The sequence below is a fragment of the Lithobates pipiens genome, unplaced genomic scaffold (assembly GCF_037356315.1).
Source record: "Lithobates pipiens isolate NorthernLeopardFrog02 unplaced genomic scaffold, aLitPip1_a1.2 Scaffold_25, whole genome shotgun sequence".
Lineage (NCBI taxonomy): Eukaryota > Metazoa > Chordata > Amphibia > Anura > Ranidae > Lithobates > Lithobates pipiens.
Window position 1 is genome coordinate 202,363,845 of NW_027507787.1, and position 288,358 is coordinate 202,652,202.

At 44.7% G+C, this 288,358-nt stretch overlaps 2 protein-coding genes and 2 pseudogenes across 8 annotated transcripts; 2 read left to right on the top strand and 2 right to left on the bottom strand.

Annotated features, from left to right (window-relative positions):
* Window positions 1-1,559: 1,559 nt before the first annotated feature.
* Window positions 1,560-57,643, top strand: ENO4 (enolase 4). Of its 2 annotated transcripts, none has more exons than XM_077455434.1 (13): window positions 1,560-1,762; window positions 3,442-3,570; window positions 18,428-18,612; window positions 20,458-20,597; window positions 26,747-26,916; window positions 31,346-31,474; window positions 35,555-35,623; window positions 37,050-37,217; window positions 37,361-37,486; window positions 40,588-40,774; window positions 54,285-54,352; window positions 55,163-55,280; window positions 55,640-57,643. In XM_077455434.1, the coding sequence occupies exons 1-13, from the start codon at window positions 1,619-1,621 to the stop codon at window positions 55,714-55,716; spliced, it is 1,710 nt and encodes a 569-aa protein (XP_077311560.1). In that variant the 5' UTR covers window positions 1,560-1,618; the 3' UTR covers window positions 55,717-57,643. The 2 variants fall into 2 exon arrangements, with proteins under 2 accessions (XP_077311560.1, XP_077311561.1); XM_077455435.1 differs by having other exon boundaries at window positions 37,053-37,217.
* LOC143932441 (U2 spliceosomal RNA) lies at window positions 28,422-28,559 on the top strand (annotated as a pseudogene).
* A 14,394-nt stretch (window positions 57,644-72,037) lies between the features above and the next one.
* Window positions 72,038-241,561, bottom strand: SHTN1 (shootin 1). Of its 6 annotated transcripts, none has more exons than XM_077455437.1 (18): window positions 241,457-241,561; window positions 213,820-213,872; window positions 206,071-206,131; window positions 173,431-173,525; window positions 154,698-154,863; window positions 151,277-151,374; window positions 149,161-149,242; window positions 146,379-146,473; window positions 143,021-143,167; window positions 142,222-142,375; window positions 126,499-126,601; window positions 125,524-125,606; window positions 110,968-111,074; window positions 107,302-107,355; window positions 97,969-98,022; window positions 97,769-97,889; window positions 96,902-97,070; window positions 72,038-73,068 (listed from the first exon to the last, which is right to left on the bottom strand). In XM_077455437.1, exons 1-18 carry the CDS (start codon window positions 241,500-241,502, stop codon window positions 72,909-72,911), a joined length of 1,848 nt encoding a protein of 615 aa, XP_077311563.1. In that variant the 5' UTR covers window positions 241,503-241,561; the 3' UTR covers window positions 72,038-72,908. The 6 variants fall into 6 exon arrangements, with proteins under 6 accessions (XP_077311563.1, XP_077311565.1, XP_077311562.1 ...); XM_077455439.1 differs by having other exon boundaries at window positions 96,902-97,067; window positions 107,302-107,358; XM_077455436.1 differs by having other exon boundaries at window positions 107,302-107,358.
* LOC143931490 (5S ribosomal RNA) lies at window positions 94,796-94,914 on the bottom strand (annotated as a pseudogene).
* Window positions 241,562-288,358: the final 46,797 nt, after the last annotated feature.

Here is a 288,358-nt window from a genome sequence, read left to right on the forward strand (position 1 = left end):
GTACTGCCTATCAGTGCCCATAAGTGCGGCATATCAGTGCCACCTAATCGTGCCCACCAGTTAAGCCTATCAGGGCCGCCTCATCAGTGTACATCAGTGAAGGAAAAAAATTACTTAGTTACAAAAATTACTGAGAGAAACAAAATTTAAAAAAAAAACTTAATTTTTTGGTCTTTTTTTTTTTTTTTTGTAAAAAATAAAAAACCCAGTAGTGTTTAAATACCACCAAAAGAAAGCTCTATTTGTGTGAAGAAAATGATAAAGAAAATTAGTTTGGGTGCAGTGTAGCATGACCGCACAATTGTCATTCAAACTGCAACAGCTCTGAAAGCTGGCCTGGGTAGGAAAGGGGTGTAAGTGCCCCTGTAGGCAAGTGGTTAATAAGCTCTTTGCAGTTGGAAGCTGTATTTGACCATTTGTTTTCTACTGTTTTGTATATTGAAACTTTGTGTTCTTTTGTCAGTGTTTATGGAACATGTATGCTTGAATGTGTTCAAAACTTTCTTCTGGTTTAAGAAAATAAAGACCATTCCCGACAGACGCATATCTGCTGATCTATTAGTGTCGGTTCATACTGAGGTGACGTAGTCGCCTGACAATGGAACCGTTCTAATCAGAGTGACTTAAGTCGCTCTGACTTAGAAAAAGGTTCCTGCGCTACTTGGGGGCGGCTTTGGAGAGGCTTGCATTGACTTTTAAAGAAGTCCTTTGCAAGTCACGCTGTGTGAGGCGACTTTGACGCCTCCCCAGTGAGAACCGAGCCTTAGAGACCTTATCACCTATAGGAGGCAGACAGCACTCAGCATTGTGGGTTCAGTGGTGTCAGCCCTGCCCATTGTCTTTTGCTAAACTACTCAACCACTCCCCCTGTTCTCATAGTACAGGACTTGTCCAGGAATGGTAAGTGGAGACCAAACACACCATGACATGTACAGAACAGCTCTGAATGTCTGCCAGAATCAGCGGCTATTGTTATTTCTCCCCCACTTATGGAGCAGATATAACAACACTTCTATTGGGGTCTATCCCAACCAGAAGACACCTCCCAACTTTCTGACATGGGAATGAGGGACACCTATTAGCAAAAGTATGCAGGTATAGGAGAATTGTACAACAAAAATAATTTGTTAAACCCACAAGTGTTTTTTATGACTACTCTTCCTTTCTATTGGCTTTTTTAAATTACAAATGCAGCAATTTAGAAATCGAGTGAAAGGTTTAGCACTGGGAAACACTTTTTGTAAGATAAATAGTGCATTTTATATACACATCTGTATAGATCAGACCAAAATGAGGAGGAAAGGGGGACATTGTTCCAAATCAGGGACAGGTGGGAGCTATGCAGAAGGGAGCAGATATGAGACATTCATTCCAGGCCATCTTCTGCAGCTCTGACTTGAAGCAGATGACAAGAAGATCACCTACAGATCCCATCCCCCTGAGAGTAGAATAGCAGTATGATATGGGAGGGGCCGCCCCTGTACATTACACATAGGAGGGGTGGACTCTGGATTGGACGGAGTAGGTGCATCCGCCATCTTGCTGTAGCCCGGACACTAGAGGTCGCGGTGTTGGTGGGGCGGTTTCTATGGTGACGGACGGAGCGTCCTGAGAAGACATGAGCCGCACGGAGGGGAGCCGACACCGGGAGGAGGCCATGAGTGCCGCCCAATACTACCGGAGACTGCACATACCGGAGAGGGTGGAGGAGGCCCTGAACACCGGATACCGGCTCAACCCGCCCGACCTACCCGGGTATCTGGTATGAGCCCGGCGATATACTCCCCCCCCCCCATATACTTACTGTACACCCCCTCCCCCCATATACTTACTGTACACCCCCTCCCCATATACTTCCCCTCCCACTATATACTTCCCCTCCTCATATACCCCACTTATTACTTCCCCCTCCCCATATAGCCCACCATATACACCACTATATACTTTTCCTCCCACTATATACTTCCCCTCCTCATATACCCCACTTATTACTTCCCCTCCCCCCATATACCCAACAATATACTCCCCCCCCCCAGATACCCCACTATATACTTCAGCTCCCCCATATACCCAACAATATACTCCCCCCCCCAGATACCCCACTATATACTTCAGCTCCCCCATATACCCAACAATATACTCCCCCCCCCCAGATACCCCACTATATACTTCAGCTCCCCCATATACCCAACAATATACTCCCCCCCCCCAGATACCCCACTATATACTTCAGCTCCCCCATATACCCAACAATATACTTACCCCACAATATAGTTCCCCCTCCCCTCATATACCCCACTATATACTCCCCCCCCAGATACCCCACTGTATACTTCCCCTCCCCCATATACCCCACTATATAATTCCCCTCCCCTCATATACCCCACTATATACTTCCCCTCCCCCATATACCCCACTATATAATGCCCCCTCTCCATCCACACATACCCCACTATATACTTCCCCCTCCCCCCATATATCCCACTATATACTTCCCCATATACCCTACTATGTACTTACCTTCCCCATATACCCTCCTCCCACTAAATATCCCCTCCCTCTTCCTCTCATTCAGTAGAGGGTGGAGCTAATCAGAGGAAGGTGGAGATATTCAGTAGAGGGTGGAGCTAATCAGAGGAAGGTGGAGATATTCAGTAGAGGGTGGAGCTAATTGGAGCAGGTTGGAGATATTTATATGAGGCCGGAGATGATTGGTTCTACTGCAGATGGTTGTTCGTAATGGAAATACAGTGCGCATAGAATAGAATCCCCCCCCCCCCCCCCTTTAAAATAATCAAATTTTGTTGCTTTGCAGCCTGAAATGAAGACACACAGTTTTTGTTTTATCCAGCTGTATTTACTAGTGCAACTTATATCATCCAAGTGAAAGCCTATAATACCAGCATATCAGGAAAAAATAATTAAACAGAATCACTGAGTTGGAAAAAGGACACCCCCTTATGTCAGTATTTTGTTGAACCACCTTTTGCTTTAATTCCACCCTTTATTCTGTTGGGATTTGTCTCTACTAACTAGAAGAGCGGGCAAATATTACAAAGTCTAGATGTGCAAAGTTAGTAGGAACAAATCCCAACAGACTAAAGGGTGGCATTAAAGCAGAAGGTGATCCAACAAAATACTGACATAAAGAGGGGGGGTCCTTTTTCCAACTTAGTGATTCTGTTAAATTATTTATTTTTCCTGACATTTTGGTGTTATAGCTTTCACTTGAATGTTATAAGTTGCACTAGTAAATACAGCAGGATAAAACAAAAACTGTGTCTGTCTTCATTTCAGGCTGCAAAGCAAGAAAATCTGCTTATTTTAAGGGGGGGGGGGGGTGGGATTGGGGGTGATTCTTTTCTATACCCACTGTAATTGTACTGGAGATAGTTGTACTATATTCCTTCTCATTCCTCTTCTCACTCTTTTTGTTTTCAGTCCAACTACTTTGCTGAGCTGTCGAATCCTCCGGTGATCAGCAATATCCATGGAAGGAGAATTCTGAGTGGAGCAGGAAGTGCAGCTCTGGAGGTTGAAGTGTTTTGCACAGTGAGGAACAATGACAAGGTACCCCATACCCTGTATACAGTATAACTCCACAGAGCTGATTATCAGTGTGTATGGATCTGTGGCGGCTGCCATTTTTCCCCTCCTCTCTCAGAAAATGCCAGTTGCCTGGCAGTTCCACTGACCTGGAACAATTGATAGAGCCGGGGTCCTGACTTCAGTTTTTACATGCTTATTTGGGTCAGTGACTTAGAAATGGATATGACCAGGGACATTCATTAGAGGCAGGGAGCATTTCTGACAGCGCAGTGTATGTAAACAATGAACTTATTTATTTTCTCCTTTTAATCTGTTAAATATACAATTTGTTAGAGCTTTGTTCTATCTGTTCAAGTAGCACAAATTTAACCGGTGGATCCTGTCCGAACTCTCAAACGGATAACTTCCTGTGCCGACTCTTATCAGTTACAATGTTCCCAGCTATCTCGGAGAACCCCTCCATCACCTTTATTGAGAAGGCAGGTGTTCTGTGGTCCTTCCTCAGGGTGACAACACTGCTCCCCTATAAATGAGCGTTGTCATCATGGGACAGGAAGTGTGTTACTGGCAGGATCATCACATGATTGAAGAAAAAAAATAAGCTTGAAAGCAAATGCAGCAATCACATGTAATGGAAAGCTGCAATATATGACATTTATTTAAAATGGGAGTAAACCCGCTGACGTTTTTTTTTTTTTCAGACCTGCAAGGGAAAAGGCATAATGAGCTAGTATGCAGCGCATACTAGCTCATTATGAAATACCTTAGAATGAGGCCCCGACATCTCGCCCGATCCACGCCAAGGGAGCTGACATGTTCCCTCGGCGTGTCTTCCGGGTATCGCGGCTCCGCCGCTATGAGTGGCTGGAGCCGCGATATTGTTACTCCCGCACATGCGCGCAAGAGATTTCTTTCCGGTGGGGTCCGGCGTCTCTGCTGGGCTTTCAGCCGAGAATCCCCTGTGCGCATGCGCCACTGCAGTCAGCGGCTCATTGCGAGGGGAATATCTCCTAAACCGTACAGGTTTAGGAGATATTTTTTGTACATACAGGTAAGCCTTATTATAGGCTTACCTGTAGGTAAAAGTAAAAATAAAATAAAAATAAAGACTATACAACTGCTTTAAATTTGGATTTAGAATCACTTTAAAGCAGAACTCCAGGTAATAAAGTAAACATTTCATGAAGCTTGATGTATGAATAGAGGGAGCAGACCTATCAATCATCCGCCTGGTCTCCTGTCATAGATCACTTTCCATCCATAGAAGCTGTAGTATGGCTTCTATGTATGGCAGATCTGGGTGGAATGAGAGCCTGTGACAGCCTCTTGGTTCTATTTACCATCACTGCGCCAGAAGATTACAGCGGCAGGGAGGGGAGGGGCATGGATAGAGGAAGATTTCACCTAAAACAAGGGACATCAGCAAAAGGGACACATCCAACTGCCTGTAAGTTACAGTATCTAACAAAAGTGAGTACACCCCTCACATTTTTGTAAATATTTAATTATTTCTTTTCATGTGACAACACTGAAGAAATGACACTTTGCTACAATGTAAAGTAGTGAGTGTACAGCTTGTATAACAGTGTAAATTTGCTGTCCCCTCAAAATAACTCAACACACAGCCATTAATGTCTAAACCGCTGGCAACAAAAGTGAGTACACCCCTAAGTGAAAATGTCCACATCGGGCCCAAAGTGTCAATATTTTTTGTGGCCACCATTATTTTCCGGCACTGCCTTACTCCTCTTGGGCATGGAGTTCACCAGAGCTTCACAGGTTGCCACTGGAGTCCTCTTCCACTCCTCCATGATGACATCACGGGGCTGGTTGATGTTAGAGACCTTGCGCTCCTCCACCTTCCGTATGAGGATGCCCCACAGATGCTCAATATGGTTTAGGTCTGGAGACATGTTTAGCCAGTCCATCACCTTTACACAGTTTTTTTTTAGCAAGGCAGTGGTCGTCTTGGAGGTGTGTTTGGGGTCATTATCATGTTGAAATACTGCCCTACGGCCCACTCTCTGAAGGGAGGGGATCATGCTCTGCTTCAGTATGTGACAGTACATGTTGGCATTCATGGTTCCCTCAATGAATTGTAGCGCCCCAGTGCCGGCAGCACTCATGCAGTCCCAGACCATGACACTTCCACCACCATGCTTGACTGTAGGCAAGACTGCCTTGTGTTTGTACTCCTCACTTGGTTGCCACCACACACGCTTGACACCAAATAAGTTTATCTTGCTCTCATCAGACCCATACTACACTGGGGAGGGGAAATGGCTAAATGGGTCCAATTTGGACATTTTCACTTAGGGGTGTACTCACTTTTTTTGCCAGCGGTTTAGACATTAATGGCTGTGAGTTGTTATTTTGAGGGGACAGCAAATTTACACTGTTATACAAGCTGTACACTCACTACTTTACATTGTAGCAAAGTGTCATTTCTTCAGTGTTGTCACATGAAAAGATAGAATAAAATATCTACAAAAATTTGAGGGGTGTACTCACTTTTGTCAGATACTGTATGTCCCACGTTCTGATTTTACTTTTCTTTTTTTTTTCTTTAGGCTGCATTTAAGCTTTAAAATGCAGAAATATAGACATATTTTGAAATATTAGTAAAAAAACTGCAAATGCAGAAAAAAGGGAGAATAAAAAATTCCAGCCTCCCTTTAATGGAAGTTAAGTGTAAGTAACATGGTTGTAAACCCCTTCATATATCGGATGAAGTGACTGGCTTCAGGTGATGATATCTGCAGTCTTCTCTTATCTTCATCCGTTCAAGGTCCAAAATTTATGAAGCTTGCCTGAGCTGTCAGAACACAGGGGTGGAGAGCTGAAGTTTCACACCACAGAGCTGAGCTCTGATAGCTGACTGGGGGGAAGGGACCCATCCCCTGTCACTATTTTTCTCCTGGTGTCAGGATAACTTGTCAGAAGTGATTCATTCTGATAGCAGAGGAATAAAGCAGCAGACAGAATTTACACTTAGTGCTCTGAATGGACAGAAGTACAGATTATAGAGGGATATGCTTTGTTCATATTTCATGTCTGAAGTTTACAACCACTTTTTAATTTCCGGCGTAACAACATATTTTCGGCGATCCATCACGGTTTGCTACGGAAATTAAGTTTCGTTGCCGCCATCTTGCTACACCCCACACTCGTCCACAGTAAGGATACATTAAGAAGGGGGGAAGCGGACATGTTGTTACACCCGTAGACGTATTTATAACAGCAAAGTTAGTTTCTATAGTGAAATACAGTACTTAGAACTCTGTGTGACTGCTTAGATGTTGAATTTTAAAAGTAGCGAACTTCTGTCAGATTAGCAAACCTGTGAGATGAGCATGGTTGCCGCTGCTTTTTAAATTCAAGATCTAAGTAGTCAGACGGTGTTGTAAGTACTGTATTTCACTATATAAATTGACTTTACTGTTATAAATAAGTGTAAAATGCAAAACTCCGGTGGGTGTAACAACATGTCTGGTTTCCCCCTTCTTAGTGTATCCTTACTGTGGACGAGTGTGGGGTGTAGCAAGATGGTGGCGACGGAACGTCACTTCCTTAGTAAACTGCGATGGGTCGCCGAATATGTTGTTATACCGGCACAATTTTTCCCTTGGTGATATTTTTTATGGTGGAATTTGTGGCTTGATGTGGACACATGCAATATACTGCCAATACAGAGGACCCAGGGTTTTCTTTAAGGCAAGACAAAAGGGGAAGCTACCCTGTCATTGTTGTGGGGCCCTTAGCAGCTGCCTCAAACTTGCCAACTATCCCAGTTTAAATTCCCTTGTCCCTTGAAGTTTTAATCCTACACTGTCCCGATATCTCCATGTGAAGTTCTGTTACTAATGCTGCTTAGCTCTGCTCTATTGACATGACTCACCTGCAGACCCTGTGTTTACATGTAAATAACCTGCATTGTTATGTAAATGGCATCTGCAATAATATGTAAATAACTGCAGACCATCGGCATTGATATGTAAATAGAGGCAGCATTCATATGTACATCATGCCCCCCTGAGGTCATACCCACAATCACTTCTGCTGAATGTTGCCCACTGGGGAGGTAAAGGGGCATGCTTGCAAGTCTTGCCTACAACTGTGGTCATTAAGCCTAACATCAGCCTCTTGTGCAAAGGTAAGCAACTTGGAAGTGGAACCCTTTTTCAAAATAACATGGTGCCACAGCACTATCAATTTTTGGTGCGTGTGAATAAGCACATCTCTGCAGATGCATGACGGTGTCATTAACAATTAATGGAACTGTTGTGCATCTGCTAAAGGGCAGCACATTTCTGTGGTTTCAAGAAAGCAATTTTGCATGCGTTTCCGACACACACAAATGTTAACGCAGGCTGAATGTCTCACTTACATTGGTTGTCAGTGTAAAATCTTCTCATTACATTGGGGCTTGGTGTACAATCCTTTCATTCACACTAGTGGCCAGTGTGAAGGTCCCCCTTACATTATTGGTGATCAGTGTAGAAGTGTCACCTTACATTGGTGGTCAGTACAAATCTCCTCGACAATGTTTGTCAGAGTAAATTCCCCCTTACAGGGAGGTCATTGTATTTTCCCCCTTTACACTGGTGGTTGGCATAAATGCTCCTATTACATTGGTGTCAGTGTAGAAATCCCTCTTTATATTAGTGGGTGGTGTAAAATCCCCCCACACATTGGTGGTCAGTGCAAATCCCCCCTCACATTGGTGGTCACTGTAAATCCCCCCTTACATTGGTGGTCAGTGTCAGTTTCTAGTTTTGCTCTACATGATTTAGAATTTGCCACAGTCTAGTGCCTCCTAACTAATTCCCCCCCCCCCCACCACTGCCACTGATCTGATCAGCCCCCCTCCCAGCATTGCCACTGATTCCAGGAGTCCTAGGTTCCCTAGGCGTTTTCGTTCTATTGATGGGTCCCCCTCACCTCCCCAGTCCATGGTGTGCAGACAGTGAGGAGATGATGTGCTGTAACTTTTAGCAACCAATAAGTGAGCAGTAATGATGTGCACTAAATATTCAATGGACTCCTGCGCTTAAATGGGATTTGTGAGGAATGCTCTTATTTAGTGGATGCCGCAAGCACTTTCATGAGACACCAGCTCATGTATATAGACCAGGGGTCTTCAAACTATGGCCCTCCAGTTGTTCAGGAACTACAATTCCCATCATGCCTAGTCATGTCTGTGAATGTCAGAGTTTTATAATGCCTCATGGGATGTGTAGTTTCGCAACAGCTGGAGGGCCGTAGTTTGAGGATCCCTGATATAGACTAAAAGAAAAAGTGGTGGTGCTGCGCTTCCAAAAAAATGGGACCTTACACGAAAATGTTATAGAGCTAATTATTCAGATGGAGATATGTCAGATGGTATATATTCAAACTAGTATGGTAAAGTCACTGGAAGTGATGTAACGCGTAGGATACGGAGACCGGAAGTGACGCTCGCACCAGAGCGGTCGATCTGAACTGCTGCTAATGCTGCCTATTTACCCCATTTCGTTTGTGAGTAATTTTAACCTTTTAATAAAGTAGTGATTTTTAAAAACATACTACACTATGGTTGCTCTTATACTTATTCTCTGAGCTATATTGGAACATCTTGCTGGAGTATACTGTGACGGAGATCTGAGAGTGACCCCCTGAGGCCCCCCCTTCCACCCCCTTTCATGGGACTCCTGGTATATCCAAGAGGAGGCTGCATATACGCTATATTTTATATAGCGGGAAGGTAATTACCCAGTGTGCACACTTATGCGTGGAATCACTTATGTGGGGGAAGAACCTCTGAGATATTTCCCAGCACAGAATCACTTTAGATGTTTATGTGACATCATCACGGGACTGTGTTCACATCATTAACAGCTGGATATAGTCCAATTTTTTGCACTCAGCACTTTCTGTTTATAGAGTTTTGTTTTATAGTTCAATTATTATGTTTTTTATTAATATTTTGTGTTACACTAAGCACTTTGTTTGCATTTTTTGCACTTTATTTTTGCTTGCTTGCATTTTTTGCACTGTAGTTTTGCATTTTTTGCACTTTATTATTGTCACTAGTTTGCACTTACGTAGCCAGTAACTGTTTATATTTCAGTCACTTTGGTTTTGCTATGATGCACTCAGCACTTTCTGTCATAGAAGTCTGATTTATAGTTAGACCACTGTATGTGGTTTTGCACTTAGCACTATTTTTATATCATAGAGATATAAGTTGCACTTGGGATAGTGACAGTTATTATTGTGTACACACTGTTGCAGGCACTATTGATAGAAGAATTTCTACATTAGGATAAGAATTCTCCCTTACTACTTTACCATACTAGTTTGAATATATACCATCTGACATATCTCCATCTGAATAATTAGCTCTATAACATTTTCGTGTAAGGTCCCATTTTTTTGGAAGCGCAGCACCACCACTTTTTCTTTTAATAATGTGCACTAACCTCTTGCAGCCAATCACTGAGCAGTAAGAATGTGCAGTAACCTCTATCAACCAATCAATGAGGCGTAATAATGTGCAGCAACCTCTAGCAACCAATTAGTGAGTGGTAAGGATGTCCAGTTATCTCTAGCAACCAATCAGTGAGCAGAAGTAATGTGCTGTAACCTCTATCAAATAATCAGTGAGCCATAATGTGTGCTGTACCCTCTAGCAGCCAGTCAGTGAGCAGTAATGATACACTGTAACCTCTGACAACCAATCACAATCGCTGCCTGATTTGATTTAGTAAACTGCTATTTTTTTGTATATTTCAGAGCAGGTGGAGAAGGCTATCGCATGGGGGGGGGGAGTTTGCCCAGGGTTCCTACAATAATCAAGATGGCCCTGAGAGGACCCAGTGCTCATCCAACGCAGATCGCTTGCACCGAACATCAGCGCTCTGCCTAATCTACAGCCAATGGTGGATCAGCTGCTGGTTGGACAATAAGCATGATACATCTGAGGTTATGCTGAAATATCTCCAATGCTTTCCAAAAATGTAGAAGGAGAAGGGCTTAGGAGTGATGGAGTTGTACATGTGTTCATTGAGAACCATAAACTTCAATCTTTTCTAATTGTAGAACTGCTTGTGAGGTTAAAAATATGGCAGCGGTCATTGCTGACTCCTTTTGAAAGGTGTTATGGGGCTGTTGCTTTATCCTGGCTGATCTGGAACAAGCATGCAGCCAGGAAAGTCTAAAATGTCTGCTCTACATGTTTGTTGATGGGAAGCAGAGAAGACATAATGAACATGATTGCCCCAGAGCTTTTACCTACAAGGAGACCTGAATCAGTAAAAGACTTAAGCTGGTCATAGACGGTGTGATTTTCTTTCCTGAAACCACGAGTTGTAGGAAAGAAAATCGCTTGATTTCCCCATCAACATAGTCAGTGTTCATGGGGGAATCCCTCCCATGAAGCTATTGTGTTCTTGGGGTGGGAGAGCTGTCCCTGCCAGGAGAACACACAGTGACCATTGCTAGAGGCTATAGCTGCTGGAAATATTAGACAGGTTGGTTGCACCCAAGTTGATCGATCAACTTGGGTACAGTCAGCCTGCCCATACATGGTTTGAATCTCAGTCAGTCCCTGCTGAACTGGCCGAGACTTGACCCATCTATAGCCAGCTTAAGAGGTTCTCTCGAGAGAACAACCACCACCTACTGATACTCTCAACCCACTCCTCCGCCTCAAGCTGTCAGTAATTACATAGTTGGTAAGGTTGAAAAAAGACACAAGTCCATTAAGTCCAACGTGTGTGTGTGTGTGTGTGTGTGTGTGTGTGTGCTTTTATGTCAATATTACATTGTATACCCCTGTGTGTTGTTGTGGTTTAGGTGCCTATCTAATCTTTTTGGAAATGATCTATGCTCCCTGCTGAAATCACTGCTTGTGGAAGAGAATCCCACATTCCTACCGCTCTTACCGTAAAGAACCCTTTATGCTCTTTCTGGTTAAATCTTTTTTTCCACTAATTTTAGTGGATGGCCACGAGTCTTTTTAAATGGCCTTTTCACAGAAACGTTTTATCCCTATTGTGGGGTCACCAGTACGGTATTTGTACATTGAAATCATATCCCCTCTCAAGCCTCTCTTCTCAGTTCAGTGCTTGTAATCTTTCCTCATAACTAAGAGCCTCCAGTCCCTTTTACTAGCTTTGTTTCCCTTCTCTGGACTCTCTCCATTTCCAGCACATCCTTCCTGAGGACTGGAGCCCAGAACTGTACAGCATACTCCAGGTGAGTCTTTTCTTGTAGAGCGGGAGAATTATTGTTTTATCTCTGGAGTTAATTCCCTTTTTAATGCATGCCAATATTCTATTGTCTTTGCTTGCAGCAACTTGGCATTACATGCCGTTGCTGAGCCTATCATCTTCTAGGATCCCCAGGTCCTTTTCCATCCTAGATTTCCCCAGAGGTTCTCCCCCCAGTGTATAGATTGCATTCATATTTTTGCCACCTAAATGCATTATTTTTCATTTTTCCACATTAAAGTGGAATTCCACGCAAAAATGGAACTTCTGCTTTAAGTGCTGGTGACCCCCTGACATGCCACATTTGGCTTGTAATTTTTTGGGGGGGGGAGCTGGTACCCAGTTTTTACAGGCATCCAGCTCCCACTTCCTCCCCTGGCGCAGCGGTGCTGGAAGGAAGATCCGCGCCTCTCGCCCTGCAATCTTCTGGGACACGTCACAGGTCCCAGAAGATTGTCCAGCTATTCAAAGCACGGCTCGCCCACAGTTAGAATGCCGGTGCCGCGGAGAGGAGGGAGAGAGGAGCGTGGCTTTGTGCGCCCACGTCGCTGGACCGTGGGACAGGTGAGTGTGATTATTAAGTCAGCAGCTACACGTTTTGTTGCTGCTGACTTTAAAATGGGTGGAACTCCGCTTTAAACCTCATTTGCCATGTAGTTGCCCACGCTATTAATTTGTTCTGATCTTCTTGCAAGGTTTCGACATCCTGTGGAGAAGCCATTGCCCTGCATAGCTTAGTATTGTCTGCAAATACTTAGATTGATCTGTTTATCCCATCCTCCCAGGTCATTTATCAATAAATTAAATGGGATTGGTCCCAGGACAGAACCCTGGGGGACCCTACTTTACACATTGGACCATTCCGAGTACTCCCCATATATCACTACCCTCTGAACTAGCCAATTTTCAATCCAGGTACTCGCCCTTCGGTCCATGCCAGCAGACCTTAGCTTGTATAGTAAACGTTTGTGGGGAACTGTATGAAATGCCTTTGCAAAATCCAGATACACTACGACTACGGGCCTTCCGTCATCTAGATGGCAGCTCATCTCCTCATAGAAGGTTAGTAGATTTGTTTGACAAGAATGATTTTTACGTAACTCTATGCCGATTACTGCTGATGATACAGTTTTCATTACGAAAATCTTATATACTGTATAGTCCCTTCTCATTCCTTCAAAGAGCTTGCATACTATTGATGTTAGGCTAACTGGTCTGTAGTTCCCAGGAATATATTTTGGTCTTTTTTTTTTAAAGATTGGTGCTACATTGGCTTTTCTCCAATCAGCCAGTACCATACCAATCAGTGACTGAATTCCTTAAGGACCCTCCGATGCAAGCCATCTGGTCACGGTGGCTTATTTATGTTAAGTTTTAAGCCTATTTCTGATTTCTTAACCATGGTGGTGCTTGCTGTGACATGTCATGAGGATAAACATTGCAGTTTTGGTTACTGAAGCCCCCCTGTTTCCCTCATGAAGACTGAGGAGAAGAATACATTCAAAACCATCTCACCATCCTTTGTAACCAGAATCCCTTCATTATTCTTTATGGGGCCAATATGATCTGTCCTCCCTCTTTTACTATTTATGCACTTAAAGAATTTCTTGGGATTTTTCTTACTTTCCTCCGTTATAGTCCTTTCATGTTCTATCTTAGCCTCCCTGATTTCACCCTTACATTTCTTATTGCATTTTTTGTACAGTTGGAATCCTGATGATGTTCTCTCAGCCTTGTATTTTTTGAAGGCCTTCTCCTTTGCTTGTATATGAATTTTTACGTTGGCATTAAGCGCCACCCAGGCTCTTTTAAATTGATTATACTTTGGGATGCATTGGCTAATACCCTTATTTAAAGTGGTTGTAAACCCTTACAACCAACTTTGACCTACAGGTAAGCCTAGATTAAGGCTTACCTGTAGGTCCAAGAAATATCTCCTAAACCACCGCTGTCTACGGCGCATGCGCACAGGCGCACTGGGCAGGCTGCAGATCGCGGCGATATGCCGCGAGTGTCGGCTCCCGTGCGCAGCCGCGAGACCCGGAAGTCACTCCGGGATACATGGCAGCGGCGAAGAGTAAGACGGAGGACCGCTTCGGGGGCTTCGTTCTCAGGTAAGTTATTCATAATGAGCTAGTATGCTATGCATATTGGCTCATTATGCCTTTGCCTTGCAGGGTGCATTTAAAAAATAAAAATAAAAAAATTTGCCTTTACTTCCTCTTTAATATGCTCCTAAAGCATACCTATTTTTCCTCCGTGTTCTTTGTTCCTAAATTTTATCCCATTTAGTATTTTCTAGCAAGGAGAGTCGTTTCTGGAAGTTGTCTTTTGAAATTCAGTGTCTTTGTATTCCCCTTATGCTTCCTATTAGTGTGATTTATGCTGAAATTAATTGACCTGTGATCGCTGTTTCCTAAGTTGCCCCGTATTTCTACATCTGCGATTAAGTCTATATTGTTAGTAATCAGTAGGTCTAGCAATGCATTGCTCCTTGTTGGTGCATTTACCATCTGACCCATAAAATTGTCCTGTCAGACATTTAGGAAATGGTGAGCCTTAGATGAATGTGCGGTTCCTTCCACCCAGTCTATGTCTGGATAATTAAAATCCCGCATTATAATGACACTTCCCTTCCAAACTGTGATAGGAGGTCCGTCTCCCCCTCCTCCCTCAGGTTATAGGGGAGCAGGTGACCTCCTATCAGAATGCAACGCTTGGACGTGGGCAGCCAAACACTAGACTTGAATACCATCATGGGAGCATGATGCTTATCCCTGTGTAAGCTCCAACACAGAGCTTACAAAAGGTTAGACTCTGGGAAGGTACGTATCAGCGGATAGGGGTTAGTCTTTCAAGAGTACCTGTCACTTTGCTCTGAATAGGCTTTTCAAAAATAGTCAGCAGTGTCGACTCAAGTATTTATTGAATTACAGGTCCTCGTAAATCAGCGAAGGGCACACACCCCTGGCAGTGGCCATGAGACTGCTGTATATGTGAATATTTGGGGGCCGCATCGTTAGGTGTCCCCGGCTCTCTCCCTATGTTGTTCCGGTGTTAGATGGCCAGTTAGTGCATCTGCTGATCGCCTAGTTTCACCAATGACAAGTCTCCCTTTAGCTGAATTACCAGATACTGAGAAGAAGGCTGTGGTGGCCCCATCCTCCACAAATGAATGGATTAAACTGGAAAATCATTTTGTTTTTGTTTCTTTTCCTAAGATGAGCAGCTGTTCTTTCTGTTCTTTGTAGAATGCCTGAAGTGGATTGGGTTGGAAACCTCTGATCTATCTGTCCATTGTTCTATAGAAATGATCACACCTTTGTTTCCATCCTGGATTCAGAGTGTGACAAACGCGTAGGGTGACATTGAAGTTATTAGCGGTTTCCCTTTGTTAACGCTCCCAGATCTGATGAAACAATGATGAGCAAATTTCCATTGTGACTTCTCTTCCATTAATACGCAGAACACAATGTAGCAAAACTACATTTTCTCTGTCAATAGCAAAAAACGGTGAGATGAAAGCTCAAGGCCATCCGAGGAAAGGGTTTCACCTTCATATCCAGATGTCTTCGAAATTGTAATCAGCAAAGACACTCTTTACTGAGAGCCGTGTGTGCCACCTGGAGAGCGCAAAATACTACCGTGTCCCCGTTCCAAGGTCTTACCATCTATCCTACATTCAATCTGATCATTTTAATTGATTTTAAATGATAAAAAAACAGACAATTGATAGGTTACAATACATTTCCTGCATTGAGCTGATCACCTTTCATTGACAAAAATTGATCATCATTGATATGAAAGTGATAATTTGAGCTTCTTTGAAGAAATTACACAATTTTTTCTCTTTCCTTCTGAAATAGGCTAGAGCAACCATTCTCAACCAAAGTTCCATGAAACCTCAAGGTTCCTCCAGAGTTGGTTAGGGGTTCGGCGAGCAATGAACAGTGGTGGACTGATCTTCTGCCTGATGGTGCCTGCATACCTTTGGCACCATCACTTAGCAGTATAGCCTTTACTCTCACCTCTCAAGCAGGCAGGGTCTGACAGGGGGGAAAGTACAACCCAGAGGTCCATGGTGCAGTGACTCGGGGGGGGGGGGGGGGGGGCCTCCCGCTCTCCCGCTCTCCCGCTCTCCCTTTTCTCGCCCCCCATCCCAGGCTGAAGCTCCCCTCCAGGTAATCTATGCTCACCAGGCGGGGCAGGCTGGACAGCACTTGCAGCGCCGACTCCAGGTTTCCAAACTGGCTGACTGGGGGCTGCTGTCTGGGGTGGCCGGGGGAGGAGATCCTCCTGTGGGGCACAGAGCCAGCCTCTGCTTGAACAGACTGTACACCATCTTGCAAGGGGGGACGGCCTGCGTTTTATGCCGATTCTTATCCCACACTCTGTAGGACGTTGGCAGGGACTTTTTACTTCTATTCATCAGAAAGCCTTAAGGCATGTCTGCGGCAGAAGCGGTGCAGCTTTTTTACGGGTTTCAGAGTGGCCCGGGGGCAATTGCCTCTCTGCCCAGTCTGCCTCTGCAAGTAGGTAACCACTGATACCAATGGGGATATTGAATGCCTGTAATAATCCCTTCTATCACTAATCATCATTTTATCATTCCATTGACCACAAATGTAAGAAGGCTTCTTTCCCATTAGCCGTCAATTTTACGGGCTCTCCTCTCCCACTGACCATCAATGTAAAGGGGGCTTCTCGCTTACTAATTACCTCTACTACTGGCCAAAAGTGTTTGTGGGCTCCTCTCTCACTGACCATCAAATGTAAGGCGGTCCTCTGTCACTGATGAAAGATGGCTTCTCTCCCACCGTCCACCAATGTAAAGCCTTAAGTGAATGGGGACTCCTCTTCCACTGACCACACATGTAAGGGACCTCTTCTCTTACTGATCACAGATGAATGGGGACTCCTCTTTCACTGACCACACATGTAAGGGACCTCTTCTCTTACTGATCACAGATGAATTGGGACTCCTCTTTCACTGACCACACATGTAAGGGACCTCTTCTCTTACTGATCACAGATGAATGGGGACTCCTCTTTCACTGACCACACATGTAAGGGACCTCTTCTCTTACTGATCACAGATGAATGGAGACTCCTCTTCCACTAACCACAAATGTAAGAAGTCCTTTCTCCAGCTGACCAAAGATGTAAGAGGGCTCTTCTCCCACTGACTATCAAATGTAAGGGGGGTCCTCTGTCACTGGTGAAAGGGGGCTTCTCTCTAACTGACTACAAATGTAAGAGGGCTCCTCTCCCAATGAACTCAAACGTAAAGGGGTTTATTACACTAACCACAATTGTAAGGAGGCTGCATGCATTTCCACTGACCACAAATGTAGGAGGGCTCCTCTCTGGCCGACCACAGATGTAGGAGGGCTCCTCTCTGGCCGACCACAGATGTAGGAGGGCTCCTCTCTGGCCGACCACAGATGTAGGAGGGCTCCTCTCTGGCCGACCACAGATGTAGGAGGGCTCCTCTCTGGCCGACCACAGATGTAGGAGGGCTCCTCTCTGGCCGACCACAGATGTAGGAGGGCTCCTCTCTGGCCGACCACAGATGTAGGAGGGCTCCTCTCTGGCCGACCACAGATGTAGGAGGGCTCCTCTCTGGCCGACCACAGATGTAGGAGGGCTCCTCTCTGGCCGACCACAGATGTAGGAGGGCTCCTCTCTGGCCGACCACAGATGTAGGAGGGCTCCTCTCTTGCTGACCACAGATGTAGGAGGGCGAGGTGGAGCCTCTACTACTGACCATTAAAGTAAAGAATGCCTGCATGCTTGGCCATTGACTTGCCTCAGCTATTGCAATTTCCCTTCATTTGCCCTCCTCTACATGGGCTGTCCTCCTTCAGTGCTGCTGCCAGACTCATCCAGCCTACAAAATGCTTAGTGTTTGCCGCCACTTTCTGTTGAACTTTCCATTGGCTTTTAATCAACCAACACAATTTCACAACAACATACAAAGCCACATCACCAGTCTTGTCTAAAAAGGTTTCTCAAAATTTTTTCCCAGAAGTCTGCGCTAAAATACAACTCAGATTTTAGCATCCTCTGCAACAAAAATATAATTTTTGGTGAGATATTCCCAGGGGAAATAACATCTAAAGCAGGGATCTTCAAACTATGGCCCTCCAGCTGCTGCAGAACTACACATCCCATGAGGCATTGTAAAACTCTGACATTCACAGACATGACTAGGTATGATGGGAATTGTAGTTCCCGAACAACTGGAGGGCCGTAGTTTGAGGACCCCTGATCTAAAGGGATGCAGACCCTGACACGTTTTCTCCTTAAAAGGAGCAAGTGCAGCAGCTGATTGATCATTATAAAGTCACTCCCATACAGATTCACTCTGAACATACACAGGGATACACAGAACAAACAATTTCTTCAGAATAACAAAAGGTAGAAATCTGCAACAAAGTTTGTAAAAATCCTTGCAATGCACATTGATCACCCAGAGGGGAATGTTTTTTTCTCAACAAAAGTGGAGTTACGCTTTAACATATAAATTGCAGCAGCTCAGCTGTTGTTTTATTGTACAGATTTACAAGTTGTACAATTTGCATTGTCAGAGGCTTCAAGTCATCGAGTGCTTTATTTCTACTTAGAAAATTTGCTCAGCAGTGATCTCCGTAGACTCTGCGCCTCCTCTGACCTGTGACACAGCTGAAGCCGAGGAGAAGGAGAGGGCGATGTCGGTGGAAACAGCCATTGAATGGATCAGAGAGTCTATAGGACCGATGTTGGGAGGGATACAGCCAAACGAGCAGAGCAACATTGACCAATTATTGAGGTGTGTATTACAGATATCTGTACAGATCTCCCAGGATTCCCACCCTCCCATGTATTTAATACTCTGTTTTTCCCAGAAATCTGTAGACGACTGGTGGTAAAATATTAGGCATCCCCAGCAGTGTCACACTGGGGCCGCGCCACATTAGCGGCATAATGGCACTTTTAACCCCCGCTAGCGGCCGAATAAAGGGTTAAAAGTGCCTGTGTTGCAGCGCTTTCATTCATTTCAATGGGCAGGGCATTTTGGGAGCAGTGTATACGCTTTTTCTAACCTCCCGCAAGCGCACCGCTCCAGTGTGAAAGCACTCTGAATTTCACACTGGGGTGGCATGAGAGGCGTTTTTCAGGCGCTATTTTTAGCACTAAAATGCCTTCAGTGTGTCTTAGCGCTTTTATAGCAGTGCTTTTCGGCCAATATAGGGGTGCTTTTAACCCCTGCTAGCTGCTTGCTGAAGAAAGGGTTCGTAGCGTCCATTTTGCGGCATTTCTGAAGCGCTTTGCAATCGCTGCCCATTTCTTTTAATGGGCAGGGGCGGTGGAGGAGCTCTTTATACAGCGCTCCCCCACCGTCCCAAAGATGCTGCTTGCAGGACTTTCCTATCCCGCTAGCGCACCACCCCAGTGTGAGAGCACTCGGGCTTTCACATTCGTGTGGCTTGAGAGGTGCTTTTCAGACACTTTACAGCTGCTAATTTTAGCGCTAAAATTCCTGAAAAGCGCCCCAGTGTGAAAGGGGTCTTACTGCAGTGTTTGCCCTTCAGTGAGATGAATTTCTACATCTAGAGGGATTCTATAGGAGTGGTGGGCATTAATAAAACACTGATCGTGTGATTAGAGTAGACGGACTCACCAACTGAGCACCTACCTGTATTTTGAAAGGTTTGGCAGGTGCTCTGGTGGCTTATCTTACTATCTACAGGACACAAGCAGGTAACAGTGCAGTAATGTTTGATGGAACTCCAGGTTTGTATAGTTGAAGTTTCTGAAATTTCTGGTTTCCTCAACAAACCCAGAGCTCCACTTTCATTTATGCCCAAAGTCATTGACAAAACTTACATACTGGTATCAGCCCTGTCACATCCAAGAAGCTGAAATATATTGTGAGGGAGGTCAGGAAATTAGAGCAATTCTAAACCCAAAACCAAGAATGTAATATATGTCTCTACTCTACTCTCTACTCTGGATGAAGGAGCAACAAAAACTCCTTTGTCATTTTTATTTGTAGCTGCTGAATTAAAATTTTTGGTGCGGGGGCTGGAGCTCCTCCTTTTAGAAAAAAAAAAAAAAAAGCTGACCAATGCAAGCACCACTGTCAGTGTTTAAATGGTTTGTCTCATCCCTCTAACTGCTACATCTGCAGACTGTAGGACGGCTTGTTGAAAAGACAACAGACTTACTGGGGGCTAATAATTGGGGAGTATTAAATCTAGTGCAGTTCTGCATAGAAACCAATCAGCTCAATTTCTTGTCCAAGCTAATTAGAACAAACCTGAAGTTAGAAGCTGATTGGCTACAATGCAGAGCTGCGCCAGATTTTTCACTCTCAAATTTTAGTAAATAACCCCACTGGCAGGATCACCAGCTGAAAAGAAAAGAAAGCCTAAAATAGAAAACTAACACATTCATTGGAATATAATGGCTGCAATAAAAGGAAAAGTTTGATTTGGGGGTTAATACCGCTTTAAGAGAATAGATGATTGGGATCACTCAGCTCCGCCATTACAAGCCCCCAAAAATAAGTACCATACATGCTATAGTCACAGTCGGGTGTAGTAGAGATCTCCATATGTGCGTCCAATGCCTCAATTCAAGGAACTCGCAGCTGTTTTTTCTCTTTTACAAGTGACTTTTTCCAGCCAAAGATGGAGGAATCAAGGCAGCAAAGAGAAAGTGAGCTCCATGCGGAAACCTCCTCTACAAGATCCGTCCCATCCCCCCCAGCCTCACCTCCTGCAGCCAGCAAGAAGAAGGGCAGTGGGAAAGGTAACTATATGGAGGGGCAAATAGAGGAAAGTAATTATATAGAAGGACATACAGGGGAAGGATGACTATATACAGTGTGTGTGTATACAGGGACGGACTGACCATTGGGCCACTAAGGCACTGCCCGAGGGCCCCATGCCACTAGGGGGCCCCATCAGGGTTGCCAGCCTTAGTAAAACCAGGGACAGTATGTAAAAATTTGTGTTTTTTTTTTTTTACATCTGTCCCTGAAATGTCCCTTGCCGACATCCTTTTGGTCTAAAAATCCTGAGATTATAGCTGCCCCACCTCTCCAGTACCTTCTCAGCCAATAGAAACGTGTGTGTGTGTGTGTTTGTGTCTACTGTGTGGCCCCATAATCTCTGATTTCCCGGGGGCCCCATGAGTTGTCAGTTCGCCCCTGTGTGTGTATGTATATATATATATATGTGTATATATATATATATATATATATATATATATATATATATATATATATACACACACAGTGGATATAAAAAGTCTACACACCCTTGTTAAAATGTCAGGTTTCTGTGATGTAAAAATGAGACAAAGATAAATAATTTCAGAACTTTTTCCACTTTTAATGTAACCTATAAACTGTACAACTCAATTGAACAATAAACTGAAATCTTTTAGGTGGAGGGAAATAAAAATAAAAAATAAAATAATATGGTTGCATAAGTGTGCACACCCTTACACTAATACTTTGTTGAAGCACCCTTTGATTTTATTCCAGCGCTCCGTCTTTTTGGGTATGAGTCTATCAGCATGGCGCATCTTCACTTGGCAATATTTGCCCACTCTTTTTCGCAAAAATCTGTCAGATTACGAGGGCATCTCCTGTGCACAGCCCTCTTCAGATCACCCCACAGATTTTCAATCAAGTCTCGGTCTGGGTGCTGGCTGGGTCATTCCACAAACTTTAAACCACTACCTTACTGGGCACTTAAAACCCCCCTCCTGCCCAGACCAATTTTCAGCTTTTAGCGCTGATGCACTTTGAATGACAATTGCGCGGGCATACAACACTCTACCCAAATGAAATTTTTATCATTTTTTCCCACAAATAGAGCTTTCTTTTGGTGGTATTTAATTACAGCTGGGAGTTTTATTTTTTGCTAAACAAACAAAAAAAGATGCAAAAAAAAAATCATGTTTAATAGTTTGTTATAAAATTTTGCAAACAGGTCTCCTTCATTGAAATGCGCTGATGAGCACTGATAGGCTGCACTGGTGGGCACTGATAGGCACAGATAAGGTGGCACCGATAGGCACAGATAAGGCAGTACTGATGGCCACAGATAAGGCGGCACTGATGGGCAAAGATGGGCACAGATAAGATGGCACGGATGGGTGGCACGGGTGGGCACTGATAGGTGGCACTGATGGGCACGGATATGTGGCACTGAGGTGCAGCAGTTTTTGTGGCAGATTGTGGGCACTGATGTGGCACTGATAGGTGGCACTGTGGGCACTAATGGGTGGCACTAATGAGTTTCACTTTTTCCCCTACTTAGGTGGCACTGGCAGGGGGCAGGTGGGCACTGATGAGCTGACTCCAGCTCGCTGTGTTTGGGACTAAAGTCCCTCTCACGGCCGCCGGTGATCGGCTTAGGAAAAATAGCCGATTACCGGCTCTGTTCACATGATCAGCTGATCACGTGGTAAAGGGGTCAGGATCGACCCCTTGCTCCGATCTGTGATCAGGCGAGCCTCATAGACTCGCTGATCACAGGGCGCACAGGCCGCTCGTGCACGGGACGACGTCAGACGTCGTCCCGGCAAAGCAGGTCCACGCTGTAGCCGTCATTCGGCTATAGCGCGGATCTCTAGAGGTTAATCTTCTGGTGAAGCCATTCCTTTGGATGTATGATTTGGGTCGTTGTCATGCTGAAAGATTAAGTTCCTCCTCATGTTCAGCTTTCTATCAGAAGCCTGAAGGTTTTGTGCCAATAGTGACTGATATTTGGAAACTGTTCATAATTCCCTCTACTTGACAGCTGAAGAAAAACAGCCCCAAAGCATGATGCTCCCACCACCATGCTTCACGGTGGGTGTGGTGTTCTTTTGGTGATGTGCAGTGTTGTTTTTGCACTAAACCTTTTGGAATTATAGTTAAAAAGTTTAACCTTGGTTTCATCAGATCAGAACACATTTTCCCACATGCTTTTGGCAGACTTCAGATGTGTTTTTGCAAAATTTAGCCAGGCTTGGGTGTTTTTTTTTTTATAATAAAAGGCTTCCATCTTGACACTCTACCCCATAGCAGAGGCATATGAACCACACAGCCAGTACTTGCCAGATATTCCTCCTTAAGGCCCCTTTCACTCTTGTGTGACTAGTCATGCAACTTGGGACTGCAAAGTCACATGACAAGTCGTAGCCCTTGATTTCTAATGAGTACCATTCATATCTGCGACTTCAAAGTAGTCTCTGTACTATTTTTTGGTCCGACTTTGATGCGAGTTGAGGTCCATAGACCTCAAGTTTACACAGGCATTCCCTGAAATAGTGGCAAAATCACGGCCGCAAAATTGCGGTAAAATCGCGGCAAACTCAAGTCGCGACAGTGTGAAAGGGGCCTTATTGTTGCTGTAGGCCTCTTGGCAGCCTCCCTGACCAGTTTTCTTCTCGTCTTTTCATCAATTTTGGAGGGACGTCCAGTTCTTGGTAATGTCACTGTTGTGGCATATTTTCTCCACCAAATGATGACTGTCCTCACTGTGTTCCATGGTATATCTAATGCCTTGAAAATTATTTTGTACCCTTCCCCTGACCGACACCTTTTAACAGTGAGATCCCTCTGATGCTTTGGAAGCTCTCTGTGGACCATGGCTTTTGCTGTAGGATGCAAATAAGAAAATGTCAGGAAAGACCTACTAGAACAGCTGAACTTTATTTGGGGTTAATCATGGGCACTTTAAATAATGGTAGGTGTGTACTGACTCCTATTTAACATGAGTTTGAATGTGATTGCTTAATTCGGAACACAGCTACAGTTATAAGAGGGTGTGCACACTTATCCACATTATTTTATTTTTACTGTCAGTTTGTTTTTCAACTGAGTTGTACAGTTTATAGGTCACATTAAAGGTGGAAAAAGTTCTGAAATTATTTATCTCTGTCTCATTTTTTTTACATCACAGAAACCTGACATGTTAACGGGTGTGTAGACTTTTTTTTTTTTAATATCATATATATATATATATATATATATATATATATATATATATATATATATATATATATATATATATATATATATACACATATATATATATATATATATATATATATATATATATACACATACAGTGCCTTGCGAAAGTATTCGGCCCCCTTGAACTTTTCAACCTTTTGCCACATTTCAGGCTTCAAACCATAAAGATATACAATATACAAGAATCACCAACAAGTGGGACACAATTGTGAAGTAGAACAAAATCTATTGGATATTTTAAACTTTTTTAGCAAATAATTGTTCGGCCCCTTTACTTTCAGTGCAGCAAACTCACTCCAGAAGTTCAGCGAGGATCTCTGAATGATCCAATGTTGTCCTAAATGACTGATGGTGATAAATAGAATCCACCTGTGTGTAATCAAGTCTCTGTATAAATGCACCTGCTCTGTGATAGTCTCAGGGTTCTGTTGAAAGCGCAGAGAGCATCATGAAGACCAAGGAACACACCAGGCAGGTCTGTAATACTGTTGTGGAGAAGTTTAAAGCTGGATTTGGATACAAAAAGATTTCCCAAGCTTTAAACATCCCAAGGAGCACTGTGCAAGCGATCATTTTGAAATGGAAGGAGTATCAGACCACTGCAAATCTACCAAGACCTGGCCGTCCCTCTAAACTTTCAGCTCAGACAAGGAGAAGACTGATCAGAGATGCAGCCAAGAGGCCCATGATCACTCTGGATGAACTGCAGAGAAACTACAGCTGAGGTGGGAGAGTCTGTCCATAGGACAACAATCAGTCGTACACTGCACAAATCTGGCCTTTATGGAAGAGTGGCAAGAAGAAAGCCATTTCTCAAAGATATCCATAAAAAGTCTCGTCTAAAGTTTGGTGTGTCTCCCAGGTGGCTTGAGGCAAACATGTGGAAGAAGGTGCTCTGGTCAGATGAAACCAAAATCAACTTTTTGCCCACAATGCAAAACGATATGTTTGGCGTAAAAGCAACACAGCTCATCACCCTCAACACACCATCCCCACCATTGTCAAACATGGTGGTGGCAGCATCATGGTTTGGGCCTGCTTTTCTTCAGCAGGGACAGGGAAGATGGTTAAAATTGAGGGGAAGATGGATGCAGCCAAATACAGGACCATTCTGGGTGAAAACCTGTTGGAGTCTGCAAAAGACCTGAAACTGGGACGGAGATTTATCTTCCAACAAGACAATGATCCCAAACATACAGCAAACTCTACAAAGGAATGGTTCACAAATAAACGTATCCAGGTGTTAGAATGGCCAAGTCAAAGTCCAGACCTGAATCCAATCGAGAATCTGTGGAAAGAGCTGAAAACTGCTGTTCACAAACGCTCTCCATCCAACCTCACTGAGCTCGAGCTGTTTTGCAAGGAAGAATGGGCAAGAATTTCAGTCTCTCGATGTGCAAAACTGATAGAGACATACCCCAAGCGACTTGCAGCTGTAATCGCAGCAAAAGGTGGCTCTACAAGTAACGCAAGGGGGCCGAATAATTTTGCAGGCTCACTTTTCATTTTTTTATTAGTTAAAAAAGTTTCAAAAATCCAATAGATTTCGTTTCACTTCACAATTGTGTCCCACTTGTTGGTGATTCTTCACAAAAAATAAAATTTTATATCTTTATGTTTGAAGCCTGAAATGTGGCAAAAGGTTGAAAAGTTCAATGGGGCCAAATACTTTCGCAAGGCACTGTGTGTATATATATATATATATATATATATACACATACATACACACACACACACACACACGATAGAGAGAGAAAAAAACGCCTTTCTTAACCTTTTTTACTCTAAAGGACCCCTTGGAAGTAATTTTCCAGTCCTGGGGAACCCCATATAAAACCTCCTATTGGGATTCAGTGGGAAATGTGCCCCTTATATTAGTGGTCAGTGGGAGAATGTCTCTTACAGTGATGGTCAGAATTTTATCCCAACAGACAGCTAAAAAAAATATATTTTTGTTGTGTCGCTGGCTCTGCCAAGTTACGTTAACCCATAACTATGCTGGCACCATCAAATGAAAAGACAATCAACCCTGGCTCAAGGAACCCCTAGCAACCTTTGGCGGAACCCTAGGGCTCCATGGAACCCTTGTTGAGAATGGCTGATATAGAGGGACATGTAGGGGAAAGGTGACTATATGGAGGGACATATAGGGGAAAAGTGAAGTCATGTCCAGCAAAGTATGTAAATTAGCAGTACTGCTGGCTCCTTTCCTTGCCCTCAGATTGGTTCCCTTGTGCCTGTATACAGGGCTTCCACTTCTCTCTAAATTGAGATTAAGCCCCATCCCATCTTAACTGTCAAACACAAAATATGAAAAACAAAAAAAAGAAAGAGTAATACACTGGTGACTGTGGTAGTTGGTGGAGGAGAGTTTTTTAGTATGCTTGGAGCCGTATTGTTATGTAGTATATTTATGTGCTGCATCACAGTACAGAGTGGAATGTACCCTGTTGAAGTATTTGTTTTTTTGTATATTTTTATGCATAATAAAGTATACATTTTCAATCAAAAAAAGTTGGTGGAGGAGAGTTGGCGCTTGCAGGACATTTCCTGGAAGGAGTAAGCTCTGCACACTGTAATTTGATTGGAGAATGCATCAGTCTGCGCTACATCTGCATTTGTGTGAACAAGGCCTTACAACGGGGCTGGAATGAGGGGCAAGCAAAAGAGATGATTGCCTTGGGCACTTGAGCTGAAAGGTGGATGAAAAAGGGGAATGACCGGCAACCTGTGTTGCTGAGGTGCTTCGCAGCTCGTGGGCAGGGGACCACACTATGGCCTGTTTGCATTGTGCACTAAGGGACCTTGCCCAGTACTGATCACAATATCTTCCTTTCTGAAGTGCTGACATGATGGATAAGGTACCACTATATCACCCCACAGGCAGTAATGCTGAGATGATGACTACAATATTCTGTCTCTGCAGGTAAAAAGGCAGCTTCAGCAGAGAAGCCGATTCCTCCTGCCGAGCCTCCTGAGCCGATCGTCAGGGGCAGCCTGGCAGTCAGCGCGGTGTCTTTGGCGGTGGCTACAAGCAGTGCGATCCTCAGGGAAGTCCCACTCTACTCTTATATATCTGCATTAAGACATGAAGAGGTCTGTATGTTGTGTGCAGCTTTACTGTCATTGGTTAGAATTTTATAGCATATCATTGCCCTTTTCTGTAGATGTGTGGGTCTAAAATATAGGAATATGTCATCTGCATGTTCTGCTAGATCATAGACTTAAAGTAGAACTATAGGCAAAACTTTTTTTTTTTTCATTTTTGGATAGAGCAAGGGAGGATTATAACCCCTGTCAGATTTTTTTTCTGCCATCTGTGTCCCATTGTGGAGATTTCCCTTGACTTTCTGTCCTATAGCCAAACAGGAACTGAGAGGAAATCCCTGCAAATGAAAGATTGCTTAGGGATCCCCCCCCTAGGTCACTAGAACTAGTGTCCCCATTGGAAGATTTCATCCCTATTACTTTTCTGGAGTCAAACCAAAATTTGGGATTTCTTTTCCTTTCACTTTCAATTATAATGGTAAACAGAACAAATAGAGAGGGGGAATCTCCTTAATGGGGCACAGACCGCAATAAAGACTGACAGTCGTTTTAATCCCTCTCCACTCTATCCAAAAGTAAAAAAAAAAAGTTTTGCCTTTTTAGTTTTACAAAGGTACCCAATGCTAATCTGCAGCTGCTTGAGAGCAAGCAAGATAGTTTCCCATTCACCCTGGCCTGCATTGTAAAATTACCATATGGGCAGCTGTCAGTGTGAGGGTCAGTAGGGGGCAGTATGATGCACATTTCAGTGCAGCTAACTATGTGTGTTTTTTTTATTTTATTTTTATTCTAACTTCATTGTAATGTCAACACACACACACACACACACACACACACACACACACACACACACACACACCTTCCTGCCAAGCAATTCTTTATCCTGTTCAGCCATTCTTGCGATCTACACTTCTGCTAGACCCTCTAATTTCTGCTTCCTGCCAGCCAGAGGCGATGTTGGCGATTCTGTGCCCATTGCTGAAGTACAGAGGTCACACAAGAATTTGAAAAACGGGAACATTAATTATTTAGGAACTATGTGTTATCTGTACAGTGTGGAAGGTGTATGAAAATCACAAGACTGGCTGCTCATACTTTGTAAGGTAAAACCAATTTATTTTTTGGTTGTGTATTAAGATGTATACTATAGTTTCTGTTTTATAAGAGACACAAAGGAACTCCGCCGTGAGGAATGTTTAACTAAACTTGATTTATTCAGTCCTGAAAAATGGTGATTAAGGGGAGATACTTTCACAATGAATATTATAATTTTAGATTTTTACAGTAAATTCAATTGAAATCACTTTAAAGGAAAACTTTACTAAAAGTTAAGTTATCCTTTAAATGTTTCACCAGAATGGCAGCCACCTAGCAAAATACTTATTTTCACCATGCTTTTCTGTGTAACCCTGCCCAGCCTCCGCACAACCTTTACCGAAAGATGCCCCAGCCATGACTGGTTTCTGCCTTGTATACCCCTCAGCCCTTTCATTGCTACAGGGGCCAGCATGAGTACACAACTGCATCTCCACCACCTTCCCTACCACTTAGTTATCGCTTCTCAGCCTTTTGGCTAAGATCAAGTGTAGTATCTGTTCTTATCAGTTGCCAGAGAAGGCACTGTGCTACTCCCAAAGGGGCAGGGCTGTGCAAATCTGATGGTGTAGTTGTACCTGGATGGCCTATCTCGTTGAGGCCCACGCTCAGCGCTCTCAGGTTGTAGAGGCCAATGATGGTCATAATCGAGCAGGCTTGATGGGTGCTTCTGGTTAGGATGGGTGCTGCATTTGGTCTGGAAGAAGGGCTGTTTTTTCCTGGCCTTCTGGCTAGGATTGGTGTGGTTGCTGTTCCTGTCAGCATCCGGTGGAGGAGCTGGTGCAGCTGTGAAGAGGGATCGGGTGGTGCCATGCAAATCCACTGGGTTGATGGGGGGGCCTGGAAGGGCTAGTACCGGTGGAGGCTGTTTAGTGTCCACGGCTCTCCCAGAGAAAACCTGGAGGGGCTCTTTATCTGGCAGGAATGGAGGGCCACAATGGTCCGGCTGAAGGTCAGACCTGAAAAGAAGCCTGTGGTGTATGTGCCCCTGGAGAGGCAGTCAAGGGGTGGTGTACAATCACTGTGAGTAAGGGTCACTGATTTATGGCACCATGGTCACTGCACCATACCACTTTTTTTTTTTTTCCACCTGCCTCCTGGGCCGGGCCTTTTGGCTGGGACTGGTGGAATGTTTGATTCCTGGCCGGAGGGTCTGGTCATTGTTTCACATAATGACCACTTTTCACTCTCCTCTCCACTTCCTTCTCCCCCATGTTCTTTTATTTAATTCCCTTTGTCACTTTTTGTATTTTTTTTGTTTGTACATATTTTTGCACATGTGACGGGTTGGGTGTAGGTCCTCGGGCCTGCCCTGAAAGTCTTGGGAGGGGGTGAACATGGTTTTCTGGCTTGGTTCACACTCTCTCATGGGGTCTCCCTTTGGGGGAGTCCCATCAAGTACTTTGGTGGGTCTGTTTTGGCAGACCCTCTAGAGAAAGGGGTCCATCTGGTTTCGGCCAGATGGACCAAATGTAAAGTACCCTAGTCCCCGTCTGGAGCCTCACGCCCCCTGGGGGATCAGGTTAAGGCCCTCTGATTTTAGAGGGCTTGTGTACACCCGTTGCACAATTTTTGTGCTTCAGTCTTTTTGGCATTGGGTGAAGTTTTTGAGTGTGTTTCACATGCCATGGGCTTTAAAAAATAAATAAATAAATACACTAATGCCACGTACACATGACCAGACTTTCCGGAAGAGTTCCGATGGACCTTCCAAACAAATGGACTTGCCCACACACGAACAGACTAAGTCCGTTCGAAAGTCTGTTCGTTTTGAAGGTGATGACGTAAGACGGGACTAAAAAAGGAAGTTCAATAGCCAGTAGCCAATAGATTCCTTTGCGTCGTATTTGGTCGGTCGGACCAGCATACAGACTAACGTTTTTCCGCCAGGAATTGAGTCCGTCGGACAGATTTGAAACATGTTCTATTTCTAGGTTCTTTATGTGAAAAACGATCGGATTGCGTCGGACCTAGTCTGCCAGTAAGTCTGGTTGTGTGTACATGGCGTTTCCCCAGCTGCAAATTTGCCTTACCAGGCAGAAAGTATGATGCTGTGCTGCCTAGAAAAACAGAATACTATATAGATCTGGACGTGCTCATACCTCCATGCCTGATAGAGTGTTGTCTGATGCTGGATTCGCCATTACTTAGCTAATAAGTGACTGGATGTCATCCGTTTATGTGAAAAATGTATCATCGATCTCTGTATATACAGCTGTAAATATGATATGTAATTGTGTACTCAACTGTATTTTTATTGTGCTCATGTTGAGCACCTTGGTCATTGTACCAACATGTCTTTCTTTTTGTACATCTTGCCAATAAAAAGAGTTAAAAAAAAAAAAAAACAGAATACTAATGGCTCCCTGGATAGCAGCAGAGTTGTGATCTGCCTTGTAAAGTGTAGTCCACCCTTCTGCTGTAGCCCAATGTTGCCAACTCAGGTTGCTGCAGCAATGACAGGGGAGTTCTGTGCTCCCCTGTCACAGCCCAAGCATCGGCTGATAACTGCTTCATTAACTTAAAGAGGAAGTAAACCCTGATGAGTTTACTTCCTCTTTCATTCCCTGCAAAGCATAATGGACTACTATGCATCGCATTATGTGTCACTTACCTGACACAGGAGCCAGCGAAGTCACCGCTGTCTCCTGTAGTCCGGCGCATCCATCTTCTCGGTGGGGTCTCGCAGCTCCGCCGCTGTCATTCGGCGAAGCCACAATGACGTCACTCCTGCGCATGGGAGCCGCCACGCGCGGCAGCTCTCTCTGTTGTTGAAAATGCCGTGCTCAGTGCGCCGTAGACAGCGGTGCCTGTATTCGGGCAAATCTCTCCTAAACCGTGTAGGTTTAGGAGATATTTCTTGGACCTACAGGTAAGCCTTAATCTAGGTTTACCTGTAGGTAAAAGTGTGTTGTAAGGGTTTACAACCACTTTAATCCCATCTACACTATGCAGGCACACAGATTGCTCAACCACTTCCACAGGCTGCTAAGAAAGGAATCTTGGTTAGATGCAGATGATGATGTCAAAGGGCAGAAAAGTATGAATTTCTTTAAAAAAAAAAAGAAAGATATATATATATATATATATATATATATATATATATATATATATATATATATATATATATATATATATATTATATTTATTAAATGTTTTGCATAAGGTTGGAGAGGGAGCTAGGATATATTTTTTCTTTTTTACTGTGCCCGGAGATAGGATTTAACTTGATGGCCAACTGTGTGACTGTAATTACCTTTCCCTCACCTCAGTAGCTCTTTGCTTCCTACAGACAAGTGGCAGCGGAGCCAGAGCTAGAAACTAAGGGCCAAATTGTGAGATAAAAATTACATTTCTGTTATATGTGATCTTCCTCACACAGCCGCCCAGCAAGATGGCGATACCAACACCTCTGATTACATTGCTGAGCTACGGCAAGTGTTCTCCAGGAAAGCTGAACCTTATGAAGGAGGTCATGATGATTCCTCGACCGGGGCTAACGGCTCAACAGGTTAGACACCACCTGATTTCTATGTACATATGTCACTGTGGTGTCACATACTTACACAAACCTCACTTATATTTACATATTTGTTACTGCAGTGCAAAATCTGAATTCATAGAAAGGGGGCGGGCAGAATCTCTCACAGTAAGGGATTTGAAAAATGGGACTTGATTAGATTGGAAAAGAGGAACCCAAGAGGTGATCCAGATATAAAATACACAGTAGATATACTATGGCACGTGTCAAACACAAGGCCCATGGGCTGAATCCGGCCTGCCAGGCCATTTCATGTTGCCCTTGCACCTCACCTTCAGCTGCAGCACCCCCCTCGTCTCAGCAGTTGGCAGCAGGAAGGAGTACAGAACTCCTCTGCCAGATTCTGCACCTCTCTGTGTATCTGCGGCACCCCCTCGTCTCAGCAGTTGCCAGCAGGAAGGAGGACAGAACTCCTCTGCCAGATTCTGCAGCTCTCTGTGTAGCTGCGGCACCCCCTCGTCTCAGCAGTTGGCAGCAGGAAGGAGGACAGAACTCCTCTGCCAGATTCTGCACCTCTCTGTGTAGTCACAGCACCCCCTCGTCTCCGCCTCCCCTGGTCTCAGCAATCAGCAGACTGTGGCAGCTGACTTCACCACCCCCCCCCCCCCCCCCACTTGTCCTCCTCCAGACCCTATACTTTCTGCTCACCAGCACAAGTTAAGGGGGGTGCACTGTGATGTATGGGAGGGTGGGGAACTCAACTTCTGATGGTGGAGGGGCTCTTGGCATCTGATGTAAGGGTGTGGGGTACTCTGGAGATCTTCTTATAATTATGAGAATAATTAAACTCTATGACAATAAATTGTACAATAGTTGTACACTTGAATATCTGCTTACCTTTATTCGCGATGTCTGTGTCCCCATTTAGAAAATTCACCCTCTGTTTGTCCAATTTACTTTTTATCATTAACATAAAAGAAAATCCCAAATGTTGGGTCGTCCCCAGAAAAGTATTAGAGGGGAAATCTTGCAATGGGGACACTAGTTCTGGTAACCTGGGGGTCCCCAAGGGATTCCCCTAATTTGCAGGGATTTCCTCTCGCTTTCTGTTTGGTTATGGGACAAGAAGTGGAGGGAAATCTCTGAAATGTGACACATATGGCGGAAAAACAAAATCTGATAAGGGTTGTAACCCTCCCTTTGGCTATAGTTCTACTTTTTTTTATTACTAAAACTATTAATAATCAAATGCAGAGGCAATTATTTATTATTATGAGAAGTATATACATTTATATAGTCTTACAGATACAACCAGCCTACAAAACTCATTGACTATACAGAGACACTAATTACAATTTAACCACTTAAAGCGGACCTCCACCCTCAAGTGGAACTTCCGCTCATCGGAACCCTCCCCCTCTCCGGTGCCACAATTGGCACCTTTCAGGGGGGAGGGGGGTGCAGATACCTGTATAATCCAAGTATCTGCACCCACTTCCCGGAATATCTAGCCACAGATGCCCCGCCCCCGTTGTGTTCTGGGAAACACACAGTTCCCAGGACACAACGGGGACCGGTGAATATGTGCAGCGCGACTCGCACATGCGCAGTAGGGATCCGGGCAGTGAAGTAGCAACACTTCACTTCCCGATTCCCTGACAGAGGATGGCGGCGGGGGCAGCCGATAGAGACCTGCGATTGCTCATCATCTGCTGCCGACATCGCTGGACCCTGGACAGGTGCGTGTTCATTTATTAAAAGTCAGCAGCTGCAGTATTTGTAGCTGCTGACTTTTAATATTTTTTTTTTTTTAGGTGGCACTCCTCTTTAAGGACCGAGCCTCTTTCTGAGATTTGGTGTTTACAAGTTTATTGCTAGAAAATTACTTAGAACCACCAAACATTATATATATATATATATATATATATATACATATATATATTTTCTAACACCCTAGAGAATAAAATGGCGGTCATTGCAATACTTTCTGTTGCACCGTATTTGTGCAGCGGTCTTACGAGTGCACTTTTTTGGGAAAAAATACACTTTTTTGTATTAAAAAATAAGACAACAGTAAAGTTAGCCCAATTTTGTTTATATTGTGAAAGATGATGTTACGCCGAGTAAATTAATACCCAACATGTCACGCTTAAAATTTGCGCCCGCTCGTGGAATGGCGACAAACTTTTACCCTTACAAATCTCCATAGGCGATGTTTAAAAAATGCTACAGGTTGCATGTTTTGAGTTACAGAGGAGGTCTAGGACTAGAATTATTGCTCTCGCTGTAACGATCGCGGCGATACCTCACATGTGGTTTGAACACCGTTTTCATATGCGGGAGCTACTCACATGTGCGTTTGCTTCTGCACGCAAGCTCAACGGGACGGGGCGCATTACATTTTAAATTTTTTTTCCTTATTTATTTTATTTTTTATTTTTACACTGTATTTTACCAGCAGCACCACATAAAATGATGAATCTTTTCAGGCTAATGAAGAGTTAAAACGTGCTGTGTGAGAAATATTCACTTTATGTATATGAAGATCACAGACTGTTCCTTGTATGGCACATTTGCATGTACTGACCTTTACAAGGAGGTTTATTAGTGGGGAGAGAGGGAGGATGCCATATGGCCGGGTGGTGTCTTTGTCTTCAAAATTTCCTTTTTATTATATCTTTTTATATATTAAAAAGGGAATGTTATACTTGTCACTAAGAAAGTGACAAGTTTAACAATAGTATAGAAATGGTAAAGCATGCCAACAGTATATGAAAGGGATCTTTACAATATGAGCAATTATTGTGGATCTGAACCCCAAAAAAAAAAAAATTTAAATATGAAGTTTAATCGACCTATATTTTGCTCTACCCGGTTACTCCTTTCCCTCATCAATATGCTAATGAAGTTTTTGAATAAAACCTGTTTTTCATTACATACCTTATTTTAGACAGTGTGATGTCATCACTGGGTCTCTGTGCTATGCAGGCAGATAGATCATGGCTGGTGGGAGGGGCTGGCAAGGTGGTGTACAGAGCTTCCTGAACACATCATAGCTAGGGATGAGCTCTGGCGTGTTCACCTACTCCACGTGCAGAGCCCGCCAGGAAGTCGGCACAGCGCTAATCACAAGCAGTGAGACATTGCCCGATCTCTGCAGCCGCGCATCGGGGCAATGTCTCACTGCCTGTGATTAGAGCTGCACCAAATTCCTGGCGGGCTCTGCACGTGGAGTAGGCAAACACGCCGGAGCTCATCCTTGATCACAGTACTTATCCAGGGCACTAAGCACAGATGCAAGCAGTTGGCTGGCTCGTGGGAGGAGTTATGGGATTATTAAATGCGTTGATGGGTGAATGTCAATCTAAAGGAGTGGGTGTTTCCAAAACAGGCTACATTTGCATGCAGACTTCCCTAGGTATCACCCACATGTGATGCTAAGCCTCTATGATTTACAGAAATTAAATCCAATGAATGAAAGGGGTGGTCCAGAGACAGTCAGGCTGGGGAGGAAGAGCTCAGTAATACTGGACATCCTGCAGCCAGACTTTCTGCACATTGTGAGGAGCTGACAGTGTGCAGGGAAATTAGAGTAACCAATTTCAGTCCAGGAGAGGCGCCCGTGCAAGACTGAAGGGAACATTAGAGTTCAGATCTAAATGTGTTACGTGTAAATACATGACATTACAAGGCAGGAGTGTTTTATGAAAGCAACGAGCCTGTGTGCAAGATCGTAAGTTGGGCCATTCTGTCTGAGAAAAAGAAAGTGTGGTGCATGCAGCAGCAAAAATTGGGTGAAGTTTTTATTGCGCTGAATATTGGCCATGCTTTAAAGGGAAGCAGGGTCACGGGTTCAGTAGTACGTGACACAGAGTGCAGAGATCAGTAGAATAGTAACACAGAGTGCATATCAGGAGTAGGCGACGCAGCGTTCGGGGGGTCAGGAGTAGGCGACGCAGCGTTCGGGGGTCAGGAGTAGGCGACGCAGCGTTCGGGGGGGTCAGGAGTTTGTAGACATTTGTCAGACACTTTGTAGGTCATTCCTCTAGGGCTGTTGCAAGTCTGTTGTCTTGAATAATGTGATTATGATACACTGTGGTCTCTTTGCAGGCTGTGGACCTGGCCTTGTCGCTTCAGGCACAGATAACAAAGCAAATGGATGCTGTAGGTAAGAATGCGGTAAGTACACAGGACTCGCCACCTATGAGCCCAGCTTCTCAATCTGCGTGAAAGTTATAGGGCCTATGGTCTATATACTAGATTTTTTAATTTATTTTTTTAAGTACTACTAATGGCGTGGATCAACAACTTATAATGAGATTATTCTAGTGTGGTGGGCAATCTGACACTAATACAGTGATCAGTGATAATACTATACACCGTCACTGTACTAATGACACTGGCTGAAAAAGAGTTAACATCTAGGGCAAATCAAAGGTTTAACTGTATGCCTAACAAGGTGTAAAGTGTGCTGCTTTTTACTAATAATCTTTGTTTTTGCAGGGATAAAAAACAGAGATCTTTCCCTCTGTACAGAGCCCTATGTGGCTCCAGGCTGTGATTAGACACCTCCGATCTGACAGACTTCCGCTGTGTAAAATCATAGTGGGTGCATGCACCCTAAACCCAGACAGTGATGTACTAGTACGTCATTTTGCATGTCTACAGTAAATTGTATAGTAGTTAAATTTGAAACTAAGATCAAAAACATGGAGGCATGACCTCCAACTAGCAGGAGGAAAGTTCTTAACATTATAAAGTATTATTTTAACAAAAGAGTAGTTGATGCTTGGAACACACTTTTAGCACAGTGGCAATCGTAAGGCCCCTTTCACGCCTGCTTTCCGATCAGGACCGCCTGTCCGTTTTTCAGGCGAACGTAATCAATCGGACCCTCCATTCTCTCCTATGGTGTGGCAGATGTCAGCGGTGACATGTCTGCTGGCCGCTGTTGCTATCCGATCCAGTCTGTGAAATCCAGACAGATGGTGCCCCTATTTCCCACCCGTCTGGTGGATCGGATGAAAATGGACAGGTGATCATCCGATCTCCCCATAGAGGAGAGCGGACTCTGACAGGTCCGTCTGCACAGTGAGCGGAGATGCACCTGTCATCCACCTGCTCGGATCGATCCCCTCGCTGAACAAAGCAGAGTCTGCCAGGTGGACCGCCCATGTAAAAGGACCCTTAGTGGATTTAAGCATACTTGGGACAAACCTAAATCTAAAAAACAAAACAACAAAAAAAAAAAAAAACGTTTTCTATCATCACGCTGCGACGTTTCATTGTCCCAATCTATAAGACGTTTCCCTTGGCACATTTTATGTCTGGAGCTGCAGATGCTTCTCTTGAGCTCGGAATGATGCACTGATAAAACATTTTGGATGACTCTTGCCAAACAATCTAATATTTTCTCTGCTATTCTCGGCTGCAATCCCACATAAGTGAATCCATTGTAGCAGTACTCCATCACCTCGTACAAGTAAACACATCATTTGTGAAATGTCAAGATGCTGCTGGGCCCTCGGTGGGGGGTGTTGGGGGGAGAAGTGATGCACTTTTGTATTTAACAGCTTTTTTTTTTGTTTTCTCGGCTTAATTCCAGCAGTCGGGTACTAAGAGTGTGTCTGCACTGGGCTGTCTGGCATTAGCAGGTGACCGCATAGATCAACCTCTGGATTTATTGCGGGAAGCCTGCGAACAGCTTGGCCTAGAACTGGGAACAGACATCTACTTAGCCATAAATTGCGCAGCCCACGAATTAATGGACTACGTAAGTAGCCGATCGCTTTGCCTAATTGAAAGTGTTTGCAGATTTTATTTTTGTTAAGTTTGGCGCTTTTGCGTCGCTGACCTCTGTCCTTATTATACAAATTCTCTGCAAAACACATTTCCCTCATTTTCATCTCTTCTTAGAACAAAGGCAAATATGAAATCATAAGTGGCACATGGAAGAGCCCCGAGGAGATGGTGGATATATATGTGGATATCATTAGTCGGCACCCGGCGGTCATGGCGTTCGTGGACCCTCTGAGGATGGAGGTAAGCCTCTCCTAAAACAAACTCTAGAATCATTTCCTTCAGCCACAAATGATAATCCATAAGATGACCAGTGCTGACCGACTGGAAATTTCCATCTAAATACTGACCAATGTCCCATGTGAACATATTTATGTAAAGAAAAGTGATTTTAGTGAAAAGATTTTTTTTCTTTTTTTAAAGCGGGAGTCCACCGGGACTCCGCGTTTTTTTTTTTTTAAAAGCCAGCAGCTACAAATACTGCAGCTGCTGACTTTTAAAATAGTGACACTTACCTGTCCAGCGAGCCCGCGATGTCGGCACCCGTAGCTGATCTCTAGGTCGTCTGTCGGGTCCTGCCGCCGCCATCTTGGGTATGGGAATCAGGAAATGGAGCCTTTCGGCTTCATTTCCCGGTTCCCTACTGCGCATGCGCGAATCGCGCTGCGCAATAAGGACGCTCCCCGCTGCCTCTGGGATCTGTGTGTTTCCCAGCAGGCAGCGGGGCACTTGCGGGAAGGGGCGGGCACTTGCGGAAAGGGGCGTAAGTTACGCCCCTTTCCGCAGAGAGCTATCCCGGAAGTGGGTGCAGTTACCAGGTAACTGCACCCCCCTCCCCCCTGAAAGGTGCCGATTGTGGCACCGGAGGGGGGGAGGGTTCCAATGAGCGGAAGGTCCACTTTAGGGTGGACCTCCGCTTTAAAGAAATAGCAAACATACTTTACTTACCTGCTCTGTGCAATGGTTTTGGACAGAGCAGCCCCAATCCTCTTCTTTTTAGATCCCCTGATGGCAGTCCTGGCTCCTCCCCCCTGCCAAGTGCCCCCAATAGCAAGCATATTGCTATGAGGGCACTCAAACAGGCTTGCTGCCAAGCGGTACGCTGTGTGTCCATTAACACACAGCGCACTGCTTGGCCCTGCCCAGCTCCCTCCTCATTGGCTTAGTGGCTGTGATTGACAGCAGCAGGAGCCAGTGAGGAGAGACCGACCTGGGAAAGCCACTCGTTATCACTCGTCAAGATGGGGCTCAGGTAAGTATTGTGGGGGGGGGGAGCTGCAGCCAGAAGATTTTTTTTACTTCAATGCATAGAATGCAATAAGGTAAAAAAAAAATAAAAAAAAAAAAAAACATTCTTCGTGTTTTTTCACCTTAATGTATCTTATGCATCAAGGTGAAAAAACACCTGTCCATGCCCAACCCCCCGTTTTACTTACCTGAACCCTGGAACTTTTGCCATGGGGACGCACCTAATCTCTGCTAGGGGGTTCTCAGCTGTTGATTGGATAGATTGACAGCAGCACAACCATTTGATCCCGCTGCTGTCAATCAAATCCCTTGATGTGGCCAGCAGGGGGGGGGGGTGGTGGAGTCCTGCATTGGGCGTCTATGGAAGCCGAATGATGGGCTCGGCGGGAGCACACCTGCAAGGTAACCTCCCAGGAGAGAGCTTCTCCCAGGGGGTTATCTGATGCCGAGAGAGCTATCGAGGGACCCCAGAAGACCAGGTTCGGGGCTACTCTGTGAAAAATGAGCTGCACAGTGGAGGCAAGTATAACATGTTTTTTTTTTTTTTTTTAAATAACAAAGAAATTACCTTTAGTGTCACTTTAAGTACATCAACCTACAAGATAAACATCCCAATATAACAAACACGATATAAAGGGAAAAGTGTGTGAACCCCTGGCAATCACACCTATAGAACATGTCACACATCCCCTTCCAAAACCATGGTCATTGTTATGGAGTTTGAATAGGAGTTCACACTAGTTATGTCTAAATACAAAGCAGCATCCATAAGGAACGTTTTATAGTGGGGGTTATTTAATAACGTTGGAGTGCAAAATCTGGTACAACTCTTCATAAAACCAATCAGCTTCCAGGTTTTATTGTCAAAGCTTCATTGAACAAGCTAAAATTAGAAGCTGATTGAGTGCACCCGCTTTACTAAACTTCCCCCACAACATCCTCATTAAAATCTTCAGAAAGATGCAGTTCTTGAAGCGAGACAACTAAAAGAAGCCATACATTACTTAAATTTTCTTCCCTTCCACCACAGGTAAAAGGTAAGAAAATCGTTTGAATCCCCCATTAACACAGTGTTGATGAGAAAATGCCTCCCGCAGCGCTATTGTATTCTGCAGGAGGTGCGCAGAGCTTTCCTGGCTGGCAGAATGATTACTGTTGGCAGTAATCGCATGTAGAAAAAACTCACAGGCTCGATGGATCGACTTGGGTACAGTCAGCCTGCCCATACATGGATCGAAATTCGCACAGTGCCTGCTGAACCAGCCAAATTTCAATCCATGTATGACCGGCTTAAATCTTTACCATCTTGAGATTCAAAATATATAGTCATAGCAACCTTGAAGTGCAAACATTACCTCATCAGACAGTTGGACCCCACAGGAAATTGGGTAATTACATGCTTGTTATATTAAAGACACCCAGGTCATCCTTGCCAGACGCTCCATAGATCCTATTATTATATGCCACTGGGAAGCTGCATAGGTAAAACTTAAGCTGGATACACACTTTGCAACTTTTGGTGTTCAATTTCCTTAAGTTTTCCTTCAACTATGTAGTGCAATGGCCTACCTGATTGAATATAAATTGAAAGTGTTTAGGTGTGACCTCATATTATATGGTTTTGATAAAATCTAAACGCAAAAATCTGAAGAAAATGGTATAGTGTGTATCCAGCTTAAGTCTTCCATATACAATATACTTTTCTTCCACTTTGGTATCCCAAAAAGTAAAAGGGAAACTCAACTCCAATAGTACAAATATAATTTTTAATTTTTAAAAAAATAAGTAAAATTGCCAGCATACTATACATAAAACGTTAGTGCCCAATGTGTGCCAATAGCAAGTGAGATCGGTACCCAACACATTCTGCCCTACACTTTTCGTCTGAAGACTTCCTTCAGATATCTATAGGATGTTTGCTGGAGATGACCTGGTTGTCTTTATTATAACAAGCGATATCCGTCCTGTTTTCCTCCTATGGAGTTTCCCCTCTTTGTGGCTATAACAGCCTCCACTCCTCTGGAAAATATCAGAGGTGAGTGTAGTTGGCTGATGAAGGTACAGATTATTCAGACTGGTCTGTGTTGTTCTGCTAGGACGTTGCACAGTGGGAGACTCTGGGGAAAACTGTCGGTTCCAGATGTTATCTAATCGCAGATGTTGCATCAAGAACCAAGCCCAGCCTGCCATGTGGTGACCCCATTCGAACTTCCGGAGCCATCCTCAAATACACCAACCAGACAACAATTACTGACCTACTGACAAAGGTCCGGCTGATGGAAGGTGAGAAGTGACCATCCGCTGAAAGTGAACAAAGATGTGGAAATGTGTTTAATGTCAGGTAACATTATTGAACCCCAAGAGATAAGCAGAGGATTGTTTTTCATCCTTCTCCAATACAACTCCATGTGTACATTTTTGGAATGGAGTCACATGACCCCAGGGAAAGTTTCCGGCAAACAAAAGTGACCTCACACTGGGGTGGGGCTGTTTTCAAGACAGGTGCAAAGAAATGCTCAGATAACCTAGGGCAGGGGTGCTCAACCTGTGGCTCTCCAGCTGTTGCAAAACTACAAGTCCCATCATGCCTCTGGGTGTCATGCTTGTGGCTGTCGGAGTCTTGCTATGCCTCATGGGACTTGTAGTTCCTCAACAGCTGGAGAGCCACAGGTTGAGCACCCCTGACCTAGGGAATAAGAAAGTCATTGACTTTCTAATTGTAGCCTGGAGACCTCGCCACTGACCAAAACTCAGGAAAAAAATGCCAATTTTAACCCTCATGCCAGTTTGATATACTCCATGCCAGCCATATTTAGCAAGCTTTTAACCATGCTGTAGCCTTTGTGGCATCCATCGCCTCATGCTACAAATATATGTGGGCAGGGCTTAAGAAGGGGCCTTTAGAAGAGATTTAAGTATCAAGTCAGTTGGGGCAAAGAAGGGGTCACTAATTAGTTTGGTAACAATTTTATGAATGCAGTGAATTCTTACCTTGGGAGAAGAGTAAATGAGATATGTCCAGTCTGGTAAGAGATAACCAAAAGACTCTGCAATCCACAGATATAATTGCATGTACATTGCTGATTTACCAAAGCTACAACTTGTGTTTATGTTTGTCAATATCAGTCGTTTGAGTTATTCCCAGCTCACATTGGCATTCAGTCCTGAAAATAGGATTTTTGAGGTCCATTAAGGAACACACAGAGTCTTTAACTTGCAGTTTATACAGCCACTGGCAGGAAGACTGGACACTGGCAAAAAAACAAACCAATATAGGCCAGCCTAGGATAATCCCTCCCACTACCAGTATGCCTCGGTTTTGTAGAAAAGCTGTACCGAGAACATGATCAGAGGGGAAGAACCTCAGTGGAATACAAGAAATTTTTTTATGATCAGTACAAAAGTCCCGTTTTCTTTACCCCTTGGGGACATCCAAAAGCAGTCCAGCTAAAGCGTGTGCAACACAGTAAACAATTGCTAAAATGTCAGTTAAAACTAGATTGCCTGCAGCCCAAGAGCTGTCAGAAGGAGTTTACGCCCAAAGCCGGCATAATATGAGGCCGACACATCCAGCTGGTAGCACTTTGATAATGTGAACAGAAGACCAGATGGCAGCCTTACAATCAGGGAAACAGTTACACTGAAAAGCCTAAGAAGTATCCACAAATCTAGTAAACTACACCTTGACCAGATGGTAGGGACCATAAGCTTGGATAATGATCTGTCTGTGCCACGTAGAGATGGTGGAATGAGAAGTCCATGAACTCTTTTGGGGTTTATCCAGGATGACAAAACAAGGGAAACAATCTTTCTGAAGGAAGCAATGGCTGAGCGAGAAACTTACAGAAATTGGAGGGAAATATCCTTTGGGGGAACGGAAGCTAGACAAAGGGATGGAAGAACAATGATCTGGTTGAGGTGAAAGGCAGAAACTACCTCAGTCAAGAAGGAAGTCCTGGGCCTCAACACCATACCATTCCTATGCAAAACGTGAAAGTATTTTTTTTTGCAGCATAGGAATGCCAACTCAAAACACTTACCTCACTGAGGTAATGGCTACAAGAAAAATCATCTTGTGAGTAAGAAGAGGAATGTCCTAATAGTTTCTTGGGTGAGTGTAAAAAGAGAACTGTCCTATTAGTTTCAAACTGTGGTTTCTGAAGTGCAGCGTGAACCAGATTCAGGTCTTATGTAATCACAGGGGAATGGTCAGGAAGAGCTACATAAGAGACCCCCTGTACGAAAAGAGTTTTAATTGAGGAATAAGAGACCAATAGTCTCTGAAACAGGCTAGCAAAGCCAGAAACCTCACTGTTGATAGTGGTGGGAGCTAAATTCTTGTCTAGTCCCTGCTGCTGGAAGGAGACCATTTTTGCCCCTGAAAATCTCCTAGGGTGGCAGCCCCAAGACTCAGAAAATAGACTTCCTAGCTTTTAGCATTGTAGGAATCACAGACTGAAGCAGGATGGTAAATCAGTCCTTGGAATAGAATATCCATACATCTGGCAGTGCCCATGGAGCATCTTACTAGGTCAGAATAACACTGGCCCCAGGCTAGTGGGGAGCAATAAGGATCACCGGAATACCCTTTTATCTTGGTCATGTAAAAAGATAAAAAAGAAGTCATTTCAAGGGAGAAAATACATACAGCTGCGTGTACTGATCTCAGAGAGCCTCAAGGGCATCTGCTGCTTCTACTAAGGAATCCTTTACCTGAAGACAAACCACACCTATGACCTCTTAGAAAATCAGCCTACCAATTGTCTATAGCTGCCTGGAACATACATGGCTGACAAAAGCAGGATGGCTTTTTGAACTGGAGTGTTTTGATTCGAGACTCGAGTGTCTGAAGTTTCTCCTGTGGAATGAACAGTTTGGCCAGAAATAGACAGACTCTGGGATGGGATGAGTCAGTTTCAGTGGTGATTTCTGAAAGTTCCAGTGCCACCTGACAGACCACGCCAACTGTTCCAACAACTGGCAGTCATCTGAATATCCTACAATGGAAATGCCATGAGAGTGCAGCAAGGCTAGTCCTAGGGTCAGCACCTTGGTGAATACCCAAGGTGCAGTGCTACAAACTGGTAATGATGAGGCAACATTACAAAGTGTAGGAATCACTGATGCTCACAGAAGCCGGAAAGACTCTCTGATAAATGGTGAAGATGACCGATTTGGCAGTTTCCATTTGGATTTTCTGGACCCAAAAGAAGACTCTCAGAACTCTGAGATCAAGAGAGAGGTGCTTGCCCCTTTGAAACGGATTGGAGTAAAACCCCTGGCACTGTTCTGCCACAGAAACTGGGAAAATGTCACCACGATTATGAGGGGTGCACCTTCAGACACAAAGTGGTTTGTCTGAGGATTGGCAGACTGTTAAGGCCCGTACACACGATCAGACTTTCCAACCGGAAATGTTCGATGACAGGCTGTTGGCATTAAATCCGACCGCGTGTATGCCCCATCGGACAATTGTCGTCAGACTTTTCAAATTTTCCGCAGACAAATGTGTGTTGTCGGATTTTCCGTGTGTACACAAGTCCAACGGACAAAAATGGAGAATTAACATTGGTGGTGTGGCAAATTATTAAATCTCGAAATGCAGCGCACAATTCTTTTCTAATTTTCTCTTTAATGGGATAATGATGAAGCTTCTTTGCTGGTGATACTGATGGAGTTATTGCAAACAAACTTTTCAAAGGCTTTTTTTTTCTAGTGATATCAAGAATATTATATTATTATTATTTGGACAAGTTACCACAACACCATTATCCCGTAGTTTTTAAGATCAATGCTACAACTATGTTGGTGTCCCTTGTCAATTTTACATTTTTTTTTTTTTTTAAATGTAACAAAAAAAAAATTATATATATATATAAAATAGACATGCTATCTGCCAATAGAAGAATCAAATCATTATTATTAAACCAAAAAAAGAAAATTTCAAAGCAATAACTCCAAGGCCAATAATAAATAACACGTTATCTCCTCCGATTCCGCAACATGTCTGGTTGACAAACGACCGTTTAGAACTGAAAAGCGCGAAATGAAGAACGCAAAAAGAAAAGCGCGAATCAAAATTCTACTAACACGAAATTAGCAGAAGGAACACAAAGGGTGGCGCTAAAGAGCTGAAAAACCACGTAGTACGTCACTACGTTCGTGATTGTTGGCCAACAATTATGTGGCCGTGTGTATGCAAGACAAGTTTGGGCCAACACCCATCTGACAAAATTCCATGGTTTTGTTGGCCAACAATCCGATCGTGTGTACAAGGCCTTAGTGCCACACTTTGTAGGTGGAAAAGGAGTCAAGCTTGGAAAGTCTCAATGAAAAAAACTTTACACGGCTGTTCTTTAAGCGTCTTCCACATAGGAAGATAGGTGATCTTGCCACCAGTAGCATTCTTGATGATGTTGTCAAGAGCCTGTCTGAAGCGATGCCGTCCCTCGAAGGCCATGCGGATCAACACTTACACAAGGGTTCCACAGTGCAGAAGTTTAGCTAAAGTGCCCTACACATATGTGCTGATATAAGACACATATGAGAGAGGAGGCTTTCAGCAAACTTTTACAGTTAAAATTCAACACTACAGCCATCTGCTCCATGAATGAAGATCTATTGTAGCAATGGTTAGATCTCCTTTCAGGGATTTCCACCCTGTCAGAGGTGTGTCCTTAAAGTCTGGTACACACTGAGTTTTGGTCACTGAGCTGTTGTGTTTTGACAGGCTCCCCCACGCCAGAACACTCCTATCAGTGCTTTCCGCCATTGGCCGAGAGCGCTGATTTGGAGTCGGCCAGCTGCTACGGCCAGCAGACTGACTTCTGTCGGACAGGGTGGCATACACACGGGACGAATGTTGGCCATTTTTTTCTTTTTAACCATCCGATGTCTCCTGACGTTCAGCCTGTGTGTACGGGGCTTTACCGGAATAGTAAGGACATATGTAAGGAGGGACACAGCCAGACCCACAGTGGGAGACCACTTCTGTACAAAATCCTCACCAAAGAGATACAAGGCAATTAAGCACTCAGGGTGAAGCAAGCAACTTATCAGGTTACGTATAATCTTCTTAGAGAAATAGTTGGAAAGCAAATGCAGCAAAGGTAAATTCTTTGTGGGCATAGGCATTTAAAATGACTCGAGCCTGGAAATGACACTGCTAGAAGCAACAGGCTTATCTTCTAGTTCCAGCGTGGTGTGTACCACATCAATCAGAGCTAAATAGGAATCAGACAATAGGGGGTTATTTACGAAAGGCAAATCCACTTTGCACTTGAAATTGCACTTGGAAGTACAGTTGCTGTAAATCTGAGGGGTAGATCTGAAATGAGGGGAAGCTATACTGATTTTACTATCCAATCATATGCAAGCTAAAATGCCATTTTTAATTTTTCTTGCATGTCCCCCTCGGATCTACAGTGACTGCACTTCCAATTTGCCTTTCGTAAATAACCCCCATTGGCTCTGAAGCTGCTAAGGACCCCGGGAAAATCGGATACAGAATCTACTGGAGAGGGTGCAGGAATGTGTTTGTGGTTGCAGCCAATAACTGGGCGACTGGGGTCATAGTCTTGTATGACTGCAAAAAAACGTAGTCAAAAGGGTAGATAATTAAGCCACACCCCCTGACAGAGCTAAGGATGGGATAGATCCCGTGAGCAGAGGGCAATAGGATGTTGAAATCATTAAAATGCTATGCTCACATACAAAAATCCATAATAACAAAGTGGTTAAAATCAAGGTGCTCTATTGTAACAATCATGCCTTAATATATCATATGCATACTATAAACTTACTACTTACTACTTAATAAAAAACAAAATTCATATCCGAATAAGTGCCAAAGTGCATAAAATCAGTGAAAATGTTGTATTGAACAACAAATCTTCATTAGTGATGCTTCATGTGCATAAATTCAATAAAAAAAAAAAAGTTTTTTGTACTCACCATAAAATCCTTTTCTCTGTAATTCACCGACCGACACAGCTCCTCTCTTTAACAAATGGGTTATTAGCCTTATCACTAGGAGAATACTAGGCATAGTTGTAACACAACACTCAGAACTCTTAGTTCCGCCCAGGCTATAGGCTACAATCCCCCCCACCCTGCAAATCAGCATCAGTACGTCAACAAGCAGTATAACGTAAAGATAAAAGGAGGGGCGGGTGCCGCGTCGGTCGGTGAATTACAGAGAAAAGGATTTTACGATGAGTACAAAAAATCCTATTTTCTCTTATATTCACCGACCGACACAGCTCCTCTCTGTAACAAATGGGACGTCCTCAAGCAGTGCCAAAACGAGGGGTGAGAAAAACAGCATAAAAACTTCATCCACCATGGCAAGTGGGAACTAGTGAAACTATACCCACAAAAAAACGTCAGTGCGTGGAAAACCATCACAAAAAAACAGGGCATCCTCAACAGGAGTTATCCCCAAGACCGCACCAAACTACGGAAGTAATGCAACAGTGCATTAACATAACAGTACTGCGTTTTTATTGAAAAAAAAAAAACAGGAAAAAATATCCATTGCCTATTCAATTGCAACTACACGGCCGCCTGCAAAACTTTGCGGCCAAAACAGGCATCACTGACGTTTACCTTTTAGATCTCGGTAAACGTGTGGACAGACGACCATGTCGCCGCTTTACACACCTGGGCGACTGACGCTTGGTGTCGGAAGGCCCAAGACGTTCCGATTGTCCTTGTGGAGTGGGCAGTGACCGGAAAGGGGGGCACCTGCCCCTTTAAGGCGTAGGCTTTTAATACAATCTGTCTGATCCACCTGGAAACGGTGGCCAACGAGATAGCCATGCCTTTCTTTGGACCAGCCACCGAAACAAACAGTGAGTCTGAATGAATGAATGAATGAAATACTTGTATAGCGCACAATGCGAACTGAATCGCCTCTAGGCGCTGTCTGACTTCCGAAAAGGAGCCGTGGCAGACAAATACACCTTCAAAGCCCTAACCACGTCAAGAGCTTGAAGGGCCACCTCCTTAAGGTGTTTTGGCTTAGGACACAGAGATGGTAATACAATGTCCTCATTGATATGAAAAGCCTAGACCACTTTCGGTAGAAAAGACGGTTGTGGACGCAACACCAACTTATCCCTGTGGATAACCAGATAGGACGACTTGCAGGACAAGGCCGCCAGTTCCAAAACCCTCCTGGCCGATGGGATGGCTACTAGAAAGACCACTTTCTGGGAAAGGGTCAACAGGGGAATCTCCCTGATGTTTTCAAAACGGCGGTGTTTGAAGCGCTGACAACACCAGGTTCAAATCCCATGGGGGTAACAGTGGACGCACCAGAGGGACTACATGTCATACCCCCTGAACAAAGGTACTCACTAAGGAGTGCCATGCCAAGGGTCGTTGAAAAAAAGACAGCTAAGGCTGAAATTTGCCCTTTGATGGTGCTGAATCGGACCTTGAGACAGAAGGCCCTCTTGCAATGGCAGTCGCCAGGGAGCGTCTGCATACCAAGGACGCTGAGGCCAATCTGGGGCAACCAGTATTACTGTGATCTCCTCGGCTTCCACTCTGCGAAGCAGACGTGGCAAGTTTCAGTGGAGGAAAAGCGTAGATCAGCTGGTACTGATCCCACGGAGCCACCAACGCGTCTGACACGTCGGCCCACGGATCTCTTGTCCTGGACACAAATGTTGCCGCCTTCCGATTGAGACGGGAGGCCAGCAGATCCACGTCTGGTGTGCCCCACTTCAGGCACAGCAACCTGAATATCTCCGGATGCAATGCTTATTCTCCTGGGTCCAGCATCTGTCGACTCAGTCCGCCTGCCAGTTCTCCACTCCCAGGATGTAAATGGCTGACAGGGCCGGTACGTGCCGCTCTGCCCACCGAAGTATGTGAGCGACCTCCTGTGCAGCGGCTGAGCTTCTTGTTCCCCCTTGGTGATTGACGTATGCCACAGCCGTGGCATTGTCTGACTGTATCCTGATCGGACACCCTTGCAGTCTCACTGATCATGTGTAGAGGCACAGCCTGACCGCTCTCAATTCGAGCAGATTGATCGGCAACTCTGATTCTCCCGTCAACCAGAGGTCCTGAGCCAACTAAACCCCCATCACTCCACCCTATCCGGATAGACTGGTGTCCGTTGTGATCACCGTCCATTTCAGAGGAAGGAACGATTTTCCGGACTGAATCACCGGGGATCTCAACCACCAGATCAGTGAGTCTCTGACTGACTGGCTCACCTGGATCTGTCGATCCAGGGACAACTGAGATTTGTCCCATTTTGTCAAAATCTCCTTCTGCAGGACTCTGGTGTGGAACTGGGCATAAGGTACTGCCTCGAAGGAGGCTACCATGAGCCCCAGTACTCGCATGCAAAAGCGGTGCGACGACCACTTGCGGTTCATCAGCAGTTTTACCACGGGTCTGAGAGTCTGCAATTTGTCTAAAGGGAGAAAAACTCTCGCTTTCCTGGAGTCCAACAGCAAACCTAGGTACTCCAGACGCTGGGTCGGCACAATCGCCGACTTTTTGAGGTTCAACAACCACCCAAATTCTTGCAGGGTCTGCATGGTGATCGGCACATCCTCCCCTAATTCTGAGGTGGAAGATGCCCTCAGGAGATCGTCTAGGTATCCCACGATTGCGATCCCACGTTGTCGCAGCAACGCCAAAACTGGAGCCACTACCTTGGTAAAGACTCAGGGGGCTGATGCCAGACCAAAAGGAAGAGCCACAAACTGGTAGTGGGCTTCCCTGACTGCAAATCTTTGATGCCGAAGCAAATGGGTATGTGCAGGTACGCATCCTGGATGTCTAAGGACGCCAGGGAGTCCCCTTTATGGACTGCAGCGACTACTGTGCGAACGGATTCCATTCTGAACCTCTGCACTTTCACAAAGCGATTGAGGGCTTTTAGGTCCAAGATCGGACACACCACTTCCTTCTTGGGAACCACAAACAGATTTGAGTGGAATCCCTGGAAGTGTTCCGAGATTAGAACCGGTACAATCACCCCGCGATTCAGCAATTCCCTTACCGCCCCCAACAAGGCCTCCCGGCGAACCGAGGATACGGGTATGCTGGAGGGGAAGAATCCATCTGGCAATCAAGAGAGAAACTCTATCTTGTAGCTTGTGGAAATCAGATAGCAGAGCCATTGGTCGGATAACCGGGAGGACCACCGGGCTGCAAACTCCAAAAGGTGACCCCCCCCCCCCCACCCGAGACATGGGTGGGGGCAAACCTTCATGCGGTAGCACTTTTGTTCGCAGGCTTGCGGTTCCGGGGACGTTTTTGACCGTCCATGGACGTCCTGTCGGGCTGGGGACGTTTCGTCGAAGCTTCGGGCGGACGAAAAAGACATTTGTGAGCGGAAAAAGAGGGCCCCTGCCTACAGCGTGGCTCCTTGGCCTGTGTGAGTAGGGTACTCTTACCACTGGTGGCATTTTTAATGTCATCTAATGAGGCTCCAAAGAGCCGGTCACCAAGGAAGGGAAGATCCGTCAGGGCTTTTTTGGATGCCTGGTCAGCAGACCAGCATTTTAGCCAAATTAGGCGCCTTGGCACCACAGCTGACACTGAAGCCCTGGATAACAGAGGGAGAGTATCCAGGGCCGCGTCACAGACGTACTTAAGGCCTTGCACTAGTTGGTCTGCTAGTTCCACGCAGACAGGGGAAGCCTGTTGCTCTCCCAATCATGGTGCAAAAGTTTTGCCCACTTAGTCAGTGTCTGCGACACAAGTGCAGATGCCAGTACAGGTCGCACGGCTGACCCCACAACCGTAAAGGAACGAGCCACTGCCTTCCTGTCCGTGGGATCCTTGAATGCAGGAGTCCCCTCAACTGGGATCGTGATTACTTTATTTAACCTAGATACTGGGGGGTCCACAACCGGAGGCGCTGACCATTTTTTGAGAAGGCTTTCCTCAAAGGGGTAACGCACCACCATGTATTTAGGGACCGAAAAGGTCCGTTGCGGGCGACCCCATTCCTTGTAAATGAACTTGTCAAAATAAGTCCAATACAGGAACACCTTAGGTGAACTTGCTGGCTTGCAGGACCCAAAAGGGACCGGTACATCAGCAGAGGGATCCGCTGGCTCCTGAATCTTCAGGGTATCATGCACAGCTGTAATAAGTACTCCAACAAGTGCTTTGTCGCGCCAGGACCCGGACAGAGACTCATCCTCACTATCCGAACGGTCCTGGTCAGCGTCATCTGACAAGACAGAGCAGGGGTCACCAGCCTCAGCAGGACCAGAGTCAGCGTTAGAGCTCTCCCCAGACGGGGGCGGCAGGGGCTGCTTTTTAGCACCTTTCTTCCCATGCACCGCCTCCATCTTGGCAACGAACGATTCGAGGACTGCCGTCAGGGTGTCCATGGGAACTGCGCAGTCCGCAGGTGACCCGGTTGCAATTGCCTGGATTTCGGGGAAAGAAACACCAGTTTCTGAAGCCATGCTGTCCCTACCCTGTCTGCCACCCAAAGGGGACTTAGGACAAGGACAGTCCCGCCCTCCTTGCTGCCGCTGACTGAGGGGCTCTAACCCGCTGGACTCACCTCCCTGAGGAGTTCTGCGCTGTTCACAAGTAGTGCCTGTAGACCCAGAGTGCTCCCAGGTGCAGAGGAAACAAAACCTGTGTCAGTGGCAGTCCGTCAGAGTGATCGCCAAACGATCTGAAAAACGTGCTCAGGCTACAATAAAATGGCCGCCCAGCGTCCAGGAAACAGAGCACACGTAGCTGCTGCTGGAGAACACTGAAAACGTACTCCGGCTTCTAGAAAATGGCCGCCAGTGTGCTGAATAGGAAAGCACAGGGAAAATGGCCGCTTGAAGCCCAGAAGACATGCTGCCCTTGCCCACACCTAAAATGGCCACCGGCCAGCTTCCATGAGGGACAGAGACAGAAATGTGACAGACACAGCACTGCACCGAAAACACAGCCAGACCCTCACAGGCACCTCCCGGGAGCTTAACATACAGGATCCAGGACACCACCAGCCAGCTCCCTATCCCAGGTGAGAGCCCCCAGGGATCTGTACACATACACCGCTCAGCACCACATGCAGCGTCCCCCTCCCCCCCGGAGGGGGAAGAGAGGGAGGTGAGGGACCCCGGAATCGACCTCCCAGGGAATGCCCAGCTGCTCAGCCCCGCCGGGACAGAGAGAGCCGTACTTACCAGTCCTGAAGAGCTGGGAGACATTCCATCACAGACCCACACACTGATCAGTACAGGGTGGCTGTTAGCCCGGCATACTGTGACGCAGACAGCAGTAGCCTGGTCATATGTACGCCCCGGAGCATAAAAGCTCATGACCACCTCTGGAGCTGAGGTTTCTTCATGGCCTGCCGAGCCGTAGCTGCGACCTGCACATGCTCAGTGACCAAACTGGGGAGACTACAAGGATAAGTGTATCCAGCCTGTCACCCAGCCGGCTGTTGATAGTTGATCACAGGATCATTTATCTTGTGCAAAAAGCCAAGCTTCTGCATAAAAAAAAGCATGGACCGATGGGCCCGCAGGGTTCCTAGGTCCTTCTCCTTTACTAGGCAAAATAAAACTGAGGCTGCTTTGCAGGGTGGGGGGGGTTGTAGCCCAAGGAACCACCCCCGTGTCACAGTCGTGCCTCCCCTTCTTATGCCGCACTCACCAGATAGCAATCACCTTTATAGGGTCACAAGCCTCCACAGTACTAATGACTGTAATGGAAATCCCCTGGATTTCCTCCTTTGCTCTCCTCTGTAACCGTATTGTCATGGAAAGATAGTAATTGGACCCATAGCATGACCCTGTATTAATAGATTTATTTGCGTAATAACAAACATTTACGAGAATCCAGCAGGTTACAAGCGTTAAAATCGAATCAGAAACAGGAAGTCTGGGTCGTGATGCATTCCTCAGACCAAACCGGTAGTGACGCAATAGCTTGCCTTATGCATCTCCTCACAAAGACGTCATCGGAAGCATTGCCGTCTTTGTGACGAAACACGTAAGACTGAGCTATTGCATCACTTCCGGTTTGGTCCGTGGAACACATCACGACCCGGACTTCCTGTTTCCGATTAGATTTTAATGCTTGTAACCTGCGGGATTCTTGTGTTTTACTTATTGTGCAAATAAATATATTAACAGACTCACAGTGGGTCCAATTATTATCTTTCCATCATGACACTTCAGTGACAGAGGACAGCAAAGGAGGCGATCGAGGGGATTTACATTACAGTCATTAGTACTGTGGAGGCTTGTGACCCCATGAAGGGGATTGCTATCTGGCGAGTGCACCATAAGAAGGGTGACACAAAGTCACTGCCCGAATGCGAGCACGTTTTTAGCAGCACTTATTTCACTCAGTGGATATGATTTCTAAATGTTTGATATAAACTGATGGATTTTTTTTTTACCTGAATTTATGCACATGAAGCATCACTAATGCATATTTGTTGAGCATTAGAACATTTGGATTGATTTTATGCACTTTGGCACTTATATATATATATATATATATATATATATTAATGCATGATTGTTACAATATAGCACTTTGATTGATTTTATGCACTTTAGTACATTGTTATTATGGATTTTTGTACCGATTTCTTGCTGCTGATTATTTTCAAGTTTTTTTGGTATATACACCAGATTATACCTTACCACTAGCAGCACCAATTCCACTTATCCCCAATATTTTATTTTAAGCAGTTTGCCATCTACCTGCGGGTGGCTGGCTTTAGTGGAGGCAGCAGCTGTTAATCTAGTCCATAGCACAGAACTTTATCCTTCAGACAGTGCAAGGCATTCAGTGGTGAATGATAGTTGACAGTTGTCAGTCTGCAGCTGCTCTTTTGCTCCGTTCATTTTGTCATTAGTGTATAATTCTATATTTCTGTTCAGCCATACTATACACCCAAGCGGGCATGGGGGGGGGCACACTACACGATCTGTAGTTTTTTGTGGCACCTGTGTCCTTTTGCTCTGTAGACTAATAATGATCATTGCCACACTGATAACCATGTGTGCTGTATAAACTCTTCTTCCTCAAACCATACAGAAAAAAATATTTTCTACATTTGTTCTCTGAATGGGAAAATACTTCACCCTCAGCCGGAGCACAAGCTATTGTCAGTGAGGCACTCACAGATATGGTCCATGCAATCAATGTACAGTCCAGGCACCAGAACCATGGTTATCTGGGGTACTTCTATTCTTTGTGTGGATGCCTTGTGCCTTTATTTGTAAAAAAAAAAAAAAAGACACACCACACAGTCATGCTGGCAGTATGTAAAATAAAGTTTTAAGTCAAATTTGGGGTAGAGTGTGGACATTTCTATTTGCCTGGAGTTCTGCTTCAAACATGTCATAGCTTTATATAAAAATAATAAATGACATACATGTGAAGATCAGTCCGGCAATGGGAAAAATGGTACTTCATATACAAGGCCTGGTCTCATACCTGAGCCCCTCCATGTCCCCATGTCATACAACTAGCCCCCGCTGTCCCCATCTCATATGCAAGGCCCTTGGTGTCTATCTCCAAGGCCTCTAGTGTCCCCATCTCATACTCAAGCCCCCCCCCCCACCTCATACTCAAGAAGCCGCCCCCCCATGTCCCCATCTCATACTCAAGAAGCCCCCCCCATTTCCCCATCTCATACTCAAGAAGCCCCCCCCCCCCCATGTCTCCATCTCATACATGTAGCCCCCAATGTCCTCATCTTTTATTGCTTACTAAAGCACCCCACTTTTTTTGCACCTGACCATAAACTGTACAATTTTTAATGACTCCTTTTTTGTTTTTACAGAAGAGAAACGAGTGACTGTTCTAGGGTGTCTAGATGAAGAGTGTTCGGGGAGCAGCGTGGCAGATCTGGTATGGTTCCATACAGAGTAACTGTAGGGGGCGCTCACTGTTTAGGCCCCATTCACACCTGAGCGTAGCGTTTTCAGGCAGAAAATCGTGTGATTTTACTGTGTTTTGCCACGATTTTGTGCAGGGCAAAAGGTCACCAATGTAAAGAAGAAGAAAAATGGCCAAATCTGCCTAAAAAAAAAAAGTTCCAGAACTTGTTTGAGCTTCAGCCATTTTTGTACTTCTGGCTTTAGGTGTTTTGGAGTGGAGATGTGAACCATCTCCATAGAGAATAATTGATTTTTTTTTCCCCTTCCAGTGTTTTGTAGCTTCAGGCTGCAAGCTACAAAATGCCCAGGTGTGAATGGGGCCTAAGAGGGATGTCTGAGCAGAGAGAAAAAATCTTTCCGCATTTAAAGTGCCCTAGAATGTTCTGGAATGTGGCTGGTCCTGATCTCTACAAATGTTCTGCTCTCCAGGCAGACAAGCAGAACATTTCATAAACTGGTCACTTTCCTCACCACCTGCAACAATCAGAACATTTCTGGCAAAGTGAGTTGCCTGCCATGGCATAAGTCCCATCTGTGTCATCCCAATTCTACTGGGTTTTTCCCTGGAGACAGTGATCAGTGTACACCAACTCTCTTGGGTCTGTTATACATAGGCTGTATCCAATACAGAGGTGTACACCAACTCTCTTGTGCCTGCATGTTATACACGGCTGTATGGGGTACACGGCTCTCTCACATCTGGCTGTGTGGTAGACATAGGCTGTAGAGGTGTATAGAAGTGTACATGGTCCCTTCAAGTGTCGTTCTCTTATCTCCGCAGAGCGTGGCGATTGGTGCACAATTCATCAAGTTGGGAGGTCTGCTCCGAGGAGAGAGGACAGACAAGTATAACCGTCTACTGGCCATAGAGGAGGAGCTGGCGCAGAGTGGGATGCTGGGTAATAAAAAGTCCCTTTCTCCGTGCCCTTTGCACACAGAACCATCAGAGGGAGACCATCAGCAAATAGAGTCTGATTGTGTCTATACAACTGCCACTACCTGAATGTCACCGAGGGCCCACGGTTCCCCTCCTCTGCTTCATTTATCATATATTTTATGCATGCATGAGACAAAATATTTCCACCCCATGTTTGTTTACATCCTGTGTGCTGCTTTTTTTTTTTTTTTTTTGGTTTCAGCAAAAAATTCTACTAGTTTTCTGCTTCCCAAAAGTTGGAACAATCCACCATTTCCAGGAAATGGAAGGAAAAAGATTTTATGTGCTGGTTATATATGGTCTGTATTTCTCTCTTTCTAGACTCGTACTCCACATTCGACTTCCCTGTGATCTGGAGTGAATCTCAGAATTCAGAGGAAACCAAGCCATCAACATGACACCCCGACTACCAATATCCCCCCCCCCCAGGGTATCACCGTTTGTGCTGTACATCGCCATGGAACATGTCAGGATCACACTGTATAAACAATGAAGATAGAATATTGAATTCTGTCTCAATGCCAACCACACAGGAAGATGCAGCACAAAACCTTCCCGCCTCTCACTGCACCAATAAAAGCTACTGAAAAGTGAAAGGAAACGATATGATTGGATGGCGGGCCTCCAGGGGTCCGTTCCTCCAGAGCAGTGATAATACGCTATATTGTCAAAAGTATTGGAACACCTGCCTTTACAAACACATGAAGTTTAACCACCTCAATACAGGGCAATTCCTGCCTAAGCCAATTTTCAGCACTGTTGCTGTTTAAATGACAATTGCGCGGTCATGCTACACTGTACACAAACAAAATTTTTATCATTTTGTTCCCACAAATAGAGTTTTTCTTTTGGTGGTATTTGATAACCTCTGCATTTTTAATGTTTTGCTAAACAAATAAAAAAAAGTTTTTCTTTTGTTTCTGTTCTAAAATTTTGTAAATAAGTACGTTTTCTCCTTCCGTGATGGGTATTGATAGGTGAAACTGATGGGTACTTATGGGTGGCATTGTTAGACATCACTGATGGCACTGTCAGGCATTGGGGATAGGCACTGACATATTTCCCTAGTGGTCTAGGGTGGCATATCTGGTGGTCCCGGGGGGCTGTGCTGATAAACAATCAGCACAGACCTCTCCCTCCCATCAGGAGAACAGCCGATCGGCTCTCCTCTACTCATGGCAGATGCGAGTAGTGAGAAAAAGACAGTTAACGACTATTCCGGTTTACATCGTGATCAGCCGTGATTGGACATGGCTGATCATGTGGTAAAGAGCCTCCATCATGTAGCGGCGTGTTAGATTGACACACCGCATCACCGATTGCCATGGGCGCACCAGAGCGGCCGTTCTGGGAGGCCATCATATGTCCGCCCAGCAGGAAGCAGTTAATGACATCCCAGTCTTAGTCCATAGGTTTTAATATTGAGTTGGCCCAACCTAAAGCAACTTCAACTCTTTTGGGAAGGCTGTCCACAAGGTTTAGGAGTGTGTCTATGGGAACGTTTGACCATTCTTCCAGAAGAGCATTTGTGAGGTCAGGCACTGATGTTGGACAAGAAGGCCTGGCTCGCAGTCTCCGCTCTAATTTATCCCAACCTTGCTCACCCATGTCTTTATTGGCCTTGCTTTGTGCACTGGTCCAAATCATTTAGTGGAGGGGGGATTATGGTGTGGGGTTGTTTTTCAGGGGTTGGGTTAGCCCCTTAGTTCCAGTGAAGGGAACTCTTAAGGTGTCAGTATACCAAGACATTTTGGACAATTTCATGCTCCCAACTTTGTGGGAAGAGTTTGGGGATGGCCCCTTCCTGTTCCAACATGACTGCACACCAGTGCACAAAGCAAGGTCCATAAAGACATGGATGAGCAAGTTTGGGGTGGAGAAACTTGTCTGGCCTGCGCAGAGTCCTGACTTCAGCCTGATGGAACACCTTTGGGATGAATTAGTGTGGGGATTGCGAGCTAGGCCCTCTCGTCCACATCAGTGCCTGAGCTCACAAATGCGCTTCTGGAAGAACGGTCAAACATTCCCATAGACACACTCGTAAACATTGTGGACAGCCTTCCCAGAAGAGTTGAAGCTGTTATAGCTGCAAAGGGTGGGCCAACTCAATGAAGAATCCTACGCACTAAGACTGGGATGTCATTAAAGTTCGTGTGTGTAAAGGCAGGCCTCCCAATACTTTTGGTAATATAGTGTATATCAGAGTGAGTAGATTTTATCAACACAAATGATTAATAACATCCCTATTATATACAGCGGTGTGTCAAATGAAAATGTATCTAAATCCATATGTAATATATTATTACGGCTTACCAAGCCTTAAAATATGGTCTCTGCATTCATTTTATTTTTTAAACTTTTTCTCCTTTATATTTATCTGGTGATATGACCAGTAACACAATTCCTGTCTTAGGATGGCTGTGGTGTTAAGCTGTCCATCGACTGGTTCATCAGGAAGCAGCTGAATTCCGATCCACCTATGGGCAGGCTGATTGTACTAAAGTCGATCTATCTATAAACTTCAGTAAAACCAGCCTGTTTTTTTTCCCCCATACGATCACTTCTGATGGCTATAGCCGGCAGCAACGATCATTGTATACTGATGGCAGGGAAACTTCCTGCTGTCACAATACAATAGCGCAGCGGGATGGATTCCCCATCAACACTAACTGTGTAGATGTGGTCATGAAGGATATTTCTTTCCTTCAACCAGTGGGGTAAAAGAAAACAAATTGCATAATGTATGGCCTGCCTTAGCTGCACTAGCAGATTTAGACTGACTTGACTAACAAAATAAAGATCAACTCCTGCTAACACTTAACCACTTACAGACCGCCCGCCGCAGTTTTACGACTGCTGTTTGAAGAGGAATATCGTTGTTACGGCAGCAGCTAGCTGCCATAACCCCGGTATCCTCTTCTTCAGTGGGCGGTCCGCTACAAGATAAAAGTGGTCCCTGCGGCGGATTCGCTGCAAGATCACTTTTTATCGGTGGCGGGAGAGGGGCCTCCGCCGCAATCCGATGCCCTCCGCCAGTTATCGGAGGCGATCGCGTCCTTCTGCTTGTTCAGTATGGAGACGAGTGAGGGGAAGCTGGCCCCCACCCGTCTCCATACAATTGCTGGGGGGAAGCAACGTCAAAACGTCACTTACGCCCATAGCTCTTAAAAGGGGCAATTTTTTTTAAACTACAATTTTTATAATAAAAATTATATAGTATATAGCCCTCGTGAATCTATTGTCCAATATATACCATATTGACAGCGCTAAAACAACAAAACAATCATTCTTAAGAGGGTAGAAGCCCCATGGTTTACAACAAAAACCACAGTAATGTCCTTAAAAAGTCCCACACATCTGAGGATGGGATTTTAGTTGAAACACCAAAATGATGGAAAACAGAAAGAAAAGTCCATCTCCAAGAAAAGACCACCAGTGCAGAAAGAGCTTGTTAGCCGGTGACACCCCTTATGGTAAAGCACTCACCAGAACCCAATGGGTTAACAGGCACCTCTTTATAAATAGTCTTTCACTGGTATTCCTCTGTACCCAATTCCTGTGTCCTCATAGATTTTTCGGATTTAATACTTCACTCCCAGCAGCAAGTTCACATATAGAAAACAGCAAAAAGAGGTTCCATAGTGCAAACTGCTTTATTCTTTAAAAAATTTGTGCGCATATACACCATACGTACATAATCAATAAAAATTCATTCACAGAGATGTAACCACTAGAACAACCGGATTTGTCTCACCGCGGCTCCGGGCGTCTTAGATCGAATGCAGGCTCGGCTTCCACGGCGGGTCCCGGGCAATCGTACAAATCGACCGCTCTGTAGTTACGAATAGCTGCTTGGTCACGCCCATACGCGTTTCGTCATCACGTCTTCATCTGTGGGCGTGGCCAAGCAGTGCAGCTAATCCGATTAAATATGAATAGGGGCGGAGAGGTGGCTCATGGGCATTCCCACGTCCAGCCCCCTAGACACACTCACTCCCACCCAATGCGGAAATGAAAAGGCCACGTCGTGCAAGCCATCGCCATGACAACATGCCTAAATGTACACTGTTCGCAAAAAAACTTTCGTTTCTCACGAGTACGTCCCTGTGGGTAAAATTTGTTCACACAAACCTTCGTTTCTCATGAGAACAGTATTAATTCATTAAATCACCGAACAGCATACATTAAGTGAGCAGGTTATCTCATTATTCCAGGAAATCACCATTATCATACTAAAATAATAATATAATAATAAATTTACATCATTATTACCTAAAATACCCATTATCATACCAAAATAATAAATATTGTCAATATTACAGGTATCCATCTTAGAAAAATGCATTGAGATAAAAGGCACATATATCTCAAATCTATATATACCACCAATATGTATGCAGAGCAAAATGCATTACATTCAATAAAATATTAAATAATTCTCCACACTATCTTAATCAATAGTCTTGTCTGATAGATTAATAAAAAATGATAAGATAAAATAAAACCCGAATGTTGAGTACCAGCAAAGCTAGAAAATGCAGACCTCTTGGTCTACTCGACTGCAAAAGTAGGTGTCCCAAAAAATAGAATAGAATAGAACCGACCTATACTCTTTTTTGTATACATGTATGCTGTGTTCACATAAAAAAATATATTAATAAAACAAGGCTAAATATGTTATGCAGAAACTGTTCTAAAATATATTAAGCTCAAATCCTCCTCAATATTTCCCCAGTGTACTGCAATAAAAACTTAGTAGTCACTAATGAAACAGTTAACATCCACCTCTATATTTAAACCGTAGGGACTCAAAGTGTTCATACGGAACAGCCACTCGGTCTCACGTTTAGATATTTCCCGGACTAAATTACTGCCCTTCCAATTCGGAAAGACCCTATCTACACCCCAAAACTTAAGACCTGTTGGGTCCCTGTCGTGTTTAAGTCTGAAATGTAGGGAAACACTATGGTCCTTATAGCCAATGGAAATATTGTAAATATGTTCTGCCACCCTAGTACATAATTTCCTTTTTGTTCGTCCTACATACATCAGCCCACACGGGCACTGAAGTACATATACTACATGTGTGGTCACACATGTGATAAATTGATCGATCTTAAAATTTTGTCCATTACCAGTGGAGGTGAATTGATCAATCCCCCGAATGTGATTGTGAACAGATTTACAGGCTTTGCACCTTCGACAGGCAAAAAAGCCAGCTCGATCCCAGAACATAAGAGGCCTGGAGGGTGGATCCAAAACCTTTTTGACAATTTTATCCCCAAAAGAGAAATTACGTCTGTAAATAAATCTAGGGTTCTCAGGAATTACTCCCTTGAGCGTCCTATCTAATTTGAGGATGTCCCAGTGTTTTCGGATAATCCCCTCTACCTCCTTGTATTGGCCATGGAGGGTGCTAATGAAACCCCATTCATGAGTACTACACATTATCCTTTCTTTCCGTTGTAAACATTGCTCCTGGGGTACACGTAGCACCTGTTGCAATTCCTGATCCAGCATGTCAAAGGAGTAACCCTTTTCCACAAATTTATCCCTGACTAAAGATGCCTGTGTCAAATAATCATCATCAAAGGTACAATTTCTTCTAACACGAAGAAACTGACCTTTCGGTATCCCACGTAGCCAAAGCGGATGATGTCCACTATGAATAGGAATAAAACTATTTCTGTCCGTTGGCTTAAAAAACACTTTTGTGGACAAATTAGTCATTTCTCTCATTACAGTTACATCCAGAAAGTGGATTGACTTTTTATTCCAACTGAAGTCTAATTTTATATTGTTATTATTGTTGTTCAAACCATCAGAAAAGTCCTTCAGAGATTCCTCCGTGCCTTGCCAGATGAAAAACATATCATCTATATACCTATGATAGAAAAGTAATTCCCTTCTCCGGTTCGCAAAAATCCGTATATCCTCCCAATGGCTCATAAATAAATTCGCCAAACTCGGCGCAAATTTTGAACCCATCGCTACCCCTTTCTTTTGGTTATAAAATTTACCATCATACCAAAAGTAGTTGTGCGACAGGCAAAATTCCAGAGCCATTCGCAAAAACTTTTTTTGTATGTAAGGCAGGTCGTCCCTCTGAGAGAATGCCCAATTGAGAGACAACAGGGCATCCTCGTGCTGTATAATCGTATAGAGAGACGACACATCTGCTGTTACTAAAAAGATTTCAGCGTCTCCAGGAAACTCCACACCACGCAACAAACCTAAAAAGCTTGTGGTGTCCTTTAAATAGGCACGTGTAGTGACCACACTCATCTGCAAGAAATGGTCTAAATATTGACCAATCCTAGCAGTCACTGATTTTATTCCGTTAACGATTGGCCTAGCCGGGGGTTCCGTCTGACTCTTATGGATCTTAGGTAACGTGTAAATATTGGGAATTCTATTATAACTAGGTACCAAAAATAACCGTTCCTTTTTTGTTAGGACCCGCATATAATATCCAAAATCCACCAAATTGCCCAAATCCTCACGATACGATTTCGTAGGGTCTCTATCTAGTAGAGTATATGTTGTTTGATCTGACAACATATCGCATAGCTGAGTGTGGTAATACTGCTTATCCAACAGTACCACACCTCCCCCTTTATCTGCTGGTCGGACAATAATATCCTTTCTTTCCTCTAGGGCTTTAATCCCTTCTTTAATATATATAGGACAAGGATTTTTCTTTAGTGGAAGGGCATCTAAATCCCTAAGGACTGATTGTTTAAACACCTCCACTTGGTGGTTGGAAGGTAGTGGTGGATTAAATAATGACTTATTCCGGAGATTGCTGTTCACGCCAATTATTCCATTATCCCTATTATTCGTTATCATACTGCTATTAGAAAGCATATATTTCTTAATATTGATCTTCCGTACGTATTTCTGTACTTCAATATAGACATTAAATTTATTCATTGGTTGGCGTACAGAACATTTCAAACCCGCATTTAGAATGTTTTTTTCTTTCTGGGATAAAGTTACTTGAGTCAAATTATAAATCCCTGTCATTCCGTCTCCCTGCGTCTTTTTTTGTTTGAGGCGTTTACCGGCTCTGCAGCCTCTTTTTCCATGGTTTTTTGTTGTTGTCTGACCGGACTGTATGGCATTCCCCAATCCTGGGGATGTCTCCAATCCTGATTGTTCTGGACGGATGGTGGATAAGAGGGTCGACCTCTCCATGGTCGCCCCCCTCTTGGTCTCCCCCTCCAATGTCCCCTCCCGCCTCTCCCTAAAAAAGGGGGCATCTGAGTATTACGGGGTGAGGATGATCTCACTAGAGGAGCAAAACGGTTATGTGTGTCAGGCTGATATATCCCTTGTTGATTATAACCCGGGCGAGTTTCCTTGTATCCCTTATTCTTACCCACAAAATTGGACTGTTTACGTGCCTGACTGTTTTGGGGGTTTTTTTTCCCAAAATTTATTTTTCTTGGTAAGGCCTCCTCAGTTACCTTAGGGATATTATCCAATGCTTTTGGTACGTTAGTTACTGGTTGTGTAGATGTAACCCCAACCCCTGTTTCTTCTTGTGTTGATGGTCTAAATCCTACCTGCCAACTATACATAGTGTGATTCCTAAAATCATTTAAATCCCTTCTAAATTTCTTTATTTTCTTTTTTTGTGTATCCCTATCCACCTTTTCCAATTTTTTCTGAATATCACTATTGAAAGAAGCTAGTTGTGGAGTGCCTCTTATTGGTTCTAATAAGGACTGCAAATCTGTGATTCTTTTTTCCAAAATCACCATTTTTCTCTTTTTACGTGCTAATACCAGTTGCTGTAATTTATAGCCAACTCCATTAAAGAAATCAAGCCACTCTGACATAGAACCTGTGTCATCAAGTCCGTCCTGAGGTGCCACATCCCACCTCAGGCTTCTCATTATTAATTTGTCCTTGAGGTACTGTTCAAACGTACAGATATCCCACCAGGTGCGAACTTGTTTCTCAAGGGTGTTGGCTAGTGCTGTTAGAGTTTCCGTATAATCATTATCTTCAAGTGTTCCCCCTTCACAGGAAAACACTGCTTCTAAATCAATTTGTCGATCCCTCAAAAAATTGATTGCATCCATGTTCGCTAAGGGTAAATTTAACTATGTAACAAGTACTGATATCACTGGCAAACAATCTAAACAAAAATTGCTAAGAATATTCCCCACCGATCCCAGCGCACACAGAAACAAAAGATGATATAATTTGCAAGCTGCTATCATACAAAAGATAAATCATAAAAATTATATAGTATATAGCAATATATTATATACTATATAATTTTTATGATTTATCTTTTGTATGATAGCAGCTTGCAAATTATATCATCTTTTGTTTCTGTGTGCGCTGGGATCGGTGGGGAATATTCTTAGCAATTTTTGTTTAGATTGTTTGCCAGTGATATCAGTACTTGTTACAATTTTTATAAAACAAAATAATTTTTTTTATTGCATTTTAGTGTAAATATGAGATCCAAGGACTTTTTGACCCCAGATCTCATATTTAAGAGGACCTGTCATGTTTATTTCTATTACAAGTGATGTTTACATTGTAATAGGAATAAAAATTAAAAAAAATGTTTTATTATTATTTTAAACAGTGTAAAAATAAAAAGGTAAAATAAATAATACATTTTTTTTTTTTTTAAACGTGCCCCGTCCCACCAAGCTTGTGCGCAGAAGCAACACATACGTGAGTAGCGCCCGCATATGAAAACTGTGTTCAAACCACACATGTGAGGTATCGCCATGAATGGTAGAGCGAGAGCAATAATTCTAGCCCTAGACCTCCTCTGTCACGCAAAACATGCAACCTGTAGAATTTTTTAAACGTCCCCTATGGAGATTTTTAAGGGTAAACATTTGTCGCCATTCCACGAGCGGGCGCAATTTTGAAGCGTGACATGTTGGGTATTAATTAACTCGGTGTAACATTATCTTTCACAATAATTTTACTGCTGTCTTATTTTTTTATTCAAAAAAGTGAATTTTTTCCCAAAAAAGTACGCTTGTAAGACCGCTGTGCAAATACAGTGTAAAAAGAAAGATTGCAACGACCGCCATTTTATTCTCTAGAGTGTTAGAAAAAAAAAAAAACAATTATAATGTTTGGGGGTTCTAAGTAATTTTCTATCAAAAAAAATGTTTTAAACATGTAAACACCAAAATCTCAAAACGAGGCTGGTCCTTTAGTGGTTAAGCAGTAACAGTATTTTGGGTTCAAGGATTTCAATTAATAAAAGCTGACCATTGCAAGCACCCCCGTCAGTGGTAAATGGTTTGTCTCAACCTACTGACTGCCTAGTTTGGTTGACAGCTGGGTCTGTTGAAGGAAGCACCAGGTGAAAAATAAGGGATATAAAAGCCTAAAAAACAAAAACAGATCCAAGAACCATATCCAAGGGGAAAAAAAGCTGCAATGTATTAAAAGTATGTTTTTACAGCATGCCCCCTCCAATACAGACCCTGCTGGTGGGCACCACTGTACCTCCATTTCCAGCTCCACTTCACTTTTTGTAGGATTTTTTTCATACAATTTATGATAAATTACTTTAGAAAATGAATGACAATTCTGCGCACCCCCTACCCCGGTATAGCTTTTCCTTTCTGATGTATTTGTGCCCCCCTGAATATCTACCTCCCCAAAAATAAATATCTCCCTGGAATATATATATATATATATATATATATACACACACACACACACACACACACACACGCTCAGTATCTGACCCCAACTGAAGTACACATTCTCCTCCCAGAATGTGTCCGTCTCCCTAGAATGTGAGGGGCCCCTGAGCAGATCTTCCCCCAGTTCCATGTGAACAGTTTGAGCTCGGTAGCATAGAAAATCTAACTTATATTAAACTATATCACCAAGAGCACTTACCACAGTTACCTACCTGTGTGTAACAATACACCACTTCAGAGGAAACACTTAAGGGGTCCCCCACTCTCAGGATCGCCTGGGATTGTTTTGGCCTTGCAGGAAATGGAGCCCTTGTTCTTTCAGCCATGACTTTGTCCTCTAGAGAGGTTTGCTTCCTCTGCACAGGAAGATGTTATCTGGGAGGATGGGATGATGCTGTAGGATGGAGATGATGGGAACTTCAAGGTGACGACATCCTCTTATGTAACAGAAATGGGTGTATCTCTCCTTACACAGTAACATATAAACCACATTTACACCAATACATTGTACACTGTTCAGAACTTACACACAGACACATAAAACACAATACACCAACACATAGGCACACGACAGCACGCCGACACACATGATATGCAACACGTGGGCACAGGACAACACACTAGTGTGCCGATACAAAACTCTCCAACACGCAGACACACCACAATGCCACGCAGACACAACACAACACACCGATACCCATGACACGACACACAGACTGCAGCCACAACACATTGGCACACAGACACATGACACAACACACCGATAACCATGCCACAGCACACAGACACATGACAACACGCAGACACAACACACCGGCATGCAGACACATACCACAACACACCGGCACGCAGACAAGGCACTGACAGCACCACTGCTGGTAGAACAGCGTGGGATCATTTGACACCAGACATATCAAACTTCCACACAAAGGAAGTGATGTCACTGGCGGCATCTAACTTCCCACCCAATCAGACACAGGTTCACTGCAAGCAGTCAGATCTTAGATGAGTACAGACAATTCTGGGTTACAGCACTATGTACAGGAAGAGCGGGCGCCGCCTTCTTGGAATCAATCAGGTTGGACTTTGCACAGCTCTCTACCAATACATACAACTCAGACGGCATAGAATGAGAGTCGAAGCAGATTGGTAATTCTGACTTTAATCATCAAATCACAAGCACCAAATCCATGTGAATGGAACAGATGTAGTATCATCCACAAAATCATCATCGCTAAACAATCAACAATATTCACACCCACTGAACGCTGTGGAAAGAGGAATGCTTGGAGCGCACTTGTCATATGGGACAGTGCAGTTTACGGTCACACATCACTAATGATACAAACATACAATAATCCAGTGTATAGAGTGAAACGTGGCCTGCAAATCACCCTGCTGGGATGAGGCACGCAGCGCAGGATGCGGCATAATGCATCAGACCAGTGAAGTCGCATCACATCTGATGTTTACAGGGATGTCGGAAAGGCTGAGTTCCCTGTGGGAAATTACTATAAATCAGACTGAGCCGCCCCCCCGTTTATAAAGACCAGTACTGCTATTACTATGTATCTGGAATAAATCCAATCAAGCAAGTTCCCTATTTATAACCATGTTCTGAAAATTGCACAAATTCCACAATTCTATGAAGAATCGCCAGTCTGTGCCACTCGGCCTGGCCAGATCCAGTACCGAGTACAACAGAGCCACCGAGAGCTTTGTATTTGGAGTCTTGTAGATTGGTGAAGATAAGTAAAGGGTAAGAATGGTTTCCCAACCTTTATAATCCGGTCCCTGTACACTGAAGAGCCATCCCCCAGCCACACACTATACAACCAGCCAACGCCTGCGTCACATCAAAGGGTTTGACAGCTTCTGGCCTGCAGGGGATTTTCACATTTATTGATTATGAGAAATTATTTAAAGGAAATTTTTAATGCAACATTTTCCCTTGTTTTCTATTTCACACTTTTAGGACCTTTTATGCTCTGTGTACATATATAATTACAACCTATAAACCAAAGCAAACAAAAAATGGGACTTTCAAGGTGCAATTCAAAACACAAAAATTATAAAAATATAATTTTATTTTAGAAAACATTGATAAACAGCACGATTTAAAATTCATAGAATATTACAGTACAATATTAGACAGTGCGGCTGAAAAATGTATTGTTCTCATTGTTCTCAACATGTTTCACCACTTCTAGTAGCTTCCTCAGGAGAAAGATATTTTACAGGCACTACAAATAAAAATACACAAAATATTACAATACAAACAATAGAAATATCAGAAAGCATGTGTTATGTTAATATGAATACAAAATATTACCACAAATCTAGACTGCCAATGACACCACCCCAGCCCAAAGGAGATCTCCTCTTTATTTCCTTTGGGCTGAGGTGGTGTCTCTGGCAGTTTAGATTTGTGGTGGGCTGGGGTGTTGTCATTGGCAGTCTAGGTTTGTGGTAATATTTTGTACTCATATTAACATAACACATGCTTTCTGATATTTCTATTGTTTGTATTGTACTATTTTGTGTATTATTTGTAGATAGTGCCTGTAAAATATAATTCTCCTGAGGAAGCTACTGGACGTGGTGAAACATGTTCAGAACAATACATTTTTCAGCCGAACTATTGTACTGTAATATTGGATGAATTTTAAATCATGCTTTTAATCAATGTTTTCTAAAATAAAATTATATTTTTATAAATTTTTGTGTTTTGAATTGCACCTTGAAAGTCCCATTTTTTCTTGTTTCTTTACAATAGCTGGATGTGGTGCCTATATAAGTATTAGGTGTGAAGCAACTATTTGGATCTCTCCTATAAACCAAAGCAGTTTGGTTAAATGATTACTTTAAGCTGATCATGATGATATTAAATAATATTTTTGTATTTAAAGTAAAATCTATTCTATAGGGTTCACTGAGTGACTTAGAAAATCGGAAACAGTCAGGGTTATACTGCTGCCTACAGTCATTTGGGGCACTGGCAAGAAAGGCACAAGCCAGCCTCCATATAACGCCTATACGCAGCATGATTCACTTTTCTGAGAAAGCAGTGCACCAATAGAAACCACAGAGAGGTGGAGCCCTGTGTCCTTTAAAAGAAATCTGCTCTTTTGCATCATCCATTGAGGGACACAGATGAAGATGAAGTCCCCTGCCAAGCAAGAGTGTCTGCCAATGACTGCAGAAGGCTACAGGGAATCTACATGGCACTCAAACCAGGCCAGAAGATAACTCCAACCAGCAGAAAACCTCCACTTCATGGGATATTGAGCCAAAATAACCAGGAGATGTAACAAAAACAGGTGGAACAAGGCGACTCCCTCACAACCCCAGAGGAACAGGTCCCCAGAGGGAGCCATGGACAAAACATGCTGATTACCAACAAAAGGCCAAAGCCTTATGCCGCGTACACACGACCAGACTTTTCAACATCAAAAGTCTGACGGAATGATTCCGGCAGACTATTCGATCGTGTGTGGGCTGCAGCGGACTTTTGATTTGCAAAAGTCTGACAGACTTTAGAAATGGAACATGTTTCAAATTTTTCCACCAGAACTCCGCCGGACCCAGTTCCTACCGAGAAATCCGCTCGTGTGTGTGCTAGTCCGACGGACAAAAACCGATGCGAGGGCAGCTATTGGCTACTGGCTATGAACTTCCTTATTCTAGTCTGGTCGTACGTCATCACATTCGAATCCGTCGGACTTTGGTGTGATTGTGTGTGGCCAAGTCCGTTCATTCGGAAAGTCCGTCAGAACTCCGTCGAAAGTCTGTCGGACCTAAGTCCGGTCGTGTGTACGCGGCATTACACTCCCAAACCTAGAAAACTGGGAGATATGAAAAATGGCAATGGGGGGTAATTCTAAAAGTTGCCCAGTGAAGCAAATGGTAAAGTAGGTCCTGATGCTTCAGCACAATTGGCCTTATTTAGCCAACTGGGCTGATTGCTTTTCATGTTGCCTCCGCACCGCCCGTTTTAACCCTTAGAATGCATTTCACTCATTTGCAGCGCAACCCCATTCAACTGAATGGGTTGGATTCAGTAGCCGAATACAAGAGGAGGCTTTATGTTCTTGGTCAGGTAAGTGGTCAGAGAGCAACAAGATTACGGCTCAACCACCTCTTTTTACTGCACATGTGAACAAGCCCTAAAAGGCCCGTACACACGGTCGGACTTTTTGACAACAAACATGCAAATTAGCTGTTTTGGAGCAACATCCGACTGTGTGTACGCTCCATCGGACAAACTTTTTCTGTTTTCATCGGACTTTTGTTGGCTGTGCGAACGGACAAACTTTCTGGCAACAAAAGTCCGATGGAGCAAAGTCCTACCGTGTGTACGCAAAAGCATCGGACTTTTGTACAAGGTACAAACACGCATGCTCAGAACCATTGCAAACGATCAGACTACAATACAGAAGTTGACCAAAGGTGGCGCTGGAGTCATTGAACGTCCTCTTTTGAAGCGGCGTCAGTACGTCGTGACGTCATTACGTTCGTGTTTGTTGTCAAAAAGTCCGACCGTGTGTATGCAATACAAACTTGTGGACAACACACTTTGTACAAAAGTCCACGGAAAAGTTTGTACAAGTCCGACCGTGTGTATGGGGCTTTAGTGAGTTTTCAAACAGAGGATCAGCTCTGGGCTCAGAAAGCACTCTCTGGTTTCTCAGAGGATAACTTCACCTTTCATAACATGTTACATCCATATTCAGGGTCCCCCAACCCCTTGCTCTGACAGCCAGCGGGGATCTTCTCCCCTTGCTGTCAAAAAAACAAACCTCAACTCAGCGGGGCTCCAGCCACGTCACTCTTTCACAGTGGTTTGTGAATGAAAAACTACAAGTCCCAACAGCCCTGGCAGCTGCCAGCTTGTAGTTCTCAATTAACTACCACGGTGCTGTAAGTGCTGTGGTAGTTCATAAATTTTTCCTGTTGGTGTTTATGAGGTACGAGCAAGCAGACAAAGACAGTGTGCAGGAGTGCTACATGGCATCAGTGATCTGCTGATCGCTGGTGCAATGCTTTACAGCAGTGGTCATCAACCCTGTCCTCAGGGCCCACTAACAGGCCAGGTCTGCAAGATAACTGAAATACATCACAGGTGATATCATTTTCTGCTCAGTGATTGCAGTATTCTAGTCTGCATCTCCCCAAGGTAATACATAAAACCTGGCCTGTTAGTGGGCCCTGAGGACAGGGTTGATGACTCCTGCTTTACAGGCTCACTTTTTTTTACTTGGAAATTAAATGTGCATTTATAATTTTTTGTAAAAAGGTGAACTTATCCTTTAGCTTAATGCAGAGTTCAGTGCCTGAAGTTTACATTTCAGGCTAGTTCCACATGTCCAGTACAGCAGGGTCCTATAGTACAGCCTCCAAAGCTACAAAGAAGACCAGCTCAAGCAGCAGTGTAGGGATCTTAATTGAAGTGACACAAGAAAAATATTCAGGTAAAGGCTAGCAAAAAGTTAGTTGGACCCCTTTCACACATAAGGACTGTTCCGGTCCACCTGTCAGTTTTTCAGGCAGACCTGAACGGACGCTCTTCACCTCTATGGAGCAACAGATGTCAGCGGCAACATGTCCGCTGACATCCGATCCGCTAAATCCAGACGGATGGAAATCCTATTTTCCATCGGTCTATCGGATAAAAATGGACAGAGGAGAGAGGAAAGCAGTGCTCCGACAGGTCCGTCCCTGCACAATGAGCAGAGACGGACCTGTCATCCAATAGATCGATCCCCGCACCCGAGTCTGTGAAAACGAACAGCCCCGTGTGAAAGGGGCTTTAGACTTTGTTTCAGCAGAGCTGGAGAATAGATGTCCAACGTCCTAGGACACTATCAAAAAAAGAAAACGAACCCATGTTGAGTAGTGGACAAGTTATATAGGGACTGGGTTACAACGTTTCTGTTTGCCAGTGTCTCAACCTCCTGTAGTCACCAGTATAACCCAACTGTTTCAAAGCTTTTGTGTCCCTTGATGGATGATGGAGAAACCATCTGAAACTGCTAACATATCGGACTCCCTGTATGTCAGGCTCAAGTGGTGTGAAAGATGAAGATACAGATTCCCTCTATGTAGTGTGAGGATGAGGGTTACCTGGATGTTGGACACCTGTTGTGTGGAGATGAGGATGCGAGTTACCTGTATGTTGGACTTGTGTAGCGTGGAGATGAGGATGCAGGTAACCTGTATGTTGGACACCTGTAGTGTGCAGATGAGGATGTGGGTTACCTGTATGTTGGACTTGTGTAGTGTGGAGATGAGGATGCAGGTAACCTGTATGTTGGACACCTGTAGTGTGCAGATGAGGATGTGGGTTACCTGTATGTTGGACTTGTGTAGTGTGGAGATGAGGATGCGGGTTACCTGTATGTTGGACACCTGTAGTGTGGAGATGAGGATGCGGGTTACCTGTATGTTGGACCCCCTGTAGTGTGGAGATGAGGATGCAGGTTACCTGTATGTTGGACACCTGTAGTTTGGAGATGAGGATGCGGGTTACCTGTATGTTGGGACACCTGTAGTGTGAAGGATGAAGCTGAAGATTTCTGGTACATTGGACTTGTAGTGAGGAGGACGAGGTGTTCAGCATTTCCCGAGGCAGACAACTCTGCAGTGTCATCTGTATCCTATCACAATGTATACTAACCATGCAATGCAACTAAATTCAGGACTGTATGAGAGGCTTTAGCGAGGGGTATTACGGCTGTGTAGTGCAGTTATGTAGCACAGGGGATAAGAGGTTTGTTGCTGCTCCATCATGTAGTGTACATTATATGAGATCCATGCAGTGCCGTATACAGCAGAATGATGAGCGTAATGTATAGCGGAAAGTAAATATATAATCTCGTATGCAAGAAACCATCTCCGGGAGCAGAAGAGGTTTCTGGGTAAATGCCACATTTGGCTGCCAGTGCAGAGGCTCTTCCCGTTTTTCAGATCTCGCAGCAGTGTGTTGCAGGCTGTCTCCATATTTCATCACACAAACAAAAAGGAATATTAAGATTTTCATGTAGAGAATGGCAGTAAATGACACACAGCGAAATCCTGAATATCTGTCCCATCTATGGAACCCTCCGGTGCCACTCAGTCAGCAGAATGACATGATGTGATCGGGGGTAACTGACACCCCACCCCATGTCACATGATGAGAGACGCCATCACCATAAAACACGGGTCTCTCTATGTAAAATGACATTTCAGCCCTTTATCTCCATCAGTAAAGATTAAGAGAGCGACAAGGCAAATTCACAAAAACATGTCAGATCAGACAAATACTAATGGTGGCGATCAGCGAACCAGATATAGAAGACTGACCCGGCCGAAGTGATGGAAGGGCCTTATTGGCTATTGTGCATTGCATTCTGGGAAATTATGTATCCCATCCATTTACTCCTCCCCACCTGGCAATCTGCCCACCATGTGCAGTCATTTCTCTGGGGCCTGATCAAAAATCCCCTCATATGACTCAGGATTGATGGCAGACTAGACCAACCTGTTCAGCCGTACAATAACGAGCCTCCATTAATATTATGTCAGATCTAGCAGAGTATTTGTGAATCTGTCCATGGGTATAATGAACCCAGACCCAGAAACTGAGATGAGGCCAATGTGATGGCAACAAGGCGTCACGACAAATCAAATCACCACACTCAGCGTTTCCAGACACGCAGCTGATACCAGACGGAGAAAGGTTGGTGCCGGGTGTCAAAGGTGCAGTGCAGGTAGTTGTGCTGTACATTGTGCGTGTGCGGTGACGGGCCCCAGGCGTCGCACGGTTCAGGCACCAGGTGAAAGGGGTGAAGTCACCTTCCTGAGGTGGACAAGGAGAAAGTAGACAGAATTTCCGACGTTTATTGTTCTTACTAGCAATTAGAACTGTCCTCATCTTTGCCCCGCGGGTTGGCCAGATGTTCACCATTAATGGGTCCGGTGTTGCAGTTTTCCGCAGCCCTCAGTGCAATACCCAATGTGCTTCCTGTAGTGTCTGCCTTCTCTATAGAGCTCCGCAGGGCCTCCGCAGACCTGAAAACAGAGAAAAAAAACTTGGTAAGTCCAATTCATCTGTTCTGTGCCATTTTCTGTAGTGTGAATGAAGCAGAAAACAGAAGACCACTTCACAGTAAATTCATCTCATCACAATCATTAACCAACTTATACACCTAGCTGCATTCAAAGACCTAAAATCCCCAACAAGACCACCTCCCACCTTTCCTGCACAGAAAATCGCTCGATTTCCCCATAGAAATGGCCACCTGTGTCACTCAAAATTCATAAATGAATCAACATTCAGTGTAGAATAGTCCACTATAAGAAATGAGACCCATGAGTTGAGAGAAGCTCACCCGTGAAAGGACACAAACAATTTCACTCGCTGTGTGGTCCGTCACCATACAGTAAGATTGGCACACTTATCAGAAGGTGTGGACTCATACTGGTGTGTATTGAGTCAATCATGCAGTTATGAGGGATCACCTCAACAATATCCCACACTATCAGATAGATGGTATGGGAATCACCCGATCCCAAGGCTGGATGAAAAGGATCCACTTTCAATTGCCAGGCTCCCACAGCCTGGTAAAGCACCGCTAGTTTAAGCGGCGTTTTACCAGCGTTTTCCGGGTGCTGGCAGTATGAAAGGGCTCTTAAAGCACTTGGGCTTTCACATTGTGATTGCAGATGAGGCTTCTTCCAAGCGCTTTTTTTAACGCTAAAGCGCCTGAAAAATGCCCCAGTGTGAAAGGGGTCTAAGTCTTTGTATGGAAGTAGTTTGCACTATATGTCTAGTGAAATGTCAGCTACATGCAGTCTCTGGTCACAGTTTTTAGATTTCCATCTGCATGTAAAAATCTGGCATACAGGTGGGTAGAGTGAGCGCCAACTCTTACACTGTATATTTCACCATCAGATTGCGTGCGTTCCACCGACCAGAAGTGTCAGCAGTGTATGTTCCAGCCTGCTCTACTGAATACCACTGTTCTTCAGTTCACAGAATGAATCCACTCCATGGATGTTTTCCAGTTTCTTGTTTACACGCCTATTGCTAGTGTACTTTTGTGAGTACCAAATTGTACGTTTTTATTAACCACTTAAGGACCGCCTCCTGCACATATACGTCGGCAGAATGGCACAGCTGGGCACAAGCATGTACCGGTACGTTGCTTTTTAAGTGGCCAGCCGTGGGTCAGGAGCGTGGCAACGCTGGAGCACTCCCGACCCGGTCCTGAGCTCCGCGGGCGCGGGACCAGCAGACCCGATTGCCGCTGGTGTCCCACGATCAGGTCACAGAGCTGAAGAACAAGGAGAGGTCTGTGACGTCACATGCCAGGCCACGCCCCCTACAATAAAAAAAAAAAACACATAACGTCATACATAACACCTACACTGCCCCCTAGTGGTTAACTCCTTCACTGCCAGTGTCATTTACACAGGAATCAGTGCATTTAAATAGCACTGATTGCTGTATAAATGACAATGGTCCCAAAAATGTCTGATGTGTCCGCCATAATGTCGCAGTCACAATAAAAATCGCTGATTGCCGCCATTACTAGTAAAAAAAATAAAATGCTATAAAACTATCCCCTATTTTGTAAACGCTATAACTTTTGCGCAAACCAATCAATAATCGCCAATTGCGTTTTTTTTTTACCAAAAATATGTAGAAGAATACGTATCGGCCTAAAATAAGGAAAAAATATGTTATTTTTTATATATTTTTTGGGGATATTATAGCAAAAAGTAAAAAATATAGAATTTTTTTCAAAATTGTCGCTCTATTTTTGTTTATATCGCAAAAAATAAAAAAAAACACAGAGGTGATCAAATACCACCAAAAGAAAGCTCTATTTGGGAAAAAAGGATGCCAATTTTGTTTGGGAGCGACGTTGCATGACCGCGCAATTGTCAGTTAAAGCGACGCAGTGCCGAATCGCAAAAAGGGGCCTGGTCCTTTGGCTGCAAATTGGTCCGGGGCTTAAGTGTTTAAAGCACTCTTAATACTGCACTTAGTGGCGCCCCCGTTTCCATTCCCAATGTAAAAATCTGGCATGCTGGTTGTCCATCAGCCTGGATTCTCACATATACAATGCGGGAACCAGTGCAATTCCTGTGCGGGTTCACACATCGCATGCCACTCGCAGGCAGCTGGTGTCAATAGAAGGTTAATGACAATAGAAGGTTAATGACACCCCCAGATCGCAGTGAAAACTGTCAAATGGTATGGGAATTGGATGGTATGGGTGTGAACACCCATGTCATCCGATTCCAGTGCGGACCAATGAAAGGGTGCTGCACCATTTTGGAGCGAATGCGATGTCATTTCAGCCATACAGTTTGTGTGGCTGAATTTGCACTGCAAGACATCGCATGTGATCTGCACAGCAATGCGTTGCAAATCACATGGCTTGTCTCCGACGGAGCTACGCTTTTACGTCACTTCCGGGTCGCCGTCGGTGTTTGGTACGCAGGTGGAGCGCAAACCGCGTATCCATCATACGGTTTCCGAGGAAGAATTGCGCTTTTGTTTTTGAACACTACGGAAAGGACTCTATCCCAGGGTGAACACAGCTGAGATTCATCACCTCTATAGGGAGGTTTGTTCTGGTTTCCCTAGATAGTGACTCCACTTTACGTTTATGTTCGTAGCAATATTATATATATTTTTTATGGTAATTTCTGGGGTCAATCCGGAATTTTTTGGGGAGATTATTACACCAACCCCCTGATGAACTGTGGTCTCACAATATAACTCACTTTATGAGAGTTGTGGCCATTTTTTAGTATTTTTTGTTTTTTCTTGTTTTGATTTTTTGTTGTGCTGTTTTTTTGCCTCTTATGGTTGTTTTTTATATATATATTTTTACATCTACTGTACCAATAAATCATTTTTTATAACGGATTACACTATGGAGGCTTCCATTTTTTTCTCATGAGGACTTATGGAATCCATGTTGATACATGCTCAGTCATCTACTACAAAGTAAAGAACGGGATATCTGGAGATTGATCTTTAAGGCGTACAACCCCTGCAGGGGTATTTACTTCTGGTGAGTAGGATTCCTGGTGGGGAGCACAGAAGTCACAGTGAAGACTGCATAGGAAGCACAAAAGTCACTTTAAGGATTTTTAAGGATTTTTCTGGATTAGCACCATTGAACTTTCATTTGGGACTTATTTTATATATATATTTTTTGTCCTGTATACTTCACATATATAATTTTTTTGTATTTTTCTGCACTTTACTTTTATTTTTATTGTTATTTTTTCATTTTTTATGTGTATATGCACTTTTCACATATATTTTTTATGGTTTAGAGAAATTTTTTATCACTAAAAGGTTTTTTATTATCGCATCTTTCACCCTTTGTGTGCACTAATACACACACATTTCTTATTTATAATTGCCATGGGTTCTGGTTTGTGAAGTGTTTACACATTCCTTACACTTAGTTATTAGGTTTATATATATATTTTTTGGCACTAAACACGGGTTTAACATAAACACTGTTTTAGGTTTATATATATATATATATATATTTTGGCACTAAACACTGTTTGAGGATACCTATGTGAATCTAGGTTGTCTATTAATGAACGTTACATATACATATATACCTTTATCACTTTACACTGGTATAGGGGACCTATGGTATTGTTGGTAGCAGGTTTACCATTGAGTGTAAATTTTTTCGCATTTCTGCGACTTGATTTATAATCGCATTAGGTTGTATATGTAGTTCGGTACACGTGGTTTTCAGGTTTTTGGCCTAAACTTATAATTTAATTTATTTGAGATTGAGGGTTTGATTATATTTTGTAAGGAAGTATTCGGGCCTGTTCCAACATCATCAGTTCTTGATATTTCCGCTGCTTTGGAGACTTAATATGTAATGGGTTTGATTATTAGTCCCCGATATTCGAATTCTATGTTTTGTGACCACTGCCCCTGGTGGCCTATAGATTTATTACACTCACTGTTTGATATAATCTTCTCTGGGTGTAGCTGATGTGTTTTTTCTGTTTTCCTGAGTTTATCAACATAGAGTTTAATTAGTATTAGGCTGAGGGAGACTATTGGGTTCTTTGGAAAAAAGACCTTGGCCTTTATTGCTATCTATTTATCCTCTACGAGTCCATTTTGGAATGGAAACCTGTTTTTAGGTAGCGCCACTCAACCCGATACCATTTCAGTTATTTCACATGGCTTGTCTGTTTGCACCAGTGTGAACCCGGCCTCAATCGACTTGGGTACATTCAGCAGTTTCTGCTGAACCAGCTGAGATTCCAACCATCTATGGCCAGCTTTCAGTCTTCACAGCACATGATGAACAAAAAGAAAACAAAACCTATTGTTGAACTCACATTCCTTCTTTATATCGCCACCACATGCCATAATGAAAACGTTTCAATTCTAAAGTCATACGCTTATACGGTTATACATTTATATGGCTCTGACATATTCTGCAGTGCTGTACAGAGAACACTGAACCATTCACATCAGTCTCTGCACCAGAGAAGCTTACACTCTAATGTCCCACCACAGTCACACACTATTATTATTATACTTTCATATAGCGCTGACATATTACATAGTGCTGTACAAAGAACACTGAAGCATTTACATACGTTTCTGCACCGGAGAAGCTTACAATCTAATGCCCACCCCCCACAGTATTAATATAATTATACTTTTATATAGCTCTGACATATTCCATTGTGTTGAACAGGAAAAAAAGAGAACCATTTATATCGGCCTTTGTGCCAGAGGAGCTTACACTCTGCCTGTGGGTTTATATTGATTGTGCATTCACATTGTGTGCACACAGAAGAGGTCTCAGAGGATATTTGCATAATCTGTAACATATATACATATACATATATATATACATATACACATATATATATATATACATATATATATATCACTACATATCTCAGTACATTTAGGCACACATTTCTTTCACCTTATATATTATGGGTATTTTTGTTTACGATACCAATTCATTGGGTTCATACATTCAATATTTTGATCATCACGCGTTCCGTTGGGACCTTTTGCCACTTCGGGTTTTTCGGCTTTGCTGCCTTCTTATATAAATGCTGTAACAAGGTTTCCACTTACTTAACACATGCAATAAGTTTATCTTTTTTTTTTTTTCCTTCTCTAATTTCTCATAAACGTTTTTTGTGCAATCTTCTCAGATGAAATAAATTGTGTATTACACAGAAAAAAAGAAAAATATCTTTTTTAGCGTTTCAGAACAAAAATGGTGGGTAAAAAATAAAATAAAAAAAAAGAAAATCAACAAAAGCCTCTTTTCCTGGTACTTTGGAGTTTTCTGATCTTTGAAGCCTCCCCAGCCAGACTATTTAACAAGTCTCGTGAATCGGCGTGCAATTGTATGACGGCCGCACAGTCGGGGGCTTGCATTAGCACGTGGCAACGATCCAAAAGTGGATGAGCGGCCTAAACAATCTGAACTCTGTTTCATTTGCAATAAAAATGGACAAAAACTGCAAATCATATTCACCACCTTCAAGGAGAGAAAAATGAAAAAAATTTACATCTGTCAGAGGAAAGTGGCATGCTGAGGAGGCAGAAAGGAGGAACGCAGCAGAGACGTCAGCGCCTTTCAATGGAGGGAACGCGGCCAAATCCTCTGGAGTCTTTGTGTTCAACCCCGAGGACATCTGAGAAAATGCAATTCCTTCCGCGGTGCCTTTTGTCAGTGGCCCGGAGGAGGATTTTACACAATTTCCTCAAAATGGAGCATTTTCCCTTCTTAGTTAACCGAGGCAAACAAATGAATTTCACTTCTAAGTAACTTGTCACTAAGGCAAAGCGAAAAATTTTCTAACGCCAGAGACGCTTCATTTTAGTGAAAATGTGATGCTCCGGTGCCTAAACTGTATCGTTACATGGCGAGGTAATGAGCGATCACCTAATAGGACAACACAAGGTTTTATAGCTTCACTGTATCATCTATACATTTTACAGTCATCAAAGCTCTGACATCATAGAAACCTACAGTGTCTTGAAAAAGTATTCACACCCCTTGACATTTTCCACATTTTGTCTTGTTACAACCAAAAACGTAACTGTATTCTATTGGGATGTTATGTGATAGACCAACACAAACTGGCACATAATTGTGAAGTGGAAGGAAAATGATAAATTATTTTCACATTTTTTTTACAAATACCGTATATACTCGAGTATAGGCCGACCCGAATATAAGCCGAGGCCCCCAATTTACCCCCAAAAAACTGGAAAACGTATTGACTCGTGTATAAGCCGAGGGTGAGACATGGCTGTCCATCCCTGTGTGTCCGTCCATCCCTGTGTGTGTGTCCGTCCATCCATCCCTGTGTGTGTGTCCATCCATCCATCCATCCATCCCTGTGTGTGTGTCCGTCCATCCATCCCTGTGTGTGTATCCATCCATCCATCCATCCATCCCTGTGTGTGTGTGTGTGTGTGTGTGTGTGTATTCATCCATCCATCCATCCCTGTGTGTGTGTGTGTGTGTATCCATCCATCCATGTGTGTGTGTGTGTGTGTGTGTGTGTGTGTATTCATCCATCCATCCATCCCTGTGTGTGTGTGTGTGTGTGTGTGTGTGTGTGTGTGTGTGTGTGTGTGTGTGTGTGTCCGTGCAGCCTTGTGTGTGTGTCCAGCCTACCTGTGTCCCAAGCCTCCGTCCCGAGCCGCCGTCGTCCCGAGCCTCCTCCGTCCCGTGCCGTGCCTCCTCCGTCCCGTGCCTCCTCCGTCCCGTGCCGTGCCGATGGATCGCCGCTCCAGGATCGCCGCTCTTCTCGGCGGCCATTCTACAATTCAAAAGCCGCGCCTCCGCCTGTGATAGGCGGAACACTCAATTTCCCAGCAGCCTGTGTTCCGCCTATCACGGACATCCTCTCATACTCGTCCGTAGTATGAGAATGAGCGGATGTCCGTGATAGGCGGAACACGAGGCGCGGCTTTTGAATTTTAATGTCCGCCGTCTGTCTGCTCGATACGCTGATCGAGCAGTCAGACAGCGGTGACTCGAGTATAAGCCGAGGGGGCACTTTCAGCCTCAAAAAAGAGGCTGAAAATCTCGGCTTATACTCGAGTATATACGGTAAATGTGTGAAAAGTGTGGCGTGCATTTGTATTCGGCCCCCTTTACTCTGATACCCCCAACTAAAATCTAGTGGAACTAATTGCCTTCAGAAGTCATCTAATTATTAAATAGAGCCCACCTGTGTGTAATTTAATTTCAGTATAAAAACAGCTGATCTGTGAACCCCTCAGAGGTTTGTTAGAGAACCTTAGTGAACAAACAGCATCATGAAGGCCAAGGAACACACCAGACAGGTCAGGGATAACGTTGTGGAGAAGTGTAAAAGCAGGGTTGGGTTATAAGAAAAAATATTCCAAGCTTTGACCATATCACAGAGCACTGTTCAATCCATCCTCCAAAAATGGAAGGAATATGGCACAACTGCAAACCTACCAAGACATGGCCGTCCACCTAAACTGACAGGCCGAACATGGAGATCATTAATCAGAAAAGCAGCCAAGAGGCCCATGGTAACTCTGGAGGAGCTGCAGAGATCCACAGCTCAGGTGGGAGAATCCATCCACAGGACAACTAATAGCCGTGCACTCCACAAATCTGACCTTTATGGAAGAGTGGCAAGAAGAAAGCCATCACTGAAAGAAAGCCATAAGAAGTCCTGTTTGCCAGAAGCCATGTGGGGAAACACAGCAAACATGTAGAAGAAGGTGCTCTGGTCAGATGAGACCAAAATTTTACTTTTTGGCCTAAAAGCAAAAACGCAGCACATAACCCTGAACACACCATCCCCACTGTGAAACATGGCGGTGGCAGCATCATGTTGTGGGAATGCTTTTCTTCAGCAGGGACAGGGAAGCTGGTCAGAGTTGATGGGAAGATGGATGGAGCCAAATACAGGGCAATCTTAGAAGAAAACATGGTAGAGCTACAATGGAATGGTTTAGATGTGTTAGAATGGCCCAGTCAAAGTCCAGACATAAATCCAATTGAGAATCTGTGGCAAGACTTGAAAATTGGTGTTCACCCAAGCTCTCCATCCAATATGGCTGAGCTTGAGCTATTTTGCATGGGCATAGAATGGGCAAAGATTTCACTCTCTGGTTGTGCAAAGCTGGTAGAGACATCCCCAAAAAGACCTTCATCTGTAATTGCAGTGAAAGTTGGCTCTACAAAATATTGACGCGAGCACACACATTCCTTGTGTGTCCCAGTGCAGGCGTGCAGGATTTTGGCACGCACATGTGCTGGCACCCTGATCTCTGGCAGGGATCAGTGCCAATGGCACAGTCGCGCCGCCCCTGATGCGGCATCTGCCGGAAGTGATCTCATTACTGGCTTCAGAGTGAGGGAAGACATGGCCAACGTTCTGTGAGCCACATGCGGTTTCAGGTAAGAACAATTACTACCGCTGCCATTGCCTATTGGAGCCTTTAATTAACACATTAGCATCAGCTGCATCTTCTACATAAGCTTAATTTCAGCCCAACACGAGCCTCTCTCATTGTTTTTTTTTCCCCTATTATGATATGGACCCTATTGGGATACCTGGTCACCATTGGTACACACTTATCTCAACCCGCTGCTTACAGGCTTTATTAGGGGGATTTTGGATGTTTTGTTGTCAGTGGCCAGGGGCGATAGTCTGGAGAAGCCGCCTATAGCACACACAGATTCTAGTAAGCTATTTTGTTCTCCTGGATTCTCTATAGATTATTTGAGCTCCATTACTATACTTATGGACTGGGGGACCCCTTTTAGCTCATGTTTATACTGCTTTTACAGGGAATATTCCTCTGTCTGCTCAGCATCTGGGAAGGGTTTGTTTTGCCCCCCACTATATAACAAACTCAAGGTGACTCTCTTGGTAACTATGCCTTATTTATCTGTGCAGATTTTTTGTTGTATGACAAGATATTCAAGTCTTGGCTTTGATGATCTATAATATTCCTTTCAAACACACCTACCTCTGCTGAGTCGTATACGATCAATTTTTCTCTAGATCCATTAGTCATACAATCCCTTTATTATAGCTGGTCCTTTGTTTGAGTAAGTACTAATTTTACTGCTCTTGAGCATCTCATTGGATATAGCTACTTTTGTTTTGAATTTAAAATAATTCTACAACTAGTAACTTTTTTCTATATCTCATTTTTATAGATATTAATGTTCTGGATTATCTAATATACAACACCTCCATTTTGAAATACACTTGTCTCTGTTGAGCTGTGTGCGACTAAGCTTCTACAATACACGCTGGCTATTTCTTAATTTTTATTGCTCCCAATTTAGTTTACAATTAACTGATTACCAATGGTGTTTTAGGATAATTTCTTTGTTTATTTTTGCTCCCTATCCTGAATTACTCATTGAATTCATGATATTTTGTATGTTGTCAGGCGCCCATCCCTTGCACCATCTGTTGATATATGGGCATTTGGACATTCTCCAGCTATGGTATAAGATGCCTAATCTTTTGTTGACTTATTGTAAGTTGAAACTGTAAAACCGATATTTTAAAGATGCATGTAGTGATTTATGACTATGCACAATTTGAGTATTCTTTGTTCCTTATGTATGCTTATTATTTTATAGAATTTATAGTTATTTCTGTCTATCCAACCCCCCCCGAAGAAGACTGAGTTGAAACGTGTAGGGGTCACAACTAGGCTTCACAGCCTCTGTGGCAGAATCAGTGTGATATATTTTGTTTTTCTTCTATTTTGTACACATCATGTCCTATGTTCCTTTTTATTTTGATGCTTTTAATCATGTTCAAATAAAATCTAATTTTATACATAATTGTTTATTGATATTGGTGCCTCAAAGTCCCCTCCCATGTTTGTATTTATCTGTAAATTATCTATTGGGAATGGCACCTATACCTGTGAGACTCTTTAGGCACAAGCACATACTTTGATTGGTCCATATATATTTGGACACTGGGAACATTTTTGATTTATTCAGGTATTTACCAAAACATATTCAAGGTATAGTTATACAGCTTATGAATATGGGCTGAAAGTCCACACTCTCAGGTTCAATTTGAGGGTATGTACATCCAAATTGAAGGAAGGGTTTAGAAATTACAGCTTTTAAGATTAGCCTTTTTCAAGGGTCCAAAAGTAATTGGACAATTGAATCAAAAGTGGTTTCATGGCCAGGTGTGGGCTACTCCTTCATTATGTATTCATCAATTAACCACTTCCCGACCAGCGCACGACGACGTACGTCGACAGAATGGCACGGGCAGGCATATTGGCGTACAGGTACGTCCAATATTCAATGCCGCCCTGCCATCGGGAGCGCGCCGCCGGCGGCGCGCTCCCGCGCTGGTCGGGACCCCCGTGAGTCCGGTCGCGGGACCCGCGGACTCGATCGCCGCGGGCATCCCCGCGATCGTCTCACGGAGCGGCCGAATGGAGGAAATGCTGTGTAAACAACATTTTTCCATTCTGCCTAGCAACTAGTGACGCTGATCTCTGCTCCATGTGATTGGAGCAGAGATCAGTGTACACTAAATGAAAGCCCAACCCCCCCACAGTTAGTAACACACCCCTAGGAACACTTAACCCCTACACTGCCACCCACTGGTTAACCCCTTCACTGCCAGTGTCATTTACACAGGAATCACTGCATTTATATAGCAGTGATTACTGTATAAATGACAATGGTCCCAAAAATGTGTCAAAAATGTCCGATGGGTCCCCCACAATGTCGCAGTCACAATAAAAATCGCAGATCGTCGCCATTACTAGTAAAAAAATAAATAATAAAAAATTATTAATAAAAATGCTATAAAACTATCCCTATTTTGTAAACGCTATAACTTTTGCGCAAACCAATCAATAAACACTTATTGCAATTTTTTTTACCAAAAATATGTAGAAGAATACGTATCGGCCTAAACTGAGGGAAAAAAATGTTTTTTTATATATTTTTGGGGGATATTTATTATAACAAAAAGTAAAAAATAATGCGTTTTTTTCAAAATTGTCGCTCTATTTTTGTTTATAGCGCAAAAAATAAAAACCGCAGGGGTGATCAAATACCACCAAAAGAAAGCTCTATTTGTGGGAAAAAAAGGACGTCAATTTTGTTTGGGGGCCACGTCGCACGACCGCGCAATTGTCAGTTAAATGCGGCGCAGTGCCGAATCGCAAAAAGTGGTCTGGTCTTTGACCAGCAAATTGGTCCGGTCTGAAAGTGGTTAAGCAGGTAAAAGGTCTGGAGTTATTTCTAAGTGTGGTATTTGCATTTGTATTCTATTGCTGTGAACCTACATCATACATTCAAAGAATCTGTCCATGCAAGTGAACCAGGCCATTGTAAGGCTTCAAAAATGAAACAAATCCATCAGAGAGATAGCAGCAACATTAAGGAGTGGCCAAATCAACAGCTTGGTACATTCTGAGGAAAGAAGAACACACTGGTAAACTCAGCAAAATAAAAAGGCCTGGATGTCCACGGAAGACAAGAGTGGTGAATGATCGCAGGATCCTCTCTATGGTAAAGAAAAACACATTCACAACATCCAGACAAGTGAAGGACACTCTCCAGGAGGTGGGTGTATCATTGTCAAAGTCTATGATCAAGAGAAGACTTCACAAGAGCAAATACAGAGGATGCAAACCATAAGACGGAATAATAGAAAAGCCAGATTAGACTTTGCCAAAAAACATCTAAAAGAGCCAGACCAGTTCTGGAAAAGCATTCTTTGGATGGATGAATCTATAATTAATCTGTACCAGAATGACGGGAAGAAAAGTGTGGAGGAGGATTAGAGCAGCTCATAATCCAAAGCACACAATGTCATCTGTAAAACATGGTGGAGGCAGTGTGATGGAATGGGCATGCATGGCTTCCAGTGGCACTGGGTCATTGGTAAAAAAGAAGGAGAAAATGCGTTATTCAAAGAAAACGACCTGCTAAGCGGCAATTCAAAATCGCTATACAAACGACAATCAGACTTTGTATACAAGGGGAGCTGCGCTAAATATATACAAATATAATTAAAATTTTAGCGTGTAAAAAATTAGTATTAATTTTTTTATGCAAACCCTACATTGATGTGAAAACCAAAGTGAATCAGGTAAAAATGCAATTTGAATTAAATATATAAAAGTGATGTAAAGAATAATATGTGAAAAATGTTATATATCACAGAAAATATTCTGTCACCAAAAAATGAATGCGTGAAAAGAAAATCTAAATTACATTCCCCAAATATTAACAAATATACCTGGAGTAAAAATATACATAAATAAATAAAAAACATACAAAACCCCACTTAAATATAAAAATACATAAACAAATTATAACTCCATACAGTGTGTGAAAATTAGGATAAAGTGAATATGAAAAGTCCACATATATCAAAAAAAAGTTTGTTCTCTCCGGACGAAACAACGTGCAGTAAGATGTAACACCAAATAAGAAAAAAACGTGTGACCAGAATTCCGCTGAAGCACCTCCACCAATTGGTAATATGGGCCGCTTACCAGAGCGCAAGATCTCAGGGTTAAGTGAGATCAAAAACGCTTTTGCAGGTACTATAGATGGACAATCCTGGCGACCACAGCGAGCCTCTCTCTCCAGACACTCCACCAGTTGAGACGTTAAAGCCACATAATATGTAAAAAACAGCAAGGGAACACATGCATAGTGTAAAAACCTTTTTAATAAACTAAAAGATATAACGCAATTACACTCACATAGTCAGCATGTATATCAGCACTTCTAAAAATCGAGCCGGCCAGCTCTCGGCTACCGCCCGCACTTCCGGGTCTGCGTAGAATGCGGTGGCGTCAGCATGCCGTTCCCCCCTACGCGTTTCGTCACTAGACGGACGTGGTCACAGCATACGGGACGGCGCCCTGACGCACCGCTTAAATCAGGGATCTGTAATTAGCGGACCTCCAGCAGTTGCAAAACTACAAGTCCCATCATGCCTCTGCCTTTGGGTGTCATGCTTGTGGCTGTCAGAGTCTTGCTATGCCTCATGGGAGTTGTAGTTCTGCAACAGCTGGAGGTCCGCTAATTGCATATCCCTGGCTTAAATAATAAACAAATAAAACCACGCCTCGATCTGAGCTCCATAGGCGCACCAATCCACCATTTTACTTGCGGGAAAACAGAAATAAGGGAACCCATCTAGTCCAAAAAGTGATTAGACCCCGGGATAAGGTTTCGATATTAACCACTTGCCGACCGCCGGAATGGCACGGGCAGGCATATGGGCGTATATATACGTCCCTGCCTTCCCGCGGGTGGGGGGCCCGATCGGGCCCCCCCTCCGATGCCTGCGGCGGTCGGTATTCGTTCGGGAGCAATCCGGGATGAGGGGGCGGCCATTCATTCATGGCCACCCCCTCGCGATCGCTCCCGACGAATGGAAATGCTCCGTGACATCACTTCCTCTCCTGTAATGTAAACACAGGAGAGGAAGTGATGTAATCTCTCCTCCGTGTCCGTATTTTTCGTTCCGGCACCGAGGAGAGAGGATCGGTGAGTTGCACCAACATGACACTACACAGTAGAACATGCCAGGCACACTCACACCCCCCCTTCACCCCCCGATCACCCCCCCAATTACCCCTGCCCCCCCAGTCACAGTGACACCAATTGCATTTTTTTTTTTTTTTTGCATTGGTGTCATTTGTGACTGTAATAACTGTTAGGGCAGTTAGGGTTAGCCCCCTTTAGTTCTAATGTACCCCCTAACCCCCCCAATAAAGGTTTAACCCCGTGATCACCCCCGTCGCCAGTGTCACTAAGGCTGGGTTCACATTGCAGCGGTTTATGAGAACGGATGTGATTCGCACCGCACTGCAGTGCAAATCACATCCGATCTCTGTGCGATTCGAGTTCAGCCATACAGATAGTATGGCTGAATTTGCGCCGCACCCGCCGCAAATTCGCACGGGACCCTTTTTTTTGGTCCGCAGCAGAATCGGATCGCATGGGTGTTCACACCATGCGATCCGAGTTTGCAGATCGCACTGCGATATGCGAACTGATCTGGGGGTGTCATTAACATTTCACTGACACTCCCAGCAGTTCGCATAGGGCAGTGTGAACTGCCGCCGGGAGGCATGCAATGCGGGAACCCGCCGCGGATTCGTGGCGTTCCCGCATCGCTCCAGTGTGAACCCAGCCTAATAATCGATCGTTTTTCTGATCGCTGTATTAGTGTCACAGGTGACGCTAGTTAGGCAGGTAGGTATTTAGGTTCGCCGCAGCTTTTTATAGCGCCAGGGACCCCCATATACTACCGCATAAAGCCCCCTGATTGCCCCCTAGTTAACCCTTTCACCAGTGATCACCATATAACTGTTACAGGTGACGCTGGTTGGTTAGTTATTTTTTTATAGTTTCAGGGCACCCGCCATTTATTACCTAGTCTCACTAGTGTACCCCTAAATTTAGGGGTGTCTACTTTCCAAAATGGGGTCATTTGGGGGGGGTTTGTGCCATCTTGGCATTTTATGGCCTTCAAAACTGTAACGCCCTTAGAAAGCCTGAAGGCGGTGCTTGGTTTTCGGGGCCCCGTACGCGGCTAGGCTCCCAAAAAGTCCCACATATGTGGTATCGCCGTACTCAGGAGAAGCAGCAGAATTTATTTTGGGGTGTCATTTCACATATGCCCATGGCATGTGTGAGCAATATATCATTTAGTGACAACTTTGTAAAAAAAATAAAAAAAAATTAAAGTTTGTAATTTTCCCGCAACTTGTGGCAAAATATAAAATATTCCAGGGACTCAACATGCCTCTCAGCAAATAGCTTGGGGTGTCTACTTTCTAAAATGGGGTCATTTGTGGGGGTTTTGTGCCATCTTGGCATTTTATGGCCTTCAAAACTGTAATAGGTAGTGAGAAGTGAAATCAAAAATTTACGCCCTTAGAAAGCCTGAAGGCGGTGCTTGGTTTTCGGGGCCCCGTACGCGGCTAGGCTCCCAAAAAGTCCCACATATGTGGTATCCCCGTACTCAGGAGAAGCAGCAGAATTTATTTCGGGGTGTCATTTCACATATGCCCATAGCATGTGTGAGCAATATATCATTTAGTGACAACTTTGTGTAAAAAAAAAAAAAAATATTTTTTTTTTTGTCATTATTCAATCGCTTGAGGCAAAAAAATAAAATATTCAATGGGCTCAACATGCCTCTTATCAATTTCCTTAGGGTGTCTACTTTCCAAAATGGGGTCATTTAGGGGGGTTTTGTACTGCCCTGCCATTTTAGCACCTCAAGAAATGAGATAGGCAGTCGTAAACTAAAAGCTGCGTAAATTCCAGAAAACGTACCTTAGTTTGTAGATGTGACAACTTTTGCGCAAACCCATAAATATACAGTTATTGACTTTTTTTTTTTACCAAAGACATGTGGCTGAATACATTTTGGCCTAAATGTATGACTAAAATTGAGTTTATTGGATTTTTCTAATAACAAAAAGTAGAAAATATCATTTTTTTTCTAAATTTGCAGTCTTTTTACGTTTATATCGCAAAAAATAAAGTTTGGGGCAGAGGCAATCAAATACCATCAAAAGAAAGCTCTATTTGTGGGAAGAAAAGGACGCAAATTTTGTTTGGGTACAACATTGCATGACCGCGCAATTACCAGTTAAAGCAGCGCAGTGCCAAATTGTAAAAAGACCTCTGGTCATTGACCAGCAAAATGGTCCGGTCTGAAAGTGGTTAAAGAACCTTCCAGACTTTATGGTAATTAAATCGTTTAACTAATTAACCTCCTTGCAGGTATAATTATAAAGGGAAAAAAAAGGGACTTATGAGTATTTACATTGATAAACTATAAATGAAAAACAAATGTATATAGAAAGTAAATATATAGAATAGAAAATGTGTAAATAAAAATAAGATGAAATAAAAAAAAAAATAGAAAACGAAATAAAAAAAAAAAATATGAAGATAAAATAAAAATGAAATTAAAATAAGTATAAAAATAAAAAAAATGATAATGGAGAATAGAGCTAAAAATGGAAAATGAAAAATGAGAGGAAATGGAACCTTAAATCCCATACCTCTCCAAACAAAGTGGATAAGGAAGGGACCGAAAAGGCCTCCTCCAGATATCTAAACACCAATCCTCAAAGCCCAACTATCGAGCCTATGAAAAATTTCAAAAACATATAAACTGTAAAGAATATATGTGTAAGCAGTAGAATTCTGCCAACAATTTGGGGGAAAATCCCACCCCTACGGTAAGAAATTTGTATATCCCAAACGGACCCATGGAACCCAGATCAAGTTCACAAGCTTCAACACATATAAGGAAAATGTAAAGTGCAAACCTCATGCATTGTCTATTAAGGCTTTGACATCCACCTCTACATTTAGGCCAAAGGGGGTGTAACATTTTAGTGTATGTATCCAAGTCATCTCTAATTTGGAAATACTCCTAACGAGGTGGGTACCCCTCCAATTAGGACTGAATTTGTCAATCCCCAGAACAAACTTTTTTTTGTTTTATGTGGAATTTTCATATTCACTTTATGCTAATTTTTACACACTGTATGGAGTTATAATTTGTTTATGTATTTTTATATTTGAGTGGGGTTTTGTATGTTTTATTTATTTATTTTTACTGGGTCATTGGTGGTTATTGATGATGCGACAGAAGCAGCCAGATGAATTATGCAGTGTTTAGAGATATAATGTCAGCCCAGATTCAGCCAAATGCAGCAAAGGTGAGTGAACGGCGCTTCACAGTACAGATGGACAATGATCCAAAACACACACCAAAAGCAACCCAGGAGCTTTTGAAGGAAAAGAAGTGGAATATTCTGCAATGGCTGAGTCAATCACCTGATTTCAACCCAAGTTGAGCATGCATGCCACTTGCTGAAAGCAAAACTAAAAAGGCAGAAAGACCCACAAAGAACAACTCACACTAAATCAATTTCCCTAATCCCCATCCACACATTACACACTACAAGTCCCAGCCATCACTGCCACACGACAAGTCCCAGCCATCACTGCCACACGACAAGTCCCAGCCATCACTGCCACACGACAAGTCCCAGCCATCACTGCCACACGACAAGTCCCAGCCATCACTGCCACACGACAAGTCCCAGCCATCACTGCCACACGACAAGTCCCAGCCATCACTGCCACACGACAAGTCCCAGCCATCACTGCCACACGACAAGTCCCAGCCATCACTGCCACACGACAAGTCCCAGCCATCTCTGCCACACTACAAGTCCCAGCCATCTCTGCCACACTACAAGTCCCAGCCATCTCTGCCACACTACAAGTCCCAGCCATCTCTGCCACACTACAAGTCCCAGCCATCTCTGCCACACTACAATTCCCAGCCATCTCTGCCACACTACAAGTCCCAGCCATCTCTGCCACACTACAAGTCCCAGCCATCTCTGCCACACTACAAGTCCCAGCCATCTCTGCCACACTACAAGTCCCAGCCATCTCTGCCACACTACAAGTCCCAGCCATCTCTGCCACACTACAAGTCCCAGCCATCTCTGCCACACTACAAGTCCCAGCCATCTCTGCCACACTACAAGTCCCAGCCATCTCTGCCACACTACAAGTCCCAGCCATCTCTGCCACACTACAAGTCCCAGCCATCTCTGCCACACTACAAGTCCCAGCCATCTCTGCAACACTACAAGTCCCAGCCATCTCTGCAACACTACAAGTCCCAGCCATCTCTGCAACACTACAAGTCCCAGCCATCTCTGCAACACTACAAGTCCCAGCCATCACTGCCAAACTACAAGTCCCAGCCATCACTGCCACACTACAAGTCGCAGCCATCACTGCCACACTACAAGTCCCAGACATCACTGCCACACTACAAGTCCCAGCCATCACTGCCACACTACAAGTCCCAGCCATCACTGCCACACTACAAGTCCCAGCCATCACTGCCACACTACAAGTCCCAGACATCTCTGCCACACGACAAGTCCCAGACATCTCTGCAACACTACAAGTCCCAGCCATCTCTGCAACACTACAAGTCCCAGCCATCACTGCCAAACTACAAGTCCCAGCCATCACTGCCACACTACAAGTCGCAGCCATCACTGCCACACTACAAGTCCCAGACATCACTGCCACACTACAAGTCCCAGACATCACTGCCACACTACAAGTCCCAGCCATCACTGCCACACTACAAGTCCCAGCCATCACTGCCACACTACAAGTCCCAGACATCTCTGCCACACTACAAGTCCCAGACATCTCTGCAACACTACAAGTCCCAGCCATCTCTGCAACACTACAAGTCCCAGCCATCACTGCCACACTACAAGTCCCAGCCATCACTGCCACACTACAAGTCCCAGCCATCACTGCCACACTACAAGTCCCAGCCATCTCTGCCACACTACAAGTCCCAGCCATCACTGCCACACTACAAGTCCCAGCCATCACTGCCAAACTACAAGTCCCAGCCATCTCTGCAACACTACAAGTCCCAGCCATCTCTGCCACACTACAAGTCCCAGCCATCTCTGCCATACTACAAGTCCCAGCCATCTCTGCCACACTACAAGTCCCAGCCACCTCTGCCACACTACAAGTCCCAGCCATCACTGCCAAACTACAAGTCCCAGCCATCCCTGCAACACTACAAGTCCCAGCCATCACTGCCAAACTACAAGTCCCAGACATCCCTGCAACACTACAAGTCCCAGCCATCTCTGCCAAGCTACAAGTCCCAGACATCTCTGCCAAGCTACAAGTCCCAGACATCTCTGCCAAGCTACAAGTCCCAGACATCTCTGCCAAGCTACAAGTCCCAGACATCTCTGCCAAGCTACAAGTCCCAGACATCTCTGCCAAGCTACAAGTCCCAGACATCTCTTCTAGGTGTGCAAAACTACAAGTTCTATCCAGCTCTACCAGGTCTGTAGAACTACAAGTTCCAGCTAACTCTGATAGCTCCGAGGAACTATGAGTCCCAGCCCACTCTGCCAGGTCTGGGGAACTACAAGTCTCAGCTGGTTGTGGCACCTTCCAGTGACTTTTCCAGCACCTCTTTGTTGCAGAACAAGGATTCTCCATTTACATTTTATCATCTTCACTTTAAGTGACAACCTATCCTCACCCACCCCGAACAGGTCTCTTTAAAGGATAACCTTCTCCTCCCCTTTACAAGCTCCTCATTCAGTTTGTGCAGCAAAGACAGATTGAGCGCGGCGCCGCCTTTCATCGTCCTAACAACCGTGACAGTCAGCAGAAAGATGCTTTTCACGCCAATTCAGCCCGGATCCGGCAGACCTTGGTCTGACAGCCATTTCCCTATCCTTTTCTTCCGCAGCCCAAATCAACTTTCTGCCATTTCCTTTTCTCTGCTGTGTTTGTATTATTAAGCGGAACAAAAAACAAAAGAAACACAAAAGGTGATCAGAGGTGCGGCATCGACATGTGAAGGTTATCGCTTTTCACAGACACAAAATCCCAGAGAATTCTGAAAAGGTAACAAGGAGCCCCCCCCCCCCATTCCAGAATCCATCAACAAAGCCAACGGCAGACAGTGGGGGGAAGGGAGGGGGACCCTGGGAGGACTGCCTGAACTATACAGATATGGCTGCATGTGAAAGCAAGGTCACAGTGTTGTGATGCAGATGGAGACAAGCTGAGAGTTCCTTTTAGTTTTAGGCTGCCGCCACTGCCAGTAATCTGTAGTGGGATTTGGAGATTCTGCCGCCTTCTATAAGATCTATAATAGACAGTCCCCATTATAAGGGAGCTCTATGACAGATGGACCCAAAGCAGTCCCCATTATAAGGGAGCTCTATGACAGATGGACCCACAGCAGTCCCCATTATCAGGGAGCTCTATGACAGATGGACCCACAGCAGTCCCCATTATCAGGGAGCTCTATGACAGATGGACCCACAGCAGTCCCCATTATAAGGGAGCTCTATGACAGATGGACCCATAGCAGTCCCCATTATAAGGGAGCGCCATAATAGACAGTCCCCATTATAAGGGAGCTCTGACAGATGGACCCACAGCAGTCCCCATTATCAGGAAGCTCAATGACAGATGGACCCACAGCAATCCCCATTATCAGTGGGCTCTATGACAGATGGACCCACAGTAGTTCCCATTATCAGCGCGTTCTATGACAGATGGACCCACAGCAGTCCCCATTATCAAGGTGCTCTAAGACCGATGGACCCACAGCAGTCCCCATTATAAGGGAGCTCTACGACAGATGGACCCACAGCAGTCCCCATTATAAGGGAGCTCTATGACAGATGGACCCACAGCAGTCCCCATTATAAGGGAGCTCTATGACAGATGGACCCACAGCAGTCCCCATTATAAGGGAGCTCTATAACACACAGTCCCACAGTAGTCCCCATTGTCCAGGAGCTCTATGACAAATTTGACCCTCAGCAGTCCCTATTATCAGGGAGCTCTATGACAGATGGACCCACAGTAGTCCATTTCCAGTCCCACAGTTCACATCCATTCCCATTATCAGGGAGCTCTATGACAGAGCGCCCCGATAATGGGAACCAGTGAGGGTCAATCTATCAGAGCTCCCTGATAATGGGGACTAATGTGGATCTGTCTGTCATAGTCTAATGAAGCTATAGTTATCTCATTATAGATTACAATTTAGACCCTAAGCTCCTGAAGAAGCGTATATTTAAAACATGAAACATGTTGAGCAAGAGATTGAGCTAGACATCACCATCCCTCTATTGGACCACCACTGGATACCTGGAATATAGGAAACTGGTTGTTTCCATTGAGCTATATACTGTGTTTACTGGGGGCTCCCAATTTATAGTTTGAGGGTTATTGGCGATACCAGCACGGTGCAATTGGGGTCATGGGAAACAATATAGTGGAATATTTATGTAACCTACTCAGTATTTATTGAATTCACAAAATTCCTTTAAAAACAATTCCATTTTTTTTTAAACCTACCTAAGGTGTGATGCCATTAAAATCCCATATTTCCTTCCATTTTTGCAATATGTCTGCCATAGAGCTCCCTGATAATGGGGACTGCTGTGGGTCTGTCTTTTACAGAGCTCATCAAAAATGGTGATGTCTATTGGTTTGTCTGTCAAAGAGCTCAATAAAATAATGGGGATTGCTATGGGTCCATCTAAAGCCGTGTACACACGGGCGGATTGTATGGCCTACTTAGTCCGTCATAAAATCCGACGGACAGTCCGTCATACTTTCGAATGAACGGACTTGACCACACACGGATGCACAAACAGTCCGTCGAAAGCTTGCGCGATGACGTGTACAGCACGTACGACGGGACTAGAAATAGGAAGTCCAATACACAGCAATGCAACCTTCCGCCGTGTAAATCCTTTCTGAGCATGCACCATTCTTAGTTCGTCGAACTAGCCTACTGACGAGCGGATTGTCCGCTGAAACCAAAGTATGACGGACAGTATTACGGAAATTCCGAAATACTTAGTACGCCAGACTGCACGCTGAAAAAGTCCGCTGAAGCCCACACACGAGCGGACTGTCCGCTGAAATGTGTTTCGGCGGACTAAGTAGGCCATACAATCCGCCCGTGTGTACGCGGCTTAAGACAGATTGACCCACAGCAGTCCCCATGATCCGGAAACTCTATAACCGACATATCTGCAAGGATTTTCCCCTTTGCAGATTTTTGGATATTAACCATAAACTGAGGCTCTGGTGCACCCAGCCTACAGAACCTGGTATTTTCAGGTGGTCATTCATCTGGGTACTAACCAGGCTCGACCCTCCTTAGCCTCCAAGATCAGATGAGATTGGGCGTCATCAGGGTGATATGGCCATAGGCTTTGGAGTCAGACACATTGGAAATGTAGAGCTTGAACCCTTTTGTTTCAAGCAGATAGGATAGGATACTATTTTGCAGCAGTCTTGATGAAACTGAGCATAAGGAACGGCCTCAAATGAAGCCACCATCTTTCCCAACAACCTCATGCAAAGTTGAATAGGAGAAATTCATCTTGCTTCGACCACCTAAATCAGTTTCTTTATGGCATTGATCTTTGCCTGGGGTATGAATACCTGTATCTGGGTGTACCTTTGATCAGATCCAAGTATTTTAGCCTTCTTCATGGTTTTAAAGAAGATTTCTCCAAGCTGAGAATCCAACCTAGATATTGTGATGTACGATTAAAGAAATTGCTTTGACCGCTGGAAAAGGAATGCAGTAGTAGCACTCATTTGCAGTTGGTATTTATCTCCCTTTCTAGGGTTATGGAAAGCTTCCCGTCTGTGGCCACCCAGTGAAAGACAAGGTCATGAGACGAGCATCTGATGCCTTCATGGGCCCAGTCAGCTTTATAGATTATATATTGGGAATGTCTAGGCAGGATCAGATCCAGGTCCCTGTACCATCCCATCATGGATTGATCTGCGTAATGCTATTCTACAGTCAGAAATCCTAAGGCCATCACAATCTTAAGAGGTTCTGAAATATACCCTTTAAGAGATTTGGGGTGTTTGTATAAAGCTAGAAATGATCTGGGCCTCCCCACAGTTGTGTGCTCTGCTATTCATGGGATATTTCTTCCAGGAGAAACCAGATTTTAACATCTTCCTTCCCCACAGGGAACAGAAGATATTCTCCAAACTAAGGGCACACCGACAGCGTAAGGGAACGCATGATGGATCCTGGATGACATGATCATAAACCCTTATCAAAGGAGCAGACTTTTCCTTTTATTGTCCCCATGTTCACCTCATCCCACTAGATTTCCCATTAATGTAACACTATCATTTTCTTCTTTCTTTAAACCATCAAGGGGAGGAAGTAGAGGAGGACCCCTGTACGGGAGGAAGTAAAGGACCCCCCATACACGAGGCAGCAGAAGTGTCTCATATAGAAGGACTCCTATATACAAGAGGAGGTGGAGGCCCCCCATACATGAGGCAACAGAGGTTTCTCATATACAAAAGCTCCTATACAGGAGGAGGTGGAGGCCCCCATTACACGAGGCAGCAGAAGTGTCTGATATCAGAGAACTCCTATACAGGAAGAGGTGGAGGCCCCCCATACATAAGGCAGCAGGGGTTTCTCACATATCAGGACTCCTATACAGGAGAAGGTGGACGACTCCTACACAGGAGGAGGTGAAGGACCCCCTACATGAGGCAGCAGAGGTGTCTCATATAGAAGCATGCCTATACAGGAGGCGGTGGAGGACCCCCATACATGAGGCATCAGAGGTGTCTCACATAGGACTCCTATACAGGAGGCGGTGGAGGAACCCCTATACATGAGGCAGCAGAAGTGTCTCACATAAGAGGACTCCTATACAGGAATAGGTGAAGGACCCCCTACATGAGGCAGCAGAGGTGTCTCATATAGAAGCATGCCTATACGGTGGAGGACCCCCATACATGAGGCAGCAGAAGTGTCTCACATAGGACTCCGATACAGGAGGAGGTGGAGGACCCCCATACATGAGGCAGCAGAGGTGCCTCACATAGGACGACTCCTATACAGGAGGAGGGGGAGGAGCCCTGCACAGAAGGCAGCAAAAAAACTCATCTGTTTTGTCTTCAGCCAGGAAAAGAGGAAATTAGATTTAATGAAGCATGATTGAAACATTGTTCCTTTCCTGAAATGCACACTGGTAGGGGGATTGAAAGTGATAATAGATCTGTCCTGTCTGTACACATTGGGGATCATCTGTTAGATAATTTGGCACAGACTGACATTCACCACACCCAAGATATTCTCTTAGCATCTTCAATTCTGGTTGGAGGTCATGGCTGGGATTCACAAAGGTGACACACATGGTGGAGTCACTTACTGCGATGTCTGCTTTATGTGGATAGGTTTGTCGGCACCCTGCATCTGTGATGTCGGGTGTCCACACCGCATCTCGGATTCAGGGTTTCTGCCCTTCTGGCGTAGGGGTGAGTTGGTTACACAGCCTAGGACCGGCATTGACTTGGATTCGGTGGAGGTCAGGGGTCCTGCTGAAAAAGGAAAGAAAAAACTTAGCCAGTTCAATTCAACCTAACAAGGACAAATTCAACCTTTTCAAATCAGCGGTGTACAATATATGGGTAGAAGACGGCTACCATCTTTTCCTGGTAAATGCCAAACCCAAAGTGCACCTGTCAGAAAAAAAGAACAGGAAGTGGCAGCTCTGTGGAATGTCTGGCTTGAGTAATCTCAGTGACTGACCCTGAAACAAGCCAACTTACAGTACAGTCTGGACACCGATTTACAGCATAGCCCCCAGGGGATACTGACCCACCCATGGTATTGTTTCTCCCCTCTGACCCCCATCAACGCAGGACAGGTGGCTCAAGTCAGCAGCAATGCATGAGTGACTTCACTGGTATACAAGGGCTGGATAGGCAGACTGCAGGTAATGGCAAATGTATGCAGAGGGGAGAAGTCACTCCTGAACCAGCCAATCCACATGGATGAGACTTAACAGGTGGTGCACTCCTCAAAGTTCTGGTCCAGCAAAGTTTATGAGATGCTTTACATATCTTGCAGATGGGGCACTCTTAAGGGCCACCATCAAATAATGACAATTACTCAGAAGTTCTTTCTTCCTCTAGAAAGGTTTAGGTGGAACTGGGCAGGGGAAGTCGTCCATCACACCTCCAAACTTTGAATATTCACCTGGGATGGTCTCAGGAAATTATGGCTGCCCACTTACTTGATGCATCTTGATCTGTCGTCACTTTGCGGCGCCGCAGAATCCTCTCAAGTTCTGTTTCGGTGGAGGCTGTGCTGATGGTACCATGTCTCCTCTGACTGGTTGAAGAGCTGATGGTATTCTGCAACGAGACATACAATCTATTATCTCCATACTCCACCCATAGAGGAAACATCAGACTGATAGTTTGGGGTACTTACCAACATACCCCGGAGCTCCTGGACGGCACTGCTCTGAGGTTTCACCTCTGGCTGCTGGAAGAAAGGAACACTGCCTGTTACTGCCACCGTGCAAATATAACTATGCCCTGTGCCGCATGCACTTCGTGCAAACACACACTATGGTAAAACAGATGGGTGACAAGAATATCTAAACTAAGAAAAAAAAAAAACAGGAAATGTGATTCTAACAAAATTCCACCAAAAATAAAGACTGGGCAGAGAAAGTCGAGAAAGTCAAGAAAACTAGGAACAAAGACTTAAAGTGGTTGTAAACCCTTACATATACCCAGTGAAGGGACTATACTCAGGTCTGCAGTCTTCTCTTCTCTACATCCATTCAAACTGCTGAAATTATAAAGCTGGTCCGGGAGATCAGAACTGATTGGAGGGAAGAGAGACACCCCCCTCCACACAACACACAGGAACAGAGCTGAGGCTGTCAATCAGCTGGAGATCCCTCCCGTCACCCTCTTTTCTCTCTGTGTCAGGAAAACTTGTCAGATGCGATTACTGCTGATAGCAGAGGAAGAAAGCAGCAGATAGAGATGACACTCCGCGCTCTGGAAAGAGACACGTCCACACTATGGAGGGATATGCTCCATTTTTGTTATTGTCTGAGGTTTACAACCACTTTAAGGGCAAGTTCACACCACGTGCAGTTCAGTACTTTTTTTTTTCATTCATCAAAAATGCATGGAAAGTAGGTTTTATGGTTTCCAATGGCATAGTTCACACCAGTGCAGTCAGTTCCAGGGCGTTCCAGAAAAAAAAAAAAAAATAGAACATGCTGCATTTTCCTGCACTGGACTGTACTGGAACATAGTAAAACGCATCAAAAATGCACCAAAAGCGCACCAGAACCCACTACAGTGAAAAGAAAACCAGAAAAAAAAAAAGTCAAAAAGCATCTGCCACACATCCGGAAACACAGCAAACACACCCGAATGGGTTACGCGCATGCAGAAACTCATCTGGAGCTAATCTGTAGTGCATTTTTGTGGTGTGAACAAGTTCTGAGGGTCACTGCACCCAGAATTTATATTTCAATCGAAAGTTAGATCACCTGACATTCTTTTCCATCTCTTGGGCCTCTTTATTGAGTTCCCAGATTTGCACACCTGCTGTGTCCATTATGAGGCGTTCTCACCATCCCTGCTCTGGGTCCCTGGATCTACAAACCTGCTTCTCCTATTATAAAGCGTTCCCAACATTCCTTTGCCCAAGTTTAGGTCTCTGCACATCTGCCCCTCTATACCTGTGCTGAGTTCCTGGCTCTGCACACCTGCTGTGCACCCATTATGAGGGGTTCCCACCATCCCTGCACTGCATTCCCAGGCCTGCACACTTGCTGTGCCCTTTATGAGGGGTTACCACCATCCTGCGCTGAGTTCCCAGGCCCTCACACCTGCTGTGCCCTTTATGAGGGGTCCCCACCATCCCTGCATTGAGCGTCTGGGTCTGCAAACCTGCTGTACTTACTATGAGGGGTTTCCACCATCCCTGAAGGAACAAGCAGGATCAATTAATTGGACCGGAATGCATAATGTCACACAGTATACAGGTACGGTACACTGTTGTCACCATCATGAAACCCACCCTGAGAAACGACATGCCATGCAGCCTATGGAGCGCATGGAGATTAGAAGGGGGATTTACAAGGTGTGCCGACATTCAACCCATGTGTACTAGGCTTAAAGAGGGTGTAAACATCCTGACTGACATGTAACTAAAGGTAACCCTATAATCAGGGCTGTCTTAATGAGTGGGCACTGCCCAGGGGCCCCAGCTGCACATAATGGCACTGAGAGTGACATACACAAAGGGGAGGCAGGCTGGCAGCATTGCGCCATGCTGCAGAATGATACCTATTTCACAGCCAGCAGGCAGGGGCAGGGCCGGAGCGCCAGTGATGCTCTGACCCTGTACCATGCAGCTTGAATGCTCAGGACTCAAAGGCTGTGGGGTAGGAGCTGGAGTGGGAGCTACTGAGTTAACAGAACTGAGAGCCCACCTGCGGAAGTGGCATTGTGGATAGTGTCATGGTGAGCCCAGCTATCCAGCACTGTTTGCACCGACGGGCTTGAAATGCCTGGAGGGATGCTCCCTCCTCCACCCCTTGTTCTGCCTGCTTGATTGGTATGGGTGAGTCCAGTGCTGGAGGTGGGCACATAAGCCAAAAGTTTGCATGCACTGTATCTCCACTAGAAAAGGGGGTACTACATGGATGGAATAATGGTGCTGGGGGATATCAAGGGTGTATTGTGGAAAACAAAGCTGAGGGGGGGTCTGGGGTGTATAGTGGGGTAGCAATGCTTGGGGTAGCTTGGGTGGCTACAGTGCTAGAGGTATCAAGGATGTAGAGGGGGTCAGAGTGCTGGGGGGCTATCTGGGGTTTAGAGGGGTCAGAGTGCTGGGGGGATATCTGGCGTGTAGAGGGGTCAAAGTGCTAGGGGGATATCTGGGGTGTAGAGGGTCAGAGTGTTGGGGGAAATCTGTCGTGTAGAGGGGTCAGAGTGCTGGGGGAATATCTAGGATGTAGAGGGGTCAGAGTGCTGGGGGGGATATCTGGGGTGTAGAGGGATCAGAGGGCTGGGGGGAAATCTGGCATGTAGAGGGGTCAGAGTGCTGTGGGGATATCTGGGGTGTAGCGGGGTCAGAGTGCTGGGGGGGATATCTGGGGTGTAGCGGGGTCAGAGTGCTGGGGGGGATATCTAGGATGTAGAGGGGTCAGAGTGCTGCGGGGATATCTGGGGTGTAGCGGGGTCAGAGTGCTGGGGGGATATCTAGGATGTAGAGGGGTCAGAGTGCTAGGGGGATATCTAGGATGTAGAGGGGTCAGAGTGCTGGGGGGGATATCTAGGATGTAGAGGGGTCAGAGTGCTGGGGAGATATCTGGGGTGTAGAGGGATCAGAGAGCTGGGGGGATATCTGGGGTGTAGAGGGATCAGAGAGCTGGGGGAAAATCTGGTGTGCAGAGGGGTCAGAGTGCTGGGGGGATATCTGGCATGTAGAGGGGTCAGAGTGCTGGGGGGATATCTGGCATGTAGAGGGATCAGAGAGCTGGGGGGAAATCTGGGGTGTAGAAGGGTCAGAGTGCTGGGGGAAATCTGATGTGTAGAAGGGTCAGAGTGTTGGGGGATATCTGGGGTGTAGAGGGGTCAGAGTGCTGGGGGGGGAAATCTGGGGTGTAGAAGGGTCAGAGTGTTGGGGGATATCTGGGGTGTAGAGGGATCAGAGAGCTGGGGGGATATCTGGGGTGTAGAAGGGTCAGAGTGTTGGGGATATCTGGGGTGTAGAGGGATCAGGGAGCTGGGGGGAAATCTGGCGTATAAAGGGGTCAGAGTGCTGGGGGGATATCTGGCATGTAGAGGGATCAGAGAGCTGGGGGGAAATCTGGGGTGTAGAGGGGTCAGAGTGCTGGGAGGATATCTGGGGTGTAGAGGGGTCAGAGTTCTAGGGAGCCATCATTCTAGCACATATATTATATGCACAGGACAACTTTGTTACTTTACGTATGTAGTATTTTCCCACTGTTTCTTTGCTGTACGGAATGATTGTTCATGTAGTTAATGCGGAGCTCCACCCAAAAGGGGAAGCTCCGCTTGTCTGCCTCCTACCTACTTGATGTCTGTTTACCTGCACTGTCTCCATTGTAGGGGCCCCAGAGCATTACTTTGCCCGGGCACCGTGATGCTATTAAGATGGCCCTGCCTATAATAAGGCTTACCTATAAGTAGTGTAAATATCTCCTAAACGTGTGCCATTTAGGAGATATTTACATTGCATGCAGCCAGTGGGGCATGCGTTCTGAAGGAACGGCCATGGATGCCATTCCTTCCGAGCCGTGCTGTGAATGGCGGCTCCCGCGTGCATGCGTAGGAGTGCCCTCACCGCGGCTCCAGCCACTCACATCGCCAGAGCCCACGAACCCAGAAGTAACTCCGGGAAAGACGTCTACCGTCTCAGCAGTATGCGGGCGCCGCTGAAAGGCTTCGTTCTAAGGCAAGTATTCCATAATGAGCTAGTATGAGCTGCATATGCAGCGATGCATACTGGCTCATTATGCCCTTGTCTTATATGTTTTTTTTGTTGTTGTTGTTTTTACAACCTCTTTAAGACACACCTTGTAATAAAAGCAAATAGACTGTGCACTGTGAAAGTGCAGTTGCTCCAGAGTTGAATGAGATGAAGCTTCACTTTGCAAACAATACCCAATCACATTCAAGGGGAAAAAAAGCAGCATTTTTTTCTTGCACATGATGGGATGATGGAAGTCGGCAGAGCTTCACCGCATTTATTAAGCTCTGGAGCAACTGTACTTTCACAGTGCACAGTCTATTTGCCTTTATTAAATCCACCCCTTTGTGTCTACATGCACTCCACAGGCTGCATGGCATGGCATTTCTCAGTTGTGAGTTTCCTAGAGGAATCTGGCTGATTGTTTGCAAGATGAAGCTTCATCTCATTCTTACTCAACTCTGGAGCAACTGCACTTGCAAAGTGCACAGTGTATATTAGCCATTAGTAAATGCACCCCATTGTGGCTGCAAAAAGGCTGCAGGAGATCAGTAGCAATGAGATGTAACAAAATGATGAAAAAACATTGAAAACAAGGATTTTATTAAAATACAAACAACAATTGTTTACAAGTACACTAAATGTCACCCAGTAGGGGCCCACTTACTTTTGCGTTGCTTTAAGGCAGTCTTTTCACAATGAATGTGCTGCCGATACATCCTAGCAAGCTTAAAATATACATGACCCCTTTTTTCCCCCAACATACGGTAGAGCTGCACGATTATGGCCAAAATGATAAATCACAATTTTTTTGCTTAGAATAAAAAGATCACAATTCTCACGACGTAAAATCTTTCACATTATACAAAAAAAAAAGGGCTACTTTGCTTGTTAGCTTTTTATTTATACTTTTTTTTTTTATTATTGCATTTGAAAGACCACTGCACAAATACAGTGCAACACAAAATATTGCAACAACCACCATTTTATTCTCTAGGGTGTCTAGTAAAAAAATATATATAATGTTTGGGGTTCTAAGTAATTTTCTAGCAAAAAAAATAAAAAATAAATGATTTGGGCTCTTTGACACGGCCGATCCGTTGCTCCATAGACCTCTATGGAGCATCGGATTTCAGCGGTGACATGTCTGCTGACATCCAACCCGTTCCGATTCGAAAAAGCGCGATGAGGAAAAACCTATTTTTCGATCCGTCGTCGGATCGGATGACGACGGACTCTGCGGTCCGTCGTCATCCGATCTCCCATAGGCGAGAGCAGCGTTCTGACAGGTCCATCCCTGCGCAGTGTGCAGAGACGGATCTGTCATCTGCCTACTCAGCGGAGATCGACGGAGCGATCCTTGCTGAGCAAGCGGATGTCCACGGAGCGGATCATCACTGATCCCCCCCCCCCATGTGAAAGAGCCCTTTAACTTGAAACCAACAAATGTCAGAAAAAGATTTAGTGTTTAAGTGGTTAAACTTTTTTCACTTACACACAAAGTCTATTCCATTGACAAATTGTTATAATGTTTATACTTAAGTTCAACTGATAAAGAAGGTTTTGATTCTTGGCAGACTGCCCCCAGTTTTCCTCTTCCTTTATTTTGACTCTGTGGCTTCAGAAGAGCAGAGAGAATTATTGCATAGAAAGAATTGTGAAACACTTTAGTCAAGATCGCGATAACGATTCTTGACGATTAATTGTGCAGGTCATCTTGTGCATGAATCGCAAAAAGCAGAGGCGTGATGGAACTTGTAGTTCCACAACAGCCAGGGGGCCACAGGTTGAGCACAAATGATCTACAGGGTCTCCATCTACTTTAGTTAGAAAGTAAATGAATTTGTGAAAACCTCAGTAGAACTGTCACATTGACAGGGAGTAATGCCTGCCAGCACCTGCGACTTTCCCGGATGGCGGGTCAGACGATCACCGCGCAAGGTTATTCAGATCAGGTTATAAAAAGAGACTATATAATGAACGAAAGCCTTTTAAAGGTGTAATGTCAGATGACAGATAAGTGTCTCTTTTATGGTGTGTACAATGAGCGCTCACACTTCTATATGTACATAATCTATGCCGTTGTAATAAAATGTACATTAAGCAATCTGCTTTATGTGAAATATTCCCCCCACTAATGTAACAACATCTATAGAGGTTCCTGCGTGTACTAAAGTGCTTTTCAGACCTGAAGACGAGGAGGTGCTTTTACAGATAAAACACTTCACACCTCGGCCTGTTTTGCTTCCAGTCTCTATTGTGCACCACACAAAGGCCGCTCTCCAGCGCTGAGAGCCGCGCTCCTCTCTGTACCCCCCCGAGCGCCGCTGCAATGCGCGCCTTCAGCTTACCCACTTGATGCGGTTTACAGCAAATGGCATCTTTGTTAATGTCTCAAGGACGTGCTTTTCACAATGCGCCAACACTGGGAGGTGGTCATTTATAAAGAGTCCTCCACAAAGCCCCAACTTTTCCCATTGTTGGTGTTCAAACAGCTGATGACCCAACCTCCCAATTACTCACCTATGCACCATGCCTAGCGGGAAAATTAGATTTTTGTACCATAAAATCTTTATTTTTAATTTTTATTAATGTCCATTGAAAGACACAGGAATGTTAATATTGCCGCCTACAGGAGCTCAGTGTCTAGCAAACAGAAAAAGACAGCCCCCTGTATAACCCATCCTCTACATGGCATGCATCAGATTTCTGAGAAAAGAGAGGGGGTCAGACAAAACACAGGGGGGCAGGACCTGCGTTCCTCATTGGACTTTAAAATGGGTACAAAATTTTAATAAATTCAAAAACAGTCAGTTGGTATGTCCAAAAGCAGTCCAACTGAGGGATGGTCAACAGGCACTGATAGACTAAAAACATTTTAGAGGACTACCAGGATTCGAGATGAAAAGCAAATGGAAGACCTGACCGCTTCCCTGAACAACTCTTTGGACATCCATAACCAGGTCTGTGAATTGTGGGACCTTTTCAAGACTGCCCCCCCCCCCCACCTGATCTTTCCTAGGTCACGGTGGAGCAAGTGTGGGTGGTTGTCTCCGTTCTGGATTGGGCATTGCAGCAGGTGGACTCTTTACACTCTCTTCCCCCTCTTCCTTCCCTAATACACTATATTACCAAAAGTATTGGGATGCCTGCCTTTTCACGCACATGAACTTTAATGGCATCCCAGTCTTAGTCTGTAGGGTTCAATATTGAGTTGGCCCACCCTTTGCAGCTATAACAGCTTCAACTCTTCTGGTAAGGCTGTCCACAAGGTTTAGGTGTGTGTCTATGGCAATGTTTGACCATTCTTCCAGAAGAGCATTTGTGAGGTCAGGCACTGATGTTGAACGAGAGGGCCTGGTTCAGTCTCCAACTGTACTGATTAAACGAAAATTGCACAATCTGGTATCATACGAGAAGCTCTTTTGTGTTTGTCCAATGCCTTGAGGCGATTCAATTCACGTTGTGCGCTATACAAATATCTCATTCATTCAGATAATATCGGACAAATTGTCACGATTGGCTCTCGAAAGCGGTGTACTAACAATCCAATTATCGCTCGATCGCTTCGAAATCTGTATTTTTCATCTGATTTTCGGATAGTTTGTACGGGCCTTAAGCGTGCCTACACTTTTATCCTCTTGTTAGACAGTCTGATGATTTCCTTCTGTTATCATAATCTCAGTTGGTATCTTTTGGTGTGACTTTTGTTTTTGCTACACCTCTCCTTAGATGTCTGTGTCTCAGATCCTGTGTACCTCTGCAACCTGATTGTCATGTACTCTTTTTTTTTTTTCTGTATGTTAAAAACTAATAAAATAATATTTTCAGCTCTCAACATTTTTATTAGAGTACTATCTGCATGTCAGAGGTATACAAAGAGCCAACCCCCGATTCAAGCATGAATGAAGAGAAGCCCCCTGCAGGACAAAGGAACTTCTACAACCAGAGAGGACAGAGGACCAACCTGGTGTCCCAGAGCTGGACAGATAAAAACACCAATGAAACACTCCTTGGACACTAGCAAAAACCAAGGCATGCTGGGTAGAGGAAGGGTTATTTGGGGGGCTGCATGCCACTCAGTAGTTGATGGTACTCAAATCGGCCCACACATGGAATAAGAATGATAATCCTCATGGTGTAGTAATAATAATGTGCTTATTTAAAACAATGTAGAGACTTACAGTTGAAATATCCGCTATGCAGCCAGCAACTGACACAGTCATACTGTAACAGAACGCTAAGGATTCTGAACTTCCGGTCTGGGCCGTAACTAGAAGTGACGTTACCCGGCTCCTCCCAACGTGTTGTGTCACTAAAGCGTAACTTTCTCAAGGGATTGAGCACTGTACTGCACAACTGTCTAAATATCACTGATTTTGAAGTAATATTTCAGCACTTCACTAAGAACTTTATTATTCTGTGTTCACGTTTTACACTGGACTCTAGGAACACCCATTTTGAATGATAACCAGTTTGTTCTTGTTTTCTGTTCATCAATTGCACTTTATATTTATACTATAGGTAATTATATATATATATATATATATATATATATATATATATATATATATATATATATTATTATTTTTTTTTAATGATTATTAGAGCATTATTTTGATGCTTCACTTAGAAAATATTCTATAAGATTTAGCGCCACTCCATATATATATATATTTTAAATGTATTTTATATGTGGTGACACTACAGGTGTTTGTTTTTCTTACATCAATCTATACAAATGTATTTTGTGCTCACTTATTTTACACACAGTGTAGTGCACAAGTTACCCATTTTATTTTATTTGGGGGCTGGCTTACATGATTAGTTTGACAATATCTTATCTGCCTGTAAGCGTCGCTATAACATGACTGTGTTAGAATTCCACTTCTGTGTCCCTCAATGTATAAGATAAAATGTCTCCACAGCAATGCAGTGAGGTGGGGCTTTTACAGAAGACGGAGCATTAAAACGAATAATCTGGTCAATAAAAGACGTACAAGACTTGGGAATGATTCATTAAACAGAAGGATGAGATGCAGAAAGTAACTGAACAGATGAAATACTGAAACGATAATAAAAAAGGTGAACTGTGGGGGTTCAGGATGATGCAAGCAAGGCACAGCTCATTGTAAGCACTCCCATTGAGAGCTGCGTCTTTAATGTAAACAATTTATCTCTCCTTGTAAAAATAATGAGATAAAAGAAAGCTCCTTTTATTTCTACATTGAATGTGAAATGTGACAAGATAGAGGACACAAACAGCACACATCGCATGCCATGCAAAGAGCTTACTGTCACTACTTCCTCCTCACATCCTGCGGGTGGCGCTGCTGCCACTGGAGGCTCCTGCTGAGAACGGTATAAGGACACATGGTCACCGACACACTATACACCACCAGTGTCTAATGGCTTTTCTGGAGGGAGTGGTGAACTATCATGGAGCAAATTCAGGAAAGAGAAAAAGTGTATGCAAAACGTAACCATGATCTCTTATTTGCTCCCTTTTGATCTGTTAAGTACACGACTCACAACTGAAAGGGCAAAAAATACCCGTTGATCCTGCCAGAAGTCTTGTGAGCCGATAAATTCCTGTGCTCTCTGCCCGTGCTGCATTCTTATCAGTTATTAGTACATTGTTCCCAGTTCTCTCTAAGGACCAAGGACCACAGAATACCCCCCCATGCTGACGAGATGAGAATGGTGGGTGTTCTGTAGGCCTGTCCCAGGGGGACAATGCTGGACCTCCGTAGATACATTGCCACATGAGAACCGACATCCTAAGACAGGGGTAAAAACTGCTTTTCTTAGGTTTAAATACACTTTCAGGTGGAACTTGAATAAAATTCTATTAAAGCAGCATCAATAAGAAACTTAAATCTGGTTTATATTGTCCTCTAGGGGAAACTATCTCTTACTTCCTGTCTTGGTGACCACAGGAAGTGTGAGGAATCCCTCCAAAGGAATTCAATAAAGACCCTCCAATGATGACCTTACAGAGATGCTGACTACTCTGCATGCCATCCAAAATAAATGTATATATATATATATATATATATGTATGTATATATATATATATATATATACACACATACACACATATACATATATATATATATATATATACATATACATATACATATATATACACACACACACAGTATCTCACAAAAGTGAATACACCCCTTACATTTTTGTGAATATTTTATTATATCTTTTCATGTGACAACACTGAAGAAATTACACTTTACTACAATGTCAAGTAGTGAATATACAACTTGTATAACAGTGTACATTTGCTGTCCCCTCAAAATAACTCAACACACAGCCATTAATGTCTAAACTGCTGGCAACAAAAGTGAGTACACCCCTAAGTGCAAATGTCCAAATTGGGCCCAATTATCCATTTTCCCTCCCGGGTGTCATGTGTTGTTAGTTTTACAAGGTATCAGGTGTAAATGGGGAGCAGGTGTGTTAAATTTGGCGTTATCGCTCTCACCCTCTCATACCGGTCACTGGCAGCTCAACATGGCACCTCATGGCAAAGAACTCTCTGAGCATCTGAAAAAAATAATTGTTGCTCTACATAGAGATGGCCTAGGCTATAAGAAGATTACCAAGACCCTGAAACTGAGCTGCAGCATGGTGGCCAAAACCATACAGCTGTTTAACAGGACAGGTTGCACTCAGAACAGGCCTCACAGTGGTCGACCAAAGAAGTTGAGTGCACGTGCTCAGCCTGTCAGTGCTCAGACCATATGTCACACAAAAAAGTTTGCTGAAGACAAGCAGAATAGGGACATGGATTACTGGAACCATGTCATGTCCTGTGTATGGTCTGATGAGACCAAGATAAACGTATTTGGCTCAGATGGTGTCAAGCGTGTGTGGCCGAACCAAGGTGAGGCGTACAAAGACAAGTGTGTCTTGCCTACAGTCGAGCATGCTGGTGGAAGTGTCATGGTCTGGGGCTGCATAAGCACTGCCGGTGTCCTATCATATAAGGTCCCCCCATCGGATAGTGTCCACTGTGTACTGCGCATGCGCAGTACACAGCACACACAGATTCCCGAAAATACCCGAACATGAACGGCACCTGCGCCGTGAGTCCAGGTTCTATCCCCACCATCCAAGTGGACATAGAGTTGTAATATAAAAGAGCCGAGCGCAGCGGGGCCAAGCCCGAAGCATGGCGAGCGAAGCTCACCCGCGAGGGGCCCTCTAATTTTTCACAACCCTATGTCCGCTTGGATGGTGGGGCTACTGGCAGGCGCCGTTCATCTTCGGAGAATTTCTGAACCTTCTTCTGCCCTGTACTGCGCATGCGCAGTATGGGGCGGACACTATATGATGGCAGGACACTATCTGCCAGAACACCGGCACTGGGGAGCTACAGTTCATTGAAGGAACCATGAATGCCAACATGTATTGTGACATACTGAAGCAGCGCATGATCCCCTCCCTTCTGAGACTGGGCCGCAGGGCAATGCTTGATAACAAGCCTAAACAAACCTCCAAGACGACCACTGCCTTGCTAAAGAAGCTGAGGGTAAAGGTGATGGAATGCCCAAGCATGCCTCCAGACCTAAACCCTATTGAGCATCTGTGGGGCAACCTCAAACGGAAGGTGGAGTAGCAAAAGGTTTCTAACATCCACCAGCTCCGTGATGTCGTCATGGAGGAGTGGAAGAGGACTCCGAGAAGCTCTGGTGAACTCCATGTCCAAGAGGGTTAAGGCAGTGCTGGAAAATAATGGTGGCCACACAAAATATTGACACTTTGGGCCCAATTTGGACATTTTCACTTAGGGGTGTACTCACTTGTGTTGCCAGCGGTTTAGACATTAATGGCTTTGTGTTGAGTTATTTTAAGGGGACAGAAAATTTACTAGATAGATAGATAGATAGATAGATAGATAGATAGATATAGGAGTAGAAGCCTGGCTGGATTATTAAGGGCGGTAAAGGAGATGCTGGAGTGCTCAATATGTGAACATGCTTCTACTTCTGAGATTTCCCACTTCATTAGCCTGCAGAATACCACAGCTCTGACTCTGGAGCTGGAAGTTTGCATTTGCATTTAATTTGGTCCTGGACGGTCAGATATAAAAAAAGGTATATGCATTCCCTGTTAGGTGGCTACTTTACATCCTTCTGCTGGTTTGAAAATAAACATATAAAAGGTTTACCACTTGGACTCGCCTGGCAAGGCAGGGACGGCATCAAAACAAATCTTTTATCTGAGACCAGAGAAGAAGGCTGCATAAAACCAGAACCTTTATCTGAGACCAGAGAAGAGGGCTGCATAAAACCAGAACCTTTATCTGAGACCAGAGAGGAGGGCTGCATAAAACCCAAGCCTTTATCTGAGACCAGAGAAGAGGGCTGCATAAAACCAGAACCTTTATCTGAGACCAGAGAAGAGGGCTGCATAAAACCCGAGCCTTTATCTGAGACCAGAGAAGAGGGCTGCATAAAACCAGAACCTTTATCTGAGACCAGAGAGGAGGGCTGCATAAAACCCAAGCCTTTATCTGAGACCAGAGAAGAGGGCTGCATAAAACCAGAACCTTTATCTGAGACCAGAGAAGAGGGCTGCATAAAACCCGAGCCTTTATCTGAGACCAGAGAAGAGGGCTGCATAAAACCAGAACCTTTATCTGAGACCAGAGAAGAGGGCTGCATAAAACCCGAGCCTTTATCTGAGACCAGAGAAGAGGGCTGCATAAAACCATAACCTTTATCTGAGACCAGAGAAGAGGGCTGCATAAAACCCGAGCCTTTATCTGAAACCAGAGCTGAGAAACATAAAAAGAAATCTATAGGAGCACGGAAGGTGACATCGCATGTAGTGATGTGGAAGGGAGGAGGGGTTATCCTCCACCAACTATAACTGAGCTGTGGAGATCTTCTGCCTTTTCCCGGTCACATCTTTACCATTATAATGAATGACATGACTCACCTGGCTCTTTATTCGCACCGTCTGCTGGACAGGACGCAGATGGACCCCCTTCTTAATCCGATTCATCATCTCATCCACTGCCTGCCGCTTCAGATCATCAACATTCCCTGCAGAAGAGAAGGTGAATGGCGGAGTTAACATGTGGCTGGAGAGGAGACCGTGGGAACGCCGATGAAAATCACTAACCAAAAAAGACTGAGGAACAAGCAATTAGGAGTTGTTTTATTTCTTTTTTATACACACACAAAAAAAAAACAATTATCCCCTATGATGAGCAAAAAGCATGCCAGTAATAAATTACATGTAACCAACCAATCACATCCAAGTTTGTGTCTCTGCCCCTCCCACAATGGGGAGTTTAAAGTAGATGTAAGCCCAATAACTAGAATCTCATATTTAAAATTTGAATGTACTTTTAAAAAGTAATTTTTTATCTTTTAAAACAGCAGATATTATTAAAGTGTGACCCAGGCCCCTGCATTCACTATATGTGGTCTCCCACAGTACACAGAACATGGAAATGCAATCGTTTAACCACTTTCAGACCGGACCAATTTGCTGGCCAAAGACCAGACCACTTTTTGCGATTCGGCACTGCGTCGCTTTAACTGACAATTGCGTGGTCATGTGACGTGGCTCCCAAACAAAATTAACGTCCTTTTTTTCCCACAAATAGAGATTTCTTTTGGTGGTATTTGATCACCCCTGCGGTTTTTATTTTTTGCGCTATAAACAAAAATAGAGCGTCAATTTTGAAAAAAAACCGCATTATTTTTTACTTTTTGTTATAATAAATATCCCCCAAAAATATATATTCCCTCAGTTTAGGCCGATAGGTATTCTTCTACATAATTTTTGGTAAAAAAAAAATCGCAATAAGCGATTATTGATTGGTTTGCGCAAAAGTTATAGCGTTTACAAAATAGGGATAGTTTTATAGCATTTTTATTAATAATTTTTTATTATTTTTTTTTACTAGTAATGGCGGCGATCAGGGATTTTTATTGTGACTGCGACATTGTGGGGGACCCATCGGACATTTTTGACACATTTTTGGGACCATTGTCATTTATAGAGTAATCACTGCTATATAAATGCAGTGATTCCTGTGTAAATGACACATGGAGCAGAGATCAGCGTCACTAGTTGCTAGGCAGAATGGAGAAATGTTGTTTACAACGGCACTTCTCCATTCGGCCGCTCCGTGAGACGATCGTGGGGATGCCCGCGGCGATCGACTCCGCGGGTCCCGCAACCGGACTCACGGGGGTCCCGACCAGGGCAGGAGCGGGCCGGCGGCGGCGCGCTCCCGATGGCAGGGCGGCAAATTTAAAGGGACGTACATGTACGCCCATTTGCCTGCCCGTGCCATTCTGTCGACGTACATCGTCGTGCGCTGGTCGGCAAGTGGTTAAGTACATATAAACTGCTAAATACCTTTTCTCATCAGCAATATATCAGTGTCTGGTTAAATATTGTAGGAAGAGTTTTCATTCTGCTCCGACTGTCCTATGAGACTGCAGGAACCCTGACCCTATGTCTGGACAGTGCTGATTGGCCCTGTGCCGATCACATGCCCCCTCTCAAGAAACCAAAAAAAAACAAAAAAACTCTCTAGCAATGCAGACCAAACTGAGCATATGCAGAGTGTCTCTAAGGCTCTGTCCTATCAGCAGATGGATTGGGGGCAGTGGAAGAAGGGGAAGATCAGAGAAGACAGGATCAAACAACCTTTTTACACAATGTACAGGATTAACCCCTTAGGTTCCACAGTGAGTATAACAAGCATGCTTTACTGCATATACAGACTGATTTTACTGTTGTGGGTTTAGTAACACTTAAAAAAAAAAAAAAAATCTCTGGCCATGAAGACACTCCTTGTTATAAGATGATATTAGGCACTCCTATAAGATGATGATATTAGGCACTCCTATAAGATGATGATATTAGACACTCCTATAAGATGATGGCGACGACATTAGGCACTCCTATAAGATGATGGCGACGACATTAGGCACTCCTATAAGATGATGACGACGACATTAGGCACTCCTATAAGATGATGACGACATTAGGCACTCCTATAAGATGATGACGACATTAGGCACTCCTATAAGATGATGACGACATTAGGCACTCCTATAAGATGATGACGACATTAGGCACTCCTATAAGATGATGACGACATTGGGCACTCCTATAAGATGATGACGACATTGGGCACTCCTATAAGATGATGACGATATTGGGCACTCCTATAAGATGATGACGATATTGGGCACTCCTATAAGATGATGACGACATTAGGCACTCCTATAAGATGATGACGACATTAGGCACTCCTATAAGATGATGACGACATTAGGCACTCCTATAAGATGATGACGACATTAGGCACTCCTATAAGATGATGACGACATTAGGCACTCCTATAAGATGATGACGACATTAGGCACTCCTATAAGATGATGATGACATTAGGCACTCCTATAAGATGATGATGACATTAGGCACTCCTATAAGATGATGATGACATTAGGCACTCCTATAAGATGATGATGACATTAGGCACTCCTATAAGATGATGATGACATTAGGCACTCCTATAAGATGATGATGACATTAGGCACTCCTATAAGATGATGATGACATTAGACACTCCTATAAGATGATGACATTAGGCACTCCTATAAGATGATGACATTAGGCACTCCTATAAGATGATGATATTAGGCACTCCTATAAGATGATGATATTAGGCACTCCTATAAGATGATGACATTAGGCACTCTTATAAGATGATGACATTAGGCACTCCTATAAGATGATGATATTAGGCACTCCTATAAGATGATGATGATATTAGGCACTCCTATAAGATGATGATGATATTAGGCACTCCTATAAGATGATGATGATATTAGGCACTCCTATAAGATGATGATGATGATATTAGGCACTCCTATAAGATGATGATGATATTAGGCACTCCTATAAGATGATGATGATATTAGGCACTCCTATAAGATGATGATGATATTAGGCACTCCTATAAGATGATGATGATATTAGGCACTCCTATAAGATGATGATGATATTAGGCACTCCTATAAGATGATGACATTAGGCACTCCTATAAGATGATGACATTAGGCACTCCTATAAGATGATGACATTAGGCACTCCTATAAGATGATGACATTAGGCACTCCTATAAGATGATGACATTAGGCACTCCTATAAGATGATGATGATATTAGGCACTCCTATAAGATGATGATGATATTAGGCACTCCTATAAGATGATGATGATATTAGGCACTCCTATAAGATGATGATGATATTAGGCACTCCTATAAGATGATGATGATATTAGGCACTCCTATAAGATGATGATGATATTAGGCACTCCTATAAGATGATGAGGATATTAGGCACTCCTATAAGATGAGGATATTAGGCACTCCTATAAGATGAGGATATTAGGCACTCCTATAAGATGAGGATATTAGGCACTCCTATAAGATGAGGATATTAGGCACTCCTATAAGATGAGGATATTAGGCACTCCTATAAGATGAGGATATTAGGCACTCCTATAAGATGAGGATATTAGGCACTCCTATAAGATGAGGATATTAGGCACTCCTATAAGATGAGGATATTAGGCACTCCTATAAGATGAGGATATTAGGCACTCCTATAAGATGATGAAATTAGGCACTCCTATAAGATGATGAAATTAGGCACTCCTATAAGATGATGAAATTAGGCACTCCTATAAGATGATGAAATTAGGCACTCCTATAAGATGATGAAATTAGGCACTCCTATAAGATGAGGATATAAGGCACTCCTATAAAATGATGATGATATAAGGCACTCCTATAAGATGATGATGATGATGATACAAGGCACTCCTATAAGATGATGATGATGATACAAGGCACTCCTATAAGATGATGATGATGATGATGATATAAGGCACTCCTATAAGATGATGATGCTCTGTCCATATCTCCCAATTGTGCTGCTACATTTTCACCTTGGCAGAGGCTCCCCCTGGTGGATACCACATTTCCTAGCTGGAGGACCTGCAACATCATTTATCACTTTTCTGTCTAGCCTCACAGTCCTTGCCCCCCCCCCCCCCTTATTCCATGGATTTCAATTCTGTCACTCATGCAGCCTCACTGTCACAAGTGTAAATCATCTAGGGTGGTTTTCTTGAAAATACAGCCTGCCTAGGAAGGCCTACTCCTCCAGACTGACACCTGCACATCAAGGCATAAGGCGGCATATTTGCATAACTCTTCCCAGGAGCCAGCCCACTACTTAACCACTTCAGCCCCGGAAGATTTGGCTTCTCAATGACCAGGCCATTTTTTTGCAATTAGGCACTGTGTTGCTTTAACTGACAATTGCGCGGCTGTGCAATGCTGCACCCAAACAAAATTGATGTCCTTTTATTCCCCACAAATAGAGCTTTCTTTTGGTGGTATTTGATCATCTCTGCATTTTTTATTTTTTGCGATATAAACAAAAAAAAGCGACAATTTAAAAAAAACAAAAAAAAACAATATTTTTTGCTTTTTGCTATAATAAATAGCCCTTAAAAAAAAAAAAAAATGTCCCCTCAGTTTAGGCTAATATGCATTCTTCTACATATTTTTGGTAAAAAAAAAAATATATAAAAAAAAATCCCAATAAGCGCATATTGATTGATTTGCGCAAATGTTATAGTGTCTACAAAAAAAGGGATAGATTTCTAGCATTTTTATTATTATTAGTATTATTTTTTATCCTGACTGTGACATTATGATGGACACATGGAACACTTTTGACACATTTTTGGGACCATTGGCATTTATGCAGCGATCAGTGCTATAAAAATGTATTGATTACTGTAAAAATGTCACTGGCAGTGAAGGGGTTAACACTAGGGGGCGATCAAGGGGGTTAAGGCCCCTTACACACTGGTGTGTCGGCGGTACCGCCGCTATTTTTAGGAGCGATTTACCGTCGGATTTGCAGCGTTATTCGGTCGCTAGCGGGGTGGTTTTACCCCCACTAGAGGCCGAGAATGGGTTAAAAACCACCACAAAGCGCCCCTGCAGAGGCGCTTTGCCAGCGGTATAGCGGCGCCACCCCATTGATTTCAATGGGCAGGAGCGGTGAAGGAACGGTGTATACACCACTCTTTCACCGCTCCAAAGATGCTGCTAGCCTGACTTTTTTTAGCGTCCTGCCAGCGCCCCGCTCCAGCGTGAGAGCCCTCGGGGCATTCACATTGGAGCGACAGCAGCGGCTGTTTCAGGTCGGTTTGCAGGCGCTATTTTTAGTGCAATAGCGCCTGCAAAACGACCCAGTGTGAAAGGGGACTTACTGTGTTCCCTGGGAGGGGATTCTAACTGAAGGGGGAGGGGACTGACCTAGAGGAAGTGACGGATGGTGGTTCCTAGCTAATAGGAACACGCGATCTGTCACTCCTGTCAGAACAGAACAGGGATTTGTGTGTTTACACACACACTTCTGTGTTCTGTTCCTAGAGCTCACGATCGCTTGTGGCCGCCGGTCATCGCGACTGTCGGCCACGAGCATCGGCACCCCCGCAGTGCAGCGGGCGCCTGCTATCCCGATCCCGCAAGCCGACGTATAGCTATGACGGTTCACTGGATCATGCAGACCTGCTGCAGTAAAATGACGGTGGATGGGAATACTGAGGAAGGGTGCTGTGATGTTTTCAGGAAGCACAGCACCCTGACAGGATGTACAGCACCCTTCCTTCCCCTCCCACTTGGCCCGATGCACTTGCTCTGTGTAGAGAAGCATTGAGGCCCAGTGATGAGATCAATGGGAATAAAATAAGGTATGTAATAAACATAGAAAGATTAAATTTAACAAGTTCATTAGCATGTTGATGAGGGAGAAAGCAAGAACCAGGGAAGGCAAAACATAAGCACAATAAACTTTAGCTTTAAAGCTTAACTCCACTTTTGTTGAGAAAGAAAACATCCCCCTTGAGTGATCGATGTACATTAAAAGGGTTTTAACAAACTTTGTTGCAGATTCCCCATACACACTATTAGATTTTCTGCTGATTTTTTTTCCTTCACATTTACCAAAACCATATAGAGCCAGGGCCTGCCTGATTGCATACAAATGGAAACTCTTAAAGTTTGACCTCATATTATTTGGTTTTGGTAAATCTGGAGACAAAAATCTTCAGAAAATCTAATAGTGTGTATGGGGTGTTACTCTGTGCCCCTGTGCTGTGTGAATCTAATGGGAGTGGTTTCATAATCATCAATCAGATGCTGCACCTGCAGGACTCTAATAAGGAAAGTTGCTTGGCTTGTATCCCTTTAGACCATGTGTCAAACACGTACAGCTATTCTTATACATACAACTGGCCCTTTGAGGGCAATCATAATGCTGATGTGGCCCGCGATGAAATAAGAGTTTGACACCCCTGCTTTAGACGTGATTTCTTATTGGGAGTATCTCACCAAAAATGACATTTTTGTTGCAGGGGATGCCTGAAATCTGACTTGTATATTAGTGAGGCATTCTGGGAAAATCTGTGAGCCAATCACACAAGCAGGAAATGTCTCTGGGGAACATTCTGTACACAATCTAAGTACAGAACCTCCTCCAGGTTACCATATTGCATTTTCAGAAAATTACAGAGCTGCAGATTGAAAAGGAAAGGTCATTTTTTAACATTATTCAATTACAACATGACTTGTGTCAAAATTGTATACGCTATATTATTATTTTTTTTATTATTTGCAATTTTCCCCATGAAAGTGAAGTTACAATTTAAGGTCCGTTACAGTCACTAAGGGGGGACATGTTACGTCAGGGATGACCTGAAAAATCAGTTTTTTCCCGAACGCAGAGCAGCGGCGCAGAGCACGTTCCATGGAGCAGAGCCGGGCTCCGCAGGACACCAACCGCTGGCTGTATACACGTAAACATCACACAAAGGCCTTGTGGGAAATAAAAGCTGGCGCTGCAGAATGTAATGGCCCCCATTATCTTATTAATACAATGAGGAATTCAGTTCCACATTCAATGCTTTTCCATTGTCGCCAGTGAATGACTTAAAAGCCAGCGCAACCTGTCAGATAACGGTGAGCTCGACCCGCAGGGGGCTCCTTAATTCCTTCAATAAAAAAACACAAAAAAAAACGTGCAATTTGAACGCTTACATTTACACGGAACGCCTGCGGTATAACCGGAGTCATTGTTTAAAAAAAAAAAAAAAACTTGGAAAGGTGATTTTCAACAAGGATTTAAAAACACATTTTAGATGTTGTGTTAACGGAGCTGCAAACACCCTTTCATTGCCGAGAGACAGGAGATTCTGCAGAACAGAAAAACGGAGAATGGACATAGAACTCCACCCCCAATTAATAGTACCGTGAGGGGAAAAAAAGTATTTGATCCCCTGTCGATTTTCTATGTTTGCCCACTGACAAAGAAATGATTAGTCTATAATTTTAATGGTCGGTTTATTTTAACAGTGAGAGACAGAATAACAAAAATATCCAGAAAAACGCATTTCAAAAAAGTTATTAATTGATTTGCATTTTAATGAGTGAAATCAGTATTTGATCCCCTATCAATCAGCAAGATTTCTGGCTCCTACATGTATTCTATACAGGTAATGGGCTGAGATTAGGAGCACTCTCTTAGGCTCGATTCACATCTATGCATGTTGCTTTTGAGCGTTTTTGTGGTGCTTGTCGCGTTTTTGGACACGCATCAAAGGGACGATGGACGGGCCACGTACCATCAAATCTTAAGTGAGAACCTCCTTCCCTCAGCCAGGGCATTAAAAATGGGTTGTGGATGGGTATTCCAGCATGACAATGACCCAAAACACATGACCAAGGCAACAAGGAGTGGCTCAAGAAGCAGCACATTAATTTCTTGGAGTTGCCTAGCCTAGTCTCCAGACCTTAATCCCATGAAAAATATGTGGAGGGAGCTGAAGGTTCGAGTTACAAAACGTCAGCCTGGAAACCTTAAAGTGGTTGTAAACCCTTACAAACCACTTTGACCTACAGGTAAGCCTAGATTAAGGCTTACCTGTAGGTCCAAGCAATATCTCCTAAACCTATATGGTTTAGGAGATATTTGCCCGAAAACGGGCACCGCTGTCTACGGCGCATGCACCGTAGACAGCGGCGCGCAGGCGCACTGAGCGCGGCAGTTCCAAGAATGGAGCTGCCGCATTTGTCGACTCCCGTGCGCATGCGCGGGAGTGACGTCATCGCGGCTTCGCCGAATGACAGCGGCGGAGCTGCGAGACGCCACCAGCAAGATGGATGCGGCGGACTACAGGGGACAGCGGCGACTTCGCTGGCTCCTGTGTCAGGTAAGTGACACATAATGGGCTACTATGCGATGCATAGTAGTCCATTATGCTTTACCTTTGCAGGGAAAAAAAGAGGACGTAAACTCATCAGGGTTTACTTCCTCTTTAATGACTTGGAGAGGATCTGCAAAGAGGAGCTGGAAAAAATCCCTCCTGAGATGTGCAAACCTGGTGGCCAACTATAAGAAATGTCTGACCTCTGTGATTGTCAACAAGGGTTTTGTCACCAAGTACTAAGTCATGTTTTGTAAAGGGGTCAGATAATTATTTCACTCATTAAAATGCAAATCAATTTATAATTTACTTTTTGGAAATGCGGTTTTCTGGATATTTTTGTTGTTATTCTGCTTCTCACTGTTAAAATAAACCTACCATTAAAATTATAAACTGATCATTTCTTTGTCAGTGCGTCTAGCCATGTAAGGACCCTGAAAACCAATCACCACCTTCAGGATTTCTAAGGGTGTACATTTTTGATTTCACTTCTCACTACCTATCACAGTTTCAGAGGCCATGAAATGCCAAGATGAGCAAATAGCTTGGGGTGTCTACTTTCCAAAAATTGGGTCATTGGGGGGGGGGGGTTTGACCTGTCCTGGCATTTAATGCACAACATTAGAAGCTTATGTCACACATCACCCACTCTTCTAACCACTTGAAGACAAAGCCATTTCTGACACTTTTTGTTCACATGGAAAATGTTATTTTTTTTGCTAGAAAATTACTCTGAACCCCCAAACATTATATATTTTTTTAAAGCAAAGGCACTACAAATTAAAATGGTGGGTGTAGCAATTTTTTTTTTTCACACAGTATTTGCACAGCAATTTTTTGGGAAAAAAAACACCACTTTTTTTTTTTTTACTTTAATGCACTAAAACCCACTATATTGCCCAAATGTCAAATAAAATATAAAAGATGATCTTATGCCGAGTACATAGATACCAAACATGACATGACTTAAAATTGCGTACAACCGTGCAGCGGTGACAAACTACATTTTTAAAAGCCTTTACAGGTTACCACTTTAGATTTACAGAGGTGGTCTACTGCTAAAATTACTGCCCTCGATTTGACATTTGTGGTGATACCTCACACGCATAGTGCAATTGCTGTTTACATATGACACGAGACCGACGCTTGCGTTCGCATTTGCATGCGAGCATGGGGGGACAGGGGTGCTTTTTTTTTTTTTTTTTCCACTTTTACACTGTCCATTTCATTTTTTTTTTTATTTCTTATCATTTTTATTGTTAACACAGAGAATGTAAATATCCCCTATGATAGCAATAGGTAATGACAAGTACTTTTTTTATTTTTTTTTATTGGGTCTATTAGACTCTAGATTGCTCCTCTGCCCTCAAAGCATCTGACCACACCAAGATCAGTGTGATAAGATGCTTTCCCAATGGCGCTGAAGTCATGAAATGCTCATAGTTTCCAGTTTCTTAGGCCATAAGGATGATTGGAGCCGTTCTATTGGATCAGCTCTATGGTCAGCTGCAGGAGCCACTGGCTGCATTATCAGGTTCCCCAGTGGGACAGGACAGCCAGAGAAAACCAAGAAGGGGTGGGGGGTGGGGGGTGGGGGGCCCCTCCCGCTGCTTGTAAAAGCAGTCTAGTGCCTAATTAGCTGATAGGATTGCTTTTACATGAAAGCCGATCGCTGGCTGGAAAGAATGATACCAAGATGATACCTAAAGCTGCAGGCATCATTCTGGTATAACTAAAATCCTGCAACATATCAGTACGTTGCTGGTCCTTGTTGGGTATATATTTTAATATTCTTTTTTTTTTTTCATGCAGCCTGTGGGCTGAAGGAAAAAAAAAAAAAAAAGAAGAAGATATTGATCGGTGGGTATGCCCACCATTAGAACTCCGCCCTGTATCCACCCACTTCTAATGATGGGCATACCTGCACCATTTTTTTTTTTTTTTTTTTTTTAACAGTGATGGTGAAATCACTTCCTACAGCGCTAGAGTCACTGATTTATGTATCATGAGAGCAAACACTGTTGCTGTCAGGATAAATAAATCAGTGCTGCAGCTGAATGGCGTACCTGAAAAAAAAATGAATGGTTAACAATAAAACACAGTAAACAGTGAAGTTTAAAAGAATTACATACCTGAAAAGCAAGCATGATAAAACATAGTAAACATAGTAAAAAGAGCAGAATAGAGACAGAGCAATAGAGGGAGAGCAATAAAACGACAACTACGGTATTTTTGGCTTTTTTATTATATATATTTTTTTTCACTTTTCTTTGTAACTGTAACGGTTCCAGGTTCGGGTCTCTCAAAATGCGGTGGCATCTTTAGAGACCCTGTGAAAGTGTGTCCTAGTCTGTGCAATGCTGTACCATACGCTAATACTCCACTAGTGAGCGGTAGCATTCAAAACATTCTCCAATGCAAAGACCAGGGTGGTCAGGACCGGAGGGACAATAATAGCGGGTGTCACACCTATATCCGCTCTTGCTACACACAGGACATCTGCTTTGGGGTGAACGTTGTGTAGGGGTACCAGGGAGGACATACAGAAAGTGCCTCCCATGCAGCCGGCTTACTGCAATTGCGTTGGGAAGTTGGGGCACAGCACCGTCTGAAAACAGAAGGGCTGTGACAATCTCTTCCTGGAATTTAAGGAAGGATCCAGTTGGTCCTGAAGCTCTGTATAGCACATGAGCGTTCAGCAGAGCCAATTGGAATAAGTATGCGGACACCTTTTTTTATACCAGTATCTGGCCGTGCGGGCAAATAAGTACAGCGCCATCAACTGGTCGTTGAGGTCCACCCCTCCCATATTAAGGTTGTATTCATGGACACAGAGGGGTTTCTCCACAACACCAGTAGCCGTTTGAATTTGGACCATCGTGTCTGCGTGTATTGAGGACAGAACGAAAACATTCCACGAATCCCTTCACTTCACTGCAAGCAAATTATTATTTCTCAAGCAGGCTCTCTCCCCCAGCCTAAGACAGGAATCTACAAGTCGCTGGGGTAAACCCCGGTGATTAGATTGCACTGTGCCACATGAGCCGATTTGGTGATCAAACAAGTGACTAAAAAGTGTCACGCTTGTGTAATAATTGTCCACATACAAGTGGTACCCCTTTCCGAATAAGGGTGACACCAAGTCCTACACAATCTTACCAGCGCTCCCTATATAGTTTGGGCAGTTCTCTGGATCCACATGACTACCTTTTCCCACGTAAACCATAAAAAGCTATATGTATAGACTGTTGCCCTGTCACAGAGCTTATACATCTTGACCCCCATATCTGGCACGCTTGCTGGGAAGATACTGACAAAAAGACAAGCGGCCAGAAAACTTAATGAGGGACACCTCAATGCAGAAAATTTTATGGGGAAGTAAACAAGGCTGAAAACTGTGGGTTGAGGTGGTTTATGAGGGGCCGAATTTTGTGGAGTCGATCGTATTTAGGGTCACCCCGAGGATGACAGAGTTCATTGTCGTTGAAGTGCAGAAATTGCAAGATCTGCTTGTATCTAGCCCTGGAAGCAGAGAACAGGGGCATATGGTGAATTGGGTCAGTGGACCAATCTGATCGCAACTCACTTTTTTTTTTTTTACGTATGTCCATGAGGAGGAATAGGCCCAGAAAGGTCTTAAATTCGGAGAATGTGATAGGTCTCCAATCTTTGGCAAGGGTCAACTTGGGATTAGCTGCGATTAATTGACCAGCATACAAATTGCTTTGGTCCACAATAGATCTATAGAGATCTTCCGTGAAAAAGAGCGAATAAAAATCAAGTGATGTAAAATCAACTGTTTCCACCTGAATTCCGGGTTGGCCAGTGAATGGGGGAAGTATGGGTGCTGCAGAAGTGGTGGACTCCCGATTCGGATTAGCAAATGTAGCAGGAAGGGCACTATGGGCTTGATGGGCCGGTGTTTGTCTTCTTGGTGGCTGTGGGACACTACTTGTGCTAGCCACCTCACCAGCTTGAACTGCACGTATGGGACTCGCCACGTCACCACGTGATGCTGCACTGCTGGTTTGACTACGACCAGGGTGTACTAGGCCGCTGGTGCTTGCTAGTTCACCAGAAGGATAAGCAGCACTAGTACTGGCTTCTCTGCTCCATACGAGAGCCCTGCAGTTTCTGCACCTCAACGACAGCAGAAGAACCGGGTCAGGTACGCTTGACCTTGGCAGGGACCACTACTCCGTTGTCAGAGCTATCTGTCAGGCTGCTGCTTCTGCTGTCTACAGGATCATATTCTGAGGCTGAATCTGACAGATGGGTGACATTCTCTTCACTCTCATGTGTCATGCTCAGAAACGTGTAGGCCTCTTCACTAGTGTACCTTCAATTGGAGATTGTGGCCTCCAATTTTACTGGTACAACTAGTGAAACTCTCAGGAAAAAAAAAAAAAAAAGGAGCACCTGACTGTCAGCGACTGCTTCAAACGCTACCAACAAAAAAACGGTCATCATTCGCAGGGATCAGGCCTGTCTCTGCAAATGCTGAAGTTATGTGTTTTGTAAGTGACAGCAATCGATTGATACTACACTTGGGTGGGCTGATCCTGCCAACACTGCGTCTTTGGGAACCCTAAACTACTGGGGACGCTAGTATACATCTGATCAGATCAGATATTGATCCGTTCAGACACTATACTACTAGGAGAGGTGTATGGTGCGTGCATGGGAGTTAGTGCTACTGGCACTAATCTGCCGCTGCCTGGGGTGATGCAGACCCTGACTGACGGTAAAACCTAACTGATGTCACCCGCCGGGCGATCAACCTTTATTAGGTAATATATGGCGGGTGCCCCGACACAAAAAAAAATTAACTAACCAGCGCAACGTCACCCATGATATTAATACGGTGATCACTGGTGACAGGGAGTGAAAGGGTTAACTAGGGGGCAATCAGGGGGGTTAAAACCTTTATTAGGTAATATACAGTGCTATAAAAACCTGACGGTGAAACAAATCAACTAACTGGCTAACTACCTTCACCGTGACACTAATACGGTGATCAGAAAAAAAGATTAGTGACATTGAGACAGGGGATGAAAGTGTTAACTGGGTGGGCAATCAAGGGGTTAAACCTTTATTAGGGGGATTGGGGGAGCACCCCAGCCCTAACAGGGCCTACTACTAATTGCCCTAACACTGATTAGAGTCAAAAGTGACACCAATGTAGTGATCAGTGAAAAAACTGCAATTGGTGACACTGTGACAGGGAATGAAGGGGTTAACTGGGGGGGGGGGCAATCAGGGGATGACACCTGTACCTACATGTACTGGTGTTAGTGTAGTGTTGTGCAATTCACAGTAAGATGTTCTCTATAATCTCTCTGGAACAAAAGAATCCCAGGGAGGGAGATAACATCACTTCCCCTGTCTGTGTTTACACTTACAAACAGGGGAAGCATTTTCATTCACCAGAACCCATCAGCAGGCCCAGGCCAGAAATCATTGGCCTGGACCTGAAGAGTGATCGGTTCTGCTACGAATCCAATTGCCGCAGGTACGGTGGCTATTAGGAATATATTTAAAAGAGAAGTTGGGCTTTTTTTTTCAAAAATCATACTTACCTAGGTGCTGTACCCTGCTGGCTCTAAGACTGGGAACCGAGCAAACAAATACTGCTCATCCCTCCGTTCTCAGAGAGCTGGTGACTGTCAGTTACTGCTCTCTACTCCGCTCCCATCCTCCCCACCCATGCTCACTGGACTATGGAGGGGGTGGGAGCAGCCAGCTTAGGCTCTCAGCGGCATGCAGAGAATCTGAGCCAGGTGCGGATCCAGGCATTTGGGCGGATCTCAACATTATTGTTGCAATCTTGCCTTAGCCTGGATTGGCTCTGTGATCTCAACTGACAGCGGATTTCAGACCGATGTCTGCTGAAAACGGGTCACAGAAGTGCAGAACAAACTGCACTCCTGTGATCCACAGGAGAAGTACAACCAAATGAGTGTTGGCTGTACTTCTCCTTTAAGTGAAAGTTTTTGTGCTCGGAGTTCATCTTTAAGTACTTACACACATTATTTCTATCACAGTTTGGCCCTGTTTGATGGCCCATGGCAGAATCATTATATCCTTCCAGAGGGATTATCACTCTGGATTTGGCAGAATAAGTAATTTCCCTGAAAATCTGTTTTCTGAATTCACAGACATAATTCTTTTCTTACCGGACTCTGACTGGGAGGCAATTTCCTTCTTCACAGAGCTGCTCGCCTGCGAGGGTTTCTTCCGAATAATGGACATGAGGGACCTGGGGGGAGTTGGGGAACAGAGGGTGAGTCGGTGTCACAAAACCCCCCCATAATTCCCAACACAGCACATATATACCATCAATCACCTGACATGGGGGCACTACATCCCTCATACACATCACTTTTTAAGGAGGGTATACCTGTTTTCTTTTTTCAAACTGCGGGTGGATTGACTTCAGTAAAACCAGCCTGCATATAGACGGATTGAAATTAGCCAGGCTCCTGCCGAGACGGCCAAAATTTGAACCATCTACGGCTGGCTTAAGTCTGTTCAAAAATGTGTATTCCAACTGTCAGCCTGCAGTTCTGCTTAAAGTGTTACTAAACCCAGAACCCTGCATTCACGATATCTAGTCTCCCACAGTACACAGAAGATGGAAATGCAATTATTTTAGTAAATATAAATGGCTAAATACCTTTTCTCATCAGCAGTATATAGGAGTCTTGGGACTTATATCAATGTCTGGTTAAAGCCTGTAGATGGAGTTTTCATTCTCCTCTGATTGTCCTATGAGGCTGTAGGACCCCTGACCCTCTGTCTGGACAGTGCTGTTTGGCCCTGTGCTGATCACATGCACTCTCCCAATACTCTGTACTATCAGCACAGATGGATTGGGGATCGTGGAAGAAGGGGAGGATCAGAGAAGGCAGGATCAAACAGCCTTTTTACACAATGTAGAAGATTAATCCCTTAGGTTCCACAGTAAGTATAACAAGCATGCTTTACTGCATATACAGGCTGATTTTACTGCTGTGGGTTTAGTAAAACATTTTAAATAAGATAAAAGACTATTCTGAGGTACTACCCCTTTCATCATACAGGCACCATCACAGCCAAGAAATTTCTAATGGTGACGGATTTATTTCTGTACATGAAGAAGACAGTCTTACCGGATAGGGTTGGCCGGCAGAGGAGGCGGGAGAGGTGGCGGCGGTGGCGGAGGAGGAGGAGGCGGATTCTCAGCTTGATGTACTCGTTTCTGGAGCTCTTGCACTGCTCAGAAAAAGACAATGAGTCATGACCAACAACACTAAAGGCGACCAGATCTTTCCTGTACTGCATTTAGACTGCGGATCCCACTACCCCAACAGGTTCATACATATCCGCCTAATCCAAACTTACTCCAAAAACTTGCCTACCCATGAATTGATCTTATCCAGCCTTATGACAAAGAAAGCCGGTTGGTCCTATTCAAGCTGCTGCTGTACTAAGCACTCCTCCTGAAAGTAACGTCATATCAATCCTCTGGCTTCAATCACTGCATTATTGTACTGGATTAATGAACCAAAATGCTAAAACCAAATGATCAGCATGACCGCAATTCTAGTTGTATTTTCACAAGCAGTGATAAGCAGTACCAGGCCTTGTATTCTGTCATGGCAGGTGCCCTTTAACAGCTTCAGAATTATTATTATTATACAGGATTTAAATAGCACCGTCGTTTTACGCAGCGCTTTACAACTTGAGGGTAGACAGTACAAATACAATACACTTTAATACAGTTGGAATCAAAGGGCTCTGCTTGTTAGAGCTTACAGTCGATAAGGGAGGGTCAGGAGATACAAAAAGGCAATAACTATGGGGGATAAGCTCACGGTGAAAAGAAATGTAGAGTTGTTAGGTGGGAGTCAGATAGGCTTCTCTGAAGAGATGCGTTTTCAGGGATCTTCTGAAAGTAAACAAAGTAGGGGAATAGACCGACAGATTGGGGTATAGCATTCCAAAGGATGGGAGAGGCTCAGAAGAAGTCCTGGGAGGCAAGCATGGGATGATATGCTAGAGAGCAGGTCTTGGGAGGAGCGAAGCGAACAAGTTGGTTGGCATTTTGAGACCAGGTTAGTGATGTAGCTGGGGTCCAGGTTGTGGATGGCTTTGTAAGTTATTGTTAGTATTTTGAATTTAATTTATTGGCTTAGTGGCGGCCAATGGAGGGATTGGCTGGGAGGGGTAGCAGACGCCGAGTGGATTGTAAGGTGGATGAGCCTTGCAGAATTCCATGTACTAGTGTTTATCATCTCAGTGAGAGGTTTCTGGATTAAGACATTATTTATAAGAAATTTCTCCATCACAAACCAGGAGGTAAAAATATACTGGGAGACTTTAAATACAGCAACCTCAGCACAGCGCCAATGTGATCCCGCCAACAAAAGACAATTTTTTTTTTTCTGCCGTCATCGTTCTATTGTTGTCCTCTCACAACCTGACATGCAAGGACTCCTATTATTAAGCCCATGTTATTGGTAGAAAGTGTCAGTGAACTACGAATACAGCCTGATGCATAGCAAGCTGTATTCAAAAGCTACTACCCTTGATACAGTTTGACCTAATCTGGTGTCAAAGCTTGTTGCGGTTAAGAAAAAAAAACACAGTGGAGTGCAGCTTACATGTTTGCAAGTCTGCAGGGGATAAGGCAGATCCTTAAAAGGTGTACACCCGCGGCCGCCCCTTACATAAGGTTGTCTGCAACAGTGTAATTTATACCAACATCACATGTACAGGGCCTCTTTATCAGGATTGCTGAAATAATGGCTGACATTTTTTAATGGTTTTGTTTAGCTTGTAAACTTGTAATAATAAAACTGGTGAAAAATGAGGAACACAGATGGAAAAAGGCAAAATAATGGAAGAATAATGAAAAACGAGTCCCTGTTTAGTAATGTTATATTACGCCAGAGGGGATTTCTGTTATGCTCTTGTGGTGAAAAACACACACACCCTACTAAAATCTACTGAACTTAGCTGAAAATGTGCCCTGGAGCAACTCCTTGAGGAGCAGAGTCCATGGGAACGTTTGTTCTCAGAAAACGAGATGGTGGAAACTCCCGAAATTCTAGTTTATATCCTAAAGACACAGTGGAAATGACCCATCTGTCCTGAATTTCCTCTTGCCAGACTTCTGAGTATTACAGAAGTCTTCCCCCCACTCTGGCTCTTCATAATGAGGCTTTAGTATTCTGCTTTGCAGATTTCCAGCCCCAGGTCTTTTTCTGTGCCCTGGCCTGACCCTGAGCTTTCCTCTAGAGTCTGATGGTGGAGGCCGACACCCAGTGGGGGACTAAGTTGGGGGCGGGCCGCCCCGGGTGCCACACATTGGGGGGGTGTCAGGCCAGCGCCCTCCGCTCCGCAACTGAAGAGAAGACAGCGCCGTGCCTCGGGTTCGCAGCCCACACAGAAAGAGCCCGAGGCACTGGCAGTGGGCGGCATTGCAGGGGGGAGGTGCGAGCAGCACCTGAGTGGAGTGACACCTGTCGGCTTAGTGATCTGGGACCGGGTGCAACAATCCCCTTCTCTCTGTGGTCAAGTCGCGCCGTTCTGATCAGTCTCGGCAGCGGCTGTCACTCACAGTGAAGCCGCCTCCCCCTCCTCCTGCATGCACAGCACTGTGTAGATGTAAAGGAGGAGGGGGAGGCGGCTTTACTCTGCTCGGCTGTGAGTGACAGCTGCTGCTGAGACTGATCAGAATGGCGCAACGCGAGTCACGCGACCACAGAGAGAAGGGGATTATTGCGCCGGGTCCCAGATCACTGAGCCGTCAGGTCTCACTTCACTCGAGTGCTGTTCACACCTCCCCCCTGCAATGTCACTGCCTTGGGCTCTTCATGTGTGTTCAGGTACATTATGGGCCTGTGGGGGGAGCTGTATTGTTAGGGGGGTCTGAGCACTGTAGGGGGGTCTGTGCACTGTGGGGGGGGTCTGCACTGTGGGGGGGGGGTCTGCACTGTAGGGGGGTCTGCACTGTAGGGGGGGGGAGTCTGCACTGTAGGGGGGGTCTGCGCACTGTAGGGGGGTCTGCACTGTAGGGGGGGTCCTGTACTATAGGGGGGTCTGCACTATAGGGGGAGGGGTCTGTACAGTAGGGGAAGATTTGGCACTGTAGGGGGGTTCTGCACTGTGGGGGAGTCCTGCACTGTAGGGGAGTCCTGCACTGTAGGGGGAGGGGTCCTGCACTGTAGGGGGGTCTGTACTATAGGGGGTCTGCACTATAGGGGGAGGGGTCTGTAGAGTAGGGGAAGATTTGGCACTGTAGGGGGGTCTGCAGTGTAGGGGGTATGCACTGTAGGGGGGAGGGGTCTGCACTGTAAGGGGGTCTGTACTGTAGGGGAGGATCCTGTACTGTAGGGGGGTGATTGCACTGTAGGGGGGAGAGGTCTGTACTGTAGGAAAGTCTGTACTGTAGGGGGGTCTGCGCTGTAGGGTGGAAGGGTCTGTACTGTAGGAGGGTTTGCACTGTAGGGGAGGATTCTGTACTGTAGGGGGGGGGGGGTCTGCGCTGTAGGGTGGAGGGGTCTGTACTGTAGGAGGGTCTGCACTGTAGGGGGGTCTGTACTGTAGGGGGTTCTACACTGTAGATGGGGGGTCTGTACGGTAGGGAGGTCTGCACTGTAGGGGGTCTGTGTAACATGCAGGGGTCCAGAGCTGTGAGGGGCTGTGTAATGTAAAGGGGTGCAGGGTGCTGTGTAATGTAAAGGGGTCCAGAGGTACAAGGGCTGTGTGATGTAAAGGGGTCCAGAGGTGCAGGGAGCTGTGTAATGTAAAGGGGTCCAGAGGTGCAGGGAGCTGTGTAATGTAAAGGGGTCAGGAGGTTTGGGGTACTGTGTTAGGTAAAGGGGTCCAGAGGTACAGTGGTGTGAAAAAGTGTTTGCCCCCTTCCTCATTTCCTGTTCCTTTGCATGTTTGTCACACTTAAGTGTTTCGGAACATCAAACCAATTTAAACAATAGTCAAGGACAACACAAGTAAACACAAAATGCAATTTGTAAATGAAGGTGTTTATTATTAAAGGTGAAAAAAAATCCAAACCATCATGGCCCTGTGTGAAAAAGTGATTGCCCCCTAAACCTAATAACTGGTTGGGCCACCCTTAGCAGCAACAACTGCAACCAAGCGTTTGCGATAACGTGCAATGAGGCTTTTACAGCGTCCTGGAGGAATTTTGGCCCACTCATCTTTGCAGAATTGTCCTAATTCAGTTACATTAGAGGGTTTTCGAGCATGAACGGCCTTTTTAAGGTCATACCACAACATCTCAATAGGATTCAGGTCAGGACTTTGGCTAGGCCACTCCAAAGTCTTCATTTTGTTTTTCTTCAGCCATTCGGTGGTGGACTTGCTGGTGTGTTTAGGATCATTGTCCTGCTGCAGAACCCAAGTTCGTTTCAGCTTGAGTACACGAACAGATGGTCGGACATTCTCCTTCAGGATCTCTTGGTAGACAGCAGAATTCATAGTTCCTTTTATCACGGCAAGTCTTCCAGGTCCTGAAGCAGCAAAACAGCCCCAGACCATCACACTACCACCACCATATTTTACTGTTGGTATAATGTTCTTTTTATGAAATGCAGTGTTCCTTCTACGCCAGATATACTTGGACACACACCTTCCAAAGAGTTCCACTTTTGTCTCATCGGTCCACAGAATGTTGTCCCAAAAGTCTTGGGGATCATCAAGATGTGTTGTGGAGAAATTGAGACGAGCTTTGATGTTCTTTTTGCTCAGCAGTGGTTTTCTCCTTGGAACTCTGCCATGCAGGCCATTTTTGCCCAGTCTTTTCCTGATGGTGGAGGCATGAACGCTGACCTTAACTGAGGCAAGTGAGGCCTGCAGTTCCTTGGACGTTGTTGTGGGGTCTTTTGTGACCTCTTGGATGAGTCGTCGCTGCGCTCTTGGGGTAATTTTGGGCGGCCGGCCACTCCTGGGAAGGTTCACCACTGTTCCATGTCTTCGCAATTTGTGGATAATGGCGCTCACTGTGGTTCGCTGGATTCCCAAAGCTTTGGAAATGGCTTTATAACCCTTTCCAGACTGATAGATCTCAATTACTTTCTTTCTCAATTGTTCCTGAATTTCTTTGGGTCTCGGCATGATGTGTAGCTTTTAAGGATCTTCTGGTGGACCTTACTGTGTCAAGCAGCTCCTATTTAAGTGATGCCTTGATTGTGAACAGGTGTGGCAATAATCAGGCCTGGGTGTGGCTAGAGAAATTGAACTCAGGTGTGGACAACCACAGTATTAGTATGTTTTAACAAGGGGGGCAATCACTTTTTCACACAGGGCCATGATGGTTTGGATTTTTTTTCACCTTTAATAATAAACACCTTCATTTACAAATTGCATTTTGTGTTTACTTGTGTTGTCCTTGACTATTGTTTAAATTGGTTTGATGTTCCGAAACACTTAAGTGTGACAAACATACAAAGGAACAGGAAATGAGGAAGGGGGCAAACACTTTTTCACACCACTGTACAAGGGCTGTGTAATGTAAAGGGGTCCAGAGGTGCAGGATGCTGTGTAATGTAAAGAGGTCCTTAGGTGCAAGGTCCTGTGTAATGTAAAGGGGTCCAGAGGTGCAGGGTGTTGTGTAATGTAAAGGGGTCCAGAGGTGCAGGGTGCTGTGTAATGTAAAGGGGTCCAGAGGTGCAGGGTGCTGTGTAATGTAAAGGGGTCCAGAGGTGCAGGGTGATGTGTAATGTAAAGGGGTCCAGAGGTGCAGGGTGATGTGTAATGTAAAGGGGTCCAGAGGTGCAGGGTGATGTGTAATGTAAAGGGGTCCAGAGGTGCAGGGTGATGTGTAATTTAAAGGGGTCCAGAGGTGCAGTTGTGGAGAGGGGTACACAGTAGTGACAAAAAGATATTGAAGGATGCAGAGGTATGCAGGGGGCACAGTGGGGTGTTTTTACATTTTAAGGTGGGGGGTGCCAGATATAGGATCCGCCCTGGGTGCCAAATGCTCTAGGTACGCCCCTGCTATCACCACTGCCTAGAGGCGGATGCCCTTGGCACAGGGGAAATAGTCAGTTTAAATGAAGGATGTTTATACGTTCTCTTGACTGGCAAAAGAGTACTCTTCCCAAATCCTCCCCAAATAGTCGATCCCCATGAAAAGGGAAACGAGTCAGAATCCTTTTGCAAGCTGCTTTGGCTGACCAATTTTTTAACCACAGGGTCCTAAGCATGTGTATTAGCACAAGCGCAATGCGGGATGCCTGGTAAATAGAATCTTTCATGGAGTCTATGGCAACACATAACATCTTTGGTAGTTCGGCCAAATCGTGGGCCTGTTGTGCAGGGACCTCTTCAAGGGCCTGTCTAAACTGGTCTCTTAGGGACTGACGGATGCCTATTGCCCCAACTGCAGGCTGGGTAACTTGTGGTAGAATTTCATATTAACCTATATATATTTTATGTTACACATATTATTCATATTATTATTGTTATTATTATATAATAGTGGTTTTACCAATATTATTATTCAGTAAGTAAAGCAACAATTATTATTCTTTAATAATTATGCTGTGTTTTCCATAGATGTAGAAAGATTTCATTTTAAATGTTGAACTATATATGACCTCTCTGCTCCGTTTAGATGACCTCTCTGCTTCCTTCTCATATTTTTTATAAGATAAAAGTTTACTGGGTGAAAGTTCATTAGGATAGTTCATTGTTTTAGTTTTTAAGTAAGCGCTAATTAGAAACGAAAACACTTGACAGCAGATAAATCACAAGAGATAAGATAAGAACATCTTGTACAGGGGGTTTAGAAATAATTAGGTGGAATATGGGAAAGTTATGTACAATACATTAAAGTTTAACAAGGTCAAACAATGGTCTGCTTGAGCCCTCATTAAAACTGTTAAAATACACTGAATAGGGGAAATTATATATATTTTGTGTTGAGTGTTAATAATTAGACAATATTGAATAAGTAATTGGCTTTGTATATATGTGTGTGTTTATATATATATATATATATATATATATATATATATATATATATATATATATATAAAGTGACACAGTACTTTTACACATAGGATTATATAGTAACACATATATTGAAAGTTCATTCTCTCAAAGTCGTAAATCTGTAAATCCTTGAAGCTAGTTAAATCTTATCAAGATGAGGATGGTTTGCTGGCTACTTTCTCTACACAGGTGTTTTTAATTGGAGAAAAGCAGTTATAAATCACTAACGAACATATAGGAATTCTGGGAGTGAATACGTTTGTCTGGTTGTAGAACAGGTGTCAGATTTATAGTTAGTTACATTGACGTAGATCTTAGCGACCAATCATATCTAAGAGAGATGGTTAAGATAAGGCTTGTAAAAAGCTATATAAATGCAAGCTCTACAATTGTTAGACAGTCAAGTCAGATAGTCTATCTATCAGCGTCTATCAGATTGACTGTTTGTCTATGCAGCCCTATTGCAAGGATGGCAGATGGTCAGAACCAATAAGCAAATATCTGTCCATAACTTGTCTCCTCGTACGAGTCAAATAGACTAGACTTCTTAATTTGTTCCAGAGTGTGGTCTCCGGTGAATTTCCCTCACGAACTTGGTCGAGCTGGAACCCAAAACTCTGTAAGGGGACCAGACCACCGGTCGATCGACTGGTCCCTATCAGGTGACGGGTTCCCAAGAATTGGCAGAAAAGACCCATTCTGGTTCAAGGTGAGAACAATTCACAATTGTTTCGATTTGGTTAGAGAATAAGAATACCTATATCTATATCTAATATGCTTGCATTGTAAGAAACTGTATAAATTAGACCTGCATCTTGTACGACTTTGAACATGAACCTGTATGTTGAAGCTGTTAATAAACCTACATTGCTGAAGTCCTGCCTGGTTCGATACTTTACTATTCTACTTCAAACTGCACCTGCCAAAGAAAAAGGATTTTAATAGAAATTCCAATCTTATCAGTTGGATCTTTAAGCATTTGTGCACTGTCTACTTTACAAGTTAGACTATTATTCACACTGGAAATTACGGCGTCAACTGCTGGTACCTTCCATCTTTTGGAGAATTTCTCCTCCATGGGATAGAGTGCTGTGAATCTCTTTGGAGGGAGAAAGATGCTTATCTGGGTGATCCCATTCAGTATAAATAAGCTTTTCTAATAATGCATGTACAGGAAACGCATGAAAAGTCTGTGAAGGTTTTAAGGAACCTAAAGAAGAAACAGAATTATCAGCTGACTCTGCTAGTGGTAGCTTGAAAAAGGCACGAACCATCTGTGTAGGAGATTGTACCAGCAGTTTCTCAGTTTGCGAGGCTGAAAAAAGGTTAATCTACCGTTGTTTCCTCCGCAGAGGAGTAATTGGTTTGCCCTTCTTCCTGATCCTCTAAGGGTAACCCCTCATCCTCTACCCACTGTTCCCTTGGTAAGGGGTCTGAGGTGAGGGAGGAGGATCTAACACGTTTCCCATCCTTTTGGATAGCGGATGTAATTAAAGTCGCTAATCTTCCTTATAGGCCCTGCAGAGCGGAGGAAAACGCATTTTCAATCATGTATACAGGGGCTGAAATGCGAAAAGCAGTTTAGCCAAAGACAATGCTAATAAAGTTCAGCTTTAGTTATGTTATTGCCTGTACTGGAAATGCCTGCATCCCTTACCTGCCCCCATCGCTCTTATGTCCTGTGTGTCCGCTGCAGCTGTGAACATTCATTTCTGTCCCCAGCGCCTGCGCAAAACAGAGTGGGGACGTTGATTGATGGAGGGGGCGTGGCTTACGAGTGTGGCTAAGGCGCAACGTCGCCACGCAGGACATAAGTACACAAGGAGCAGGCGGCGCTGCTCCTTAGCCACGCCCATGAGCCACGCCCTCTCCGTCACTCAACTTTCACCCTCTGTTTTGAAATTAGCCTAGTCTGCGCACGCACGGGCGGCTGACACGCTCCTTGAGCAAGAAGGGAGGCAAGGGAGGGCTGGGTGGTAGGAAGTTTTAAAAAAAAAAAAAACACCTTCTGTGGGCAATAGAAATTCTAAATGAAAAATGTCGCTGGGTGTGGGGGGGGGGGGGATTACAAGCTTCAGTTGAACCTCCCTCGAACCAGGGGGGAAATGTTCAGGATGACAATCCCCAATGGCTATTGAGTCCACACACACGCTGTTTAGCTGGGACTTCGGAGCCGACTGAGAAGCAACGTACTAAGGTATGCATTTACGCTCTCCTCTAGTGGAGACTTTAGGCATGACAACCTTTTACTTATGCAAGGAAAAAAAGCATAGGTGGACTTTTTACAGTTCCTAGGCTTCTTCCCTTACCTTTTCCTCGCTGCAGGATACTGCTGTAACAGACAGATCCAAACTTCACCCATCACGGCAGGCTGCGATAGCAAACCTTCAAAGGACTGGGTCCCTATTATAGGGGGTCCACTGTCTCGGACCTGTATAGCACCCCTCAGGAAAACTAAGTAATGTAGCATGAACAAAAAAGTCCTGGGGTCCAGCCCTACAAAGAGGCATTACAGGCAAACCCTCATTCTTTATGTGAGGCCCAGGTACCATCCACCTTGGCCTTAGTGGCACTTTGGATGGATCCGGTCTATGGAGGCTGTTTAAATCTAGCATGGGATCCCTCCAACTTGGAGCTCTTCGGATAAAGAGATGGGGTTACCACCGCTCCAGTTAGGTCTGCTGAAACAAAAAGGTTTTTCCTCCAGGAAATGAAGGCTGGCTAATGCATATAGCAAATCAAGGTGAGTAGAAAATTCTGGACAGTCTCACTCCAAATGAAATTTCTCACGCCTTTATTAGAACACCAGGATCAAACTGCACATGTCAAAGCAAAGTAATACAGAACCAAAAACAGCTGTCTCGTTTCACACTAAACGTAGTGCTTACTCATAAGCACTACGTTTAGTGTGAAACGTGTCAGTTGTTTTTGGTTCTGAATTACTTTGCTGTGACATGTGCAGTGTGATCCTGATGTTCTAATAAAGGCATGAGAAATTTCATTTGGAGTGCGGCTGTCCACAATTTTCTACTCACCTTGATTTGGAGCTCTTCAGAGAACATCTTCACTCGTGACCAACACCTTAGACACTGGTGAAAAAACTGAGGTATTTCTGGAAGGAGGAGGAGTTATATAGGGGAGTGAACTTCCTGTATTGGGTATACCAGTGTCCATCACCTGAAGGTGTCTATATACCCATTAAGTTAATAACTATGGCTCTGTGTCCCATGATGTACGATAAAAAAGGTCTCTCGAAGGAAGAAGAGGTGAGAATGTCAGAGATGAGATGTCTCAGGGAAGAAGCGATGAGAGTGTCAGGAATGAGATGTCTCGGCAAACAAGAGGTGAGAGTGTCAGGAATGAGATCTCTCAGCGAACAAGAGGTAAAACTATCAGGAGTGATATCCCTCAAGGAAGAAGAGGTGAGAGTGTCAGGGGTGAGAACTTTCCGGGAAGAATGGAAGAAGAGCCAATATGGTCAAGGATGAGATCTCTCAGGCAAAAAGAGAAGAGACTGTCAAGGATAATGTCTCTCAAGGAATAAGAGGTAAAAATATCAGGGATGAGATATCTCAGCAAGGAAGAGAGGAGCCTGTCAAGGATGTCTCAAGGAATAAGGGGCTGGGATTTCTCAGGAAATAAGAGGTGAGTCTGTTGGGAATTATATCTCGAAGGAAGAAGAGGTGAGAATGTCAGAGATGAGATCCCTCAAGGAAGAAGAGATGAGAAAATAAATATCAGAAGGTAAACATCCACTGACATCAGAGGACCGTCTCTCATTCTCATATATAGTTGAGTCCGAGAACAATCCTACAAAGCTTAACTCCTAAACACCACGGACATCTCCTTAGTAGCTGACCTTAGGGTAAGGATGTCCTCTACTTTCCCCAGAAATACGGATGAGACCTGTGATGTGGGGCAAACAATGAGGCTCAGCCAACGCGCCTCTGTACATCTTTGTGCCATGTCAGCCTACAGGATGATTGTCCACCAACCACAAGTGAACTCCGCCTTGTGCAAAAGGGACCCTGAATCAGATGCAGAGACTTAATTAACACTAATCTTCTGACCTCAATAGAATGAAAAGTTCCAGTTTCTGTCTTTTGACAATGTCATCTTCTCATTGCCGGATAAGAGGGCGTTAAGGGGAGACTTTTCATTTTAGAAAGTTGAGATGCAACAAAAGATACAGCACTAATTACTTGTCGACTGCAATATTGCTTTCTGCTAATGAGACAACGCTTTCTCTTTAATGGAGGCGATATTGATTGCCAGAAAAAACAGAGAGCCAATATAAAGAGCAGACGAGGCACAGAGGCAGCAGGTTAATGTCTAGTTCTCATCACTCACAAATTTCCCCAAACCCTCCACCGTCCTCCTAATCCCCAGAATTACAATGTAGTGAGATCGTAACAAGGGCGGGAGACAATCACTGCCCACTGACCTGGCAATGTTGTCTGTAATTAGTCAGGAAATCTGAACAAAACATGGAGGAGAACCTGCTCAGCTATTGTTGGATTAGCCGGCCTCACCTCACCTAATCTCATTTATTTAATTGATGAGATAAATAATTATCTTATTATTATTATATAATTATTAATAAAAAATATTTTTTATTCTTAATTACTATATAATAATTATTACTAAACAATAATGTTTTAATTATTACTTATGACATTTATTATTGTCCAACTACTGTATAATTAATGTTAACTACTATAAATATACAGTTATATGATAAATATTAATTGAATATATATACATATACACACACACACACACATACATAGTGCCTTGAAGAAGTATTTATACCCCTTGAAATTTTCCTAATTTTGTCATGTTGCAACCAAAAACGTGAATGTATTTTATTGGGATTCTATGTGATAGACCAAAACAAAGTGGCACATAATTGTGAAGTGGAAGGAAAATGATAAATGGTTTTAATTTTTATTTTTTTTTACAAATATGTGAAAAGTGCAGCGTGCATTTGTGGTCAGCCCCCTTTACTCTGATAACCCCAACTAAAATCTAGTGGAACCAATTGCCTTCAGAAGTCACCTAATAAATAGAGTCCTACCTGTGTGTAATTTAATCTCAGTATAAATACAGCTGTTCTGTGAAGCCCTCAGAGGTTGTTAGAGAACCTTAGTGAACAATTAGCATCATGAAGGCCAAGGAACACACCAGACAGCTCAGGGATAAAGTTGTGGAGAAGTTTAAAGCAGGGTAAGGTTATAAAAAAATATCCCAAGCTTTGAACATCTCAGAGATGTTCAATCCATCATTTAAAAATGGAAAGCATATTGGCACAACTGCAAACCTACCAAGACATGGCCATCCACCTAAACTGGCAGGCCAGGCAATGAGACCATTAATCAGAGAAGCAGCCAAGAGGCCCATGGTAACTCTGGAGGGGCTGCAGAGTTCCACAGCTCAGGTGGGAGAATCTGTCCACAGGACAACTATTAGTCGTGCACTCCACAAATCTGACCTTTATGGAAGAGTGACAAGAAAGACATTGTTGAAAGAAAGACATAAGAAGTCCCATTTGCGAGAAGCCATATGTGGAAGAAAGTGCTCTGGTCAGATGAGGCCAAAAACAAATCTTTGGACTTGAAAGTAAAACGCTATGTGTGGTGCAAAACTAACACTGCACATCATCCTGAACACACCATCCCCACTATAAAACATGGTGGTGGAAGCATCATGTTGTGGGAATGCTTTTCTTCATCAGGGGCAGGGAAGATGGATGGAGCCAAATACAGGGCAATCTTAGAAGAAAACCTTTTAGAGTCTGCATAAGACTTGAGACGCGGCAGCGGTTCACCTTCCAGCAGGACAAAGACCCTAAACATACAGCCAGAGCTACAATGGAATGGTTTAGATCAAAGCATATGTTAGAATGGTCCAGTCAAAGTCCAGACCTTAATCCAACTGAGAATCTGTGGCAAGACTTGAAAATTGCTGTTCACAGACGCTCTCCATCCAATCTGAGAGAGCTTGAGTTATTTTGTAAAGAAGAAGAGGCAAAAATGTCACTTTCTAGATGTACAAAGCTGGTGGAGACATCCCCAAAAAGACTTGCAACTGTAATTGCAGTGAAAGGTGGTTCTACAAAGTAATGATCTCAGGGGGGCTGAATACAAATGCCCCCCACACTTTTCACATATTTATTTGTAAAAAATGTTGTAAATCATTTATCATTTTTTCTTTTACTTCACAATTATGTGCCACTTTGTGCTGGTCTATCTATCACATAAAATCCCAATAAAATACATTTACGTTTTTGGTTGTAACATTACAAACTGTGGAAAATTTTAGGGGTATGAATAATTTTTCACCTGCTGCACAATTGCTCCATGATGGTGACTCTCTGCGGGGGGGGGGGGGGGGGGGGATATATTAAACTGGTGCCACGCAGAATCTGGTACAGCTGTGCACAGTATCCAATTACCTTCCAACTTCAGCTTGTTCAATTCACACAAATGTGACTCCAAAGTCACGTGACCTGGAATGCCACATTATGACACCCAAGTCACAAGAAAGTTGCATAAAAGTACTGCAGGAACCAAAGTCGCTGTGGCTTTAAGTGTCATAGATTGGAATGGGTGCTATTGAAATCAACGGGCTGTGACTTGCCATGCAACTTTATGCGTTCAAAGTTGCATGATAAGTCGCACTAGTGTGAACAGAGCCTTAAAGTGGATGTAAACCCTATTCATGAAATTTGAGCTGGGCACATATATCGGCAGTGTTTTCTTATCTCTCCTCAAAGCCCAGAGCCCCGTGTCTTTCTCCTGCTCCTGCTCCGTTCTTATGTTATCAGCACGATAACTTCTGGCAAGTTCTCTGACATGTGATAAAACCAGGCAGAATTTTGTACCAGGGTGGATGCTATAACTAGATTAGCAGAGAGCTGGTCTGTTCACAGTACAGTTCTGCAACTCTCTGCCTCTGTGGAGAGGGGGTTTGTGCCTTTCCTCCAATCAGCTTACAGTGTATGGCAATAATCCACTCCTACAGATGAATCAGGTAGAGAAAATTCTAACAGGATGTGCACTTTCTAAACAGTATATTAAGATGAAGTGGCACAGTAGTGTAGTGGTTAGCACTCTCACCTAGCAGTAAAAAGGGTCGCTGGTTCAAATCCCAACCACAAAACTACCTGCCTGGAGTTTGCATGTTCTCCCTGTGCCTGCGTGAGTTTCCTCCGGGTACTTTGGTTTCCTCCCATGGTCCAAAGACATGCTGGTGGATTAATTGGCTTAATTGGTTAATTGGCTTCTGTCCAAAATAAATTGGCCCTAGTGTATAGGTGTGGGTTGGGGACCTTGGATTGTGGGCTCCTTGGGGGTGGGGAACGATGTGTGTGTGGAGCACTGTGTAAAAACTGACAGCGCTATATGGGTACCTTAAATAAATAATAATAATAGATGGGCATCTTGATGGGACACAATGTATAGGGATTGTGAACATGCAACCACAGTCACTCAGGTTGAGCTGGATGGACTGGTGTCTTTATTCAACCTTACCAACGATGCAACTATGAAGACCATAGATATACATGTAAAACTTATGTGGGGAGATTTGCTTCTCTGTGTATCTGAGGATGTTCACTTCACTAGGTATATGTGAGGGTTTACATCCACTTTGAGCCTTAACAATAAAACCTAGAAGCTGATTGGTTACTTTGCACAGCTGCACCAGTATAAGTAAATCTACCCCCCAAAGTATGGAAAATTAGCAGCTAGGCATCTAGGTTTTCCAGGAAAAGGGCAGCAACTGCAACCCACATGATTCTTTCACTACAAGCTTCTTTTTCGCTGGTTTCACACAGGTGTTCCACATCCCCTATGCAGAGCGGACACAGATACAGCCCTGCTGTTCTCTATGAGGTCGTTAGATGGAAATGGACCGCATGTCCATTTCCATCAGATTGTTATCCAATCTGATGTTTTTGGCAGACAGGATCTGTCCGCTGACATCTGCCGCTCCAAAGAGAGCTATGGATAGTCCAATCAGGTCCACCTGGAAAACTGACGGGCGGACCTGATCAGACAGCTCATGTGAAATATCAGGGGTCTAAACAGACCTCTGATGTTCCAATTTTGAGACAGAGCAAGGAGACTGAGAACACAGCTGTCTGCAGCCTCAGCTGTACAGAATGAATGGACAGGAATAGCTCTGTACAGAGCTTCCCCTCCATTTACAAATTGAAGCATAGTAAACACAGAATGAATAGACAGAGTCAGTGATCGTCAGGATGGATCACTGACTCTACTCATTAAGACAAGACAGGGTTCAATGCTCTCCAACCAGACAGATCCCCTAGCAGAGCTGCGGGGTGGAGAGGGGGCCAGGAGAGAGCACAGGGGCTGGGAAAGAGCTCAGGGGGGCTGGAGATCCCATGGGGGGGGGGGGGAGCACAAAAATCTGGATAGGGGGAGCAGTGGGGCAGGTTGCATATGGAGGAACCGATCTCGCCATTTCCCCCCTGCAGCCACTGAATTCCCGCTTCTCCTCCTCTCAATCCCGAAGACGGTATGTTCCTGGTGCAGCAGGATTCCGTCATCCACCTCAAATTTGTAAATAGGAAAATCTGTAAAATAATTTTTTTGATCTGCCGGCTGGCCAATCAAAACAAAAATCCATCTATGGCCAATTTTAGAGGCCACTGTACAAGTTGTGCTCTGCCCAGAAATAGTACCGCTTCCAGGACACCAGAAATTGACACAGACACTGGATGAGACATGTGAAGCCTACAGAGACATTTATGCCAAGGAAGGTGTTATGTAAAACTAATATTGGGAACCATTTTATTTCCTAAAACTCCCCTTTGCCCTCCAATCATATAAAACAAATCTCCATACCTGAGTGTTTCAGGTCTTTTACTAATGACTCTGAACTGAACAGCTTCACCTCCAGATCCTTCTTTTCCTCCTCCATTATCTCCAGCTGCTTCTTCAGACTCTGAATCTCCTTCCTAAGTCGGTCCTCTGCCAACTGATCCTCCAACTCCTTCACCTTATTATACAGAACAAGGTACAAGATTAGACATAAGGAAATTCAGTCTCCTGAAATACTCTGCACCTCTGGAGGGCACTGCTCCTTCCTCCAATTCTCGTCTCCTGAAATACTCTGCACAGATGGTGGTCACTGCTCCTTTCTCTAATTCTCCTCACCTGAAATACTTTGCACCGCTGGAGGTCACCGCTTCTTTCTTTAATTTCTCTCCTGGAATACTCTGTTCTGCTAGAGAACTCTGCTCCTTCCCCTATCTAACTCTCCTCTCCTGAAATAATCTGCTCTGTTGGATAACACTGACTCTCTTCTATATCTTACTCTCCTCTCCTAAAATGCTCTGCTCTGCTGGAGGACTCTGCTCCTTCCTCTAATACTCAACTTCTGAAATTGTTTGTGCTGCTGGAGGCACTTCTTCCTCTATAGGACTCTCCTCTCCAGAATTACTCTGAGGTGAAAGGTCTCTTTTCCTCCATATAGCCAGCTCTCCTCTCCTAAAATGCTTTGCACCTTCTTCTATTTAACTCTTCTCTCATGATATACTCTTAGCTGTGGGAGTACTCAATCTGGGGAGGCTCAGGGGTGTTTTAGATCAGAAGTTGGGTGGGGTCTCTGCAGAAGTGAATAGTCTCGGAGTGGTTGGGTCACCTTTTGCTGATGCTGGATTTGGCTTTCCTCCAGCAGTTGGGTCAGCCTGGCGTTCTCCTCCAGCGCATTCAGCATCTGCTCGCTGGGGGCGCACTCCTGCAGCAGGAGACAGCTCTGTCGCTTCAGTTTATTCTGTTCGATGATCATCTGGAAAATTTTAAAAAAATGATTGTGATCTTCATTGAAGACAATACTGAACATGTCACCACCCTGCCTCTCGACCTCATCCAATCAGAGAACACTTAGCATTCATTGAGAACATGTGAAGAGTGAGCAGCGCTTGCTGAGCAGCTGACCTCATGAATTTGCAAACAGCCGCCGTTGCTCGGCACAGGACTCAGAAGCTAGTCGAGATCACTGTAGTAGCAGTGCATACTACAATGATTTCCATATTCCATGCATACTGTAGTTACTCTGGTTACCATTGTAACTATGTAAAAATATCCATACCTGGAATTCATATTTAACTTGTGGTGTGTAAGACCTAACTAAAACTAAAAGGCCCTACAGTAGTAGATTTTTGTATGAAAGTTTGCACAAAAAATAATGTCCGTACATTCAATAACGCCTGCAGAGACTTGACGAATGTACTTGAAAAGTACCTCAAAAGTATAGAATCCAAGGATCCCAAATCTTGTCATTAATCATAATCCAATTCCGTTTTTAACGTAGTTGGATACCACCATCGTCTGGTTCCTGAATCTTGCAATTGCAATTCTCGCTGCCACAACCATGTAAGTGATCAATCTTCTGGCGTTTTTAGGGATATCAGCATCCAGTTTCTTGAAAAGTGTGATTTCCGGTGATCTGGGAATTTGTATTCCCTTCACCGACCAAATGAAATTGAAGACCCTTATTCAGAAACTGGTTACTTTGGGACATAGCCATCATATATATGGAACAAGGTGCCTGTGTGGCCACAACATCTAAAGCAATCAGAAGCTCTTAGATGCATTTTCGCTACTCTAGTAGGTACCAGATACCAGTGTTCTATAGTTGGATTCTATTAGTGAACTATTAATACATATATTTTGGACAAGTCATTAGCTAATTCCTGTCTGTCCGATAACTCTAACGTGATGCCGAGATCTTTTTCTCAGTTTTACATATACAGTATGTTAGTTTATGCTCTAGATTCGTTAAGAGATTATATACTGTATGATAAAGTTGTGACTCTTGGGCGAGTCTCCGGTTTTACAGGAGACCTCGAACAACATCAGTGACAAGGGACAGGCAGAACCTTCAAGTTTGGTATGGAGAAATAATGCAATTTGGCTGTATTAGAACAGTTCAGTTAAACGTAATAGTAATTTGTTTTGATAGTGTCCCAAAGTACAGAAGTCGTTACCAATTTAAAAAAAATTCCCTTTTTGGAGGATTCCTTTATTTTTTCACCACTGACCACTTCCCACCCGGCCAATGCACATATACAGCCGGGTGGGAGCCATCCACTTCTGATAGGACGTTCAGGAACGTCCTTCAGAAGGAGCGGGATCGCGCCCGCGCAGCGGCGCGATCCCGATGTGCTCGTGTCACCCGGACACGGCGCATCTCAGATCAGCAGGAGGGCTCTGTGATTGGCCCTCCTGATCACATGACGGCCGTGTCCAATCACGGCCGTCATGTGATGTAAACAAACAGCCGGTTGCTAGGCAATCGGCTCCTCCTCTCCTCACACAGAAGTCATCGCTGAGGAGAGGAGAGCAGATCGCTGCAGCCGGCTGATGATCAGTGAGTATGGGCTGTTTTTTACAGCTTTTTACTCACTGATCACCAGCATAGTGTAACCACACATCACACCACACAGTATAAACGCAATGTCCCCACATATGTCCCCAAAACATACATGTCCCCAAATAATAAAAACACATGTCCCTAATAATAAAAACATGTCCCCCACATATGTCCCACTAAAATCACATGTCCCAATGATTATCTGCACACATATGTACATGATCATTTGCGTACATATGTCCGTGATCACACAAACCAATTATTATACACTTAACGGAATTTTTTTTTTACCAAAAACATGTAGCAGAATACATTTTGGCTTAAATTTATGACAAAATTCGATTTTATTGGATTTCTTTTAAAATAGAAAAAAGAAAATATCGTTTTTTTTCAAAATTTCCACTTTTTTTGCGCTTATATCGCATAAAATAAAAAACAGAGTCGTGAATAAATACCACCAAAATAAAGCTCTATTTGTGCGAACAAAATGATAAAAATTTCATTTGGATACAGTGTAGCATGACCGCGCAATTGTCACTGAAAGCGCTAGACCGATGAAAGCTGAAAATTGGGCTGGGAAGCAAGGGGGCGAAAGTGCCCTGTATTGTAGTGGTTAAGGAGGGCATCTAAAGCAATAATAGCAAGCAAATACGATAGCGTAGGGAGCAAGATTGGAGGTTGTAGCTTATTGAGAATCCACATTAAGGCCTTGATGGATCCAAGGGAACACAAAAGGGCTTCTCGAGAAACCGACTGAGGAGAAGGTCCTCTTACCGTAGGATAAGCTACCTGTGCTATCTGAGCTGTGTGAAAGTGTGGAGTCCTAATCCTCCAAAAAACTTTGGTGTGAATATTGTCAGCCTATTCACATAGGGTTTTCTATGGCCTAAACAAAATGGATAATTTTATTTTGTAGCCGTAGTATGCTCCCCTTTTGGGACCACTATGGGAAGTGCTCTAAATAAGGAAAGCAGTCTGGGTAATATATTAATTTTAACAAAATGAATCTTCCACACCAAGAAAGAGACAAGCTCGACCATCTGTCCAGGTCGGCTATAAGTTGTTTCATAAGAGATGGATCATTTTTGGAGTATACAGTTTCTAAGGATGGGTTCAAGTTAATCCCCAAATAAGGAATAGACTTAACAGTCTACGAAAAAAATTCTAAATTGCTACACAACAGACTGACAATGGATTGCGGCAAGCGAACATTCAAGGCTATGGTTTTATACTGGTTCAATGATAAGCCCGAAAGTTTTGAGAACTTATGTACTAATTGTAGTAAGTTGGGTATTGCTGTATTTGGAGATGAGGGTCTTAGGTAAGTATTGTGGGGGAGCTGCATACAGAAGGTTTTTTTAAAACCTTTACAATCACTTTAATGTAAATGTTTGCTGGAAGTATCTAAGACTGTACAGCAGTGTAAAAAGTGTTAGAGAAATCTATGTTTTAACATGCGGTCACTCCTCTCTTGTACCTCCTATGTATATACGGTTTTAAGTTATTTGGATTTGACCAGACATTCTTTCATTTTTACCGACACTGTACTTCTAGGACACTCTAGACCGCAAATGAAGATGTGTCTCTCAAAAGGTGCAGCAGTGACTCTGGCCTTGTGTCTTACCTCATGGGCCAGTTTCTCTGCTCTCTCACGCAGATCCTTCTCCATTTCTAGGCTGTTCTGTAGATCTTCATATTCCTCCACCGCCAGGACAGACACTGCAGGAAAACAGACAACTTTCACACAATCATGAACACTGTACTTTGGAGCGTGGCACTCATCCCCTGCACATGGCTATACTGATACCTATGTCCCTATGGTTGATGGTATTTTATATCAAAAGGCTACAGACATACAAAGAACAAAACAAAACAAAAAAGCAGCAATTTTGGATTGATTTTACAAGGATCTTATAAAATCCAAAAAAGAATGACACTTTGATGAATTCAAAAGCTGGCAAGTTTATTGCTCCAGACAAATGGACAATCTCCTCCTGTGACTTCCTGCTATACGCGTTTCACCCACAAAAGGGGCTTAATTGCACAGGTCCATTTTTGAATCTTATGCAGTACAGCCGGGCTCTTTTTGCTGAATGTATTTAGCATACAGGGAATAGGACGAGCCTCGGCCTAGCATTTGGAGACCTGACTGATGGACTTGGGAAATACATATCCTGTTTGTCTGAGATGTTACCTCCACCATTAGACAACATTCAAGATAAAAAGAAATATGGTGATGTCTGCCCTCCTCTCAAGCCTGAGAATTTGGACCTCCTGCCGGTGATCCCTCTAGTGATAACCATAGAGCTATATGGGGGAATCAGAATCCTCTTCCTTCTGCTGGTGATTTTACTACAAAAAGATCTATTGTAAGGGAATCAGAACCTTCTTCCTTCTGCTAGTGATCCCTCTACATAAAGATCTATTATAGGGGAATCAGAATCCTCTTCCTTCTGCTAGTGATTCCACTACATAGAGATCTATTATAGTGGAATCGGAACCTTCTTCCTTCTGCTAGTGATGCCACTACATAGAGCTCTACTATGGGGGAATCAGAACCTTCTTCCTTCTGCTGGTGATTTTACTACATAAAAGATCTATTGTAGGGGAATCAGAATCCTCTTCCTTCTGCTAGTGATGCCACTGCATAGAGATCTACTATAGGGGAATCAGAACCTTCTTCTTTCTGTTGGTGATCCCACTACATAAAGATCTATTATATTAGAATTGGAACCTCCTTCTGGTGATTTCCCAACATAGAGCTCCATTATTGGGGAATCAGAACCTTCTTCCTCCTGTTGGTGATCCCACTACATAAAGATCTATTATAGGGGAATTAGAACCTCCTTCTGGTGATCCCACAACATAGTGATCTATTATTGGGGAATCAGAACCTTCTTCTTTCTGCTGGTGATCCCACTAAAGAACAATATAGAGGAATCAGGATATTTTTCCTCCAGTTGGTGACCCCCCTACAGAAAGATAGGAGAAGCTGGACCTCCTTCTGGTTAGCTTGCTAGTGATATACCCTAAAATTCAAATTTCTTTCCCCACTGTTCTAAACATTGTTATCATTGTGCAATCATAACATGTGTATAAAGCTTGCTGGAATTGCAGCGCCGCAAAATGGCTAGATGGGGGGAAGGCGGAGGGTCCAAGGTCCACACTCAACAATGCAGACAAGGAGGATAATGAACAGGGAAATTAGGAGGGTCGTTATAATTCCTCATCACGCCTGCAATCAACTCTGAAAAGCCAAACATGAGAGGTGGGCAGGAAGTGGCCAATCTCCAGAAAAAAAAACAATAACACCCTCCTCCCTCCGATGGCTGCGAGGCCACGGAGTGCGCTGTGAAAGCAGCTTCTATCACTTCTGAAAATTTCGGGGCTTGCTGGCTGAAATGTGCAGCAATTAGCCTAAGTTTCTAATCCTATTAGCCAATGAGCTGCTCCAGAGTCCAACCACAAACAGCTCACCCCCCCCCCCCTCCCCGGCCAACGCAGCAAAAACACAGTCATTATAATCAGAGGCCATTGCGAGCTGCCAGCGCCTCTCCTTTCCCAACGCAGTGCATTAATATTCATGCCACTTTTTCTTCAAAGGACTTTAATTGCTAATCAAAAGCCGGCAATTATTGAGGCAGAAATTCAGCATGGCAGAAGAGACGTGTTAGCAAACAAGTCAAAAGTGTCATCCAAGCAATGCCAAGTGTTTAACTGCAGCAGAAACATGCCAACAGGTTGACGAGTCCTGCCCTTTTTACCAAAACCACCGAGCCAACTACAAAGTCAGGGCATGAAGGATGGTATACACAAATATACAAGGAAAGGAAGGGGAAAACAAGAGTTATATACTAATAGCATGGAAATCTCATTATTGTGGGAGGGGCAAAGACACAAAACTACTGCGGGAAATCTCAGCATTGTGGGAGGGGCAGAGACACAAAACTACTGCAGGACATATCCCCATTGTGGGAGGGGCAGAGACACAAACTACTGCAGGACATATCCCCATTGTGGGAGGGGCAGAGACACAAAACTACTGCAGGACATATCCCCATTGTGGGAGGGGCAGAGACACAAAACTACTGCAGGACATATCCCCATTGTGGGAGGGGCAGAGACACAAAACTACTGCAGGACATATACCCATTGTGGGAGGGGCAGAGACACAAACTACTGCAGGACATATACCCATTGTGGGAGGGGCAGAGACACAAATTACTGCAGGACATAGCCCCATTGTCGGAGGGGCAGAGACACAAAACTACTGCAGGAAATCTTACCTTTGTGGGAGGGGCAGAGGCACAAACTACTGTGGGAAATCTCACAATTTGAGCCTGAGAAAGATGCTAGTAGGCAAATTAACCCAATGCTATTAAATAAAAAAAATCATATGATCTTACCTCTGTTGTACTTTTCTAAAAGCTTACGCTGGTCAAAAACTTCTTTGGTCAGCATGACATTTTCTTTTTTGGTAGCATTCACCTAAAAAAAAAAAAAAACAGATTTAAAACAACATGAGCCATGGCATCGGTGTGTGGGACCCAATTCCTCGGTATGAGACACTGTGTGGTCACGTGGGGCTTCCTTGGTACGAGGCAGTGTACAGTGGTGTGGGGTCTGTTTCTCAGTATGAGGCACTGCAGTGGGGCTCTCTATGGAACATAGTGTACACTGTAGAAGTCATCGCATTGGTGTGAGGCCCATTTCTTGGAATAATATTATGGACTGGAGGAGTCACTATGGAGGGAAGCGATCAGGATGGAGGGGAGGATGCCTCTTAATTAAATAAAATGCTGCAATTTTAAATATATTTTCTCTCACTTTTGTCCTACCTACACTATATTACCAAAATTATTTGGCCGCCTGTCTTTACACACATATGAACTTTAATGGCATCCCCTCCGTAGGGTTCAATAATAAGTTGGCCCACCCTTTGCAGCTATAACAGCTTCAACTCTTCTTGGAAGAATGTCCACAAGGTTTAGGAGTGTGTCTATGCGAATGTTCGACTATTCTTCCAGAAGCGAATTTATGAGGTCAGGCACTGATGTGGACGAGAAGGCCAGGCTCCCAGTCTCCGCTCTAATTCACCCCAAACGTGTTCTATCAGGTTAAGGTGCAGGACAGACAAGTTCCTCCACCCCAAACTTGCTTATCAATGTCTTTATGGACCTGTAAAAGCACTGTTGTACATTACCATGTACAACAGTTAACACCCCCGGCGGTATTCCCGAGTCGGGCTCGGGGTGGAAGTTTTGTACCAAAAGCGGTAACCCCGAGCCAGACTCGGGACTGCATCGCTGAATGCAGGAGGAGATTACTTACCTTGTTCCCTGGATCCAGCGATGTCCCCCTGCTGTACGATCAGCTCGTCCCCCGCCGGATCTATCACGGAGCCGATCCCCGTTCCCTGCGAGCATTGCGACGCACGGGGATGGAGATCAGCGCCAAATTCAAAAAAGTAAAACACACAGTGTACAATTAGTATAATGTAATCTTACAGATTACATTGCTGTATGTAATTATTTCACATCCCCTTTGTCCCTAGTGGTCTGTCCAGTGTCCTACATGCAGTTTTATATTCTAAAAACTGTTCTTTATGCCTGGAAACTGGAGATTGTCCATAGCAACCAAAACTGTCCCTTTACATCAAAAATGATTTTAGACCAGCTAGAAAACAGCGATAATAAATTAGAATCAGTCGCAGAATTGAGGGATATCGATTTGTGGGGAGATCCGTCATCAAATACTGAAAAGTAATGACAGTGACAATTCTGCAACTGAGCAAATTTCAGTGTTTTTGATTTGATTACATTATTGAATCATTTTTATTATTGTTATATTATTATTTGGTACAATTATTTATAGTTATTTATTATATTATAATTTATGATTTCATTTTTCAAACTTTATCATACCCCGGATGTCTGCTAGACTCTGGTTTGAACAGATTTAAGAGAGTTATTCCTAAGAATTACAGGACTACAATATAAAATGCCAAATTTTCATGCAAAATAATGGTACCGCTTTTCGCACCTAAAATCCGAAATAATCGTACCGCCAGGGAGGTTAAAGGACACAGAATTCTTTATAATGACAGAAAATGCGAATTACCTAATATTCCACGTGTACATGAATGAATATGGAAGAGCCAAGTACATAGCTCCCAACTGTCCCTGATTTGGAGCAATATCCCGCTGTCCCTCATTTTGGTCTGATCCATATAGTCACATCTAAAATGCACTCTTTATCTTTCAAAATTGTTTCCCAGAGCTAAACCTTTCATCCAAATTCTAAATTGGTGCATTTGTAAATTTAAAAGCCAATATAAAGGCATAGGAGTCGTAAAAAAGTCCTTGTGGATTTAATTAACCTTTTTTTGATTAATTCTCCTTTAAGGGGGTGTGTCCTATGCCTACATACGTTTGCAGGTAGGTGTCCCGCTTTCCTATCTCAAAATGTTGGGAGGTATGCAAGTACGGTGTATAATTATCATAGGACTTCCATATACAGCACCTCTTCTATGAGGTCCACAAGTTGGGATCGCAGCTCCTCCAGCTCTAGAGAGACGGCCTTCTTCTCCTCCTGGGCAGACAGGACCTGTTCATGGAGACCTGTGATAGAAGATTATTATTACAAAGCTGCCAGGAGCTTGGAGTGGTGGTACTTCATGACCCAATCTAACAAGGGGGGACTAATCATCATGTGTAGAGCATCGCCCATCATGCCATGCATGCCCTGTTGTCCCCTTTTGCCCAGAGTAGAGGATGGCATTGGTGGGGAGTATGTTCAGAAGTTCAATTTTGTGGCCTGAAGTTGTTTAAATAATTCTGGGTTTAAAGGGTTATCCAAGATCGACCAACGTGACAGGTATTTTGGGTTCCTTCTATTAAAGAAGTCCAGCCAAAGCTCATCTGGGTGTACTTCTCCTGTGGATGACAGGAGTGCAATTCGTTTTGCACACCTGTGACCCGTTTTCAGCAGACAACAGTCCGCCGTCGGCTGATGTCACAGAACCAGTCCAGGCTCAGGAAAGATCCACCCAAGAGCCTGGACTGGCACCCGGCTCAGCCTCTCAGCTCCCACCCCCTCCACAGCCCAGAGCTCCAGTGAGCATGGGGGGTTCAGAGTGTAGAGACCATGACTGAGAGTCACCAGCTCTCTGCTCAGGGAGCTGTGAAAACCAAACTATCGGTGGTGTTTGATCGTTAGGTTCTCAGTGTTAGAGCCAGCAGGGGACTGATGCTGCATCCACCTAGGTAAGTAGGATTCCAAAATAAAATGAATCCCATACTTCTTTTTTAAATCTCTGATGCCACCTTCAGGGAAACCCATTTCCCTGAAGGTGGGTACTGGGCAGGTGGCATCAGAGAGTAGTGCAACTTCAGCCAAATTTTACATTCTAGTCTTAGAAATCTACAATCAAAACTGTAAAATTTGGGTGAAGTGCCCACTACCCACCTTCAGGGAAAGGGGTTTCCCTCTTGATGCTGTACCTGATACAAGGATTTAATAGAAAGAACCCAAAATACCTGGCATGTTAGTCAATCCTACAGATAACCTTGGGAACCCAACTGCAGGCTCCAAAAATTGGGCTTCTAAACAAACTCTTGGCCAATGCACTCCTCTACTGTGGGCAACAACGGACTCAGGGATCCCAAAAACAATGAGACACTGGCACTTAAAGGTGTCACAAAACCAATGAGAAACTAAAAATTGAGGTCCCAGAAAAATGACACATGGACACATGAAAGAGCAAGAAAAACAACACAGACACTTAAGGCGGCCAAAGACGGTTACGAATCTCAGCCGGTTCTGCAGGAACCAGCCGAGATTCAAACCATGTATGAGCAGGCTGAATGTACTCAAGTTGATCGATCAACCTGGGTAAAGCCAGCCTGCCGGATTTTACATGCAATTATGGCCAGCATAATTAGCTAGCAATAATAATGTTTTTCTCCAGGCAGGAGCGACTTGCCCCTCCCAGAGAACACAATGGCTCCATGGGAGGAATTCCTCCACCAACATGGGGAATTGAGCGATTTTCTTTGCTCTGTCTATGGCCGGCTTTAGGGATTCAGGACAAAGTCACGCTGACACTTGGAGTTCTCATAATAATGGCACACTGACGCTTGGGGCCCCAGAATAATGACACACTGACGCTTGGGGCCCCAGAATAATGACACACCGACGCTTGGGGCCCCAGAATAATGACACACCGACGCTTGGGGTCCCAGAATAATGACACACCGACGCTTGGGGTCCCAGAATAATGACACATCGACGCTTGGGGTCCCAGAATAATGACACACCGACGCTTGGGGCCCCAGAATAATGACACACCGACGCTTGGGGTCCCAGAATAATGACACACCGACGCTTGGGGTCCCAGAATAATGACACATCGACGCTTGGGGTCCCAGAATAATGACACACCGACGCTTGGGGTCCCAGAATAATGACACACCGACGCTTGGGGTCCCAGAATAATGACACACCGACGCTTGGGGTCCCAGAATAATGACACACCGACGCTTGGGGTCCCAGAATAATGACACACCGACGCTTGGGGTCCCAGAATAATGACACACCGACGCTTGGGGTCCCAGAGCAACGACACACCGACGCTTGGGGTCCCAGAGCAACGACACACCGACGCTTGGGGTCCCAGAGCAACGACACACCGACGCTTGGGGTCCCAGAGCAACGACACACCGACGCTTGGGGTCCCAGAGCAACGACACACCGACGCTTCGGGTCCCAGAGCAACGACACACCGACGCTTCGGGTCCCAGAGCAACGACACACCGACGCTTCGGGTCCCAGAACAAATGAAAAACTGGGGTCTCAGAACAATGACACACTGATGCTTGGGGTCCCAGAGCAAGGATGCGCTGATGCTTGGGGTCCAGAACAATGACACACTGACGTTTGGGGTCCCAGAGCAACGACACTGACGCTTGGGGTCCCAGAGCAACGACACTGACGCTTGGGGTCCCAGAGCAACGACACTGACGCTTGGGGTCCCAGAGCAACGACACTGACGCTTGGGGTTCCAGAGCAACGACACTTACGCTTGGGGTCCCAGAGCAACGACACTTACGCTTGGGGTCCCAGAGCAACGACACTTACGCTTGGGGTCCCAGAGCAACGACACTTACGCTTGGGGTCCCAGAGCAACGACACTTACGCTTGGGGTCCCAGAGCAACGACACTTACGCTTGGGGTCCCAGAGCAACGACACTTACGCTTGGGGTCCCAGAGCAACGACACTTACGCTTGGGGTCCCAGAGCAACGACACTTACGCTTGGGGTCCCAGAGCAATGACACTTACGCTTGGGGTCCCAGAGCAACGACACTTACGCTTGGGGTCCCAGAGCAGCGACACTTACGCTTGGGGTCCCAGAGCAACGACACTTATGCTTGGGGTCCCAGAGCAACGACACACTGACGCTTGGGGTCCCAGAATAATGACACACCGATGCTTGGGGCCCCAGAGCAATGACACCGACGCTTGGGGTTCCAGAGCAATGACACATTGACACCTCGGGTCCCAGAGCAACAACACACTGATGTTTGGGGTCCCAGAACAAATGAAAAACTGACACTTGGGGTCCCAGAACAATGACAGACTGACACTTGGGGTCCTAAAACGACGACACACTAATTCTTAGGGTCCTGCGTGGCTCCGAAATGTTGCACTTCTTATGTAATGTGATCATTCAACAAAAATCTGGACATAATCAACTATCTGTGGTGTTCTACCGAATAATATGTACCTGTGATCCCAGAACAATGACACAATGATACTTGGAGTCTCAGAACAATACCAGACTGATAAAACAATATAGACAGACACTTGGGAGGTTTAGAACAATGCCATTCTGACATTTGGAGGTTCAAAAAACAATGACATGCTGACAGTTGGTCCCTCACCTTTTACTTTCTGCTGACAGTCAAGGGACGTGCATACTTCCCCACTGTCGCTGTCAGAAGGGGTGTCTTCGTCATCCAGGTTGATCTCCTCAGTAATGACCTCTGGACCCAGTTTGGCCATGTACAACATGCTAATTCGTTTCAGATTCTTGTTTTCCTTGTTCAGCTGGAGGGGAATAAACACAAAATGAGATTTATCAACAAAGCTCCGTTCATGGCAGCCGTTCCTCCACACAAAGGGTTCTAGAGGTCGCCTGCAACAAAGAACATTTTATGAAAAGTTTTCTTGCATTGTTTGTGGAAATGAAGACCTCACCTGAAGCTGTAACACTACGGAGGAAGGATCTCATCATAACGATCTACATACCCCTAAGAATGGAGATGGACCCCACAGTCCTCCTAAGGATTAACCCCCCGGCCTGCCATTAGCCCCAGGGGAGGAATCACAGATGACGAAGCAACGTGTGGGAGACACAACATTCTCCGAGCTAGCTGCCCTCCACACAACAATGCCACTTATTAAGCTCTCGGTCCTGCTGCCCACACACAGAAATATTGTGACCGGCCTGCCATCCTGACCAGCCAGACCACAGAAGAAATCAATCCATTCTGCTGGAATATTCACTGCCAGTCCATGTGTGCCTATGAGTGGCCCAGAGGTGGGAAATACCTGGAATACATTGTGGAATTATCCTTATTGGGCGATAATGATTAATGAAATCAAATGTGACTGACTGCTGATGTGTCAAATGAATGTGTGGCTGAAAATTATACTCTGCCGGTGACTGATGATTGTTTAATGGCTTATTTAAGGTTTTAACTTACAGTGCCTTGCAAAAGTATTCACCCCCCTTGGCTTGTTACCCATTTTGTTACATTACAGCCTTTAGTTCAATGTTTTTTTTAATCTGAATTATACGTGATGGATCAGAACACAATAGTCGGTGAAGTAAAATTAGATAAAAATATATACCGTATTTATCGGCGTATAACACGTGTCGGCGTATAACACGCACCCCAAGTTTAGGAGGGAATTTAAAGAAGAAAAAAACCTTACATTTAAATGCCCATCAATGCAGCCTTATCTGTGTAATTTGCAGCCTTGTCATGCAGCCTGTCCATCATTGCAGCCTTGTAATGCAGCCTTGTGCATCGTTGTCCCCTTGTCAGATTTTATTTTTAAAAATGGCTTTCGGACACTTTCGGCCCTTCTCGGCGGCTTTTGGCCCTTCTCGCCGGCTTTCGGCCGGCTTCGGCTGTTCTTGCCGGCTGAAAGCCGCCCAGAGGCTCAAAAATCGTGCAGGATCGGCATATAACATGCACCCACGATTTCCCCCTGATTTTAAGGGGGAAAAAGTGTGTGTTATCCGCCAAAAAATACGGTACATAAAACTATTTTTTCAGAAATAAAAAAATTATAATTGGCATGTGCGTATGCATTTATCCCCTTTGTTATGAATCCCATACAAAGCTCCGGTGCAACCAATTACCTTCAGAAGTCACATAATTAGTGCAATGATGTGCACCTGTGTGCAGTCTGTGTGTCACATGATCTGTCATTATATACACACACCTTTTTGAAAGGCCCCAGAGGCTGCAACACCTAAGCAAGAGGCACCACGAACCAAGCACTGCCATGAAGACCAAGGAACTTGCCAAACAAGTAATGGACGATGTTGTTGAAAAGTACAAGTCAGGGTTAGGTTATAAAAAAAATATCCAAATCTTTGATGATGCCTAGGAGCCCCATCAAATCTATTATAACCAAATGTAAAGAACATGGCACAACAGCAAACCTGCCAAGAGACGGCCGCACACCAAAACTCAGGGACTGGGCAAGGAGGGCATTAATCAGAGAGGCAGCACAGAGACCTAAGGCAACCCTGGAGGAGCTGCAGAGTTCCACAGCAGAGACTGGAGTATCTGTACATAGGACGACATGCTTTATGGCAGAGTAAAGCCCCATTACTTTCAGCAATAAAGAAAATGGCACGTATTTATTTTATGAAAATTCTTGTGGGAGATTCCCAAAATGTATGGAGGAAGATGCTCTGGTCTGATGAGACTAAAATTGAACTTTTTGGCCAAAGAAAACGCTATGTCTGGCGCAAACCCAACATATCACATAACCCAAAGAACACCATCCCCACAGTGAAACATGGTGGTGGCAGCAGCATGCTATGGGGATGTTTTTCAGCAGTTGGAACTGGGAAACTGGTCAGGGTTGAGGGAAAGATGGATGGTGCTAAATACAGGGATATTCTTGAGCAAAACCTGTAACGCTCTGTCTGCGATTTGAGGCTAGGACAGAGGCTCACATTCCAGCAGAACCCCAAACACACTGCTAAAGCAACACTTGGGTGGTATAAGGGGAAGCATATAAATGTGTTGGAATGGCCTAGTTAAAGCCCAGACCTCAATCCAATAGAAAATCTGTGGTCATTAAATCAATATATAGATCATGCCGGCAGCATGCATGCGCGGCCCAGACCCAGAAGTGCAGGATCGTGTACTAGGTACGTGATCCTGCACAGGAGAGCCGCCTTGCTGCCGTATATGTATGGTATATGGTCAGCAAGCGGTTAAGGGCAGGTATGCCTGGAGGGCGCTCATCCCTCATTAAAAGGTATAGGGATACACTGGACACCCAGCAATAGCATAATGTCAGTGAAGGTATTCACCAAGCATACAAATAAATGGCACCCACTCCAATCCTTTAAATAAACCCCTTGTTTTTCACATTGCTTGTCATTATGGGGTACTAAGGGAGAAAAAAAAAAAAATGTAACCCCTTACTGACCGCCCCGTAGCAGATTTACTGCTACAGGCCTGCAGTTCTGTGCAGAATCATGTGTATACATGATTCTGCACTTTTCGGGTAGGGGGGGCCGCTTCTGCTGTGATTAGTCACAGCAGAAGTCGATCAGTGGGTGCCGGCCAATGGATATCCACTGGCACCCGCTGAAAGGGGAGGAGAGAGGCTGGATGGAATTCTGCATATGTAAACAATGCAGAGATCCGTTCTGACAGTAGGTAAGTGATGGAATTTCTTCCCCTGCTTTCCATCACATCCTTTAGTAAAAACACCACACATAGTACACACAAACACTGGTTAGGCACACATTTAACCCTTTGATCGCCCTAGACGATTAACTCCTTCCCAGCCAGTGTCATTAGTACAGTGACCGTGCATATTTTTAGCATGGATCACTGTATTAGTGTCACTGGTTCCCACAAAGTGTCTCAAAAGTGTCAGTTAGTGTCAGACTGTCCACTTCAATATCGCAGTACCTTTATAAGTCACTGATTGCCGTCATTACTAGTATAAAAAAAAATTCCAGTATTTATACCATAGTTTGCAGATGCTATAACTTTTTTGAAAACCAATCAATATACGCTTATTGGGCTTTTGTTTTCCAAAAAATGTAGCATATACATTATATTGGCCTAAATTTAAGGACAAATTTGATTAAAATAACGCAGTGCCGTATCACAAAAAATAGCCTGGCCATGAAGGGGGGTAAATTTTCCAGAGGGCAAATGGTTAAACAACTGCAGTGTCCGGCTGCAACAGAATAATATTGAAAAAAGTGAAGGGGGGTCTGAATACTTTATTAATGCACTGTAACTAGGCTGTGAATGGGGCATAATTCAAATAGAAAAGGTTGCACATCCCCCATGTTTTTTTTTTTTTTTTTTACTTCTTGTAGCATGATCAATATCAGATCCAAGCATGTTGCCTTCCGCCATGCAATGCTTCTTCACGAATGCTTCTCTCCCCAGCCCGTACCTCTCTGATGTTTGGGTGACATATGTCAAAGGTTAAAGGAGCAGGGTCTGGTAGAGGGCAATGCGCTTGACCTTGATATCAGGACCTCGTCCACGTTACAATAAAGTATGCTGAAAAGGAAAAAGACGATTGCAGCTTTTTCTATTTGAATTTTTTGGAGAAGAACCAACCCCATTTAGTCAGCATCCATAGTTGGTGAAGGTGAGCTAGAAGGCCAACCGGGGGTAGTATTTGGTGTCCATATTGAATCTGTAGAGGCATCTGGGTATTCCACTTTCAGCCAATTAACAGGGGTTCTAAATGGGATACCCTAGCCAATCACCAATCAAAAGGAGAGGGGGGGGGGGGGGCAACCTGCTAAACTTTAGATCAGCTTGGTTGGAATTTAACAGCCAATGGTCAACTGACCAGGATAGGACCACACATGTCTCTGTAGATCTCCAACAGCTGTACTAAGCCTGTCATAAGAAAAATACAAACGCTCCCATTGGTTAAGTCTTCTGAATGTTAACCTCTGAAAGTGATAGCTGCCTGGTTGTCAAGATCATCCTCTGGCTTCAATGCTTTCAGAATCACTGACCTACGAAAAATATGGGGAACAGAGTTGTGACTTGGCTCGTTTCATTCTTGCCAGAGAGTTCTGGAACTGGAAGATAATGGTAGCAAGCAACCAAGCAATTTCAGTCTCGATTCACACCGCTGCAAACTCTATGTGAATAAGATCTGATGATTCAAAAGGCATAGATTTGCATATATAAAGAAAAACCCTCCAAATGGGAATTTAGCGGTACTGGGTGATTGTTGTATCAAGTGAACGAAAAGCATTTTTAAGTAGTATAAAACAACAAATCTTTATTAATATAAGTTGTATAAAATATTACAATACATCTTAAAAAGTGCTGAAAAAAATTTCTTAACACTGTACTCAGTTGGAATCAAAGAACAAAGGATGGGAATGGCTGAACACCAACACGTTTTTAATGAGCTTTTCTTCTTCAGGGCTTACTTTAACTACTTCTGGACTGCCCACCATCATTGTACGTCAGTGTTTTGACATAGAATACCGGGGTTATGGCAACAGCTGGAGGGCCGCCAGTTTGACCCCCCTAATTTAACTCAATATATAGATCAAAGTGTCAGTAGAGAGGGGAAAGAGATCTAACCCACAGACTACGTGGAGCTGTGGCACTTGAATTAAGCTGTGTGGATGGGTGCCAGGTCAGGGGACATAGGCACAGGTCCGCATGTCAGCTGAAAAAATAATGCTTGCTATGAAAACCATTCACATTTATGCGGTGCGATTTCGATCCGTTAAAAAAAAAAAAAAAAAAAAAAAAAGGGCCCTGTGCGAGTTTTCATGCGGATTTGGTGCAAATTTTATGTCCAGCTATGCCAAGCCCCTTCAGAAATTGCGTTAATTCGCATTAAAATCGCAGCTGTCGCTACAGAAATTGGGATTCGATTGGCACCTCATCAGTGTGAACCGAGACTCAGAGGGTGGTGATCAATGGCATATTTCTATATCCAGGGGTAACCCTCCTTCCGAGGTTCATACCCCAAGCCGTGTGCCCTCTCACATTCCCAGAGTAAGCAATCAGCTTTCTCTATAGGAATTCTCTAAAAACAACAAGCGGCGATGAGCACAGACATTTCTAACATATGAGGAAGGCAAAGCTACGATTTCCTCCCTCCCTGCGCTATGTCCAGAATCGCTAATGAAATTTGGCTGAAAATTGCTGTAATCTCTTCCCAGATGAAGTGGCCGCAATGCATTTTACACCAGCAAAACAACACAAAAAGAGCGATAAAAACATTCTTTAATAATAATACAAGTCTGATGAGATGGAGGCGAGAAAATGACACACTTGGTAAAATCATCAGCCCCGCAGTAATCAGCGGTACACTGGGAGGTCAGCGCTTCCCTCCGCCTCCTATTTGTTTTCATAAACAATCAGCGGCGAATCTCCGGCTCCTCTCGCTCGATTGAAAACACTGAAATGATGCTTCCCATTCAGCCAGGACTATATTTTATTTTCTTTTTTGTCTTCCTCACTCTGTGTAGATTGCTGGCCATTTAATCCAGATGCTCAGGAGGTATTAAGTAGGGCAGAACAATGGAAGTAATCTCGCAAGATGACACAGTTTCTGTAGAGTCGCTCGTTATGGCGACAATCACTTTGTGGAGACAAAATGTAGCCCCGGGCAAAGATAGAATTACCGGGGGGGCATTTTCTAAAACAAGGGACCCAATTTAACACTCGGAGATAGGCCATATTGGATTTTAGGCTGCCAGTCTTAAAAATCCCAATGCTTTTTTTTTCTGGTTGATTTGGGAACTTTTAGGCAAGCCATAGAGGATGCGATTTTCCCATGGTTGCAGGAAAGAAAATCGCTTGATTACCCCCCACAAAACTGGGGGGGGGGGGGGGGTTATTGCTAGTGGCTATAGTCCCGTGATCAATGAATCAATTTGGGTACAGTCAACTTGCCCATAGATGGTTGAAATCTCAGCCAGTCCCTACTGAACTGGTCAAGATTCAAACCATAGATGGTTCATCGATACCTTGTTCATATATTACCTTGTATAGTAAAGGAGAAGTTCAGCCTGAGCTCATTTGGCTGGGCTTCTCCTATGGGTCACAGGGGGGCCTTTCCTTTTGCACTCCTGTGACCCGTTTTCAGCAGAGAGAAGTCTGAAGTCCGCTATATGCTGATGTCACAGAAATCAGTCCAGGCACGGCGTCATCCCGACAATGAAGTCTGGATCCTCCAGGTGCCTGGCGGCTCCCCTCCCCATCCATAGCTCAGCGCTCCAGTGAGCGAGGAGGGAGCAAAGCAGAAAGCTGCTGATTGACAGTCAGCAGCTCTCCACTTGGGGTGCTCCTCTTCCTCCTCATCCAGTGCCCTCACCGAGAGCCGCATTCCATGGGGGCACCCGAGCGGGCTCACTCACGAGTCCTGCTGCTGTGTCCATTGACACAGACAGCAGGACTGAACCCCGCCCCTGGCTCCTGTGTCACTGGATTTGAAGGACAGCAGTAGGAGCCAATGGCTCCTGCTGCTATCAATCTATTAAATGAGGACCCAAGACAGCGGCTGGAGCTGCTGGGCTCATGCTCGTTGCTGGAACGATCGGGTTCAGGTAATAAAATGGAGGGTTCTGGGGGGCAGCTGCAGCACAGAAGGTTTTTCCCCATGCACAGAATAGAAAAACCGTTAGACTTTACAACCCCTTTAATGCATTCCAATGGGCAGAATAAAATATTCTGCCCAATGCAATCCACTGACGCTTACTTTACACACATAAATGTGTGTGCAAGCAGATTTTCTCCTGCCAGGGGTTCAGGTATTTAGAGGAGAAAAGCAAATGTCATGCATGCACGAGGGCCAAGGACAGAGAGACAAGATACCCAGCGAGAGTTTGGATGGGGTAAAGAGAGATGAAAAGATGATACCCAAAAGGGTTTAATGAGCTATGGGCCAAGGGGATGACAGGACAATACCCAAGGAGGGTTTATCTGTCTGGGGGGCAAAGGGATGATACTTGGGGGGCTTATCTTACCAGGTGGAAGAGAAATGCCAGGACGGTACTCAAGAAGGGTTTATCTGGCCAGTGGGCCAATCACAATGCGCTGTCTAAAATAGAATTCTGTATACAGCAGCACAGATGAAGATATTGAGACCTGACCAAAATAACAGGGGTCTAATGACAGTCCAACAACCCAAATACAATCATTGTCCGTCGCGGCATACTGATTGGTGAGCTGCAATAGTTTCTCTTCTCACACACAATCAGAGCTCGCATCCACTTATCCAATCAGCAGATGATGTGTTCAAACAGCCGATCATTCAGATTGATTAAAGCAGGCACACTCTGCTGATCATGTAATTGTTTGATGTAAAGAGGAATGCCAGGCCAGATGCAGCGAGAATGGAAAATATGGAGGAAACCGAACTCTGATCTGTAGTAGAGCGCTCAGAGAGTCATCGAGGGCTGGAATTAAATGAGTGCACTAATATTGCAGCATTAGAATCCAAGATTCAGCCAGCACAGAGGTGAAGTGTTGGTATCATAAAAAAATAAAAATAAAAAAAATAAAAAGAGTCTTTAGGATTAACTTTAAACTCTAAACCGAGAACAGCCACTAAATGACTAGAAAATATCTCGATGGCATAAGATTGCCAGAGAGTGACCAACAATAAGGGTCTGCCCTCTGAGCCCCCAACGCATCGCCTTGCAAACTTAAAGAAGGAGTACAGCCAAAGCTCATTTAGCTGTACTTCTCGTGTGGATGGATCACAGGAGCTCACAGCTCTCTCTCTCTGCACTCCAGTGACATATTTTCAGCAGACAGGAGGCTGAAGCCCACTGTTGGCTAATGTCGCTGAGCCAGTGAAGGCTCAGAAAGGATCCACCCAGAACCCTGGACCGTCACCCCTCTCAGCAAGCCACTGAGAGCCTGAGCCAGCCACTCCCTCCACAGCCCGGCACTCCCGTAATCGCCGGGGGCAGAGCAGAGACACGTCTCAGCCTCTCAGCAAGCCAATGAGAGCCTGAGACAGTCGCTCCCTCCACAGCTTGGCGCTCCAGTAATCACCAGGGGGTGGGAGGTGCAGAGCAGAGAGCTGCTGAATGGCAGTTACCAGTTCTCTGCTCAGGGAGCCCTGAGAACCGAGCGCTCAGCTATGTTTGATCACTCGGTTCTCAGTGTTAGAGTTGGCAGGGGACAGATGCAGCATCGGAGGGAAGGAAGAATAAAAACAAACCACATACTTCTCTTTTAACATCACCTAATACCTACGTTGCAAAATCAAAAAATGATTCTACACTTCACACTCGACATCCCACTGGCATGTTTACTGTGTGTAGCTGGCTGCTGACTTAAGGACCTTGGGCCACACCCCTCTGACATGTTTAATCCCTCCTAAGGCTTAACCACTTGCTTATTGGCCACTTTTACCCCCTTCCTGCCCAGGCCAATTTTCAGCTTTCAGCGCTGTCGCACTTTGAATGACAACTGCACGGTCATGCTACACTGTACCCTAAATTTTTTGCATTTTTTTGTCACACAAATAGAACTTTTTTTGGTGGTATTTAATAATAAAAAAAAAAACAAACAACATTTTTCATAGTTTGTTATAAAATTTAGCAAACAGGTAATTTTTCTCCTTCTCTGATGTGCACTAATAGAGGAGGCACTGATGAGGCTGCACTCATGGGCAATGATTGGCAGCACTGGTGGGCACTGGTTGGCACTGATTAGCAGCTCCGGTGGGCACAGATTGGGACCAATGTCCCTGTAACAGAAGCTGGTTATCGGCTTTCTTCTACTCTGATTGGGGGGAGAGAAAAAAAGTCGATAACCAGTTTACATTCCATGATCAGCGGTCATTGGCTGACTGCTGATCACATGGTAAAGGGCAGCTGTGATTGGCCCTTTATCCAGTTCTGTGATCAGCCGAGTCCAAAGGACTCAACGATCACATAGTACACCGGCCGTGCACTGCAGAGGGCATGAGAGCAGTACGATCACGGGAGGATGTCTATTGATGCTCTCCCGACACAGGAAGCCCACGCTGTAGCGGTCTTTCACATATAGCGTGATAGATAGAAAGTGGTTAAAGAATATGTAAACTCAATGTTTGATATTCCTGATATGTTCCTGCTGTACCATGTACTTGTATGAGAAGGTATTCTGTTTTCTTTATATTGCTTCCTTTATGTCAAATCCATGGGGTTCCTGCCAGTCCCTCTGCCTCGCTATAAAAAAAACTGACCACACTAAGCAAGAAAACAGACAGTGGACAGTTCTCTAGCTATCCCTGCTCTCCGCCTATAATCAGACTTGTCCTGGCACACCCCCCACTGCACAGCCAATTACTGGGAAGATCAGTGTGCTGTTTCTCCTCCCCCAGCTCTTATGCAGCAGAGAACAAAAGGAATGTGATCACTTAGAAAAAAGGGGAAAGAGAGGTATTTACATTTTTTAATATATAGATAGATCCATCTATCTATACACAAATGTTTTGCCTTTCCTTTCTATTTTAAATTAAATGGGTTGTTTTACAACGTGATCGTTTACAATCTTTCCGCTATCATTAAGCCCTAGGAGGGGCAAAACATATTAGAGGGGTATGGCCTACTGTGTCAACAGCCAGCTACACTCAATACATTTATCAGTGGCATGTTCATAGATTATGGACTCACTTTCCGATTTTGTTACACATACCGAGCCAGACGAGTTCCTGAGTCCTGCACAGGCGCAGTGGACTTCCCGAGAGGCTATTTTTGGAGCTTGGAGAGGTGCGGTCTCTGAACACAACCAAATACACATTTATAATCTCCTTGTGGTGCAAACTGCCTTATGCACGTGTGAAATTTTTCTTGTGTGTGGTCCCTCCAGCTTGTCACTGAAGTAAAGCAAGTATACACCAGAAAAATAAATTAAAAAAAAGTTGCACGAAAATCGTCAAGAAGTACAGGAAGAGACAGGCACAGACAAGAACAAAAGAGCGTCCAAATAGCCGTACTCCAATAAAGTAACATCTTTATTGTAGAATCAAGACAGCAACCAAATCATTATGGTGGATCAGAAAAAAGTCAACAGGTTTCACACTACTTTAGCGCTTAATCATGACCACTCAGGTCATGATTAAGTGCTAAAGTAGTGTGAAACACGTTGACTTTTCTCTGACTCCCCCATTCTAATTTGGTTGCTGTTTTTGTATGCGGTTTTGGAACTACAATAAAGATGTTGCTTTATTGGAGTGCAGCCATCCAGACTTTCTTTTGTTCTTACTGATCAGCCCGACAAGCTTGGCTTTGCACTTTTATAGCAATAAAAGTAGCCAAAACATCAAGGCTACTTTCAGATTGGAGCATTGTGGGCGCCAGTGGTAAAGCAGCCCTATATTTAAACCGCCCGCATTGTTTTCAATGGGAAGGGGTGCTTTAGGAGCAATGAATACGCATTGAATGGCGACAAACTACGGTACCTAAAAATCTCCATGGAATGAGTTTTAGAAAAAAATTATGGTTATCAGGTTAGAGTTACAGAGGAGGTCTAATGCTAGAATTATTGCTCTCGCTGTGACGATCGCAGCGATACCTCACGTGTGATTCGAACACTGTTTACATATGCGGGCACGACTTACGTGTGCATTTTCTTTGCTGTGCGAGCTCGCTGGGACGGGGGCAGTTTTATTTTTTTTTATATTGCCACTTTAAAAAAAATAAAAAATAAAAAATCTAAAAAGATCCCAACCCCCTCCTTTGCACTTCAAAGTATTCAGATTGCCAAAAACAGAGATTCTGAATACTGTAATATTTTTTTTTAAAAGCACCATTGGCAGCTGAGTAAACCAGAAGTGCCGCCGTGATGGCTTCCTTCCAGTCTTTCTCAAGGCGGCGGAAAGTGCTGGATTGTGGATCAGGTCTCCCGGTGGGACGGGAAGCCAGGAAGAGTGGTGTGGGAAGTCCCCTCTCGCTCCTTCAGGATAACAGCCAAGCAGCTTTTAGCCACATTGGTTGTTATCCCTGAAGAGCCGACTGTCCGCCCGCTCCAAAAAAACGGTACAAAGGATGCAGCTGCATGCATCATCCCGTTATAACCCCTTAAACCTGAGGCCGAAGGGGATAGAAAATGTAAAGAGGGAGCTGAAACTTCGAGTTGCCAAGAGACAGCCAAGAAACCTTTAAGCAGAGTTCCACCCAAAAATGGAACTTGCACTTTTGGCAATCCTCTCCCCCTCCGGTGTCACATTTGGCACCTTTCAGGGGGGAGGGGGAGCAAATACCTGTATAATGCAGGTATCTGCTCCCACTTCCGGGCATAGATATCCACAGGTACCTGCGGTTATCTATGCCATACCTGGCACCTACTCTGCAACCCCCCCCCCCACACACACACACACACACAAGTCCCAGAAGACTGCAGGGACCTGTGGGATCACGGCTTCCTGGCCCCGATTCCCTTACCGAAGAGCAGCGCCTCCACCCGAGAGCCGAGGGACAGATCGGCTTCGGGTGCCGACATCGCGGGTGCCCTGGACAGGCAAGTGTCCATATTTTAAAAGTCAGCAGCTGCAGTATTTATAGCTGCTGACTTTTAAAAAGAAAAAAAATTCGGCAGGACCTCCACTTTAAGGATTTAGAGAAGATCTGTAAAGAAGAGTGAACCGATATCCCTCCTGAGATCTGTGCAAACCTGGTCACCAACTACAAGAAACGTCTTACCTCTGATTGCCAACAAGAGTTTCTCCACCAAGTACTAAGTCATGTTTTGCTTGGGGATCAAATACTTGTTTTACTTTCTGTACTGCAACTCAATTTATAACATTTGTATTATGTGTTTTTTCTAGATTTTTAGTTTATATTCTGTCTCTATCATTTAAAATATACCTATGGTAAAAAAAAAAAAAATAGACCCTTAATTTATTTGTAAGTGGGCAAACTTACAAAATCTGCAGGGGATCAAATAATTATTTTGCCCACTGTACTTTACGTGCGTCTCTGTGCATCTGCGTTAAGAAAGCCAGGTTTGGCTTTATCTGCATCGTATTCAGTATAAAAAAAATAAAAAATAAAAAAAATCAATTATTATACTAAACACAGAAAAAAAAAAAAAAATGAAATTCCCCTTACTATTTCCCGAAAGGTAGTTTGAAATTTAAGGCCCTGGAAAAAGTGAACTCGTCTTTGACCCTTGCAGAAAAACCACCCAGATCACCTGTACATTGTATACTCATAATACCTCAAGGAAAGGGTAGATAAAGACAACTGCAAATCAATGTGAAACATGAATAAAATTGCATAAAAATGGGACTTTAAAGGTTTTATAAAAAATTACAACAAATTTCAAACATTTGGCATGATTTCTGCCAAGGATAAAAAGACACAAGACAATATGTAGAGAGACAAAGTCATGCCGCACAACAAAACACATCATGAACCTCCTAGCCTTGGCTCATTCCTGCCTGTAAGTGCTTTCCAAAACAAAAATGACTAGAGTCAGGTGACACATTTATACAACATTACAAAGATACAAAGATTTATACCACCATCAAGGTAGCGGTGAGGCGGCAGGAAATAAACCAAACGGCCCGCTTCTAAAGTACCGAGAGATACAGAATCATCCTAGAACAGAAGGCATTGAAATGTCCAAAACCCCAAATCAAGGAGCTCAGTCTCTGCTTATGGGTAAGTGGGTGGAGTCATGCAAATAATTCCTTTTTGCCCCTTTTAGCAATCTGTGTATCCAGACCCACTGTAAGGTGATCTAGCCATCATCTTACAGAGTCAGTGTTCTCTAGCATATTATAATGAAAGCTGACACTTGAAGCAGTTTAAAACTGTCTCAACGACGTTATGATCAATGAGAAATTAACGGCCATCCTTTCGGATACGCATACCAAATTCCTCAAGGTTTGGCAACCCTGGATAGCGCATCACCATCCCTCTAGATTTGATGTAGCATTACTGTCATTATAAAGACCTTGGAGCGCCCACCCTGTGGACCCCGTTCCCTCCCTTTTTCTTCATCTCTCATTCTCTTCTCCTGTCCCCTTTACCCTCTTTGGCTTTCTTCTTAGCCATATGGCACTTAATTCCCTTCCCTTGTATCCCTTCATATCTCACTAATCTTCGGATTTTCTCTTCCCGCATGCTCCTTTTCTATTCTGAATCCTCTTTTCAGGATACCAGCGCTCAGGTACCCTTAGGCCCCTTTCACACATGCGGACGATATGTCCGTATTTCATCCATCCGTTTGCGGATGAAATACGGACATACATTCATCCCTATGGGATAGCGGGTGTCTGCGGATGAGCATCCGCAGACACTCGATTTCGTCCGCCTCCGCAACAGTCCGATTCTGCAGACGGAGGAAAATCCTATTTTTTTATCCGTCTGCAGAGCGGATCGGACGAACATGGACAGACGGGTCCGTGCTCGTCCGATCCCCATAGAGGAGAGCGGAGATCTGACAGGGCGGTCCCTGCACAGTGTGCCGAGACCGCCCTGTCCGCAGCCGGCTCAGCGGGGACAACGGAGCGATCCCCGCTGAGCGAGCGGATCTTCACGGGGCGGATCATTACTGATCCGCCCCGTGTGAAAGAGGCCTAAGGGTGTAATACACGATCCTGCCATAGGCATATACTATCCCTAGTATGATATGTGATCAGGATCGCCAGATTCCCAAAGCCTGTCTGATGGAAGTTAATTGTTAACAATTTGTCTTTCGACTCTTTTGTACTGATAAAGGCCTTTAGGCCCTGAACCGTATTGGTTTTTTTTTTTTTACTGTTTCAAAGCTCTGTTGTAAACCTGTTATGCTGGCAAACGTAACACTAAAACTTTTGTAAAAGAAAGCTGACACAACCGAGGGACTGCATAAATCACTTTATTATAGACAGGATAATAAATCCATGTAGTGCAACATCGCTAACGTGTTTCAGCTGAAAGAGGCCTTAATCAGAGCGATGATTAAAAAGAAGTATTGGGGGGAAGGGGTTCAGAATCATACCTACCTAGGTGGATGGAGAATCGGTCCAATGCTGCATCTGTCCCCCCCAGATGCTCCAAGACTGTCAGAAACCATGAAATCAGACCAAGACAGAAGTACACTTAAATCACACTTGTTTATTAATAAAAGTGAATAGAACAAACGTAGTCAAAACATAGCCAGAGTTCAGGAACCGGAACGGATAGTCAGAAAAGCCAAACGTCAGGGAGTCGGAGATGAGTGTAGTAGAACAGCAAGCAGGATCTGGAGCCAGAAGTGATGTCAGCCAAGCCAGTCTTTTAACATGAATGCAGGAGAGCGTCTCTGTGATGCTGACTAAGGCAAAGGCAGAGATCTTCTGGGCTGGACGGCTTAAGTAGGCAGGGCTGATGAGGAGGATCTCATCAGCCACTGCCACAGCCACTGTGGAGAGATAGGAGCTGGCAATTAGCCGTCAGCTGAGCGGCCAGCTTAGAGAAGGAAGGGCTGAGCAAACACCGCCAATTGCTTGATTCTCAGGGCTCCCTGAGCAGAGAGCTGGTGACTGTCAGTCCCCCCTGTCTGCCAAACAAGCTGTACTTCTTTAAGGCCTCTTTTAGCTGTAACACATTAAAGAGGCCTTAACTATAGTTAATTATTAAGCCTCTTTCGGCAGAAAAGCGTTAGCGAAGTTGCACTGTTTGGATTTATTACCCTGTTTACAATAAAGTGATTTATGCAGTCCCAGTCCATCATCATAAAATACACAATAATGCTAACTCTGTAAGATGATGGCTATGTCTGTGCTGACCAGTGGGCCTGGATACACAGATTGCTAAAAGGGGCAAAAACAAATGATTTGCATGGCTCCACCCACTTACCCATAAGCAGACACTGAGATCCTTGTTTTGGGGTTTTGTATTGGAAGTGAGAACATTTAAACACCTTCTGTTATAAGAGTGTCAGGAAAATCGTATATGTACAGTCATGCACAAAGATGTGCACGAACATGTGCGCTTGCTAATAGAAAATCTCGAGTAACAACTAATGCCGCATACACATGACCGGACTTTCCGGCAGACTAGGTCCGAAGGGATTAGTCCTTCAGATAATCCAATCGTGTATGTGGGCTAGTCCGATTGTTTTTAAAAAAATAAATCAGACGAACCTACAAATAGAACATGTTTCAAATCTACCCGATGGACTAAAATTGGGAAAACCGTTCGTCTGTATGCTGGTCCGACGGACCAAATACGACGCAAGGGAAGCTATTGGCTACTGGCTATTGAACTTCCTTGTTTAGTCCCGTTTACGTCATCATGTTCAAAACGAATGGACTGTCGTGTGTGGCCAAGTCCGTTCGTTCGGAAAGTCCGTCAGAACTCTGCCGAAAGTCCGTCGGGAAGACGGTCGGACCTAGTCTGCCGGAAAGTCCAGTCGTGTGTATGCGGTATAAGAGGTTCTCTAACTCGCACACACGCTCATAATAATTCACAAGTGACAACTAGACGTGCAATGACTCTCACGTATCCTCGCACGTGCGCATTAGTGTGCGTGAATACTTGGAGCTCTCTTGCCTATTTAAAGTGGCTTCATAGACCAGAAGATTGCTGAGTGGTCGTCAGCTTCTCCTGTATGTGACCTGATCCTGTGTTTGGTCCTGTGTATACCTGGCCTGTTTGACTCTGCTCCTTCCTGTTACCTTATAGCTGACCCGGCTTGTGACCCGACTCTGCCTTTTGCCTACCATTCCGGTGCCTTCACTGCTTACCTGATACTGACCCTGGCTTAGCCCTGACCCTGCTCTGGACCCAATTCTGTATCTATGCTGCTTGGCTGTTACTGACTTCTGCCCTGATTACTTCTGCACGGATTACCATAAAAATGTCACTGGCAGGGAAGGGGTTAACACTAGAGGGCGATCAAGGGGTTAACTGTGTTCCCTGTGTGTATTTCTAACTGTAGGGGGAGGGGCTGACCTAGAGGAAACGACAGATCGTGGTTCCTAACCATTAGGAACTCAATCTGTCACTCCTCACAGAACAGAACAGGGATTTGTGTGTTTACACACACACATCCCTATTCTGCCTCTCGTGCCCGCGATCGCTTGTGGCCGGCAGTCATCACAACCGTCTGTCACGAGCATTGGCACCCCCCGCAGTGCAGCGGGCGCGTGCGTGTGCTTCCGGCGGCGCACGCCTGCTATCCCACTTAAAAGAGCCAACGTAAAGCTACCATGGCTCGCGGGATCGTGCCGACCTGCCGCCGTATAATTACGGTGGCTGGTCGGCAAGTGGTTAAAGAATATGTTACGATAACATTTCCTATTCCCGATCTGTGTCTGCTGTACCATGTACTTGTATGAAAAAGTATCCTGTTCTCTTTGTATTGCTTCCTTTGTGTGAAACAACCGATGTTCCAGCCTGTCTCCCTGCTTTCCTATTTCAAACTGATCACAATAAGCATGAGAGCACATCCATCCTAGCATTATCAGCTTTCTGGCTGTGCTGGGACAATGATCAGACTTGTGCTGACACACCCCCTGCAAGTCATTCACTGGGAAGATCGGTAAAGATCAGCGCTCTGCTGTTTCTCTGCTCCCACCTCTCAAAGTCCCTTAAAAAACAAAAAACACACACACGCATACACACCTTGCATATCTATTTTAAACTAAACTTTAACTCTCACAGGCTGCTTCCAGACAGAGGATCACACCTATAGACAGATACATGGAATATACAGTGGTGTGAAAAAGTGTTTGCCCCCTTCCTCATTTCCTGTTCCTTTGCATGTTTGTCACACTTAAGTGTTTCGGAACATCAAACCAATTTAAACAATAGTCAAGGACAACACAAGTAAACACAAAATGCAATTTGTAAATGAAGGTGTTTATTATTAAAGGTGAAAAAAAATCCAAACCATCATGGCCCTGTGTGAAAAAGTGATTGCCCCCTTGTTAAAACATACTATAACTGTGGTTGTCCACACCTGAGTTCAATTTCTCTAGCCACACCCAGGCCTGATTATTGCCACACCTGTTCACAATCAAGGCATCACTTAAATAGGAGCTGCTTGACACAGTAAGGTCCACCAGAAGATCCTTAAAAGCTACACATCATGCCGAGACCCAAAGAAATTCAGGAACAATTGAGAAAGAAAGTAATTGAGATCTATCAGTCTGGAAAGGGTTATAAAGCCATTTCCAAAGCTTTGGGAATCCAGCGAACCACAGTGAGAGCCATTATCCACAAATGGCGAAGACATGGAACAGTGGTGAACCTTCCCAGGAGTGGCCGGCCGCCCAAAATTACCCCAAGAGCGCAGCGACGACTCATCCAAGAGGTCACAAAAGACCCCACAACAACGTCCAAGGAACTGCAGGCCTCACTTGCCTCAGTTAAGGTCAGCGTTCATGCCTCCACCATCAGGAAAAGACTGGGCAAAAATGGCCTGCATGGCAGAGTTCCAAGGAGAAAACCACTGCTGAGCAAAAAGAACATCAAAGCTTGTCTCAATTTCTCCACAACACATCTTGATGATCCCCAAGACTTTTGGGACAACATTCTGTGGACCGATGAGACAAAAGTGGAACTCTTTGGAAGGTGTGTGTCCAAGTATATCTGGTGTAGAAGGAACACTGCATTTCATAAAAAGAACATTATACCAACAGTAAAATATGGTGGTGGTAGTGTGATGGTCTGGGGCTGTTTTGCTGCTTCAGGACCTGGAAGACTTGCCGTGATAAAAGGAACTATGAATTCTGCTGTCTACCAAGAGATCCTGAAGGAGAATGTCCGACCATCTGTTCGTGTACTCAAGCTGAAACGAACTTGGGTTCTGCAGCAGGACAATGATCCTAAACACACCAGCAAGTCCACCACCGAATGGCTGAAGAAAAACAAAATGAAGACTTTGGAGTGGCCTAGCCAAAGTCCTGACCTGAATCCTATTGAGATGTTGTGGTATGACCTTAAAAAGGCCGTTTATGCTCGAAAACCCTCTAATGTAACTGAATTAGGACAATTCTGCAAAGATGAGTGGGCCAAAATTCCTCCAGGACGCTGTAAAAGCCTCATTGCACGTTATCGCAAACGCTTGGTTGCAGTTGTTGCTGCTAAGGGTGGCCCAACTAGTTATTAGGTTTAGGGGGCAATCACTTTTTCACACAGGGCCATGATGGTTTGGATTTTTTTTCACCTTTAATAATAAACACCTTCATTTACAAATTGCATTTTGTGTTTACTTGTGTTGTCCTTGACTATTGTTTAAATTGGTTTGATGTTCCGAAACACTTAAGTGTGACAAACATGCAAAGGAACAGGAAATGAGGAAGGGGGCAAACACTTTTTCACACCACTGTATACACACACACACACACACACACACACACACACACACACACACACACTGTCTCACTGAAGACCCTACCCTTGTCTTTTCCCTGTAATATCTGATCACTTACCTTTGACGCCAGGGCCTCTGCACTTTCCCGGCACGACTTCTCAATCTCCAGATTGTTCTGCATGAAGCCGACCTCCTCGATGACCATATGGGAGACTGCAAGGAGAAAAAAAAAATACCGTGAGATCTCTGGAAACATTCCAATCCACCTTTCAGGAGACTCTACCATCCTTCAATATTCTGGAGAGATTGACAATTCGGGAAAGAAAACCAGGGGGATCGCCAGGAGCTCACTGGGGTGTATGGGCTGGGAAGGCTCTGTATGAGAGCAAACACAGAGTCCCTCAAGGTGTGATCCTGGTAATCAACCAAGCATACAAAAGAAAAAGGTGAAAAGAGAGCCTCACCTGCGGTAATTACTAGGGACCACGCAGCTTATAGATAAGGGAAATTTATTACACAAAAATATCAAATATCAAAATTCCCATCACCAGCACCTCAATAAAAAATGAAAAAATAGACAACATTGTCTGATCAAGATGGAGCTGCATCATAAAGATCCACACACATACATAACGTCCCCGGGGTAATAAAGCCCCTGACAGTATGGCGACGTGAAATCACTGTTAGTATACCATAGAGGAATATTCCCACAGTGTGCAGGATGGTGGAGCAGAAATTGGGGGCTCTGCGAGTGCAGCAAGGGTGGAGGGGGAGCAAGTTTTTCCTATGACCACCGTGGTTAGCATCTCCAGGCACTAACGTGCCCTATGTAGTGCACGTATGTATCCCAAGTCCAAAGTTTTAGCACAGGAGGGTGAAGCTGGGAAGTAGTGATGCAGTAATGTCATATACAATTAACACTGTAACAGTGGTTAGGATATCAGTCCAGCGTATAGCATGGGATATTGTTCTCAGTGTGACCAGTGTTCACTGCAGTGCAAAAAGAGCCAGCATAAGAGTATAGTGCATGGACCAACATGTCTGCCACCAGCCTGGAAGCAGTGTGGACTTGTGTGGATACTGGCTGTAGCTTTCCCGCCTGCACATCCATTGGATTTGGATCAGGAATGTAGCCAATTCAGCTGTACAATACCAGTTATGATGACTTCTAATGGCCCGTACACACGATCCGAATATTGTATGAAAACTGTTGTCCGAGGAAGAATCACACAATTTTCAGATCGTGTGTACACTACTTTCGAGAGCCGATCACGACAGTTCATCCAATATTATTTGATTGGACAAGCATGACAATTTTTCTCATGTGATACCAGATCATACTACTTTTGTTTAGTCAGTATAGTTGTCGTCCGAAAATACAATACAAATACATTACAACACTTCTGAGTTTCTTTCTGTCGTATGAGAATTTTCGGGACTTTATTTACCCATTCAATTTCTACTTGCGACTATTGGAGCCCTTTCACACTGTGCCTCCTAGGGCGTGAGCGGTAAAGTGCCGCTATTTTTAGCTCCGCTTTACCGTTGTTTTAGCTGCGCTATTCAGCCACTAGCGGGGCGGTTTTAACCCCCCACTAGCAGCTGAAAAGGGGTTAAATTCGCCTGCAAAATGCTGCCGCAGCAGCGTTTTGCCAGTGGTATAGCAGCGCTGCCCCAATGGGGAGGAGCGGCGAGTTAATCACTCCAAAAAAGCTGCTGGCAGGACTTTTTCTGATGTCCTGCCAGCGCACCGCTCCAGTGGGAAAGCCCTCGGGCTTTCAAACTGGAGTAAACGGTGCTGCTTTTTTCAGGCGCTATTTTTAGCGCCGTAGCGCCTCAAAAACGCCTCCCGTGTGAAAGGAGTCTTAAGCAAAAAAGGTCATATGATATTCAGATCGTGTGTACAGGCCATAAGAATTGTCACAGGTACGGTATGTATGTCATGGTTCCCACATCTACACAAAACACATTTTGATTAAATATTGAGGCTGCAGAGCTAACAGTCTGATCATAGAAATCTATTAATCCAAGAGAAAAGTATGGATTCCACCACAATACAGAACATTCACAGTGGCGTGTTGCCGGCTGCCTGCTGATGCTGAGACTTAGTTGCTTACTGCAGAGAGAAGAGAGTAGGAACACCAGTGGAAAGGCACCCTAGGCGGCTGCCTAGTTTGCCTAGTGGTAGCACCGGCCCTGCCTGGACAGGAAGTCAGGTGTGCGATAAATATAAAAAAAAAAAAAGTTCCCACCAATTCATTTTTATCTCATATCTCCTGATGTGCCCAATGCAGAGTATTTTTAAAACAGTTGACCTGTGAATGTGACCAAACTCTCCTTACATCAACTGTCTTGTAATAAAAAGGCCTTCTGCACTCAAAACATGTAAACTGCATCACATGGAAGAAATAGAATGCTGGATAGCCGCACTCCAAAAAAGTTCACCTTTTTTTAAAAATGGATATCAAAGCATCACAGGGCAATACAGACTAACTGCACAGCTCTGATGCGTTTCACACCAGATATGGTGCTTAGTTAGGTCAAGTGGTTAAAGAGGAAATGTTATTTATTTATTTTTATTTTTTTAAAGGACAGTGTAAAAATTAAAAATAAAAAGTAAAATAAATAAGAAAAAAAATGAAAAATTTAAAGCACCCCGACCCGCTGAGCTCGCACGCAGAAGAAAACGAATACTTAAGTTGCGCCCGCATATGAAAATGGTTTTCAAACCACACATGTGAGGTATCGCCGCGATCGTTAGAGTGAGAGCAATAATTCTAGCACTTGACTTCCATGAGCGGGCGCCATTTTGAAGCATGACATGTTGGGTATCAATTTACTTGGCATAACATTATCTTTCACAATATAAAAAAATGGGCTAACTTTACTGTTGTCTTATTTTTTGAGCAAAAAAAAAAGTATTTTTTCCCAAAAATTGAGAGCGCTACTCAAATACAGTGTGACAAAGTATTGCAACGACCGCCATTTTATTCTCTAGGGTGTATGAAAAGAAATATATAATGTTTGGGGGTTCCAAGTAATTTTCTAGCAAAAAAACGGATTTTAACTTGTAAACAAGTGTCAAAAAGAGGCTTGGTCCTTAAGTGGTTAAAGAGGAAGTAAACCCTTCCTCTTTGTTTCCCTGCAAAGGTAAAGCATAATGGCCTACTATGCATCGCATAGTAGCCCAATATGTGTCACTTACCTGACACAGGAGCCAGCGATGTCACTGCTGTCCCCTGTAGTACGGAGCGTCCATCTTCTTCCGGGTATCGCTGCTCCAGCCACTCACAGTGCCGGAGCAGCGATGACGTCACTCCCGCGCATGCGCCGTAGACAACGGTGCCTGTCTTTTTGTAAATATCTCCTAAACAGTGTAGGTTTAGGAGATATTTCTTGGACCTACAGATTAGCCTTAATCTAGGCTTACCTGTAGGTCAAAGTGGTTTGTAAGGGTTTACAACCACTTTAAGATACATTAAAAATGTAATTTATTCAGCATGAAGCGGAGCTTAGTTATGCAGCAAAAAGCTGTATATTCTGCAATATTTACACTTTTGGTAAACTCGTTCAATGAATCCAAGCTCTGCAAGTTGAAATAACATGCACTGCATTGATGCATTCAAACAATTTCACAGTAACCACAAGATAGATCAAAGTTCAGGAATATTCCTTTATCCCATTGTTTTGCAAATCTATGTACACTGCAAACTGTATGATTGAATCGGTTTTGATATCGCTGCTTTACTGACCGAACAGCTTATTATTCTAAATAGGAAACCTTCATTTTGTTTGCAAATATTAAAGATTCTAACTACCAGCAAGAATAAGTCTTTACATTTAAAGCACACCTGTCATTTCAGATCCATCATGGCGGCGCCTGTTAGTGGGAATCCACTGCTGCCGACATGTCCCGCACCTTGTTGTGTCACTGCCACATCACCAGCACCATCACCATTAAAGTGAATGGGACTGTCAGTTAGTCAACAGCGGGTCAGAGGGGGAGCCACTGGGGGACAGAGATGACAGTTGCTTATTAACCACCTCAATACAGTGCACTTACACCCCCTTCCTGACCAGACCAATTTTCAGCTTTCAGCGCTCACACAGTTTGAATGATGGCCTCCCGCCACAATAGGTGCGCCGCCTGGCCGTCATTTGACTGCCGGCGGACAGCAAGTAGTTAACAATTGACCTGATTTTAAATCAAATCCACCCTTACTACACATGACAGCAATTTCCCGTATTCTTGATATGTCTGGGCTATGGGGTAGAGTGGCAAGACAGAAGCCTTTTCTTACCAAAAAAAACATTGAATCCAGCTTACATTTTGCAAAAACCTACATAATGTCTGCCAAAAGCATGTGGGAAAATGTCTGATAAGACAAAGATTGAACTTTTTTGGATGTATATTTAAAAAAAAAAAAAAAAAAAAAAAAAAGTATATTTGGCACAAAAACAACACTGTGCATCACCAAAAAAAACACCATACCCACAGTGAAGCATGGTGGTAGTCGCAGCATTATGCTTTGTTGCGTTTTTCTTCAGCTGGAACTGGGGCTTTAGTCAAGGTGGAGGGAGTTATGATCAGTCCCAAATATTAGTCAACTTTAGTACAAAACCTTCAGGCTTCTGCTGAAAACCAAAGCTTAGGATGAAGAATTTCACTATGGCAGCAACCCAAAGCATACCTCCAAATCGACCACAAAATAGCTTCACCAGAAGATGAATACATAGGTCCAGCCACAGCCTGGGACCTACATCCATTTGAAAATCTGTGGGTTAACCTGAAGAGGGCTGTGCATAGGAGATCCAACAGATTTGGAGTGCTTTTGCAAGGAAAAGTGGGCAAAGATTCATAGGGAAAGATGTGCCACACCAATAGACTTCTACCCCAAAAGACTGAATATCATGAGATCAAAAGGTGATTCAACAAAGTATTAGTTTAGGGCATCTGCACTGACAACTGAGCAATCTAAACACTGCTGATCACTCAGTTCTGCCCTTCACTCGGAGCAGAGAGCGATGACTACCAGCCACCAGTTCTCTGCTCCTCCAGTGCTTATTGGAGCGATGGGCTGGGGAGAAGAGGCAGTGGCTGGCTCAGTCTCCCAGTGGCACAACTGAGAGTCTGAGCCAACTGCTGTTCCGGGCATCTGGGTGGATCCCGAATGCAAAGTCAGGATCTTTCCCCATCCTGGATCAGCTGAGTGACGTCAGCTGATAGCGGGCTTTAGCCCATTTTTGGCTAAAAATGGGTCACAGGAGTGCAGAACAAACTGCACTCCTGTTATCCTTATGAGAAATGTAGCCAAAAAAAGCTTTGGCCATACTTTAAGGCCTGTGCACAGCTAGGACAAAATAATAGGATCTGACTACCAGGTAGGATGTGGATCTAGCAATGAAGACCCACCCAAAGCTCTACAAACTCTTTGGACTCTGGGACCCATTACAGAACTTTTGCTCTCTCCTAGGGGGCCCATTAACTGGGTCATACTGCTTGGCGTCGGATCATTAACAGAGACCAGGGGCTCTCTGACAGCCTGGTCATTGTGCTGGGAGTGTGCAGTGAGAACACTCTCACCACAGGCACCTTGGCCCCCATGGATATGTGTACAGGGTGCAGGCATTACGGCACACCCTACCAGCCGCCGCACATAAGCATTTACAAGGATGGCAAGAGGTCAAGTAAACAAAATCTTTGGGAAATATAAATGACACTCCATCCACAACCCTGACAGTCAGTGCCTAACAATATACTGCAGGTAAAATAAGTATTGAACACATCACAATTTTTCTAGGTAAACATATTTCTAAAAAGGTGCCAGTAACATGAAAATTTTCACCACATATTGGTAACAACCCATGGAATCCATACAAAGAAACCAAAACAAATAAGTTCAGAAATTAAGTTATATGTAATAAAATGGAATCACACAGGGAAAAAGTATTGAACACATGAAGAAAGGGAGTTGCAAAAAAGGCATGGAAAGCCAAGACACCAGCTGAAATCTACCAGTAATTAGAAACAATCCTACCCCTTGTCAGTGAAAATTAATATCAGCTGGTTCAGTCTCAACTGATGGCCTATAAGGTGTCTCATTACCAAGGTGCCACACAAGAAATATCTCATTAAGAGTAAAAGTAAAGAGCTCTCTCAAGACCTTTGCAACCTTATTGTTGCAAAACATACCGATGCCATTGGTTACAGAAGGATTTCTAAACTTCTGAATGTTCCAGTGAGCACCGTTGGGGCCATAATCCGGAAGTGGAAAGAACATAATTTCACCATAAACTGGCCACGACCAGGTGCTCCTTGCAAGATTTCTGACAGAGGAGTGAAAAGAATTATCAGAAGAGTTGTTCAAGAGCCAAGGACCACTTGTGGAGACCTTAATACATGGCCTGTACGCACGCTCATCACACAAGACTCCATTTCTGAAGAAAAAGCATGTCAAAGCTTGTTTAAGGTTTGCTGCACAACATTTAGACAAGCCTGTGTAATACTGGGAGAATATAGTCTGTTCAGATAAGACCAAAATTGACCTCTTTGGATGCCATAACACACACCATGTTTCAACAGCATACTGGCAAAATTCAGATCATTGAAGGAAGGATGAATGGAAAAGTGTACCAAGACATTCTTGATAAAAATCTGCTGCCATCTACCAGGACGATGAAGATGAAACGAGGGTGGACATTTCAGCAAGACAATGATCCCAAACATAAAGCCAAGGAAACTTAATTGGTTTCAAAAAGGAAAGTAAAGCTGCTAGAATGGCCCAGCCAATCACCTGACTTGAATCCAATAGAAAATCTATGGAAAGAACTAAAGATCAGAGTTCATAGAAGAGGCCCTCGGAACCGTCAAGATTTGAAGACCATTTGTGTGGAAGATTGGGCCAAAATCACACCTGAGCAATGCATGCGAATAGTTTCTCTATACAGGAGACATCTTGAAGATGTCATTATCAACAAAGGATTTTGTACAAAGTATCAAATAAATTTCAGTTAGCGTGTTCAAATACCCCCCCCCCATGTTATTCCATTTTATTACACAGAACTTAATTTCCGAACTGATTTGTTTTGGTTTCTTTGTATGTATGGATCACATGGGTTGTTATCGACATGTGGTGAAAATGTAATGTCAATAAAAAAGTTTTTTTATTTCGCACGATCAGGTGTATCTTATCTTCAGTCTGATGATCTATTTTAGCTTTTTTTTTTGTGCAGATAAAGGCGTGGAACGCTGAATTCGACAACTCTCCTAGAAGAAAAATATCACATTGAGTTCATACAATAACTCCTACATCCTTCTCCCTCCCGAAAATGCGTGTCAAGGTCGGGACTGCTAAAAAAAAAAAAAAACATTTAATAATCTCAAGAAAATGTGGGGTATCCGGCGCTATCTAAAAAGTGAGTACCAGCCTTATATCCACTAACCACAATATTACCACACGACAATAGAATATTCGTTATAAATTTGTTGAAAAGAATCAAATTCTCACCATAAAAAATCCAAGAGACTATGCATAGAGGGACTAAGGGAAATCTTATAAAGGGCTATTGTGCAAAGATAAGTGCTACATATAATACATTAATGTGAGTCACATGTAATTCACACTATTCCCTATATGTGTTATATTGGTCAAAATTAATAAACTACAAAAAATAATCAAGCTAAAAAGGTGCAACCTCGTGAAAAAGCCAAACCAATATGGCTATAAAATTTTCATATGCACTAAACCCCACACATCATATATCTAAATGTGCAAAAATACAAAATAATCTTAATACATATATACATATACAATAAATATCAACCAGGATATTTATATATTATAGAAGAAAGGAAATTATATATATATATATATATATATATATATATATATATATATATATATATATATATATATATATAATTATGTGCATAAACATGTGAAAAAATAAATTTTAATCAGAAATAAAACGTTTTCCAGAACAACATTAAATAAAATAAAAAAGCAGGAAAAGAAAAAGAAAAAACCACAAAAAAAAAAAAAAGTCTGTTAATGTCCACATGTGACAAAAAAGAAAAAAAGTGAATGAAACAAATCAAACAAAATCCTTGATTGTGCAAATCCAGCAGGAATAAAGTGACTTTCGTGCTTGCAACTAATATGAAAATTTTATAGCCATATTGGTTTGGCTTTTTCACGAGGTTGCACCTTTAGCTTGATTATTTTTTGTAGTTTATTAATGTTGACCAATATAACACATATAGGGAATAGTGTGAATTACATGTGACTCACATTAATGTATTATATGTAGCACTTATCTTTGCACAATAGCCCTTTATAGGATTTCCCTTAGTCCCTCTATGCATAGTCTATTGGATTTTTTATGGTGAGAATTTGATTCTTTTCAACAAATTTATAACGAATATTCTATTGTCGTGTGGTAATATTGTGGTTAGTGGATATAAGGCTGGTACTCACTTTTTAGGCAGCGCCGGATACCCCACATTTTCTTGAGATTATTAATTATTTTGAAAGACCCCTTGCGGGGATTTCGTGGCTGGGGGGCTGCAACCTGTATACACAGATATTTGTGTGCTTTTCGCTCTTTGTATACTTTCTGCCTCCCGTATTGCATAAGTGTGGCTTTGCTTCAATCTTTGTAATTTCAGCTAAAAAAAAAAAAAAAAAAAAAAAAAAACATGGCTGCTGTTTTGTGGGCTTTCAAAGAACCGTGAGCAGCAAGAACAGAATTACCATTGGGCTAAACCATGGAATACGGCATACCACAAAAGACAATGCACAATGGGGGGAAAAAAAAGCACTTCGCTGACAAAAGTCTCAAGGTACGGCTCTCACTTTTCTGCCACTGAAGATGCAAATTTTAGAACTGTGGAAAGAATATTGCTCAATGCCAAGTTTCTGCGGTCAGCCTGAAGGGGTCGACGCTGTTTATATTCTGATAATGTTTGAATGCCATTAACAGTTTCCTCATGACCTTGCCGGACACATTTTATTTCAAGGCACGCTCATCAGACACTTGACATGGCAACATCAAAGATTAGAGGTAATCTCCCTACACAAACGATACCATGAAATAAAGACAGGCCTACAGCCAAGGGCACCATATGACAAGTGTCTTTTATCTTCGGCAACAATAAAAGTCCTGTTACAGGCCGCTCACAGCCTCTTGACATGGCTGCCGCAACAGCTTTTAAACACCTTGGAATACTTTGTGATAATTACATAGTTTGTCAGTTGTCTTCTTTATTTGTGCATTACATTTCATCTCAGAGATGTGATAAAGGAATGTATTGTGTACAGAGAAGAGAAGGGCAGACACACAGACACAATTGTTCCTTTGAAATATCACAATCAGTGCTCAATGTGTACATCTGGTCATCCACACATATGCAATTCCAGTTTACAGGGAGGAACGATGTACCAGGTATAACAGACAGCGACCACGGAACCTCTAGAGTACCAGGTGTGAAATTTTCAGGAGTGGAACCAACAGCAGCAAAAAAAACTGAATGTCAGATGTGACGTGTTCCAGAAGAGAAATCAACAGTGGCTAAGGAACAAGATACTCAATGTAATGTTTTCCAGGAAATGAACCAGCAGTAGGTAATTAGCTGAATACCAGATGTGCCGGAAGAAGCAACAAAAGCTGCCAAAGAACCGAGTTCCAGATGTGATGTCATCCAGAAGGGGAACCAACAGCAGCAAAGGAACCAAGTACTATGAGCCAGCTACATGTGATCCACCTAGATGACATCACTGCCACAAACTCTACACTCCACCTAGTGGGCAAAAAAATATTTTCCAAGTGGGGCTCACTATCATCTGATACTAGAGAGACATCAAATTTATCACCTTGATCTAAGGAAGTGGCAATTTAAAGCCACCAACCAAGTTTTATTTGGTGAAATAAAGTAATTGGATGTTTTACTAAAGCAGGAGACTGGTTCATATCTTTGAACAACCCTATTAGGCACCTCTGCCAATTAAATTACCCAAGGACTCTTTCTACTACTTCATTCACCCACCGGAGAACCCTCACAGAGCACCCAGGAGGGGAATGCCCAAGGCATAGAGAGCGACCACACTGAACCTGTGTGGGAACATTTTGTCCATTTTGACTTTTTAAATTTTATTGTGGAAGCATTGTATCCTTGTTTCTGAATTAACCAACCACACTATAGGTGGTCTCCCTCCTCCCTTTCCTTTTCGGTGTAAACTCTGAGCTTTACCAGATACCCCTGGTCAGCTCCTCAGGAATCCTTTGGTCCACAATCTACCACCACACTCCAGACCCTACCCAATGAGATGCTTACTGGGAGAGGATTTGATAGTGTCCAAGGAACTAAGTACCAAATACGTGAAGGTTTTCCAAGAGAAGAACCAACAGCCACAAACGAAAAATCCAATGCAATACTTTCCAGAAGAGAACATGATAGTGGCCAAGGAACCAAGCACCAAATATGTGAAGGTTTTCCAAGAGAGGAACTAACAACAGCCACAAACAAAAATATCCAAGGTGATGTTTTTCAGAAGAGAAAACAATGGTCAGAAAAACTAAATACCAGATATTACTTTTTCTGGGAGCAGATCCAAAAACAGCCATGAGCAGAACTAATGGCAGCTTTAGCAGTGGGATGGTCTGCAACACAAACAGCCAACCCAATAGGGAATATTAGTGTATCTACAGGTAAATAAAAAGGTGTATAACTGGGATACGTTTTGTCCAGAAAAGCGAACAAGCATAAAAACCTCAGATGTTCGAAGTCTTTGACAAATGTGTGTCAGGGAGGTGAAAGGGTCTTTACCTTTTCTTGTCCCAAAATACAACTTCATTGCAACAGTAATGCCTGGAACAAATGATGAGGGGGAAAAAAAAATAAAAACAAATCGGACAAATGATCGTTCAGAGTTTTTTGCATGCTAATATCATATCAAACACGAGAGTGGTACTAAGTGTACGAAAATTATTGTAAAATCCAGTACAACTTTCTATGGGTGTAGTTACATACCAGCGTGTAATCAGAAGTTATTTTATATACGAGAGACCCCTCTATTTGCCACGCCTACACCCGTTTACAGTGTCGCAATCTCGCATTGACCTCTGCACAAAGATTTGTTCATCGTCAACAGTTACATCTTCCAAATGGAGTACAGAAGGAATGCAGGAGTCAGCACTGGCAGTTCCTGCCAGTTGTCCTTGGAGTTTTGGCCCACAGGAATGTCCTTAGAAGACTAGATTATTTTCGTTGCAGGCGAAGATTGTTTTTGTTGCTACTTTTCCTTCCAGGATGTTCTCTCGTTTCCAATCATTCGTGGTCTTGGTCACTCGAATACTGCACTGATTACACGAAAATGGTTTGTTCTGTTCTAGTATGAGAAAAAATGTTGCACTTGTCCCTTCGGCTATTACTGCATTAATGTTCGTGATTGGCTCTTGAATGCTGTGTAACGATTAGATGCTGTGTAACGATTAGATTATCAAACAATCGCTCCAAATGCATTTTTTTTTCCATTTGATTTTCTCATTGTGTGTACCAGGCAAAAGTCACAGACATAAGTAGATTAAAATGGATACAGGACGATTGAGAACTTGATATAGAAAGAGCATCACACCCACGCAGGGGCTATGCATCATACAATAAAAGATATAGAATAACGTATATGCCTGTACTAGTCAAGTCTAAGGCTGACCATACAGGATTCATTTTTCTTTTCCTTCAACCAGCAGGTTGAAAAAATAAAAATTAGATTCCCCTATTCACACACTCGAGGTGGATGGGGGAATCCCTCCTGCGGAGCTATTGTATTCTGACAGCGGAGAGGCTGTCAGGATACACTCATCAGCATAGCTGGTGGTACAGATTAAGCAAAAAATCTAGAGATTCACTTCTATATAATAAGCCTGCCCATAGGTGGATTGAAAAAAATCGGTCGTTCCCTGCTAAACAGGTTGAATTTCGATTCATCTATGGCAGGCTTTAGTAATATAGCGATGTACGCAGTGGTGGTGCGTCCATAGGGGCGTCCGGGCACCTTCCCCTCTATCACCAATAGATTCATGCAATGCAATGCATGAATCTATGGCAGCCGCTGCCACCCCCTATTCCCTTTTCGGGAGCCGGGCGCCTGAATTACAGCAGCGTTTTTGATTTTTTTTAAGCACCCGATTAGAGCTATAGGCTCTAATAGGCGTCAAACTGTGTTAGAAAAGCAGATGAATATTCACTTTCCTAACACTAAACTGCCTCTCTGCCAATCAGGTGCTCAGGTCTGTTACCCGTCACCTGATTGGATGAAACAACAGATGCCACTATTGGACGCCTATCAGAAGGAGAGTACAGGAGATGAGGACTGCAGGAGATGCACAAAGGACCCTGCTCATCAGGGTAAGTGCCGGGCAGACGGCGAGCGGGCATAGGTAAATATTTTATTATATTTTTTCATGTCACAACGCTGAAGAAATAACACTATTCTACAGAGTAAAGTAGTGAGTACAGCTTGTATATTGTAAATTTGCTGTCCCCTCAAAATAACTCAACACAGCCATTAATGTCTAAACCGCTGGAAAAAAATAAAAATAAAAAAAAGAGTAAACCCCTAAGTGAAAATTTCCAAATTGGGTCTAGTCAGTCAGTACGAAGTCTAGTCAGTACTGCCTTAACCCTCTTGGGCATGGAGTTCACCAGAGCTTCACAGTTTGCCATTGGAGTCCTCTTCCACTCCTCCACGATGACATCACAGAGCTGGTGGATGTTAGAGACCTTGTGATCCTCCACCTTCCATTTGAGGATGCCCCACAGATGCTCAATAGGGTTTAGGTCTAGAGACATGCTTGGCCAGTCATTCACCTTTACCCTGTTTTTTTTAGCAAGGCAGTGTTCGTCTTTGAGGTGTGTTTGGGGTCGTTATGTTGGAATACTGCCCTGCGGCCAAATTGCCGATGGGGATCGTGCTCTGCTTCAGTATGTCACAGTACATGTTGGCATTCATGGTTCCCCAGTGCCGGCAGCCCTCATGCAGCCCCAGACCAGGGCACTCCCACCACCATGCTTGTAGGAAAGACAAACTTGTCTTTGTAATCCTCACCTGGTTGCCGCCACATACGCTTGACACCATCTGAACCAAATAAGTTTATCTTGGTCTCATCAGACCACAGGACATGGTTCTAGTAATCCATGTCCTTAGTCTGCTGCTCTTCTGCAAACTGTCAAACTTTCTTGTGCATCATCTTTAGAAGAGGCTTCCTTCTGGGACGACAACCATGCAGACCATTTGATATGTGCGGCGTATGGTCTGAGCACAGACAGGCTGACCCCCCCCCACCTCTTCAGCCTCTGCAGCAATGCTGGCAGCACTCATATCTATTTCCCAAAGACAACCTCTGAATATGACGCTGAGCACGTGCACTAAACTTCTTTGGTCGGCGATGTCGAGGACTGTTCCGAGTGGAACGTGCTGCAGCTCAGGTTCAGGGTCTTGGCAATCTTCTTATAGCCTAGGCCAGTAATGGCGAACCTTGGCACCCCAAACGTTTTGGAGCTACATTTCTCATGATGCTCATGCACTCTGCAGTGTAGTTGAGCATCATGGGTATGTATGGAACGTAGTTCCAAAACATCTGGGGTACCAAGGTTCTCCATAACTGACCTAGGCCATCTTCATGAAGAGCAACAATTTTCTTTTTCAGATCCTCAGAGAGTTCTTTGCCATGAGATGCCATGTTGAACTTCCAGTGACTAGTATGAGAGTGAGAAGACCAAATTTAACTCACATGCTCCCAATTCACACCTAAGACCTTGTAACACTAACGAGTCACATGACACCGGGGAGGGAAAATGGCCAATTGGGCCCAATTTGGACATTTTTACTTAAGGGTGTATTCACTTTTGTTGCCAGCGGTTTAGACATTAATGGTTGTGTGTTGAGTTATTTTGAGGGGACAGCAACTTTACACTGTTAAACAAACTGTACACTCTCTACTTTACATTATAACAAAGTGTAATTAAAGATATAATAAAATATTTACAAAAATGTGAGGGGTGTACTAACTTTTGTGACATACTGTATAATAACAAAAAGACTGCTTTATTTGGGAACATGACATTCCTGTGTCTGTACACTCACTACTTTACATTGCATCAAAGTGTCATTTCTTCAGTATAAAGATATAATAAAATATTAACAAAAATGTGAGGGGTGTACTCACTTTTGTGAGATACTGTATATTTGGACACAGGCACAATTTTCATACTTTTGGCTCTGTATGCCATCAGAATAACATTAAAATGAAACCATCCAAATTAATAAAGTACTAAATTTAGGAACTGCAACCATTTCGGGCTCAAATGTAATTGGACAAATATAATCATAAATAAAATGTTCATTTTTTAATATTTTGTTGAGAATCCTTTACTGGCAATGACTGCCTGAAGTCTGGAACCTATGGACATTACCAAAGACTGGGTTTCCTCATTTCTGATGCTTTGCCAGGCACTAACTGCAGCTGTCTTCAGTTATTCTTTCTGCCTTTAGTTTTGCCTTCAGCAAGTGAAATTCATGCTCAATTGGGTTGAGATCAGGTCATTGACTCAGCCATTGCAAAATATTCCACTTCTTTTTCTTCAAAATCTCCTGGGTTGCTTCTGCAGTATGTTTTGGATCACTGCCCATCTGTACTGTGAAGCGCCGTCCACTCACCTTTGCTGCACTTGGCTGAATCTAGGCTGACAGTATATCTCTAAATACTGCAGAATTCATTCCGATTGCTTCTGTCTTCTGTCACATCATCAATAAACACCAATGACCCAGTGCCACTGGAAGCCATGCATGCCCATTTCATCACACTACCTCCACCATGTTTTACAGATGACATTGTGTGCTTTGGATCATGAGCTGTTCTAATCCTCCTCCACACCTTTTCTTCCAGTCATTCTGGACGTCCAGGCCTTTTTATGTTGCTGAGCTTACCAGTGTGTCCTTCTTTCCTCAGAAATGTACCAAGCTGTTGATTTGGCCACTCTTGATGTTGCTGCTATCTCTCTGATGGATTTGTTTCCTTTTTGATGCCTTACAATGGCCCGTTTCACTTGCATGGACGTCTCCTTTGAATGCATGATGTAGGTTTACAGCAATAGATTCAAAATGAAAATACCACACTTAGAATCAACTCCAGACCTTTTACACGCTTAACTGATGAAGAAATAATGAAGGAGTAGCCCATACCTGGCCATGAAACTGATTTTGATTCAATTGTTGAATTACTTTTGGTCCCCTGACAAAGGGGGAATGACTATTCGTAACAGCTGTAATTGCTAAACCCTTCCCCTGATTTGGATGTACATACCCTCAAATTAAAGCCGAGAATGTGCACTTTAAGCCCATATCAATTATATACCATATTTATCGGCGTATAACACGCACCTTTTTTCCCTTAAAATCAGTGCCGATACCCCGCTGATTGCGAGGAAAGGAGCGAGCGGAGCCGAGATACACAAAGCCGAAGTACACTTGGCACTTGGTTTTACTCAGCTCCTGTGGAGTGAGCGCCGCTGACATACAGAAAGCTGAGTGTACACTCAGCTTTCTGTATGTCAGCGGCACTCGTTCCTCTCCTCATCAGTGGAGATGGGCGGGACTCCTCTCCGCTCACAGTGAGTGGAGATTGGTGCCAAATTTAAATCAGGGCAATCCTGCAAAGAGACTGGGCAAGGCTGCAAAGAGACTGGGCAAGGCTGCAAAGAGACTGGGCAAGGCTGCAAAGAGACTGGGCAAGGCTGCAAAGAGACTGGGCAAGGCTGCAAAGAGACTGGGCAAGGCTGCAAAGAGACTGGGCAAGGCTGTTCCATTCTGGACAAGGCTGCAGATGGACACTGATAAGGCTGCATTGATGGGCATTTAAATGTAAGTTTTTTTCCTTAAAATTTCCTCCTAAACTTGGGATGCGTGTTATACTCCGATAAATATGGTAACTATAGCTTGAATATGTTTTGGTGAATACCTGAAAAAAATTTAATTGTGCCGGTGTCTAAATATATATATGAACCTAACTGTATTTGATTTATGTGGGTGAATTATGGCAATTAACACTTCTCTGGATACAAAATCTGTCGACCGAGATCCCACCATCCACAGGTAAGGGGTGCAGGCTGCCAAGAAGTCTATCCGAGGCAGTACATGCAAGAAAATAAAAAAGCTGTGCTCTCCCAATCAGCCACCCTAGTAGTGAGTGTGTCCCAAAACACATCTATGGGACTACCGCCACAGGGATGAATGCAAAACCAGTGCATCCTGTGCCAATTAAAGATGGCCCTTAATGCAGCGCACAGCTAATCGCCCCATGCAGACGCAGCCTAAATCTTACAGGTTGTTTCTTAATGTCTAGGAAACATTTAACATGTGCATTTAAAACCAGTATCATGCCCATTTCCACTCTATGACGGGTCTGCATTTTCCCAAGCATCAATTCTAAAAAGGCGCCTTGGTCTTCCTTCCGGACTGATGTACATAAGAACCAGTCACAGAAGTCTGGCTTGGTCCCTGAGGAAATCAGCAAAAAAAAAATGCAAATCACGAGGCACCTAGCAACCTCTAAGGACCTGCAACACCCCAACCGCAATCCATTTAGGCTAAATTAGACCTCTGGACACAAAGGAGCACTAGTCACTTCCGCTCCATCCCTCAAACTTTCCTCCACTTCTCCATTGAAATGCATATTGCAGCTGTAAAATGACACAAATGGTAATAACCTTGACATTTTTTTTCCTCTCTCTCTCTCTCTCTAGGCAAATACTAATCTACAGTAAACGTAGGCCAAGCGAAAACCACTTAACTAATTAGCAGTTGCGCGCCAAAAAGGAAAAAAAAAAAAACTACAAATCAAAGCTGTTATTAGCCGAAGTGTCACATTGGAAGGGCCACCTAATTACGGCTTGATGAGAGCAGCGCTCGCATTATCAACATTATCGCCACGTCCTGACAGCGGCTCTGGACTTGCTAGTGCCCGCTGTGCGGAAACTCCTCCTCGGTGGCTCGGCTGCACCCGACAATCTCCTCGCCGGCCCCCTTCCTCGCCAAATGACACGTTAAGCGTAATTACGGGTAGACATTGTAAATAAACAGCGCTGGAGGTGACAGTCGCACCAAGTGCATGCGACACAGGGAAAGTGGCAGACTTAATTGAGAGTTCTATTCACCAGCCGAGATCATTTCAAGTGCGCGTCTGAAAAGGAGTTATTACGACCGTGGGGACAGCGGCATAATGGTATAAACTCGGCTGACAGAGCGACGAATTAAATTGTATCTTCTGTTGTGTGAAGGCTTGATGAGGAGTGCAGATGCCTTAGTGGTCTTATCATTAGAACAAAATGGTCATGTTGTTGTCAACCTTGCTGGCTCGAATTGAAAAGAAATTATTGTTGAAAGAAGCCCCCCCCCCCTCCCTCTAGGTATCCCCCCCCCCTTCCCGTTATATCTTCTGAAAAGAAACAATTTTCAAAAAGCCACAAAATCATCCAATAGGCCCCTAAAAAATGCAGCTGCTTGGCATACAGACGGGGCCCCATTAAGCGAGAATCACGCACAATGCGCTCATGTAGTCAGAGACAAATAGAAGCTGAGCCCCGGCCTCGACAAAGGCGTCTGCCGCTCTTTATCACTATAATTGCCTTTTTTACATTGTCGCCTCCATAATTGCGCCTAATATTTTCTTAAAATCCCGACATATTCAAGGCATTCTATCAGAACAGTCACAAGATAGCTTCTTCGTGCCTGGAAAATAAAGCGGCGTTATGACAAAGGATGAAGAGGATCTGCCATGATTCAGGTAGTTGCCGATGATATCCACAATCAATTTCTAGAGAGTTAAAAAAAAAAAAAAAAGAGGATTTGTTGAGTGACACAGGTGGAAAAGAAAACATGATTCCCATAGTTCTGGAGGATGTCTTGCACCGCGCCTTTGTAGTGCTCTTGCAACTTTCACCAATGATCGCCATTATCTCGCTAGGCAATTTAACAATAACCTGCCAGCGATTCATTTACTAATGCGATAAGAGGAATAAACATTAGCAAAATAAATAAATATCAATTTTCTAAATGCAGAAAAGATTTCTCTAACAAATGAGCTAGGTGTACACGACGCAGCGTTTAGAACGTCGAGTGTGTGGTAATATACACTGAGCAAAATTATAAAAACACAACACTTTTGTGTTTGCCCCTATTTATCATGAGATGAACACAAAGAGCTACGACTTTTTTTGTGTATACAAAAGGTCTATTTCTCTCAAATATTGTTCACAAATCTGTCTAAAGCCTCGTACACACGATTAGATTGTTGGCCAACAGGGCGTCAGACTATTGTCTGAAGGGCGTGTGCCAGGAACTCGTCTTGCATACGAACGGTACAACAATTGTCAGCCAACAAACACAAACGTAGTGACGTACTACATGTAATTTCAGCTCTTGAGCGTTACCCTTTGGACACCTTCTGCTAATGTCATGTTTGGTGAGCATTGATTGTGAACATGCGTGTTTGTACTTTGGACTTTTGTGTGACGGACTTGTGTACACGTGATAGGAAAATCTGACAGACAGTTGTCTGCCAAAAATTTACTAGCCTGCCATGCAACATTTGTTGGAGGAAAGTTGGAAAACAATTGCCTGATGGAGCGCAAAAAACAAGCGGATTTTAGGCAGTCGGTCATCGCACAATTCCCTGCCGAAAACCTGATCGTGTGTACAAGGCTTAAATCTGTGTTAGTGAGCACTTCTTTGCCGAGATAATGCATCCACCTCACAGGTGTGCCTCAGGCTGGGCACAATAAAAGGCCACTCTAAAATGTGCAGTTTTCTCACACAGCACAATAAAAAAGATATCGCAAGTTTTGAGAGAGCGTGCAATTGGCATGCTGACTGTAGGAATGTCCACCAGAGGTTGCCCTTGAATTGAATGTTAATTTCTCTACTATAATCCGTCTCCAAAGGTGTTTCAGAGAATTTGGCAGTACATCCAACCAGCCTCACAACCGCAGACCACGTGTAACCACTCCAGCCAAGGATTTCCACATCCAGCATCTTCACCTCCAAGAGCATCTGAGACCAGCCACCCGGACAGCTGCTGCAACAATCGGGTTGGCATTAAAAAATAATTTCTGCACAAACTGTCTCAGGGAAGCTCATCTGCTCATCGTCCTCATTGGGGTCTCGACCTGACTGCAGTTCGTCGTCGTAACCGACTTGAGTGTGCAAATGCTCACATTCAATGGCGTCTGACACTTTGTACAGGGCAGATAGACAGCATGTATGGCGTTGTGTGGGTGAGCGGTTTGCTGATGTCAAGTTGTGGATCGAGTGGCCCATGGTGGCGGTGGGGCAGGCGTATGCTATGCACAATGAACACAGGTGCATTTTATTGATGGCATTTTGAATGCACAGAGATAACGTGACGAGATCCTGAGGCCCATTGCTGTGGCATTCATCCACAACCATCACCTCATGTTGCAGCATAATGCATGGCCCCATGTTGCAAGGATCTGTACACAATTCCTGGAAGCTGAAAACATCCCAGTTCTTGCATGGCCAGCATACTCACCGGACACGTCACCCACTGATCATGTTTGGGATGCTCTGGGTCGGCGTAAACGTCAGCGTGTTCCAGTTACTGCTAATATCCAACAACTTTGCACAGCCATTGAAGAGGAATGGACCAACATTCCACAGGCCACAATCAACAACCTGATCAACTATAAGCGAAGAGAAGTACTGCACTGCGTGAGGCAATCAGTGGTCACACCAGATACTGACTGGTTTTCGGAACCCCCTCCCCAATATAGTAAAGTTGCACATTTTTGAGTGGCCTTTTATTGTGGCCAGACTAAGGCAGACCTATGCAATAATCACGATGTCTAATCAGCATCTTGATATGCCACATCTGTGATTTGAATGGATTATCTCGGCAAAGGAGAAGTGCTCACCAACACAGATTTAGACAGATTTGTGAATATTTGAGAGAAATAGGCCCTTTTTGTACATAGAATAAGTCGTAGCTCTTTAACCACTTGCCGACCGGGCCATAGCCGAAAGATGACTACAGCGCGGTCGGGTTTTTCTGGGAGGGCATCCATAGATAAATACTGAATATTAAGGGCCAAGAAAATGCCTATAAACTACTCTCACTGTGAAATATGACCCTTGACCACCCATCTAAGTTCAATCCTTCTATATCAGGGTACTTTATTCCATGTCTGGTGGACCTGTCCTAAGGCAACCAGGTTTTTATCCTATGATCCCTTGGGAAGCCCTGCTACACAAACCGTTTTATCCCTCAGGGGAAGCTGGCGAGTTTGTGTTTTTGGCTGCACTGCAGACCTTGGCCAGAGCATAGAGACCACCGCTCATTAATCCCACTGTTAAACATGGGCTAATGGGCACTATGGTACATGAGAATATCACCTCCATTCTGGATGACACCCATGCTAAGTTCCTAAGAGTCTGTGACGCCAGGATCACATACAATACCCAGAACACTGACCAAACCCTACTCTCCATAAGACAGTACGCCATAGCCTTTGAATGCTGCAGCTGGATTGGACCACTAGGGAATCCCCCCTTCTTTCCTTTTACTCCCAGGCAAGCTCCTTTTAATTCTCTAACCATTCTGCTCTCCTCTTACTTACCTTTTTAGTTTCTTCTCTTCTTTCTTTCTACTTGGATGCCCCCAAAGTGGTAATTGGATATCTCCCTTCTTTTTTTACCCTTTCTTACCCTCTTACAAATTGGGGTGCCTGTTACCTACAGCAACATGCAATCCTTATCGGCCAGTGCACTGCTTGGGTTTCATGTCACAAATGGATTTGTTACTATTACTATTCAGTGGCAACGGAATATCTGTGTATTCTAAACTTCTTATACTCATATAGTACAACATTTACAGGGTTAAATAGTCAGCAAGGAGTCATATCGCCTCTCCGCTGCCTGTCAACTGCCTCTGAAAAGTAATCTGAACTGAAAGGGTAGATTTCTAGTCCATATTTTTTCATCTTGAAAATTCTTTAAAGGTAGGCTTTTTATAGTTGAGATTTTTAGTTTTTTTGATCTGATTGAACATTTATTGATTTTATATACATATACTTTCTGACCTAGATGGATTATTAGATCTTCCCAAACATGCTATCCCTCTCTATGATGCTTTCAAATGGTCCTGCCTAGATTTTCCACAGTTTTAAATGATCATTGATGTTTTTAAGGTTGGTACCAGATCAGAGCATGCATTTTGTTTGTTAGCACACAGTCCTATATTAAACTGCAATGTATTCAATTCATTTTTTAGTTTTTTACATGTATTTACTTTGTATAATTGTTTGTTTTGATATACATCTTTTTTATTTAGTGATCAGTCCACAACTACTGTGTTCATTGCAAAACAATCTCCTGAGGAAGCCTTAACAGGCAAAACACGTAGAGATAACAATTTACACATATAGTGGTATCTGTTACTGATCAATTTATCCTTGTTTATGGATTTTTTAATTGAATACAATTTATATTTTTCAATAAATATGTCTCTGTTTGTATATGTATGCGCTTAAAAAGTCCCAAAAAAATGTATTTTCTGTGTTTTTCTACTTCAAGAGCTTTAAAATTGAGTTTTTCCCTTTAGACTTGCTCTAGAACTTAATTTCTCCTTTGTAATCTGAACTTTAGCTGCACATATAAACTTGGCCTAAATACATGAGGGTTCACCCCAGCATGCCACGGATTGGGTGCAGTGCCATTTATATGTGTTTTACACATGGTTTTAGGCATGCTCCCATTCACTTCTATTAGACTGTACGTTTAAATTAAAGCGCATCTTTTTACACAAAGATGGGCGGCACAGTGGTGTAGTGGGTAGCACTCTCACCTAGCAGTAAAAAGGGTCGCTGGTTCAAATCTCAACCATGACACTACCTGCCTGGAGTTTGCATGTTCTCCCTGTGCCTGTGTGGGTTTCCTTCGGGTACTCCGGTTTCCTCCCACACTCCAAAGACATGCAGGTAGGTTAATTGGCTTCTGTCTAAAAATTGGCCCTACTATATTGGATTGTGGGCTCCTTGAGGGTAGGGACGTGTGACGTGAGTGTGCAATGTAAAGGGATAGGGACAATTGTAGACACTCACTCAGGTTGAACTGGATGGACTGTCGCCAATAGTACAGGAACTATTTTTGGGAATCTTTGCGGCACCGCAAAGTCTGCGCCGATTCGAGCGGTGCCATTGCCAATAGCCGAAAAGTTTCACCAACATTCTCCCTGAGGAGGTTCTGATCATCAGATTTTAATTTCATGGATTTGAAATGGCGGTGAAAGTACTTACTTGTTCTATGTGACAAATCTGCATTTTGTTAATTTATGTTATGAGAATAAATACACCACATCAATCTCATGTGTCACTTGAAGTGTATCGCCTTTATCTGAAGGCAATATTTGAATGAATATCTAGTGTTTGCCTGGTAAACTATGTGGAAAAAGTGGTCAAACTGGTTGCCATATAGAAGAGTTTATGAATCCACTCCTGGACATTCCATACCACAATTACACAAGAATTTGCTGGCTGGAATTTCAACAGCCTAACAATGTCACAAAATCAACACTTTACCCAGCAGCTGCTAAGCAAAGTCTAGTAGAGGCAGAAGTTGTTGCTCTAATAAAATATTATTTTGTTTGATGAAATGATTAGACCCCAATGCTCGGATCACACTGAGCGGCTTTAAAAAGTCGCCTGACTTTGAAGCCATCCCGCGCAGCGCGACTTCAGCGCAGCTTGCAAACTACGTTTTTAATAGAAGTCAGTGCAAGCTGCACTGAAGTTGCCCCCAAGTAGTGCAGGAACCTTTTTCCTTGTCGGATTGACTTGAGTCGCCTCGATTAGAACGGTTCCATTGCACTAAAACGCCTGACAAGTCGCCTCAGCGTGAACCGAGCCTAATTGTAGGTTTAATAGGATAAAATTGTTCGCCTTCAATAAGTGCCTCAGAAAAAGGTAAAAACAAAACTATTTCAATCAAGTATTAAAGTGATACTAAAGTCTCTTTTTTTTTTTTTTAAATAACTCTCTCTGTTCAGTGGTTTTGCACAGAGCAGCCCAGATCCTCCTCTTCTCGGGTCCCTCTTCGGTGCACTGGGCCCCTCCCTCCTGCCGAGTGCCCCCACAGCAAGCAGCTTGCTATTGGTACTCCTGAGCCGCTGCTATGTGGGTCCATTCAGACTCAGAGCCACAGCCTGGCCCCTCCCCTTTCTCTCCTCATTGGCTCTCTGACAGCAGCGGGAGCCAATGGTGCCACGCTGCTGTCTCAGCCAATGAGGAGGCGAGTCCCAGACAGCAGAGTCTCTCATGCTTCATCACTGGATCTAGATGGACCTTAGGTAAGTATTAGGGGGGCTGCTGCACAGAAGGTTTTTATATCTTAAAGGGTTTGTAAACTCTCATGTTTTTTCTCCTTAATGCATCCAATGCATTAAGGTGAAAAAAACGTCTGTCACTGACCAGCCCCCCAAACCCCCCCGTTTTTACTTACCCGAGTCCTGTATTCCCCCGCCGGAGATGCACTCTTCCTCTCTGCCCGGGGTTCTCGGCTCTTGTTTGGATAGATTGATAGCAGCGCAGCCATTGGCTCCCGCTGCTGTCAATCAAATCCAATGACATGGGGCGCAAGGGGGCAGGGCCGAGTCCTACATCTTGGCGTCTATGGATGCCAAATGCTGGATTCGGGAGCATGTCCACAAGGTAACCCCCCGGAGAGCATTTCTCCTAGGGGGTTATCTGATAAGAGGAGGAGCTGCCAGAGCCATTGCGGGACCCCCAAAGTCGAGGATCGGGGCTACTCTGTAAGGTTTCGTTTTTTTATTTTTTTAAATAACAAACATGTCATACTGCCACTGTGCACAATCACTTTAATGCATAGAATGCATTAAGATAAAAATCCTTCTGACTGTACAATAATGGCAGTTTAACAAAAATGGCAGTTTGCATTTTGGTGCTTTTAACCACTTGAAGACAAGACCATTTCTGGCACATTTTGTTTACAAGTTGAAATCAGTATTTTTTGCTAGAAAATTACTTATAACCCCCAAACATTACACCTAGAGACCCTAGGGAATAAAATAATGACTGTTGCCATTTTTTTATGTCACACGGTATTTGCACAGTGGTATTTTTTTGGGAAAAAATAAATACAAAAAACACTATATATAACAATTTGTATGTTATGCCGAGTAAATAGATATCCAACATGTGGAATGACGACAAACTACGGTAGGGGCAATTTAATGGGGGCGATTTAAATTAGTTTTTATCTTATTTATTTTATTTTTACGCTGTCCCTTTAATTTTCCTTTTTTTGATCACTTTTATTCCTATTACAAAGAATGTAAACATCCCTTGTAATAGAAAAAAAGACCCTAAATATCTTCTTTACCTTTAAAAGCAAAAGATCAAAAAAAAAAAAAAGTGATCTTTTACTATTAAAAAACAGAAAAAAATGGTTTACTTACAACCTGGACCAGAAGTGACATCATGACATCGCTCCGGTCCGCTAAGGCCATAGAAGCAATCAAAAATGATCTAGTCTTTTACAGCCTCAGTGACCTGCTGGCCAAATCGTCGGATCGTTTCTCGGGTGAGAAGATGGGAACGGTAAGTCCAAGAGACATCGGCAAGCGGCAGGGGTGACCTCCCACCGCTTCTGAAAGCGTTCCAGCAGCTAATGAGCCGTTCTGAACACTTTCAAGGGAAAGCCAGTCGCCGGCTGAAAAAAAAACAATATCAGGGTTATGGATGATATCTTCAGCCATAATCCCAGTAAACCACAACATAACATAATATATATATATATATATATATATATATATATATATATATATATATATATATATATACACACACACACATACATACATACACACACACACACACACACACAATATTGTCAAAAGTATTGGGACTCCTGCCTTTACACACGTACACATGGGTTCAATATTGAGTTGGCCCACCCTTTGCAGCTATAATAACTTCAACTCTTCTGGGAAGACTGTCCACAAGGTTTAGGAGTGTGTCTATGGGAATGTTTGACCATTCTTCAAGAAGCACATTTGTGAGGTCAGGCACTGATGTTGGATGAGAAAGCCTGGCTCGCAGTCTCCCAAAGGTGTTCCATCGGCAGGACCCTGTGCAGGCCAATCAAGTGGCCAGTCAAGCTCCTCCACCCCAAACTCACTCATCCATGTCTTTATGGACCTTGCTTTGTGCACTGGTGGGCAGTCATGTTGGAACAGGAAGAGGCCACCCACAAAGTTGGGAGCACGAAATTGTCCAAAATGTCTTGGTATACTGATGCCTTAAGAGTTCCCTTCACTGAAACGAAGGGGCCAAGCCCAACCCCTAAAAAACAACCCCACACCATAATCCACCCTCCACCAAATGATTTGGACCAGTTCACATAGCAAGGTCCATAGACATGGATGAGTGAGTTTGGCATGGAGGAACTTGACTGGCTTCACAGTGTCCTGACCTCAATCTGATAGAACACTTTAGGGATGAATTAGAGCAGAGATTGAGAGCCAGGCCTTCTCCTCCACATCGGTCATTGAATAACAGCAGCCGGAAACTCCATATCATCAAGCGTATTTATTTCCAAGCCTTTACTGTGAGTACAGTCAGCAGCGATAAGCCTTGTTCACTTCTCCTCCACATCAGTGCCAGACCTCACAAATGCACTTTTGGAAAAATGGTCAAACATTCCCATAGACACAACCAGTTTGCTGCATGGACTGTTTTTTTACTTTAATAAAAGGTGATTGTATTGGAGTGCGGCTGTCCAGATTTCTCCTTTTGAATGTCCATTGCACGCTAAGCCAGCACCATTTCCATGTGCAGGGGCGGTGTAGCAGCAGGATTGCCACCTGGAGTGGTACATCTTTGTGTACAAAGTCTTATATTGGATTGCTTTAGAAAGCAGCCACAACCTGAGAAGAGAAGCTTGTCCCCTGCTGGCATGCTGCAGAGAAGGACCCTTGCTCTGTGTGTGGATACAGTGGTCTCTCTGCAGAGATGCAGCATGCCCCTGGCAGTCAGAGTTTACAAATCTCTATTCATAGGGGGTATTGGAGAGACTGCTGCTTTCACAGCGCAAGGGTCCTTCTCTCCAGCAAGCTAGCAGAAGACAGGCTTTTCTACTCAGGTTGGGGCTGCTTTCCAAAGACAACAAACTATAAAGCACTTTTTGTTTTGGGGCACCTGGATTGTATTTAGCCGAATTGAACAGAATACAAAAAAGATCTGCAGAGACGGCCAACAAAGAAAGGCAATAATGGTGTTTTATCATTTGTGGCACCACATTTCAGAAGGAAACAATAGAACACATTCCAACGTCCTCAATAAAAGGTTAAAAAGGATGAAAAATAAAAGGAAATAGAAGTTGAGCGAATGGAGAAGGAGAAAGAGCAGTATGGGAGATTTTGCAGTCATTCAGACCAACGATTAGAAGTCAGAACCATTACAGTAAAGGGCCATTTCGCAGCTCGTCCAAGGCCACCCCAAACTCGCCATGTTAATAGCATTTGGTTAGCCACTAAAAAAAGGGAACCCTTATGCCCCGTATACACGAGCGGACTTTTCAACATCCAAAGTCCGAAGGACCGAGTCCGTCAGACTATCCGATCGTGTGTGGGCTGCAACGGACTTTTGATTCGCCAAAGTCTGACGGACTTTAGAAATGAAGCATGCTTCAAATTTTCCCGACGGAACTCCGCCGGACCCGGTCCCCTTCGAAAACTCCGCTCGTGTGTATGCTACTCCGACGGACTAAAACCGACGCTAGGGCAGCTATTGGCTACTGGCTATGAACTTCCTTATTCGAGTCCAGTCGTACGTCATCACGTTCGAATCCGTCGGAGTTTAGTGTGATTGTGTGTGGCCAAGTCCGTTCGGCCGAAAAGTCTGTCAGAACTCCGTCGGAATTCCAGCAGAACTCCGACGGAACTCCTTTGGAAGTCTGTCGGACTTAAGTCCGCTCGTGTGTACGGGGCATTAGACAATGTTTTCTGTGTTTTTAATTTCCATGTTTGTTTTTGGCTAACACAGGATGGCAAATCTATCCCCAACACAGAGCTGGCATTGCTGTTGTCGCCCTCCTGGTGGACGGACAGGGAATAGCAGGCTCTGGTTATAATGTGCTTCGTTCTGTCATTTGTTTTGTGAACGATTTTCAGTATTTCTTTAAGTGGAGAAAAGGGCTCAATGGCAGGGGAATATCACGTATTATATACTCCTACTCCTTTTTTGTTCTTTTCCCATCTCTTACCTCCGATTTCTCTTCTTTGCCCGACACCGAAAGCCACCAGGTGTTCTTAAAGTGGACCTTCAGTTATCTATTAAATCTTCTGCTCTTGTTTTTACTTTGGATAATAAAACTTTTTTCTGCCAGTAAATACCTTATACAGCCCACTTTCCTGTTTCTTGTCTAGTCATTAGGCTAGACCAGTAATGGTGAACCTTGGCACTCCAGATGTTTTGGAACTACATTTCCCATGATGCTCAACTACACTGCAGAGTGCATGAGAATCATGGGAAATGTAGTTCCAAAACATCTGGGGTGCCAAGGTTCACCATCACTGTTCTAGGCTTATGACATCATGCACAGCTCTCTCTCACTTTCATGAGCGTTTGCCAGGAAGGGAGGGGGATGAGTCATAAGAGCACAGATGAGAGCTGCAGAGCTGGAGGTGTGTCTGTGTAAATCCAAGAAGTCAACAGGCAGCAGCTTCAGCTGCCCACAGTTAAAATGGTTGCAGCCAGACTCAGTAGAGGGAGATTTCTGCAGCATATTTGGCAAGTACAGAATCACAGTGTATATAAAATAATATGAAAAGTGGTTGGAGGGAAGCTTCAGAATGGCAAAGGTATTTTTAAATATATTTTAATAACATAATTTGATATTTTAATACAAATTACGTGAGCAGACTGTAGTTCCTCCTTAAGTTAATATATTTAGTTGTTTTGTATGCTTTAATTGATGTAGTAAACATGGTGGTATTATATGTTCTGCTGTTATTCTGCACAGCCATATTATATGTTTGATTGGCCTGGATCCTGAGGAAGCGACAAGATTGCGAAACACGACTATCCACTACGCCTTTTACACCAATTTTCAGTATATTGTACCACATTGTAATGGCAATCGAGAAATCACGTGTGCATGTAATGTGCATATTAACAGGCTTTTATTGATGCAATAAAATTAGGTTTATTTTTACAATGGTTAATATGTGTTCCCTCTAACATTTAATGAGCACATTTAATGTCCCAATATACTTTCTCCATTTCCACTTGGTGGAGTTTTGGAGTAGGATATTACTTGGTATTGGAAGTGGGATGGTGCCATAGAAGGGTTGTTTTACTGATTGTTCTACCCTAGTTGAGAAGTAGGGAGAGGAATATCATAAAAGACAGAAAATCATCATAGTTACATAGTTAGTAAGGTTGAATAAAGACACCAGTCCATCCAGTTCAACCTGAGTGAGTGTCTACAATTGTCCCTATCCTTGTACATCGCACACTCACATCGGTCCCTACCTTCAAGGAGCCCACAATCCAAGGTCCCCATTCATATACTAGGGCCAATTTGGGACAGAAGCCAAATTAACCTACCTGCATGTCTTAGGATTGTGGGAGGAAACCGGAGTACCTGGAAGAAACCCACGCAGGCACAGGGAGAACATGCAAACTCCAGGCAGGTAGTGTTGTGGTTGGGATTCAAACCAGCAACCCTTTTTACTGCTAGGTGAGAGTGCTACCCACTACACCACTGTGTCATCCATCGTTTCAATCCGCATTTTTTTCTCCACATCAAACCACGTTTGGGGAGGGGCGGGGGGGAGCATTTTGGAGTTGCGTGCAGACTCACTGCTCATAGCCAGTTTAGGAATGTTGATTGAATGAGGACTAATGCCGGCCATAGGACAGACATGGATTATAATTCAGCCTGTTCAGCAGGGATCGGCTACATTTCAGCCCATTCATGTGCACCCTGGTTGTACAGAAGTCCATCTATCAATCGACTCCTGTACAGCAAACAATCAGTGGTGGTGGGTATAGCAGGCAACACTGATCATTATATTCTAATGGCGGGCTCCCCATCGTGAGAACACAATAGCATGGCGGAAGTGATCCAAAACGTGTAGATGGGGGAAATCAGCACTTTTTTTTTCATTCAACCTGCTGGTTGAAGGGGGGGAACAAAAAAAAAAGTGTATAATCTACAGCCTATTTAATTGTTCTATGGTTTGTGAACAATGGTCTTCATTATATGATTTTATTCAGTGTCTTCCTTAGGTCCCTCCTCTATAAAGTCAGTAATGAGACAATGCAGACCTCAAAAAAAAGATCCACATTCATCAAATAAGGGTTATGGTTGGATCAGGATGAGTATAAATTAACCTATACCCCTAAATGAAAGGCCCAACAAAATTCAGACCCTCAACCCTAAAATAAGACCTCCGCAAACCATGTCCCTAAAGAGGAGATGCTGCCACACAAAAAAAGGACACCCCACCATCACCCTCCGAGGAGAAGACCCCATCTTCCTACAGATTGGACCCACCTCTCAAAAAAGGTGGCTTCTCTTAAAGCAAGACTCCACTCCCCTGAAGATGACGCTGACCGACCTAGACCCCCTAAGGAGGAAACGTCACCAGCCAAACAAGCAGATCTTGCCACCCTTCAAAGAGCAGACACACCCCCACCCCAAAAAAAAATATATCTATACACTTCACCCCACCCAAAGAGCAGACCCTGCCAACCCCCTAAAAGGAGACCATGCCTCAATTAAAGAGTGGACCCCACCCTCTAAATAAATAAATTCTTAATCCCAAAAAGTAGAGACCCCCAACCAAAGACAACCATCCCGCATAAAAGTGGAGAGTCAGCCTTAGAAATGTACAAACAGGCAGAATTCAAGAATTCGAATGGTGATACAACCTCTTCCCCCAGAGGGGCAGAGATGCTGCTATGGAGGAGAAAGAAGCTACAAGGGATGTTGGGAATTGCAGTCATTCATTGGATTTCAGTTCTTTCAATCATGGATTCTCAGAATTACATGTGGGAATTACCGAAGGCAAACTGTTGTTTTCAGCAGGCTTTGTGCAGTTCCTTTCCACCAGCCATGATCTGTCAGCATTGTATAGAGAAGAAAGCGATCCATTGATGTCATCACTGGATCTCAAAAGCGGTATAAAATAAAAATGGAAAGGTCTTACTTAAAGCCCAAATCTGGCAAACTTAAAAAAATATTCCAGGCTGCACCTGCACTGCAAGGTTTAATTGCTAATTTAGTGCCTGTTAACATTAGGCGGTTTGGAACCATGGGCAGAAATGCTGTTATTCTGCCCATGATTCCAAATCATGGTAAAATGTGTGGCATTATTCTTAATGGCACCCCAAATGCCCCAAAGTGCGTTTTTGCCACAATTGTTGCGAAACAGAATGGCACAGCAAAACGCACATTTAAAATTAGCATGAAGCTCATCTCCCAAAGAGAACCTTTTGCACGACAAGTGCGAATGGGGCAGTCTGTACAGATGGATTGGATGCCCTATGCAGGACACAAGGAATAGCATGAAAATTGCTCACACAAAATTGCGGGCAGGAAAGCTTTCTTCCGCTATGTGATAAGTGCACAGGACTTAAAGCGGAAGCTCTGCTTATCTGGTGCCATTTGGCACCTTTCGGGGGGAGACAAGTACCCATTTGACAGGTACCCATTCCCACTTCTGGGAGACAGCGCCACCCCAGCGACAGCCCTCTGAAGTTCGGCCCCCCTTATCCATTGGACGGGCCAGTTAGAAAGCACAGTGGGGAACTGGCTTTGAAGCAGAAAGGCTTCACTGCTGGCTTCCTTTACCACGAATGGTGGCGGCAGCACCCGAGAGCTGATCCGAAAATAAGCTGGACTAAGTGTTTGTAACTACTGACTTTTAATTTTTACTGGGGGAAGATGGGACTCCGCTTTAAGATCTAGGAGACATGTTTAAAAAGATTTACTTCCCTGATCCATGCTGTTAGCCCAGTTGCCACAGTATCTTCTCCCTGTCTAAGGTCCTGACATCATCAAGACCAATGCAGGGTCCACTGTTGAATATGGGGGAGCATCATCTGCCGAGGGAGGATCAGGTAAGATCGGGTAGTTCTCCTTTTTCCCTAGAACAGGGGTCTCCAAAACTTCAAAACTAAGGATCAGATTACGGTCCTTCAGACTTTGGGGGGGTAAGTGGGAGTAGAAAAGGCCTCAGGCTTGGTTGTCAGCAGGAATAAGACAATGACTACCTGTGGTCAGCAGGAGGAGGAATACTGCCCCATCATTGGTACCGATGGGGGAAATGTTGCCAATTGTTGATATCAGAGGGAGGAATAGGGCCCTATCATTGGCATCATTGGGTGGAATAGTGACCCATCATTGATTTGAGTGGGAGGAATAAAGCCCCATCATTGGTATTGGTGGGGGAAATATTGCCAATTGCTGGTATCAGAGGGAGGCATTGTGCCCCATCATTGGTTTCAGTGGGAGGAATAGTGTTCCATCATATGTATTGGTGGGGAAAATATTTTCAATTGCTAGTATCAGTGAGAGGCATCGTACCCCATCACAGGTGTCAGTAGGTGGAATAGTTCCCCAATTCTGGTCAGTAGGAGGAATATTGCCCCATTTCTGGTGTTAGTAGGAGGAATAGTGACCTATTCTTGGTGCCAGCAGAAGGAAGAATGACCCATCATTGGTGTCAGTGGGAGGAAAAGTTCCCCAAGGGCCACATAAAGGGAAAGTAAAGGGCCATATCTGGCCCATGGGCCGCAGTTTGGAGACCACTGCCCTAGAAGGCACAGCAGTACTGCAAGGAATACATTTCCCAGACTTTAAAAATGTCATCAGCATCTTGGTGAATGGGGAAAGGAAGAACCAGGGAAGCAAATTAAAATGATTGTAAAAGGCAGAAGTTTTTTTTTTTATCCCAATACATTTTATGCATTGAGATTAAAAAGCCTGTGTGTAGTAGCCTCCCCAGCACCCCCCAATCACTTACCTGAGCCCCATCTCTCTCCAGCGATGTCCACGAGTGTCCAAGCCGTCCGGGACACTCCTGATTGGCTGAGATACAGCAGGGGTGCCACTGGCTCCCATGACTGTCAATCAAAGTCAGTCAGCCAATCACGGGAGGGGGGGGGGGGGGGGCAAGGAGCAGCAAAGAGGGACCTGAGAAGAGGAGGATCGGGGCTGCTCTGTGCAAAACCAACTGCACAGTAATCGGACACAATTCTAATAATTTAGAATAGCTATCAGGATTTCTGTAATTCCCGAGATGTGATGGCTTCTTGTTAAACCGCTGAAACATTCAGCAACACAGCTGCTACATAATAACACCAAAATCCCAAATGTTCTAATTAGCTTCCCTCCCTATAGTAGCGCGTTATTTGTTCCAGCCGATCACATGCGGTCTTGTAAGGTGGCCCCTGCTGGATCCGCGCTCCGTCTGGGTCTGACATACCGGCTCCAGCTGCCTCCGCTGCATACAATCTGCCCCGCAATTCAAAGGCTTTCTCCGCGTCAGCTTTATGTGCAGCATTCTGTACAGCACCACGGGACGCAACAGTGCTATATAAATCTTCAATAATAACAACACGAACCCCGGGGTGGGGGTCTCTTTAAGAACTGTCACTCACTTTTGCTGAATTCCTCCAGCTTTCTGACGGCCTCATCGCGCTCCTGCTTAACCTTGTCGAACTGCAAAGAGACAAAAAAGGACAAACTTAGTGAGTGATTGCGGTGCTTTGTTCAGAATTCCAGAACACAATATGAAAAGGACAGAATATTCAGCGCAGAATAGAGGGCATGGCTGGCAGCCAGTGTCAGGGACAAATACTGTCCATTGCATGGAGCGCAGATATATCTATGGTGATGACACACTTAGCACAATGACAGGACAGGCACAGCACTGCACGACTCTACAGGCACAAGCCTATTATTCCCACACACGTCACAGCAGATACATTGGAGATAGTTTCAAGTGTCATAGAGGATAAAGCTCACTGCGGTATATCTTGCATAAAATTGCATACAGGAGCTGCAGAGCAATCAGCAGTGGAAAATTCACAGAACCATATGACACAGAGATTAGAGACCTGGCCAATAGACTAATTCAATATGGGGCATTCATTGGGAGTTTAGTGTTTTTTTTTTGATAAGGACACGATCTCTGTAGAAACATTTCAGAAATTACATTCTACAACCCAAATTCCAAAAAAGTTGGGACGCTGTGTAAGGCTGGATTCACACCTATGCAGTTTTAGTGCTTTTTGCATTTTGCAGATTTGTACTACAGTCCATTTAACACGGTTTTCTATGGAACACTTTCTGTAGTGCAAATCTGCAAAATGCACAAAAAATGCATAGATGTGAATCCAGCCTAAAATCTACATAAAAACGGAATGCAAGGATTTGTAAATCTCATAAACCCGGATTTTATTCACAATAGAAAACATATCACATGTTTAACCACTTGCCTACTGAGCACTTTTACCCCCTTCCTGCCCAGGCCAATTTTCAGTTTTTAGCGATGTCGCACTTTGAATGACAATTGCACATGCTGCAATGTACCCATATAAACAAAAAAAATATCTTTTTTTTTCACGTACATAGAACTTTCTTTTGGTGGTATTTAAAGTGGTTAAAGTGGTGTAAACCCTTACAACACACTTTTTGCTACAGATAAGCCTATAATAAGGCTTACCTGTAGCTACCCCGGATATCTCCTAAACCTGCACAGTTTAGGACAGTGATGGTGAACCTTGGCACCCCAGATGTTTTAGAACTACATTTCCCATGATGATCATGTACTCTGTAATGTAGTTGAGCATCATGGGAAATGGAGTTCCAAAACATCTGGGGTGTCAAGGTTCGCCATCACTGGTTTAGGAGATATCCCTGTATTTGCATGTGCCGAGGTCACGTACGTGCCGTTGCTTCAGTTAGACTGTGCCATTACCGGCAGCTCCTGCAAGCATGTGTGGGAGTGACGTCATCGTGGCTTCAGCCAATCACAGCGCCGGAGCCCACGATACCTGGAAGTAACTCCTTGAGCGATTCCGCCAGTCGGAGCGGTGAAGGAGGATCGCTGCGGGGGCTTCGATCTCAGGTAAGTAATACATAATGAGCTAGTATGCTATGCATACTAGCTCATTATGCTTTTGTCTTGCAGGCATTTTTTTTTTTTTTTGGAGTTTACAACCACTTGATTTTGCAAAAAAAAACTAAAAACCCAGTGCTGATTAAACTAAAATTTTGGGGAAAAACAAAAAATAAAAAAAACCTTTCATAGTTTGTTATACGTAGACGCGTTTCACACATACATCTTGTGCTTAATCATAATGATTAAGCACAAGATGTATGTGTGAAACGCGTCTACGTGACCACAGTTTGGCGTCTTTGGTGTTATCGTTGTGAGATAAAATAAAAGGCAATCGGAAGTTCTGCATGTGCAGCCATTTCTTTTTTCTTTCTACAAGTTTCCCACAGAGGTGGGCCGGGGCTAGTGCTCAGTATGGTACTCCAATCAGCCTCATCTCTATACACCTGGAACAGCGGTTCCCTTTCTTGTAATGTAGACATAATGTTACTAATAAAAAATACCTTATTAAAAATCAAAACACGTGCAATACCCTGGGGGTTGTATACATGCTGGAGTGCGATTGAGGACTCCGGTATGTCGGCAGGACCTCCAGGCCTCTAGCTGTTCGCATTTCTGAGCATGTGAACAACATGCTCAGGGTTTACAAACACATAGTGTTTCAAAACAATTTAGGCTTGTTCACAATAGGGACCCCTGGTGTTTAACATTTTGGGGAATAGAAAAAGTGGTTAAACACTGGAGGGGAGGAAATTTCATACGACATTCGAATCGACGAGAAACCTTCTGGATATATGAGACAAAAAGTTTCAGTCCCGGAAAGGGTTAAACATTTTATATCTGATAAATAGGGTTTCACGGTTAATTTTGAATATTTTTGTAATATGTTACTTTTCATGTGTATATTTGTATTATGATGGCCATGGGTATTTAATGTTCTCTCTCTCATATATATTATATATATATATATATATATATATATATATATATATAGTAATGTTAAATAGAAGATGATCTTCTTAGGAGAAGTCTGAAGGCTATGAGCGCCCCTCCCCCCTTTCCCTTTTCTTGTATAAGTATAGGTCAGCTCAGTGTCTCCATAGGTATGTGAGATGGCGGGTTTGAGAAGGAACTTCCTGTTTCCCACAATCTCCATGGAGACGAGCCGCCTAATTAAATTCACAGGTGATGCGATAGCCCCGCCCTTGCTGACGAAGTCCCATAAGACGTAACACATACGGGGAGGAGCTATCTTGCGGATGTCACCCGCTGTCATCGTACCTTACATGTTGCTAATACTACTAATATCGGACATCTACGCTAGATGTCATTGATTTTTTTTAAACCTAATATGGAGCCTGGCAGTATGGCTTTTAAATAAATGACCTTTTTGTACAGAGAGCCCTTAGATTGTGTTCCTTTCTTTTATACCATTTTTGGCTGATCTGGCCTATTGGGATGCTGGTTATCTTTATCTCGTTGTGGATACAAAGCTCATTTGACCTTCTATTAGCTCAGAGGTCCATCGAATCCGGGAAGTGCCCAATTTTTATCAGCTGGTGGGAGGCGGCGTCCAATAGAAATCCGATATTCATTATGAGGTTTCTTCATCTTTTTGCCTGGGACTTGTAGTTCCTTTGTGAACACTGTGTTTATGGACTTTTCATTATTGCGCTGTACTTATTTCTATTTTGTATTAGCGTGGACGGGAAAAGGTTAAATTTAGAAAATTTACCATTTAAAAAAAATAAATAAGAAAAGTAATTTAAAAGTTGGGGAGGGGCCATGTTTACCCCACTGTAGCACCCCCCCTTCCTTTAACCACTTGCCTACAGGGCACCTACACCCCCTCCCTGCCCAAGCCATTTTTCAGCGCTATCACACTTTGAGTGACAATTGCGCAGTCATGCTACACTATACCCAGATTAAATTTTTATCATTTTCTTCACACAAATAGAGATTTCTTTTGGTGGTATTTAATAGCTGCTGAGTTTTTGTTTTTAATGAGCCCTAACTGCTTAACAGTCCTCGGTCTTCTTTGTTGTATTTTTTTAATCAAGTGCCAAATATTTCCAATTGTTGAAAGGTCTGGACTGCAGGCAGGCCAGTTAAGCAGCTGGAATCTTCTACTACAAAGCCATGTTGTGGTCATAGATGCTGTATGCGGTTCAACATTGTCCTGCTGAAATATGGCTTCTTCTTTGCATGTTAGAGCTTGACCTTGCATTTTTGGATAGCACTGCAAAATGTGTTCACAAACGGTGATTTCTGGAAGCATTCCTGAGCCCATACAGTAATTTCCACTACAGAACCATGCCTCTCTTGGCTCTCACACTCCTCATTTGCTCAGATACAGCAGTGGGAGCCCCTTGGCTCAGTCAGAGCCAGTGAAAAGGGAGCAGAGAATGGGGCTCAGGAGCGGCTTGCTATGGGGTCCATTTAAGGGTGTGGTGTGGACATATACCGTATATACTCGAGTATAAGCCGAGATTTTCAGCCTCTTTTTTGAGGCTGAAAGTGCCCCCCTCGGCTTATACTCGAGTCATCGCTGTCTGCCCGCTCGATCAGCGTGTCGAGCAGACAGACAGCGGCCATTCTATAATTCAAAAGCCGCGCCTCCGGCTCCGCCTTCGCCTGTGATAGGCGGAACACTGAATTTCCCAGCAGCCTGTGTTCCGCCTATCACGGACATCGTATCATCCTCGTACTACGGACGAGGATGCTACGATGTCCGTGATAGGCGGAACACAGGCTGCTGGGAAATTCAGTGTTCCGCCTATCACAGGCGAAGGCGGCGGCGCAGCTTTTGAATTTTACAATGGCCGCCGAGGCGCAGAAGAAGAGGGCACGGGACGGAGGCAAGGCAAGGCACGGCACGGGACGGGACGGGACGGAGGCAAGGCACGGCGGCAAGGCACGGCACGGGACGGAGGCAAGGAGGCAAGGCACGGGACGGAGGCTCGGGACAAAGGCTCGGGACACAGGTAGGCTGGACACACACACACACACACACACACACACGGATGGAGACACACACACACAGGGATGGATGGATGGATGGAGACACACACACACAGGGATGGATGGATGGAGACACACACACACAGGGATGGATGGATGGATGGATGGATGGAGACACACACACACAGGGATGGATGGATGGATGGACACACACACACACAGGGATGGATGGACGGACACACAGGGATGGACGGACACACAGGGATGGACGGACACACACACAGGGATGGACAGGCATGTCTCACCCTCGGCTTATACACGAGTCAATAAGTTTGCCAGTTTTTTTGGGGGTAAATTGGGGGCCTCGGCTTATATTCGGGTCGGCCTATACTCGAGTATATACGGTACATGTAGACTGGATACAGATCTGACATGATTAGCTGCCTGACTCCCATAAGGACTGACTTTCTTTTTTTTTTTTTCTCACATCCAATACTGAGTTTTGAACTAGTCTACATAGATTTCTCCAGATTCTACGAATCTTTTAATCATATGATGGTACATTTAAAGTTTTTGCAATTTTAAAGCGGGATTTCACCCTAAAGTGGAACCTCCGCTGATCGGATCCCTCCCCCCCTCCGGTGTCACAATTGACACCTTTCAGAGGGGAGGGGGGGGTGGAGATACCTGTCAAAGACAGGTATTTTCACCCACTTCCGGGCATAGACTCTCGTGGGAGTCTACGCCATTTCCTGCCCTGCCGCGCTGTCTGCTGGGACACACACGGGTCCCAGTGACAGCGCGGAGATTTCCTATTGCGCAGCGCGGCTCGCGCATGCGCAGTAGGGAACCGGGAAGTGAAGCCGATTCTCTTCACTTCCTGATTCCCTCACCTAGAATGGCGGCGGCAGCAGCCGAGAGCCGAGCGATCGATCGGCCTCGGCATCGCTGGAACCCGGGACAGGTGAGTGTCCATTTATTAAAAGTCAGCAGCTGTAGTATTTATAGCTGCTGGCTTTTAATATTTATTTTTTTTGGTGGAATCTCTCTTTAAGTTGAGGAACTAGTTTAGATGCAGCTTTTCACAGATTGGTGATCCTCTGCCCATGTTTACTTCCGAGACACTCTGCCTCTCCGAGATGCTCTTTTTATACCCAATCATGTTACTGACCTGTTGCCAATTAATCTAATTCCTTGCAAAATGTTCTTCCAGCTCTTCCTTGTTAGCACCACTTACTTTGCCAGCTTTTTGTTGCCCTGTCTCAACTTTGAGACGTGTTGCTGCCATAAATTTCTAAATGACCATATTTCTTTCTTAAAATAATACAATAGTCTCAGTTTAAACATTTGATTTGTTATTCGTTTTCTACTGTGATTAAAATACGGGTTTATGAGATTTGCAAATCATTGCATTCTGTTTTTATGTCGATTTTTTACACAGCATTTAAACTTTTTTTAGAATTGAGCAGTGGCGGCCCGTCCATTGGAGGCGCCCCCCCCCCCCCCCCAAATCCATGGGTTTGGCCCCTAATCTACATGCAGGGCGCAAGGACGCATGGATTTCAATAGGGAATATGTTGTCACGTTGTCACTCCAAGCCCCTGTGTGGGCAGACTGGATGCTTTTTGTTATTCTTTTGTTGGCACTATATAAATCCTGAATAATAATAATAATAATAATAATAATAATAATAATTCTTTTAAAATGTAAAAAAATATACAGTGCATCCGCGCTTCAACAAGTTTCTGTGCAAAGGCTGAATACTTATGTACATGGGATTTTATTTTTTATATAAATTTGCAAAGATTTTAAACAAACTTCTTTCATGTTGTCATTATGGGGTATTATTTGCAGAATTTTGTGGAATTTAAATCGATTTTGGGATAAGGCTGTAACATAACAAAATGTGGAAAAAGTGAAGCGCTGTGAATACTTTTCGAATGAACTGTATTTGTACTAGAAACAAGACATGGCGGGTAACTGGACAGAAGAAAAAAAAGTTTTGTTATTTATTTAACATGAATGATTCCAATCCAGGTGCATTGTGGGAAGGAGGACAGACTGAGAAGTGTGTACGTGCCAATGGCAGTGACAATGTGAGGTGCAGGGTGTGTCAGTGTGCACAGTGCGATAAGACAATCCCTGCAGATAAGACACACACACACACACACGTCTCCTGCATTCTACTGATCATCCAACAAGGCTGCAGTGTAGAATTGATCTGTACCAAGCTCAGTACTCCCCGGTGACAAAACAGCACTTCTGGCATGCCTGCTTCTTTGGAGCTTTCCAGATGCTGCAACCTCAGGAGTGTATTAAGTCAAATGATGTCATACATGGCATCAATGTGATCTGTCACACGACTTTCATCTGGCTATATATGGCCGCCATAATGCACATATCCCAGCTGAGACATTAACTCGACTGTGGGGAAATCTCACCATTGTGGGAGGGGCAGAGACACAAACTACTGGGGGAAATCTCACCATTGTAGGAGGGGCAGAGACACAAACTACTGGGGGAAATCTCACCATTGTGGGAGGGGCAGAGACACAAACTATTGGGGGAAAGCTCACCATTGTGGGAGGAGCAGAGACACAAACTACTATGGGAAATCTCACCATTGTGGGAGGGGCAGAGACACAAAATACTGGGGGAAATCTCACCACTGTGGGAGGGGCAGAGACACAAAGTACTGGGGGAAATCTCACCATTGTGGGAGGGGCAGAGACACAAACTACTGGGGGAAATCTCACCATTGTGGGAGGGGCAGAGACACAAACTATTGGGGGAAAGCTCACCATTGTGGGAGGGGCAGAGACACAAACTACTATGGGAAATCTCACCATTGTGGGAGGGGCAGAGACACAAAATACTGGGGGAAATCTCACCACTGTGGGAGGGGCAGAGACACAAAGTACTGGGGGAAATCTCACCACTGTGGGAGGGGCAGAGACACAAAATACTGGGGGAAATCTCACCATTGTGGGAGGGGCAAAGACACAAAGTACTGGGGGAAATCTCACCACTGTGGGAGGGGCAGAGACACAAAGTACTGGGGGAAATCTCACCACTGTGGGAGGGGCAGAGACACAAAATACTGGGGGAAATCTCACCATTGTGGGAGGGGCAAAGACACAAAGTACTGGGGGAAATCTCACCACTGTGGGAGGGGCAGAGACACAAAGTACTGGGGGAAATCTCACCACTGTGGGAGGGGCAGGGACACACACACACACATAAATGAAATATCCCTATCTTGGTAATTATTATTCATTACCTTAACAAAACTTCTGTATTTTTTAAAAGTAAAGCAATTACTCACCTCATCTTTGGTTTTCTCATTTTCTGTCCGGAGCTCTTCATAATGTTCGATGGCTGGAAAGAAAATACAAAAAGTTTAGAAAAATACTTTTAGCACCAGGTGACCACCTAATACCCCCCCAGGAATTACTGAGTACACTGGCAGAAAGGTCCTCCGGCAGTACAGTGCATTGCTTCTCAACCTTTTTTCAGTCAAGGCACCTTTAAAATCATGAACAATCTCGAGGAACCCAATTCTAAAAAGTAAAAACCAAAACTAATCATTTTATATAATGTAGCAACACCCACACACGTAGGACACCCAACATTAGAGGTAATCTATTCTTCCAAAGCAAACACACCTGGTACGGACTAGTATGCCAGTGTTTCTCTTCTCCCTCAGTTTCTCTCCCTCACTCAGCTAATGTGACCCCAGTGCTGATGTAGAGCGGCAAACAAGCATGCTGAGCAGGTGCCCGATGGCCTCCTTATCAACTGATGACACAATTCATTGATAGGGCGCTGGTAGCTAGAAGGCTGTAATAGTGCACAATGACAACTCATGGCTTTGTGCAATTAAAAGGCAGGCTTCATACACCCGCTGGCCTGTATACCATTTTTTGGGCATTTGGCCAAGGCAGCCCTGAAGAAACCTCAAGGCACCTCTGGGTGCATGGTTACCCTGGTTGAAAAAGGCTGGTACAGAGTATTTCAGGAGATGAGAATTGGATAGAGGAAGAAGAAAGGTCCTTCAATAGAGCAGAGTATTTCAGGAGAGGAATGTTAGAGGAAGGAGAAGAGTCCTCCCCAGCAATGCAGAGTACTTCAGGAGAGGAGAGTTATATAGAGGAAGCAGCAGAGTCCTTCAACGGTGCAGATTATTTCAGGAGAGGAAAGTTATGCCGCGTACACACAACCAGACTTTGACGGACTAGGTCTGACGGTCTTCCCGACGGACTTTCGGCGGACTTTCCGAATGAACAGACTTGGCTACACACAATCACACCAAAGTTCAACGCATTCGAACGGGACGACGTACGACCGGACTAGACTAAGGAAGTTCATAGCCAGTAGCCAATAGCTGTCCTAGCGTCGGTTTTTGTCCATCGGACTAGCATACAGACGAACGGATTTCTCTATAGGAACTGGGTCCGGCCGAAAAAATTTAAAACATGTTCTATTTCAAAAGTCTGCCAGCTTTTTGGAGAGCAAAAGGTCCGATGGAGCCCACACACGATCGAATTGGCCAACGGATTCGTTCCGTCTGATCTTTGCTGTTGAAAAGTCCAGTCGTGTGTACGCGGCATTAGATAGATAGAGGAAGGAGCAGAGTCTTTCAGAAGAGAACAGAGTATTTCAGAAGAGAACAGTTGGAAAGAGAAAGAAGCAGAGTCCTCCAGTAGAGAAGAGCATTTCAGGAGAGGAGATTTAGATAGAGGAAGGAGCAGAGTCCTTCAGTAGAGCAGAGTATTTCAGGAGAGGAGAATTATGCCGCGTACACGTGATCTGACTTTCCGGCAGACCAGAATCCATCGTACAATTCTATTGTGTGTGGGCTACGTCAGACTTTCCCTTCAGACGGACCTAGAAATAGAACGTGTTTTAAAACTTGGTCCTCCGGACCAAGTTTATATCGGGAAGCCCATTCGTCTGTATGCTGGTCCGAGGGACCAAATACAACCCAAGGGCAGCTACAGCACCTGCCCGCGAGAATGTTTCCAGCGCGATCCTATAGCGCTGATTTTCGGCTACAGCACACCAGGCCCTTAGGTCTGGTATGAATTTTAAGGGGAACTCCCTATGCCAAAAAATGGCGTGGGGTCCCCCCCAAAACCAATACCAGACCCTTATCCGAGCATGCAGCCGGGCTGGTCAGGCAAGGGGATGGGGACGAGCAAGCGCCCTGTGGCCCCCCCACCCCAAAGCACCTTTTTCCCCATGTTGATGGGGACAAGGGCCTCTTCCCGACAAACCCTGGCCGTTGGTTGTTGGGGTCTGCGGACAGGGGGGGCTTATCAGAATCCGGGAGCCCCCTTTAATAAGGGAGCCCCCAGATCCCAGCCCCCCACCCTAGAAGAAGAGGAAGACGGCGACGATGGAGAAAGGAAATGGGAAACCACTGAGAAGTTGAAGACCCCCCAAGTTGGAAGAAGACCTCCGGAGCTGCCTATTAAACTACTTTAAAAATCTGTGTAGTGTGTTTTTTATTGACACTTTTTCCCCCAGATGAATGGTCACTCACATAGGGTGGGGGGCCAGTATCTGGAGGCCACCTTATTAAAGGGGGCTCCCGGATTTTGATAAGCTCTCAGTCTGCAGACCCTGACAACCAACGGCCAGGGTTGTTGGGAAGAGGCCCTTGTCCTCATCAACATGGGGACAAGGTGCTTTGGGGTGGGGGGCCACAGGGCACCCCCCTTCCCTAAAGCACCCAACCCCCATGTTGAGGGCATGCGGCCTGGTACGATTCGGGGGGGGGGGGTGCTCGCTCGTCCCCACGCCCTTTCCTGACCGGCTGGGCTGCGGGCTCGGATAAGGGTCTGGTATGGATTTTGGGGGGGACCCCATGCCATTTTTTTCAGTGTAGGGGGTTCCCCTTAAAATCCATACCAGGCGACGGGGCTCGCAAGGTGTGAATTTTGCCGACGAAAGCTGCGAGATTGACTTCCCTTTCTAGTCCCGTCATACCTGGAGTCACGTTCAAAATGAATGGATGGGCAAGTCCGTTCATTTTGAAAGTCCGTCAGACCTAGTCTGCCGGAAAGTCCATTTGTGTGTACACAGGTCAGCTCGTTCGGAAAGTCCGTTGGACCTCTGCCGAAAGCCGTTGGACCTAGTCCGTCAAAAAGTCCGGTCGTGTGTACGCAGCATTAGAGGGAGGAAGGAGAAGAATCCTCCAGTAGAGCAGAGCATTTCAGGAGAGGACCGTTAGCGAGAGGAAGGAGAAGAGTCCTCCAGGTGAGCAGAGCAACTGTTAGAACCCAGTAAGGAGTTATGCAACTTACATAAACAAAAGTAACATGTACACTAGTTAGTAGAGCGCACATTGCAGAATAATAGGACGAGTAGTGAGGTCAGTACACTGAGGTGACAAAACACTCGGGGCTCCTGGCACCCTGAGAGGGGTTTGACCGATGGGCTGGGATTTCTCCTTCACCTTACATTGGAGATGAATACATTGTGCGGTGGTCCCTGCATGCTAGGTGATATTTCGGAGTGAGATGAGCTCTATTTCTGCCAGCACCTGAATACAGAGAGTAAACCTGGGAGACATAGCAGGCTTGGAGCCGAGAAGATTGGTTATGGCACGCCTGGCACGTCTGCCATGTGTGTGTAGAGCTTTCCAAACACTTCAACCTTTAGGAGTGTATGAAGCTAAATGATGTCATATACAGTAGTGCTCATAAGTTTACACACCCTGGCAGAATTTATGATTTCTTGGCCATTTTTCAGAGGATATGAATGACACACAAACGTTTCTTTCTCTCATGGTTACTGTTTGGCTGAAGCCATTTATTATCAATCAACTGTGTTTACTCTTTTTAAATCATAAATAGCCGGACCCCTAATGTAAGCCACATGTGAAGATAACGTGAACCCGGCCTTAGTGTTAGGCCTCTTGCACACAATACTGCCGTTTGAGCATCCACTTTTTCAGCTTTTTTTTGTATATATTTGTGCACATTTTCACACATATGCATAATTTGTGCGCAAATTTAGACACACGCGCAAAAAGTTTCTTCTCGTGTTTTTGTTCTGCACAACATGTGAATGGCCTTTTTGCGCACATTCGTGTGTATTTGCGCCCATATGCGGCGTAAATTACTGAACAAAAATTAAGATTTTTCTATTATTATTTTTTTACTGACACATACACCGCGCTTGTTTACACCCCTGTGTGCATACGCTCATTACAATTAATGGACTGTATTTTAGGTCAGTAAAAATAAAAAGAAAGCTAAAATAAAAAATAAAAAAAATTAAAAAAAAAAAGGCTTTACTGAGCTTTTTCAAGCTGCAGTGTGGAAGAGGCCTAACGCTTATATCCCAGCTGGGACACAATTATCGGGGAATCTCACCATAGTGGGAGGAACAAAGACACATACTATGATTATATTTAAGAATAACAATAAATAAGAATAAGAGCGGTATTATTTAGATTGCACCATGGCTTAACCACTTGCCGACCGCTGCACATCGATATACGTCGGCACAATGGCAGCACTGGGCAAATGAGCGTACCTGTATGTCCCCTTTAATTGGCAGGGCTAGCAGCGCCTGCTGCTCCCACCAAGTACAGGGTGACCGTGCCCGGCGATCATGTCAGGGAGCCGCAGAACGGCGAAGTGCCTATGTAAACAAGGCATTTCCCCATTCTGCATTGTGACATGACAGAGATCACTGCTCCCTGTTATTCGGAAGCAGTGATCGCTGTCATGTGAGTTGAAGCCCACCCCCCCCCCCACAGTTAGAATCACACCCTAGGACACACTTAACCCCTTGATCGCCCCCTAGTGTTTAATCCCCTTCCCTGCCAGTGTCATTTACACAGTAATCTAATCAGTGCATTTTTATAGCACTGATCGCTGTTTAAATGACAATGGTCCCAAAATAGTGTCAAAGGTGTCTGTGTCCGCCATAATGTCACAGTCCCAATAAAAAAAAAATAATAATAAATAAAAAATAAATAATAAAAAAAAAAAAAAAAAAAAAAAAAAATCGCAGAACGCTGCCATTACTAATAAAAAATAAAAATACAATAAAACCCTATTTTGTAAACACCCTTTGCGCAAATCAATATATATATTTTTTTACCAAAAATATGAAGAAGAATACATATCGGCCTAAACTGAGGAAAAAAATTGTTTTTTTATATATATTTTTGGGGGATATTTATTATAGCAAAAAGTTAAAATTATTGCTTTTGTTTTTTTGTTTATAGTGCAACAAAAAAAAAAAAAATCAAATACCACCAAAAGAAAGCTCTATTTGTGGCAAAAAAAAAAAGACGTCAACTTTGCTTGGGTACAACGTTGCACGACCGCGCAACTGTCAGTTAAAGCGGTGTAGTGCCGAAACGCAAAAGGTGATCTGGTCAGGAATGGGTAAAATCTTCCGGGGCTGAAGTGGTTAAACTGGCAATGTCCAGTAGTCTTAGTTAGGATCAAAGGATCCTAACCAAGGATATTAGGATATAAGGCCATACTTTTTTTTTTTTTTATTGCGTATGATTGAAAAAAGTGTAAAAAGGCTTTTTGTTCTTCCTTTTGCCGTCATTAAACATCAGATACAGAGAAACCAAAAAAGAACACATTTCAATTAAGAAAGTGAAATATACAGTTAAATAGGCTAACCCATAATACACACATGACATAACATTATTATAGATCAGGAAAAAGATCCTGTAAAAACACAGAAGAGAAGAAGTTCAGCCCCTCTGGGCCAACAATTTCTAGAAGGGTGGAGCAGCCAACGCCTTCCGTAGCCTAAAGTTACTTTGTCGAGAACCGCCAATAATAACTGATAATTATCGTTTGAACCTCTGCAATGTTATACACAGAGCATTATTTCCATTCATTGGAAGGTCCCGGAATCAGATCCCTCACTCCAAATTCAGACCGTCTGATTAATTGGCTGTGTTTGTAGGCCACACCAATTTGGCTACACTTGGAGAAGTCCAGCGGCCTTGATTAGAGATGGCTTTTCTACATGAAAGGAGAAGGAAATATTTAACCACTTAAGGACCGGAAGGATTTACCCCCTTAATGACCAGGCCATTTTTTTGCGCTATGGCACTGCATTGCTTTAACTGAAAATTGCGCGGTCGTGCGACACTGCACCCAAACAAAATTGTCAGTCTCCCCCCCACAAATAGAGCTTTCTTTTAGCGGTATTTGATCACCTGTGCGGTTTTCATTTTTTCAGATATAAACTAAAAAAGGATGACAATTTTGAAGGAAAAAATATTTTTTACTTTTTGCTATAATAAATATCCCCCCCCCCCCCCCCCAAAAAAAAAAAAAAAACGTTTTTCATCAGTTTAGGCCAATTTTTCAACATATTTTTGGTAAAAAAAAAAAATAAAAAAAAAAAAAATCGCAATAAGCGTATATTGATTGGAAAGTTATAGCGTTTTTAGCAGGACTGCGACATTGCAGTGGACAGATCGGACATTTTTGACACTTTTTTTTAGGACCAGGGAAATTTATACAGCGATCAGTGCTATAAATAGCCACCGATTACTGTATAAATTACACTGGCAGGGAAGGGGTTAACACAAGGAGGCGATCAAGGGGTTAAGTGTTCCCTGGGAAGTGTTTCTAACCATGGGGGGGGGGGGGGCTCACAGAGTACAGAGAGATCGTTGTTCCTGATCACTAGGAACAGAAAATCCCTCTCCCCTGACAGTACGGGGATCCGTTGGTTTACATTGACAGATCCCTGTTCTGGCTCTCTGTGGAACGATCGCAGGTGGCCGGCCACGTGCAGCGGCGTTTGTGTGCCTGCTATAGCTGTTAAAATGGGCCGCCGCACCGGTATAGCGATTTGCAGGATTGAGCCGACCTGCCACAGTATAATGACGATGGCTGGTCGGCAAGTGGTTAAAGTGGTTGTAAGTATGTCTACAGTGTCTACAGTATGTGCTTGGCTTAATCTAGGGCTGGGTTCACACCAGTGCGAATTGAATGTGGGTTTCCTCACATCCAATTCGCATGACTGGAGATTATGACCAGCTCTCTATGGAGCCGGTTTACACATCTCCAGGGTGGCTGTAAAACGGATTGGACAGGAGTCCTGTGTGTCTTTGGAGCCGTTTCAGGGCCAAATTCAGGGAAAGAAAAATTTGGTCCGATTCGTCCCTGAAACGAAGAACAGGGATGCACCAGACCCCTGCTGCAAGTCACATACATCTTAGCCTCAGTGTGATATTTGTCTGCTGCTTCCTTCCACTGCTATCAGCATGAATTGCTTCTGACAAGTTTTCTTGACACCAAGAAAAAAATGGTGACAGGGGAGGGACCTCCATCTGATTGACAGCCTCAGCTCTGCTCCTGTGTGAAAGAGGCTGTGTCGCTTCCCTCCAATCAGCTCTCAGAGCTCTCCCAACTGAGCTCTGCAGTGTGCGACTTCAGCTCTCTTCCCCTTGTTTTCTGACAGCTCAGAGAAGCTTTATAAATTATGCACAGATGTTAAGAGAAGAATTCAAATAAACAGGTACAACTGATATAGGAGGATTTGTTTCTTTACTTTGTATCACCTGAGGCCAGTCACTTCACTGTGAATATAGAAGGGTTTACAACCACTTTTAGTATTTACATCCTTTTTCAGGCTCTTTATTTGTATTTATTCATCACCAACCAGGTCACTTTTTAAGAGGAAGTAAACCCTAATGGGTTTACTTCCTCTTTGTTTCCCTGCAAAGGTAAAAGGATAATGGGCTACTATACATTGCATAGTAGCCCATTATATGTCACTTACCTGACACAGGAGCCAGCGAAGTCACCGCTGTCCCCTTTTCCACGGAGCATCCATCTTCTTTCCGGGTATCGAGGCTCCGGCGGTGTGATTGTCCGGAGCCGCAATGATGTCACTCCCGTGCATGCGCACATGAGCCGCCACTAACGGCATATCGCCGTTAGCAGTGGGATGCTCAGTGCGCCTACGACACATGAGCCATAGACAGTAGGCCTGTCTTTTTGCAAAGATCTCCTAAACCGTGTAGGTTTAGGAGATATTTCTTGGACCTACGGGTAAGCCTTCATCTAGGCTTACCTGTAGGTCAAAGTGGTCTGTAAGGGTTTACAACCACTTTAACCACTTAACAACCGGCCCATAGCCCAATGACGGCTACAGGGCGGTTGTTTAACTCTGGGAGGCCGTCATATGACGTCCTCCCAGAATTCCGCTCTCGTGCGCCCCTTGGGGCGCGCACTGGAGAGCATCCGTGACCGCCGTTTACCACGTGATCGCTCCGTCAAATGACGGAGTGATCACTTGTAAACAAGCCGGCGTCATGTTATGACGCCGGTTCCTCCCTCCCCCTCTCTGTACCGATCGGAACAGCGGAGGGGGAAGAGATCGGTGTCAGCAGCGATGTGGGCTGCATCTGCAGTGCCCACATCGCTGCTCACTGAAATTTAACCCCACAATTCCCTGCCATTACTCTGCAACGCCCTGCAACTTCTGAAACGCCCTGCAACTTCTGAAACGCCCTGCAACTTCTGAAACGCCCTGCAACTTCTGAAACGCCCTGCAACACCCGCCAATACCCTGCAACACTCTGCAATGCTCTGCAACACCCGCCAATACCCTGCAACACTCTGCAATGCTCTGCAACGCAATACTCTGCAACGCCATACTCGGAGATACCCAGCCATACTCGGAGATACCCTGCAATACCCAGCCATAGACATTCCCCCCCCTCCCGCCTCCCTCCGGTGCTTCTACCATCTAGCCAATACAATCAAAGCCAGAATCTTTTTTTTTTCAGGCTTCCCAGCCTAGAGGTGAGATGCGGGGTCTTATTGACCCCATATCTCACTGTAAAGAGGACCTGTCATGCCATATTCCTATTACAAGGGATGTTTACATTCCTTGTAATAGGAATAAAAGTGATCAAAAAATTTATTTTTGGGGAAAAAAAAATGTCAAACTAAAATAAATAAAGTAAAATGAACAATAAAAAATTCTTTTTTTTTTTTAAAGCGCCCCTGTCCCCATGTGCTCGCATGCAGAAGCGAACGCATACGTAAGTCCCGCCCACATATGAAAACGGTTAAAACCACACATGTGAGGTATCGCTGCGAACATTAGAGCGAGAGCAATAATTCTAGCCCTAAACCTCCTCTGTAACTCAAAACATATAACCAGTAAAAAAAATGTAAATCGGCGCCTATGGGGATTAAGTAGCGACGTTTGGCGCCATTCCACGAGTGTGTGCAATTTTGAAGAGTGACATGTTAGGTATCTATTTACTCAGCGTAACTTCATCTTTCACATTATGCAAAAATTGGGCTAACTTTACTCTGTTTTTTTGTTTTTTTTTTAAGCACAAAACTGTTTTTTTTCCCAAAAAAATGCATTCGAAAAATTGCTGCGCAAATACCGTGCGAGATAAAAAGTTGCAACGACCAACATTGTATTCTCCAGGGTGTTTGCTAAAAAAACATATATAATGTTTTGGGATTCGATGTAATTTTCTAGCAAATAAATTATGATTTTTACATGTAGGAGAGAAATGTCAGAATTGTCCTGGGTGCTCCAGAACGCCTGATGGTGCTCCATGCATGTTGGGCCTCTGTATGTGGCCACACTGTGTAAAAGTCTCACACATGTGGTATCGCTGTACTCGGGAGTAATAGCAGAATGTGTTTTGGGGTGTAATTTGTGGTATGCATATGCTGTGTGTGAGAAATAAACTGATAATATGACAATTTTGTGGAAAAAAAAAAAAAAAAAAAGTAAGAAAAATCTTGATTTTGCAAAGAATTGTGGGAAAAAATGACAACTTCAAAAAACTCATCATGCCTCTTACTAAATACCTTGGAATGTCTTCTTTCCAAAAAGGGGTCATTTGGGGGGTATTTGTACTTTTCTGGCATGTTAGGGTCTCAAGAATTGAAATAGGCCGTCAGTCCTTCAGGTGTGATCAATTTTCAGATATTGGCACCATAGCTTGTGGACTCTATAACTTTCAAAAGACCAAATAATATCCACCAATTTGTACTTATTTTTACCAAAGATATGTAGTGGTATAAATTTTGGCCAAAATTTATGAAAAAAAAAAATTACTAATCTGCTAAATTTTATAACAGAAACAAAGAAAAATTCATTTTTTTTTTACAAAATTTTCTGTATTTTTTCTTTTATAGCACAAAAAATAAAAAACCCAGCGGTGATTAAATACCAAAAGAAAGCTCAATTTCTGTGAAAAAAAGGACAAAAATTTCATATAGGTCCAGTGTTGCATGACTGAGTAATTGTCATTCAAAATATGAGAGCACCGAAAGCTGAAAACTGGTCTGGTTATTAAGGGTGTTTAAGTGCCCAGTGGTCAAGTGGTTAAGGGCTCATGCACACTGCAGCCAACAAAAAGAAAAGCTGCTTTTATGTTTTTACTGGCATTTGAGCTTTTATTTCAGCCTGAGCTTTTTATTGAAATTCTTCAAGGCTCTTTGTGCTTTTATGAGCATAAGTATTTTTTTTTTCCCCACAAACCCTCCTAGATGGTATTTTATTAACCACTTTACAAACAAAACAAAACGCTGGAACAAATGTTTCTGTGTGAGTTTTCGAACTCTTTGGGACACTAGCTCCTCTCAAAACATGAGTTTGGTGGATTTTTCCTGTCTGTAGGAGAATATGCCTGAAAAAGCTATAATGTGCATGGACACATTGGATAACATGGAGGGGAATTTCCAGGCAGAAAAAATAAGGGCTCAAAATAGCTCAAAAGCCTGTAGGAGCCGCTTCTTTGAGCTGCAGTGTGCATGAGCCCTAAAGCCCCATTCCCGACTAAAACCTTTATTTTTTACCACCCTTCCCTCCTGTAACCCATCCAACTAGGCAGTTTTTCCACTACCTTCTGAAGCCAGGAGTCTCCCCTCCTAGGCTGTCCCTGACATTGGTTCCAGGTACGGGACACCATGAAAATCATTAAATGGGGCTTTAGGCCGGGTTCACACTGGTACAACAAACGTTCCGACTTTGGGAGCTCTTGTCACATGACGTGTGCAAATCAATGTTTCCCTAGGAGAGCCGTCTTAACTGGTACGACACAAGTCGGTCCGACTCGGAAAATGCTCCCTGCACTACTTTGGTCTGACGCTGATCCTTCTTCAGCCCATTGAAGTTGGATCAAAGTCAGATCATCGTCTTAATTGATCAGACTTTGCTCTGAAGATCTTGAAAGGGAACCCCATGCCAAATTTAAAAAAAAAATAAAAATACACACATGGCATGGTTTCCTCCTCCAAGACCATGCCAGGCCCTTCGGTCTGGTATGGATTTTAAGGGGAATCCCACAGCCAAAAAAAAAAGGCATGGGGTCCACCCCCCAAAATCCATACCAGACCCTTATCTGAGCACACAGCCTCACAGGTCATGAAAGGGGGTGGGGACAAGCGAGCGCCCCCCCCCCTCCTGAAACATACCAGGCCACACGCCCTCAACATGGGGGAGTGGGTGCTTTGGGGTGGGGGGGAGCCTTGCGTGCTCCCCTACCCCAAAAAACCTTGTCCCTATGTTGATGGGGACAAGGGCCTCTGGCCATTGGTTGTCAGAGTCTGCGGGCGGGGGGACTTATCGGAATCTGGAGGCCCTCTTTACCCTCTTCCCCAAACCCTATGTGAATGAGTTTGGGGTACATTGTACCCCTACCCATTCACCAAAAAAAAAAAAAAGTGTCAAAAATAAAAAACGCAATACACAGGTTTTTTAATTAATTTATTAAGGCAGCTCCAGCATCTCTTCCGATTTCTTCTCCCTCCTCCTCTGATGTCTTCTGCCTCTACCGGTTCTTCTCCTGGTGTTGCCTCAAAGCCATGTCCGCCGTGTGCTATGACCTACAAAGACATGGGGTGGGGCCACCCTGTGACATCATAAGGGGGCATGGCCTCCATATGACATCACCAGATGGCCCGCCCCATGTCTTTATAAGTCATAGCACACAGCGGACCTGCCATTACACCGGGAGAGTGCATCAAGGCAGCATTGGAAGAATAGAGGGAGAAGACAGCCGAGAGAGGAGACCCGGCAGAGACAGAAGACAGAGGGAGAAGAACCAGAGAGGGCTAGAAGATATCAGCAGGAAAAGAACCGGACAGGGGAGAAGAACCAGCAGAGGCAGAAAACCGCAGTGGAAGAGGAAGATGAAATCGGAAGAGATGCCAGAGCTGCCTTAATAAATTACTTTTAAAACCGGTGTACTGCATTTTATTTTTGGCATTTGACTTTTTTTTTTATTTTTATTTTTTTTAAGTGAATGGGTAGGGCTGTTGAGGGCATGTGGCCTGGTATGGTCCAGGAAGGGGGGGGGGGGGGGGGGGCGCTCGCTTGTCCCTTCCCTTTTCCTGACCTGCTGGGCTGCGTGCTCGGATAAGGGTCTGGTATGGATTTTGGGAGGGAGGGGACCCCATTCTGGTTTTTTTTTTATTTATTTGGAATGGAATTTCCCTAAAGATTCATACCAGACACAAAGTGCCTGGCATTGTCAGGATCAAAGTTGGATCCCCGTTCATTGAAGTCAGACGGATGTTGGACTTCAATTTGCAGGGCAAAGTTGGATCCACAGTCATACGACTGTCATGTCGTACCAGTGTGAACCTGGCCTTACAGCAGTATTAAACCCAAAAACAAAAATTATATTACAACTTACCAATTCTTAGATGTAGTGGCTGCATTTGTTTTCTTCTTTAGGCTTTTCATCTGGTGATCCAGCCAGTAAATCTGTTATATTTGAACTTCCTTTAAAAGTTGAACTAAATGCACAAATGCTCACCTGTGCTACAATGGTCCAATATCCATGAGCTCCTGTGCCGTCTACGTTTAGGGAGCTCCGCCGAAAAACCCCCCAAAAAAAAAAAACCTGGAAGCCGATTGTTTTCTATGCAGAGCTGCACCAGATTTTGCACTCTCCAGTTTTAGTAAATCTCCCCCAATATATAACATTTTTGCTTTGGGTCCAATCCTGCTTTAAGCTTCAGATATGTTATTGCTATTTCAATGAAACATTACCTAGGAAAATCTGTCATAACATCTTACCACAAATAAAGATGCATGGAATATCGCATACAGTACACAGCCGCCTGTAATAACACCGCAAATTACCAAGAGGGTAAACGGCGGCAGGCGTCACAAAGTGCGTCTGGAAATAAGTGCTCCATTAACAGCGCTCTGGTAATAGGACGCATTCAGTGCGGAGGCGGATTGGAAATCGCTTGTTTATGATCAGGTATCGAGCGGTGGACAGTAAACGCTTCATTACATGCGGCACAAATCCTCTTTACCAGGAGAGCGCAAATTGCATAGAAAGCATGTGATTGAATCCTCCAGAATACACCTAGCGGCCCACCATTTCCCCTCATTACATCGCGCTGCATTCAGGAAGCGCAGGATCAGGGGAGTAAAGTCCTGAAACCGCCGCCTATCATCCCGCCGACCGGATGTCATTAACACGCTAAACCCAGAGAGAGCACTTATCTACAACAAGGCTCTCCGGGGACCAGATTTCCTTCCTAACGCAGCAAATACACGTCTCAAGAGGACTGGATAAAATGCCGAGAGGATTTTCACCATCTCCGCATCCGGTTACTATTATTTATTTCCATTATTTTCTGTATTTACAGAGCTCAAAAATATTCTGTAGTGCTGCCCAGATAATACAGGCAATGCTAATGCCAGCTGACCCCGGTGCGACCACATTCATATATACCTCAATTCATTTATATAGCGCCAACATATTCCATAGTGCTGTACAGACAAAAACTGAGCCAGTCACTTCAAGCTCAGCACCAGAAAAGCTTACACTCTAATGTCCCACTATAGTCACACTCTTATTATACATCTGTATAGCGCTGACATATTCTGGAGTGCTGTACAGAGAACACCGAACCATATAGATCAGTCTCTGTACCACAGGAGCTCACACTCTAAAGTCCCACACTATTCTACATTTATTTACCACAGTGCTGCATAGAGAACACTGAGCCAGTCACATTAGTCTCTGTACCAGAGAGGCTTACACTCTAATCTCCCACCACAGTCACACTATTATTATCATTATACATTTGTATATCTCCGACATATTCCAGAGTGTTGACTTCATTACGGCAATGTGTTTTTATCTTCTCAACTCACATGGACAGCGCAGTCCGCATTGTTAGAAGAAGCTCCCAGATTAGAGTACAGATGGGAAGATTGTATATTTTTCTCAACAGGTATCTACACAGCGCTTTACATACTGTTTATTCCTATCAAACCCTGGCCTGCAGGAGCTTACAATCTAAGGCCCCTATTTCACATACATGGACCAGTTTGAACAGGAGCCATTTAACCTATCAGCATGTCTTTGGCCATGGGAGGAAATGAGATATCGGGAGGAAATGCACACAAGCACAGCAAGAACATACAAACTCCATGCAGATAAAGCTCTGGCTGGGATTTGAACCTATGATCCCAGTGCTGAAAGACATAAGTCCTAACCACTAAGCCACCCTGCTGCCATTCCACAGACATACAAACTCGGATGGTCTGAGAGGGTGGGGAAGGTAGTAGAATCTCCAGCTCATCTTGGAGGGGAAATAACAGCGACCGCGACCCCCCCCCCCCCCCAAGGGAAATCTGCCATGAATCGTCCATGAATGTGCACAGCACCTGCAGCTATATCATTAATGACAATAGTCTTATGTCCGGAGGAGCTTCTATTCGGCCCTTCCTATACTTCATCCTAACTGATGCTGAATCTATACGAGGGGGTGACGTGAAGACCCCCCCCCCCAACAAAGAACTCCGCTTCCACATTAGAACTGCATTGGGAGCTGAAGGAAAACAGTCTGGTGATGACTATTCTTATTTAGTGACCACAATCCCGTCACCGGTGGAGTAGTCATGGTAACTCATCAAATAGAACACACCAAAAATCAATCAACTGACCACAGCGATTCTATTGGCAGCTGATGGACTCAAATAATTAGCTTGTATTGATCAGTTATGGGTGGATACCAGTGACCACTTCTACTTACTGGGAATTCCATGAAAAAGTCCTCCCAGCGCACTTCCAGCTCCATCCCCTCATCCACCAATAAGAAGGGCTGACGCTGAATGTTCAAGAACCGCACAGCGGACACAGAGAGTGGGTGGAGCTGGAGAAAACACTCGATTGATCTTCCCGTCACCATCGACCCCTAATATCATACATGCAAAACAACACAACCCAAAACCCATAGTCTCAAAAGTAACACTCTGTCTGCTTTGCAGCTAATTTTCTTCACCCATTTCTCCAGTTTATAAGGGGTGATGTGGAAATCGAATCCATTCACCATGGCTGTAGAGACCACCCTGGTATGAAATGAAGGGATGTCCAACTCCATCCCCGTGGGCCAGGACCCGGCCATGGGTTGAGGATTTCTACAACTGCCCGGCAAACACCGAGCCAAAATCCCAGAGACTGCAGCCCCAAACATGACAGACGATTTCCCTGTTTACACATCATACAGGACTGGGGAGGAAAAGATCAATCAATACAGCAGAAACATATAAAACCCAGCAGGACCATGGACAGCTCACACTGCACCATACAGCAATCACAGGGATTAGAACACCAGCAGTCTATCCTTTCACTAGAGGCCAGCGACATCCCATCCGTTCCCTACAAGCCAGCGACATCCCATCCGTTCCCTACAGGCCAGCGACAACCCATCCGTTCCCTACAGGCCAGCCACATCCCATCCGTTCCCTACAGGCCAGCCACATCCCATCCGTTCCCTACAAACCAGCCACATCCCATCCGTTCCCTACAGGCCAGCGACAACCCATCCGTTCCCTACAGGCCAGCCACATCCCATCCGTTCCCTACAGGCCAGCCACATCCCATCCGTTCCCTACAAACCAGCCACATCCCATCCGTTCCCTACAGGCCAGCCACATCCCATCCGTTCCCTACAGGCCAGCGACAACCCATCCGTTCCCTACAGCCCAGCCACATCCCATCCGTTCCCTACAGGCCAGCCACATCCCATCCGTTCCCTACAGGCCAGCCACATCCCATCCGTTCCCTACAGCCCAGCCACATCCCATCCGTTCCCTACAGCCCAGCCACATCCCATCCGTTCCCTACAGCCCAGCCACATCCCATCCGTTCCCTACAGCCCAGCCACATCCCATCCGTTCCCTACAGCCCAGCCACATCCCATCCGTTCCCTACAGCCCAGCCACATCCCATCCGTTCCCTACAGCCCAGCCACATCCCATCCGTTCCCTACAGCCCAGCCACATCCCATCCGTTCCCTACAGCCCAGCCACATCCCATCCGTTCCCTACAGCCCAGCCACATCCCATCCGTTCCCTACAGCCCAGCCACATCCCATCCGTTCCCTACAGCCCAGCCACATCCCATCCGTTCCCTACAGCCCAGCCACATCCCATCCGTTCCCTACAGCCCAGCCACATCCCATCCGTTCCCTACAGCCCAGCCACATCCCATCCGTTCCCTACAGCCCAGCCACATCCCATCCGTTCCCTACAGGCCAGCCACATCCCATCCGTTCCCTACAGGCCAGCCACATCCCATCCGTTCCCTACAGGCCAGCCACATCCCATCCGTTCCCTACAGGCCAGCCACATCCCATCCGTTCCCTACAGGCCAGCCACATCCCATCCGTTCCCTACGGCCCAGCCACATCCCATCCGTTCCCTACGGCCCAGCCACATCCCATCCGTTCCCTACGGCCCAGCGACATCCCATCCGTTCCCTACGGCCCAGCGACATCCCATCCGTTCCCTACGGCCCAGCCACATCCCATCCGTTCCCTACAGGCCAGCGCCGACATCCCATCCGTTCCCTACAGGCCAGCGCCGACATCCCATCCGTTCCCTACAGGCCAGCGCCGACATCCCATCCGTTCCCTACAGGCCAGCGCCGACATCCCATCCGTTCCCTACAGGCCAGCGCCGACATCCCATCCGTTCCCTACAGGCCAGCGCCGACATCCCATCCGTTCCCTACAGGCCAGCGCCGACATCCCATCCGTTCCCTACAGGCCAGCGCCGACATCCCATCCGTTCCCTACAGGCCAGCGCCGACATCCCATCCGTTCCCTACAGGCCAGCGCCGACATCCCATCCGTTCCCTACAGGCCAGCGCCGACATCCCATCCGTTCCCTACAGGCCAGCGCCGACATCCCATCCGTTCCCTACAGGCCAGCGCCGACATCCCATCCGTTCCCTAGATACTACGACATCCCATCCATTCCCTAGTGACCAGCGACATCCCATCCATTCCCTACAGACCAGCGCCGACATCCCATCCATTCCCTAGTGACCAGCAACATCCCAACCATTCCCTAGTGACCAGCAACATCCCAACCATTCCCTAGTGACCAGCAACATCCCAACCATTCCCTAGTGACCAGCAACATCCCAACCATTCCCTAGTGACCAGCGACATCCCATCCATTCCCTAGTGACCAGCAACATCCCAACCATTCCCTAGTGACCAGCAACATCCCATCCATTCCCTAGTGACCAGCAACATCCCAACCATTCCCTAGTGACCAGCGACATCCCATCCATTCCCTAGTAGGGATGAGCCCGATGTTTGAGTCCAACGTAAGTTCGACATGAACATCAGGTGTTCGCCGCATAGCGAACAATTTGGGGTGTTCACAGCAAATTCGAAAGCTTCGGAACACCCTTTAAAAGTCTATGGGAGAAATCAAAAATGCTAATTTTAAAGGCTTATATGCATGGTATTGTCATAAAAAGTGTTTGGGGTCCTGCCCCAGGGGACATGTATCAATGCAAACAAAAGTTTTAAAAAACGCAAATTTTTTCAGGAGCAGCGATTTTAATAATGCAAAGTGAAACAATAAAAGTGTAATATTCCTTTAAATTTCGTACCTGGGGAGTGTCTATAGTATGCCTGTAAAGTGGCGCATGTTTCCCGTGTTTACAACAGTCCCTGCACAAATTACATTTCTAAGGCCTCTTTCACACGGGACGGATCCGTGATGATCCGCCCCGCATACATCCGCTTGCTCAGCGGGGATCGACGGAGCAGGAAGAGGACAGGTCTGTCCCTGCACACTGCGCAGGGACCGACCTGTCAGAGCGCAGCTCCCCCCTATGGGAGATCAGATGACCCGCAGAGTCCGTCGTCGCCCGATCCACAGACGGATGGAAAAGTAGGTGTTTTTTTTTCCCGGATCGGAGCGGGTCGGATGTCAGCGGACATGTCACTACTGACATCCGACGCTCCATAGAGGTCTATGGAGCATCCGTTCAGGTCCGCCTAAAAAACTGACAGGAGGACCTCAATGGATAGTTCCGTGTGAAAGAGACCTAAAAGGAAAAAAAAAGTCATTTAAAAGTACTCTCAGCTATAATGAATTGTCGGTCCCGGCAATACAAAGTCATTGAAAAAAAACGGCATGGGATTCCCCCACAGTACATTACCAGGCCCTTTGGATCAGGTATGAATATTAAGGGAAACCCCAAACCAAAATGTAAAAAAAAAAAAAAAATGCGTGGGGGTCCCCCCAAATTCCATACTAAGCCCTACAGGTCTGGTATAGATATTAAGGGGAACCCCGCACCAAAATTTTACAAAAAATGGCAAGGCGGTCCCCCTCAAAATCCATACCAGACCCTTATCTGAGCACGCAATCTGGTAGGCCACAGGAAAAGAGGGTGGGGAGGAGGGACGAGAACCGTACCAGGCCACATGCCCTCAACATGGGGAGGGTGCTTTGGGGTAGCCATACCAGGCCACATCCCCACAACCCTTGTCCGGTGGTTGTGGGGGTCTGCGGGCGGGGGGGGGGGGCTTATAGGAATCTTGAAGCCCCCTTTAACAAGGAGACCCCCAGATCCCGGCCTCCCCCCCTGTGTGAAATGGTAACAGGGTACCTATTATCATTTCACAAAAAAAGTGTGAAAATGGTAAAAATGACAAGACACGGCTTGGGACAAGTCCCTTATAAAAAAATGTAAAAAATAAAAATGTCCCACGAAGTCTTCTTCATGGAGGCAGGTCGTTCGAGTTTTTATTTTTTTTAATTTCCATCTGTCGGCGGAGCAAGAGAAGAAGATGATGACTTTGTGGGACATTATTTTTTTAATAAAAGGACTTGTCCCAAGCTGTGTCATGTCAATTTTACCCCTTTCACACTTTTTTTGCGAAATGGTAGGGGTACATTTGTACCCAGTTACCATTTCACACAGGGGGGAGGCCGGGATCTGGGGGTCCCCTTGTTAAGGGGGGCTTCCAGATTCCGATAAGCCCCCTGCCCGCAGACCGCCAAAAACACCGGGCAAGGGTTGTGAGGGTGAAGCCCTTGTCCCCGCTCTCTTGTCCCCCACTCTTCTCCTGCTGCCCGCCAGGTTGCATGTTCGGGTAAGGGTCTGGTATGGATTTTTGGGGGGAACCCCACGCCATTTTTTTATTCAGGCATGGGGTTCCCCTTAAAATCAGGTCTGGTATGGATTTGGAAGGGGACCCCACACCATTTTTTTTTTTTTTTTTTAAAACCCATACCAGACCTGAAGGGCCTGGTATGGAATTTGGGGGGACCCCCACGCAATTTTGTTTTTTAAATTCTTGTTCGGGGGTTCCCCCTTAATATTCATGCCAGATGCAAAGGGCCTGATAATGGACTGGGGGGGTGACCCCAAGCCGATTTTTTCAATGACTTATCTGTATTGCCGGGACCCGACAATTCATTATAGCCGCGAGAACTTTTAAATGACTTTTTTCCTTTAGAAATGTCATTTTGTGCTGGGACTGTTCTAAACGCAGGAAACATGCGCCACTTTACAGGAATACTATACACACCCCCTAGGTACGAAATTTAAAGAAATATTTCACTTTAAGCATTATTAAAATCACTGCTCATGAAAAAACTGCCGTTTTTAAAACTTTTTTTGCATTGATACATGTCCCCTGGGGCAGGACCCGGTCCCCAAACACTTTATATGACAATAACTTGCATATAAGCCTTTAAAATTAGCACTTTTGATTATTCATGTTTGTGTCCCATAGACTTTAACGGTGTTCACATAAATGTTTTGCCTGTTCACATGTTCTGCTGCGAACCGGGGTTTTTTTTTTGGCTCATCCCTATTCCCTAGAGACCAGTGACATCACTGAGAACGCAGCCTTGTCCATTTCACAGAGACCAGTTTAATGTCTTATGTCCATGTCTTATGCGGAGATCAAATACTTCGCTCTTTCTAGATTTTCTTGTCTAGGTTCCTTTGTGGATCGATTATTTTCATTGTTTAGAATTCAGACCCAGCTCAATAACATTTAGTAAAAGCAGGAAATAAGAGGTGTACTAGGAAGAGAGAAAACCATTTATAAGCGGAGAGCCTCTTTAAAAGGCATTGTGTGTCTTAGACTGTATATAAGAATGGGTGTTAAAGAAGACCTGTCATCAAACATTAATGCCGTAGGCCGAGCAAAGGGTGACCTGCGGTGTTCGGTTACCTACACACTCCATCCAACACACTGTATCCACCTGAAAATAGAGACCTTTACACAGACCCAAATACAAAGAAAGCCACGTGGACATTCAAGTTGCTGCTGCATGCTATACAGGTTTACCACACCATTACAGGTAGGTGACAGGTCCTCTATGTTCTCTACAAAGCAAAATCCCACCACACCTATCTCACAAAATGTTACCTATACCACCTATGTGATATAAATCACAGAACAAATCTGCTTCTCAAATCTGAATTCCTCATGAAAAACAGCTGTGCACTTCCTGTGCCCAGACACACCTAATCAGTGCACTTCCTGTGCCCAGACACACCAGATATCATTGCCTTGTGCCAAGGCACACCTGATATCAGTGCCCTTCCTATAACAGGGGTGCCTGGGCACAAGAGGGGCATTGATATCAGTTACCAATGTTCAATGATATCCAGATACCAATGTTCGTCCTGTGCCTAGGCACTCCTGAAATCGTGAGAGCCTGGGCACAGGAGGGACACCGATATCAATGCCCTTCCTGTGGCCAGGCCCTCCTGATATCAATGCCCTTCCTGTGGCCAGGCACTCCTGATTAGGGGTGCACCGAATGGGTTTTTCGGTGCCGAAACCGATACCGAAAATGAAAAATGCGCTAGGCCAAAAACCGAAACCGATTCCGAAACGTATTTTTAAAAAAAAACATTTTTATACAGGAGATGGTCAGAGACTGGGGACATGATACAAGAGATCAATGCAGCCTCACCAGTGCAGCCAGCCTGTGTCCTCAGTGCAGCCAGCCTGTGCAGGGGAAGAGAGAGGAGTTCCGCCACCACCTGGTTGATTAGAGCACCGGGAACATAACAGCTTTCATTTCAATAGCTGTGTGTTCCCAGCCGCTCGCCATCATATACAGCCCCTCCTCTTTTTGCGTGCACTTTGATAGACAGATCACCCATCCAATCCTGGGATGGGTGATCTGTCTATCAAGGTTCCCCCGGACAAGGGGGGGGGGCTTATATGACGGTGCACAGCGGGGAGCACAAAGCTATTGAAATTAAAGCTGTTATGTTCCCGGCGCTCTAATCAACCAGGCAACGGCAACTCTCCTCTCTTTTGTCCTATAGGACACCCACGTTATGGGTGGCACTAGGGGCGGGGAGGAGCCCTGCCCCTCTCCCAGGCCCCGCCTCATCAGCGGCCATTTTTCTCTTTTGGCAAATTGATATCAGTGCTCTTCTTGTGCCCAGGCACCTGATGGCTGTGTATCCGCAGTGAGAAATAATTTAAGTTACTGCTGTCTCTGACTGTCACCAGATTTCTAGTGTGATTTGGTGATGTCAGCAATGTGCTGCTCACTATTCTCCTTGCTGGAGAGGACACTGTACCTGTACCTTCATTACAAAGCTCTCCCTGCTTCTGCTGCATTCATTCAGTGGATTTGTGCACACGTCATTTTTCATACAGAAAAGTTAAGTTGCACATCTTATGGCACAGTTAAAAAGGTCCATTAACACCATAACACTACGCTGCAATGCACGCAGTGACTCAATGACACAAATTGCACCATATTAAACAGCAAACTCAAAACTAATGGGCTAAAAATAGGGCAGCCTGCATTTTAAGGCAGTGCTTTGCATGGGATGCCATGCGTTGTGCCACGCTGCAGTGTATATGCATTTTCGTGGTGCGTTGGAGTGAGGTTTACAACGAATGGCACCACAGTGCACCAAAGCACATTATTGCAACACAACAGTTTAAATTCGATCTGCACCTTATCTTCACAGTGGGAATTTGGAGGCTGGAGTAGACATGTTTCTCACTGCGGATCTATGAACAGGAAAGAGCGCCACAATTCAAAAAAAAATGTACCTGAAAAACAGAAAATGATCGGCCTCCACCCATACCCGTCTATCCAGTTTTAGGTAACACAGTGTGATGCATGGGGGCAGATTTACCGGTAAGACAGGACACATCGCATACCTCCCCAAAACCTTAGCATGTCCTCCGGCAAAGGTTTGTAAGGAGCCTTCAGTGACTCTTGTCATCCAACTGACTGCAGAGCCTTGACTAAAGAGGAACTCGCTTTTCCTGTATGTTCTACCAACCCACCACCTAGAGAAGGTGCCAGCTCCTGCAGGGTTCAAGTTTTCATGTTATCGGTCACCATAACACTGCCCACGGACCTGAGGTGCTTACTACTCTTGTATTAGATGGTTAGCTGATGTCTTTGGCAGTGGAAGATCCCCCAGCAGATGGCTCTGGGGCTGAATTGACTGATGGAATCCTTGAGATAATGGGAGATCTCCACCCCTCTCACAGTATACACATGCAGAGCTTGGGGTGAGCTGACATGTTACTGTATGAGATCTGCCAGAAAGATTGTACCATCGCCTGCAACCCTTATCTGATGCCTGTGACCACCGGAGTTTGGCCACCCTTTGCTGCTACTCACCATCCCTGGAAAAAGTCACAACCAAATGGTGACTGACGGCAAAGATTCAGCTCCGATGCCAGGGACGTTCATACAATGAGGGGCATGCATGTTAACAGGGATGGGGAGTCAGACGGCTGCTGGTGTCAGAGTTGAACAACATTGATGGGGTGCAGGCTTTGGGCAGTAAGGGGGCACACACTGACACAGGGGAGTGTGGATGGTGACTAGTGCCAGAACATAACAAATGTGATTTAGTGTGGGCACTGACTGGTGAGGGGAGCACAATGACTGTGGGTGTCAGGATGTAACACCACTAATGCAGTGCGAGCGATGGGTGGTGAGATTAGCACAATGGCGGTGGGTGTCATGGTATAACACCACTAATGCAGTGTGGGTACTGGGTGATAAGCAGTATGCAGTAAGCACAATGACAGTGGGTGTCACTGTCACCCCACTGATGTGGTGCGGGTGATGGGCGGTGACGGCAGCAACACACTGACAGAGGGAGTACAGATAATGGCTGGTGTCAGGGTGTAATATCTGTGCGAGTGTGGGTGTTGGACGAGTGGGGCAACACACAAAGGGAATAGGGAGGGTGGCTGGTATTGGGGTATTACACATGATGGGGTGCGGGTGGTAAGGGGGGGGTGGGGACACACTGACAGAGGCAAGTAAGGATGGTGACCAGTGTTGGGGTGCACATTGACAGAGGAAAGTACAGATGGTGACTGGTGTCAAGTATTGCCACAGTTGGGATACAAGTGCTGAGGCGGGAAGGGGATGCACACCCTGACAAAAAAATACAGATGGTGGCCGGTGTCGGGGTGTAACACATTTAACGAGGTGCCGAGTGGGGTGGTGAAGGGGTGCACACACTGACAGAGGGTAACATGGACATTGGCTGGGTTATGAATGTTGGGTGGTAAGGGCTGATACAACAGAAGGGAGTGAGCTCTGGGTGGTGGGATCTGGAGGTGGACTTGTACTCATCACTGCAACACTGCACAAGTCTCTTGATTGGTGAGCAGACAGTGGATGCAGCCCCCCATTACCATAGTGGGGCATTGTGGAGTCTGTACCCATGTTCTACCTAGACATGGGTCTTCCGCCTGTCAGGTGACATATGTCTGGGGGACCCTGGGTCCGACCCCTGTCATAGGACATACAGCACTGTGCAAAAGTTTTAGGCAGGTGTGAAAAAATGCTGTAAATAAAGAATGCCTGAGAGTGTTATGCTACATACACACAACCTTTTTTTTTCCCCCATCAGAATAAACTGACGGTCTTTCCGACGGAGTACCGCCGAAACAGACTTGCCTACACACGATCACACCAAAGTCCATTTGTTTAGAACGCAATGACGTACGATGGGACTAGAAAAAAGGAAGTTCAATAGCCAATAGCCAATAGCTGCCGTTGTGTTGTTTTTGGTCCGTCGGAATAGAATACAGACGAACGGTTTTCCCGATAGGAATTGATTCCGTCAGAAAGATTTAAATCATGTTCTATTTCTAGGTCCGTCAGAATTTTTGAAAAAAAAAAAAACGATCAGAATATATACGATGAAATGATTCCGTCTGACTTTTTCTGCCGGAAAGTCCAACCATGTGTACACGGCATTAATAGTCTATATTTATCAATTAACAAAAGGGAAAAGAACAGTAAATGAACAGAAGAGAAAGCCAAATCAATACTTGGTGGGATCTCCCTTTGCTTTCAAAACAGCATCAATCCTTGTAGGTACACTTGTACACAGTTCTTGAAGGAACTCAGCAGGTAGGTCGTTACAAATATCTTGGAGAACGAACCATAGATCTTCTGTGGATGTCGCCTGCCTCAAATCCTTCTGTCTCTTAAAGTAATCCCAGAAAGACTCCATGATGCTGAGATTAGGGCTCTGTGAGGGCAAAAACCATCACTTCTAGGACTCTTTGTTCCTCTTTGCACTAAAGATAGTTCTTAATGACTTTGGCTGTTTGGGGTCATTGCCCTGCTGATGAAGAATACATTTGGGGCCAATCACACTCCTCCCTGATGGTATGACATGATGGATACGTATCTTCCTGTATTTCTCAGCATTGAGGACACCATTGATTCTGACCAGATCTTGCCCCAAGCTTACAAGGAACCTCCACCATGCTTCAGTGTTGCCTTCACTGAACAAACTGCCTCTTCCTTTCAAATTTTGACTCATCGGTCCAGAGCACCGGCTGCCATTTTTCAGCACCCCACTTCCTATGTTTTTACGCATGGTTGAGTCACTTAGCCTTGTTTCCATGTTGGAGGTATGGCTTTTGACCGCTATTCTTCTGGCCAGACATCTCCGGACAGCAGGTGGGTGTACCTGGGTCCCACTGGTTTACCGCCAGTTCTGTGCTGATGGCACTGCTGGACATCTTCCAAAGTTGACGGGAAGTGAACATGATGCGTCTTTCATCTGGTGCATGGTTTCCTTGGCCGACCACTGTGTCTACGGTACTCAACATTGCCTGATAAAATGGTGTCCTCAATGCTCAGAAATACAGGCAGATACTATATTGACCATGCAATACCATCAAGAAGGAGGGAGATTGACCACAAATGTATTCTGCAGCAGGACAATGACCCCAAACATACAGCCAATGTAACTATCTTCAATGTAAAGAAGAACAAAGAGTCCTGGAAGTGAGGGTTTGGCCCCCACAAGAGCCCTGATCTCAACATCATGGAGTTTGTCTGGGATTACATGAAGAGACAGAAGGATTTGAGGCAGCCTACGTTCACAGAAGATCTCTGGTTAGTTCTCCAAGATGTTTGGAACAACCTACCTGCCGAGTTCCTTCAAAACCTGCGTGTAAGTGTACTTAGAAGAGATGATGTTCGTTTGAAGACAAACTATGGTCATACCAAATATTGATGTGATTTGGATTTTTCTTCTGTTTTTCATTTTGTTCATTGATAAAAATAAACAATTAAAACATATATTTTTGAAAGAATTTTTTAAAGTGGTATTAACACTTTTTTTTTTTTTTTTATCACAAATATTTTATACTTAAACAGTGGTTTTGCATAGAGCTGCTCCGGTCCTCTTCTGGTGCTCTGCCAGTGCTCCTGGCCCCTCCCCCTCGAGCAGTGCCCCCAGAGAAAGCCTCTTGCCCTGGGGGCACCGCTGCATGCTCGCTCCCGAGCCACTTCTCTATGCATCCATAAGACACAGACACAATGCTCGGCCCTGTCCCAATACTCTCCTAATTGGCTCACTGGCTGCGATTGACAACAGTGGGAACCAATAGGAACCTACTTCTGTCTCAGCCAATGAGGAGGGAGAATCCCGTCACAGCCAAGGCTATCGTGAACATTGCTGGATCAGAGGGAACTCAGGTAAAGATTGGGGGGGGGGGGGGGAGCTACACACATGCAAATAATCAGCCTTTAGAATCACTTTAATTTACAGAATTTCCTCACACCTGCCTTAAACCTTTGCACATGTGACCTATGTCTGGGGGGACCCCAGGTCTGGCTCCAGTCATGTGACATATGTCTGGGGGGACCCCGGCTCCTGTCATGTGACATATGTCTGGGGGGACCCTGGGTCTGGCTCCTGTTATGTGACATGTCTAGGGGGACCCCGGGTTCGGCTCCTGTCATGTGACATGTCTAGGGGGACCCCGGGCCCAGTCATGTCACTTATGTCTGGGGGGACCCAGGTTCTGGCTCCTGTCATGTGACATGTCTAGGAGGACCCCGGGTCCAGTCATGTCACATATGTCTAGGGGGACCCCAGGTCTGGCTCCAGTCATGTGACATATGTGTGGGGGGCCCTGGGTCTGGCTCCTGTCATGTGACATATGTCTGGGGGGCCCCAGGTCCAGCTCCAGTCATGTGACATATGTCTGGGGGGACCCCGGGTCCGGCTCCAGTCATGTGACATATGTCTGGGGGGACCCTGAGTCCAGTCACGTGACATATGTCTGGGGGGACCCCGGGTCTGGCTCCAGTCATGTGACATGTCTGGGGGGAACCTGGGTCTGGCTCCAGTCATGTGACATATGTCTGGGGGGACCCCAGGTCTGGCTCCAGTCATGTGACATATGTCTGGGGGGACCCCGGCTCCTGTCATGTGACATATGTCTGGGGGGACCCTGGGTCTGGCTCCTGTTATGTGACATGTCTAGGGGGACCCCGGGTTCGGCTCCTGTCATGTGACATGTCTAGGGGGACCCCGGCCCAGTCATGTCACTTATGTCTGGGGGGACCCAGGGTCTGGCTCCTGTCATGTGACATATGTGTGGGGGGCCCTGGGTCTGGCTCCTGTCATGTGACATATGTCTGGGGGGCCCCAGGTCCGGCTCCAGTCATGTGACATATGTCTGGGGGGACCCCGGGTCCGGCTCCAGTCATGTGACATATGTCTGGGGGGACCCCGAGTCCAGTCACGTGACATATGTCTGGGGGGACCCCGGGTCTGGCTCCAGTCATGTGACATGTCTGGGGGGAACCTGGGTCTGGCTCCTGTCATGTGACATATGTCTAGGGGGTCCCCGTGTCCAGTTATGTGACATATCTCTGGGGGGACCCTGGGTCTGGCTCCTGTTATGTGACATGTCTAGGGGGACCCCAGGTCCAGTCATGTCACTTATGTCTGGGGGGACCCCGGGTCTGGCTCCAGTCACGTGACATATGTCTGGGGGGACCCCGAGTCCAGTCACGTGACATACATCTGTGGGGGCCCTGGGTGTGGCTCCTGTCATGTTTCACACACTGTGGCCCCCTTCACAGTGCTGGCCTCTATTGCAAACATGCAGTAACCCATAGCAACCTCCTAGAATCCATTGTTAGCTGCCTGCAGCTGGGTGGGGCTGCATGTTGCTACCGGTTACCACACTGACAGCCCGAGACCATTGTACTGACATGAGGAGGGGGATGACATCATGCATTGCACAGAGCCGTCTACCTGGAGCCCCACCTGCCGGAACCCCTCACCGGACCCCTCCCCCTCCTCATCCCAGCTGTGTGCATTGTAGTCAGGGGTGACCCGGTTCCCGGTGTCTCACCTCGCTCCTTTAGCCCGCTGATGACCCGCAGCTCCTCCTCCTCCATTGTGGATCGGTGCGGAGATCGGTGTGCGGGATCCGGAAGTGTCGGAGGGGGCGGAGTCTGGGAGCTAGGCTGGAGATCCAACCGGAGAGCGGAGTGTATATAATATATTCCCATAGAGGTCTCCTCTCCAGTCTCCACACTGCGAGATCCTTCTGTGGAGCCATCTCCCTTTATATCCTCCATATACATCCTCCTATACGCCCCATAAGCCTCCTATACACCCTCCATATACACCCCATAATCCTCCTATACACCCCATAATCCTCCTATACACCCCATAATCCTCCTATACACCCTTCATATACACCCCATAATCCTCCTATACACCCTCCATATACACCCCATAATCCTCCTATACACCCTTCATATACACCCCATAATCCTCCTATATAACCTTCATATACACCCCATAATCCTCCTATACACCCACCATATACACCCCATAATCCTCCTATACACCCCATAATCCTCCTATATACACCATCCTCCATACACCCTCCATTATTCTATATACACTCCATACGCCATCCTCCATACTCTTCATACACCCTCCATTGTCCTCTATACACCCCATACATCCTCCATTATCCTCCTCCATACAGCCTTCATTATCCTCCTATGTACACCCCATACACCATCCTCCATACACCCTCCATTATCCCCCATATACTCCATACACCCTCCATTATCCCCCATATACTCCATACACCCTCCATTATCCCCCATATACTCTATACACCCTCCATTATTCCCCATACACCATCCATTATCCTCCTATATACACCATCCTCCATACACCCTCTATCATCCTCTATACACCCTCCATTATCCTCCTATACACCCCATACACCATCCCCCATACACCCTCCATTATCCTCCTATAAATACACACCATCCTCCGTACACCCTCCATTATGCTCCGTACACCCTCCATTATGCTCCGTACACCCTCCATTATGCTCCGTACACCCTCCATTATCCTCCATACACCCTCCATTATGCTCCGTACTCCCCATATACCCTCCATTATCCTCCGTACACCCCATACACCCTCCATTATCCTCCATACACCCTCCATTATCCTCCATACACCCTCCATTATCCCCATGACCCCCCATACACCCTCCATTATCCTCCATACACCCCATACACCCTCCATTATCCTCCATACACCCTCCATTATCCCCCATGACCCCCCCATACACCCTCCATTATCCTCCGTACACCCCATACACCCTCCATTATCCTCCATACACCCTCCATTATCCCCATGACCCCCCATACACCCTCCATTATCCCCCATACACCCTCCATTATCCCCCATACACCCTCCATTATCCTCCATACACCCTTCATTATCCTCCATACACCCTCCATTCTCCCCATGACCCCCCATACACCCTCCATTATCCCCCATACACCCTCCATTATCCCCCATACACCCTCCATTATCCCCCATATACTCCATACACCCTCCATTATCCCCCCATATACTCCATACACCCTCCATTATCCTCCATACACCCTCCATTATCCCCCATATACACCATACACCCTCCATTATCCCCCATATACTCCATACACCCTCCATTATCCTCCATACACCCTCCATTATCCCCCATATACACCATACACCCTCCATTATCCCCCATATACTCCATACACCCTCCATTATCCTCCGTGCACCCCATACACCCTCCATTATCCTCCATACACCCTCCATTATCCTCCATGCACCCTCCATTATCCTCCATACACCCTCCATTATCCCCATGACCCCCATACACCCTCCATTATCCCCCATACACCCTCCATTATCCCCCATGACACCCCATACACCCTCCATTATCCTCCGTACACCCCATACACCCTCCATTATCCTCCGTACACCCCATACACCCTATACACCCTCCATTATCCTCCATACACCCTCCATTATCCCCCATACACCCTCCATTATCCTCCATACACCCTCCATTATCCTCCATACACCCTCCATTATCCTCCATACACCCTCCATTATCCCCCATACACCCTCCATTATCCCCATACACCCTCCATTATCCCCCATACACCCTCCATTATCCCCCATACACCCTCCATTATCCCCACACACCCGCCATTATCCCCCACACACCCGCCATTATCCCCCACACACCCTCCATTATCCCCCACACACCCTCCATTATCCCCCACACACCCTCCATTATCCCCCACACACCCTTCATTATCCCCCACACACCCTCCATTATCCCCCACACACCCTCCATTATCCCCCACACACCCTCCATTATCCTCCACACACCCTCCATTATCCTCCACACACCCTCCATTATCCTCCACACACCCTCCATTATCCTCCACACACCCTCCATTATCCTCCACACACCCTCCATTATCCACACACCCTCCATTATCCCCCATACACCCTCCATACACCCTCCATTATCCCCCCATATACTCCATACACCCTCCATTATCCTCCATACACCCTCCATTATCCCCCATATACTCCATACACCCTCCATTATCCTCCATACACTCTATACACCCTCCATTATCCTCCATACACCCTCCATTATCCCCCATATACTCTATACACCATCCATTATACACCATCCTCCATACACCCTCTATTATCCTCTATACACCCTCCATTATCCCCCTATACACCCCATACACCCCCCATTATCCTCCATACACCCTCCATTATCCTCCTATAAATACACACCATCCTCCGTACACCCTCCAGTATCCTCCATACACCCTCCATTATGCTCCATACTCCCCATATACCCTCCATTATCCTCCATACTCCCCATATACCCTCCATTATCCCCATGACCCCCCATACACACCCTCCATTATCCCCCACACACCCTCCATTATCCCCCACACACCCTCCATTATCCCCCACACACCCTCCATTATCCCCCACACACCCTCCATTATCCCCCACACACCCGCCATTATCCTCCATACACCCTCCATTATCCTCCATACATCCTCCATTATCCCCATGACCCCCCATACACCCAGCATTATCCTTCATGCACCCCATACACCCTCCATTATCCTCCATACACCCTCCATTATCCTCCATACAACCTCCATTATCCTCCATACACCCCCCATTATCCTCCATACACCATCCATTATCCCCATGACCCCCCATACACCCGCCATTATCCTTCATGCACCCCATACATCTTCCATTATCCTCCATACTAGAGGTCAACCGATATATCGGCCGATATTTGCCATTTTTCAATTAATCGTCATCGGCCGATTGAGCTGATAAAAAGGCCAATTTAGAACTACAGTGCGACTTGGAAATGACTTCTGTAATAGAAGTCAGTGTAAGTTGCCTGAGTCTTCATAGAAGGGACTTGTCTCCTCTCTGGGCAGTCTGCCAAGAAAAGAACAGAAAGATACAATGTTTACACTTGAATGAATGAACTCCACTCAGTGTGTAGAGTTCTCAGTTTAACCATTTAAAGACTAAATCTTTTCTGACACTTGTTGCTTACAAGTAAAAGTCCTGTATTTTCTGCCAGAAAATCACTTAGACCCCCAAATAATTATATATATTTTTTTAGCAGAGATCCTAGGCAGTGCCAGATTAAGAACATCATGGGCCTGGTGCTGAGGATTTTGGTGGGGCCTTTTATAAACAATAAATAAATAAAAATGCTAACTATTTTTTGTTATAACAAATTCAATTAAAGAGAGAGAGGGAGGATGAGAGAAAGAGGATGCACATGAGCATGTGTGGGAGTGACATCAACACAGCCTGGCCAAGGCAAGTGACCGAAGGCACAGAACCCAGAAGGAAGACCGGGTGAAGATGGAAGTGCCTCCGGATTGATCACAGCACTGGAGGGCTCAATCTGACAATTTAAGTGTGCCCTAATGTGCTAATATGCTGGGCATACTTGTACATCATGGCATAACCTACCCCAGGGCCTGTAAAAAGTAGTAATTTTAGAAAAGTTTACTATTGCTTTAATATCACAGGAGCCTCTCATGGGGCCCCTACTTACCCTGTGGCCCTTGGGCAGTGCCTAAGTGCATAGTTGTCAACATTTGAAAAATAATTTCAGGGACACTTTTTTCTACAGGTGCTATATTTAGAGTAGCTGACATCCCCCGTGTTCCTCTATATATCACAATAGTAATTACAAAATTAAATAAGTACTAATAATGGAGCAGAACAAATATGAGGACTGTGATATTTCCTTTAGTTAAACTGACAAAAGTGTGCCCATTCTAGAGCTGGTAACATTGAGGATATTCAGCATAATTTTAAAGAACAGTTTTTGTGGGTAAGAGGCATAGGGGAGGAGTATGGATGGTATAAAAGTGGGAAGTATGTGCAGGTGAGGGAGAGGAATGTGGAGGGTCTAACAGTGGGCACTATGTACAGGAAAGGAGTGTGGAGGGTATGGCAGAAGGCACTATGTACAGGAGAGGAGTGTGAGGGGTATGACAGTGGGCAGTATGCACAGCAGAGGAGTGTAGAGGGTATGACATTGGGCACTATGTATAGGAGAGGAGTGTGGAGGGTATGACAGTGAGTAGTATGTGCAGGAGAGGAGTGTTGGAGGTATGACAGTGGGCACTATGTATAGGAGAGGAGTTTGGAGGGTATGACAGTGAGTAGTATGTACAGGAGAGGAGTGTGGAGGGTATGACAGTGGGCACTATGTATAGGAGAGGAGTGTGGAGGGTATGACAGTGAGTAGTATGTACAGGAGAGGAGTGTGGAGGGTATGACAGGGGGCGTTATGTATAGGAGAGAAGTGTTGGAGGTATGACAGTGGGCACTATGTATAGGAGAGGAGTGACAGTAATGGAGGGTATGACAGTAGTGGGCACTATATATAGGAGAGAAGTGCTGGAGAGTATGACAGTGGGCACTATGTATAGGAGAGAAGTGTGGAGAGTATGACAGTGGGCACTATGTATAGGAGAGAAGTGTGGAGAGTATGACAGTGGGCACTTGTATAGGAGAGGAGGATGAAGTAATCTGGGAAGGAAAAATGTAAAGGTTTGTGGAAGGATGTTTAGGGACTGCGTAGTGGTTAAGCGGGCCAGACATGGATTGAAATTACACCAATTAAGCAGAGACCAGCCATAGTCGATCTATGTATGGGCTAGCTGGTTTTACACAAGTCAACCTATTAACCGACTTGAGTACAACCAGCCTGTCAGGTTTTCCCCAAAACAATCAGTGCTGCCAGCTATAGTTAGCAACACTAATCATTGTATTCACTGGCAGAACACAATAACACTGCGGGAGTGATTGCCCCATTCACAGGTCAGCAGGTGAGAGGGTGTGTGGGGACAGGCTGGGGAGAGATACTAGTCAGTCCCTGGGTAGGCACTGGTTAGTATCAGAGCCAGATACACACAGGTTACATACGCTATGATCGTTAGAGCGAGAGCAATAATTCTAGCACTAGACCTCCTCTGTAACTCTAAACATGTAACCTGTATAAAAATGTAAAGCATGGCTTAGTACACAACAAAAAATCGTGCTAACTTTAGTTTTTTTTTATGAATGAAACCGTTTCTTTCCAAAAAAAAGTTTGAAAAAAAGTTTGAAAAAAAATTGCTGCGCAAATATCGTGTAACATAAAAAGTTGCAAAGACCACAATTTTATTCCATAGGGTGTCTGCTAAAGCAATATATAATGCTTGGGGGTTCTGAGTAATTTTCTAGCATAAAAAAATGATGATTTTTACATGTAGGAGAGAAGTCTCAGAATGGGCCCGGGTGGCAAGGGGTTAATTATAAGTAATATACAAATAATTATTATAAGCACTGTGAGTTCATCCTCTCAGTCTGCTGCAGAGTGTTCCAGATTGTATTTATACTGACGCTCTGTATGTAGCTTCTGACAGGCTGCGCAAGGAGCCCTGTATCTCTGGAACCATAGATGGCAGCAGCCCCATATTTTAACCAGTGTTGGAGTGGGTATTTAGCTACCTACCCCCCCCCCCCCCCCCAAATTTGGGGTCTCTGTGACTCCTGATCGCCGAGCTACAATCCTTGAAGTCGATCTTTTTTTTTATTTTTTTTGGATTTTTTTTTTGATTTTTTTTGGGCAAATGGGCCTATCTTGAGAAAGGGGCCTGGAGCTGCAGCTCCAATAGCCCCTATGTTAATCCGGCCCTGATCCTAGGGAATAAAATAGCGGTTGTTGCAATATTTTATGTCACACGGCATTTGCGCAGAGGTCTTTCAAATGCATTTTTTTGGGGGAAAAAAAATACACTAAATGATTAAAAAAAAAAAAAAAACCTAAAACAGTAAAGTTAGCCCATTTTTTTCGTCCAAAAGTTTTGACTACTTGTTTTTATTTTATAGGCTGCTTTCACACTGGAGCAGGCAGGCGTTGATGGTAAAATGCTGCTAGTTTTAGAAGCGCTTTGCCATCATTTTAGCGGTGCTATTCAGCTGCTAGTGGGGCACATATAACCCAGCTAGCGGCCGAAGAAGAGGTTAAATGTGCCCGTGAAGCACCGCTGCCAAATCGCATTGCATGCGCTTCGGCAGTGGTGCCCATTAATATCAATGGGCAGGAGTGGTGGAGGAGCGGTATACACCACTCCAAACGTGCTGCTTGCAGGACTTTTTTTTAACATCCTGCCAGTGCATCGCCTCAGTGTGAAAGCACTCTATCTTTCACACAGACTGCAGGGGAGCCATTTTGCAGGCACTTTACAGGCGCTATTTTTATCCCAAAAGCGCCTAAAAAAACACCCCAGTGGGAAAGGTGTCTGTTTTATGAGATGAAGGGGGATAAAATAAATAAATAAAATAAAATAAATCGGCCTAACATATCGGCCCAAAAAAATCGGCATCATATATCGGCCGCCATGATTTCTAAATATCGGCATCGGTAAGAGAAAAACCCATATTGGTCGACCTCTACTCCATACACCCTCCATTATCCCCCATACACCCGCCATTATCCTTCATGCACCCCATACACCCTCCATTATGCCCATTATCCTCCATACACCCTCCATTATCCTCCATACACCCTCTATTATCTTCCATACACCCTCCATTATCCTCCATACACCATCCATTATCCTCCATGCACCCCTTACACCCTCCATTATCCCCATTACCCTCCATACACCCTCCATTATCTTCCATACACCCTCCATTATCCCCATTACCCTCCATACACCCTCCATTATCTTCCATACACCCTCCATTATCCCCATTACTCTCCATACACCCTCCATTACCCCCATTACCCTCAATACACCCTCCATTATCTTCCATACACCCTCCATTATCCCCATTACCCTCCATACACCCTCCATTACCCTCCATGCACTCCATACACCCTCCATTATCTTCCATACACCCTCCATTATCCTCCATGCACTCCAGTCCATACCTCCTCCATTATCCTCCATACACCCTCCATTATCCTCCATGCACTCCATACACCCTCCATTATCCTCCATACCCCCCATACACCATCCATTATCCCCCATACACCATCCATTATCCTCCATGCACTCCATACCCCCCATACACCATCCATTATCCCCCATACACCACCCATTAGCCTCCATGCACCCCGTACACCTTCTATTATCCTCAATACACCCCTATATAAGATATATGTCTGATCCACAGGGGTCCCATCACCTCTCATACAGCTCTCCTCTACTGATCACCCCCCCCTTACAGCTCTTAATCTCTAGCAGAAATATACCATAGGGGTCCCATCCCCCCTATACACCCCATACAGATATATATGATGGCCATACACCATAGGGGTCCCATCACTCCCCATACAACTTTAGATCAATATGTCAGGCATGCATATACCACAGGGGTCTCATCTCCTGATTACCACTCCTCTCCTATACATCCCATAAACCACAGAATTCATTATCCGCCATACACCCCTATATATCCATATGGAAGACATATGTCTATTCCACAGAGGCAGTGGTGTATTTTGGTTTTGTGCTAATACATGATTCATCTATGCACCACATATAGAATTACTGTCCATGGCCTGATGTTTGCAATGATACTTAACATGTATGGGATGATCGCCGTTTGCATGCGTGCGAGACCGACATGTGCGTTCTCCTTTGCACGGGAGGATGGGGACACTTCATTTTATTTTATTTTTTTAATCAATAATTTATTTTTACACTGTTGCTTTAATTTTTTGGATAACTATTATTTTGAATGCTTTCGATTTTTTAAAAACTGGTGCCAATGGTTTCCGAGTAAACCAGAAGTGTGTCGTGTCATCTATTCCAGTTTACTGTTACGGACACGCCGGCTGGTCTCCGGGTGGGACTGGAGGCGGTAGGAGGGACAACTGTCCCCTTCCGATGCTTGTAATAGCGATTGAGCAGCTGATTCAATTGCTCTTACAACAAGAGAGCCAACCGCCAGCTCTAAATAACAATACTGGGGTGATGCTGTCTCTGCCTGGGGGCGCCACCCAAGACAAACCCCCTGTTTGCCTTGCAGTAGTAACCCCCCCCACCCCATACAGCTCTCCTCTACCGAACCCCCCCATACACCCTATATAAATATATATGACAGCCATACACTATTGGAGTACCACCCCCTGTACAGCCTTATAGATCAATATAGCAGAAATACACCATAGGGTCCCTACACCCAGTATAGATATAAAGTACCATAGGAGTCCCATCACCCCTCCTATACATCTGTATAGATCTATATAGAAGAAATATACCATATGGGTGCACCCCCCACATCCCATATAGATACACTATATTACCAAAAGTATTGGGGCGCCTGCCTTTACATGAACATTAACTTTAATGGCAGTCCAGTCTTAGTCCGTAGGGTTCAATATTGAGTTGGCCCACCCCTTGCAGTTAAACCAGCTTCAACTCTTCTGGGAAGGCCGTCCGCAAGGTTTAGGAGTGTGTCTATGGGAATGTTTGATCATTCTTCCAGAAGTGCATTTGTGAGGTCAGGCAACTGATGTTGGACGAGAAGGCCTGGCTCGCAGTCTCCGCTCGAATTCATCCTAAAAGTGTTCTATCAGGTTGAGGTCAGGACTCTGTGCAGGCCAGTCAAGTTCCTCCACCCCAAACTCACTCATTCATGTCTTTATGGACCTTGCTTTGTGCACTGGTGCGCAGTCATGTTGGGACAGCAAGGGGCCATCCCTAAACTGTTTCCTGCAAAGTTGGGAGCATGAAATTGTCCAAAATGTCTTGGTATGCAGATACCTTAAGTGTTCCCTTCACTGGAACTAAGGAGCCAAGCCCAACCCCTGAAAAGCAACCCCACACCATAATCCCCACTACACCAAATGATTTGGACCAGTGCACAAAGTAAAGTCCATAAAGACATGGATGAGAGAGTTTTGGGGTGGAGGAACTTGACTGGCCTGCACAGAGTCCTGACCTCACCCCGATACAACACCTTTGGGATTAATTAGAGCGGAGACTGCAAGCCAAGCCTTCTCCTCATGTCATATAGATATACTGTAAATGACAGCCATATACTATAGGAGTCCCATTACTCCCCATACACCTTTAGATCATTATGTTAGGCATGTACCACAGGGGCCTCACCTCCGGATTCCCACTCCTCTTCTATACATCCTATAAACCACAGAGTCCATTATCCTCCATACACCCCTATATATCCCTATGGAAGACTTATCTAGTATGTCCCCCATTCAGTTCTCCTCTACTAAACCCCCCTCCTATACACCCTATATAGGTATATATAACAGTCGTATACCATTGGTGTACCACCCCCCCCCCCCCCAATTGATTTATATAGCAGAAATATACCATAGGAGTCCCACCTCCCTATACACCCCCTATAGATATACATTATCTCATAAAAGTGAATACACCCCTCCAGTGTTGCCAACCTACCTGATTAAAATTTACTGACACGACACCAAATATTTCCTGCCACCGCCAAGTTTTTACTGGCATTTCCAAAAGTCCCAAAATTACAGTTTTAAGTGCAAATTAGCAAGTACAATATGCAATTATCAATGTGATTTAAGGTAGATATTATGGCAAAAAAACATATATCTTATTTTATTTTCAATATAGTAAGGGAGCTTGCCCTGCTCCCGTCCCACAGACCCGCACTCGAGGCTCTGGCCGCACCACTCAGCTTCCTTGCACCGTGACATCACATGACACACTCAGGCACTGCCTCCGCCAGACCAACCCCCGGCTGGCACTGCCCGGGCGCACTGTGGCAGGCATTCGGATGGTCCTGTCCAAGCGTCACAGCCAAATTTTTTACTGCCAACTTTTTCCTTTTACTTGAATTTATTGGCAGAAGAAAAATGCCCATTTTTTACTGGCTGCCAATAAAAATACTGACGGTTGGCAACCCTGCACCCCTCACATTTTTGAAAATATTTTATTATGCATTATCTTTTCATGTGACAACACTGAATACATTTTTAAATAAATACACTTTGCTACAATGTAAAGTAGTGAGTGTACAGCTTGTATAACAGTGTACATTTGCTATTAAAAAAAACGTACAAAGATGAAGTGATCAAAAAGCTTATTACACAGGGGTACCACATCCCAATATTAAATGCAAAACATATTTTGAATTTGAATTGGAAGCTAATAAGCTCCGACTACGTCGACGCCAGAGGGAATATAGCAATAGATGTCTCAAACAATCGTACCTACAGGCTAAAAAACAAAATCGAACTACTTTGATTCATGGCCAGAGATCACCTAAAACTTGTCCTGGGGTTAGACTAATAACTTTAACAGTCAGCATTCTCAAATGCGAGATATCCTGAAAAAATATTGGTATCTCCTGAAGAGCGACCCAGGGATATCCAAACATCTTTCGGATTATCCCGAGGTCACCTACAGAAGATCTCGATCACTACGGGACACTCTGGTTCGTAGCCATTTTGTCCCTCAGTCAGTGGTAGGTAAAAAAACGCAAGCGATGCGAACCATGCCATAAATGTAGTTTCTGTAGGTATCTGTATGCCTCAGAATCCATTCTGTTACCGAACGGGCGTTTGTTTAAACCAAGGTTTTCGGTCACTTGCCAATCCATCGGCATTGTCTACATTATGGTTTGCCAATGTAACGCCTACTATATAGGTAAAGCAAAGCGCCCTTTCTTCCATCGCATCAGAGACCATGTGTCTCTGGTGCGTGGAAAGAAAATGGAGACTCCCATCAGCCGCCATTTTGGCCTTTATCATAACTTCGATGATACATTGATGCATTTTTTTGCATTTGAATTTGTACCCCCAGGCGACCGAGGAGGTGATTACAATCGGATCCTGCTGCAGCGTGAAGCATGCTGGATTTTTAACCTGAGGGCTACGCGCTCTCCAGGTCTAAACGAGACCTTTAGCTACCAACCTTTTTTGTAAATTGGGTTCCTTTCTTTCTCCTTTTTTTTTTTCATATATATTAATGTATATTAAATATTCTAGTCTACACTATTAGATTAGGGTGTTTCTGTTCTGTGAAATATGCATCACCATGTGGATTTGTGTGCTCAATAACTCATTTTTATTAAGTCAGCTGTTTTTCACTGACTGTATGTTTAATATTTTGCTACTTCCTATATAAGCTATTTCTCTATTTGATTGCCGCAGTTGATATACATGTCCCCCTTACCCAATCTGTACGGGCGCCCGGGGGTAATGCTGGTAGTTGACCTCATTAATCAATCAGGGGCACGAGTTCAGGTTGCCCTTTGTTTTTATGAGACTATTCGCCCGCTAGCTTAGCCTTCACCCTCAGCTTTCATTTCTTCTTACGCTACCTTGGATGTTAAGGAGTCAGGGCGGCATTTGTTCTCCGCCTTCTCTCCTTTTTGGCCCCTGTCCTCTCTTTTTGTTTTGGGAGGGCAGGCGCCTTCTCCAAGATGGCCGCTGCGCTTAGGTGACGTAAATTATGTCGCCCGCGCATGCGCTGAGCTCTGGTTGGAGCTCTGCATTGGGCGGAGCCTCCTCCTTACACGCCCGCAGCTCGTCGGTGACGTCAGACGCCGTCGAGCTGGAGATGGTCTTTAAAGCGGAGGTCCACCCTAAAGTGGACCTTCCGCTCATCGGAACCCTCCCCCCTCCGGCGCCACAATTGGCACCTTTCAGGGGGGAGGGGGGTGCAGATACCTGTACAGTACAGGTATTCTGCACCCACTTCCGGGATAGCTCTCTGCGGAAAGGGGCGTAGATTAAGCCCCTTTCTGCAAGTGCCCGCCCCTTTCCGCAAGTGCCCCGCTGCCTGCTGGGAAACACACAGATCCCAGAGGCAGCGAGGACCGTCCTTATTGCGCAGTGCGGCTCGCGCATGCGCAGTAGGGAACCGGGAAATGAAGCCGAAAGGCTCCATTTCCTGATTCCCATACCCAAGATGGCGGCGGCAGCGCCCGACAGACGATCTAGAGATCGGCTTCGGGTGCCGACATCGCGGGCGCGCTGGACAGGTAAGTGTCACTATTTTAAAAGTCAGCAGCTGCAGTATTTATAGCTGCTGGCTTTAAAAAAAAAAAAAAAACTCGGAGTCCCGGCGGACTCCCGCTTTAAATTCAGCCCTTATCATTGCCGTTTTGGCAATTGATGCGGTAGGATCGCGCTCGGTCTAGGCTGTCACCTATTTGAATTGTTTCTGGCAGTTCTCTATTGCTCAACTTTGCGGTTGACACCGCTTTTTTACAGGTAAAATTTTTTTTTTTTTTCGTTGTACACTATTCATTTATTGTGCCACACAACAGAAAAACTTTAATTGGTTGTTTTTCTTGACGATTTTGGCATTTATATATATATATATATATATATGAAAGAGAGAAAGAGGAAATCTGCGCTACAGTGTATTACCAAAAAAAATTGTTAAATTCATATAAGTAATTGATGCAGCAATTCTAGTACATACCAAAAGTGATATACGTGTAAAAAAAGGAAAAAGAAGGAGAACTGCGCAATCCCCAATATTTCAATTGGGATACAAGCTACCCAAAAGGCTACATGAAGCTTAAATCTGGGAACTAGATGTAACAAAAAGGTGTGTATAACCTACAAATTGCAGAGTAAACATATACAGTGACCCTCATAAGCTCTAAAAAATACGTGAAACTAGGTATGTGATAACAGACAATCAAAAAAGAAAACATGTGAAATTGAAACCAATATAGTTATACATTGTGAAAGAATAACACAACATAAATACAACAATATTGTAAAGTCCTTTAGTGAGTCCAAATAAAAACACCACGTGTTGATGAAGAAAGACCAATCAAAAAGCTATGAATTAGCATGAGACCAGACACGGTGTACCTCCACCAAACGGATAACCCTAGCCCCTTACCAGATACCCCAGTAAGGAGCGCTTATCACAAATCAGGTCAGAAGACAGATCAGTCCTAAAACGATTCCAATGGAGCCCTCTAACGTAGACCAGATTAGGGGATACACCAGCCTTGAATCGTCCAAACCAAGTGGGGGCGCTTATGAAGCGAGACTCATATATTTCATTGGAGAATCAAAAAAGGTCCGCCATAAAAAGAAAAAATACTCCAAATAGTGTAAAAACGTTTAATAAAATCACAAAAGTAAAAAGAAAATACACGTGACTTTTTCACGAAACGCGTTGGGTGGCGTGACACACTTTTCTGCCTCAATTGAACTGGTACCGGAAGGGATTTCGTTTGGGTTCGCGATCGGCCGACGCCTGCCCAACTTTGATGATATGCCCTTTGCTTTCTTACGTTTGTAAGTGTATTTTCTTTTTACTTTTGTGATTTTATTAAACGTTTTTACACTATTTGGAGTATTTTTTCTTTTTATGGCGGACCTTTTTTGATTCTCCAATGAAATATATGAGTCTCGCTTCATAAGCGCCCCCACTTGGTTTGGACGATTCAAGGCTGGTGTATCCCCTAATCTGGTCTACGTTAGAGGGCTCCATTGGAATCGTTTTAGGACTGATCTGTCTTCTGACCTGATTTGTGATAAGCGCTCCTTACTGGGGTATCTGGTAAGGGGCTAGGGTTATCCGTTTGGTGGAGGTACACCGTGTCTGGTCTCATGCTAATTCATAGCTTTTTGATTGGTCTTTCTTCATCAACACGTGGTGTTTTTATTTGGACTCACTAAAGGACTTTACAATATTGTTGTATTTATGTTGTGTTATTCTTTCACAATGTATAACTATATTGGTTTCAATTTCACATGTTTTCTTTTTTGATTGTCTGTTATCACATACCTAGTTTCACATATTTTTTAGAGCTTATGAGGGTCACTGTATATGTTTACTCTGCAATTTGTAGGTTATACACACCTTTTTGTTACATCTAGTTCCCAGATTTAAGCTTCATGTAGCCTTTTGGGTAGCTTGTATCCCAATTGAAATATTGGGGATTGCGCAGTTCTCCTTCTTTTTCCTATATATATATATATATGCCCCCTTTGTGGTTTTCATCCAGGTGGGTAGCCGTCAAGCAACCTATCTATCCAATCTGGCAATATCTCTTCAACATTGGTATGCTGCTTGAGGGCTTGATTGATTCAACGTAGGTTATTTTAACTACCTTCAGGTATTTTTCCGCAATTGTTTCCTTTAGTACTACCTTCATAATTCAACATAGTCCATATTGTCCCATTTTAATAAAATGTCCATCTCTGCATATTGCTGGGGTCTATTGGTCTATCTGTGTGGCTCTCCTCACCTTCATTAGGTGTATAAATGGCGGATTTTGTTTTTTTGTTTTTTGAACCACACAATCTAAGGAGCCTTGATCCACCTGGTAAGATGCTACGGCACTTACCTGTTCACCCTAATCATTATTTTTCACTAATATATATGTCTTATCATGTGATTATTGTTTAATCAATTGTAATCTTTTTTCTTTCCCTATACATTATATTGCATATGTATTTATCTATATTTATAATTTCTATATAATTATATCTTTACCTAATGTGTTGGTAATCTACTTTTCCCTTTTTTTAGTTTTTAACAAAAGCTGCATTGTCCTGAAGAAGCTCAAGGGAGCGAAACATGTTGAAATTAGCAGCGTTTTGTCGTGTGCAGAATTGGTAACATCTTGTGATCATTTGATCCACACCTCATTTGTACACACTTAATGAACTTATGTTCATATGTTTATTGTTTTAAGCTCTGTCTCATGATTAATAAACTTATTGTTTATTTTTATATGGGTATTCTTTCTGTTTGCCCCTATTTGGGTACTGTCTAAAAGTCCCGGGGTTTGGTTACCCTCCAGCCCCGTTCCTCTGTCCCTCTCTCTTTATGTTTTGCAGTGTAAATTTGCTGTCCCCTCAAAATAACTCAACACACAGCCATTACTGTCTAAACCGCTGCCAACAAAAGTGAGTACTCCCCCTAAGTGAAAATGTCCACATTGGGCCCAAAGTGTCAATATTTTGTGTGGCTACCATTATTTTCCAGCACTGCCTTAACCCTCTTGGGCATGAAGTTCACCAGAGCTTCACAGGTTGCCACTGGAGTCCTCTTCCACTCTATGACGACATCACAGAGCTGGTTTATGTTAGAGACCTTGCGCTCCTCCACCTTCCATTTGAGGATTCCCCACAGATAAATAGGGCTTAGGTCTGGAGACATGCTTGGTCAATCCATCACTTTTACCCTCAGCTTCTTTAGCAAGGCAGTGGTTGTCTTGGAGATGTATTTGGGGTCGTTATCATGTTGGAATACTGCCCTGCGGCCCAGTCTCTGAAGGGAGGGGATCATGCTCTGCTTCAGTATGTGACAGTACATGTTGGCATTCATGGTTCCCTCAATGAACTAAAGCTCCCCAGCGCCGGTGTTGTACCGAGAAAGGTCCTCCATTGGATAATGCCCGCCCTGTACTGCGCAGGTGCATCGCTTGCTCATTACAGAGCCGCCGAAAATCTCAGAACATGAACAGCTATTGATCAGCTGAAACATGGCACCTGCGCAATCAAGACGAAATTGTGCCACACACTCCCGATGCTCGTGCAACTCTGCAAGGGAGGGATGCATACAGAAAATCCACACTGATACTGGGGCAAATTGCTTGTGTTAGGTAGTTAAATAGGTCCTGCAAAACCCACCCTTCAGTTGTGTAAACACGCCCCGCAAAGACGTGTCGTTTATTGAGAAAACCACCCCCAACTTGTCAGCTCTGCCCATCATTGTAAGATACGGCCTCTTCTGTAGGCATCTGCCCCTTACACGTTTTTCAATAATACATCCACCCCTTTGAGAAATCCACCCCCATCGTATGAGCTCTACCCATCATGTGGCCTCTTCCGCCCCTTGCAGAGTTCAATGAATAATACACCCGCCCCTTGCAGAGTTGCACGAGCATCGGTAGCGCGTGGCACAATGTAGTCTTAATTGCGCAGGCGCTGTGTACAGCTGATCAACAGCTGTTCATGTTCGGAGACTTTCGGCGGCTCCTTTGTCCTCCGTACTGCGCAATCACTTTGCCTATGCAGTACAGGGCGGGCATTATCCAACGGGGGACCTTTCTCATCAAAACACCGGCAGCACTCATGCAGCCCCAGACCATCACGCTCCCACCACCATGCTTGACTGTAGGCAAGACACACAGCTGGTATAGAGATTGATGTGACTAATGCGGCGTACACACGACCGGAATTTCTGGCAGAAAAGGTCCTACGGTCTTCCCGACTGACTTTTGATGGAGTTACGACGAACGAACTTGTCCACACACGAATGGATTAAAGTCGTCCCGATGTACGACAGGACTAGAAAAGGAAGTTCAATAGCCAGTAGCCAATAGCTGCCCTTGCGTCGTATTTGGTCTGTCGGACCAGCATACAGACGAATGGTTTTCCCGATAGGAATTGAGTCCGTCGGAAAGATTTGAAACATGTTCTACGATCAGACTATCCCACACACAATCGGACTATCCGACGGACTGATTCCTTCTGACCTATTCTGCCGGAAAGTCCGGTCGTGTGTACGCGGCATTACTCTGTGTTCTCTGTACAGTGCTACAAAATACTGTATGTCAGAGCTATATATATGTATAATACTTGCAGTGTGTAACACTGGTGAGGCATTAGAGTGTAAGCTTCTTTGGTACAGAGACTAATGCGACTGGCTTAATGTTCTCCGTACAACACTACAGAATATGTCAGAGCTCTATAAATGTATAATAATAATAGAAATAACAGTGTGTGGCTCTGGTGGAGACATTAGAGTGTAAGCTCCTCCGGTAAAGGGACTGATGTGACTGACTCAGCGTTCCCTAATGCCACGTACACACGACAGGACTTTTTCACAGCAAAGGTCCGACGGAACGAGTCCATTGGACAATTCGATCTTGTGTGGGCTCCATCGGACCTTTGCTTGCCAAAAATCTGGCGGACTTTAGAAATAGAACATGTTTTAAATTTTTCCACCGGAACTCCGCCGGACCCAGTTCCTACCAAGAAATCCGCTCGTGTGTATGCTAGTCCGACGGACAAAAACCGACGCTCGGGCAGCTATTGGCTACTGGCTATGAACTTCCTTATTCTAGTCCGGTCGTTCGTCATCACGTTCGAATCCGTCGGACTTTGGTGTGATTGTGTGTGGCCAAGTCTGTTCATTCGGAAAGTCCGTCAGAACTTCGCCGAAAGTCCGTCGGACCTAGTCCCTCAAAGTCCGGTCGTGTGTATGCGGCATTACAGCACTACAGAAATATATCAGAGCTACTGTATATAAATGTATAATAATAATAACAGCGTGTGACTGTAGTGGAAGCATTAGAGTGTAAGCTCCTCTGGTATTCAACATTGATGTAAATGACTCAGAGTTCTCTGTACAGCACTGCAGAATATGTCAGAGCTATATTAGCTCTGCGCAAACTGTTTGCACTATATAAATCCCGTATAATAATAATAATAATATTATTGCAGAAAAGCATTGAGAGATTTGATCATTTTAGAACAGGATGAAATTAATGATCCCTCATCCTGGTTTCCTCTGGACCGGTTGGCTATGAATGGGATTCATTTCCCGATACTTCAGGAAAAGTTTGGTTCGGATTCTTTTCTTCGAATCATCTTGAAGATTTCAGCCCAAATAAAGTTTAAAGTGACATGCACATTACTATTATTCCTTATGGCAAATTAAAGTCATTATCAGGTTTGATGGCCCCTTTTCTGAGTGGAGGCATTATCTACATTATGATGATTATCAGAGCCTCATTTCACTCTCATCTCAATAATACCGTCAGGAAGGGAAAATTAGTCACCATGAAAACAGCCCAAATTGAGATGACAGAAGAGAAAGGATAAAGTGGGACTGGGCGCAGGGGGCGGAGCTGCCTTACCGAGGGGAAAGAAAGTCTTCATATTAGAAGAAATATTTCATATTATTATATTTTATTACTTTACACAGAAATGACGGAATAACAAGACTGCAGCAATGTGTGTCCCCTTCAGTTGCCAAGGAATTACAAGTCCCAGCATGCCCTGGCAGCCCATGAGGTTGGTAGATTTTGGAAATTTGGTGAGAAACTGCAGGAAGAAGTTCTTCCCATGATGGATTGTTTTCGAATTTAAAGCAGAATTAAAACTTGCTATCCTTTTCAGCCAAGGAAACCGCCATCTCAGCTTCTGTTTGATCTGCAACTGCCATGGTGCTGCACATGTGATTCGTTATGACTCCAGACGTTTGATAGTTTGACAGATTGCTTGAGAGCATAAGCAAATGTGACAGTTGACACAGTTTTGAAACCGTTAAAGTGATGTGTTTAGTTCCATTTTAAAGGGAAACTCAATTTTTAATGCTAACTGCACAGTAGAATAGCATGCCATTGATTAACCTCCCTGGCGGTTTTCTTGAGTGTGGTTCGCGGTTAAATTTCAGTACCATTTGGCTCCATGCACACTGAAGCTCAAAAAAGCTATTTCTGGACGCCAGATTGCTGGCAGAAAACGCTGGTTGAAAAACCTGCTTTTAACAGCGTTTTATACTAGCGTTAATGAGCGTTAATGAGCGTTTTACAGCGTTAGCGTTAATGGGCGTTTTTTATAAAAATACACAGAGGACACTCCAAAAATCCCACAATGCATTGAAAAATAGAATGCTGAACACTAATGAACGAGCGTTAATGAGCGTTAATGAGCGTTAATGAGCGTTTGTCGTTTTTTGCCGCTGAAAAACGGCACTTTGAACGCGAATTTCTGGCGTTCAGAAAAAAGCCCATAAACTCCACTGCTCATTAAAGCTGAAAAACGTCCATGTGTGCATGGACACATAGGCTAACATAGAGTGGAGTTTATGGGCTTTTACAAAAAACGCCCAAACTCCAATAAACTGCAGTTTATCAGCTTCAGTGTGCATGGAGCCTTAGCGGTAACCCCGAGCCACACTCAGGATTGCACTGCAGGATCCTGGTGCGGTATACTTACCTTGTCCCCAGGATCCTGCGATGTCCCACCGCTGTGTCCGTAGGCTCTGTCCTCTGCCCGATGCCTCTGTGTGCCAGGCTCCGTTCTCTGCAAGCTCTGCAAGCACTGCGACGCACGGGGGCAGAGCCCGGCGACAAAGTAAAAAAAATTGAAAAATCATAATACAGTACATTGTAATGTTACAGATTACATTACTGTATGAAATTATTTCACACCCCTTTTGTCCCTAGTGCTTTGTCCAATGCCCTGAATGCAGTTTTATATGATATATACTGTTCTTTCTGCCTGGAAACTGGAGATTGTCCATAGCAACCAAAAAGTGTCCCTTTACGTCAAAAGTGGTTTTAGACCAGCTAGAAAACAGCGATAATAAATTAGAACACTTGCAGAATTGAGCGATAGTGAATCGTGGGGAAATTAATTTTATTATTATTATTTTTTATAATAATTTTTATTTATTTATTATATTATAATTTATGATTTTGTGTTTCAAACTTCATCATACCCGGGATATATATTAGACTCTGGTTTGGACAGATTTAAGTGTGTTATTGCTAAGAATTACAGGCCTACAATATAAAACGCCAAATTTCTATGCAAAATAATTGTACCGCTTTGAGACACAAAATTCTGACATAATCATACCGCCAGTGAGGTTAAGGCCAGGTTCACATTAGCCTGCACTGTGCGTTCCAGTTGCGGGTGCGGGCATCTATGCAACAGCCAAATTGCACTGCTCTTGCGAGACACACAGGGCTGCCATTCATTGTGAATGTCACCCCCACACATCTCAGCGCGTAGCATGATTGCTTTTTTTTTTTTGTGCGGTTCATTTAAATGAGTGGGCTGCCGCGACCCAGCAAGCACGGGATGCACGGCCCGCACTAATGTCAACCTAGCCTAAGTAGATTGTTATTGTCATCCTCAGAACCCCCCAGCACTTCACCTTTATTTGCTGAAAATCAGGAAGAAGCAGCCAATCAGCAGCCCCCCCCCCCTTTTCCTTTCGAGGACACCATGTGACCAGTGCCTGGGCATAGGTATAGATGACTGATGTCAGGTTGGTTCCAAAGTGGGACAGTTACAGGTGAATGGAATTAGACTCATTCTTTTACTTCTTTGTATGTTCCCAAAAAGTGATCCTTTAAAAAAAAAGGGATTTTACACCCCCGGGGCAGAAGGAGATGTTTAATTTTCTTCCAGGGCAGCATAATGCATATGGGATATCGCATACCCTCCCAGCTGTCCCTGATTTGGAACAAAGTCCCCCTCTCCTCATTTGTCCCTCATCTATAAAGTTGTATATAAAATACACTACTTACCTATCAAAAAGTGTTTCCCAGCGCTAAAAACCTTTCATCCAATTTCTAAACTGCTGCATTTATAAATTCCAAAAGCCAATACGAAGGAATAGTCCTATACCTGCATACCTTTGCTAATAGGTGTCCCTCATTCCCATTTCAGAAAGTTGGGAGGTATGAAATCGGGATATACTGTATAGCACTGAAAGTGGTGGGATTACCCAAGATGAAGCACACGGGGAATTTTCAGCCCCCCCCCCCCCCCTCCCTTTCAGTTGGTTCTGCCCTCCTCTCCAGTGCCGCCATCCTTAAAAATATGGTATGTGCACAGATTTGGCAGATTTGGCAAAGGGCTCTGTGTGGCATTCAAGAACCAGCAGAGACCCACAAGATTTCCAGTGCATGATGCACTGACATGCAAAGAACTGGGTCCAGCAATTCCTTGGTTGTGATTGTACATGTGTGGGAAACCCCACACATGACCAGATCTCTGCCAGGTTCTGAAGCCCTGCACACATGTGAAATCTGCACACACAAGGCTGCTGTTAGAAACCATGGGGCCCCATACAGTCAATGCTTCAGTTATGAATGAACACAGTGAATGATCAATAGCAATCACTCATCGTGTTTATTCAGGAAAGGAAGGGGCTGGTAAATATAACATATTTACTGGACCCTTCCCCCACTCTCAATTTTGAATGATCCAATTGCATGTTTGCAGCTGCCAGCGTGGGAAGGAGAGAAGGGAAGCCGGAAGCACTGCGGGGGTGGGTGGGGGGCACACAGTGGTGTCTGGGCCACTCCGATCACCCTTTCTGCCCACATCTAAATCACCTTGTTTCCTGGGCCCCCCTGCTGGCCCAGGCTCCATACAGGAGGACTGTTGGAACCCCTTATCTACGGCCCTGTGAACAAACATGGAATCCCATGATGTGCATGCACCGTGATAGGCTACAGGGAGAGCAATGGCATTCTCACCCAGGCGCTAATACAGGAAATGCTACACAGCAAAAAAACTCAGAAGCACATTTTTTTTTTTGTTTATTAAAGTGGTATTCCAACTTAAAGTGGTTGTAAAGAAGAAAGTTTTTTTTTTTTACCTTACTGCATTCTGTAAGGTAAATACATACCTGAGCCCGATCTTGATCTCTGACCCCTCCCGGGTCTCTCGCTCCCGATTGGCTCAGATGAAGCAGTGGGAGCCATTGGCTCCCACTGCTGTCAATCAGAACCAGTGAAGATGGAGCAGGGTGTGGGGCCGAGATCCACTTTGTGTGTCTTTTGGATACTCAGAGCTGGGCTCGGGAGCAAGAACGCACAAGTGCCCCCATAGCAAGTGGCTTGCTATGGGGACACTCAGCCTGGGGGGGAAGGGGGGTGTAGACAGATGCGCCAGCAGGGGACTTCAAAGGGGGAGGATCCAGGCAAAACCATTTCACACAGCAGGTAAGTATAACGTGTTTGTTATTTTAAGGGAAACAAAAAAACAAGGCTTTACAATCACATTAAACCTTACTAGCCTTAAAATATCCCTTCCCCCCCCATCCAACACCGATGCTGATTGCTGACTAAACTGTGCAAAAAAAAAGTATATACTTAGCTATTTTGATCTCTCTCTGGTCCGGTCACATAATCCCTCTCCTATGTGTCAGCCAGTGGTGGCTTCAAGGGAGAGAAGGGGACATAGACAATGGATGGGCCATAGAAGCCTATGGGAGCCTATATCACAGCTCCAGGCTTTACCAGCCATTGTTGAGTGCTCCCTCCTCTCCCCTGCAGCCACCGCTGTCTGACACAGGGGAGCTGGATCACCTGACCAAACCGGGGTAGGCTGAAAATAGGTAACTATTAAGTATATACAACTTTTTTAGACAGGTTAGTAAGCATAGGTGTTAGGAAGGGGGTGGGGACATTTTTAAGCCTAGTCTTGTTTATTTACTACAGGTATTTATATAGCACCAAACATTTACGCAGCGTTTTAGTTTGGAATTCCACTTTAATTGTGGGACAGGGATAGAGCCAGGGGCATATATTTTCTGGTGAAAAGTTGACGAAAAGTCCCAGTGGCGGCTGGTGCTCCAGGGGGGGGGGGGGGCATGGGGATGGGCAGTAAACAAACCAACTGACCCACCAACCCCCACCCCCTGGGTGGTACTCACACGGTTGGGCAGTGCAGAGAGATCGTTCCGGATGGTGATGCAGAGCAGAGAGATGATGGCCATCTTCCGTATCTCCCCATACATCCTCCCGCCTCCAGTACCGTCAATCTGATCGCTTCTCCTCTCTCTATTCTCTATTGTCTTGCTGCTTCTTCTCCCGGCCAATCAGGAAGCAGGAGGACGGGAGAAGAAGCAGAAAGACAATAGAGAATATTAATTCGCTATTGTCACACAAGTGGATGGGCTTGGGGAGCAGTGCTCTGCGCCCGAGCCCACCCTTTTTTTAAGCCAATTAGAGCCTTAGGCTCTAATCATGTGCTTAAAAAAAAAAAACATTGGAATCCATGCATCCGGCGTCCTGCATGTAGATTAGATATAAAAATGGAAAACATCCAACTATACTTAGTTTAAGCTGCCAACATCCCTTAGACAATTAGATAAAAAAAGGAGATACCCCCATATTAACTGGGACTTTAACGGCAACAGAGTACATATAAAGTATAGAAAAGTTTATTCAAAAACTGTGTACATATATATAAATTATCGATATTTCAAACCAATAAAAACATGGCTAGCAATGCTGGTGAATTCCCATTTAAAGCGGGAGTCCGCCGGGACTCCGCGTTTTTTTTTTTTTTTAAAGTCAGCAGCTACAAATACTGCAGCTGCTGACTTTTAAAATAGTGACACTTACCTGTCCAGCGCGCCCGCGATGTCGGCACCCGAAGCTGATCTTTAGATCGACACTCGAGTGCTGCCGCCGCCATCTTGGGTATGGAAATCAGGAAATGGAGCCTTTCGGCTTCATTTCCCGGTTCCCTACTGCGCATGCGCGAGCCGCACTGCGCAATGAGGACGGTCCCCGCTGCCTCTGGGATCTGTGTGTTTCCCAGCAGGCAGCGGGGCACTTGCGGAAGGGGGCGGGCACTTGCGGAAAGGGTCGTAATGTACGCCCCTTTCCGCAGAGAGCTAGCCCGGAAGTGGGTGCAGTTACCTGGATTATCCAGGTAACTGCACCCCCCTCCCCCCTAAAAGGTGCCAATTGTGGCGCCGGAGGGGGGGAGGAATCCGATGAGCGGAAGGTCCATTTTAGGGTGGACCTCCGCTTTAAGATCTGGATGGCCGGACGCGTTTCAGGACACAATACGACCAGTCATGGCAATAACGGACGTTTTTACAATCTCCTGGGTGAATCTTCCCATATCACGCCCGGCGCATGTAGGCCTCCTGCTAACCCGGGCGGCCATCTATTTGTTTCGGATGCGGACATGGTATCTGAAGCACTACTTCTGTGGTGCCCAGAACTGTGCTCGCTTCATGGACCGCTTGTTTACGTCGGTGGGTCTTTTGTGCAGGGTGCTGACTGCTATCCCGCACATGCGCCATGTAGAGAGCAGAAGTGCTCGGTTGTTGTGACGGAGATTGGCGTAATGTTGTTGCAGCGCGATGCACGGTGACATCATCGCGCCTGCACCACGCACCACCATCGGATCCATTTAAAGCTGGCATTGGACGCTATCATCCTGTCACTGCACTAGGCGGTGAGGTCCCGCATCCATCGCCGTATGACTGGAACGGGATAACACTTCTCATCACCCCCTTTTGACTGTGTGAACTATCACAAATAAGGTATGCTTTGGCTGGTATCGCCTTTCATTGAGCAACAATCTACTACGTGTTTATCCATCTGTGCATTCTTCCTTGGTACCATTGGGTTTGGACTTGTGTGAATAGATGGGGACCCTCCAGGTACAACTGTGTCCTTCGGACATATTGTTGTTTGTTCGCGATGCCAGTGCCATCATTGGTCCAGCAGTGAAGTCTCATAATTGGCGCTTTGGGTATGTCTTTTTATACGATTACTATGCTGTATGTCCTATATTTGAAGAAACTGTTTTAAAATTACTGTCTATAATGTAATTTATTAATGTATTTGATTTCTATTATATAGTGTGATCCATTCCTGACAAAAATCCCCTGACGAAGGGATGTATTTTGTCCTGAAACACGTCAGACCGTCCGATCACCAGGTGAAAACAGAGGAGGAAAAAAGCCTAAAAAATAAAACGAATGCAACCATGACATCTAAGGATTGATTACATTTGGTTTTGTGTTTAACGTCACTATAACCTGAGATACATTAAATAATTGAAACCAAATTCAGCAGGCTTTTTATAGTGTCTTTTTTTCACATCATGCTGTCCCACACGTGTTTCTCCAGTGTGTGTGTTGAGCTGCAGTGGGCTCCCAGAGGGGACAGGACTAAAATCAGGGAACACACTGGGGTTGATTAAGGCCTCTTTCACACGGACGATCCGTTCAGGTCCGCCTGTCTGTTTTTTTAGGTGGACCTGAACGGATGCTCCATAGACCTCTATGGAGCAATGGATGTCAGCGTGACATGTCCACTGACATCTGACATGCTCTGATCCGAAAAACTGTGACGGAGGAAAAATCTACTTTGCGGTCCGTCGTCATCCGATCCCCCATAGTGGAGAGTGGCACACTCACAGGTCTGTCCCTGCACCGTGTGCAGAGAGGGACCCGTCATCTGCCTGCTCAGCGGGGATCGACGGATCGATCACCCTCTGAGCAGAGCGGGCTCCGTACACGGACACATCCATGTGAAGGAGCCCTAAGGCTCCGTTTCACACTAGAGCGATTTGAATGGGCTGCTGTGCCCGTGTTTCATGCAGGAAAAAGGTGCATGCAATAAAAGTGTCGTGCTGTAACAAAAAAAATAAAAAAATAAAAATAATAATAATAATATAGTGAATTATAGCATTATAAATAAATTAAAAGAAAATGAAGGTTGTAACACACACATGTCCCAGAAGACAACGGGGCAGCTCACCGAAGAGGAGGAAACGCCATGGAATAGGAAGAGGCGGATTAGGAAGACTGCCTAGCAACAGGAGTTTCTGGTAAGTACGTTTTTTTGTGACTGTTAATTTAATTTCTTTTTTTTTAGGGTGGCCCTCCAATTTAAGTTGTCTGTAATGTCCTCTAGTGACGAAACGCGTTGGGTGAAGCCTTGTGCTGAGGTGTGTGAACCCTGCCGGCTAGTGATTTGATTGTATGCGAATCAGATTTTAACTTCTTGTAAGTATACAGTGGAACCTCGGATTGCGAGTAATGCTGTTTACATGTGTTTAACAATACAAGGTTTTTTGTTTTGTTTTTTGATCCTGACTCGCTTTGCGAGCGTCGTCTTGCAAAACCAGCAGGATTCAAGCCGCAGGAGTGCATTTGGCCAGAGGTGCGGGGGCACCGGTGACACTTGGAATCACTGGGAGACGCTCCGTTATTGAGTGTCTCTGAGTGTCTCCAAGTGTCTCCAGTGCCCCCGCACCTCTGACCACATGCACTACTGCATAGACAAGCAGTGGCTGTGGAACAAATGATCTAAGTTTCCATTATTTCCTGTGGGGAAACTTGCTTTGATATATATGAGTGCTTTGGATTACAAGCATTCTTCTGTAATGAATTATGCTTGTAATCCAAGGTATTACTGTATATACTTTTAAATAAATACATTTTAGTTACTTTTTACACTACAGAGAGGCACATTTCTGTTCTTTTTGCATGATTGCCCAGGAGTTGTGGTTGGTCAGCTGGCGACCTCTTGGAGATATATGATTGATGGGAAGTGACAGCTTTTGGATTATTCCTATATATGCCTTACGACTTCTCTTGAGAAAAGGGGTCATATATTTGTGGTAAGCAGTTACTTTTATCACAGTTTGGGTGACGGTGGCTGCTGGTGACAAAGTTTGTGGCATTGAACTTCATTTAAAGTAGCACCATTTTATGGACACGCTAATTATAATGGGACTTTTGTGGACTTTATGATGTGTACAACCTTCATTTTCATTTAGATTATTTATAATGCTATAATTCGCTATATTATTTGTTTTTTTCCCTTATTATACTACTACTACTATTTATATACAAGTTTGATGGGAGAGATACTTTCTTTTAAGTGTGTGCAGTGCTAGTATTTCACTTATATTTTGCACAAGAACACGGTTATTTTTTGCATGCATGGTCTTGCAGTTCCCGCACCCGCAAGCGCGTCTCTTAGGAGCAGAGCGTTTTGGCTGCAGGTGCGGGAACAGGTACGATTGCCTTATTAAAACTGCATGGCAAAAAAATCAGATGCAGTTCTGCATAGAAACCAACCGGCTTTCAATTTTATTTGTTAAGGCTTAATTGAACAAGCGGAAGTTAGAAGCCAATTGGCTACCATGCACAGCTGCAGATTTTTGCACGCTCCAGTTTTAGTAAATCAATCCCATTGTCTACATTTTCCGGGTTGGATTCAGAAGTTGGACAAAACTGGGCGCACAGGGTCAGCCATTGAATTTGTTTTGCCGCCCAGGTATGGCACAAAAGTTTACATTATGCCACATACACACGACCGGACTTTTCGATGGACTAGGTCCAAGGGAACGAATCCGCCGGACAATTAGATCGTGTGTGGGCTTCATCGGACCTTTGCTGTCTAAAAATCAGACGGACTTTAAATTTAAAACTTGTTTCAAATCTTTCCGACGGACTCGAGTCCGGTCGAAAAATTGGTATGTCTGTATGCTAGTCCGATGGACAAAAACCGACGCTAGGGCAGCTATTGGCTATGAACTTGCTTATTCTAGTCCGGTCGTACGTCATCACGTTAGAATCCGTCGAACTTTGATGTGCTTGTGTGTGGCCAAGTCCGTTCATTCGGAAAGTCTGTCGGAAATCCGCCAAAAGTCAGTCGGAAAGACCATCGGACTTAGTCCGTCGAAAAAGTCTGATCCCTTGTACACGGCATTAGACTATAGCAGTTCACCAATTCGTTTTACACCACCATGTAAGGCCTGGTTCACACCTACAAAAGAAAAATGGTCAATATCGTGTAGTGAATAATGGGTGGAATTGTCCTCTAACCTCCAACACGATATCAGCGAAAAGGATAATATGGAGTAACTGGTTCACACCTATGCAGGTTGAAGTTTGCATGTTCCAGGTGCATTTTGCGTTTTTCAATACACGTTTTTGATCCATTGAAGTCTATGGAACCAAAAGGCAGAAAACAATCCCTGGCCCTTTCCATAAAATGCACAGATGTGAATGTGACCCATAGGAAACCATGTTAAATTGTCTGTAGTGTGTTTCTGCAAAACTGAAAACGCACTAAAAAATGCATAGGTGGGAAACAGGCTTAAAACCCAAGACCCTTCACAATGGGGCGTTTCTTCATGCTTTTTAGCACTAAAAATAGCGACTGAAAAACACCTCTCATGCCCCCCCCGTGCAAAAGTCCAAGTGCTTTCACACTGGGGCGGTGTGCTTGAAGGATGTTAGAAAAAATCCTCCAAGCAGCATCTTTGGGGCGGTGCGGGAGCGCTGTATACACCATTACTAAACCGCCCCTGCCCATTGTAATGCTTTGCAGGTGCTTCGGCAAGGTCGTAACACGGGCACTTTTAACCCTTTCTTCAGCGGCTAGCGGGGGTTAAAAGCGCCCCGCTAGCAGCCCGTGCCCCAGTGTGAAAGGGGTCTAAAGTAAAGACGAGAGCGAATTGGAACGTCCAGGGGGTGTCGGATCGCTCTGCGCTGATGGACGCTCGCCGTCAGCAGGGGAAGTTCCGGAGTTCATGGAGAGCTCTCAGGGAGACATGTCGGGTGCGGGGAGGTTAATGAAGTAGATACAGCAGTTGGGTGGAGGAGGAATAATGAGCAGAGAGATTCGCAGTCCATTAGCCAGTCCCGTCTGATGCGTTGCTCACCCCGAGACGTGTTAAAGTATCCACCACGCAGACGGACAAATGCTTTTAAAATCATTAATGAGGATCTTGGAGTGAGGACGAAGGCGAGAAGTATGCCGGCATTGGGAGGGGGGAGGCGCAGCTTACCGTCACCTCTGCCTGCTAATGGTCTAATATTAATGTGGATGGAGCTGCAAGTGCCAATCAATTCAATTATCTGCAGACTTCCGCACACACTGCTCCATCCACAGATGGTTTTTGGGGGAATATTTAGAGAAGAACTTCACACCAACAAAATGCGCTAACTATAAATAATTTGTCTGCATGCTTTCCTTACCAAAAAACAGCAAGCATTGCCAAGCTTAAAGGGTAAGTTTGCTTTTTCACAGAAAATAAAAAAGGTTGAGCGTTCCATCCTGGTTCGGGGAGGCTAAAGCCCCATATACACTATGAGAAAATCTGGAAATAAAATTCTGCACAAGGCACGATTGTTCGATTTTTGTATAGTGTGTACCCAACTTTCAACATCCAATTCCGACTTTGCAAAAGGGACAAATGGCAAAATTTTTCTCGTACGTAAACAGATCGAAAATTTTCGTTTAATGTGTACCGAAATATCAGATACGAAAGACTGCGCATGATCAGAAACAACAATTTGTTTATTTTTATCGTTTTTTTTTTATTGTGCAATATTCCATTGGAAGTCACTTTATAACCATCAACTTTGTATCATTCTTATCAATATCAACTTTTTTTCTTTTGTCATTATTTACAGAAAATTGAAATAGAATTAATATTATTTTTTTTATTAAAATGTTTTGTTATTATTAATTGTATTATTATTGTTATTATAACACTTGAATTACAATTACACTTCTGCCCATAATATTGCTATTATGATTTCATGGTATATTCAACTCATACACATACTACATTCCCAAAAGCACTGTGACACCCGCCTCCACACGCAAACGAACTCCAATGACATCCCAGTTCCAGAAACAACAAATAACCAAAAAAAAAGCCTTTGTTATACGAAAAATTTTGAACATTATTTCTATCCTCGATTCTGACTTGCTGTGAAACATTGAGCAAAATCGGCCAATCATTCGCCTGATTTTCTTATAGTGTGTACCCCACTCTAGCCATGGCATACAGCTCACACACAGCTCCATATCTATAAAGAATAGGAATTATTATTTGATTTTATAATGAATAAATGGCAATATTATGAATGGCCATTCAAAGTCTGGGCTATTTGTTATCGAACGTATTAAGATGTTCCAAAAGAACAGAAGTGAATGTCTCTTGATGCGTTTCTTGTGAAAATTATTATAGAGTTCTAGCTTTAATATAATTTTTGGGCCAAGCTAGCTCAAACAATGACTATTGCCTACAACCAGAAATAATATGGCTTATACTGGGCTGTTTCCAGGTATTCAGTAATCACTGTGATGAACACTGCTAATAACTGCCCCCCTCCCCCTTCCCGTAGTCCATGGTCACTTGTTTCATGTCAGTTTTCTATCCACATGCCGTCATTTAGTTGATGTCTGACATCGTCCCTTACGATCACATATTTTAAATCAGAAAAGGGTAAACACCACTCTTCACTTGGATAGCCCGCTACTCATACTGCAGGCATTATTGGTTTGCTTTACAGTCAATACGCCAAGCTAATAATCATTTGCGCCACCTGGTGGAAACAACAGTGGCTGATCCAGTCAGTGTAATGACTGCACTCCCCATTATGAAACTTTTCTTGGCTTACAGCCTCCATTTATTGGATAAAACTGGGATTAATTACCACCCACCAGAAATAATTCACAAACCAAGGACTGCTAGGACTTCTCACAGCCAGACCTGGCCTTCCATTCTGAGATTTGGCACCCTGTGAATCGCTGCCGATGTAGCATCCCTTTCTGCTTTGTAAAAGCTGTCAGATCGCCCTGGAAGGTAGGTCAGTGTTGGCATAACTGGCTTTCTAAGAGGCCAGGAGGTTTTTTATAGAGAACCTACTTGTTGTTTCCTTTCAGGAAGGCTGTCTCTGATTGAAAACCTCAGTTGGAGCCATACAATGGGAGGAGACAGAGTCACTACTCTTTAGGAGGAGGAAGAGTCATTGCTCTAGAGGTGGAGAATGATTGCTTGGGGGGGGAATGCTCTGGATGGGGTGAAGTCAATTAGGGGGAGGAGGAGTCCCTGCTCTGTAGTAGGGGGAGGAGGAGTCACTACTCTGTAGGAGGATGAGTGTAGGAGGAGGAGAAGTCGCTGCTCTGGAGGAGGAGTCACTGCTCTGGAGGAGGAGGAGTCGCTGCTCTGGAGGAGGAGTCACTACTCTGTAGGAGAAGGAGAAGTCACTGCTCTGGAGGAGGAGGAGAAGGAGGAGTCACTTCTTTGTAGGAGGTGGAGAAGTCGCTGCTCTGGAGGAGGAGTCACTACTCTGTAGGAGAAGGAGGAGTCACTGCTCTGGAGGAGGAGGAGGAGGGGTCACTACTCTGTAGGAGGAGGGGGTCACTGCTCTGGAGGAGGAGGAGGAGTCACTACTCTGTAGGAGGAGGAGGAGTCACTGCTCTGGAGGAGGAGTCATTGCTCTAGAGTCTAGAGATGGAGAGTGATTACTTGGGGGGCTGGGCGCACTGCAATATACACAGACCCTTGTCTGTGTAGATTTAATCTTGAACAACAGGTGATATAGTGCAGCATGTGATAAGGATCCAATAACTCCCCCTGGTGGCTAGAAATGAACTTCCACTTGGATCAAGTGGAGTAAGTTCTTGTCAGAAATTGACAAAAAAAATAAACTCAAAAAGTGTTGAAGGAAAGGGGTGGTGGGGAAAAGCAGAACTTCACCTAAAAAATTAGGAGAGCCGCCACCAGCACAAGGGGCACTTCTCATTCAATGTCCCTTGTGCTAAAAAAAAAAGACTACACTTTAAGGCCGGTTCCCACTGGTGTAATGTCTGATATCGGTTGTGATTCGCACCGCATTGCAGTGCAGATCACATGCGATGTCTGTGTGATGCGATTCCAGCCATACAGATAGTATGGCTGAATTTGCATCGCATCCGGACCAAACTTGCACAGGACCCTGTTTTCTAGTCCGCAGCATACGATCTGATTCCTGTCCGAATTTTCAGTTTGCACTGCGATATGCGAACTGATTTGGGGGTGTCATTAACTTTCAATTGACACTCCCAGCAGTTCGCATAGTGCAGTGTGAACTGCCCCCGAGACATGCGATGCGGGAACCTGCAGTGGATTCGCAGGGTTCCGCCATCGCTGCAGTGTGAACCGAGCCTAAAAAAGGAACCTCACCCTAAACAGGAAGTTCTGCTTTAAAGGATCCTCCCCCCTCCTCTTACAATATTGGGGTTCATTTCTTGTGAGGGAGGGGAGCGGGTTCTTTGTTTTAGGCAGATACCTGCTCCCACTTCTGCAGAAATCGCCTAGATTTTTCCACCAGAAGTTGCCCCCCCCCCCCCCTGCCCGCAACCTCACAGGTCCCAAGAGGCTGCGGGACCATTCACAAGGTGCAGTGTGCAGGAGCCAGCTGTGAAGCTGCAAGGAGTCACAGCTGGCTTCCCAGAGTAAACATGGCAGCGCTAGGGACCCAAAGACTAGTGTTCTGTCAGATTAGCAAAACTAGTAGCGGTGGAACGCATGCGTAGCTGACGGAACATCACTTCTGTTCACTGATCTGACAGGTTCACTAATCTGACAGAACACCTCTCAGATTAGCGAACCTGTCAGGTCAGCGAACGAAAGTGACGTTCTTCCAACTGCGCATGCGTCCCACTGCTACCAGGTTTGCTAATCTGACAGAAGACCTGCAGTCAGAAGGCGGCAGTGGACATCTTAATACAACAACCAGCTACGTCTTGAATTTCACAGTAATTTTAGCAATAAGGTGAGCGTATATACATAAATATAATATTTTGACACCTGTGATGCTGTTTTGATGTGACATTTTGAAAGGAGCTGGACGCCAGCAGCAGGAAGGTAGCGGAGGCCATGTTGGTACACCCTGCACTGCTCAGCACTAAACCTTTAGGCTTTCAAAATGAAACATCCAAACAGCATCACAGATGGTAGCATAATATATATATATATATATATATATATATACTGTATACTAAGGTCAATTTACTAATGTCTTTGAAGTGTCAGAGGAAACTGGAACTCACCTAGATGCAAGTAGAAGAACATGCAAAATCCATTCATATAGTGTCCTGCCCAGGATTTGTACCGAGACCCCCAATGCTGCAGGTCAGAAGTGCTAACCACTAATCCATTGTGCTGCCTACAGTCCCAAAATAATTAATGAAACTAAGAGAGGAGAGGATTTTTATGTACTACTGGTAAAGGTTTCTGGCAGTGAAGGGGTTAGTTGGAGTGCCTCCTGCAATACAGAATTTGCCCCATAGGAGAAACATCACGTTCAGCATCACACAGCTTATTCCTATTGAGCTCCCTAGAGCCCCTAGAGCCCCTCTTTACATGAAGAATAGAGGCTACAGAGCTGTGGAGGATCAACCAAGATTCTGCAGGATGGAGATGATAATAACCCCCAGGGGTCATATTACCATAGATCTGCCCCGGGTGCACATCGCCCGACTCCCTCCAGACGTGGATTCTGTGACTGAGAAGTCATTTCTGTTACAATACCAAGTGGGTGAAATGTGCTTGAAGAAAAACTTTGATCTTAATTTGTCAATGAAAAAAAGTCAAATAAAAAATAGAATAAAAAAAAAAAAAAAACGTTCAATCCGATGACTCTTATAAAAAATATTCCACTTTAAAAAAGATTCAACTATCCAATCCCCATTGACTCCAGTAAAATCTCCCAATTTTCACCAAAATTTTAGATAAAGAAAAACATTATTTCTATTCTACCATACGTTTCATTGGTCAAAAATTGAAAAGCTTTTCAGAAAACCTTAGATAGGTGTCCATCTAAGCTGCCATTACTACCCTCTGGGTCAAAAAAAAATTCAAGTTACTGGCCTAACATGTTTATTATCTGACTTTTCTCTCCAGCTTCACTTGCTGCATACTTGTTCTGACCCATTTAGAGCACTGGATCTAGGTTAGCATCACTGCTAGAAATGTGCGATTCGTTTCGTACAAATCGAAAATTCGTACATTCGTACTAATCCAAAAAACACATTTTTATGCATACGAATTCCATACAAAATGCGAAATTTCATTTACGAATTTCGGATTCAAATTCATAACGAAAATTCGTAATTGTTACGAAAAGTTTACGAACCTAAAAGTTAAAAACCCTGGAAGTCAGCACAGGGATGGTGGGAACACTATGGGAATTTCTATGCTTACGAATTTCATACGAAATACGAAATTTCGTTAACGAATTTCGGATCCAAATTAACAAAAACATGACTGGTGTTTTGTTCACCAATCAGAGGAAGTCAGCACAACACAGGGATGGTGGGAACCCCTCACAATGGGCACAGCGGGTGTACACTCAGCCCCGGGAACTCGGCACAGGGATGGTGAGAACCCTTCATAATGGACACAGCGGATGTACAGACCCGGGAACTTGGCACAGGGATGGTGAGAACCCTTCATAATGGACACCGCGGATGTACAGACCCGGGAACTCGGCACAGGGATGGTGAGAACCCTTCATAATGGACACAGCGGATGTACAGACCTGGGAACTCGGCACAGGGATGGTGAGAACCCTTCATAATGGACACAGCAGGTGTACAGACCCGGGAACTCAGCACAGGGACAACGAACTTCAGATCCAAACGAACAGAAACATGACTGGTGTTTTGTTCACCAATCAGAGGAAGTCAGCACAGCACAGGGATGGTGGGAACCCTTCATAATGATAAATTCATCATAACGGACATTCGTAATTGTTACAAAAAGTTAAAACCCCAGGAAGTCAGCACAGGGATGGTGGGAACCCAATTTCTATGCTTACGAATTTTATACGAAATACGAAATTTCGTTAACGAATTTTCGGATCCATATAAACAGAATTGTGACTGGTGTTTTGTTCACCAATCAGAGGAAGTTATCACAGCACAGGGATGGTGGGAACCCCTCATAATGGGCAGAGCGGGTCTACACTCAGAAATGGGAACTCAGCACAGGGATGGTGGGAACCCTATGGGAATTTCTATACTTACGAATTTTAAACGAAATACGAAATAACGAATTTCGGAATATCGGATCCAAATTCACAGAATTGTGACTGGTGTTTTGTTCACCAATCAGAGGAAGTCAGCACAGCACAGGGATGGTGGGAACCCCTCATAATGGGCACAGCGGGTGTACAGACCTGGGAACTCAGCACAGGGATGGTGGGGACCCTTCATAATGATAAATTCATCATAACAAACATTTGTAATTGTTTTACGAAAAGTTAACAAACATAAATGTTAAAAAGCCAGGAAGTCAGCACAGCACAGGGATGGTGGGAGCCCCTCATAATGATAAATTCATCATAGCAAACTTTCGGCATTTTAACAAAAAGTTTACGAATCCAACGAAAATTCATATTTCATACGAATCCGAATTGAATTTCGTACATGAATTACGAAATACGATTTTTTTTTCTATACGAAACTGAACGAAACAAAACAGTTTTTTGACGGCGCCCATGTCTAATCACTGCCAGGCAACTCGTATCTTCAGAAGGATGCCAACAATGGTGGTTCACATTTTTCACAACTGGCTTTTTTTTTTAACCACTTGGGTACCGCGCTATTGCCGAATGACGGCATTAGCGCAGACCTAGATTTCCGGGACTACGTTTATTGACGTCGTCCCGGTTACGAGCGGCCTGCGCGCCCCCTGAGGGGCGCGCGCGGCGCGCTCTGTGATCGGCGAGTCTATGAGACTCGCCTGATCACCGATCCGTGCAAGGGGTCGATCCCGACCCCTTATCACGTGATCAGCTGTCAGCCAATGACAGCTGATCATGTGATAGAACGGAGCCGGTAATCGGCGAGGAGAAAAAAAAAAAGCCGATCACTGGCGGCCGTGATCGGGACATCAGTCCCGATCACGGCCAGCAATGCAAGGCACCACATGCCACCTGCCAGTGCCCACCTGCCTCCCGCAGTGCCATCCTGAAGGATAAATAAAAGTAAAAGTAAGTGCCCCCCGTCTGTGCCCATAGTGCCCACAGTGCCACCCACAGTGCCACCCACAGTGCCACCCCACAGTGCCACCCACAGTGCCACCCACAGTGCCACCCAATCTGCCTCAAAGGTGCTGCACCCCAGTGCCGCCCATCAGTGCCCAGCAGTGCCGCCCATCAGTGCCGCCCATCAGTGCCCAGCAGTGCCACCTATCAGAGCCACCTATCAGTGCCACCTATCAGTGCCCATCAGTCCCATCTATCTGTGGTACCTATCAGTGCCCATCCGTGCCACCCATCCGTGCCACTTATCCGTGCCACCCATCCATGCCATCTTATCTGTGCCCATCTTTGCCCATCAGTGCCGCCTTATCTGTGCCCATCGGTGCCGCCTTATCTGTGCCTATTAGTGCCGCCTTAACTATGCCTATCAGTGCCCACCAGTGCAGCCTATCAGTGCCCACCAATGCAGCCTATCAGTGCCCACCAATGCAGCCCATCAGTGCCCACCAATGCAGCCTATCAGTGCCGCCTAATCAGCGCACTTCAATGAAGGAGAAAAATGACCCGTTTGCAAAATTTTATAACAAACTATTAAAACATGATTTTTTTTTTTTTTTTTGCATCTTTTTTTGTTTGTTTAGCAAAAAATAAAACTCCGAGCTGTAATTAAATACCACCAAAAGAAAGCTCTATTTGTGGGAAAAAAATGATAAAAATTTCATTTGGGTACAGTGTTGTATGCCCGCGCAATTGTCATTCAAAGTGTATCAGCGCTGAAAGCTGAAAATTGGTCTGGGACTGAGGGGGGTTTAAGTGCCCAGTAAGCAAGTGGTTAAAGAAAACTTGGCAGAAACATAATAAAACAACTTAGATTACCCAGGTAACGAGTCATAGACCTGGAACAAGCAAGTCCCAGAGAAGTGTTGGGCCACCCATTATACACATGCTAGTTCTGGATCAGTGATTCCCTATGCAGTAAGGCATAGATGTGGTTGACTGCTATAGAGACTGAATCTTAAAGGAAGTGCTTTACCCATTAAAATGGTAGTATATCGCTGGAAAAAAGAAAAACCTGCAAGACAATGGCATAATGTACTAGTATTCATCGTTCTGAAGTTCCAATACGCCGGACCTTCAGAGTGCATGCACTGCTGAGGTCAGTGGCTGCATGCAAGATTAATATCTCCTAAACAGTGTTCGGTTAGGAGATATTCATATTACCTACAGGTATGCCTTATTATAGGCTTACCTATAGGTAAAAATCACAAAATGGACTACTACCGCTTTAAGGGCCAATTCAGAGTAAAGCAACAGTTTAAATCAGGAGACTCCAAACTTTCTAAACAAAGGACCAGTTTACTGTCCTTCAGACTTTATAAGTAGTGATGGACGAACTTCCGACGGGACGTTTCGCGAACGCGAAACGCGAACGGGCACAAACGTTCGCGAAAACGACCGTTCGCCGCGGGCTCCATTGACTTCAATGGGAGGCGAATTTCGCAAACCTTTAGGTCGAATTTGCGGCCACGGGGTAATTATTAGGGGGTAGCACGTAGTCCCACCACCTGGACAATAGCATAATACATGTATGAGGTGAATTTGGGATCGATAACTACAAGCATTTTTTTTTTATTTGGGAAATTGTTCTGACAATTCAGGACTATGGAGCTAATGAAGGCAATGGAGGAGAGGGAAGGTCAGGGACCAGGGTAGGCAAACAAGAGGGTGCAGGAGATACAGAGCACTGACAGCAGCACCGTAATACAGAGCACTGACATCAGCACCGTGACATACAGCGCTGACAGCAGCTCCGTGACATACAGCGCTGACAGCAGCTCCGTGACATACAGCGCTGACAGCAGCTCCGTGACATACAGCGCTGACAGCAGCTCCGTGACATACAGCGCTGACAGCAGCTCCGTGACATACAGCGCTGACAGCAGCACCGTGACATACAGCGCTGACAGCAGCTCCGTGACATACAGCGCTGACAGCAGCTCCGTGACATACAGCGCTGACAGCAGCTCCGTGACATACAGCACTGACAGCAGCTCCGTGACATACAGCGCTGACAGCAGCTCCGTGACATACAGCGCTGACAGCAGCACCGTGACATACAGCGCTGACAGCAGCTCCGTGACATACAGCGCTGACAGCAGCTCCGTGACATACAGCGCTGACAGCAGCTCCGTGACATACAGCACTGACAGCAGCTCCGTGACATACAGCGCTGACAGCAGCTCCGTGACATACAGCGCTGACAGCAGCACCGTGACATACAGCGCTGACAGCAGCTCCGTGACATACAGCGCTGACAGCAGCTCCGTGACATACAGCGCTGACAGCAGCTCCGTGACATACAGCGCTGACAGCAGCTCCGTGACATACAGCGCTGACAGCAGCTCCGTGACATACAGCGCTGACAGCAGCTCCGTGACATACAGCGCTGACAGCAGCTCCGTGACATACAGCGCTGACAGCAGCACCGTAAGCAGCCCCAGGAGGAAGTCAGCACAGCACAGGGATGGTGTGATCCCCTCATAATAAGAACCCCCAGGAGGAAGTCAGCACAGCACAGGGATGGTGGGAGCCCCTCATAATAAGAACCCCCAGGAGGAAGTCAGCACAGCACAGGGATGGTGGGAGCCCCTCATAATAAGAACACCCAGGAGGAAGTCAGCACAGCACAGGGATGGTGGGAACCCCTCATAATAAGCAGCCCCAGTAGAAATATGACACCGCTCAACCTCTTCAAAGAGGAGGGTAGGGGCATATAGTACGGTGTGCTTTTTTGGGTCAGGGAAGTGAGCCAAATGAATTAAGAAGGTCTGTGTGCTTGATTCCAAAAATTGTTTATAGACATATACATGGTCTACTGATCACATGTGTTGAATTCCTCCGAGATCCATGCCTCATTCATTTTTAGAAATGTGAGGTAGTTAACACTGTCGTGAGCTAGGCGAGTACGCTTATCGGTCACAATCCCCCCTGCTGCGCTGAACGTCCTTTCGGACAGGACACTGGATGAGGGGCAAGCCAACAGTTCGATTGCAAATTGGGCAAGCTCTGGCCAGAGGTCAAGCCTGCCCACCCAGTAGTCTAGGGGTTCATCACTCCTCAGAGCGTCCACATCGGCCGTTAACCCAATGTAGTCGGACACCTGACGGTCTAGGCGTTCCCTGATGCTGGATCCGGATGACACCTGTCGATGGGTCGGCTGAAAGAATGACCTCATATCCGAAGTCACCAACACATCTTCAAACCGGCCTCTTCTTGCAGGCGCTGTTGGATTGGTACCCGCAAATCCTTCTCTGGGAGTGGGAATTGCTCCTCTGCCAGCGCACGCAAAAGCAGAATGCAGCATTTCTCGAAGCAAGGCCTGGAAGTGCTGCATTCTGACAGCCCTCTGCGACGGCGGTAACATTTCCGCCATTTTGTGTTTGTACCGGGGATCTAAGTACGTTGCCACCCAGTACTGGTCCTTGACCCTCATGCTTTTTATACGGGGGTCCCTATTAAAACACTGGAGCATGAAGGCCCCCATTTGCACTCAAGCGGAAGGTATGTGGTGGTGGTGGTGTTGTTGGTGGTAGTGTCTTTGGGGGTGCACATAGCAGAGAGTGAAGAAGAGGGTGCAGATCGAGAGGATGAGGAGGGTGCAGAAGAATAAGGCTGAGTGAGCCACTCAACCAAGTCTGGTGCGTCCTTTAAAGTAATTGAACGCACCTTCTGCAACTTCCCACTTTGGCTCAAGGCTGTTGCTCCTGCCCTACCCCTACCACCCCTGCGGAAGGGCCTGCCTCTTCCTCTGCCTGTCATTTTTTAAATCACCCTGTGACAAAACTCTTAGTCCCTATACCGCTGAAGGACTGCTGCAGTATAGGGCAGCGGTCAGCAGTAGTGCACGTCAACCCTATGTATTGTGGACCGATAGCGGTCCTTACAGAACAGCAGACTGTACTGCACTCAGGCCTATGTACCGTAGCACCCTATACCAAGTTACCAGTCCTTATAAAAACTTTTGTGGACCAAGCAGGTTGTGTGTTAGTGATTAGCAGACTGTACGTCAGTCCCTATACCAATGAAGGACTGCTGCAGTATAGGGCAGCGGTCAGCAGTAGTGCACGGCAACCCTATGTATTGTGGACCGATAGCGGTCCTTACAGAACAGCAGACTGTACTGCACTCAGGCCTATGTACCGTAGCACCCTATACCAAGTTACCAGTCCTTATAAGAACTTTTGTGGACCAAGCAGGTTGTGTGTTAGTGATTAGCAGACTGTACGTCAGTCCCTATACCAATGAAGGACTGCTGCAGTATAGGGCAGCGGTCAGCAGTAGTGCACGTCAACCCTATGTATTGTGGACCGATAGCGGTCCTTACAGAACAGCAGACTGTACTGCACTCAGGCCTATGTACCGTAGCACCCTATACCAAGTTACCAGTCCTTATAAGAACTTTTGTGGACCAAGCAGGTTGTGTGTTAGTGATTAGCAGACTGTACGTCAGTCCCTATACCAATGAAGGACTGCTGCAGTATAGGGCAGCGGTCAGCAGTAGTGCACGTCAACCCTATGTATTGTGGACCGATAGCGGTCCTTACAGAACAGCAGACTGTACTGCACTCAGGCCTATGTACCGTAGCACCCTATACCAAGTTACCAGTCCTTATAAAAACTTTTGTGGACCAAGCAGGTTGTGTGTTAGTGATTAGCAGACTGTACGTCAGTCCCTATACCAATGAAGGACTGCTGCAGTATAGGGCAGCGGTCAGCAGTAGTGCACGGCAACCCTATGTATTGTGGACCGATAGCGGTCCTTACAGAACAGCAGACTGTAACGCACTCAGGCCTATGTACCGTAGCACCCTATACCAAGTTACCAGTCCTTATAAGAACTTTTGTGGACCAAGCAGGTTGTGTGTTAGTGATTAGCAGACTGTACGTCAGTCCCTATACCAATGAAGGACTGCTGCAGTATAGGGCAGCGGTCAGCAGTAGTGCACGGCAACCCTATGTATTGTGGACCGATAGCGGTCCTTACAGAACAGCAGACTGTACTGCACTCAGGCCTATGTACCGTAGCACCCTATACCAAGTTACCAGTCCTTATAAGAACTTTTGTGGACCAAGCAGGTTGTGTGTTAGTGTTTAGCAGACTGTGCGTCAGTCCCTATACCGCTGAAGGACTGCTGCAGTATAGGGCAGCGGTCAGCAGTAGTGCACGGCAACCCTATGTATTGTGGACCGATAGCGGTCCTTACAGAACAGCAGACTGTAACGCACTCAGGCCTATGTACCGTAGCACCCTATACCAAGTTACCAGTCCTTATAAGAACTTTTGTGGACCAAGCAGGTTGTGTGTTAGTGATTAGCAGACTGTACGTCAGTCCCTATACCAATGAAGGACTGCTGCAGTATAGGGCAGCGGTCAGCAGTAGTGCACGGCAACCCTATGTATTGTGGACCGATAGCGGTCCTTACAGAACAGCAGACTGTAACGCACTCAGGCCTATGTACCGTAGCACCCTATACCAAGTTACCAGTCCTTATAAGAACTTTTGTGGACCAAGCAGGTTGTGTGTTAGTGATTAGCAGACTGTACGTCAGTCCCTATACCAATGAAGGACTGCTGCAGTATAGGGCAGCGGTCAGCAGTAGTGCACGGCAACCCTATGTATTGTGGACCGATAGCGGTCCTTACAGAACAGCAGACTGTAACGCACTCAGGCCTATGTACCGTAGCACCCTATACCAAGTTACCAGTCCTTATAAGAACTTTTGTGGACCAAGCAGGTTGTGTGTTAGTGTTTAGCAGACTGTGCGTCAGTCCCTATACCGCTGAAGGACTGCTGCAGTATAGGGCAGCGGTCAGCAGTAGTGCACGGCAACCCTATGTATTGTGGACCGATAGCGGTCCTTACAGAACAGCAGACTGTACTGCACTCAGGCCTATGTACCGTAGCACCCTATACCAAGTTACCAGTCCTTATAAGAACTTTTGTGGACCAAGCAGGTTGTGTGTTAGTGTTTAGCAGACTGTGCGTCAGTCCCTATACCGCTGAAGGACTGCTGCAGTATAGGGCAGCGGTCAGCAGTAGTGCACGGCAACCCTATGTATTGTGGACCGATAGCGGTCCTTACAGAACAGCAGACTGTACTGCACTCAGGCCTATGTACCGTAGCACCCTATACCAAGTTACCAGTCCTTATAAGAACTTTTGTGGACCAAGCAGGTTGTGTGTTAGTGTTTAGCAGACTGTGCGTCAGTCCCTATACCGCTGAAGGACTGCTGCAGTATAGGGCAGCGGTCAGCAGTAGTGCACGGCAACCCTATGTATTGTGGACCGATAGCGGTCCTTACAGAACAGCAGACTGTACTGCACTCAGGCCTATGTACCGTAGCACCCTATACCAAGTTACCAGTCCTTATAAGAACTTTTGTGGACCAAGCAGGTTGTGTGTTAGTGTTTAGCAGACTGTGCGTCAGTCCCTATACCGCTGAAGGACTGCTGCAGTATAGGGCAGCGGTCAGCAGTAGTGCACGGCAACCCTATGTATTGTGGACCGATAGCGGTCCTTACAGAACAGCAGACTGTAACGCACTCAGGCCTATGTACCGTAGCACCCTATACCAAGTTACCAGTCCTTATAAGAACTTTTGTGGACCAAGCAGGTTGTGTGTTAGTGATTAGCAGACTGTACGTCAGTCCCTATACCAATGAAGGACTGCTGCAGTATAGGGCAGCGGTCAGCAGTAGTGCACGGCAACCCTATGTATTGTGGACCGATAGCGGTCCTTACAGAACAGCAGACTGTAACGCACTCAGGCCTATGTACCGTAGCACCCTATACCAAGTTACCAGTCCTTATAAGAACTTTTGTGGACCAAGCAGGTTGTGTGTTAGTGATTAGCAGACTGTACGTCAGTCCCTATACCAATGAAGGACTGCTGCAGTATAGGGCAGCGGTCAGCAGTAGTGCACGGCAACCCTATGTATTGTGGACCGATAGCGGTCCTTACAGAACAGCAGACTGTAACGCACTCAGGCCTATGTACCGTAGCACCCTATACCAAGTTACCAGTCCTTATAAGAACTTTTGTGGACCAAGCAGGTTGTGTGTTAGTGTTTAGCAGACTGTGCGTCAGTCCCTATACCGCTGAAGGACTGCTGCAGTATAGGGCAGCGGTCAGCAGTAGTGCACGGCAACCCTATGTATTGTGGACCGATAGCGGTCCTTACAGAACAGCAGACTGTACTGCACTCAGGCCTATGTACCGTAGCACCCTATACCAAGTTACCAGTCCTTATAAGAACTTTTGTGGACCAAGCAGGTTGTGTGTTAGTGTTTAGCAGACTGTGCGTCAGTCCCTATACCGCTGAAGGACTGCTGCAGTATAGGGCAGCGGTCAGCAGTAGTGCACGGCAACCCTATGTATTGTGGACCGATAGCGGTCCTTACAGAACAGCAGACTGTACTGCACTCAGGCCTATGTACCGTAGCACCCTATACCAAGTTACCAGTCCTTATAAGAACTTTTGTGGACCAAGCAGGTTGTGTGTTAGTGTTTAGCAGACTGTGCGTCAGTCCCTATACCGCTGAAGGACTGCTGCAGTATAGGGCAGCGGTCAGCAGTAGTGCACGGCAACCCTATGTATTGTGGACCGATAGCGGTCCTTACAGAACAGCAGACTGTACTGCACTCAGGCCTATGTACCGTAGCACCCTATACCAAGTTACCAGTCCTTATAAGAACTTTTGTGGACCAAGCAGGTTGTGTGTTAGTGTTTAGCAGACTGTGCGTCAGTCCCTATACCGCTGAAGGACTGCTGCAGTATAGGGCAGCGGTCAGCAGTAGTGCACGGCAACCCTATGTATTGTGGACCGATAGCGGTCCTTACAGAACAGCAGACTGTAACGCACTCAGGCCTATGTACCGTAGCACCCTATACCAAGTTACCAGTCCTTATAAGAACTTTTGTGGACCAAGCAGGTTGTGTGTTAGTGATTAGCAGACTGTACGTCAGTCCCTATACCAATGAAGGACTGCTGCAGTATAGGGCAGCGGTCAGCAGTAGTGCACGGCAACCCTATGTATTGTGGACCGATAGCGGTCCTTACAGAACAGCAGACTGTAACGCACTCAGGCCTATGTACCGTAGCACCCTATACCAAGTTACCAGTCCTTATAAGAACTTTTGTGGACCAAGCAGGTTGTGTGTTAGTGATTAGCAGACTGTACGTCAGTCCCTATACCAATGAAGGACTGCTGCAGTATAGGGCAGCGGTCAGCAGTAGTGCACGGCAACCCTATGTATTGTGGACCGATAGCGGTCCTTACAGAACAGCAGACTGTACTGCACTCAGGCCTATGTACCGTAGCACCCTATACCAAGTTACCAGTCCTTATAAGAACTTTTGTGGACCAAGCAGGTTGTGTGTTAGTGTTTAGCAGACTGTGTGTCAGTCCCTATACCGCTGAAGGACTGCTGCAGTATAGGGCAGCGGTCAGCAGTAGTGCACGGCAACCCTATGTATTGTGGACCGATAGCGGTCCTTACAGAACAGCAGACTGTAACGCACTCAGGCCTATGTACCGTAGCACCCTATACCAAGTTACCAGTCCTTATAAGAACTTTTGTGGACCAAGCAGGTTGTGTGTTAGTGATTAGCAGACTGTACGTCAGTCCCTATACCAATGAAGGACTGCTGCAGTATAGGGCAGCGGTCAGCAGTAGTGCACGGCAACCCTATGTATTGTGGACCGATAGCGGTCCTTACAGAACAGCAGACTGTAACGCACTCAGGCCTATGTACCGTAGCACCCTATACCAAGTTACCAGTCCTTATAAGAACTTTTGTGGACCAAGCAGGTTGTGTGTTAGTGATTAGCAGACTGTACGTCAGTCCCTATACCAATGAAGGACTGCTGCAGTATAGGGCAGCGGTCAGCAGTAGTGCACGGCAACCCTATGTATTGTGGACCGATAGCGGTCCTTACAGAACAGCAGACTGTACTGCACTCAGGCCTATGTACCGTAGCACCCTATACCAAGTTACCAGTCCTTATAAGAACTTTTGTGGACCAAGCAGGTTGTGTGTTAGTGTTTAGCAGACTGTGCGTCAGTCCCTATACCGCTGAAGGACTGCTGCAGTATAGGGCAGCGGTCAGCAGTAGTGCACGGCAACCCTATGTATTGTGGACCGATAGCGGTCCTTACAGAACAGCAGACTGTAACGCACTCAGGCCTATGTACCGTAGCACCCTATACCAAGTTACCAGTCCTTATAAGAACTTTTGTGGACCAAGCAGGTTGTGTGTTAGTGATTAGCAGACTGTACGTCAGTCCCTATACCAATGAAGGACTGCTGCAGTATAGGGCAGCGGTCAGCAGTAGTGCACGGCAACCCTATGTATTGTGGACCGATAGCGGTCCTTACAGAACAGCAGACTGTAACGCACTCAGGCCTATGTACCGTAGCACCCTATACCAAGTTACCAGTCCTTATAAGAACTTTTGTGGACCAAGCAGGTTGTGTGTTAGTGTTTAGCAGACTGTGCGTCAGTCCCTATACCGCTGAAGGACTGCTGCAGTATAGGGCAGCGGTCAGCAGTAGTGCACGTCAACCCTATGTATTGTGGACCGATAGCGGTCCTTACAGAACAGCAGACTGTAACGCACTCAGGCCTATGTACCGTAGCACCCTATACCAAGTTACCAGTCCTTATAAGAACTTTTGTGGACCAAGCAGGTTGTGTATTAGTGTTTAGCAGACTGTGCGTCAGTCCCTATACCGCTGAAGGACTGCTGCAGTATAGGGCAGCGGTCAGCAGTAGTGCACGGCAACCCTATCTATTGTGGACCGATAGCGGTCCTTACAGAACAGCAGACTGTACCGCACCCAAGCCTATGTACCGTAGCACCCTAGACAGACCAAGTTACCAGTCCTTATAAGAACTTTTGTGGAACAAGTGAGTTGTGAATGATTAGCAGACTGCAGCAGAAGGGCAGCAGTCAAGTATAATATTCTTTCTATATTTGGAAGAAAGAATATTATACGTGTACAAGCCTATTACCGTACCACTGATACCAGTCCTGAAAAGAACCTTTGTGGAACTAATAGTAACAGCAAGTCTTTAAAATTATCCTCACTGCCTGACACACTGCTTCCTGCCTGTCCCTATACAAATTGGCAAAAAAGAGTAGGCTGGAACGATTAGCTGGAACAGCTCTTTTGTGGACCTGATAGTAACAGCTAATGATGATGATGATGATGATGATGAAGAAAGACTAATCTGGCTGAGCTGTCCCTAAAATAGCAGCATACAGCGCTCTGTCCCTTTATCTAAACTGACAAAAGAAACTCAGGCTGCTGACCTAACACCTATACCAGTCCTGAAAAGAACTTTTGTGTACCAAATAGCTAGCGTTTTCTCTGTCCCTACTCCACACAGGATCCTTTCCCTACAGTGACAGAAGAAAGAATGTAAAATGGCCACCGGATCGGGTGTATTTATAGGTTAGGGGGAATGTCCAAGTGTCCATGAGCTGTCATGTCTCAATTGGTTGTCCTGTAACACATGATAAACGTGTCACGAAAGGTTAAAGTTCTTGTATACATTAAACACGTAAGTCCGCCGGGGCGAACGACGGAAAAAGGCGTTCGAACCCGCGGACGGCGAAAGTCGGAAATTCGCCGCGAAACGACCGCCGGGCGAACCGTTCGGCCATCACTATTTATAAGGCTCGGACTTTGGCCACTGGGAGTATCAAGGTCCCAATGGTAGTGGGAAATACACAATGCCCTATTTTGGGTGTCAGTGGGAGGAATTGTGTCCCATCATTGGATGTCATTGTCCCTTATTGTTGGTTGGGAGGAATTGTGTCCCATCATTGGTGTCATTGGCAGAAGAATTGTGCCCTATAGTTGGTGTTTTTGAGGGTTATTTATGCCCTTTTGTTGGTATCAGTAGATGAAATAATGCCCCAAGGGCCGGAAAAAAGCAAACGGCCACATCTGCCCCCTGGCCACAGTTTGGAGACCACTGGTTTAAATGGAGCAAAGGGGAAGCAAAGGTGAATCTGTGC

Bases quoted from the DNA above. Each gene is read 5' to 3' on its own strand.
- ENO4 (XM_077455434.1), top strand. From the start codon at position 1,619: ATGAGCCGCACGGAGGGGAGCCGACACCGGGAGGAGGCCATGAGTGCC. The intron at 37,218-37,360 runs GTAAGTAGCCGA...ATCTCTTCTTAG, and splicing joins CCCACGAATTAATGGACTAC to AACAAAGGCAAATATGAAAT. The intron at 54,353-55,162 runs GTATGGTTCCAT...TTATCTCCGCAG, and splicing joins GGAGCAGCGTGGCAGATCTG to AGCGTGGCGATTGGTGCACA.
- SHTN1 (XM_077455436.1), bottom strand. From the start codon at position 241,502: ATGGAGGAGGAGGAGCTGCGGGTCATCAGCGGGCTAAAGGAGCGAG. The intron at 149,243-151,276 runs GTGCTGTATATG...TTTTTTTTTTAG, and splicing joins TTGTGGACCTCATAGAAGAG to GTGAATGCTACCAAAAAAGA. The intron at 143,168-146,378 runs GTAAGACACAAG...AAAATTTTCCAG, and splicing joins CAGAGAAACTGGCCCATGAG to ATGATCATCGAACAGAATAA.